Source organism: Papilio machaon, chromosome 12 (genome assembly GCF_912999745.1).
Source record: "Papilio machaon chromosome 12, ilPapMach1.1, whole genome shotgun sequence".
Classification (NCBI taxonomy): Eukaryota; Metazoa; Arthropoda; class Insecta; order Lepidoptera; family Papilionidae; genus Papilio; species Papilio machaon.
In genome coordinates, this window is record NC_059997.1 from 1,358,243 (window position 1) to 1,573,042 (window position 214,800).

Below are 214,800 nucleotides of genomic sequence, written 5' to 3' on the forward strand. Positions count from 1 at the left end.
TCTCCCACGGCCCCACAGCTTGGGAACCTAAATGGTGACACACTACTATTGGCCTTTAGGTTAAGGTCGAATGGTTCGATAATACAGCTATTATATTTCCTTTTCAGGTTTTTCTTGTATCCTATGTTAATATTAAGTGCTATAGTAAGGTCGAGTATGAGTAGAATGTCGGTGTTTATTTTTTAATTTTTTTTTTCGTCTGATGAGTGTGTCTGTCGGACGCCTAATTTTAGTGCACGTTGCCTTTCCACCCTTTTCTTATAAAGAAATGATGAGAAAGGGACGCGAAGGAAGGATAAATATTCTCTTTGTGTGCGTTCCTCCGTCCGATTAAAGGTAGGCAACGCATCTACAATTGCAGATGTCTATGGGCAGCGGTCGCTTCGCTCTTTCGGTGAATTCTTGTTACCGCATGCTCGTTAGCCAGATTACTTGATTTAAAAAAACAATCATTTTTAACTTGTTCTTTGTCTGCACAGGGTCGGTACCGCACCACCTCTTTCATATATTATATCATATTTGATTTAACTTACTTTTGAATTAACTACCTACATATCCAATTTTATACATTCATCCAGTCTTTAGATCAATTTGATCCATTCTTATCATTACTTGTCTTGACAAATAATCATGTTTTTGTCATTCAGGTCATAGTATAATAAAATATTTTGTACACAAGCACCATCTTTGTCTAGTCTGACATTTATAATCGCGGCCTTCCTGAGGTCGCTTTGATTCCATTGAGGCTGACCGTGTTGACGCAGATCGTTAACGCGGTACTTTAGGGCCTCGCTAGACGTGACTGACAGTTTAACGGCTTTTTCCGCTACTTGGTAAATGTTGAAGGAATTTGGAAATAGTTCAGGGTATCAGTTGCGAAGTCGATGTTGATACTATGTCGAAGAGATGTAAGAAGTAAATATATTGACTATTGGTTTTTAAGATACAACACAAAACCTGTTTCATCAATTATTTAAAAAAACGTTTATAGACGTATAAAAGAAGAAACTCACGTCAAAGTACACATTATGCAATTTCTAAAAGAGATTTTTGAAATAAAATCATAGTAATTAGCATGTCTTATTGTAATTTTATTGTTGAATGGTAAGTCGAAAACTGTAGCAAAGAACTCGCAGGTAGCTTATTATATACTATTAATAATGGCGCTTATGATTCAGGTCACGATGTCATTAAAGTATTAAATACACTTGCATCATATTTTATCATTTCATTTGGTTTAATTTGCATCGCGTCAATAGAAGTTCAATAGACCAATAAAAAGACCGAAAAAGAAAAACTAACTTCCTCTACGCATTTGGAATCGAACCCATTGTCCTAGTGCTAAAGATAGTGACTTAAAAGTTTCTGTATGATGTAATTACTAGTTATATAGTACGCTTCTTGATAATGTCGGTACTAAAATCAACATTGTTTGAACCTAGGGTTGGAATTTTACAACTCAATTTCTTTATATTGGGAGGTTAATTTTGTTTTGTTTTCTATTGTACCTAATGTCTGATCTTAAAGCATAAAATTACACGAAATCGTTTTAAATTATTCGTTTCCAAAATAATTAGCTTTTAGCAAATTTAAAACTTCATCTTCTTAATACACCAATGAATGCTTAATAACTATTTGTTGTTTTTTTTAACCGGTATGTGGCAACCCTGGCTGGCAGGAAGGGGCATTTAAAAATGGCGTCTGCGTTCGTCTGGGCAGCGTCTGCGATGCACGTATTCCGTCCGCATCCCACCTTTCCGTCCGATGTCAACAAACTCTGACAGGAATGCATGGGACTGTGCACTGCGCCTGCGCATGCGCCACCACATCTACATACACGACGAACCTTCCGGTCAACACTAAGTAACTATGTCCTTTTAAATTAATATCGTGCCTGATTAAAAAAAAACAAAAACTGATTAAACAAAATCTAGAGAATACGTTGTAAAGATTTTTTTCAAAAAAATCAATTAAAAATCTTTATGTACTGCAAATGATACGGATGACCACTATTAAAGTCTCTTAACCTGTAAAGCATTGTATGTTTGAGCGCAGCAGTGCCTTTTTCGTACCGACTAATATGTAATTTTGCATAATGCAAATCACTTCCTGTTTGTTGCATTAGATAGACTGACAAAACTTATAAAAATGATGAGAATACCGCAAGGTATTATTTTAGGACCGGAAACTTTCCAGATATCCATGGGCGTCGATGAACACCTTGGTGTTTCCGCTGCTCGTTTGCCCCTTCTCTTAGAAAAAAAAGGCATAGTTATGATTTAGACTTTCTTAAATCTTAGCATAAAAATACAGGTAACCGTCTGGATAATTTTTAATATAATAAGTCTCTAGTAAGCAATATAGTTTGTTCATAGATACGAACCGTCATCCGATACTAGCTTTTTCTCTATATTGGTCGCCGTGACGCCGTGGCAGACAAATCTGCAAAACTTTGTGTCTTGTTTCACATAAATCAGGAGGGGAGATGGCAAATTATGATTTACGTTTTGGCCAGCAATTTGTTATTTTTGTCAAAGAGAAATATTAATAAACGGACCTTGTATCTTGTGGTATTTTTATTTTACGTATACTCTAATACAGAAGTTTAACAGATGTTATCAAACAATATAACCTAACTAAATAACCTAGACTGAATTTTCACGTTCCCGTTTCACCAAACTATTTGCCAACCAGATCATATTTTATTAAATTAAATTAATGAATGAAGCTATGTAGTCTTACTATCTCTGCTATTGCGTTATCAATTAATTTTGGTCAATATTACGAGGTTGGTTTCAAATGAGGTTTGTTGGTTTAAAAAAAAGCTTGCAGCATATTACACAATATGTTTAATAGGCATTGGTTAGTACTAAGGCACATGTCGGGCACGTTGGTGGCCCGACATTCACGTGGCATTAACACCTGAGCAAATGCATTGACAATAAGTAAATTCATTAAAGCCTTTGTTATATTGAGGCTCTATTGAGCAATTTGTAGGTTATTCCATTGGGACACATCTTATAGCAATATGAAGTAGGTATGATTGTAGGAGGCCGTATATTACGTCAGAAACTGATTTAGGCTTTGTCCAGCACAAGGCAATTATATGGGGGAAAAAAGTTCATAATAGTGTTAAATTGTTTAAACCGACGTGTCTATTATTTATTACAAATTGACTAAAAATTAAAAAGGGATCAAAACAATAATAGTTTAAAAGAAATTACGTAATTAATTGTAATATTCTATTAAGCTTCTGTAATCTTTTATTGAATACAGAGTACAATATTAGATAATTATATACACGCAGCTTGTAACGAACAAACAGATTGATGCGTACAGTCATGACTTTCCGCTGCCGAAACAAATTTACAATAATGTATTTTTATCTCTTTTATTCACTTTGAACAAATAGAGACAGCTATATATCCGTAAAACAGATGATACTCAGTGGAAACTCGCAGTAAAATGAAAGGAAGTCGTAAAAACAAATGAGGGAAGGTGAAATTAAAACCTGCCTAAACACACCGAATTTGATTTGTTCATTCATTAAAAATTAAAAAATACAAGTATATAATTTTGTATGTATATCTGTGGTCGTAATCTTAATTAAGCTCCCGTTACGGTGTATTAATACATTTAATAATAACTTATGCGATTACGAGCTGTTTCTTGGATCGTTGGGTTTTAGATGTTGGCGCCGGTTTAAGGTGACTGCACACTAAAATTAAAACTTTGTTTTTTAGAGTTGTTTTTAGAGTTTCCTAGAACTTATAACTTAGCGTTGATATTATCTTTAAATATCAAATCGAATGGAAATGTGATGTCGATTTAAATGGAAATGAGGAAATATAACAAACCGTTCTAAACTATTTTAAGGTTGCAATAGCAGACTTATTAAAACAGACATCATGTTTGCATCTTCAATTTAAAAAACGAAAACATTCCAATAGACAATAAATACATAATCAGTAAGCCAGTGAAATGTGTTACATAAATAAAATTTCTCATTTTCATTAAATTCGACTGCATACAATAATTACTATAATGCTATGGATCAATGACATTAAATACTGTATTACTTAGTACGTTAATTACTTATATCCGTTTCTTTAAGTGAATGGGAATTTGTGTATTATTGACAGACATTCGTGGGTAGTATCGTGGAATCTGGCGTTATTCCACCTTAAAATTGAATCTTTTGAACGTCTCGTACGCATAGAGACGACAACGCGGAAACAAAAACCAATAGTACGCAGCTTTTAAATGTGTCTATACGAAAAAAAACGTACGCTCAACTCACTGCTACCTTATTCGTTAGTTAAGGTGTGGTATTTGCCTTATTACAAGGAACAAAGCAATTTTTCTGTAAGTGGAACACGGTAAATTGCCCTGACTGTACATTTCGTAGGTGATATAGATAATTTTTTCTAATTCTGTCACTTTTAAGTGCCCAAAGTCGTATATCTTTTCATATTCTATACTAGACAGTATATTATTTAAAATAGGGATTATTTTTCATAGTTGATTATTTATGACCCAGTGTGTCGCTGTCCTAAGCCGAGTGCTGTGAGCGCACGCGATACAGTAATATAGGAACGTCTAGGAGCGCCCTTTGGAACATGTTCGTTATTCGCTATTTATTTTCACAATTGTATAAAACTTGTAGTTAAAATTCATATCGGTCACTGAACAACGTAACTAAGTTTTTGTAGACTCTAAAAGAAAGCTAAGGAAGGAATGTAATAACTTATTTTAATTTTTGCCCTTTAAGCTATTTTTCAAGGGGATACAATGACCAAAGTTAAAATTCATTTGTTTTAACGATGACGCGATCACTGCAACTTCAATTTTTTTTGAAAATAAAGATTAATAACCAAAGAAAAAAGACACAAAAATACTTATGACCGTTGATAGTTCTAACATAAAATCAAAATACAGAAAATAGAATACATAACCATTATTTGAGATAGATATTATTAAAAGAAAACATTCATAGGTAAAGAAAATGTACATAATAAATTGTACATAAGATGTAAATGCGCCGCAATGTTTGCAATACAGTAACAATGTTATCACTCACTATTTTACTTTTGTTTTAAATAAATCAAACATTTAGTAAACAATCATTGACCTATTGCCAAATATAAACTCCGTTTGTCTGTCCTGGATATTGTACGTAATAAAACCACAGTTCCACTAGCGCTATTAGTTTATGCGACTATTTTTTCTATAAGCAATGAATGCTATAGAAATCATGTGTCATAAATGATGCGAGGTGATTCTCGCTAGTGGAATAGAGGTTTAACTTGCGAGTTACCAGTTACTACATTTAAATACTGTCGTAAACGTGGTTCCTGTTATCATTTTGCGGTGGCGCCCCGAATGCGCGCTATTACGAAACAATTGCCGTCGCGTCCCATTTTCGTCTACTGGGAAACATTTCAGCGGCCGTTGCACAATTCTTGACAGACAAAACAATGGTAGACGTCTAAATTTAGGCGGGAAACGGTGAAAAAAATGCAGCGAAGCTTCACTTCGTTATCCATTAACGAGTTTGTTGACTTTGGGTTGGTTTATTATTAATATTGTATAGTGTGAAGAGGCAATGTATTCGTTGAACGATGAGTAGCGTAGTTTTGTAGGCGGGCGAGGAGACATTTTGGCCTAGTTGGCAAAGCGTTCACTCCTACGCTGATGGCGGAAATCGTTTAGATTTCTTGTTCACCGCCAAGCCGCGTACACAACAATGTGTTTCACCAGAAATAATTCCGTTTGACAGTGTCTGATGACGCCCTTATACAATGCTTTGATGTATTTACACTAATTTCTTGAACATTTTAGAATTTTAGTTCTTTCGATCTTAGTGTCTATTTTTATTTATTTCCTTTTGTTAATTGCCCTAGTTGTATAACTTAAAGTGACACTGTTATGTGACCTATTCTAAAAGCTAACAAGAACTTATTTTGGGCAATAAAATAATAATGTGTTAATTTGGTTTAGTAAAAAGTGATAGGTATTGTAGGCACAGTGCACATCTTAATATTTTACTAATATTATAAATGCGAATGTTTTGATGGACGGATGGATGGATGTTTGTTAGAAGGTTTACTGTATGTATATATACTGAATAAGTTTGTTTTTAAATTCCGCGCGAACGGAGTTACGGGCAAAAGCTAGTGTTGATATACGTAAAAGTATGTATACAGCAGCACATATGTAGACAATTTTTGTGAGGTGATTCTTTGATACTAAAATGGTAGAAATGCAACAGCCTTTATTATAACCATGGATTTCTACAGCAGAAACTCGAATTCAAAAACATGTTTCCATCCCTCTTTTTTTCTATGAAACAAACAAAACATTTCAGTATTCTAGCAGTGTTAACTCACGGCACCAATATTTGTACTCATTAACACTGTTATTTATTTTGAAGACAAAAGTAAACAAAATTAATTATACGTGTAAATTAATAATAAATAAAGTTTATAATAATGTATTATGTAAGCAGTTAATGAATATGACCCAGTTAAAACACGGGTCGCAACAATACAACTGCGTCAACAAAATATTAACAGAGCTTGTTGCGTTTTACGTCAAATAGAGAAATAATTAAGCCATGTTTATATGAATGACTAGCTGTTGCACGCAACTATGTACGCGCGGAATTAAATATAAACTTAATTAGTAGCCTATTTGTGCTTCCGGACTGTGTTTTAAATCTATACTAAATTTCATCGAGATCCATGCAGCCGTTCTTAAGATACCTTGTAACAAACATCCATCTACCTAAACGTTCGCATTTATAATATTAGTAAAATATAGAATCGGTAATTTAAATAAAATAGGGTTAAAAAAGGTAGTTCCTTAACTATTCCGTTGAAAGGTTTCTTTACAACATTGTTTTTTTTTTGCATACTGTATCACATTTCGAATTTTATAAAACATATCTATATTAATAAAATTATATGTGCTGATGTAACTTTACTAGAATTTAAAAATTAAAAAAAATATTACCATCAGTAATTTCGTTGAATAATTTCGAAACTAAATTATGGAATGCTATGTTGATTGTCTACTGTTAAAATAATCTTGTCGCGCCCTACGCAACCAGGAGTGTACACAACTGGACATTTTCAGTCCATCTTTGTTACAATATTTGCTCTTTATGGTAGTGGAATATAAACAGAGATATAACAGGTTGATAAATACAATATATGGGATCAAAATATCTTGCAACACTTTGGAACTCAAGTGTATTTAAGCGAAAATTAGTTAGACGAATATTTATAGTGATTTCTTGAGGCCTGTTGGCCGTTTTTTGTTATTTAGTTACATGACAGAGAAGAAGATATTTCTTCATACATCATACAAATTCAAAAGAATGAAAGAGAGCACCGTTTTAGATATTGTAATTGCATAAAGTTTTGTATTGGGACATCAAAAATGTCCATGTCAAAAATGTGAAAATATTTTAAAAGAATGTTAAATTTATATTTTTGTTAAATAATATTAGCAGAAATAAAATGTTATTTAAGTATTGTATAATTAGCTTCGTGTTCACCTTCTCTATAGATTGTGAAATTACTATTTATGTAAACTGGAAAATGTTTAAAAGAATTTAATTAATATTGTAAAACACTCTGGTACCTACATATGCACCTGTATATTGCTATGCCCTTACAGGGTGTTACATGTAAGTTCTAAACAAGAAATACTGTAACATGCAATAAAGGAATAAAAAAAAAATAAAAAATACAAAACTAAAAACCTTTAAGATACGTTTATTTAATCACTGTTTTTTTCATGTTTCATTTTGTTTTCAGTTTACAATATTGTACTACGTCGTTAGTCATTGATTAAATTCCTTTGTGAATTAGTGCTTAACATATGACCTAAGGCAAATTCAACGAAAATCAGTCACTTAATTATTTTATCTTATTTAACCTAGTTACCTATAAATTATGAGTGTTATATAGTTATCAAGACATCGATACGTTATCTGTAATGTTATTAGAAATGACCAAAGAATCGGGTCGAGTTATCGTAATTCTTTTTTCGTCTTTCGTATGGCGATTATCGAAAGCCCTTGTTACAATGTGATAACACTAATGACATTATCACACGATTCACTATTAAAATATAATCTTCTGTTACTTTGATCGAAGAATTTAAAATCAATTAGTTTACAGAAATGATAGAAAATTTCATTTTATATCATTTCCATTTAATACATAATTCTCTCTTATAAGTAGTATGTATGTTTTTAGAATCTATAATTTTTTTATGAAAACATATATATTTTTAATGAAATCATACATTCCTATTGTATATCCATACAATTTTATACATTATACAAAATTATATTACCACTTTTTTTCCAACATAGATATTCAACACTTAAAATGATGGGCCGGAATTACACAACTCGCGCCTGTAACCCAGAGGGGTATGCAGAGATCACGGACCTCCATTTGGTTGTCAAACGAACCTCCGCAATGCACTTTTCGCCATTTCGGGAGAACGTGACGGGTCTCTCTCACCTTTTCTCCCGGGAATTCACACATCTCTTTGAAATAACTTTTGTTGGTAGGTGTAGGGGGCATCACGATGTTTCCTTCATCGGATAGATGTTCATATTTTAATCGAAAACCGAAAAACACATTCGTACATGGTGGGATTCGAAGCCAGGACCTGCAGATTATAAGTCAAGTGTCAACACCAGAGCTGCTGACGCTCAAATATCCCAAGATCCCAACGCTCTGGACCAGAAAATATCCTAAGAAAAGACAGTTGCAACAAACTTATGACATAGAACTACTAATTATTTAATAAGTAGTTACAAAAAACCTACCGAATTCAATCAATTATGTGACAACGTTAAATAAAACTAAAAGTTGATAAAACATCAAGTAGTTTTATTGCTCCGGACACTATTATAGCGGCGATAAGTTGTAGTTATTAAGTAATGTTTACAGTAGCCGGAAATGGAGGGAGCGGTCGACACCTACAAACAAACGGACACTTGAAAGATATAACTGTCACCGGCAAATCGTTAATGTCACCAATTTGTAATTTACCCAAGGAAGTTTAAATCGACAGGTTTTGTATCGAACGAATTTATTCATAAAGTAATTTCAATAATTTGTAAAGATTCCATAATATCGTTTTTTTGAGTGTCATTTTCTTGGCTACACTGATGACAACCAAAGAAGTGAATTGGAAAAGTAACTTGGCACACCTTTACAACTGCCTAAGCATATTATAAACGGACAGAATTCACCATCTATTGGTAACATAGCTATGAATGAGATAACGAGTTCATTCATACCGCAATCGAAGGAGCAGGACAAAAATAATAACTGTTTCTTCCACAAGGAGTGGTTTCTAATAATCGTAGACATCCACTGACATTTTGACAATATTCGAGTATGAAATATCTGATAAATATATGACTTTTACATAAAAGGATACAATATCTTACAACTCGCATCTTACTAGAGGAGATAAGCTATCTGGATAACAATATAAGATATAGATAGGATTTACAGATAAAGAAATATAGATAACATTTATCTTAGATCAAATTTAATACCCATAACTCATAGATAAATATTGTCTTACAATGTACACAACATTTTAAGAAACTGGATCCAAAAAAACAACATCAAAATTAACTTAATCGTACAACCAGTAGGTAACAAAGATTTAAAGATAATGTACTTATTCACTTGAAGCTTCATCACACGCATCGAACCTATGTAGCATGGTTAAAACTTTTCAAATCAAATATAAAATCACGATGGTAATACTTCACTAAACAAGAATAATGAAAAAAAAACACATCAATTTGTACCTGTTTTATTAACCGTTAATTTCTGTGATCAAAATCTCTGTATAAATAAAAAAGTCAAAGTTAATAAAAAGTAAGTCATCCCTGTCAATATCTTTGACTAAACAGAGGCAATGAAAGGTTTAAAACTTGGATTTTGGTCTCAAAAACTCACGATTAATCTTTTGTTTATTACAATTTCACAATCAAATTAAAATTCGAAGTGACTTCCAACACGAAAACCGGTTTAGATACTCGTACTTCCTGTAACATCAACCGAAACCAGTTTAACTCCCTTGCTATGCAAATCATTGCTAGATGTCATATTCAAGATGTCAACGGTCAAATATCGCTTCGAGAGCAGATTTATTTTTATTTATATCATAAAGTTAACAAATATTTTTCATACGTTAAATTTATGATGTTGGAGGCTTAACTCAAGATAAGTTAGTGACTTGAGAATTCAATCAATTTGAGTGGCCCTTACGCACGGGCCACGAAACTATCTTTAAACCCCAGCACATGCATATATACCCGTGAATAGAATGCTTAGTTTTCCTTCCTTAATAAATTCAGCTTTTTTGAGTGCATAGTAGCCCTACAGCCCTAGTAGTTTGCAACTCCTCGACTGGCGCATATTATGCTTGAAAAATTTTCTCGTAGTAAAATAATCGATCGTAAGAGCTTGCTAAACTTTTCTCCAGAACTAACTCATGGAAAATATTATGTGTAACTTGCCTTCGCCTCAATTCCGATCGTAACTGAGTGCGCTCTCTAGAGCGTGAATAGATTTCGTGGCCACACCGTCAGACCGTATTTGTTCAGTACAAACGCACGTACAGACGAGTCACGTTTATATGTGTTTTCATTTCGTGTTTGGTTTGAACTTTTATATATATATTATATATACTTATATATATTATATAATATAATATTAATTCTTTTGGATGACCAGTTAATAAATAACTTAGGTCTAACATACACGGGCTACTTCAACTAATCGGGATTAGGCAATCAGCAGTTGAAGTTATAAACGACCCGCAGTTTACAGTCTTCCATAAAAAATGCCACCGGCAACGTCCGACATTTCTACTGTAGACTGTTCATCAACAATGGTACATGTCCTTCCTTTTTGGTTAATTACACTTTATTATTTACAGCAACAAGACGTATGTCGTCCTAAATAGTTAGTGTTTCTGGCAGCAATTGGCACAATGTTCTCGCAACGCGGCTAGAGAGCGTGGCGGTAGAAATCAGACATAATCGAACACAAATCTAGCTGCCCTCGATATCCTCCATAGATCTTATGATTATCGAACCAACGATCGAATAAATGATTGAATGAATAAACTTTCTTGGGGTGTTGTCAACTTTTAATTGAATTAAAGTTGGCTTAAACCGAAAACCAAACATCAATCCATCACAAGACAATGGTTTATTTTTAGTGCGTTGGTTTCTCATGGGTTAAACACTTTGTAATCTGCAGATCCTGGGTTCGAATCCCGCCAGGTAGTAAAGTATTTTTCGATTTAATTATGTACATTTATCCAACGTTATTACAATGAAGGAATATGCAACCTGTACATATTTGAGAGGAAATTCTAAAAAAATGTGTTAGTCAACCAACCCTCAACTATCTAACTTAATAATCGAGACGTATAGTGAACTGATGATGATGATCGTTTCGTTTTTATGCTTTCGGTATACCATCATCTATTGTACCACATAATCGTGAGTTTCAACTTTTGCTGGTTTTTTAATCATCGCCACATTTAATATCAGTAAAAATTCTTTGACAAGGGGCAATTTTAATACCCACGATAAAAAAAATTCAAGTGACAAAAAATCGCTATCGATCGATTAAAATGTGTGCAAAATTATTAATCAATTATTATTCATCAATGTCCAGTGATTATCTATAAATAGTGGCTTTTTTTAAATTTATCAACAGTTATTTTTGAGTGTACCGTAAAAAAAATTGCAAGAACTTATTATACTTATGTAACAAAAACAAAAGAAGACCATATAACGTTTTAGCAAACAAAATGTTTCTTCAATTATTTGTAGCTCCTACGAATGTGGGCCAATGTGTAAATTGACCACTTTTCAGAAGAGGCTCTCAAAGTTTCAACACTATAGGAAAAGATGCCGCATAGGCCCTTTTACTTTAGCAAAAAACCATGTTTACACCTGTAAATGTGTATTTGTCTTTAGTGCATGTTGTTAACCTTTTACACAGAATCCATCGCTATTCGACATCGTCACAAAACAAGTTCACTCCTTATTTAGAGTCCCCGAACTCTGTCAAATTGTATTTTCTACTACGTAACAACTGAAGAATTCTAAACGAAACCAGTTGTAACTGGAAGTAATTTCATTTGCACAGAGTATGTAACATTCCGAATGATGCGTGATTCACATCGTGTTCCTTGACCCTGATTACATGACGAGCGAGCCCCAGTTTGCGCTCGTGATCGTTAAATATACGACCACTCAATGTTTTCCTACAGTTCAATAGTTTTTTTTTTTAAATACAAACACACCTACTAACCTGGTAATACTGGAGCAGGATTTATGTTACATGCAGAATAACACAAAATCTCATTTACTTAATGTTTTTTTGTATTCAATTTACCTTAAAGATACCGAAGCTTTATCGTCACATCGAGAATCAAAAGTAATAAAGTCCTCAAAGTACTATACAGACATAAAAATGTGTTCAACAGAAATAAAAAAAAAATTAAAACAAAAGCGAATCTTAAACGCATCACTGAAATACCCATATATAAATTTTCAATTGATACATACTTATCCATAGATAACTGATGGATGATTTCAAGAAGAAAAAGTCATCAATTCAAGATTCGGCCAACGGCCAACTCTAACGTATGTCAGATTAATAAAAATTTGGCGCCAACGGAACATGACATAACATGCTGCGTCCAGAAATTGTCGATAAGGGCGGAAATGTCCAAGGTCATGATAACAGGCATATTGCGTGGGATCAAGGTCGAACGAATTTTAACCCAAATGACTCATACACATGTGGCATCCGAACTAAACCACACTTGATATCATTTGACGTTTTCATTTACAATCATCATTAATTCATATTTCATGAAATAAATTACGAATTTTATCATCTATCTATATATATATAAAAGAAAGTTGTGTTAGTTACACCATTTATAACTCAAGAACGGCTGAATCGATTTGACTGAAAATTGGTGGGCAGGTAGCTTAGAACCAGGAAAAGGACATAGGATAAGTTTTACCCCGTTTTCTTTTTTTTTTTATTCCGCGCGGACGGAGTCGCGGGTAAAAGCTAGTAGTGAATGAAAATAAACTATACATAAAAGTTTTCATGGAATAAGCAAGCTTTTGAAAACAATATTTAATATCTTATTACTTATTTAGTTCAATAAATATATTATTAGGGCAATAAAAGGTTATAATAATCAGAAATCGTACAAAAGAATTGCAGTCTTCGAAAAATTTTCGAAAGACAAAAAAAATACAGTTAACCACGTCCTAACGCATAATGAATCTAATATAGTCAGAAATTGTAAACTCTTTTTAATCTGTCTTTTGTCAAATTCCAGGTAGACAGATTACAAAAGTCGACTTCATTGAACATTCAATATTGCACTGAACAAGTACAATCACGTTGTAAATGCTTAAGTTATATTTTATTATTTATTAATTTTTATTACCACAGTTGTTTGAATTATTTTTAACTACTATTTATGACTATATTACGAAGAATAGCTAAGGGCAGACAAACTGGGATGATGACGATTATGAATAGCTTGTTAAGCTAAACTTTTTACCTTGCAGATATAGCTTTGCTATATTAGCTTTTATTTCAACTTGCTAAGATTGACACTAAAATAAATACTCACAAGATTGTAAATGAAATTTAACCTAATTATACCCTATTCATTAATCTTTTACATTTAAATTAAAAACTTCAAATGCAACAGTTAAAGGTTAATTATAGACCATACAAAATTTTGTTCTACTAATCTTCGAAATATTGCATTACAAAACTAGGATAGAGATTGCAAGGTGATGTAGAGGACGACGTTAAACTAGTCTATGCCCTTCATGGCTTGAGTTTACTACCTTTTTAAAGCCATGAATCCGTAAATGCTTAATTATTAATAGGTTAACGCGTCAACCTTTTTTTATTGTCTCAAAAATAAATAATGATAAAAATGTCTCAAAGTATTATTTTTTAGTTTAAGATGAAGACTAACCTAACCAGTTGCCAATACTAAAATGATTATTTTTTTCATTATTTTATCAGATTTAAAAAAAATGTTAGAATAAAACAGACTTTTTAAACATATGGGATGTCTTTAATTTGCATATATGTATTCGCACGTGTGTGACATATTTTTGCTTACAAAATTAAATTTGGTCCGTTATTATCCACTTAATATGACGCAAACTTAGATTCAAAGAACAAAAAAATTAACAGGTCGCATAAAATCTTTAAAAATGTTGAAACTGATTTGTTCGCGACTGTACCGAAATTCAAATTGCAGGTGTAATCATTCGTCTCGGGGTATCTCTGGCGATATTTGTAATTCGAATTGCATTTTTTATAGCACGTATTATGCGTGGGAAATATCACAAGGTGGTTTTGTCACTGGCCAATTTACTGAATAAAGTGTTTGATATTCATCAGAGAAAAAAATTAAACTTTGTTTTTACCATAGTGCAAAACAAAAGGGATATAAAAAAATAAATTTGTAATATAAATATTTGTCTATTATGAATTTATTAAGAGAGAGCTAAAAGAAAGAAAAAATGAAATCATTTATCGAGTCACTTAAGAAAAATACACCCATAGAATCAAAAATATACAAAAGTGTGGCAAAGTGTAGGCAGCGGGCGAAATGCAGAGACGAACTAAACCCTCCTTGCACTTCCACCTTGATTATAAAATATTAAGACCTCATTTTGTTGAAGACTTCTGGTATAGCCTTTACCTTGATTACCTACTCCTAAAACTTAATATATGTAGTTAATAGCTATCGAGGTAAATTATTCTTTCCAAGTCATTGATTTTTAACGGACATTCACTAATAATTTATAGGAGTCGTAAAAGCTAACTTTTTACGACATGCAGCCCTAACGAAATTTGAATTTACGATAGCAGGTAGCTCCGGTACTTTTGTATTTATATAAAAATAATCATATTAAGTCAACCTGTGGCCAAAACTCATGCACATTTTGACATCTTAATCGTTAATTATGAATGACGTATTGCGTTTTGAAATTAGTCACGCATGACATTTAAAGTAAAAAAATTGAATAAAAAAATTTAAAAGCATGGATTATGACGGTTTAACTTTTATCTTAGTTTAACTTTTTTTTCATCACCCTATTTTTTTAAATATGCGTATCAATGCAACGCCTTTAAATTAAATAAGCTTAAGTTCAAAATCGTTTCGATAAATCTCGCATCTGCCAAAATATACGTTTTGTTGACATCCAGTTCGGAAACGGCTTCTATTTCCGGCGTCTATTTTTTATCTATAGTAGATGGGATTGAATGAATAAAATTATCCGAAGGGTGCTTATTGTAAAAGGGTTTGTATGTCGTTAGGGTGAGCGTGATCTAATTTTTCTAGGGTTTTGTTACATGGATGAGGGTTGAAAAATCGAATATGACATTACGCCTACCATAAATTTAGTTTTATTAAAAGAACACGCTTACGTTTTTCTCTTAATCTAATTCAAGAAACCATAACATCGTTTATCATACTCCACCATGATAGTAAACACGTAAATAAAACCTAACCAACTAATAGTTAACAGTTATTTTACAAAATTAAATCTTACTTTATTTTATTAGATAAGATTCTAATAAAATGGAGATTCCGCGAAATGTTAATTCATAAATAAAAACTTTATGTAGACGGCCTTCTTTGAAACGATGACAATTGTTTTACTATTAAAAAAAAACTAAAAAGTTGGGCGGAAGGATCAGTGAAGAGTTTGTTAATGGTTGGGACAGGTAGTCATTTTTTGTGTTCATAATTTGTCGGTGTCTGTTAACTCAGTGTGTATTGATTACGGTAAATCTTACCTTTTACTTTGTGAGCAATCAGTAATATAAATATATCGTTTTGAAAATTATTTTTATAACACAAAATAATTATATACACAAAGATAAGTAAAACTTATAATTTTTTATTTGTAATTTCTGATTCGAGGTTTACGAGGTATAAGTAATTTTAACCGTTACATTATACTCTTTAATAGTTTAATGAAACATTTTAATATTTTTTCGTCACAAGAAAAACAAGTCAAACATGAAGTCTGTAAAAATCATGATTTTTAACAGACTTCGCGCGCAAGCAATTGCCAGTACGCCGTTGTTTTCTTACGAGTACGTTTAGCGACATCTGTTGAAAAGAATGTGCAACTGTTTGTTACTATGCGAGAGAATCTAATCAAATTTATAACTTGACTATATTACTAAATATTTATTGTGATAGTTAACTAAATAAAGAGATTTTGAGAATTAATGCAATCGTTAACATTAAAGTGCTACATATTTAATAATATTACTAAGGGAAAGTTATGATTGTGTATTCGATCAGCCATATTTGATTAGAAAAGATCAATAAATAATCTCATACAACATTCGGAATTAAAATCAACCGCCATACGGCGTCCTTTTCACAGGAGGGAGAGGGAAAGACTTATTAGTCGCAAGTAGGGTTACCCTTACCATACCTACATTTTATTGGGATACGGATTCATTATATTCGTCTTAAATAATATCTATTAAGTGATTTTTTTTAAGTTGACTATAAATATTTTATATTATTAGTAGGTTATAGTCGCGGTATGTTTATATCATAACTCATCATCAACCTGCCCTTATCCCTATATCATAACTATGATAACATAAATAAATAAAATCGGTATTTTATTGAATATTATATATGCACAGCATGGAAACAGCAATTGTCTCTTATAACACTTAAGCCAGCAGTAAAAACGTCTACTTTATTCAAAGTAATATAGTAATATAATTTTGTTATACAAAAAAGTTTTAAAAACTGTTTCCCGAACTTAATTTTTGAGATTTTGATTTAAAATATACAACTAAAGATAAGGTCTGAACTCAAAAAATCTATGCTTGTCCGTAATTTATGTTTGTCAAAAGGGAGCCCTACACTTAGGTTTGCAAAGTCGATGCTGATTTTTTTTATTTCGCTGGGAATGCAGCGCGGAATGCGGGTCGACGAACTTTATGGGGGGAAAGTAATGCTCGATCCTATGATGTATTACTGTGCATAGATAACAAACAATAATGTTGCCATTCGCATGTGTTATAAATTAATTAAATAAATCATACTGTAGTTTGATTAATTGTTTAAGACGTTTTATGTCTCTGTCTATAAATAGCGCTAAATAAAATTTGCTTGTGCATCGGACTAAAGACTAATTATTAATTTGGTATATTTAAATATAACGCTCATATTTTTACAATATCTAAACCTATCACACATCATTTATTAATATGTAAGCATTTTAGAAGGTTTTTACTCTTTTCTGTACGTAAAGTTACATTTTATAGTGCAGAACTAACCGTACAATACAACGCGAAGTACATTTTACGACTATGAGCCCTAATTGTTTGCAGTGCAAGCGCTCAATAAATAATACGCGCCAATTCATCAGAATCGCTCAGGTATTTCTGCTTCGCACCATAAGCCTCGATCTTAGGAATGTCGACTGACTAGCTCCGATAGCGGCAGCTGTGAAAAACAATACAACAAACGTTCTAGCCAGAGAAAGACCGGCGGCTGAGTGAGGAGAGGACACGACAGCTAGCGCTAGCGGCTTGCCGGCCGGCGACCAGCGCTCGCCTCGATTTTCCTCCCACAACGTCAGAAACCGCACCTAACTCACACAGCGAGCATCTACGCACACTTACTAACGCACGCCGTAACGTCGCTGCGCTGATTTCCTTCCCCGAGCACTTGTGAGGCGCGAGTCGCAAGATATTTTATGACATTATTCGGTATTTATGCGCTTTTACAACATAACAACTGTGTAACTGAATGCAGAATTGATATATGAACATATTCGTGGTACAAAATCGGCAGGACGAAGCGTATTTTCAGAGGATTTCGTGAATGGCAAGGAATTAGCCGTGCCGGCAACGGCGGGGGGCGCCGCGAGTGCCAGCGGCGCGGAGGGGGCGCCGCGTCAAAGCCCGGAGCGCGAGAGCGGCCGCTGCCGCTACTCGCTCGCCACCTCGCGCTTCGCCAACTAGTCGTGTCCACGGCGCCACCCGAATAGCACGCGCGGCTGTCCTTAGAACCGGCCGGCACCCGAATAATGTTTCAGTGTCTGACAAACTCAATAGGAGGTCTCGGAAGAAGTACCGTATTTAATTTACACTGTATAACCAACCGCATATTCTCAGTGAGTGTTACGCAGTGTGTACGGAAAAAACTTTGTCGAAGATTCTGAAGAATTCTGTGTGAAATTGTGTAACTTGCCGGCCCCAGTCGGATCGCGTTTTGCACAAACTTTTCGGTGAGCTATTATATTCATATTGCTAAAGTGTCATTCAACCAAATTGTTTAGTAATTTAATATAGTTCAAAAAAGCACCAACAGGTGCGGGTAGATATTTAATAGGTTTCTAGCGTATAAGTTGTTGGCGGGGCGTTGCCGACTATGAAATGAACTTCGGCTTGTGGCGTTTCTGCGAAAAGCAGGCGCCCAAATTCCAACATTGCCGCGTATTGAAACGTCCTAAAAATATTACGTAGATTTAATGTTCTGCATTGCACAATAATTATTTTGTTAGTTACGAAATATGAATCAATAAAATGATAAAAATAGGATAGACTCCAGTATATTAAAATACGATATTATAAAAAAATAATATGTTAAATTAAATTATCATAATTATAAATTTATTGCTGTAAAAAATTTAAAACAATTTCGATTTTTAAAACTTATTATTATTTAATATTTATTCTGATTTATAATAATTGAAGTTGTATTTAGTTTCATAATATTTCACATTTCACAATATTATATTGAATGGCTGTGTTGCATAAAATGCAGAAACATGAATTGCATAATATAAAGCAAAATTCTTCATAAGTAGTATATTATGTGATAATTAATGTGAAAAACGTTTATTGAGAAAAAATATCAAAATTATAGTATTTGTAAACTGAAGTCGTTACATAAATTTTCATCGCGCAATTTTTTTTGCTGTTTAGTTATAATTTCTTCGAAGTAAATTAACAAATATTAAATCTAATAAAATGATAATGTTGCAAGATTAATACAAGCAGCTTTTTATAAATTTTGATCAATTTTAAAAAATTAGTTAGTAACAAAATTTTGCTTCTATTAAATTCAATAGTCTATGGAATAATTTCTTCCATTTTGTATGTGGAATTCAATTGAAGTGTAAAAAGGCGCGCAGAGTCGCTGTATTGGTAAACACTATGTTTTCGCGCCATTCTGCGCTTGTAAACAAATGCTCATTTTACACATCGTAGCCGTCTACCTGGCATTGACGATTTTTCGCGGAATCACTACCACCGATATCCAGGTAGATTGTAAAAAATAAGCGGGGGTGGTACTCCAAGGATAATAGCAAATTTTTGTAAGAATTGAAATAAGCCTCAAGGCCAAAGTGCCCTTTAAAACAGTTCGTTTTCGTATCCCGCCTTCAGTCTAGTTTTGGACACCGTGGTGGACACTTCCCGCTCCCCGACTTGGTGCTCTAACGGGATTTGTTTGTAAATACAAGGGGGTCAACACCCCTTGTGTTACTATCTGTTTTGGTTTTTAACATTTTCAAAAGTTTTTAAAGTTTGATAGTTTAAAGTGAATTTGATCATAAAATAAATAAATTACTTCAATTTGTGAACGTTGTGCAATAATTAGGTGATACAATTAAATATTTAGCTAATTTAATTTTCGGTTTCAATACTTTAAATTATCCAACATAATTCAATATGAATATAATTTGTAGCACTCTTAAACATTTGAGTTACCTATACATATATTATTTTAATTATTCTATTATTCTACAACTAGGATTTCTTTTTGTTGCAGACGGTGTGCGTAGGACCCATCGCGCGCATCGTCCTTGTGATAAGGGGCTCTGTGATATCAAAAACTTCGTCGTAGCTTTAAAACTAGTTAGTATTTTAGTTTATATAAAGAAAGAAGAAGAAAAAAATCAAAATGTCGCCACCGATCCTCGACCCTAACATACTGCAGTTTGACATCTGGGAGACGTTGGACGAGGTGACTATGGAGATGGCTTCGACGTCCGAGTTCTGGACGCAGGTGGACTACGAGGTGGACCGGCTGGACTTCGTGCCGCCGTCCAACCCGGACAGCCTGGACGACAGCGACCCGGACTGGCGGATACCGGACAGTCCGGAGGACCACAAGGACAACATCGTGCACCACGACTGCATGTGGGCAGGCTCGTGCGTGGATTCGGCGGTGCACCCGTCTAACACGTTTGTGCCGACCGACTTGATATCTGCGACGCCGGGCCAGAGTTTGCTGCGGCGGGACATCTCGCCGCCGCGGCCTGAGACTCCGCCTTCACTGGACGGTGATGAACAGCAGTACCCGTTCGAGCACGTGGTGGACGTGGCGAGCGCCGCACGCCGGCTGGTCCGCGACTCCGCCGCTGTGGCTGCTGACCACTCCTACACCATAGCAAGACAACGCATCGACTACCTCGGAGTGCAGACGCCGTCTGACTCGTGCGAATCAGGTATGTCATATATACTACAGAATATAATTTAACTTAATATTGTATGACCCTTTTACGCTTATCCTATTCCTATGCTTCGTCCATACCTAGATCTTTAGCCACAATTCCCAGCGGTAGTACATATAAGTGACGATAATATATACCTTTACTTAATTCTTTTCTCATTATGCGTACCGCTCTCAACACTTAACATATTTTCTCTAGATATCGTTCAATAAATTTTTAAAACCGAGAGTTTTGCTTACATCGATTTTATTTGTTTCTTCCATAATTGAGTTGTGTTGTTGAGTATATCTAAGAGTGTAATATATAATTGAGTAAGACGGCGGCAGTACAAGATGAGAGAAGGACGCAGGCGTAATTCTGCGAGCGCGGAAACTGGGAGTATCGACCCGGCACCCCGTCCCGCACCACGCGCCCCCCGCCCGCCCGGCTAGACGCACCCGCGCCTTCCGGAACCTCGCCGACCTTGAACGTACCAACCTTCCTTAATGTCAGAGCATCCTGCTCATCCCGAGGGACTTAATAATTACGAATATGTGGTCCACGTGAGCCGGACTCGATTAATTGGCGATGTTTAAATATCATCGGTGCAAAGTTCGAACACGATGAATCTGTCATTGTCTGGCTGTTAATTGTACTTCAATCGTCTGCGGAAAGGATAATTAGATTGGATCGTTTACTTAATTTTGGCGGGAAGTTCATAACGTACCTATACTTGTACTGCAAACGACACATGGGTTAATAATATTTACAGTGGTGACTCGACGTCGGTGCACGCCACACGAGTGCATCATTACTACGACTACAATGTTACGTTATCTATTTGCACTTTAGTTATCGTCGATAGCGGTGTGTGAGGTCGTATCGTGGCTCGCATTCGTTTACGATGCCACTTGCTGCACCGTTAGAATCGTAAAAATTTGTTTTTACTATTTTTAATTGTCAATTATGTTAAGTGAGTGAGTTTAAAATATCTATGTTCGCATTCACTGCGACATTCTCGCATCGAGTTGTCCGTTAGTCGCGCAAGAATGCGACGGAATGAAATGGAATCTCATTGAAGTGGAGCTCGGCTGGCCGGTCTCCGGTCGCCGGACCGGTTCGGAACGCGGTACGCCCGCTTCTAGTCCGGCCAGATCACAATTCATAGACAGTCAATAATTCGCGTCAGTGAAATCGCCTAATAAAGTATTCGCTGCTAAGTTGCTTCATATACAATCTATCCTGTTATTTTTTTATAAAACAATGCGATATTAATAACTGACGGAGTCAATTAAAATATTGGTAACGGTCCGTGTCGCATCACTAGCAGCCGCGCCAAATTTACGACGCATGCTCAGTTTTATCGCGCCACCATACGCCGCGGAGCGCGCCGGCTGCGTACTCAATAGATTCATTTTCCCGCGCAAAAATGTTGCAACAAAACTGTACCATTAGTTATTGAATTGTATTCCATGGTCTTTTTGCAGGGGTACCTAGTATTTACTTACATACACATATAACTTATCGTAGAGTAAAATTGAATTATTTTCTGCGCCATGTATCGAATTGAGGTATCCGACATAATTTCGGGTCACTTGTTTTATGGCTCTTTTTATTGAAAAACGCCATGTCATTTTGCAATAATGCGAGCTATTGCCGGCCGCTATAATTATAAAAGCCGCTAACCTAATAAACTTTAGACAGATAACCGAGTTAAACAGCTCTAGGTGCTTTTGACCTGTGTCTTATCTTGACAGATTGCGCGGCCGAGATTGTGATTTATGACATTTAAATTCTAGGTCCCGTTAAGTAAGTGGGCCAGTGGTTGCGCTGTAGAATTGTTAAGTTCCTTTAAGGGCAATTCAGGGCACTAGATCCGGTTTTAGGCGCCCCCCAAACATTGCTTTGAATCGTGTCGGGGCCGACAACTGCGCTTACGATTTCGTACTTTTCGCGAAAGGCGATAAAACAGCTGATCTATTTTTGAGTACTGACGTAAATACGTACTGAGTAATGTTTAATATAATCACTTGATTAAATATTTGGTTAACATAGTTCATAGTCTTGTAGCAACAGTACGAATAATGGTTTGTCATTTCTGCGTCTATATAGTAACTAAATCTATTTTTATATTTTATATTTAAATAAATGTTGTTGGCTCAACTTGCAAGCGATGTGAATGTTCTTGGTTGCATAGTTAACGCGATTTGCACGCTTGTATGCGGCGTTTGAAGCTGACCTACATATAAATATTATAGTCTTAGTTAAGAAGCCTACCTTTCAGCCTGGACTATTGTGCTGAGTGCAAAAATCTATCGATATTAATGGGGAAATTGGTACAAGAATTATCCGACCGTTGACTGACATGAATTATTATTAGAGCGATTGAATGGTGTCATTAGTTTTACCGGGTCTTTCGCAGTTAAATAGATTAAAAAAAATATTCTTAACTGATTATGTCTGTGTATGTATGCTTCATGATTTGTCGGACAGTAAAGCGTTTAATTTACAATTCATTATCAATTCACGATAAGTTGCCGCAGTCATCGACGTCCGTGCCGTAGTGTTGTAAGTCGTAAAATACAAATGTCCCGCTGTAGTAGGAGCGACCTTGTCGTTATCGCGTTGAATTCTTAGGTTGAATTCTTAGATATTGTTTTAAACGATCGCTATGTATGTGTGTGTAAATATTTCAAATCGCGATAAAAAAAGGTATGTGACGTTAAATGAAACGTGGAAGTTCCAACTTGCATTATTCGACTCGTTTGCTGTGTACGACGAATTTGTAGCTTGAAAAGTACTTGATGAAAAAAAATTCTTACAAATACGATTTTTGATTAATGAAGCTGTGATAAGAGAAATCAATGGCATTTTAATCAAAATTAAAATTGTTGGGTCATTGGACATCTATGGGACTAACGTAATACAATTTTTCCTACAAGTTTTCAGAATATTATATTTAAAATAGTTTTAGCCTGTGACTTGGTCCATACGGAATGTTACTTAGTTGTAATGTAAGTTGGTCCAGTAGTTTAAGTTTATTCGTTAACATATACAAATCTTTTCTCTTTGTAATATTAGTATAGATGGAAATAAGAAATGATTGAAGATGGAAACAAGTATATAAGAAGCCTTGAACGGAGGCTCAGTTTTGTAAATATCGCTTCGGTCCCGCAACCTTGGAGCATCAAACATCAATGTCGAAAACGGTTACGCAGTCGTCCGACTGGCATAAATTTTTATTGTCTTATCAGAAATGTCTTATACTAACCACGTGATATCAACTCGGCAACCAGATAATTTACAATTTCACCTTGATCTTTCCGACCTAATGATTATTTAATAATAAAAAAAAATATAATCTAAATCCCATATCTCTTAATTTTTCCATAAATTAATAGTTTAATATAGTTGTCGCTGATAGCAACACTGTTTGACGCGTCTATGTAGGTCGCACAATCTATTATAATATGTATTAACAGAATTAGCAAAGCGGAATAATTTAAAAGCTATAAAATTTCGATGTGTAGAAACCATGCATAGTAATAATTTTAAGGACAAATCTTGTGATAGATCTTATACGGTTTGTCTCACGTTTAAATAATAATTTCTGTAATATTACAAACGATAATTTGAAGGTTCCCATCATTTAATAGTAGTTATATTTAATATAGATTTGACTAATATCGTGTGTATTTCAATGGGGCCATAAATACATTTGGACGGTTAAAATGACGCAACAAGATTTCTTTGATAAAATATTAACGTCTGTTTTATATGTCGTATTTTTAATCGATTGACATTTTCGTTTTAGTGTCGATTAGTTTTACAATTTTAAATAAGTCTATATAAAAATTTTAAATATGATATTAGCTGTATGATACATTATTTTTAAAACTACCCTCAAATAGTTTCTATATCCGATATTATGACAATATCATGTCAATGGATCTCTGTTGAAATTAATCTAAGTTCTCTTTCTGTATTAAATATTTCTAGTATTCCGAAAAGATAACATTCTCAACATTGAAATCCGGTTACATTCTCTAGTTCATTAGCACTAAATCGCTGGTTCGTTTGTTAGCTTTTTTCTACGTCAAACAGTCGCCCGTGAACTTCATACAAACCAAGGCCGTACGCCTAATCGATCCGCCATCGTACCTCGGTCCATAAATTATCACTGCCTGATTTAGAAGGCGGCCGGTCTCGTACACCCGCCACTGCCTAGATGACCGACTTTTCTCGGTTGCGTAATACGCCGAAAATACACAGACGATCAGGTCAGCGATGGATTCGATCGCCATATTACGTTCCTACTCGAATCTTTATTAATATACCCTACATGTCACGATCGATCGATCTGTAGGATGGTATCTTCAATTTGACGTTAGCGATTTCCATTTAGGGATCTAGCAGTAATGAGAAAACAATAAAAACATAAACCGCGGCCACAGTTATGGTCTCTTAAGCTTATTAACGTTGCAGCGGTACTCCAACAATATACAGGATGTGTCGAATTGAAAATTTATTTTACCGCGCTCACGCGACTTCTTATCGCAGATTAAATACTTTCAAGGCTGTTATAAATTCGCACAATAATCGTATCGATTATCATTTAAAATCCAATCGAGGTATAAAGTTGATAACGTATTTTAACTGATAGCCGCACCTTTATTACTAGCAATAATTCGCGCGCTTTTAACTGTATATTTTTACTGTGATGCAAATTTTGAATAATCGAATACATTGTATGGTTTGATTTGTGAACATGCTGTATAAGATAGCGTGCATCGCACACGTCATGAAAATTTTTAATTAACGCGTTCAAATGCCAGTGAACTTGGCCTGGAGCTTTAGAGCGTGGCGAGCGCCTTGCGGGTCATCCGTCTCGATTCCACAATAAAACCCCTACGAATACAAAGTTTGAGAAGTACTATTTAAAAAAAAAAGCTGTTATAAAATAATTCGTAACAATCAATTATTAGAACTAAATCGTGTATCGTATTTATGAAATCGGAACGTGGTTACTGTGTGAACTGAAATGCAATGCAGCCGCGCCCTATCGCACTCGTAGCCTAGAATTCAATTTATTTGTATTAGTTCCACATATTACCGACATAACTGCTACTGTGCAACATTAATTTAAGATAAAACAGATGGAATTACGGTTTCATATGAAATATTTCTAAAAATTTAAATTATCAGCTGCAAAGTGTAATCTAAGGTAGTTTTTAATGTCGTCACGTATTCTTTCAAGGTTTTAGGATTATTTTTAATGTAGTTTATAGAAGAAAATAGTTGTGCCTTATTTGATTTACGTGTAATGACTAAGATAGTATTCTAGATGTAAATATTAATGTGCTGATTGCTCAATGTAGGCCTGAGCAAGTTATTCGCGATGCAGTTGAATGACTCATTGTATTTCTCACGACGTAGACAGAGCCTAGGAATTGTGACTAATCTTGAGTGGGCTAACAATAAAGATACCATATCATCGAAATTTATTATATGTTTAGTATTAAAATTGACACATAAATCTATTTAAGACTGTCACACTCGGGTTTTCCGATTGTAAAATTGCTACAGACTCTGCAGCGATTCAAATTGAAACGCGACATTTGAAATCACGTGTCAGTTGAGTACAATAAGTATATGTACTAGTTAGTTATGCGATAGAACGGCGCCAATGCGGCCGGTGTCGCGTACACGATGAAAATAATACCGACCGTCGGTTGTTAATCGCCTCGGCGCCGGGGAAACAGAAAATCGCGATGTGCGAATCGACTTCCCACACAATGGTTACCCCGCGCCCACGGCCGCACGTCACACAGAACATATACGCAGGACGAATGCGGTGCGTTTGATAAGCCGTGTTACTATGCGGAACCGACGAAAAGATCGCGCGCGTCGGCGTTATTCCATCGCCGCCGAGGTCGTCTATCGGGAATGCTCAGTTTCGCGTATATTTCGCAAGTTTCGTCCTTGGACTGTTTAAACAACTGCCCACGTGACCGGTTTCTATTTTCAACGCCTTAAAATCCAATCGGAAATTCACGGGTGCGGACTCTGGCGATTGCGTTCACTCGGGCGATCTGAATCGCGGGAACCGCTGACATAATTATTCGTTCGCGTAACGAGATAGCGCAGTCGCATACCGATTTTCCGCGAAATTGGCCCAGCATAGTAAACACGATACGTAAGGACTACATCCGTCGAGCGAGTACTCTACGCCCATTACCGCTTCCATTCATTACATCTGATAATAACATTATTTTGTAAATTGTGAGGTTTCTTTTATCCTGCTCATTTGGGAGTCCTAGTCCTATGGCTTCGATTCTAGAGAATGCAGGTACATTATAACAGAGAGGCGCCCGTGTTGAGGCAGTTACCATTGACGCCATCGACTCCGTACGTCTCTCACATTTATATTCAGTAAAGAAAAAACTAGTTATCTATTTCGAAACGGCAAACTGCGTCCGCCTGTTGCTACGCGATTGTGCCCTAGCAACAGTAACAGGTTTTACTGGTCTCGAATCGCTCGCGTGTCTGCACCGAGGGAGCGTGCTCACCGATGTACTAATGAAGCTCCTCTCTACTGCCATCGAGTTCGACAGCCGATTGCGACGCGCTAGGCGAGACGCGCGGCCGGTGGGTGGCGGGAGCGAGTCCGCGCCGTCCGACAGGCGTCCATTGAGTGTGGACGCTGCAGTATACGCCGCGCACGCGCTCTAGTTTTGGCGCGAACGCCCGTGACGTCGGCGTCCGGATCGATGTCCACAGACGCTGCGGTAGTACGCCGGGGTCGACGCCCTCGAACCCCTGTCTCCCCCGCACGCCTCCCCTCGCCATGCCAGCGCCTCCCACCTGACTACTGCAGCCGCATCCCTACATCACATCTAGACCCGCAATTGTATATAGACGACACAACGGCGATCGCCCGCCTTTTATGGTGATGCGAATATTACGGTCGTTGCATGAATGAAAGCATGCGAGCTATGAAACTATTAATGCGGGTTTTAATTTGCAATACAAATAAACGAACGCCGAACCGTATGCGGCGCTCGCATCGCTAGATAACAATACCGCTCCAGGAGATAAAAAATATACTAATTCCATTTTTAATTTGCCCTGTTAATATTTAAGGTTCAATAAACTAAACTGTTTCTCTATTGTTGCAGAGGAGGAAATCGACGTGGTGTCTCTCGGTACTACCCATCAGCCTCTGCCGGGCACCACACAGTCGCGGGACTCGTACTCGCGTTCGTCGTCGTCCCAGGACCTCCTGTACTCGCCTCAGCAGACCCCGCGGCCGGCCGCCAGGAAACGTCTCATACCACCGACGAGCATACCCAGCGCCTCCGTGCCGCGGCGGAAAGCACGCGGCCCGGGCCGTCGCGGCCGTCGCTCCAACACCGACACCGATTCCGAGGCTGAGGCGCCCGACATCGAGCGCCGCTCCATACACAACGACATGGAGCGCCAGCGCCGCATCGGCCTCAAAAACCTCTTCGACGAACTCAAAAAGCAAATACCCGCGACAAGAGACAAGGAGCGCGCCCCTAAAGTGGTGATACTGCGCGAGGCGGCGGCGCTGTGCCGGAAGCTGCGCGAGGACGACTACGAGCGAGAGAACCTACAGAAGCAGCAGAACAAACTGGTCGCCAAATTAAGAAAGCTACGCATGATGGTCTCCCGCTACCGCGTGTATTGAGCGGCCGGCCGCTTGTTGCGGTGATCGTTCGTTCAGGGAGGACTCTCCGAGACTTCCGCGTGATGTTAGAGGACGCTAACTTTAGTAAGTTGTTCTGATGCGTATTAATAATTCCTGTACTATAAATACGGTCATTATTAACGAACGTCCGCTAGGTCTTCGAAGAATCGAAGGGAGTTCATTAAATTTCATCAAATTGTCAGCTTTTATGGCTTACTCTGCTTCTGTACGAATGTTGTAGTGATAAATAACCGCTAGTTAGTTTTGCTCAAACGATATTTTGCAGTGCCAAAGTGAGCCATAAAACTGGCGTAATCGAGTCTCAGGACTTCATACAAAACATAATAGTTTACAGACTGTTACTATAACAAGTAGACTGGTTTATACCTCTGAAATGTTTTCCGGCTTATTGTTTAAAATTATTTAATAAGATAATTGTGGAAGGAGCGATTATATTCGAATCGCAAGTGAATTTTCAAAAATACATTTAAAGATCCGAAACGTTTAGTGATTTAGTTAAACGTTTCGCTGTGTAAAGACGGGACAGGAGAGCAGTAGTATCCGATTGGGTTTGTCAGTGCTGTATATAGGAGTGACGAGTAGAGGCGTAGCGCCGACGGCGGAGACTTGGTAGGCTAGGCTGGCAGGTGGCCGCTGAGGGCCGTGAGAAAGTTCCGTATGTGCTGGCCTCTATATATGTTTTCGGCCCGGTTCGTAGGATTTTCTATTTCATCCCACGTCTCGCGCGCTCGTGCGGGAATAGGATAGTGATATCAAAAATAGTTAACTCGATATTATTGTAAGTTTTAAATATGCATAGGTTAGTTCGCTTACGGTTTTTAGTGGTTTTTGTTATCGTGTAAATTTAACACTTAATGTTTTTTTTATATTTAGTCGCGCCATTGACTCCGATTCATTATTTTAAATGTATTATTACAATCGAAGAAATGATGGACCATTTAACTATTTTTTAATCATTATTTGTGACTATATATTGCACGTAATTTACATAAAAATTTTACGCATACAACTAATACTAAGATTGTTTTTTGTTAATAATGCTTGAAACGCGCGCTTTTCGAATTAATTTCGCGCTCTTTTTACTGTCACTCGAAGTCTCGTCGAAGTGTATTTGGCGCGGCGGTGAAGTAGTGATTTTTATAAAAATGTGTTTTACAATTTTACAGCCAAATTTGCACTTCGTTATTGTATATGCATTATTATTATTTCATCTAGTGTATACGGATACTTTATTTTGTACGTTGTGAATATTAGACAGATTAAAAAAATGTAACGGCAATTTAGCTAAATAGTCCAGTGACTCAAAACAATGAAACATAATCTCAGTGAATAGTATACGTTATAATGGTATAGACTGTGTATTTTGATAATAACACCATAATTACAACTACTTTATTTCTGTTAAGAAATAAAACAATAAAAAAAAATAACCACGAAATAGTTCCTCATAGTACCTACTAATAGAAAATTTTGCATTTTCTTTTATATAATATTTTACTGCAGTAAGTTAGTGATGTACTTTGAATGTAAATTCGATAGGTGTTAAGCCAGGCTGTCATATTGTGAACGCGCTAGATTTTCGCCTATCTATCCGGGCTTCATCCGCAGTTTGATGTTTTTTCAAGCACATGGTCAGCAGATTGTACGCTCGAAGGCTTTAATTGTGTGCGGAATGTGCCTTGCTATGTACATATAAATATATAGATAATATTAGGTTTATACTCGAATTAGTTGCAAGAAATATTTTTGTGAGATATTATGTAGGATATATAGCGTTGTTTTAATAAGTAGAAACACGAGGAGGTTAATACTTATCCTGTTAAAGGTTTGCAGTTTATCTTCCATTAGCTGTTAAATGTACATAATAGAGAATAGATCATAGATGTACGTGATTTTTTTTTATAAACGAGTTTTTTTTCTAGTAATCGTTTATTTTTTTTCTTAAAGGGAGAGTTACGAATTCTCGAATGTTGTACCTGCATTTAATTTTTTTTTGTTATACTTGACATAAATAATAAAGTTATTGATGATTTAGCTTATGTTGAAAGTAACATTGGTTTCTTATTTGGTGATAACATACAGTTAAAAACTATAGTTTTTCGCGTAAGGGAAAGTCAGTAGATAATGTTAAATGTAAGAGATGACAGCTTTATATTCGGTAGGCAGATCGAGATTACGGGAGAGTTAACGATTCAATGCACATTAAACTGTGACAAGGCACATTTCCACCACCGCCAAATGGTACGTCTTGGGTCAAAAAGAAGTTACACATAACATAGCAACTCAATTTGTAAATTTTATAAATAAGGTTGGGATGAGTAAATAATAGTTTAAATTCTATTGTGTAATTTTTATTTGTATAGTATCCGTAAGCGATGTAACATCTAGCCACTGTCAGGGCCAGTGATGAATGTAAATTTTTTTAATGGTGGTCGATCGAGCTTGTTGCGTGCGGTAGTAAGTTGAGGCGAATGGTGGTGAGCGGTGGTAAGCCGTGACCGGCCCCAGCACGCCCCCTGACTGTGGCTACACACACCACTACAGAGAGTGCAGGACGCAAAATAAAATTCCGCCTAACATTAACTTTGCACCCTGCCATCTTTGAAGTGGCGTTAGTATAACAGGACATTTGTACTTATCGCGTCAGACACGACTTGGATACTATAATGAAGATGTGGAAAGTTCTTTGGTTTTTGTTCCTTAATTATGTATATCGAAATGCTAAGATAATCATTAAATATGGAAATAAATGATAATGCCGTTCCGGGGCAGAGTTTAGAAACCATTGGCTATTCGATTGTGATTTTTATACATTTTCGATTTATTTTAATTGGGTTTTCGGCTACTAAATTAGTGTTTAGATTCTGTGATTTTATATGTACCTGTGCGGTACGCTGGTGTGATGATGTTTTTAATGCTCTGTCTTGGTCGGTGTAAAAAAATAAACGGTTTTTATTCATATTTTGTTGTTTGCCTTTCTCCTTTTCTACCCTGTATTATTTACATAAACAAGCATGCATACAATACACACAAATTCATACTAAATGACAACAATGAGTGTTCACCTAAGCTGTGGTTGAAGAAGAGAAGAAATCATTAGAAAATGATCAAATCTGTAGTATACATGTAGGTAGTAGGTTAGTATACAAAGGTCGGCGACACCAGATCAAAGATTGGTAAATGCTGAATAGAAGAATGAGTCACGGTCTTGTACCGTGCGGGTTGACTAATTAAAATTAACAATATCCTTAAAAGTGACATCTACAATTAAACAACAAACAAAACAACTAGTGCGTAACAATAACAACTACCATCTTTGAACCACCTCACCGCTAATGTCAAGTGAGATCGTGTTTAGTAAATTCGCGCTAGTAAATTCTTTATAAAAAAAAAAATTACACTAGTTGTTTAAGATTATATTACACCAGTAAGTATACTGGAAATTAATCGAATGATTATGAATATTAATTAGATTATAGAACCTCTAGTGTCATGCACTGTGTGTATTTGATTCCTCAAAAACTCGCTGGTGGTTGATAAATGTGACTTGCATAAGACAAAAAATTCGCTCAAGTCACAATTAGAAAACAAAATATTGGACTACCTATAAATGGGGAGATTAAAATAAATTAACATAGATGAGTAAATTATCAAAAAACTTATTACGTTTCTTTTTCTGTTTTTATTATGTTTCTGAATTTTGTTACAAAACAATTAACAAAATTTTAATATCAAAAAAATTTTTGCCAACCTCAGTAGAAATACGCTCTGCGAAACTATAAAGTATATTCTATAATACGTGTAATAATATTGCACAATATGATTTCAAATAGTGTAAGCCATTGTGTTTGTTTATAAATAAACAATGCGATAAATGCATGCATAAAAACAAGGAAAACAAAATAAGCACTGTGGTGACTTTGCCAAGAACGGAACGTAATAAGTTGTTTGAAATCTGTCATAATAATTGTGAAGTTAGTTTTGGTGAAGTGAAGTTCGTGCAAGTGTTGTTATTATGGCTCTGAGATCTGTGATATCCTCTAAAATACCAATGGTGATAATTCTTGGTGCAACAGGAACTGGGAAAACAAAACTAAGCTTGGAATTAGCGCAGAAGTTTGAAACGGAAATCATTAGTGCTGATTCAATGCAGGTTTGTATCCTAACCTAAAAGTGTGTTTTTCACGTGAAGCTTTGTAGTAATTTCTATTCAAAAGTACAATTTTAAGCTATCTTAGGTTATCCAAGCTATGTTTTTTGAATAAAATAATGTAACATTTTAATTTTTAGAACTTTACGTCATAAAAATAAGAGATTTTATAACCTTTATTTACATGACGAAAAATGTGGACTGTCTGAGTTGTAAACACACTTATTGCTTAACATGACTGTTCAATATGACAAAGAAAAATTTAAAACTAATAAATAATTGCTGTCAATTGTTGTAAAGTGTAAAAACAAAATATTCATGAAATATCAATGCAGTATCTGTTAAAAACGAACTCGCAATTGAATAGTCTCATAATAAAAACCAAAAACTACTTAATTTGTCTTCAAATTATTTAACAGTGGATATTAGGTTAACAATAGATGGTTATTGATAGCAAAAACTATATTTGTTAACATAAGAAAATAAACATATTTAGTTTGTTTTAAGCGAACCATACTTCATGAATTGCATCCACAAATAAACCAGTAAATATGTAGAGAATATAATAGAGTCAGAAGTGACAAGACTAATAAGCAAGGACTCCAACAATAAATTCTCTTTTAAAAATCCAATAAGAATTTTTTTCATTAGCAAGTACTATCACAGCCTATTGTGTATGGTAGAAAGTTGCTGGAAGCAGATATCATATTATGGTAAGCATTAGGGAAGGCCTATGTCCATCTATGGACTGACAATTGCTGACGGTGATGATGAGTAGTATATACTATAGTTGTAAGCATCTTCTGTTTGTCATATTACACTTGTTGTTCTTCTTACCAGTTATAAAATCATCATTATCTTCCCATCCTTTTTAAAGACCTGAATGTTTTGATTAATTATTTTTTTAAAGTCCATCGCATGCCTTTCACCAACCTTAATTAGGAGAAATGAATGAAATTTTTATTTTGATATAAATTCAAAATAAAATATTTTATTATAAGCTAAATAATTATAGTTCAATATTTGAACAGAACTTCTAAAAATACACTTACAATAAATAGAATAAAATATGAGTAATGAAACATTATAAATAGAACAAAACACTTGTCACTTTATAACATTCCCTTGTGTAAACATTTTTAATGCACAGGAAAAAATTGTTAATACTTTAATAGGATACTCTGAAGACATTTTAATAGGTTTGTGCCTAAATAATTAATGTATATAATACATCATCATCAGCTCACTTTACATCCCCACCGAGGGGCTCGGAGCCGGCCCAAAGTTAGGAATGACTAGGCCATAGTCAACCACACTGGCCCAGTGCGGGTTGGTTGACTTCACACATATTGCATTTCTTCTTGGATATGTATAACATCACAATGTTTTCCTTTGCCATTAGAACGCCATCAGAACGGATAAATGGACATAAGAAATCGAAAAACATATTGGTATGTGCCGGGATTCAAACCCAGGCCCTGCAGATTGCAAGTCAAGTGCTTAACCACTGAGCCACCGACACTCTCATAAAATACATAATTGTTGTTGATATAATCATATTGTTATAAATCTCATTTCCTATTCACCTAGTTCACAGAATCTGTAGTCCTATGTAGGGTAAAATCGTGTTTTTATGGCTTCTTCTTCATATATTGAGGCTGGCTGTGGTTGTTTTTTGCATTGTGTATTTAAACTGTTGTGACATTTGTCTTGTTGTCTTTGTTTTTTCAAAGAGAATATGAGTGATGACAATAAGTGTCATCACAAATATGACTGCAGTGGAAATCTACATTTATAATTTCATCTGTAATATCTCTTTTAGTGCGCTATCATAATATTTTGTATTATTTTAATATACTGCGGACCTTTTATATTTATAGACTAGTGGTCGCTCGTGACATCGTCAGCGAAGAAAAATAAAAGTTGGTTTAATTTTTTTTTATATTTTAGATAAATTACAATAAAAATAAATTATATGCCGTGAAAGAAGTAAGAGGTTTTTACATTATTAATTAGAAATAATCAGGACAAAAATCAAGTTAACGAAAAAACTTTTTTTAACTTAGAAGCTAGTGAGATAAATAAATATTATAAGAATTTTTTACGTGATACACAAACAAATGAAACAAACAAAAATCTCCTTAAGACACAAGGATTTCTTTTTAGGTTACAGTACAGCTGAAAAACCGGAACACACAAATCTTTATGAAAGAATTTCACTTGCGCTCCGGCCGAGTTTGTCTACGTTTTATTATATAACACCGAATTGTGGGATGACTAGCAGCCTTCAGTTGGGTCGCTGATATTGTAGTATATATCAAATGTGCAGATAAATTCTCCAGAGCTCGGAAACACTAAACATAAATTATGGTGTGTTTATTCACAAATGCATTTTTTAGGCCGAACGGCGTCTTAAGAAGACCTTGGAAAATTGACGAGATATTTCAGAGCATTACTCGAATGCTGACGTGTAAGTTTGGGATTGCATATTATTCTTTTGCACCCGGGCAAGTTTTTTTAGCAAAATATTGTGCGTAACAGCAAATAAAAATCTGCAAGCCATTTCTAATCAGAAAATTTCTATATTGGTACTTAGACGCTAGCAACTACAACATCTGTAGCACGAATTGACCGGCTTGATCGGTGAAATACCACAACCACACAGAAGACAGGCTTGAAGTGGAAGCAATTTTCGCGTTTCGTCTGATTGTTCTTCTCCTTCCCACCCTTTTCTTATGAAGGGAAAGGATGGGAATTGGACGGGGATTTTTAGAGGAGGGGACGCATAGTAAGGCGAAATATTCACTTACTGTGTGTCCCCTTCACCGTCGATTCAAGGTAGAAAACGCATCTGTAATCGCGGAAGTCTATGAGCAGCGGTCGCTTTTTCAGCGAATCAGGTAGTCGATTACTCCTTTGCCAACCTATGATATAAAAAACAATGTTAGAAGAGGTATCGTAGAATGAGCGAATATGTAGTCTTTTTTGGTTAAAAAAGGAGGTTTTTAAAAATTGCTAAACTGAGATAACTAACTTATTTTAAAAATTTACCTCATAACCGAAGTTTGTAAATCCGAAATATATTTTCGCGTTGTCACTATGACTATCCTTATTTTATAATTAAGGTACAACCTTTTATATTAAACAAAGGTAATTTTATTAAAATTTGTTTAGGGTTGGGTTTTCATAATAAAGATGAGTAGCGAATTATTCCAGTCACTCTTCTATAAATAAATGTCATTAAGCAAATTGAGTTAGTGAACTGGAGTGGCAATTAGCGTTACATTTGAGACGTGTGTCCGGAGAGCTGTTTGGAACGATTCCAGCCGCTGGCCAGTTTCGATGTTTCGCTTCCTATACTTTCCCACAACTTTTACTCACATTGTAAAATCAACTTTTTCTTTTCCATGCTAAGATCTTCTGATTGCTATAACAGCTTATAATATGATGATAGTTCCCATATAGCTCTTCTTAACGATAAGGCGATAACCTAGTGAGGTTTTTAAGCAACAACTTCGTTTTGTAAGTGAGAAATATATCTTAAAGTACCTAGGAAAGCTGAATTTCGAATTTGAATGAAGGTGTCAAGAAAATTCAGTGACCTTTATAAATGGACCGGCTATACGACGTTATAATTTGTGCCTATTTGATTTTTGCCATCTTGGCGCTGATAGTTGTGGTTTGTAGCGGTGGCGTGTATTCGAACTAACAATGTAATGATATAATTAACTTTCACGTAACATCACATACGCGTTTTTAAATGAGAACGAAGCTAAAGCTGTCATTTTATCAGTGTTCGAATAAAATTCATTTTTTTTTAATTTTGTCAAAAAGCTATTTTCTCTATGATTTTTATTAGTTGGTATATGATTCTTGCTTACAATTCTTATTGGAATCTAGTTAACAAGTTTGTAAAGACGCGTTTGCCTTGCATACCATAAACCATGGTATACTTGTATCGGAGGACGATCCGATTAGAGCAACGTTGTAAATGTGGCGAGACGCTTTTCCAAATTTACATCACTTAAAATTGTCGCATTAACACTTATGCGTTACTTTTGTATCGTGCGTATATTGTTTTTGTTAGTATTTAGTGTTTTGGTGATGTTTTGTTTGTTAGGTTTCATTATTACAACAGACACAATTGTAGTTGGTAAGTACAGTTCTTTTCAAATATCTGGGCGGCGCAAGGTCATTAGCTCGCTGCGCAGTGCCCTAACCCTGCATCCTGCAATGCCCCGCCTCTCCTTAAAATTGTGTTTTGCGCAGCAATTCGCACGAAGTTCAGAGCCGCCAAGATATCGGACAACTCTATAGCTTATTATAAATTGATTTTTATAAACTAGATGCAATGCGCTCAATGATAAATGTAATATTAAATACTCTGTAAAATACTTTATTATATTACTTTATAGACTCTGTCAAATGTATTAATAACATTTAAGTCAAATTAAGATTGAAATTTACTTTTTGTATGAACACGGTATTTACCAGTATTTAGTATAATATTTAATATGTATAGCTTAATCTGTATATTGCGCATGTACTTGACGAATTGGGCAGGCGGTCGTGTTTGCATTCCGTCGAGTTCGTCGTCTCGTTCAAGGCCGGGTGCTGTGCCACCCTGCGGCGCCTCCGCTGCCAAACTTGGTGCGCGCTCTCCGACCGGACTGTTCCTCCGACACATACCTTCTGATCATACCTCCGACACATACCTTCGGATCGTACATAAGACACATTCCTTTGGCCCATACCTCCGGACCATATTACTTGCACATTTTATCCGGCGAATTTGGCGGCTCAGCTTCGCCCCGGTACGCCTTAAATTGTGTTCTGCGCAGCGACTCGTCTGGTGTGAGAACCAAAATACCACAAAGCATGCTTATCTTTAACCTTCGCTCTTGCAAACCAAAATAATGCAAAGAAAGTAACTATTAATAAGTATTTTTAAATATTTGGTTTTCGGTTTTCCGATGTGATATGAATTCATTACGAATTGTACTAGCAAAGGTGCCGTAATAATGCTTTGAAGTATACAGGGGTGCACTGGAATAGCGAACTCTATGGTCTACCTAAACAGATATAATTATTTATTTATCTGATGCAATTCTAGTAAATCAAGTACTACGAATGTTTACAAACAAATTCTTCAACTAGTTATAATCTGTAGACTTCCGCAATCATAGTCAATGTGACAGAAATATAAAAGTTAATTTCGCTACAGACAAGCTGTAACTGTTTTAACTATAAAGGTCTCCTAACATGTAATTTTATTTAAAAATTTAATCAATAAAACACATAAATAAGACATGCAAATATCTTCATTTTGCGATAGTAAACGGGTTATATCCGGTTTGTTACCGTTGTAGACGTCGTAACTAATAGAGTGTGGTCATTTGATAGCGATCGACATAGTTACAAAGATTACTATGATTGATAAATATTGCTTCCAGAAGAAAAAAATCTAACATGTACGTTTTAAACATGCCTTTTTCTTGTATACCGTATGGACCGGTGAAGTTTTTATGTGGGATGTTTTTTTTTTTTGCTTAAATATGTTGTTCCTTATTAGAAGGCAATAAAGTTATTTGAATCTTATTTAAGTACATCGACTCAATAATTAGTACATTTGATGTATAACATAATTATGTCTGAGTATATGAAAGTGATTTGCCTTAAATGTGGTATATATTTCTCTAAATTATACAAAATTAGACACAAGAAGCGAAAAAGAATCGCTCTTTGGACGAAAATCATTTATTACAAGTGAGAGTTAGGATTGAAAAAGTACCGATACATTTTTATATAGTTGAAAGGCAGTTGAAAGAAAGTACTTCTTCTAATGCATCAGTGAAAATCAAATTATAGACGTCTCAAATTGCCTTAAGTCAAATCAATTTAAGAGTAATTTGTGACCACTGCCGTTAACTCTTATCCAGTTCAAGACGAATATATATTTATTTACAGTGAATAATCCAATAGCAATTTACAAATACCCATACAATATCAGTAAAAGGCGTTTTACGACGCAAGTGTTGTCAGTTGCGCTTGTGTTCTGTGAATTCGCGACATGTTTTCTTATATACAAAATTTACTTCGAACGAAAAATGCAATGGCATATATTAATGGCTGTTTGACATTAAAACCAAAACCGAATTACCTTTTGTGTCTAAAAGAGGACGGATCTTGAATACCTATAGATACTTACAGTAGGATAATGTATAGACAAGCCTTATTAATCACCAACTGGAATAAATCCAAAAGCCAGCATTATGAATCCTACAAAAAAGGAATTAGAAAAAGAGAGATTTTAATTTATCATTTAATGGGGCTAATAGACTCAAATCAAGAAATAGTTACAACAACACGATATTGAAAGATTTTTCGTTAGTAAATCAACTATTTACTACAATTTTATTACACAGATAAAATCAGTGATTTTGTTAATAAAAATATTTGCATATTACGGTTTAAAAGCTTTTCAAGTTTTGTTTCTATTCATCCCCTTTCATCGGTTCACTTTGAAAGCATATTCTTTGAATCTTTGTTCGTGTGAAAAATTTCAAAACATCAACAACTTTTATCAACAAAAGTTAACCAAATATAAAACAGAGATTAATTTTGAATTAAACTAAAATAATTTTAAAAATTGACCGTTAAACCATCTTGCGTATGAAATCAAGAGAAACTGGATCTGACTTGATTTTCGAAATATAGCATAACATTTACGACTCATCTATACAGTGCAGTAGAACTATAATTAGGAGTTACAGTGTTGATTCGCAGGTGTGCTGAGATCAAGTCTATGATAGCTCATATAAAAACCTGTGTTTTTTTATGAAATAAGCGAGTGCAACGAACTCGCACCCACTTGCTCGTATTAAAACATACTAAAACATTTATTAGACTATAAAACTCTTTTACTTCGCGAAACTATGAATAGCTTAATATGAACCTGCCTGGCTGCTTATCTGTATTATTTTGATGAAACGAATACCTAATGGCTACAGACTCGGTATTTTCCATTATTTTATATAATGTTTTGGGACCAGAAATCATTGGAATAATGGTGTAATTTTATATCAATAATGTATTAATCTGCCATTTCAAAACGCACACATCGACCAACGCATACTACCGCACTTATAGGCGATAGTATACACTACTGGTGTAGATTTAATATGAAAAATATACATTGAAGGACTTCCAAATTAAAGTATGCTAAAATATTATGCAATAAAACCGAAATGATTTATGCTTAATGAAATTCTCGTTTCAATAAATTTTAACACCTACAATCCAATATATTGTCATCAGAGTATTGACAGTGAAGAGAAAGCGGATCAATGCGGGGGATACATTCATCATATGCACTATAGACTGTACAAGTAGCACATGTATTGTGAATGAGATCACAGCTACGCCCATTCTTAACTGATCCTGTGTATGTATGATTCATTGCTTTCTGCCTCGCCCGCGCCCGGTCGCCGGCCATCGTTAAAAACCAGCTGTACTGTCATTTCTGATTAGGCGGGTAGGCGTTAATCTAATGTAGATTAAAAATGTATATTCAAAGACAGATGCTTCGTTAGCTATGTGAACACAAATACTAACTATGTTCCGAATATCGAACTTTGGAACAGGAAATTGTACAATTCGCACACAAATCCTACGCCTCTTGACTCAATATGTATGTTATTACTCAGTCTGCAGCAATATTATACATGTTATATGAAAACTGAATTTGGAAGTAAATAAAGTCTAAAACTACAACATTTTAGTAGTATTTGGTAATTTAACATTTAATTGGATATGCTTTAAGTAACATTATCAATATAAATCAATCGAATAGGTTTGTTTATATATGGAGAGGTAATTAAAACGAAAATAGACGAAGGATTGTACGACCTAAATTAAAATGAGGTCACCCACCTCATATGAGAGAGATGTACTTGCCAAGACATAGACATGTGCCCAGTACTAATGCTAATTATGTAGACACGCGCTAGTCTAAAGACAGGTTACTGACACCAGTCTTTTGCCAGAATGTTCCGATACGGTAGCAGATTTTTACAGACCTTGTGGGTGGAATCGAGGGCGATAGTTTTTGCAATACAGGGTGACGAATGGTTTGATCAATAACTGGTGTGACTAGCTGACACTTTCTTTTTATGTCTCCAACAGCCAGATGAGCTTCTTTATTCGACTTTTTCGAAGTCACATTCGAAGACTAGTTCAATTAGTTTTTTATAGATAATAAGTTCCATTAGATTGTAGCATTTGTTAATAAAATCCGTTGTTTATTAGTTTACAAATGTTTTGAATAATTTATAGCACATTTTTGCCTGCTAATAGGACAGCCGTCTCTGGGTTTTACCCGATTTTTTCGGATTTCCACTGTCGCATATTCAAACTACGGGTTTGACATTAATGTCTTCGGCTAAGAAACAAGTGACTAGATGTTTAGTTTCATCGTCTGGTCTAGGTTTATAAAAGTTGCCAGCCCTAACTGCAACTGATCCAGTGAAAGATATTTAGGCCAGGAAGTAGTAGGAGCGGATTGGCTAACGATATCTGCTAGTGATGCAACGGAAGTGTCTTACCGGAACCAGAAACGGAAACAGATGTCAAAAATAAATTTTAGCAGAAACGGAAACGGAAACGGATGCGGAAACAGAAGTGTAAATAATAAAAAAAAACATATTTACAAAAAAATTTTTTTTTGGAAAATCAGTTTGTATTCGTTTTTAATTTATTAAGGCATTGGATATCGGTGTCCTTTAGCCTTCAATGTATGTATTTTTACTGTGCTTCAATAAGTTAAAATACGTGTTTTTTTTTTAATTTATTTTCAGGAAACAAAATTACACTATTTAAAAATTAATGTTCGCCAAACCACTCGTGTTGAAAAACAACAAATATATTTTTTTATTAATACATTCACTGCTGACCACTGTTAAATACCTCCTAAAACCCATTTTGCTCTCCTTTCATTGCCGCCTTCAGAGCTACGTTAGGGATGCGATCCATACCCGACGCCTTCTTATTCTTTATTGCGTTGTATGCGCCTACGAATTCTTCGTTCGTGATCGCAGGGACTTCGGCGGCGTTTGCGAGTATTTCGTAGTCCAGCTCTTCTTGTTGTAAGAATAATGTAGTGACAATGCTATGACACATGTGTGTATGTGTGGGTGTGTATAAAATGTTACAAAATCTTGAACCGAGAAGATAAAAGCTGGTTTTGATTAGTATCCTTACATGTCTTACTCAATATTCTGGAATTTGATGAAAAACTTGACTTTGTCAAAATCTTGTAACATATTAGTACATAGAAATGCAATAGTGGAACAAATATCTACATATTAGTGAACTAAACCATTGCCATCCCTAGTGCTCAAAATGATGATCCTCAAATGCAAAAAATGTGTTTTTTTTTAAATAATTATAATAACATTATTAATCTATCTATATGTTCAAACATTCCCAGATACTAAATAAAAATTCACCATAAAAAGTTTTGGCTCCCAGCTGTTACCTTTTTTTATTTTGTAAACAGTGAATGTGCTAAGTATCAAATACACCAAATCTACTTTAGAAAAAGATATAATTATTAGGCGTCGGTGGCTCGTGGCACTTGACTTGCAATCTGCAGGTCCTGGGTTCGAATCCCGCCATGTACCCAGTGTTTTTTCGATTTAGATATGTACATTTATCCGACGTTTTTACGATGAAGGAAAACATAGTAATGCTGCCTGCACATATCTGAGAAAAAATTCAATGATATGTGTGAAGTCAACCCGCTCTGGGCCTGTGTGGTTGACTATGGCCTAATCACCCCAAATTTGGGGTAGGCTTCGAGCCCCTCAGTGGGGATGTATAGTGAGCTGATGATAATAATGATGATGATATATTGCATGGTTATCACTTATTCAAAAGCACATTTAATAACTCGTAAGTATGAAATAGTCACATTTTGCCAGTTGTCAAATTTTATATGGACAACAACTAGACAGTCAACTCCAGCAAGAGAAGCTGATTGTTTCAAACAGCAGCAGAAAATATTACGCGCTTAAATTCACGAAAAAGTACGTAAACAAACAAATGCGACAAGTGCCGAAAGGCCGCGCGCGGACTGCGCGTCTCGCGCCGCGCATTTGGATCTCTCAGGTGTCGTAAAGTTCCGTTTTATCTCCGTTATAAAAGTTGCGGAAACAGAAACAGAAACGGATGTTGAAAAGGATGCGGAACTTCCGCACTTGCGGAAACGGAAACAGACATCCGTTGCATCACTAATATCTGCCCACATTTACCGTGACTCAGTCGTTGCATAGAAATGTTTATAACTATTATTGTTCTCACATCTAGGTTATGAGATATTTTGTTTTTATTTTATTTTAGAATTCGCCCTTCGCTTTTACCGTTCCATTCATATTTCTACACTGGATTTTTTCGATCTGTTTCCGCGTGTAAGTAGGAATTTAGATATGAAGTTAGTAAAAATCTTAATATTATTACGATCCATTATACGATGTTATTCATTAACAATAATATTTTTTATCAATCATTTGTTATTTCAACTTTAGAATCAAAGACGTGTATGTTACCAAAAAGCTTAGGTAAGTAAAAACGTCGAATCACGGTAACATCGGCCAATGCCGTCTTAATAATTACCATTCGGTAATCTAAATATATTTCCTAATGAAATATATTACCACAGCCATTATATACGTCTTTGTACGGTTGACCTCTTCTTTAACTAAATCTATTGTGTTAACAATTGAATGAAGTGACGCACTTCTTAAAAAATATTATTACATGATTGAAACTGACGTTTCAATACGTACTGTACAACGATGATAGTCTACTGTTAAACTATACCTGTACTACGGTATGGTAATACAAATGTTAAGTTTAACACATTCAGTAACGACGATTGGCCATTCAAATTCACTTTAATATGAAAATCATAGTGTTATTGAAAGTGTTAACGTTATTTTCTTAGTAGACATTGAGTGTTAATATTTGAATTCCTTTTTCATTCGGTTAAAAGTCACACTTTAAACATGTAGATTTAACCTAGTGTCGGAATAATACGGCATATTCTTTCCGTATTTCCTCTTTGCCTTATTCCGTTTAATTCACATAAACTGTATGTAATTAATTAATCTGTTCTGTAAACTAACATTCTATAGCCGTTTATGTACAAATGTGTAAACAATGGTTTACTTTTTTGTCATTGAAAACGGAATACGAGAATAATTAATATTTGACACAAATCGTTTTGCAATCGCGTAATAATGAACGTTTCGTTTTTGTCCGTTTACGATGGGAACTATTGTAATTGTAATCAATGTATTCAATTCTCGCGTGTTAACTGTCTTGTGATATTCCTTATTCGATTCGATTAACATAATCGATCACCAAAATCGATACAACATCGATACGTGAGTTGACAGACAAATATCGCGATACAATTTTAATTGTTGCCGATTAATAATTCACGGTCGATACATAATTATTTATGTACAGGTAACGAGTTCAATGTTTTGAATATTAATGATTATATTTGAAGGATTTCACGTGGAATTTTTTTTTCGCTGACAAGGACATTGTGTTAAAGTCGATGATTTTCGGAATAAAGGTACTAGGTACTAGTTATGTTATTGACCTACTGACGGCACTTGGTTGTTAACTTTGTAACCGTGGATTTCTGAGACCAAAATCTCCGATTTAAACATATTGTTATCTCTGTTTTGTCAAACATAATGACAGAGATGACGATATCTATGTATATAAAAGTCGTGTTAGTTACACTATTTGTAACTCAAGAACGGCTGAATCGATTTGACTGAAAATTGGTGGGCAGGTATCTTAGAACCAGGTAACGGACATAGGAAATTTACCCCGTTTTCTATTTTTTATTCCACGCAGACGGAGTCGCGGGTAAAAGCTAGTGTTTTATAAAGAGATTTTGGCCTCGCAAATCAACGGTAAGAGTTTATGAATTGTGCTTTATTAATGAAGTAACTTTTGAAGACTTATGTCTAACTAGCTTTCGCCCGCGACTCCGTCCGCGCGAAATTAAAAAAAAACTTAATAAGTAGTCTATGTGTCCTTCCAGACTATATTCTACATCTGAGCTAAATTTCATCAAGCTCCGTTAAGCCATTCCGGAGATACCTTCAAACAACATCCATCTAAACATGCGCATTTATAATATTAGTAAGATTATCAACTTTATATATAAAAATAATGTTTTTGATTAAATATAGACTTAATTGTAAATGTCGATTTTAAAAGATTTAAACGATTATAGCAACCATCAATCTTATTGATTAATTCATTATTATTTGTACAACGTTTTTTCTGCCAAAAAAATCTAATATTAAAGTAAGTTCAAATTTGTTGGGACTTGATTTTAATGTAAGCCTCCAGATATAAAGAACATGGTAGTGTTATCAGTCAAATTTTTAATCTCAAAATATTTTTTAGCCGACTTCAAAAAGAAAGAGGTTATCAATTCGACTGTTTTTTTTTTATGTGTGTTACCGCGAAACTCCGCCCCTGGTGGTCCGATTTTGATAAAAGTTATTTTAATCGAAAGGAAGTGCTTGCAGATGGGTCCCATTTTTTTTTTAAATAACTAGAAGACTAGTAGATTTTTTTAATTAACAATACAATTTAATCATGATTGTCTTAGTAACAATCCCTGTAACTGAAAATTAACCTTCAAAACAATTAGGACGGGGCGCAGTTCAATGAATTTCATTTACATAATGTTTATAACAAATTACGTAACACAATTTACACACATCTGTACTGTCCTCAATTTCCATTAGGCTTCTATGTATACAAATGATTTCCTATTAACGCACAAACGAAACAAAAAAGAAAAATACATAAAAATGTATTTTAGGGCGTTTAACTTTTAAGAAGCTGTAAATGGTATGGAAAATTAAAACTACTTATATAAAAAAAAACAATATTTATTACTGCTTCTGCAAATTTATTCAAAGAACCGATGTAAGTGCGGGCAAAGTCACAACTCACTGTTAGTTAATAAGTTACCTGCGTGTAATAAGTCGAACTGCCGGATTACGATTCTTTAAATAATAAGCTGATCTCTAAGGATCTCCCTTAGTGGCTAATTAACAATTGTGAGTTCGGTAGTTAGTATATATTATGTCACTTAGCGACGGTCATCGTAGTTCACACGGCGGAATATTTTGCGCTACGTGTGACGTCACGCGCCACTGACCTACCGAGGCCAAAACTCAAGTGTCAATATTGCGTCTCATTTTGCCCAGCCGTTGATCTTTGTATTGTATGTATAGTACTTGTATTACCACTCAAACTATCGTCTGTCGCCTTAGTAATATTCGGAAATAGTTTAAGACGTTGCGAATATTTGAAACATTGTAATAATGTAATGTAATAATGTAATCCCGGCCGATATCGGCCACGGCGACTGTCTTCAGCTCCGGTTTTGACGTTGGTGTGCTCGCATGTGGCTTATGTAGCCAATTTTGTTTGCGAAAATCCTCGCATATTGCGGACATGAGAGCACACCGTTCACGTAATTATAGCTGATAGCCGCAGGTGGTCGGGCTTTCAGCTCGTCGCGTCTGGCATCTAGCTCAAGGAGCCGCCGGTTTTCAAATTGTTTGACGCTATGTTTAACTAGCGCTCTCCACTCCGGCCGTCTGGCAGCCTGCTGCTCCCACAGCGAAGGATTGATGTCGCACTGCTTCATGTGTCGCTTCAGCACATCTTTGTACCTGAGGAGTTGTCCGCCTTGCTTCCGCTTGCCTTCCTCAAGTTCTGAGTAAAAGATGCGCTTAGCTGTTCTTTCCTCCGTCATACGCGTCACATGTCCGCCCCACCGAAGCTGACGCCGCATAAGATATGACTCAATGCCACCGACATTGGCCCTTCGCAGCACTTCAGTATTCCGTACGCGGTCAGACCATCGGATGTGAAGTATTTTCCGTAAGCACTTGAGGTGGAATCGGTCTAGCATACGGATGTGATGACGATACAGTGTCCACGTTTCGGCAGAGTATAAGATGTTAGGCAGCACGACTGCCATGTAGACACCGATCTTCGTTGACAGTTTAAAGTCGTGCGAGTTAAAGACCTAATGAATGGGGAAGCAGACATTTTTTTTTTCAACACTTTCAAAACACTCGTAATTTTAATTGATATTAGAAATTCATTCAGTTTTTTAAACGAATGGAATGGAAAATGAAATAAATTGAAAACCGTCATTTGTTTTTGAACTTAATTTGACAAGGAATAGAAATCTCTTGTAAATAATAAACAGCGATAAATCTACTATTTTATGGTTTGTAGTAACGGTTGTCAGAAACCATTTTTTTTTTGTTATCCTTAATTATTGATTTGATGCGTCTTGGTAACCAATTAGCAGCTATTGGATTTGATTTAATCTGTTTTATAAACATGTTTTTAGTTAGTAAATCACTGAGCTCGGGTAACTAAGTTTTTGCTTTCTAATATAGAGATTTAGTTGGCGGAATTATTACAACTGGCATCTTTGATAGTATTGCTCCGAGGTATATTACGATTTTATGCGAATATAAATTTCGATGGCGGTAAAATTGATAATTTTACGGTGATTCCTTCCAATGTTTCGGCAAATTAAAGAATTCCTTTTTAAAATGTAGCTTAAAAACTTAGTGAATTTTATGCTATAACTATTAACATTAGAAAAAAGCAATGTATGGTATTAACGTAATACGTCATCGTTTTTATTACTGATTAGTTGTCGTCCTCGACTGCGTCCCCGCGTTATCAATAAAATACCTAATTGGTAGCCTATGTATCCTTCCAGACTTCAATACATTCTCCATCTAAGTCAAATTTCATTGAGATCCGTTGAGATACAAACAAACATCCATCCATCCATCCATCCATCCATCCATCTAAAAATTCGCATTTATAATATTAGTATGAAGAATGATGAGTTCCTAATTTTTACATAACTATATGGGGATAACCAAAGTAACAATGTACGTGTTTTTTTTTATTTCTCTGGTCTAATCAGGATTATAAATTTGTTACAAATAACCTAATTGCTGGATTAAAAGTCGACGTGTCTTCAGTTTTCATTGTTCTTTTTAGTGTATCATCGAAGAGTTTTAAACCAGCAAATCCTTTCTGCCTAGAGCCGCCTTTTTTATGTTACCTCGTCTATTGGCACGCGTTTAATATCTTCTCCGTAGAAATGTGAATAACCGCATCAATGGAACCAGACAAAGATACATTTATCATTCGTCTACATTTTTATATGATTTTATTGCATTTTCTAGTTATGCTTTTTATCACAAATATGTGCAGAATTTACATTCAAAGTTCATGTAAGAGTCAAGGCTATTTTTCCCCCAATATTTTTGCATTGTGTCTGCCTGAAAAATATTATTTTTTACGCAATTAATGTCGTTTTTTCACTGAAACAGCTTAGTAATCTATATATATATATATATATAAAAGAAAGTCGTGTTAGTTACACCATTTATAACTGAAGATCGGCTGAATCGATTTGACTGAAAATTGGTGGGCATGTAGCTTAGAACCAGGAATAGGACAAAGGATAATTTTTAACCAGTTTTTTTTTTTTTTTTTTTTATTCCGCGCTGACGGAGTCGCGGGTAAAAGTTAATAAGTATAAGATAAGCTAGGATAAAAATATATTGCATGTCTTTATGGACTTATTGAAATTGTGTTCCGGAGACTACAAAGCAAATACATCATGTGTACTACTATTATAAAAAAGAAACATTTGATTGTCTGTTTGTTTGTATTGAATAGGCTTCACTATTGTACCGATTTGAAAAATTCTTTCACTGTTTGCAAGCTAAACTATCTCCAGGTGACAAAGGCTGTATATATTACTAGTTTTTTTTGGAACGAAGTTCCTTATCGCGCGTTGTGAAAGGGGGCTAGACGGAAAAAATTCTTACGAAAAGTTGTCACGACACTTTTTGCTATAGTAAGCTATTGTAAGCTGTGCGGCGTTCAATTTTTCTCTGTCTGTCTCTCTCTCTCTCTCTTATAGAAAGCAAGCCAGATATTATCATTTCTATTTCGCATTGAATAGTGTGGGGTCGCGACTTAAAAAAAAAAATTATTACAATTCCTTCACTAATTAATCGAAAGGAACTTCGTTCCATCCGGGTGTCCCTTGACACCTCTCAAGTTTTTTTTTTTTTTAATTTCGTGCCCACAATGTTGCGGTTAACTTCCAGTTACATATGTATATATTCAGACACTCCACATTCATTGACATGTATCGATTGTAGAACACTATCTAGTTTACTAAACATTAACTTACTTTGCTTATTTTACTGACTTTATCTTAAAACAAATTATCTACTTAAAGGCCACGACCCACGGTCATGGGTCCATTTTCAAAAACACTTGTACAACAATTTTTTTTGTTTTGTATGTATTTCATAGTGAATAAATGGGTTGACAATATGTTTATCAACATGTTTTGGTAGTGAAAACCCATGGTTAGACCAAAACAACAAGCGCGTTTGAATGTAGTTTAAATTTCTTGCACCGACGTGTTAAATGCGTATATCAAAGCGAGTTAAAATGTATGAAGCCAGCAATCAGTTGAAACGGCGAGGCGTGAAATACGACTCTTTTAATTACCTTAAAACATCGCTTTTGATTTATTTAAACTAGCGACCTGAAAACGTCAGCTTATACCTTCCTGTTGCTTTTATTATTTTATATTGTTTGATAATAGTTTTTTTATAGCGATGCTCGTACTGTACAATGGGATTAAAAAAATAAGTACACGATATTGCAAACAATAATATATATCCGTTTAATATTTTATCTTAAGGTAATGATGAGTGGGGAAGTAAATTTAGCAGAGGAGATAGAAGTATTCCCTTGCTGAATGTCCCCTCCTCTGAAAAAGGTAGGTGATCTGCAATTGCCGATGCCTATAAGTTCTAGTAATGAATTCAAATGGCCGCTTGCTTAATCACTCACCAACAAATGATTTTAACTTGAAGAGTAGTCTTTTATTATTATGAGTGTAATTTTATATGAAACCTTTACATTTAATTGTTTTTAAATATACGTGGTTGATAATACTACAATTTTCCGGAAAAATCCTTAACATATTAAGCATTGTGTATATGAAAACCGCAAACCGCAGTCACTAACAGGCTGTAATTCCTTTTTTTGTTTTATAATTTAATCTAAGTAAATAAATGAAATGTAAACATTTTTGTTTTAACTCACACATTCCTAAATGGCAGGAAAGAGTTTTATGTAACTTTAGTTAGTTTCCTGACAACTCTAGAAAAAAATGTAATTTTTGCCGTAAAAAAATTCCAAAAACTGCAGAAAAAGAAAACATTAATTTGTTCGATGAAATATTATGGACGTATTTATTTTTAATACTTAGACTTTCTTAAAATATTAATTGGTCTAAAAAAGAAATACTAAACTATAGTTTTTTAAAAGTAGGTTTGATATAAACAAAGTACGGATTTAAGTACGATTTACGGCATATTTGAGTGGGCCGTTTTGGTCGTTCGCGTGGTTGAAAGTGAAATTGACTCGGCTGACCCGCCATTGTAGCTGCGATGGGGTCGACCTTGGTGGGTCATCGTAACGCTCATGGGGATTGTAAACAAATTATGGTGTACTATACCGTTGTTTAAACTGTACCATGGTGGCCTATAAAAAGTGTACGCTAGGTTGAGTTGTTTTAGTTATTTGATTTTAATTTTGATTCCTATAGTTATCATTGACTATGGTATATACAGTCAAAACCGTTTATAGCGACATCGTTTAGAACAACATACCGGTTAAATTGACCAAAATCAAAGGTCCTGGCTGAATGTTATTACATATCTTTCCTATTAATACCTGTCACCGGTTGTTACAACTATCGGTTTTTACGACTCAATATGAGTAGTCCCTTCGATGTCGTTATAACAGATTTTGACAGTATGTGGTTCGGTTAAATGGAGCTATTTTGTAACGTTGCTTTGACTTTGTTTTGAATTATTTTGGTTTTGATAATAAGTTCCAATTTTCAACTGTCTAAGATAAACATATCAACATCTCAGTCTCCTTGTAAAAATGATAAAACAACATGTTTTTCATATTTTTTTTGACGGTGAGAACTCATGTTTACGATACTCAATGGTACGGATAATGGATAATGGAAAATACTCGTCGTAATTCGAGACGCGAATGGTTTAGCGTTCCGAGTAAATATTTTGATATAACCACTACTGTGAATGTTAAACCTGTAGTTGCTAGTACTTATAACTTTCGTCTCTTTCTACTGTACAGTATATTAAGCGACTGGTTAGTTGTTTCGTTAAATCCGTATAAAAAAAATAATTACTACTCTCTTGCACTATAAACACAATGTGTAGTTACCATTTGCAATACGCACGAATAAAACACATCTTCAAATATGCAATTCATTGTAAACATAAACAAATACACTGTTTACATCGAAGTGAAGGCGGAATAGATCTGCAGTTGTGTGACGTCATTACACTAGACAGACATGGTGTTAGTATTTCGGCTGCTTGTTGCCGTGCGAATTATTGGCCTCACGTCACGGCCTAGGCTAAGCCAACGACCCGACAAGGTCAAAATGGCCGTTTACGACTCTGTTACATGTTTTATTAAGCTGGTGTGACGCTAGTGTTTTTTTTAATTCGAAGGCTAACTTGCAGGTTCCTGCCTGGCTGTATATAAATAAAATTGGATTGAATTCGATTGTTTCTGTTTTGTCTATGTGATTATTAAACTTCCCTAGAACAAAAAAAAACACAGTTGGGACTTGGAGTTTGTATAAATGCTTTCAAAACTATACATTTTTAAAGGAAACCTTTTTTAAGGGGCGTATGTTATATTTTATAATTACGAACTGAATTAAAAAAATATTGTAAGTAACCTATGTGTTTTTCTAGACTATGTTCTACATATTTTTTTTTTTTTTTTTTTTTTTTTATAGTCAGGAAATGCGTTTACGCACGCCTACGCCGGGCTGTGCAATGGCGTAGGGAGTGTGGGACTCGCCGGCCACAGAAGGTGACCGGAATACCCACTAAAACCTGACTGCCCTCTAACGCATTATGGCGGGCGCCACGGGAACGCTTTTGCTTTCTTCCGTGACCCCGCCTGCTATGTTCTACATATGTGCCAAATTTCATCAAGATCGGTGGAGTCGTTCCGGAGATACTTTAAAACAAATATCTATCCATACATCCGTCTAAACTTTCGCATTTATAATATTAGTAAGATTTTATTTGTTTTAAAATAATAGTAGAAGTCATGTAAATACTGTTTTTTTTTTTGTATTACGTCCTCTAGAACAAAAATCAAACGTTTAAAAAGTGTGATAAAGTTTAAAATTCTTTGAACCGATCTAGTTTAACGTGTCACGTAGATTGCAGGGATGAGATGAGTAAAGATAAAAAAGATGTCGCACGAATTTATTAGGCGTGTAATTTGAAAACTTTCTCGTGAATCCTGTTAATTTATGACAGGGTTTTGGCAAATTAATGGGGAAAATGAAGCCGCCAAAGGCATAATAACAGGAGACATCAAGTGAAGTATATCTTATTTTTATGGTAATTATTGTTATACTAGCTGTCGCCAGCGAGTCCATCTGCGCAGAATTAAAAAAAAATCTTAGTAGCCTATGTATTCTTCCAGACTGCTCTACCATGCTTTGGCATTTAATCGAGATCCATGTAGCCGTTCTGGAGATACCTTCAAGTAAACATCTATCTATCCATCTAAACATTCGCATTTATAATTAGTAAGAAATACACGAAAAAGAAATACAGAATTTATTTATGTCTAAAAATTAAAGAGGCTTTTAGTAACTCCGAAATGTCTTACTTTATGTTGATTAATAACTGGCTCCTAGCAATTGTCAATTTCCAGCAAAGATTTTGTTCTTTCAAATAATCAGTATTGAATGGTTAAAACGGCATATCCGTTACAAATTACACTGTGACGATTTAGCTTCCAATGCAACGCTTTCAATGGAATGTGTTGCGCGAAATTGAATCTTATCAACTTTGTTTTAAGTGCGCATTTGTTGAAACGTGCGCAGTTAGCTCACGTGTACAGCCACGTAGTGTGTGTGGAGTAATTGATTTCATTTCTTTTGATTTTGATAAAAATCGAAGCGACATTGCCACATTCCTACGTCGTACGCGGAACTATGCAGCTGATGCGGCGAAGGATACATGGTACATTTCACCGTTAATGTTTACTCGAATGTGTTACGATTCTCGTGTGTTTTTACGCACTCTAATATAATATAATAGTGTTATAATTAACATTTTATGTTTTATTTGAGGTCAAAATTATGATGTGCAAAGAAAATGTTTATTTATTATTAATTAATAAAAAAAATTAACCGTGAAATTCCACTGCCGTAACAGATGTATTCAAACATATTGTTTAAATTTTTATATTAGTAATTTGACAATGAAAACTCGCAGTTTACTAAATAGTATTGAGCTTTTAAAGCTCTTACCATTTGTATAAGAATGGACGTAGTGATGCACGGAATTTTCTTCATCACCTTACTTTTCACATGTCGTTGAACATCCGATTGTCTTAACGAAAAGCTTGCGTAAGTTTCTATAAGTCAAAAACTAAACGTGGGGTTTCACGGGCTAAAGTACTTCAGTAAAAATATACTGAGAATTTCTAATTATCTTACGAAAACCAATTGTACATAAAGTAATTAACCTATTAGCCGTTGGTTTCTGAGACCAAAATCTGTCTGTTTTGTCAAAGCTAATGACAGGGTACACGATATGTTTTTTAGAAATATTTTGGTCTTAAAAACCAATAGTAAGACAAATAGGAACTTAATTTTTATCATGGCCATTCGGTTAAATTACTCTTATATTCTTCATGTATAAGTATAATGTTCCGAAAGGCAAAGCAGTTTTAGTTCGATGCTGCATTAACTTAATTTTTGCAAGCACTGTTTCTTAAGTAACTTGTATATAGTATATATCTTATATCTATCAAAATTTTGCAGGAAAAATAAAATTCGCAAAGTGATAAATCTGTCGATCAGGTTGCGTCGTGCGAGGTCGTTGATCCGGCGGTACTGCATTGCCGTAGCCCGTAGCGTAGCCGTAGCCCGTAGTGCGTTGGGACGGCTACGTCACGTTGCGATCTCTTTATGGCCTTTTTATGTATCTACGTGCTCCGATATTGAATATCTTATTTTGTGATTGTTGGTTTTCTTTCGCTTTGAATATATTTTCTGTAGTATTTTTTTTTTTTAATTTAAGAATTTTTTTTCAAATGTTGAAAAAAATTGCCTCATTTAAATAGCACAAAAGCCTTTTTTGACTTGTGTTAACGAATAAAATCGTTTCATAGAAGTTATTTCCTAATATCTAATATATAAAATTCTCGTGTCGCGGTGTTTGTGGTTAAACTCCTCCGAAACGGCTTTCCCGATTATCATGAAATTTTGTGTGCATATTAGGTAGGTCTGAGAATCGGACAACATCTGTTTTTAATACCGCTATTAAGTTTTTTTTTTTAATTCGCGCGCGGACGGAGTCGCGGGCGACAGTTAGTACTACTATAAATAATTTTGTTCTATGTACTTTATGTATATACAACTACTATATGATACGTTATATGATTTAGTTCTCAAATATATTTATTTGTAGTTTAAGCTTACATCTAAATGTAAGCTGGATTAACATATAAATATGTAAGTAAAGTTATGTTGTTTACATGTTACCGAAAACAAAACACCGTCGCGGCTTCTCTAGCAACAAATATTATTCATGGAACCCTCCCGAATGGATAGCGTGTTGGCTTTTTTTATGCATTATTATTGGAAATAGTACCATTTCGGGTTAAGGGCAAGGCGGTGTCACACTGTATTGCGTTGCTAGGATGGCATTGTTTGGTCGGTCTACGTTGTAAGAGGGACCGTTATGGTAATTCATTGAAATGATTTGTCCTCATTTTGATTTCTGTGTTATGGTTATGTTCTGAACTTTAAAAATGTAAAATAATTTATGGGTACTCAAATATATCCTTTTTAATTTGTTAGTTCTTCTTTAGAGGGATAAAAATATGTTCTTGTAAGAGAGTATCGTGACTGTAAAAGATATAAGATATAGGAAAAATATTGAAACTATGACAACTTAAATAAGATAATGAAATAAATACTAGTTATTTATAAAGTTTTTTTTTATAATTAATAAACAAAGGTTCTTCAAATTGCAATCAACAAATCAATTTTTTAGTCGCAATAAACGATGCATTTATTATCGATATAACGTAATGATGATATTATCTATTATTATTGCAAAAGTTATTTACATGAAGTGGAGTCATATTATTCAAGGAATCTTATCTTGCTTGGCTAAAACGGATCTAAAAATATAGCTGTAGTTATTTCAACTAAGTAACCAAACTAAAATACAGTTGAAAAGTGTGTTATGCATATAAACATGATAAATAAATATTCGACATTTTGCCTCCTACAAACATAGGAAATTCTCATACATTATTTAGACTTTCCAAAGTCCAAGAAATGCATACGAAATTTGATAAAAATTTTAACACGTGTAATGCAAAATGGAAAGTGAATTTAATTCACGTAATTTGTCAGTTTTTAATTTAGTTATTAATAACTATGTATTTACGTTAAATTGTTAGACTCGTTTTCTACTAACGCGACTGCTGCTAACATATATTTGTCTCAGTTAAATTAACGCTTAAATAATGTACGTAAAATGAGGAACGTGTCAATTCATTTATAATAGCCATTAAAAATTAAAAATTCTTTATTGAACTAAATATATTTGTACAAATTTAATAGAGCTCTGTCACCTGTGCTAGGTGTAACCTGTGTTACAGGAGACAGCGCCTTCTCTTATTTACGATCTTACGTTACTAAAGTATGTGTTACAGTACAAAAATATGATATTAAGTATGTGTATTTATGATTGTAATTTAATAACTCTGAAAATAAAAATGTTGAGAGAAAGTGATGTAACTTGCTTAATATAGATAGCTAAGATAGAGTTTAAATAGCATTCAGGTGCGGTCAGAGTCGCGCGGCAATTTGCTTTAAGCGTATCTAAAAACATTGCGGACAAAAACTTTAGCTCAATTCGCATATAGACAGACATAATCGAGGTGTAGAGGCGAGATAGAGGTATGACTAGATTCATTTGCGATAGCCAGGTGAACGATCTACTTGAGTTGAAGGCCAAAATTCGACTGGACGGTTGGTCAGTTTTTTTGTATCACCTACACGTCGCGCGCCCCTGACTTTGCTTGTGATGTAAGTACACAGACAAATCTGAAAACTAAGTAGCTTTGTTTACTATTTGTATAATACTTTTTCACAAGGATAATAATACAAGATTTCAATCTATCAATCGGCTCTTAACTAAAATGGTGGAATGAACAATGTCCATAGACATCAGCAATTAATTAAAAGGATGCAGATGTGATGATAAACATATACAGTCAAACCTAAAAAGCGAGAAATATTTATAAGGGACGTTTCGTTTAATAGTTTTAGTTAAGAAATAATTGTCTCCTAGTATAGTAGAATTTGGTTCATTTTTGTTTTTATTTTTTACATTAAAATTTATTTTAATAATTATATGAATACTAAATAAATTCCTTGGGATGGTACAATAATTTTTATATAGTTAATAGTTTACCTTGAAAGAAGTTAATATTTTTCGAAACTTTTTTTTTTTTATAGAAAAACTACTTTAGTTATGCATACTGATTGTAGGCGAATACGTAAGTTAGTTGAGGTTAATGATCTGCTGGAAAAGATGTTGATTTAATAACACGGACTTTAAAAGGGCCTTGTTATTACACAGTAGATAGCAATCATCTGCTATTGATGATTCATTGGCCACTATGATCATAGAGTTATGTTTTTTTAATCAAGTATATGGTGTTATAAATTAGGTAAATAGAGTGAATAATTGAGTTTTTCTCCACGATATACCAAATGTGGTTAACAAAAACTACGGAATATTGTTACATCCTTACAATGTCTTTTTTATAAACATAGGTACTTATACATATATATACGTGTTTTACCAAATTAAGACATCAAATTTTAATTTTATTGTCTAATATACGTATATTTTATAGACTCTCAATTATAACTAATTCATTTTTACTTTATTTGAGAAGTTATCGAGTTTAAGGTTGATTATCATCGGCTCACTATACGTCTCCACTGAGGGGCTCGAAGCCTACCCTAAGTTAGGGGTGTCTAGGCCATAGTCAACCACACTGGCCAAGTGCGGTTGGTTGACTTTACACATATCATTGAATTTCTTCCCAGATATGTGCAGGTCGCATCACGATGTTTTCTTTCACCGTAAGAACTTCGGATAAATGTGTTTATGTAAATAGAAAATCGAAAAACACATTGGTACATGGCGGGATTCGAAACCAGGACCTGCAGATTGCTTAACACCTGAGCCACCGACGCTCGCCGAGTTTAAGATCAAGACGGGAAAAAGACTTGAAGTTAGCAATTTACGCAATTTATCATATATTTTTCCTCTGGTATTTTAAGTATTTTATTAAATAAGAACTGTACCTGTTTTTGTGGAAACCTTCAGAAAGGAAGTCAGGGTTCCGCGGAGCATATTACAGTAACGCTGTAATATATTCGCCAATCCTTATAGTTGTTTTACGTTAAGTTTCCATCGAAGTAAGAAATCTATTCTTTGCCTTGTTTAAGAGTTGAAGGAATACAATATTTGTATTAAGATAGATAAGTTTCGATCGTTGAAGAGGCATGCAAGGCGTAGAACCGTTTAGCAGAGAAGCATATTATACAATATTTCTCGTAACTATTATATAACTTTAGGTTTATGTCTAATGTAAGTTGAATGAAATCGAGCGCGGCGTAAACGGTGTTAATTGTCTTCACCTCGATCGGGGCTCTGCAGGGCATCAATCAATGTTTGTATGTTGTAAGTAAATATTTAAAATTATGCGACCCTGTAAACTGGATACAAACTATACTAGCGACGTGCCCCAACGTTGCGCGTCATACTCATATATTATGTTAACAGTTTTGTCTGTAATAATTTAATCGAATCTTTTAAAAATCAACCAAACAGGTTAGAAGATCACAATGGAACGGATATCCATAAATACATACCCGCGAATAAAACTTCCCCTTGTTATTTATGCAAAAAATAGGTCGATAAACTTGGAAGGTGGCCTGATGGTAGATCATTTCTTATATGGCGATGGCTAAATCGTCTTAATTGCGATCACTAGAGGCGATTCGGTGCGAATTTGGCGAACTCCATGTACGGAGCTCATGTCTCATTAGTAGTATGAATGTGTCATTACAGGCGTAGCTATTGATGCTTCGACTAGCCTCTTTTCCACAAGCGCGACAAACGTTGCGGTCAGGGTATGTTTCTATAAGATACGTTAGTATCATTTTTACTGGCGTATCTATCAGTCGCGAGCGGTTAAAGTTACGCAACTAGTTGTGGAAAATGGGTTTTACTTGTTAGGTAGTAGCTTCTTTTGTAACTTTTTGTTGGTTTATATTGGCGCCTAGTTTTTGTATATAAAAGTATTATTTGTATATAACGCTCACATGTATATAATATACATATTTTCTTAAATAAATAAATATCAGGTTTCGTTTACGATTGGTAGTTCCCCTCCAAATGTGGATGATACGGAAAATACCGATGTTATACGAAATTGTGTTTAAAATAAAAAAATACAGCTTGTTTTTGTAATTGTGTTTTTGCAATGGAAACACATCTTTAGACATACAAAACGTAGTTACAATTTCGTTTCTTTAAATCATCCTTGAACTTTAACTAAGTGCCAAGTCAATGGAAGTAAAACGTTAATATAATATACGTTTCTTTATTGTTACACACATTTAGTTTTCACGTTAAATTATTTATAGCGCCATTACATTTGTCCGGACAGACATTCAAGTCACCTTAAATATATTTTATTTCTGCTCATTTGGCGTTTAAACAGCAATATACGAAACTACTACGCATTCTAAATTATTTGTTTTGTTAAAATATCTTCACTAATATTATAAATAGAAAAGATTTTTATTTCTTTATGGAAACTACTACTAAGATCTAATAAAATCCAAAACTACTGGATCGATCTCAAATATTGTTGCACCATTAGAATGCTACATTATCCTTGAATTGTCTATATTCATTATTATTATAAAATGTTTAATAAACTACAAACCTTGGCGCAGGAAATAATAAAAATTTTTGGTTAGTGATATTTCGTCGCCTAAAAGTAAGATTAGTATTAACTTAGTAGACGGTAAAAGACCGGTCTGAAGTAAACAAATCATATATATTAAGGATCTTCATAACCAGAACTGCGATAAGTGATTAACATGGCCGACAGTGGGGCCATGAAAATCAAAAGTGGTTTCTCACCGGCTTCGCTTGTAATATTCCGCGGATGTGGACGGTATAGTGCCTTGACGACAACATCGGTCTGTTGTGACGTATTCCGGTTTTTTAATGTCTATGTCATTAGGTCAATAGATGTACCGGATTGTTTTCTTATTCCATTATTTGTTCTTGATTCTTTGCGAGTATTTTGAATAAATGTAGAATATAGAATATGGTTCTTTTAGTACTACATATTCATAGGTTATGATGGAATTTAGTCAATTTACTAACCACGGCACGGCACTTATTGTACATCTTTAGTTCATTGTGTCATTTTAATATAGGTAAATTATTTAGTACTAGCTGTCGCCCGCGACTCCATCAGCGCGGAATTAAAAATAACTTTATAAGAAGCCTATGTGTTCTACCAGACTATGTTCTACATCTGTGCCAAATTTCATCAAGATCTGTTCTGCCGGTCTGGAGAAACCTTCAAACAAACATCCATCTAAACGTTCGCATTTATAATATTAGTAAGTTATAGAAAGGTTAGTTAGTTGAACTAATCACATCTGTTCTCATAGAGTTAAAGTCTAGAATTATTGTTTTTGTCTTTTATTTATTTATTTAAACTTTGTACATACACATGAAGTATTGTACTGGAAAGCTTAACTCTAAAAGAGTTCTCTTACAGCTTACCATTATATAGAGAGAGGTTGTTTAATGGGTAATTTATTTATTTTTTATTTAATAAGTAAATGTGTGTACAAGTCGTCATAAATAATGTCATCTTTTTACCTGCTCATTATAGAAATCAACATATGGGAAATAACAATTTACACCTATGTGGGTAATTATTCAATGCATGTTTAAAATTACAGCGCCACATAATTTTTTCCTTTTGTATAAATAATTAAAATCAATTACAACAGAATGCATTCTGTCTGTTAGAGCTCAGTAAAGCTTCTATTGGAATCTGGAATAAACCTGTTTTACTTGCATTTTCATGTAATTTTACGATCAACAACTTGTTTTGGGCATTCTGTTTTGAGCGATCTCACTTAGTTGCTGTTATAAAAAATATATACTTACCTGTTACATTTCATAGCGTAGTACCAAAGTGTCTGGACAAACCCACGATGGGTTTATAGACATTTTTATTGTAAGTGTGTATTTTGTACCCTGTTTAATTTAAATAAATAAACAAAATTAATTCTTACAAGCAATATTAAAGTTAAAATTAACATTTAGCTGATATTTAAAAATTACGATTTTTCCCGTCGCGTTTAATGTTTTCGCGTCTCGATTTTCCTCCTTTGCATTTAGAATGTCAAGTATGTATGTGTGATAAATAAGGTAAGTTACCGCCGCTATTTGTATCCTAATGCAAATTCGGAATGATCTCATCCGTTTATGATGTACTGTGAAATAAGACGATAAAAGCTTAGTCATCAAGTACCAAAATTTCGAAAGACAAGTCCAAAACTGTTGTCTGTAATAAAAAAAAAACTTAATTGGTAGCCTATGTGTTCTTCCAAGCTATATTCTACATCTACGCCAAATTTCATCAAGATCCGTTGAGCCATTCTGGAGATACCTTCAAACAAATATCTATCCATCTCATCATCAGCTCACTATACGTCCCCACTGAGGGGCTCGGAGCCCCAAGTTAGGGGTGACTAGGCCATAGACAACCACGCTGGCCAAGTGCGGGTTGGTTGACTTCACACATATCATTGAATTATTTCTCAGATATGTGCAGGTGGCAGGTGTTTTCCTTTTCCTTCTATCCATCTAAACATTCACATTTATAATATTAGTATGATATTATAAATATAAAAGATAGCCTTAGCTTACTGCCGTCTATCTGATGGTCCAGTATACAAAAAGTCATCCAATTCTGATGCATTTAATTTAAAAGGATGCGGCTATTACCTTATATTGATGACTAGAAGACAGTCACTTAAAAAGCACAGATTAAAAATGTATCATATTATCTCTATTGGAACGAAGTTCCTTATCGCGCGTTGTGAAAGGGGGCTAGACGGAAAAAATTCTGACGAAAAGTTGTCACGACACTTTTTGCTGTAGTAAGTATGTTAACGACGAATGAGCGCTACTTCACCATGGCAACGACGTGACAATATATAACGAAAATTCATAGAAATAAAATGTACTTCTTGTGAAGACTTAAGTTTTTTATTCATAGAATAAACATTTGTTCCTTCACTAATTAATCGAAAGGAACTTCGTTCCATCCGGGTGTCCCTTGACACCTCTCAAGTTTTTTTTATAGACATGGTTTTTAATTTATACATTACGCTTACAATAGTAGTCCGATTTTAAATGCCATCTGCATAAGCTCTGTTACTTTCTATTGTCTATAACATGAAGCTAGTCTTCCGGCATTTGTCTGTGGGCAGCATATCCGCTTGCGTATGAATCAAGTCACTGATTGCATGGGCGGTTATTTACTAGTATTTAGACTGGTGCTCGTCGGATTTAATATCTATTTTTGTACTGTAAGAGTTTCATATCTCGCTCCGTTTGTATTGGTGCGATATGTTTTGATAACTAAAATATATTACTGCTATAACATATACGAATTATGAGATGTTTTTGAGGAAAAAAAATCAGTTTAGCAACTAAAGAACTTCCGTTACACGTCCGTTACACGTTACATTAACTAGGTGGCGCTGTTCGTTTAGAACAAAATCATGAAAAATCTGTTATCGATTCTTCAAAACTATGCTTAAAAAACCTAATTTATTTTATAATTACAAATATTATGGTCATATATTAAGTTGACCAATTGAAAAGAAGCGGTCATACTAACCTAACTACATGTTGAGTTTGTTCTGAAACCCGTCGTAATATTAAACTTTACCGCATAGAGTAGATCCGTTGAATAGATTAATTTTAATAACACAGTCCTTAAGGGATCCCTTAGTGTCTCTTTATTGTGAAACCTACACATAGCGAGTATTTAAGAAACCATCAAACAACTTGGAATGCAGTAATTTAATTTGTATTTTCAAATCTTTGTTAATACAAATATTTTCAGAGTCAAATAATTTTTACAATTTTAATTAATTAGTGTATTTTACGGTTTTAAAAAAATAATTAATATCTAACATTTTTCCTGTAACCTCTGTCGGTAGCTAGTCTATAAGAAACGTTATTAATTCCGTGTTGTTTGTCGCCGCGACGCAGACTGATGAAACTTTTCACCCTCATTCTACGCCAAAGTAAACTTTCCCGCAACGCTTTTCTAATTTTCATCCTCTTTTATACAAACTCAATTTTGGTTAAAGAAAAAAATCAATTTCTTGCTCATGTATCGGCCAATAAAATTGCTCTTACCATACTTTCGGCCATATTTTGTTTTTTTCACGTAATTTTTTTTCTTTTTTACTCGTTTTCTAAATATTAAATCGTAATTAAAATTAGTCTATAACCTTAATCACTGATTGGACTATCAAATAGAAAAATAATTTTTAAGATTCGTTCAATGAATTCTGATATTAGCGCAAACAAACCTTTAAGCTTTATTATATTAAGATAGTATGTAATAACAATAATTTTGATGTAGTACCTACTATCTTAGTATCAAATTGTTCTATTACATTGTTATGATTAATGAAGGAATAAAGTATCCTTAATACGCGTACTCGAGATTTGAATCCGTTTCATATTCGAGCGAACATCCATACGACTTACTCGTGCCAAATAGGTCAATATAATGCAAGATTGAACCTATTCATTCCGATCACAGTACAAATATCAAATAGTGCTGTGACTGAGCTAATAGCATTTTCTTATAGTAATGCTAATTTGATGTATGCTTACTTACGTCACTAGTGGTTTAGATGACAAACAATTGTTCTTGCTTTCTAGACGTTGCACTATTGAGTTCATTCACCTTACTGTCAGTTTCTGGGATCGAAATCTATATATATATATATCTAAAAGAAAGTTGTGTTAGTTACACTATTTATAACTCAAGAACGACTGAATCGATTTGACTGAAAATTGGTAGGCAGGTAGCTTAGAACCAGGAAACGGACATAGGATAATTTTTACCCCGTTTTCTGATTTTTTTCCGCGCGGACGGAGTCGCGGGTATAAGCTAGTCTTTGTATAAAACATATCGTCATCCCTGTCATTATCTTTTAGAAAATAGATAGTAATATGTTTTAAATGTAGATTTTGATCTAATAAACTCGTGGTTAATATGTTAGTGTTATTCGTGTTATAAATTGATTTTATTTTAATATTTCCTCCACGTGTAATACAACTTTTTCTGTAATCTATAACTGTGAGTTTCCACTGTCCTAATACGCGTGTAAAAACATTTTTATCTCACTTTCTTTAGGTTCAGTGAGAGGGATAATAACAGTTTTATAGATGTTTTATGAATGAAAATCTACAGTGTTTTATATCTGTAGTAATTGTCACATTTTAGACTAATGTTCAGACATTGTTTACGTTTAATAGTTGTAATATGGAATTTGTAATAACATGGTGAGATTTAAACGAAGCATATTTTTTAAAAAGCATTTTCTGTCGACTTCGATTCTTTAAAGAAAACATGATTATTGACGTGGATATTTTAACATCAAATAAATTACGTGCAAAATATCTCTTATTATTGTGGATAGAAAAAAACGACGTCACTGATATTAACAAGTCAACAAATCAATCGTATAGTGTCATTCAAACTTAATACAAGTTTGCAATTTTACAGAGCACGCGATGGCGGAGCAAGTCTCTGCGCGATCTTTTATCGACCCGTATTAGATCCACATACGATGATATAGGTTTGCATCAAATCAAAAGCCGCACTAAAGTTTCAATATTATAATACCACTTTGCTTTGATTGTGCGTAAAAAATCAAAGTACAGTGGCCGCCAGAATGCCATGACTACATACTAACTTGTACCTCGTTATCTCTGATCTCAAATCGGCCCAGCTTCGAACGCATTAGTAGTCAACACAAATGTTTTTGGGAGATTTTTTATATACTAATAAAAGCTCTTTGCATGTCACTTTTTGTATCTATCAGGTTAGTTATTAGACATTCGTATGCAGATACGGCGGTCGTTACTCCTGTAGTAGGTACACAGCCCGCGAAAGCGAACCGAAAGCGAAACGAAGCCAAAGTTTTTTTATAAATCAAAGTTCTACAGAACTGTTAAGTAAGTATCACTACGCGAAACCTATATAGAGCAAATTCTGTTTTCTAAATGCGTTATCAAATCACGGATTATTTTACGTCGTGTTTTGTTTTTACGTTTGTGCGCCGCCATAGGCGTTAGTCTCGTGAGTTCGGGTTATGGAGGGGTTAAGGGGGGAGTGTAAAGGTATGTAGTTGGCACATAATTGCATAATAAATGAACGGTCGCCGGACGTGTAAACGCTCGCTTGGCACTGACTGATTAAGACGGATTATCGCTGCGGCGGCCACGCGGATAAGCCGGATAACATCGGACGATGGACAGCGCGAGATGTGTCCTCTAGAGATTTGTGCGGACTTCCAAATTTTTTTTGCTTTTGATTTATATTATCTTTTGATATCATTAAACGGTAGAAAGTAATTAACAAAGATAACTTAATTGTTTTGTGGAGTTTTTTGTAATATTGAATTTAAGGATGGAAATTTCGTGATCCTCTATATAGAGACAATATCACATTATGTCATGTTTTTACATTATAACTTACAACGTTAATATACCCACTATATCTCTCAGCCTCACCAAGTCATTTCACAATCATCAGCACAATTTATTTTCACGATAATTATAATCTCTCCCTTTTAAAATCCTTAATGTTCCGTCTGATGGCCTGGTTTACACACACAAGATTATCTCATCACTGAATTAAATGAGGTAACTGTAATTTATGTGCAATCACAGGACATTCTTAAAAAATAGTATAATACAATGCATCCTATTACACCACCAGGCTAAAAAGTTACAACGAAAAAACTTCCATATCGTGAAGTATTTAGGATACAGCGAAATCTGTTGCGCTGCATGTGTAACTCTTACAAAATCCAAAATTGTGTACAATGTATAAGTAAAGAATTACAATATTTTATTGAGTTATTTTTAATTCGTATTTCCTACAGTAAAAAAAGTAATTCAACGCAGTGTCCGGAAAAGTTCTTAGCATATATGGTCACAATGAAACGCTGCGCGGTCGGCGACCCGTACCTTGGCATTGCGACGCGGCTTACGTCACGCAACCTGTCAATACACACCGCTCATTTACCACTACAGTCCGACTAATTTATTCGACCTGCTAGGAATAAGTGACAGTTACCATAGCTCGCCACTATGCCACAGTCAAAAAAGTGCCACGAGGGCCTTATCGGACTGTAACTGACTTGCTTTACTTATTTTCTTATATAACTAACCGCTGTAACAGCGCTTCTATCACCGAGCCAGATAAATATGTCGGACTATACCCCCTATTTGCTCAGTGGGCCGCGTCGGAATCTGCCCAGACTTCATACGACGTATTTTGATGGCAATCTGTGATGCTTCAATATAACCACTACCAACTTCTAAGCGGAAGTTTTGTGTGGTATTTCAATTTGAACGTATTTTACGCAATAAATTGCGAGACTGAGAAATAAGTTACTCGTGTATAATTTTACATTAATTCCAATTAGAGCTGTTGCAGTCTAAAAATAAGACTAATTCAGAGAAGTGAGATTTTATTTTGAGCGAAAATTATGTTATGGATAGACTTACATACTACTTATAAGTAAAAAAAAAAATAACTGTATAAAATGTCTAATTATTCACCAAAGGCAACAGTTCGATGTCTTGACTATAAGTGACTATCAACCCACCCTGTCGCGGGTTAAAGGCGTGAACATACAACAGTGTCAGAGAACTGGTTCCCCAGGCAGTCGGTCATTGCGGCGTCAAGGCCAGCGTCGAACAATCCCACGGCAATAAAACATTCAAATATTATAAATGTTCGCCATGTAATTGCTTGATTCCATTCACATCGAAACTAAATGGATAAACTTCCCAACGTTAAGTAACATATCACGTAAAAACTTACCTATCTAAATAAAGCAATAGTTTAGATGGATGGATGAATGTTTGTTTGAAGGTATCTCCGAAACAGCTGAATAGATCTTCAAGACAGGTTAGATAAGGTATCTTCAAAATGACTTCATGGATTTCGCTGAAATTTGGCATAGATGTTGTACAAAGTATGGAAGAAGACATAGGCTACTTACTTATTCGTTTTTTTTTTTTTAATTTATCGCAAACAGAGTCGCGGGCGACAACTTTTTAAGTAAATGTAATTTATGTAACTAAAAAATTACTTCATATTACCATATTAATTATTATGCAATAATAAATTACATCGGGATTATTACATAAATATAAATTATATCTCGTTAGTACAAACTTAAAACCTTTCAAGGTTTCTTTTTTTAATATTCCGCGCGGACGAAGTTGCGGGCATAAACTAGTTACCAATAAAACGGACTACCCAACGACACTCATAATATGAAAATGACTTAAATGACGACTCATACTTCAAAGTTAACATTCTAGGCTACAGGAATTCATGATGGTACCGACATACGCTCATACGAGTAAATATCCGCTTTAAAAACATTACCAAGAGGGTCGGGCAAAAAATGAACCTAGATTCAATTAACAGAATACAGCCGTTTTGCTATGAAATATTTATCTTATGATGTTCTCAACCACTTCATTATGTAGTGGTCAATAAAGATCACATGACTGAAACTCTTAAGGCGCAATTTCATTAGCCGATCACTCGGTTGTCATACGTGCTAACGACTAATAGAAATAGTCGGTCGTTGCAAAGCAAACAGCGTGGGTGGACGCAGTTGACATTTATAATGCACAATAAGGAAAAGCCAGGATTATCGCCCAACGCATGCGGGCCCTAACGACTAATGAAAACGGTTCTGGCATGTGAGCACTATAGCATATGTAAACAGGAAAGTTCTCGCACCACGCATGCGAGCGCTAACGTCTAATGAAACTGCGCCCTTAGCAGAGTGTGCCTTAAATGGTTTGATCGAGAGATCTCGCTCGACACGAGAAAGTAGAGATGGACTACCTTGATATCATTAATACGTTTATTAGGGCACTTGTTACATTGTACGCGTTATCTCAATGTGTTGCGATAATTATATTTAATCCGTTACTTGCTTAACCCCCTGGGAGTCATAAGATAAAATCTACATCCAAAAGCCTTTTATCCAATATACGTAATTTTCTGATTAATATAATCGGTTAGTTATTCCAAGTTAGCGTGCAGTTGCACATTAAAGGTAACCGTGAAGTGGAAATTACCTCGTTTTGTCTGATGAGTGTGGTGTATGAGTTCAACTCTAGTACTCTTGCCCTTCTCACCCTTTTTTATAATTAAAATAAAAGAAGGGAATGTGGATTTGCCAGTGGTGAGATAAAGGAGGTCATAACCTCTTTCTGTACATCCTCTTTTGGACAGAGAAAAGTAGGCAACGCATCTGCAATCAATTAACTAAATTAACTATCCTTAGCCGCCACATGAATGCATAAGATTTTTTCATTAAAAAGGGCACTGGGTCGATTGACATTTTTTATGATATTCACCTCAACTGCAAACCTGTTAGATATTGGTAGATCGTTAATATTTACATAAAATATTTTATTTATAAACGGATTTTTCCATATATTTAGAGGACATTACTATGAATATGTTTGACATAATTTAAACAACCTGTAATAAGAAGATTGGAAAACTAATTTTGTCGAGTTGTTTTAATTATCTTACTTTTTACTAATATTGTAAATAGATAGATGGATGGATGGATGTTTGTTTGATGGTGTCTCCGGCTCAACGGATCTTGATGAAATTCGGTACAGATGTAAAACATAGTCTGGGAGTCGCGGGCAACAGCTAGTTAATAATAAATTTAACATTAAAATAGAATTTACGAATAAATATGAGCACTATGTTAACTGTTTTTGTCGAACAAACGAAAAAAAAATTGAAATTCCACGTTGAACGAACGTTGAAATTGTTTTCTAAAATGAAACACTTATTGACCTGAAAGTGCAATTTCTTACGTGCTAAGTAATACATATCAAATGTACTTCCGTAGGCTGAACCAGCAAATACATATGACACTTCGTAACAACGACCTTGCATACCAAAATATATCAAATATAAATAGACCCTCAATCACATATCTAAATACAAGTAGTTATTGATCGGTCAAGTATCTTCTATAAATGGTTGGAAAATTGCCTACTTATGAATTTCGAAAACAGTAATGTTATACTCATGTTGTAATTTCTGGGTAATATGCATTTTAGTACAGTCAGCAGCAAAATTCAGTTTTATATAATAAATATAAAGTATATTCGTCTTTATTTGTTTATTGTTAAGATTGCATTTGATTATAACTTTCTGAATGTAGAGTTTGTCATCTGGTTGTTGCACTGTGCCAGTTAATATGGATTTATCAGCGAATTATTAATTTTATTATGCTATATATAATATTTTACTGTTACAAATACGAGATGTTATTGACCTCGCGTTTAAGTTTTTTTCACAATCTTTCTAATATTATAAATGCGAATGTCTAAACGGATAGATAGATGGATGGATGGAAGGATGGATGTTTGTTACAAGGTATCTCCAGAACGGCTACATGGATCTCAATGAAATTTGGTATAGATGTAGAAGATAGTCTGGAAGAACACATAGGATACTAATTTTTTTAAGGCTACTAATTTTCTTTTTTTAATTCCGCGCGGACCGAGTTGCAGGCGACAGCTATTATCTCAAATATATTGCACTGCACTGGTTGTATTGGTCATAAATAAGCTACCTTTAGTGAGAACATAGCTGCCTAAATTTAATCCTTACATAGTATTATATCTATAAGAAGTTACATAAAAGATATAATATTTCATATCTGGCATTTTTTCTTTGTGACCTATATTGCGAATATTTGATAAGATTGGTGACGTGCGAAATGGATTTATTTATACTGCGGTAATCAGCTACATTTCTACTGATAACGATGATAAGATTTAACTAACTTTTTTCATTTGTACCTTGTACGTATAATACAATTACAAACAAAGAGGTTGTGGCCTTCGACAGTAAAAGTCTCCAATATTCTAGGTCCCGCACCGCCTCGACCCACTCCTGGACTTGGAGCACCCTTGATTTGTAAATTAAATATCATTAATTTCAAAAGTATCCCATATGAAAATTGAACTGTACCAGTTATCTACACCATCTTAATTTTTCCGATCGATAATAAATGGAGGCTTGTCAGATAATTAATTCTAGATCGCAAACAGCGACAAAACATGTATTCGCAGGGCCTGCGTTGGTGGTCCTGCCTGGTGGTACAAATATAAAAAAAGTTCTTTATGTATTCGTTATTATAATTTTCCCTGGTAGGTCTGTTCAATTTATTTTCATACATGCAAAGTTATTATGTTAATTGGTGCACAAGGAACTTTAGTACATACATATATGAACATATTTATTGGACAAAATGTAACTTTATAAATAAAACTAGTAAGTTTGCTTGGTGTTAAGAATTTTCATTCGTCTGTATTCTGGAAGAAAAACCATAACTATTGAATGCTGTGAACATATATCTAAAATGAAGGGACTAAATCGCATCTCTTTGCACATTAGTTCTGACAACGGCTTAGCATATTAGACAGCGTATATATTTGTCAGCGAAAAAAGGGGAAATAAGAGTTTGAATTCTTAGTATAATATTCGTTGCAAGTAACTTGCATTTCAATAAAAAACCAAAATAAAATGATATTTTAATTCGAAGTTACTAAAGAACTAAGCAACATATTGCACAAAAAACTACACAACTGTCGTCAACCGGATCAGAATATTTGGGCGCAGATAAGATGGGTCAGCGATTGCAGAGGTGATGCTGCACAACAACATTGTAGCGAGCGGTCACAACCTTGATTAGTGCTGCCATCTGGTGCAATCAGCCGCGATAACGCTTCGGCCAAAATATCTACATTTATTGCGTACGATACGAGATAACAACCTACTATATTGATTATGATGCATTCAATTTTGCAGAATGTTATTGGAATTGAACGATCATTTCACGTGACTTTATTTGTGATCAACTTTTGACTGGACCATCTACAAAAAGGATGAGATATTAAGATTAGGTAGTAATTTTAATTTGAAATATTAGGAATAGATCCAGTAAATCGACATGTGTGACAGAAAACATTAGGTACCCAAACTTCATTTGGTAAAGACATGCAAAATATCTTTAAAATCAAGATTTAGATTAGAATATTATTTAGATACGGATTAGGCTGTTAATATTGCCCTTTTATCGCTTAATATGGTAGAAAATTGGCATAGTGTAGCTATGGCGCCTGGTATTTAATCCACTATCCTCATAGTATCTTCATAACAACGTATCAATATCACGCAACAACACGTCGCATACTTGACCTCTCCAATTTTGTCTTTGTGAGTTGTTAGTGTCATATGTTTATAGATAAGTATTTTTTTGCGTGAGCTCACGCGCCTTATCGTTGTTATGTTACTAACCAACTTATCTGAATATGCCTGCTGGAATTTGATCTTTATGCATAAGAGTTATTAATGGACAGTTGTTATTTAGAGCAAGAAAGGTCAATGAAAGGTCTATTGAGAAAATAAAAGTGACAAGTTAAACTCAAAGAATTGAATTAATTTATTTCTATTTTAAAGAATTTTGCGCGTCAGTATGAATGGATGCCTCGTTTTATTGTTACCTATTTTTATCCCGAACCGCTTTATTTTAAAGATTGAGGTTATTTTTATTCGAATTATTTGGTAGACTTTTACACAAACAAATAAGTTTAAAACAGGTTGAAGCTTTGACTTTTATCTCAATTAGTGTTTAAGATAGCTTTCGGTTTCTGCCTTCTTTTTAAGTATATGTGACCCACGCAATAATGAAAGGTGGCTGAGCTTATTATGACAAAAAATTATCATATCAATATAAATTTAATATCAAAAAAGGGTAATATTAAGATTTCCCTTAAGCATGATTACTTAAGGGCATAATCGTTTAGGCTTAGGGTCACCGACACGATGAGAGCTGGGTTTTAGACGTGAAAATATACAGAACATGAATATTTACTGGTCAGTTATCATTAGAACGATGTTATGACCGATTAGCCAGTGTTACCTTTTGCAAAGAAATACATCGTACTTTACATGAAGCACACACATTAAGGATATTATCCCACTATTTAGAATTGCTAATGAAAAAGTGACAAAGAATGAGTTTTCTGTTGTTATATTTAGTGCATTAAAGACTATTTCTATATTTGTCACATTTCTAACCGTTGACGAGATGAATAATAAAATGTCTAAGGTATGACGAGTAGTGAAGAGATGTGGTGCGATAATCTGAAAAACGTAGGATCACTTCGATTATTGAAGATCCTGACTAAAACAGACTGATAATGATACAGATCTTATACGAACAGAGGAAGCACTAAAAATATAATGTGATATCGTAATCTCTGTTCGTACCTGCTCTATACATTTGGACATGACATCCGATTTCTTTCTGGCTTCAAGATGGTATCAGTGACCGTTATGTGCCGAATGTGCTGTGAGCGGACTCAGATCACAATGTTATCAGTCTCCAGTGATATCTCCGGCTCCGTCTAAATCAACCGGTCAACTGTGGAGAGCTAGTGTAATTACTTTTAGATTTACCGGTGGGATTAGGGTTGGTAATAACTTTAACTCAAAAAAACTGAAAATCTACATACATAATCAAACACGGTCGACGGTTTCTTTGTATTAAAAAATCACTTTGACGTTAACAACAATTTAATATAACATTACTGTAAGATAAAAGAAATTCACAAATTGTCACGGACGGAGCTAATCTAATAGGGGTGAAGTCAAAAATTTAAAATATGATATGTTAATAAAACTTAAGAATGCTGTTGTATTAATGACATTTGTGGCAACCCTGGCTATGTGTCCGTCGCTCTGAATAGCTTTTGTTGTGGGGACAACTCATTTAACTGTTGCTTGAAAGATACGAATAGATTGTAACGACGTCTACGTGTCATGTGCCGAACTTCTTGCTTGTAGACTTAGGTATTCGATTAACAAAATTTTATTCGTGTTTTAAACTATTCTTTTAATTAAAATCTATTTTGCCTCTTTCTTCCTTCCAAATATACGAAGATACACTTTTGATGATTGTTTTAAAAAGAAAAGAAAAAAAATTATTGCCACACAAAGAATATAAAACAAAAAAAACACACAAGGCACAAACTATAGTGTTGCAAAATGAAGCCAGCTTAGCGAAGCAGGGACGGACTAAATTGATTAATAATTAATTAATTAATTGATTTAATTTAGGGTTTCTTGAAAATCCTTTTCAAAAAAGTTTTCAAAATAACTTTACTACATATATTCCTCTTTTTAATATGTTAAAAGACTTGAGAACTTTTTATTATAATATTAGTATAGATTGCGTCAATTCTATGTTGTCATCATTCGTAAATTTTGCGATTGGGTATTTCCCTAGAATTCACATTGTGGTTTATGATACTAACAATTTTAAATCTTTGATTTTGTCAGTTATAATATTAAGATAAATTATGAGATTACTCACACAATTCACTTTACTTGATTTATTTTATTAGCTGTCGCCCGCGACTCCGTCCGCACGGAATTAAAAAAAAACGTAATAAGCAGCCTATATGTTCTTCCCGAATATGTTCTATATCTGTGCCAAATTTCATCAAGATCCATTAATCCGTTACGGAGATACCTTCAAACAAACAACCATCCATCCATCTAAACATTCGCATTTATAATATTAGTTAGATAAACTGGCTACTGACATTATGTAGGGAAAGTGCATGGATATTGTTGACTTTGGAAATTAAAATACATCAAAAGTGTCTTTGGATGTTGGACTTTAAATGAACTTTAAACTAACGCAGATACTTTTTTCTATCATAAAAGTTATGGGTGAAAGAAGATATCTCTAGATGCTTACGTCATAAAGACAGTAAACTTAGATTGAATCACGAATGGTGCTCAATATGTTCCAAATCAAGTGGTAACTTTGTCCTTCATTAAAACCTATTCGAAGAGACTGAACATAATCAAGGCAATTGGGAGCAATACGGTCATGAGCTCACATCCCGCGAACTTCACCATTCTGATGCCGTCAGGTTTATTTATAGAGATTGAACATGGCTGGTCAGAGAACATCTAGCATATTAATTAAACAGTGGTTCAGATTTCCTACAGAGTCCTACAGAATCCGTTTACGTTCATTAGTTTTGACTCCATTCTATTGCTATTATTTTGGCAGTTGAAATTGTTTGTGTCATATTTCCTTTTATTCTTTACTAGCTTTTACCTGCGACTCCGTCCGCGCGGAATAAAAAATATAAAACGGGGTAAAAATTATCCTATGTCCGTTTCCTGGTTCTAAGCTACCTGCCCACCAATTTTCAGTCAAATCGATTCAGCCGTTCTTGAGTTATAAATGGTGTAACTAACACAACTTTCTTTTATATATATAGATAATATGTAAGTGTATTTCATTTTAGGCCGCGGAAAAAGGAATAAAGAAGTAGAAATAAGAACTTGGATAGATTTTTTAATAAATACTACGGTGAGATAGTTTAGGTTTTCTTTCTTAATTTCCTTACCTTTGAAATTTCGATGCAGTTTATTTACAAACATGAACTAAGACACTCCCTATAGTAAATAATCCACAGTTGTGAGTTTATTTACTTTAAGATTGAATCTGTGATGTTCCAATCTACATAATAATGAAATTGGAATGTTTGTTTATGATATCGAAAATAAAAAAAAACATATTTTATACACATTATGTATTTGCGTTGCGGATAGCATTTTTTTTTGTCTATCCGCATTTGTCCCGGCTAAACTCCGGTCCTATTATGAACTATGACGGGAACGACGCCACTATGATGCACGCAATCATATTATACTTTTTTAATTTCTACTATGACGCTTAAGTTTAATCTTAATCTAGTGTCCAGGAATAAACTCGTTACATGGCCCACGTCTAAGATTCGTCATCCGTCGGGGAATCCGGATATATGTCTGAGCGGGATAGCAATGATGAAGCTGGAGATCTAAATCAATCTGATCTCTTTCTTTTCTTTTTTAAATCTTAAAATAGGAATTTAACATATCTTGTTAATAACTTAAAATTATTTAGTACATTATTAAATTATTTTCCAAGGTTTTGAAGTTTTTTTTTGTTTAAAAATAGATAAGGTATTGCAAAACATGAATTAAGTGTCTCCAAAATGGCTTAACCGATCTCAATGAAATTCAGCACAGATGTAGAATATAACTTGAAAGAACGTATAGGCTACTTAAGGAGTTTTTTTTATAGTTTACGAATAAAGTTTAAGTAAGGAGTCACTTTCTTTCTAAATAGTGACAACTATGATTTATTTTCTTCAATTACAGTTTGTCTGATTGTTTAATGTGACGCATACGTTCAGTTCCTTAACTCAGTTAGTGATAGTACGTCCGGGCCCTTAGCTGTTCTATTGGGTGATTCATGCATGTAAATAATTACGAGTTATTGCGGTGGGAAAGCAATTGACGGTAACAAGGAAATGAAAGTGTTGACGCCACCCATCTGTTTGACTTCGGATGTTAAATTAGATTTTAGAACTATGTATACATACGACTTCATTGGTATGAATAGTCTTACTAATAATAAATGCGAGTGTTTGGATTTATGGATGGATGTTGGTTGATTTGCGATGAAATTTCGCATAGATTTAGAACTTTGGAAGAACAGATAGACTAATGATTAAGGCTTTTTAAATTCCGCGCTGACGGAGTCGCGGGTGACAGCTGGTATGGATATAATTTTCCCACGTATTTTTATGTTGATGCGTTTGAGGTATCAATATTATTATCAAAATTTTCCTTAAGGTAAAGGAAAACATGGATGCAAACAGTCCGCACTCAGTCCTAACAGAAGAGTAGGACAAGACGGCAAATACACGTTCAATTAACCATGATTTTTCATTGCTGAAACTTCATTACAAAACACATCAGAGACTATTTAAACAGTTCTGAGATTCGAAGCTGCATCCAAGACCGCCTACAGCTTTTATTTATCCAATGTTTCGTCTGCAAACAATAAAAACAAAACAAACGCGGCGTTTTACTGCCGTTTTACTGGATGTTAGCTGGTCTTTTACGCGCGGACATTGCGTGTGTTTTGTGTTGTGAGATATTATTCACTATTTAATCAGTATTATGTTCAGGACATATACCATCTCCCAAATACATAACTATTTTATAGTTTCCCACCTTTATTATACTTAGTTTTTCACCTTTATTTCTTTTTGAGCGTTGGTGGCTCAGGGTCTAAGCACTTGACTTATAATTTGCAGGTCCTGGGTACCACTGCCGCTATGTACCAATGTGTTTTTAGATTTACATATGTACATCCGAAGTTCATACGTTGAAGGAAAACATCGTGATGCAACCCACACGAGAAATTCAAAGATATGACTGAAGTTTGACCCCGTACTATAGCGTGATTGACATCCTCCACATCATCCTTCACTTAGGGTAGGCTCCGAACCTGCTGAATTATCCTTATAAATTAGCTACCCATTTTTTTATTATATCAGCACAACGATTTTACAATTTTCGCAAAAAAAAACTGGAACTGCGCCGATATGTACGGCATTTGACGTTCATGTTTACCCCATTTGGACGTTGCATCTTTAAAAAGTAACATCTATAATTACTTAAGACCGCCACATGATTACATACATATTCGGTCTTCGTATTCCGATTGATTAGTTCCGGTGACGACAGAAAGCTATAAAATGTCACCGAACAAGTCACGACATAAACTGACGCTTTCTCCACATCCGAAAATATCTCTGATATGTTTACTATTGATTAATTAACTCATTGAATTAATTTAATAATCTCTATAAATAATTGTAGTGCTAAAAGTTATTTATTATTACTTAATCATTGAAATTATAACGTTGTTATAACTTAGAAGTTGATCTTTTAGTTTTTTGAAGTAATGAAAGCTTTACGGGCGGGCGTAGTGACCAGTGAAACTTTTAAACACTATCCGATGTTTATTATGTTCTTTAAAATCACATTGTCAATGTTGTTGAGTAGAGATTAGAGGACTATTGAAGAGGTAACAATATAATTTACATGTCAACGCATTTCAAGATACGAAGTGCTGCAAGCGACCACAAGATGTCGTAATCTTTGTTCTCTCTGATTCTTTTTTAATCTATAAATATGCAATCTCATAATAAACATTATCTGTACAATAGGTTTGATGATTACTTATAATAAACAAAAAATCGTATTTTCTATTGTTCCCAAAATCTATTACAATATTAATTTATTTTGAAAGAAAGTTGAGCAAACATTCAATCAAGACTCATAAGAATCGTATTAATATTCTAATGGAGCTTAGTTTTAGTATCCAATATGGCGGCTTAGTCTTTTCATAGATGGGTCGGCGTCGTGCACAGAGTATAACGGTACAGAGCGTGCAGTAAAAAGTTCAATTAACGAGTCTATGGTTGCCTTTCTCTCGGCCGGTTCCGGTTTTGTCTCGTCAGCAATACTGTATCGATAGCCGGTTTCCGGATGCCGAAGCTGGGCAGGTGGGGTTCGCAACAGTGTTGCTTCTCCCTAATGCCACAGTGTAATGCAGTACACCAATTTATTACAATCCTATTAGATACTTTGAATACTTTACCGTTGTTAAATTTTGGGCACATCCTCTACAATTTTATATTGGTTACAGTCCAATAATTTCAGCGTCTAAATGTTTATATTAGAAAAATTAGTTTCGCATAGATCTTGTCGCTTATAAGATTTTTTTTTTGCTTGCTGAAATATGTGCAAATTATACGAATTTCTAACTTAAAATAAATATTTATATGTAATAAATAATATAAATAAAATAAATTTTGATATGTAATTCTCCATATAAGTATAGTTTTTTTTTGACTAGTAATGTGCAAAACGGTGGTAAACGGTTGATTCGTTGAGGCGTTAATTCGTAATTAACAATCATCCAATCGTATACATAATATTAGATATAATTAACATAATATTGTTAGAGAGTTTCAAATATCTTCCAATGCTCCCGGTTTTCAGATTAACGTCACTGATCTGAATTTAATCCTACATTAGCAAATGTTAAAGATGATAATCTGAACGCTTTGTTGAATAATTTACGATGCAGAGCGGAATGTCAAGGCCGTGTTGATTCCGCTGATCTCCATAGACTGTGGTATAGTGTAACATCCGGGGCACACGACTTGCTACCTAGTGCACTACATTCACGGCTAAAGACCGGTTGGATATTTCTAGGAGAACACGACGGATCTCGACCGAAGGTATTTGTAAAACGAACTATAAACCGATCGTTCAGGACTTAGTTTAAGAATAGCGAGGGTATTTTTAAATGTTTCACGATTACGTCTTTTCAATAGTTCCGCGGTTGTCGAACTAATACTAAAAAGACTAAATATTTCTGTTGGTCATACATGTGAGAATTTACTTCCAAGATTTGTTTGTGTATGTTCTCACGAACTATAAGGTTATCTTCTTGTAAAAACTTGGCTACTAAACAAGTTCAAATCTAGTATAGTAGCATATTCTTAGTACATCTGTATTTAGATAAAATCTTGAACCTAATGACATGCAGTATTTTCTGATCTGATAAAATATCAACTTTTTAAGTTCTTTAGCAAATAACAAAGATTCTCAGGGTTTCTTTTACGTTGAAATTTTACTTGCTGATGGGATTATATCTCAAAATCTGTCCACACTGAATGAATCTTTATGATTATGGATGTGACGTTTCCTTAAGTATTCTGGAGCCTACATTTTAAAGTCTAATATAAACTAATCAACAAGCACGTCTGGGAAACCCCAATACGTTTTCTAGGTATAACACGGTTATGCAAATATTTTGCCGCAACGCCATATTGGCGCGAAATCACGAAGCCTTTAATTGAAGCTGACATAATCGTGCACGATTGTATAACCTATTGTGATAAATAACATTGTACTGAGAATGAATATAGTCATAGTTAGGGATAGATAAGTTTTTAATGAGCGTCGATAGCTCAGGGGTAAAGCAGCTTGTAATCTGCAGGTCCTGGGTTCGTTACCCGCCATGTACCAATGTGTTTTTCGATTTTCGATTTACATATGTATATTTATCTAACGCTCTTACGGTCAAATTTAAAGATATGTGTGAAGTCAACCAACCCGCACTGGGCCAGCGTGGTTGACTATGGCCTAGTCACCCCTAACTTAGGATAGGCTCTGACTCCTCAGTGGGGACGTAATGTGATAATGAAGGTTTTAATAGCATATTTATACTTGCTGGTTTTTCTTGGGAAATAAGTGTCCAAGAGACGGAGACAGTTGATAATGCAATAAGATTTTTGACTACATTGAATAAGTTTACTTAGGCTTTTACTTCGCTTCGTCTTCAACATTCTAGATTAAATTAACACAGTCGCTTAAATGCGTCCCACGTATTTTGAATTTCATTAAACGACGATGGTTAAGGACATTTTTGGCATAAAAATATGTATCAAAACAAACTCAGGTGCAACAAACTTATTCGCTCGTTATATCCGACCCTCGTGAGATTTTGTCATCTTTCACACAACCTTATCTACCGGGTAAACGGACGAATGAGCCTTAAAATTCAACGTTACCGTCTTAAAATAAGGTTTATATTAGAATATATGTGTGTTGTTTATTTGAATTTGGGTGTACTCAGGGCATCGTTAACATGCATTCGCCGGCCGTTAGTGAACAGTATATCTGATTAGAACAGTTTATTTTTGTGGTTTTGTTTTTGCGGACGCAGTTGCGGTTTTTTTAGAGTATTTTATTTGATTTGGAATTTAGAATTGAAATGTCACACAGAATATTGGCCGGATTTTAAAAGGTTTTGTCAAAAGATTTATTCCTTTACAATTAATACTCCGCACTAATCAATCTTATTAATATTATAAATGCGAATGTTTAGACGGATGGATGGATGGATGTTTGTTTGAAGGTATTTCCGAAACGGCTCAACGGATCTTGCTGAAATTTGGCACAAATGTAGACCATAGTCTAGAAGAACACAAAGGCTACTACTTCGAACGGAGTTGCGGGCGACGGCTAGTTTAAACATAAACTTAATGTTAAAACATGTAATAATGTTTAAACATAATGTAAACGATTAAATTGAGCTTAATCGTACATAAAATTGGTTGATGTTATATACTTGACGTACGGTAAAGAAAAATTAAGTGCACGAATTATTTGAAAGATAAAAAATCATTAATAAAGAAAAAAATATTTTCATCCTATTGTACAATAGTCATTAAGAATTCGCGCGAAGACATCCCTCTGGACAATGTGCATGTGGGTGGTCTCAGCAACAGCACAATCAATCAAAGGAAGGATGTGTTTCTCCTTATGGTTGCTGGACTTCCTTATGAAGAGCCCTCGGGAATAAAAGAAATGCAATTACGACAATCAACTGGTACAATCAAAGCGTTGCCAAAACGACGAATGCAAAAAATAATTGTCGTTTTAATAGCCTAATGGTTAAGAGTACTAACTAGCGATTCTGTAGTCCTGAGTTCGATTCCCGTTATTTGAGTTTGTGTATAAAAATTTCAAGAAACTTGTCCTTATGTAATTTCCATCGCTTAATTTAATGTCATTGAAACAAGTAATGCGAGTAAAATATGGTAGTACCGTTATCCTCTTCAATTGGAATTCCTTAAGCAAGGAGAAAGGCTTTTAGGTTCTATTCTGCTATCGCGATATAACGGTACGAAATATTGGGAATATAAATTTTTCAATTTCTTTTACGATATCTGTAATTTTATTTTTTATAAATTAAGGGGGCAAATGAGCGACTGGAACACCGAAGTAATCGTTGACGGCCGTATCTATTCACAACATCAGAGGAACTGCAGATGCGTTGCCGGCCTTTGAAAAAGATATATGCTCGCTTCTTAAGACCCTAAGTCGTACTTTGGAGTGAATAAATAATATTGATTAATTCCTTGTTTGGTCCCCGATTCAATTATTTAGAAATCTTTTAATAAGAAAGTAACAAAGTACAGTAAGTATCGGACTACTTAACTTTTGCATAGTATAGATAAATTGTGCAACATTTGTCTGTGGTATTCTTACATTTTCTTCGTATTAAGTACATACGTCACTTGATATACGACCCGTATGAAATACTCTCCTTTACGATAGTTCAAAGAAATGGCTGCGTTTGTACATTGGTTGCAATAAAAAGCTTATCAGCATGGTTCACAAGTTTCCTGGGTAACTATATGTAAATTCAAGTGTTACAAATACCAAAGTGCTGTCATGTTTCTTAAGCATTTAGCGTTATAAAATTAATAGGATGTTATAATCAAGAAAGGTTCACAATAGTACATTTAAAGAGTCATTTTTTATCGTACCTTTTAAATAAATCGCAACTGAATAGATGACTTGAGATGATCAAGCTAAAGTTAGAATATAATTGCTAACTAAAACGGAAGTCGTATGATCTTAATATGCATACCGCACATGAAATAACGTACGGCTTACAGAATAGCCCCCCCGGTTCCGATGCGAAATTCCGTTCATATATTTAAAACGCTATCACGACTGCATTCGAAACGATACTAGCCGCTGACTCACCGCCGTCAAATGCACTACGTTTTCCCGCGTAAAGTCCGCATTCGACCACTTCGCCCTTTCCCTCGCAAACTAGTCCCGTAGCCCTTAACACGTGGCTGGTAACATTCAAATTCGAACGTTATGTAATTTTTTAAACAGCAAAAACTTAATTGTCATTTTATAAATAGTGCAACGGTCCGTTCCGCGAACCGGCTTCGTTCATTTTCCTCTTCGAAGGAATGCGACCTGACGTCACATTGAACGCACCTTAATACGTCGCCATTTTAAATAGCGCCGGGCGGTTTTCGACAGCAAGGTGGCGACGCGACTATTTAATTTGGTAGTATTATTGTTCCCCGAACAGTCGTTCAAATTGAAATGTAACGATCGGATTTACATTTGACATACGTCGTTTTGGCTTCTGGAAATCGTTGGGTTATGTCAGGATAACGGTTTGGCGGAATGTTGCAAACGTTGATAGAGTTGTTATATCATTTGTATTCTATTTCTAGTGAGGATGTAGTGTATTGTTTTACTTAGAATTCTCGCTCCTATTGAATACTTGTAAGCTTTCAAGGACCTACTTAGTAAGAATGGTCGGTTTGCTTCGACTAACTAATAGTTCTATTTTAGGTTTTTTTTATTGTATTGTAAACAAATAAATAAATAAATAAATAATAATAATAACAATGGTTTCTCTTACTTATTTTATTAGGGTTAGATCTCCAGGTTGTAGGAGAATTTTTTTACAGTAATATTTATGTGCACAATAGCACACTATAAAGGTGTACGTCTTAAGAATAAGAATTCAAGAGTCAAGGGAGGGCAAACTGATCTTGAGCGGGCGAAACAAGTTTGGAAAAGGGTTTTATGGTATTCATGCGTGTGTAGGAAGGAAGCGTTAATGGATGTTTACATTTCTTGGTCAATTAATCCAATGCAAGGCCCACCACAATAAAATACAACGACATAAATTGCAACTACCAATGTAAGTAGTAATTCTCATAACTTCAGTACATTTTCATATGGGATTTTTTTACTAAACAAACTATGCTTTCATCATCTCAGTAGGTCAAGTCCTAATACAAAATTCAAAGATTATCCATCTCTAAAGGAAAGCTACACAGACAGAAAAACAAATTGTCTACTAAACAATAGGAATGTGAAACTCAAATGTTAAAATATTACCAAATCGTTTGTCCCTTTTGTGTGACATAAAATAACGTATAGGCAATAATTAGCCGCCATTTAAGAGATGAATGTCTATTGTAATTTACTTTCGAACTTCACTTTTTAATTTTACGTAAATCATGCGATAATATATCGTATACCGTGGAAATAGATCCCAATAGATTATTCGGGGCTGCACTCACTTGTTTTGAATAGAAAAATGAAAAACGAGTGTAACTGGTATTCATTGTTTTCTTTCTTCTCGCTTCCGTAGCTTTTGTTTTGTTATAAATTTTAATTTCGTAGGTCAATAAACTTCAAGAAAAATGTAAAAATCCGTGATAGAACCAGTGCTTCTAGTTAATTAGAACTTAAAATATAAAACTTAAATTTTCATTGTTATGGTAATTTTATTATGCGATACAAGAGTGCTTTTTCTCGGTTGCTATCTCATAAAAATATTTCATATATTAAATCCCCGAAGTTTTATAAAGTAGTATCGCGCAAGTGTCAAGTTGTTGGAGGCGGACTATCTGCGCGTCCTGCGGCCTGCAATGCGACAACTCAAACCTGCTATGCGGCGTCCCGGTACTAAAGCATTCAAACTTTAGAGCTGCTTGTAGTTAACTATGAGCTCATGTTTTTATAATACATTACAAATCGACAACGGTAGCAGCCACCTGAAATCGCTAAAATAAAGAAATGACCAGTAGCCATAGATATCTACCAAAAAGTTAGTAGGATACAGATGCCTCGCCTACTACTCGTATTAAAATATACAAAGGAGACGGAAAGAAAGGGGATTTTCATCTACCTATATCTTCAAATTAGTATTCTCAAAAACCATTTTTTTCTTCGCTTCCTCTCTTTATAAGGGAAGGGAAGGGAAAAAGACTGGAAAACAAGTCCACCAAAATATTATATTTTTGTGCAGAGTCTGGTATGAAGTTCCGAGCCGCTATAAAGTTATGATGGTACTATACTGTACTCTCACATACAACGATGTCTTACCTAATGTACTCTCCCGAAACATTTTTGTTGTTCTTACTTTCATACTCCGTCGGAACATTATACATATTTTTCTCTGACAAATGTAATGGACTCATAAAACTTTATATTTTTAAAAGCTCTTGTATCTGATGAACAAGCTTTCATATCTTCAAACGTGGAAGATAGTGAAAGTCACTACGAATGCAACTCAATATTGTTTGAAAGTTGACCAGGTAGGAGTAACGTACCAAAAATGCACGTGTTGTATGTACACGTATAAATATTATCTTACTCATATTATAAATGCGAATGTTTAGATGGATGGATGGATGGTTGAAATTTGGCACAGATGTAGAACATAGTCTGAAAGAACACATAAGCTACTTATTACGTTTTTTTTTAATTCCGCGCGTACAGAGTTGCGGTCGACAACTAGTTATATTATAACTTAGCCATAAAAAGTCAATATTGACATTAAGTAATTTATCTTATGACTAGCTGTCGCCCGCGACTCCGTCCGCGCGCAGTTTAAAAAAAAAATGAAAAATAAATGTTGGCCGATTCTCAGACCTACTGAATATGCTCACAAAATTTCATGAGAATCGGTCAAGCCGTTTCGGAGGAGTACGGGAACGAAAACTGTGGCACGAGAATTTTATATATTAGATTATTTCCAACAGATACTCTTTCTCTTTTTATTGCATTCTTTATTATATTTTTCATCTCTTTCATGTAACGAAATGTGCCCAAACGTGACGGGCCCTTGATTGCTCATTAATCAAATCGACTACTAAGTGTTACATTAGCGTAAAAAAGTTACCTAACCCTCATGACTTAACGACATGTTTATCGGTAATATTAATTGGCATGAGTCCCCGGTCGGTGCTTGTCGACTTTATCTACTATATTCCATATTGTGCCCGAGTTAACACTTTGTCGGCAACATTTTTAAAAAAGTCAACTACATATATCTCTTTGAATTCTATTAAGTTGATTTATTACTGTATGTTAACGCAATAGTGTCGTGGAAAAATGTCACAGACGTTTGTTTACTTCGCTTACAGTACTTGTATATTTACCTTAATAACAGAGGTGTCAAACTCAGTTTTGCAGAGGGCTATATATTACATTTTGAAGTCGTAGGTAGGCCAGATTAAAAAAAAACTGAATTATTATGACATTTTATTTATTAAATTAGAATCGAATGAAGTAAAAAATCCTATAAGAACATGATTCTTCTTCCTGTTACACATTGCTATCACGGTCCGTATCTTTGACATGAATGCTTTAAAACATAGGTTATATCTGTTCAGTATATGTGCTAAAGAAAGCGTTATCATTCATAGCGTTGCAAAGCTCTGTGTGTCCGGTTTACGTGGTATAACCTTAAAAGTAGATACGTGCTCTTGTCTCGTATGGTATTATTGCATTTCTTCTTACAGTTTGCAGTTTATGGTTTTATCTTAATATATATAAATCTCGTGTCACAATGTTTGTCCTCAATGGACTCCACTTAACCGATTATAATAAAATTCGCACACCATGTGCAGTTCGATCCAACTTGAGAGATAGGATAGTTTAAATCTCAAATTTAGTTTTTTTTTTCTTAACTGCGCGCGGACGGAGTCGCGGGCGACAGCTAGTTTTATTATATTTTTACTTTTGACTTCATAAATACCTTTTCCATTTCTATTTAGGCTTGATAAGGAAATTTATAAATAAAATACCTAGGATTTGTAATAAGTTGTTAATTAAAATCTGGTAGCCATCGTCTTTAATGAAATTAAGAATTTTTAATAAAGAACAAACTGCTTAGAGTTCCTTGGTAAAATCCACGCTGAATTAACACCAGTATTTCACCATCAAATTTGACCATAGATTTTTATTTACTTCCGTATACATTTTTTCAACTCTATGGTGATACAGAAATGGTAATAGAAATAAAAATTAAATTTTTTGTAATACTTTGAGATATTAATCAATAGTTAAAAGGCATATTTAGTACGTTTGGGTGCAGCAGTAAATCTCTCCTACTAAGCTAGTATTATATCATACTAGCTTAGTAGATTTGTTTTTAATTATATGTAAGTACATATAAAGTTGTCAGTTCCCTTTGATTGATCACGCGTCAGCGCCTTGTATGTCAACAGAGGGCGATGCGATCGTCTCAGAGGAGCCGCGGGTCGACGACCTCATATTGAGTAATACGCCTTAGGTATTCTAGACTTGTTCGTGTACGCTGTCCAAATTTTTTGCATGCCGTCATACAATAACTTCATCAAAAGATATTGCATTCTAAGCACGGTTTTTATAAGGTTTATTTTTCGATGCCGCTTTAGTTATTCGTCGCAAAGGTAACTCGTGCTGCAGAGAATCCGCCTGGTGACGTATTTATTGCAGTTGTTTTTGGCATTATTGCTTATGATTGACCTAAAGTATCGCTCAGTTTTTTTTTTTTTGTATATAAACATTGGTTTTTGTCCGCCATCTTAAGTATCTGTTACATTCTATATGTCAAAACATTTAATTTTGACCCTTTTTCATTCATATAGTTTAACTCCAATTTCCATCTTAAGATACTGTTTACTTCGTTATAAATAACAGCGAAATTCGTGTCTTACTGTCTACATCCTAGAATATCCTTGAGTTTTACACAGGATGAAAAACGTTATGCAAGAGCTTTCAATCCACTAAATAAATATTTCATTACAACTGTATTAACTTAACTTAACTATTATAGTTAGAAAAAGTAACTACATTTTTATTATACAGTAAAAAATTTGATTGCCACTACGCATAAACTAGACTTCACCGAGGCGGAAACAGTAAAAATGTATTCTCAAGGACTGGCAGATACGGTATCAGCTATTGTTTAGCAACAAGTTTTTTCCCTAAAATCCCCACGGGCCCGCGATACAAGCAGGAAGGTTGTGGTTGTATATCAAAGTACAGTCGGCGGCGCAGCGCACGCGCACTTAATCACAACACTAGTGGAACGCGATGGTGCCTCGCTCAGGATTCACACTGCGCGGCGATCTGTACGACATCCGTCGATACTGCTCTGATAATAAAGTTCCCATTAGGCTAATTGGTAACGTGGTGCGAACGATCGCCTAATTAAAAATATTTTCGGGTTCGATTCCACGAGGATGTTTCTGTTTCGAGATCCCGACTGCCAATTACAAACTAATGACTTTGCTTTTTCACCCTTTACTAAGTACTTTGTTAATAAATTTATAAATTAACCAAATATGCACATTTAAATATATATTAAATTAATTGTTGTTTTTACGTGAGCCTTCTAATATTATGCTAAAGTAATTTTCTATCGGAAACTTTGTCAATCTTTGTCCTTCCTAGTAGCAATTCAATATGAGTCTGAAATATCTCTCGACAGTATATTATTTGCTTAGGCATATTTTATTAAGAAAATTGGAATAAAAAAATTTTTAGCTTAGAAAACTCCAAAAGAAGTTTTTAATTAAAACCTCTAATCCAGTTGTCGGGATGCAAAAATGCGAGTACTCGATAAATTACTTAAGAAGAGTCGTAAATTAAAATGTTTATACGTATTTCGGAGTTATTAAAGTTAATGAAATTAGCAGAGGGCTTTGTGAGTTTCCGGTTCTAAGAAAGCCGCTACTATTGGTATCAAACTCGATTTAGGTTGCTATTGTTGTTAATATTAACGTATAGTTTTAGATGTGGGTTATTAGTCGTTTAAAGATTCGCATCGTATAAAGTTTAAAAATCGATTTATTTTGAGACTTATAATTGAAATAAATTTACACGATGTATAGGTATACCATCCTTTTTTTTTGTTAAAAATGAATCTAAACAAGTTTGAATTTTCATCAAAGTCGGAAGTGTAATAATTTTATAAAAGGTAGTTTTAGTTTTCTTAGATGGCAGCACTGCTCGACCCCGCCACTCTTTTGTGACAACTTCCGGCGAATGGATTGAGAGTGGTGGGGTTGAAACAGCGTTTTGATTATTGAGTCAGGAGCTCGGCAGTCGTTGGATATCCGTCGATGTGATAAGTCGTCTAGTGGAATTGACCGTTAGAAATGTTGAAAATGGAATAAAAGTATTCACTGTGCAATGAATTGGAGTTTTTCTTGACATTTCAGAAGTGGGATATAAAAATCCAGGTATGAACGCCCTCAGAATTTTAAATACTAATTTACATTAAAAAAAAAATTACTTTAAAGTACAAAGTAGCTATAACGCTTGTTAATTTTTTTTTATTTTTTATTTTACTTTCGATACTGCACAAATATGACACTGTCATACTGCATTTGATCACGTCTATTTTCCAAAAATACAAATTATGCATATCTTCTATATCTATCTATCTATCTATATATATAAAAGAAAGTCGTGTTAGTTACACTATTTATAACTCAAGAACGGCTGAATCGATTTGACTGAAAATTGGTGGGCAGGGAGCTTAGAATCAGGAAACGGACATAGGATAATTTTACCCCGTTTTCTATTTTTTATTCCGCGTGGACGGAGTCGCGAGTAGAAGCTAGTGTTACAAAGACTTTTTATTGAGATCATTATTTACGTCATTATTAAAAATATTTATTTAATGACTTATTGATTTATAAGTATCGAATGTGATTTTAACTCGTATTTTCACTTTTCTTTATTTATATTTATACTACCTATTTTGAATTCTTTAGAATTTTAAACGTTTTACGGGATATTTGGAAATTGAATATGGGTAATGATTTCATAGTTATACAAGCGAGACCCCCCAACAGGGAAATAAATAATAGAGTTTTCTATTTTATTATGTATGAAACTTTATTTGTGTGTGAATCATTTACTTACTTTTTATTTTTTTTGTATTTATGTCTATTGAAATTACTCGCTTCGAACGATTAAACAGTGGAGAAATATCATGTTTTTGGGATACCGATTGAGCGAACAATGAATGTTCGCTTTATAATGATTGAGCGAACAATGATGTACGCTGGATATTGATTGAGCGGGCAATGATGCTCGCTGGACTGTAAGAATCGACTGAACTTAATGACTGAGTGAACAATGATGCTCGCTGGACTATAAGAAACGACTGAACTTAATGATTGAGTGAGCAATGATGCTCGCTGGACTATAAGAAACGACTGAACTTAATGATTGAGTGAGCAATGATGCTCGCTGGACTGTAAGAAACGACTGAACTTAATGATTGAGTGAGCAATGATGCTCGCTGGACCGTAGGAAACGAATGACTTTAAATTTGACTGAGACTGAACTTTGATGTAAATAAGAGAGATTGAGACATGATTCCAGGGATTTAATACATTTAGATATGACGTCAGACGATGACTAAGTTGGAGGTACGCTACCTTGGAGGTACGCTAACTCCACCAAGGAAGCGTAAGTACGCAAAACGGAGGAAAGTAAAGAGGAAAAGAGCTCCTTCGACGTCATCTACTTCGACGTCGCCAAGTTTGAATAAAAGTAAATGTGTGTATGTTTATGTACGTTTATAAAAGTAAAGTTCTATGTTTGTATCAAGGATTAAAAGGTTCTATACAATTAAATCAATGAGTATAATATGAAATAATATCTTTTGCATTTGAAAGAGGTAAGATTGGGCTTAAGAAGTATGAAAATTTTCCGGAAAACGTAGTATGAACTCTTGGCACTTCACATATATTATGTGGGGAGCGTTGAATGAAGATTAACTCGTGATTGTATATATAGTTGCCTTACTGTAAGGACTTTACATTCCCTGTACAGGTTAGCTGTTGGATATCTGTATGGGCGGTTTGTGCTGCATTTTAGTATACCGCGTTGGGCTCTCTCGAGTGGAAAAAGATTTATTTTATTTGAACCTCCCCAAGACGAAATACAGTAACTTAGCACAGACTGACATAGGGAGTAATATAACATTTTAATGATGTCTTTTATATGTACAAACCCTGATGTTTTGAAAACTGCAGTTAATTTTCTGATTCGCTGAGTTAATTGATTACGCTAAGATATCTAATTGAGGTAACTTTTTCTATAGTCTGGCATTTACACATGATATTCGGGAACCTGTTTTGGCAGGTAGATGAGGTGTGTGCAAGTAGAAAGAGGGACTCGAAATTCTGCGGGTTCTTAATGGAAAATGTTACATGCTTTGTTTTTCTATATTTAATGTTAATCTAGTAATTTCTGAGCCACATTGAGATGTTGTTAAACGCTCCTTGGGCTGATGCAAAAGTCTCAGGCCAGGAGTCTCCTTGGACAACTAAAACTGTATCGTCAGCATAAGTGATAATGATACCGCGATCGACTGGGAGGTTGCAAAGCTCGTTTATATAAACTAGAAAGAGGGTAGGCCCTAGTATACTGTCCTGCGGAACACCACAGCTAACAGTTAAGGGGTCACTTATATGAGGTCCTATCTTTATGCTCTGTGTCCTATCCGAGAGGCAGTCTTTGAAAAGGTTAAGTTGAACATTTTTGATTCCTTGTTTTTAAGACCTTCTAACTTGTTTAAAAGTAGCGGCATTGGCACAGTGTCAAAGGCCTTTGCAAGATTTAGAAATAGAGCAATACTCTTCTTTCTGATAGTTTTTGGCGACATATTCTGTTAATGTTAGTACAGCATTTGAAGTCGACCTATTTCTTCGGAAGCCAAATGGATTTTTAGAGAACATGTTGTTGTGTTCTAGAAAACTGACCAATCTATTGTTAATTATCTTTTCAAAAACCTTCGATAAATATGTTAATATGGAATTGGGCCTGTAGTTACCAACAATCATTTTATCATCACTTTTGTGCATAGGTATTTTTTGCCATGTTTAAGAGATTTAGGAAAGACTCTTGACTGTAGGGAAAGATTAACAATGTGTGTTATGACTGGTGCAAGTAAGTAACTATTTTGGCGTAGTACAGCGGAGGGAATATTGTCCCAGCCCATGGAGCTATCGATTTTTAACGCGTTAATGGTGTTCAGAATTTCAGGTATATCGGCATCTGTTAGGATCACGGAATTTAGTGTTGTATTAGTTGGCTGTAGACTATTACTTATATCAGTGTCGGGAGCAATATTTTCTGCGAGAGCTTTACCTATATTAACAAAATAACTATTCACATCGTTGACTGCTTTTTTTTTATAGTTGGTTGTTTTCTAGAAGATCTTGTGATACCTTGGGAATTGTTTTAAAATGTGTAATTTCGTTTATGATTCGCCACGTTATTTTCATATTTTTCGATTTACTAGCTTCCCTCAGACGTTCTATTTCATAATTGGCTTTTGCTTTTCTAAGAAGGGTTTTACAGTGATTTCTATAACGTTTATATGTCTTAATAAAAATAACATTAACAGGTTGGTTTCGTAATTTCATATGCATTCGATCTCTATTTTTCATGCACCTTAATAGTCCTGTCAAGATCCAGAGTTTTTTTTAGTGTCTGGTAATTGATTTAGATATATTATCTAAAAGATAGTTTGTGGCCAAGTTACAATCAGCAGTAATAAATATTTTTGAGAGGTCTGATGCTTTGATTGTTTCAGAAACTTCTTTGTAATTAGTCTTGGTAACAGTGATAGTGAAAAAGGGTTTTGTTTGGTTAGTATCCATGACTAGGAAGGAATATGGTATCGTGGTCGGTGAGAGCATTTTGAACATTATGTTCATATCACCTGTTATTACGATGTTTTTTTTATAATTCTTACATGAGATTAATAGTTCTTCTAATGATTTAAGGAATGGTATTACATTATGAAATGATTGCGATCTGTTAATGGACTTTAGGATAATACCATTTTTTTATTTGTTATAATACAGGTAGCATCTGAAAGTTTATGTTCAAAGGAATCACAGTGTAAATAGTTTTTAGTTTATATCATTATGCCATCATTTTGTTTTTTTTTTTAATTCTAGACTACTAGTATTGTACCCCTTTATTTAAGGGATACATAAAGAATTATTAAGCCAGCATTCTAATAAAATAATGGTGCCAGGACTTATTGCTATTCTGGAAAGAAGTAATAGGAAACCGTTAAAATTGCACAATATACTCTTTATATTCTGTGTTAGAATCTTTAGTTTATGTGTTGGTGATTTTATTAACGAGTTGAATTCTTCAGATGTGCAGGTTTGTGCCTTAGATGGTACAATGTTGTCGATGTTATCATTAATTATTGAGATTGTGTGGTACATTATTTGTATGTCGGATATAATTAAGGGTACATTAGTACTCCTACCAAAAAAATGAATGGATATAAGTACTACGTTTAGGGCTGTTTGTTTTGTAAAACATCAGAGTGCCTTAGTATGTGTATTCATAATACGACATATTAATAGAGGTTTAAATTGATAAAACGTATGTTTTGATTTTGTAAACAAAATTCGTGTTTCGTTATTAAGTAACAATAACAGTTTTCATGAAGTTGACACTATTGGAGGAATGGTGTTGTATTTTTATTGTCATGAGTTTTAATAATGTTAGTTGATAGTGTGAAATTGATATTTATATCATTGTATATAAGATATTGTACATTAGTAATATGACACGTATATTGCAACTTTTATTGTAACTTTTCATAAATTTAGTGTACATGGGTAATATATAATGTTCTCGAATAGTAGTAGTAATAGGCCGTACAGTGTGTTGATGTTTACACAGTACCAGTATTTACAAATTAAGCAACCGTAATATGGAACATTAATTTCAAGGTTAGCATACTTGTATGATAAACAAATTGGGGAACTAAGGTGAATTTTATAAGTATGCCTGGCATTGTACACTTCTATGATGCGGTGGTAGTATGTGTGATAAGAGTAAGTTGATTGTTGGCAGTTAATTGTATTATTTTGGGATTGTTGATGTTTTAGTAAAGTGTGTCTACATATTACATTTATAAAATGAACAAGCAAGATAACATTATGGACGGTATATGTTATACAAATGTGTTTAAATATTTGTACTACGTAGAATATTTTATTTTGTGTCCGTAATGAATGTAGTTGATCTTCGTTTTTAATGACAATGGCCCTTCTGTTTTTCGTAAAAGTATTTTACCATTTTTAACCCAGCTGTGAGCGTATTTTTCTGCCTTTGCTAATTCTCTGGCGAGAAAATGTACTCTTCTAATTTTTGTTAATCTCTTTTAATCTTTATAACATGTAAACTGGAATGACTTCTCCGACGAAAGGAAGTTGCTTGGAGTTTAGTTCGTCAGTTCTGTTTTTCTGTGCTTTTGACAGACGCTAGCACATCCATTTCAGTCCAAGTATTGGTAAATTCGACAACGACTGCAGACGTTGTGGAGTCGGCTCATTCTTTTCAATTTGAACATCCAAAGTATTAGTTAGGCGCTCAAAAGTTTGTAGGAGATTGGATTTGGATTCTGCCTGTTTACCAGGGACGTTTCTTATTTCAACGGCTGTTTTTAAAGGAAAACGTTCCAAAGTATCTAATCGCTCTTCAAGTAGCGATGTCCGTTTTTCCAGATCGCCTCCTCAGCTAACGTAGATAACTTACCTTCAATGTTTTTTAATTGGTCCGTTAGGAAGTCTAGACTTTTATCAAGCTCTTGGTTAGATTGATCGACTTGCGATTTTAAATCTTTCATAAGAGCTTCTACTTGAGTCTCTAATAATTATTACGTAGGTTGAATACTTTTATGAGGAAAATAGATACTTTTATACCGTTTTATAATATTGTATTATAGTTATATTGTTAAATTAAATTAAGATTTTATTATATTGGCTTCAAAATTATAATAAGTAACTTAAGTTAGTAAGTAATTAATTGGCAGAGTTCCTGATGTTTTAGTGTGCCAGGAGGCTACACATTTCGTAGGATGGCCGAATGTAATAATTTTATAAAAGGTAGTTTTAGTTTTCTTAGATGGCAGCACTGCTCGACCCCGCCACTCTTTTGTGACAACTTCCGGCGAATGGATTGAGAGTGGTGGGGTTGAAACAGCGTTTTGATTATTGAGTCAGGAGCTCGGCAGTCGTTGGATATCCGTCGATGTGATAAGTCGTCTAGTGGAATTGACCGTTAGAAATGTTGAAAATGGAATAAAAGTATTCACTGTGCAATGAATTGGAGTTTTTCTTGACAGAAGCTACTTATAGGAAGGAAACTTGCGAAATAAGCTAGCTTCAATTCAATTCGGTACGTGTTCGTAATGAGTCACGGCGCATGCGTGGGCGCAGCTCTGAATATTGACAAATGTTAGCCATCTTCCAATAAAGACCGGATGAGTCGGGCGAGGCGAGCCATCTGTTGCAATTTCGCTGCATTAAATTCATTCACCGCCATTTGTTTTACATTTTAAGTAACGTACTGATGTACCAGAAACTTAATGTCACATTCAATTGTATTCATTACGGACATTTTTTCCCATTCGAAAAGACTGACGGGACGTTCAGTTGACAGTAACTGGTCAACATTTCGATAATAAAAGGCACGACCGACAAAAATTCGAGTGTTAATGGTAGGGGTCGATTTGCAAAGATCCCTAAACCGTTTTAAATGTTAATACGGTGTACCGCAGATACGGAGGGCCCATCTTAATAGAATCGGGGCGCTAAAAAGGGATTTCTTTAATCAAGGCAGACGGTGCCGCAGATCGAGAAGTTTTTTTGGTCCTTACACCTGGTACTGCGTTATGTAGTGCAAATAAAAGGTCGTCGATTCGAATACACTTGAATACTCTTGCTATTTATATTTAAGAGCATCTTTTTAACTTCCTGTTAAAGCGATACTTTAGTGTGAGTTTTCACTGCTGTATAAAAACAGTATGTTTCCCCGACCTTCACCTATTAAATAAGCTACAACTACAACTCGTTTAGTCATAAAACTTGAAAACGTTCAGCATGTTAGGAAAGTGGAAACATAAAATCAGATAGCCTAATTTCAAAACAACAGTATTCTATGTCTATAGCACGTTTTTTGTATACCGTTGTATTATGTTACAGCCTCGAAGGACCAACAAAGGCTTTGTTTGATACCGCTCTTATTACAGAATATATTATTTTCACACTATTTAAAAGTCTACTTCAAGTAGAATAGTATTCTATGGTTTATCTTTGGCCTCTTTTTATCTTCATTTTGACATGACTGACAAGAGGGTAATGTTTTTTTGCGGGTATATATGTTTTTTTAGGATGTCGATGCCATTGTACCCTCATATAGGATAAAAGGCTAAACAAATTTTGCCGAGAGAGGTAGAGTTCGATTAGTATTTTTCCTGCGAGTGTTTAAGCTCTCATTCGCACGGGCGCTTTTAATCGCGCGTTGAAAAAGCGTTGCATATCCATGTATCTATCATACGGCACCGCTTTTTAAACGCGACACTTTTTTATCGAGCTGTATTACATTTTGATAGCTGCTCGAATGGCACAAGAGTGATTTTAAAGCGTTTGTCGCTCAAGAGCCGCCAAGTCGAGTTTTAATATGACGTTTAAAAAACGACTGTCCGAATAACTCTCTCACTCATTAAAAAAAAAAAGCACTCATTGTTTATTGTTTTTTTTTTTTTAAATTTGCCACCAGACATTTATCTTCCTATCCCCATACATTTTCTATTTAATATTTTCTATTTGTTAGAACGAGCTTGTAAAGCCGCCATATCCACGATAGAAAGCGGGTCGGATAAGATAGTGTGTACGAGACCTGTATCTTTTACTTTTACTTATTAAAATTCCTATTTAAAACTACCCTATAACTTCAGTTGTTTATTAAATTTATGAAAATTTAAATTTCCTTGTTTAAATTTAATTTTACTTAATTTGATATTTCTCATCAAAAATAACTACTAAGTTATTTACAATATACTTGAATTATATATAAGTTGTGACAAAGTTATTATCATGGGAATTGCGTCAATCACAATTAATATCCGGATAAATTTACATATACGTAATTTAGCTTGAATTGATACAGTGAACGGTTTCTAATTAAGAATAATAATAATTCATTTATACTCTATGATATTATTCGATTGAACATTACATTTCAAAGAATTATTTGTGGCGCCACCATTATACATAAGTATGAATTATAAATAAAAAAAAACCGGATAGTTCTGCGCATAATCCGACAAAGGTTCTGTTCTGCGAAATGGTCATCGACACCAGGCCCCTATATATCACGAGGTAGGTCAGGGTTCTTAAAAAAAATCGAACAAAGAGAACGGAACCAGTCTCCTGACCTCCAGACAAGCCGGCGGCCATCTTAATTCCCCATACACTATTGCAATGGGAATTCTTGTGAGACCTTATCCTTTAATCGAAGTAATAACGTCTATTCCGTTTTGTCTGTTCGTTTTGTGAATAGTATAATAATACTTTACTAAATAACAATTGAAAGTAATGTAATACGATCGCAAATTCTATAGTTTAAGTAATCCTTCACGAAATACGCGATCACCTTCGTTAAAGGTCAGCAAAAGCTTTTTCTGTTACGGATCTTCATGAGCTGTGATAATTTGCAACAAAACATTTAGCTTAATTCTTTAAAACAAGACATATATAGATAATAGAGAAGTAATAGTAAAAGAACAGAGAAATAACAATGTCAAATGTGGAACTGACGGGAAGTTCATACTTTGAACATGCCTGTTTAAATAATTACATGAGTTTTAAACATTAAAATTCAAACAAAATTTAGAAATACGTTATGGGTATAGTAAATAGTGAATTCTAGTGAAACATATAATAGTACATCTTAGAATAAATGATCTACGTAAGTACATATGTGTTTACCGACATCTACGTCGTTCTGAGAAGTCTTACGACTCTAGGACGTTCATCTTTATTCATTTCACCTTGACACCATCTTATTGGCAATGTTGTCCTTGTGTTTAGATATGTTTATAATACTATTGCAAATGAGCTAATAAATAACATCGTGTTAGATATAATTAAGATGGGAGTAAATTCAGATATGACGACTGATAGCGATGTACGGAAAAATACATACTGTGCTGACTCTCCGTAAATCCAAAAAACGGAATGGGCACGAAAATCCAAAGAAATTAAATTTGCCCCACAGAGTGAAATTAGGTGAATAAGTCAGCAAGTTGGAGAAAGGACAAAAAGAAAAAAAGTGTTAGAAAAATTAGGTCAATAGGTAGGATGGTTTAAAAGCCCTCGGATTTTTTGGAACGAAGTTCCTTATCGCGCGTTGTGAAAGGGGGCTAGACGGAAAAAATTCTTACGAAAAGTTGTCACGACACTTTTTGCTATAGTAAGTATGTTAACGACGAATGAGCGCTACTTCACCATGGCAACGACGTGACAATATATAACGAAAATTCATAGAAATAAAATGTACTTCTTGTGAAGACTTAAGTTTTTTATTCATAGAATAAACATTGATTACTTCATTAATTAATCGAAAGGAACTTCGTTCCATCCGGGTGTCCCAACACACCTCTCAAGTTTTTTATATTTTTTTGTTAATTCGTTAAATATACCATTTTCTTCTTGCTTCATAGGAAGGAGAAGTATTCACATATTACTATTCTATAATTGTAAATATTAATTTATTTCCCCTTCCTATGTTCTGTGCGTCCCCTTCTTAGTCGATTAAAGGTAGGCAATGCATCTCCAATTGCGGATGGACAGCGGCGAATCAGGTGGCAGCTTACTCGTTGCTACCACCTAAACTGTCTTGCTTCCGTGTGTCCTACTAGAAAAGAGCTTTCAAGTGAATGGCGCATTTGCAATGTATCTTGGTCGAAATACTGTATTATTTTATTTTCTTTTTAAAAATGTTATCATCTGTATGCAATTTTTGTTACTTGATATAAGTAGTTAGAACTGTAGTGGTATTCAGACACGAAATTTTCCGTAAAAACTATTTAGGTATTCAAGTATATGAGTATATTAAAATGAGTTTTATTTGTTAAAGCAATAATAAAACAACAATTCTTCCTCTTAAAGCAGGAAAACTTTACTAGTTTACATAACGTGGGGACCAGATACTTATTGTATACTATTTTAATACATAATGAGTACCATTCAGTTACGATATTTTAAGAAAGTATACTAAAATAAATCTATATATATAAAAGAAAGTCGTGTTAGTTACACTATTTATAACTCAAGATCGGTCGAACTGATTTAGCTGAAAATTGATGGGGAGGTAGCTTAGAACTAGGAGAAGGACATAGGATAATTTTTACCCCGTTTTCTATTTTTTCTTCCGCGCGGACGGAGTCGCGGGTAAAAGCTAGTATATATATAAATGTTAGTATATAATTATTACTTTCACAACGTAATTTTAAATTAACTTGGAGATGGTTTGATCAAAGCGAGTAGGCGTTAATGGTAGGTCGTTACGTAAACTTATACATCAGTGCCCTTTACAAGTAATCCAAAACGTGGGTGAAATAATCTTTTTGTACTACAAACTGTAAATATTTTACTTGAAATTAAATACCATTGATATTTAATAATAAATAATTCAATTTAAGTAATCTTTTCAATTGTTAAAATGGGAAATCGAACGGGTTTTTCCCAGTAAACGATCAAATTTTTGCCAAATTTTATTAAGAACAAAATCGTCTTACAAATTGTCTTTTTATTCTGTACTCATTACATGAAATAAAAGTTATGGTGAGGACATTCAGAGTTATAAGTTATTGATAAGAAAAAAAGGACTATTGCAACTATAATTACTTGATAAGTTCCACCTGATTATATCTCTAAACTTAGACGCAACTCCCAAGTAAATTCTATAGTACCCTTTTAGTTACTTAAGTCAAATTTAAAATAAAAAAACGACAAACTTCGCATCCTTTACCATGTACCAATACCCAAAAGTCAAATAGCTAGACTCAAGGACAACCAGTCAGTGCTATTTAAATAATAAAACAAAATTTTTTTCGTTTCAATTTCCACGTAAATGAAACTGGATATGAAGCGTCGTCTGCTTCTCTAGAACAATTCACGACGTTATTTTCTTTTTAGGAAAAATAATATAGCTTTACGAATTTACTTTACTAGAGTATTCTGGTTATTGTTGATAATACTTGTCAACTTTAATAAATTTGTAGAAAATTCTAAGTTAACGGAATACTTTGTTAAATACGACAATAGTAAGATAACATAGTCACTAATATGAAAAGTACTACATGTCTTACAAATAATATAAATGCTATATATTTAGATGTATAGATGGATGTTTGATAGAAGGTATCACCAGGAAGGCTGCATGGAAATTTGTCATAGATGTAAAACGTAGCCTAGGACACGGAGTCGCGGGCTTGTATTATACTACAGTTTTTGGAATTATATGATTTTTTTACAAAATGTTAATTTATACTATACTAGGTGCCCGCGACTTCGTCCGTGTGAAATACTGTTTTCGTTTAGCATTTTTTAAGGCTTATTATTTTACTTAACCAACGTGCTATGCGTTTATGTATGGATGTAGACATAGAGAGAGGTGTGCCAGGACCGTACCAAATGTAGGTTAGTAGACTATAGTAGGCGATACTTTAATACAAACTTTCACCCCCACTATCAACCCCTTTCAACCCCTTTTTCGCGTTAAAATGTAGCCTATGTCCTTCCTCAGGCTCTAGTCTATCTGTGTACCAAATTTCATTTAAATCGGTTCAGTAGTTTTGGCGTGAAAGCGAGACAGACAGACAGAGTTACTCTCGCATTTATAATATTAGTAAGGATTTACTACAAATTAGGGTAAATATGTTATGTGATCAACGTAACATTATTGAATAGAAAACAAAATCTATTTACTTTACCTTAATATATATGTGTAGTGTAGTACTACTATATTAATATCGCGCAATAACTTAGAGAGAACGTTTGTTGTAACATTTGTATAAATAACCACTAACGATCAATATTACTTACAACTACGTACTTAACGTGGAATGCTGGAATTAAATCCGTTGGTAAGGGCCGTAACACAACGAAAGCAATGCTTATATAATTTTGTGTTTTAATATTTAATTGTGAATTATTTTTTCACACAATTATTGTTTCAATAATTTGTTTAAGTTTTTTATAACGCTAATTATGAAAGTCATTTAATATTATAAAGTATAAAAATAATGTAATTTATTTTACGAAGTGAAGCACAGTCTTAACGAGTGTCAAGTGCTAATAAACTTTATGTACATGTAAGCGCTTGCGAAATTTTATATTCGCTTGGCTATCGCATAGCATTTGTTATAACTCAAGCCCGAAGTCGCGGCTTGAAACCCAATCGTCGTGGGCGTTACCTCTTTCATTCATATCTCTGCGTGACGTCACAAGCCCACACACATACGTAAACAGTACACATTACATACACGCAGGCAAGATGTAGTTCGCTTGATATCAATTAACTGCTCACGTCTGATCGCATTGTCAACGCCTCGTCGCGTTACTGGGTAAGGGGCCTAAATTGCAAATTTTTGCTATTGATTATGACGTAAAATTATTTGATACTAGCTTTTACCCGCGACTCCGTCCGCGCGGAATAAAAAAAAAAAAGAAAACGGGGTAAAAATTATCCTATGTCCTATTCCTGGTTCTAAGCTACCTGCTCACCAATTTTCAGTCAAATCGATTCAGCCGTTCTTGAGTTATAAATGGTGTAACTAACACAACTTTCTTTTATATATATAGATATAGATTTTGGTTAGTTTTCCACTTTGCTAAAATCATAATGGAAAAGTCACGGGAATATCAGCTCACGGTGAACCGGCTAACAGATCAGCTCAATTGGTACCTCTATAGAGGTTATATTTGTGAGCTGCGAACTGTTAGTCACCAGGCAGCTCGTGGCTCATGATGATGTAGGTACTTTGAGCTCTCAATGTAATAGTTGAGCTGCAGCTCAATGGTTCAAGACTATGTAATCTGAAATTTTGAACCGGTTCAGAGTTGATTTACACACGTCTAGTGGGAATACTAGCAGTTACTTCACAGGATGCTAACGTATGCATGTAGTAAAACGAAGACTGCATTTTTGAAGATAGTACGACCTTCTTACAACAAACTACCAATTATATTAACATCAGTTTTTATTAGATACCAGTATTCCATTACGACCGTAATCGAACCTCTGCGTTATCACAACAGTTTTTGGCGCACAAATTTAACGCAATTTTAGTACTGGCAATCTTCAATGAAGTTTATTTTTTTTAATCGTAATTAAAAAACTTGTTAGTCGTTTAATTTAATCGTAATTTCCAGCTAATTATCATCGCGCCGGCGCGCGCTACGAATTCGTTAATGACGACCAATTATCACAAAGTCAATTCAATACGAAACCAGTTGACTTTATTTTAACTTTAAATTAATTTACACCTGAAGATGTCTGTCGTACGACGTACCAAATTATTAACTATGAAAAAATATTTAAAATTGAAAATCTACCTTTTGGAAATGTTATATGGTTTTAATTGATTGTAATTAATATTTATTTCAATTATATTAATAAAATTGGAATGACTGTATGTAATATTAAAAATAAATAATAATTCGTACAATTCCGATAATAACGAAAAAAAATTTTTTTTAATTCTTCTCTATATTTCGGTCCGCAAGACCGCGTTTGTTCGAGACAATCTCTGGAACGGCTGGATCTATTTTGACTGGACTTGGACGGGAAGGTAGCTGATGCATGCAGGCATATTATAGGTTAAATTATTTTTTTAAATTCTGCGTTGAAGAAGTCGCTGGAGACCGCTAATATTAATATAATAGTAAGAGCAACGTATAGTATGGCCAGCGTTATTTGGCGACGATAAGCGTGGCCTTGGTTGATTTTCGCTATCTGCGATATTCAAATACGAGACGCCTCAATGTCGCCACAATGTTACTATGTAATTTATCACACTTGCTAAAATTATGTCCGGCTTAAATTTAATGTAATCAAAGGATTATAATATCATCAATGAAAAGTGACGATTACTAAATAAACATTGTGGTCAAAATTAGTATTACGATGATAGACAATAATTCACTTTAATTTAGGGAACAGTTTTTCCCAATAATTTCAAAATAAAACAACTGAAACACTGAGCTAAATCTGCTTACAATAACTTCAAATTCTCATAAATTTATTTTACTATTATTAATATTTTCTTAATTCGATAGTGGCATTTATGCTAAATTACAATGAAGTGATCATTTTCCATAGTGAAATGGATTAAAATTTTAAATAAACTCTTTACTGTTGGCTCATTATTGCCGCTTCTACCCCGGCCCATGGCAACTAAATTAACGTTATCAAATTTCCGCGTTGTAATGTCAACCGCTATGCGAATAGTATTTTAAAACACGTCAGCTAATGTCATAAATTCGCGATATTATGTTGATATTTGACACCGCTGATGAAACTTAACGGTTATGTAATTTAATTCAATATTATTATAAGTTATCATGCACGTGACCAATGAGATATATGGACCTACGATAGTCAAAATTAATTAAAAAAAAACCGCCTATCTGTTGCACTAATAGATAAAGTAGCGCCATCTATTGTCTGCGTTTTAAAACTAAGATTTTAACATATTTAATTTTAACTAAATTAACTGTAATGCTTTATGTAACGTTTCCTTATTTTAGAATATTCTCGGAAACATTATTGCAAACTATTTTTAAGGAACATCGTATTAAAGCGTAATCACAATCTGGTCAATGACTTAGGAAAGCATCGAACACAAATTCAAAGATATATGTAAAGTGAACCAATCCGCAGTTAAGCGTAATTGACTAAGGCCAAGACATCCCTAGTTTAGGGAAGACTTCACATTTTTGAAAACATTTATGAACTGACAATAAAATATATCTATCTATCTTATTTATAACTCAAGAACGACTGAATCGATTTGACTGAAAATTGGTGGGCAGGTAGCTTAGAACCAGGAAACGGACATAGGATAATTTTGACCCCGTTTTTTATTTTTTATTCCGCGCGGACCGAGTCGCGGGTTAAAGCTAGTCTATATATATAAAAGAAAGTCGTGTTAGTTACACTATTTATAACTCAAGATAGGTCGAACTGATTTAGCTGAAAATTGATGGGGAGGTAGCTTAGAACTAGGAGACGGACATAGGAACTTTTTTACCTTGTGTGCATTTTATTTATTCCGCGCGGACGGAGTCGCAGGTAAAAGCTAGTCTAATATAAAATTTGGTAGTTCATCACGTTACATATGTAATATATTGTATCTTTATTAATGGGTTACATTATAATACGTGAAACGAGACGTTAATGAGGACCATAAAAAATATAAAACATTTTAAAGATCATTAAAGAATTTTCCATCGGACTTTGTGATTTCGTTTATTAAATTATTTAAAATAAAATTAAAAATATCACAGCATACACTAAGCAAACGGAAAAGACATTGAAAATCAGATGAAACTAACAAAAGATAAAACGGACTTAATATATATTTATAAATTCTTAAACTATCTTGTATCCATTTTGTAGGCGTTGTATTTTTATTTGTACAAGATCTATACATAACGTTCTACTTATGCCGTAAATAAAGCGTTTAGATTTTACCGCGTAAGATTTTAAACGTCAAGAACTGTGTCTTTCTCCTTTAAATACTATTTAACCTATAACATCTTGTTCTACGTTATATAACTTTATCATTCGCTATCGTAAATGAGTTATTATTTTTAATTATGCATTCAAAAATTAAATTATTGAAATATATTCATTATCACTTAATACATCCACGTAAACTTAACCACGTTACTAGGCAGTCAGCATTTGCCAAGCGGTCTATGTATTTTGGATGCATTCGAATCAAACTCCATTTAAAATGGATACGTCGTCTAATAGAGTTAATTCAGTTGTTTAGCTCAATGTACACTGGTGACCTGAATTGACTAGTTATCAGAGAGCTCGCTTCGGAAGCAAGTCTTTGGCGGTCAGATGTCACGCTAGACTGAACATGGCTCGTCCTACCGCAATAGGTCACTGAGATCGGCCAAGGTGAACGGAGGTGAATATTATGCGCAAATTATAGCCAAATGCAGGCGGGCTCTGCATGCGACGTCGCTAAAAAAGAAGCGACACTATTGTATGAATTAATGCGTAGTTTATCCTTATTTGCGTCTAATTACATTGATTTAATAAGTACACATTTATTTATAGTTGTTTTTCTGCCTTTTTTTTTCCTTTCTATTGTTTGCATTGGAATGTAAATCAATTAAAATACGTTATTTAATTTACTGTATTTATTTACAATGAAAATGGCAGAACTCGTAAATAAAAACACGTCTCTTGGATTTCTAACTTAGACTGACAAGTTGTAAGGCAATATTTTTAAATCACCGTAATCCTGGGAAAAAATCAAATTCCTTTTGTTTATACAAAGACGTCGTAGGCTGTAGAAATAAGTCCCAAATTCGTGGGCCTAACAAAGGGCATACTGGTTATGTGGAACGATGTCTCAATTATGGAAATGCGCGTAAAACGTATGAAATATATGGAATAGGGCCAGGTAAGGATGGTTCCAATAATAAAGACTTGCATATTCATAAACTGATTGCTTAGAAACTCACAAGATAAACTATACTAATAAAACTGAATATGTTTGTGAGCGCTAAAATTAGAAACTATAAATAGAATTAGGAAAATTATTATTACCTTTGACATCTCAGTTATTAATTAAAGTCATAGGATATTTTTTATAACTCCAAAACTTATTCGTTTTTAACAAGAAAGAGAAACGTTTTGCGAGAATAATGTAATAGAACCTATAAAAATCCCCTACGATAATCATTCATTGTTGTGTGTGGTTAAACCGTGGGACACAGCTGGTTTAATACTTTACGCAAAATTTTGACTACAATGACCTAGTTTATATACAACCGGTCACATGTGAATTTAGATCAATGATATTCACGTGCGTAGGCAAGTAACACGCTAAGAATATGCTCGTATACATCAGAACGGAATCAAAAATTATCTATTTATAGAAATACTAACTGTGTCCCTCGATTTTGCTAGTATTATTTAAGTAGCTGTCGCCCGCGACTCCGTCCGCGTGTAATTGAAAAAAAAATCTTAATTAGTAGCGTACTTGTACATCCAGACTATGTTCTACATCCATACTAAAGTTCATCGAGATCTCTTGAGCCGTTTTAGAGATACCTTCTAACATTCATCTATCTAAACTTTCGCATTTATAACATTAGTAAGATTTGGCTAGTATTATTTAAAAACGAACTTATGCCGACAGGTTGACGATTTAAATCAATAATTCCTAATAAGGAAAGGGTGGGAAGAGAAAGAGGAATAAAATTAGGTCTCCGCCACCACACTCGTTAGACGAAACGCGGAATCGTTTCACTTCACACCTGTCTTCTATGTGATCGTGGTATTTCACCGGTCGATGTGGCCCATTCTTGCACCCAACAAAATATTGTTGTTGCGTTATCTACCACTGTTATATCTTCAATTATAATTAAATTAATGTAACTGTTTATTTTAATAAACGGTTAATTAATTCTCTTTGAATTAAATCAATTTAAATTGTAACGACAGTTACAGTAATCATGTAAAAAAAGAGATTTTTTCTTTACAAGATCAACGGTCACAATGTAACATTAGAACAATCGCATTGATTTATTTAACACATTAAATAACTAGATCAGAGCACATTGTTAATCGAATTGACTGTAGTAAATTACAATACGTTCCTTTTAAATCACTGATTTAAAAGTCACCAGCATTATCATGGGTATGTGATTTTTTTTTTACAATTGGGTGAAAGGTGGAAAGGAGACAGTGACAAGTTGTACAACATTCAACCTACATTCAAATTGAAGAAATAAATATGTTACTGATAAATTGTGAATTATAAAGATTAACCAGTTTTCAATGTTACTAGATATCAAACTGCAAATTGTGTACTGAAGTAATTAATTTTTTCTGTCTTAATAATTCTAGATAGTTTGTAATCTGTAAATTTGTAGATATATAAAATAATATTAGGAAAGTACGTTTAATAAAGAAAATGGTTTCTCAAATTGGTTTATCATTTCCTGAAATTTTGTAATTTGACTAGACCGATTAGATGTAGACGAAATTGAGAATTTATCGGTAAAATACAAATATACTTTGTTTCAAGATAAAGACGGACATTTAATAACAAAAGGCATAATTTGTATTTTGATAACACGATCATTCAAATCACGTTGACCGTTTGAATGTCATACTTTATATTATCTGTTTTACGCAAATGAACATAATAAATAACATATCCAAAATTCTTAATGGACCCGATACGATATCTGGGGTCATGGTATCATGCTCTCGGTTGCACAACAGAAACCCTTCCGTTCCACTTCGTTCTCCGATATTAATGTCACCTTGTTCTTATGTCTGATAAGTCACGCTTGTTACTAATGATTGGACGATGCGCTTTCTTGTCAAGTTTCACCATTTTGAGTGAAATTTTAATTTCTAACGCCACGGTTTTTTTTAACTCTATGACAGACGAAAATATACAATGTTTCCATTAATATGCGATAATAAAGAAGAAAGTTATGCATACTCCGTGAACAAACATCAACCATTATTGGCAGATTTTACGACAGTTTTCGTGAACAGGGTCTTATTTCACCGATATACATATTAATAAATTTGCAGTGTCTGCATGTAATTGAAAGAGAAATCATAAAAAAAATCTAATTAAAAAAAATTCTGTCTGTCCGGAAGGCTTGATATTGTTCCGGATAATCTCTGGAATGGCTGGACCGATTTAGACGGGACTTTAATAAGAAGGTAGCTGATGCACGCGGGAATGTAATAGGCAACTTTTTTCTAAGCTGATGAAGTTCAGGCGACCGCTATACTATTAATAAAATACAGCACATAATAGGGAGCAAAATACTATGACTCATTACTATTAATTGGATTGTAGATTTCCGTCAATTGTTGTAGAAACCTTCATGAATAACTACTCGTTTCCTTAAAATTAAAAATAATATTGATTTGGTTTTACCCGAACTCAAAAATATATTTTTTATTTATTAAAAAATAAGGAAAATCCTACGAATAGAGACGATAGGGAAACGCATGACTGTGTGTCCAGGCACTGAATTCCTTTAATTAACAAAAATAACTAATACGTTTTATTTTTATTGCCTATTAACGATAGTCAAATATTGAACCAATTAAAAACAGGAAACAAATTAGAAATAAGGAATCAACTGGCAGCGCACACTCAATATTCACAAACCTATACAGATTTTCGGAGTTCCAGAAAATTAATACTACCTATATATGTATACCTACGTTAGATGTTGATTAAATCTTCTCCTTGTTTTGTCCAGGTGTACAAAGGTCTGGACATAGTGACAGCGAAGGCGAGTCGTCAAGAACGAGAACTGGTACCGCATCACTTGCTAGATCTCCTAGAACCTCACCAGATGTTTACCGTCGTCGATTTCCGCAATAGAGCTCTGAAGATTGTATCCTTTTTACTAAGTATTTAAGAAGAAAACAAGCCATTTACCCATCACTTCCAACATATGCTCATATTTTCAGCCGCAAATCTTTTCTAGTAATCTTTACAAGGTATATTGACTTATCTCTCCATGAAAATAAACTTAAACGTTCTTGTTTTCCTTTTCTATGTTCAAAGCATTAACACAATATTTTAGTATTAGATTTATTGGATTATTTTATATAAATCGGACACATGACGCGCGGTCACCTTTGAAAGACTAAGCTGGGTTTCGGTACTGGTCATTTACCGTGTAATCGGCTTAAGTTCAGCATTAGGAACGTTTGCTAATTGCCCCAAATATCGTTATTACCGCTACAACACCTGCGTTGAAAGGAACTTGTAAAGATTATTAATTAATCACTTACGGCTACGTATTGTCAGTTTGTTATTTTTTTGTGCTGACTAAAACCTTTTTAATGTAAACTTTGTTTGGATAAAAAACTTACACCTTATTACATAAAAACAGATAAACTAACAATGGTTCAATGAATACGAAGCTATTCAAAAGCTTCAAGATGAAGTAAAGAATGTGAATTATTTAAAACAGTAATATCCTTCATGAAAATCCAGATACAAAATCTCACTGAAAAAGGAAAAATCCCAATAATTGTAGGCGGCACGAATTACTATATCGAATCAATAGTATATCAAATTCTTGTTGAAGACATGAATGACTCGAACGCCCTCTTGTGGGAGATGAGCAAACGAAAAAGAGACTATGTCCAAAATGATGAATCTAAACCAAAAAAACTAGCTGGTGACTGTAAAAGTGATATGAACAAAGAAAAACTCGATTGTAGTGATGTGCATGAAGTAGAAGATGTTATCGAAAATGTTATCGATAAACAAAAATTACAAGAAGATATCGATAACGAAAAAAATTTCAGTAATGAGGAAATTCATGCTAAATTAAAAGCGATAGATCCGGAAATGGCGTCTCGACTACATCCTAACAACAGAAGAAAAGTTTTAAGGTAAGAGTTAAAAGGGAAAAGATTTTCTCAGCAAATACTTCATGACCTCTCCGCCAGTGAGTTCCAATGAAGTCTATCCAGGGTGTACCAAGTCTATCTTAAACTAGTAATAGTATAATAAGTAAAAGACTTGTGCTAAGTACTTAATATATTCATGTTTTTTTTATTATTAAAATACGTTTGTGAATATATCACTCAGTATAATTCCTAATTATACCGTCTTCCACGAATTGATAATCTTATAAAAATATTGCATCATACGAACTTGTGTAGTAATAATATAATTTGCTTAACATCTTAGTATTATGCCATTAATAGAAATTAATAAAATCGACGGAACGTCGCCAGAACTCGTTCATGTGATTAACATAAACATCAAAATGTAAGGCCGTATCGCATGATGACATAAAGCGTCGACCAGCTCCAAAGGTCTTCCTCTTCGCGCGGTGCTCGAAGGAAATTTACTATGTAGGGGGAGACGTATGAATGGCGGCGGACCAGGTTAGACTGGGCGATTTAACTTCCGCGGGTCTCTGACCGCTGCCAAGGATTTCGTAGATATTCCTATGTGTGCGTGCGGCATGACCTTGGCTTTCCTAGCGGAGGCTAGTTGGACCATGCTTTCTTCTTTTGTAGGACATTTACCTAAAGTTAACATTTTCAAAAACGTTATTCAAAACGTGTATATGTAAACACGCTATTTAATAATTTTGGGATTTAATTTCGGGTAAATTACTGCGAAATATAATTGCATTATAAATAAACAATTCTTTTCAAATAGTTGTTGATATAATCCTATATTTTTTACGCAATCACTGCGCAATACATAAGTTTTCTATCCATTCTTAATTACTAATTTAATTTATCGCAATTTGAATTGAATATACAGGTATAAATTTAAACATAGAGAATAAAAATTGCAAAATTTTCCACGCTTTTATGGTCACCCTGTATTACATCGCGGACACGGCCCCCCCTGATAACCCCGAATTATTTATCGCGATCATTAAACAGCAAACCCTACGCCTCAGACTTGGAACACGAATCGTCGTTCTACTATGTGTAAATATTTGACGCATCGATGGTTTTTTTCCTGTTTCCTATTGGATCCGTAGTACTCGCGGTTTGGTGTTCTAGTATGTTCCCTACGATAGGACGATTACGTCACTACTTGCTAAGGGATTTACGAATTTAAACTTTGCGTAGTAAAACTTACAATAGCTTTTTGTCATTTATGTATTAAAGAAAATATGAACCCAAATACGAAAGTTATTATAGTTATCAAATTTACTTCTGTGACATAATTTTCTCTTTATTATTACGTTAAAGAACTTTTATAACTAACACCTTAATAAATCTATGGACATTTTCATCCTTTCCATCATTTCTAATCAATGGTTTAAAAATAATGTGTCTATTTCACAAATATATTTTAGTGTGAAGAAATATTTCCCCGTAGTTGTTCTGCAATGAAAATGAAACGGCGAAGCTGCGAAGTCAGTCCGTCGTGCGTTTTATTATTTCATTTTGTATGTAAATGCTTAAATAATAATATATAGTTACATAACTCAGCGTCAATGGGCCGAGATAAGAGTCAGGGCTTTTAGGGTTCCGTAGCACTATTGTATTTACAAAATAAACCCATCGGATACAAAATATAAATGGTCTCTTTCAGATTTACGGTTCAATTCTCGCTTCGTTTCGTAGTTTTTTTCTTATTTGGTTTAGATTAAGCCAAAACAATTGCTTAGGAGATTTTAAATCTGCTGAGTTATGCTGCGATGTTATGTAGAACAGTCTTAACTATATATAATATTAGTAATTGGCAAAGATATCGAGTCTGTTTGGATGCCGATTCTCGACCGTTATCGTTTGTCTGTATTAGTAGTTAGTACCTCACTTAAAATGACATCTATTGTCATGCTATTAAGGAAAGTACGTCAGCTATTCTCCCATCAAAAAATGACATACGGAACCCTAAAATAAGAATCACAGATCGCTCATTGAACCAGTATTCTTTTTACATTCGTTTTATTTCATCTCCACTCAGTCATCGAGCCGTCTCTAAGGGAGAATCTATTCGGTTTGCTAATAAATTTCCCGATAGTGCCCATAGCGTAATGCCTTGCTGTGTGGGAAAAAAATAGGCTGTAGTAATATAGATATCGAGGCGACGCGGAGTCTGGCATTTATTCCCTTCATTTTGTCGACGAAGTACGATGATTCAGGATGTGACTGAACGATAGAGCTCCTAAATAAAGGAGAATTTCAATCAGTTATGTTGTAAGTTATTGTGATGATGTGTCTTGATGTACTCGTAATTTTTAGCTATAGGAAAAAGGTATTATAAAAAGGATCCCTTTACAAGGACATGTTTTTTTTGGTAAGAATATATTCTGATTGAATTATCCAATTTCTTAGTTATTTCAGAAAATGAAAACAGTATTAGATAATACAATGATGTCATACATATTTAGTATAGTCGAGGAAATATTTTTGGTCATATATATTGGTAATAACCGTGATAACTGCAATTGTTATTAGAAATCAGTTTTTTAATTACATTCACAACGCAGACAGGGTAGAAGTACAATAGAATATATAACAATTTTACTTAGATATTAATTCTTTCTTAATATCCGTTTTGCACATTGTCATTTTTATTTGAACACGTGAAGAAATAAGAATTGTTCTTGTTTTATTCTTACTAACATTATAAATGTGAATGTTTAGATGGATGGATGGATGTCTGTTTTAAGTTTTAAGGTATCTCCGGAACGGTTCAACGGATTTTGATGAAATTTAGCATAGGTGTAGAAAATAGTCTGAACACATAGCCTACTTATTTTTTTTATTTCGCGCAGACGGAGTCGCGGTCGGCAGCTAGTATAACCGTAATTAAAATTAATGTTTCCTACATCCAGATGTCCGTTTTAATATCGTTGAATATGTAATAGTAATTAACTTGATGAATTTGAAAAATTATCATTATTAAACAACTTAATATAATCATGCGAAGGTTAATCGATGAACTCAGTGTTGTTAGGGCGGAGTTTTATAATATACTCGTTATATAACCGGTTTAAAACATCCCTACTAATGTATTATTAAAACATTAAAATCAATGAAAATTATCATCAAATAAAACTTTAGATACGTTCACTTTTTATAACTAACTAGCTTTTACCCGCGACTTCGTCCGCGCGGAATAAAAAAAATGCACACGAGATAAAAAAAATCCTATGTCCGTCTCCTAGTTCTAAGCTACCTCCCCGTCAATTTTCAGCTAAATCAGTTCGACCGATCTCGAGTTATAAATAGTGTAACTAACAGGACTTTCTTTTTTATATATATAGATGTATTTCTTAACTGTCTTAATTCGCATCGTTGAAATGATTCATAAAAATTGCTCGAGAAAAAATATCTGAATTCCATTTAATTCCAAATCATTCCCTGCTAATTCCACTAGGGGCTTATTACGTGAAATAAGTTATTTACATGATATTTACAGGCATGTGTATATAATAAAAAAACCTGAGAGGTGTGTTGGGACACCCGGATGGAACGAAGTTCCTTTCAATTAATTAGTGAAGGAACCAATGTTTATTCTATGCATAAAAAACTTAAGTCTTCACAAGAAGTACATTTTATTTCTATGAATTTTCGTTATATATTGTCACGTCGTTGCCATGGTGATATAGCAAAAAGTGTCGTGACAACTTTTCGTAAGATTTTTTTCCGTCTAGCCCCCTTTCACAACGCGCTATAAGGAACTTCGTTCCAATAACAATTTGTCATATATTATGTATGTCAGTAGTGTTCATGTCAGGTCGTATTAGGGTAGACGATGGTCCGATGGATCACCCACCACGTGGCGCGTGACGTCATCCCCGCAATAAGGAAGTGTGTTACAATTGTCCACGCGAAACACACCACTATTCTGCACATATTCAAGCGTTATGTACTTTTGCTTTTATGTACCTATTAGCCTAGTTTTCTTTGAGTTGAAGCTTAGAAGACAAGTGAAGTTATATTTAGTTTCCAATTCTGTGTATTGTTTTATGAACTTTATATTATGTATTTGTACAATTTTAAGAATAATTATTTTACTATATAGTTAGTAAAGCTTTTTCTTTCATCTTTCGTATAATTTGTTGACTAGTCTGATATGTATATATTTTTTTTAATTTTTAACGAGTTTGAATTCGCAAAATTGTGCAGAATAGCGTCTTATTTATGGAATGCGCTTAATATTGAATGATTTATATTATAATGGACTGAGACCAGCTCACCGAGTACATTTGGCCTCTTACTTACTTTATGATTCAGACTGTTTTAATCTTCGTAAGGGTCTTTAAATTTTGAATTAAACTTATATACCATTAGATTAGAGTGTCGGTAGCTTATTGGTTAAGCACTTGACTTGCAATCTGGGTTCGAATCCCGCTATGTACCAATGTGTTTTTCGATTTTCGATTTTCGATTTTCGATTTACATCTGTACATATATCCGACGTTCTTACGGTGAAGGAAAACATCGTGATGCAACCTGCACATATCTGAGAAGAAATTCAATGATATGTTTAAAGTCAACCCTCACTGGGCCAGCGTAGTTGACTTTGGCCTAGTCACCCTTAACTTGGTGTTAGGTCCCGAGCCCCGCGGTAGGGACATACCTATAGTGAGCTGATGATGATGACCACTAGAATATTTGAAGGCTTTTATTTGTCTCTTTTTCTCTATTATTCTAATTTATTTGAAGAAAAATCATGCAAACAAAACTACACTATGCCAATTCAAACTAGCTATCAAATTTCACGCTGATTATTTCTGCTATTAAATATACTAGTTTAAAATGATTAATATAATCCCGCTTGAAAGGCCATCACAGATAATACGTTACTACGCGGGATGTTAACAAGGTCATGTGGACCTAGCACGTATATTTGCGACACGCAACTTAGAGACGTCATCGACAAATATTTCAAAATTTATATTAGATTTGTTGATGAACTTTACATCCGATAGCGGCGCTGCACAAGTTTTAATATAAATGCCGATTTCGAAAACGTATTCGCAGAATATTCGTGCTTAGACCCTCTGTCCTTGACAGGGATCTTACCCATATAACCTTGAAATGGTTATGCTTTATTTTTTTTCATTATAAAATCTTTTTATGCTTACAATAATAGTTGTAATGTACTATTTTATTCTATTTGTGTAATTATTTGCTTCTTTTAAAGCTACGCACTATTAACATATTATATAAGTTTATGTCACCCTATATAAAATAGTCTACTTTTTTTTTAAATAAACACAAATATTAAAATTGTATGAAACATAACACTCTAACTGCCGTATTACCAAGAACGCCATTGGTCAGTCACCTACGACCTCGGTGTTGTGTTACGGTCTGATTATTGCCTAGATTCGAACCCGGACTCGTGAGACTAGCAATGATTGCTGGTTTTTCACATGATGTTATTACCAGTGGTACTTATATCACGCTATAATTCCTATTACATATTGTTGGTATCATCTACCCTATAAACGACGAACAGAGTTGTTATATTACACAGTCAAACATCCAATTGCAATAGAAATGTACTCACGTTTTTAACCCAGAGGGGTAGGCAGAGAATACGGACCTTCATTTGGCACGGTCACCTTTCCTGAAAAAAAAATATGAATAAATTCTTCAAATAATTGTTCTCGCAGTTCCCATGTTCGAATCTCAGTTGAGTCATACTTTTTGCTTGTTATTTATCTAATGCTGTTTAAGTAACATAATCCAATGATTCCCAATGAGCCTAATAAATTTGAATCGTATGTCACTGTGATACAGTGCATTTTCCCGCGGCGTCTAACGCGCGATTATAAATTATGTCATTGCAATTCTAAGTACGTAATAAAGAAAAATCATTCATTCATTATGCAGGAGCGCTAAAATGCTGCATACAACGTGCGTGGTGTCAAGGGTGCGAACGCCGCCGCCGGCGCCGGCGTCCATTCACTCAACCCATTCATAACTTATTTGAAATTATGCAACAAACGAATTGTAACCTTATCGTATATTATTAGAGTATACTTTCGCTTGCCGGTGTAGTAACTAACTAGCCATTTGGTTTTTACACTTGACGACGATATGGTAGAATTAAGCTGTCTATAGACGGGACGTTATTATAATAAATTATTTTACGTAAGCGTTAAAAACGTCATAGTAAGTTTTTTGAGTTGTCAATTCTTTTTTAGTTCCTAAAGTAGTATGGGCATTTTGAAATATATTTTTTCGATTATGGACTAAATATAAATTATTGAAGCATTGTGGTATCATCTTTTTAAACGTTTACACGGAATTCTTATGTACATGGATACATGTATGTTTTGCAAATGTACTAAATAAATAGAAAGTAATCTTTCTCTAACAACTGTAGAAGGTAACAGGTTTTTAAATTATCTTCAATTTATTTGTAACAAAATACTAGCGGTTATTAAACGCATCGTGTGTAGTCCGCCTTATAGCTAGCTATTACACAAAGCGGTCAATTATGTCATCCGGGCAGTTTGAGGTGATGTTCGTACCAGTTTGTACGAGAGTGAGTGGGTACAACTGCTTTAAGTAAGATATGCAGATTCTAGGAAATCATTTGAGGAAAATAAATATAAAATACAGAGAAATAACTTCTATTAATAATTTGTATGTTTGTCTATACGGTGATATGTCTTGGTATGAGTCTTTCGGCCTAGGAAGAAATGGATAGATTGCGTGGATGAGAAGAGCTGCTTGATTAATAAAGGAGCGACGATTGACGGAGGAGGTGGTGCACAGAAAAAGTATATTTCCCCTTCCTATGCATCTCCTCCGCCGTCAAATCCATTTCCCCTTCCCATCCTTTCGTTATAAGAAGTTGGAGAAGGGAAATTAACCCTCCGACACGCACACTTATCAGCCTGTACGCGGAATTGCTTCCACTTCAGGCCTGTCTTCTGTGTGGTCGTGGTATTACACCAGACAAGCCTGCCAATTAGTGCTGTTGTCTACCACTGTTATTTTTTTCTTTTGCAATAACATTAAAATTGTAAATGTTTTAATTAAATGATGGCAATATCACAAAAATATTCCTTTGCTAATTATTCCGAAATGGCAAGAATTCCGTCCGGATTAAAATAATTACTTTTAATGTTATCTTAATGGCGCATTAAAAAGTCAAATGGTGCCGCACCATGGCCGCGCTCACGCTGAAATATCAATAAAATTCGGTGTTGCTACTAGAAAAACTCCATGGTTGTTCACTGGTTAGGTGGTTGGCCTCCAAATCCATCGACTATAGGTCGAATCCCAAATTATTTTAATGCGTTAAAACTACTTGGCGCCAAAATATCATAATTAAATGCTTGCGTAGGTAATTCATAAATCGGATAATTTAAAAAAAAATTAACTTCACCGCAGATTTTCATCGTCAAAATACAACTACATAACCTCCTTCTTTTTGAAGTCTTAAAAAAGATTTTAACTAATATTTCTTTGAGGAGAATATGTCTGATTTTAAACCAACAGTTTTAGTAAAAATATCGTGAATAACAATATTATAATTAAATAACACAAACTTTATTTTACAAGTGACCTATGAAATTTAATAGTCGCTGCTTAATTGTTTATAAATATATTGATAAATACAGCTTCTTGGAAATTCAAGATAACCTCTGAGAAGTCACATGATTACTCTTTCATTCATTAATTTATTTTGACAATAATGGAGAGATAGAAGAAATAATAATTAGTATTAATTGCTATATCCTGGTACATTATACCACAGTCTAATGACTTCATAAGTAAACAATGTGTTCTTCCAGACTATGTTCTACATCTGTTTCAAATTTCATCAAAATCCGTTGAGACGTTCCGGACATACCATCCAACATACATCCATCTAAACTTTCGCATTTATAATATGAGTGAGATTAGTAGCATTTATGTTATTCAAAATGATTGTGGTTGCTTAAATATTATGTCACGTGACTATAGCATTGGCCTTGGCGCCACAATGTGACGTCTGGCGGCATCCGCGATAACCCGCGCGCGGTTTTGTAGGTCGCAACAGATAATATAATTTGACGATTATAAATTCGCGAATATGTTTGACCGAAATACATAAATATCATTTTAAGGATAAAATTAAATAGGCGCAAAGATTATATAGCTAGCTTTATTTTATCTGTTTAGCTTTATTTTTAATTATATCTTATAAAAATAATGTATTACTTTAGTAGTTAGTTTAATTTTTGAATTATAGAATTAACGGATGCTGTAAACCATATTATCTTTGACAGATTAAACCAAAGACTTCAAAAAAACCAATTATAATAATTAATGATTATTAAATTATTATTTTTACACCAATTTAAAACTATCGCGGATCACTTATACGTGAAGTTTTGAGAGTGATGTTTATTAAAAATATTTTTGTATTTATGAATGATTTTTGGGGTTTTTCCAAGCGCTTATCGTAGTTAATTAATTCTATAGAAGAATCGCCAACGACTATATATATTTAGTTAATGCAAAGGTAACAAAAATGTGTAGAATATATTGAGGTAATGAATTAAACATATTAGCATCAAGTTAATTGGTCAACGCTCCTTGCGCGTACAATGGACATAACAATTTAGCGAGCAATAATTTCAAAGAATATTGAATTAGCTACCTTTTTGTGTAGACTTTAAGGATATTTTTTGAATATCAAATTACAGTAATGTGTGTCAAATTGTGAGGTCAGTGTATAACGTACAATCGTCCTAGTCTAAGAGCTATTCAGTGTTAAATCGAGTACAAGCTTCGTCTAACATACACTGTTGCTAACTTAGTTGCCGAAATTAACGTGATAAGAAACTGGTCATACACGAGATGAACGTTGCGAAACTAATCTGATGATAACATTTTTTTATATATAACAAGGTGGCAAACGAGCAAGCGGCCACATGAATTCGCAGAAATGACGAAGCGACCGCTGCCCATAGACATTCGCAATTGCAGATGCGTTGCCTACCCTCAATCGACGAAGGAGGAGACGCACAAAAAGAGCGTTAAATATAAAAGATTTATAAAAATTCCGCTTACACTTCGACGTTAATATTCCGTTCGAAGTTTGGAAATAATGGCGGTGGAATAAGGTGGATAAGGTGGATAAATAAGTTGTCGTTATAATTAAATTCACAATAGAATAATCGAGGAAACGGTATATTCTTAACAACTTAACATAGTTGGATTAAAAGAGATTTAAAATAAACTGTGACATATTTTCGAACGTATCCGTCGACTTGTCTCGCGATGTGCGTCGCGGCGCGTCGCCTTTTGGCGGTTTGTCTGCCCTTGACTCGGGTTTACGAATACAATGAAAACGATTGCGCAGTTTTTATGTTTCCGCCCGCGGTCGTGAGGGGGTTACAAGTGTCTTCGAGGGTTTACAGCACATTGGAAGTGCCCTTGATGACTCTATATTGATACAAAGATCGCAATATAGATTGGGCGGAGATTGAGGTCGAAGCTGCGTTATTAAATTAAAATTTATGTCTCGAAAATGATATGGTTCGGAATTAGGAGCTTGTATATCTGAAGTATTTGTTTATTTGTAGGATAGGAATCCAAAAGTTTATGAATTGTGTCCACAAAAAAAGTGAAATTTAATTATGCCAATAAGGTCACGCACAAGATAGTGCTACGAACTGGCTAAAGTATTCTTCTGAATAAAAAGATCCAATGAACAGATGCTTACTTTATTGTGTGATAAATCTAAAATTTGGTTATTCAATTTTACAATAAGGAACATGATGTAGGATTATTTTTGTACATTAGACCATCTCTAGAAATATAAAAATGTATTCCAACAACATTGTAGAATATGATGATTTTTATCGAATGAAATATGCGTTAGTGAAACTTCCTGACTCTGAATCATTGTACAATACGAATACAAAAGGTGTATTTTTAAAAAAGTGATAAAGAAAAGTTTGTTTTATATTTCGTCAGCTAATTTATTAACCACCTGTTTAACATCGACGCTGAGACTTCAGACGCTGTGAAATTATTTGTTAATAGTGTTTTATTCTGACTACCTTCAATGCCGTTCGTCTGACCTCGCTGTTAATGGGTAGACGATCTCCAATGCTACAGAATCTAATCTAAATTCTGACGGTCGTGGATTTAGTGTTAGTCTACCCTCATTGAAAGTTCCGGGTTCGTTTCCACCATTAAAGATTATGGTTATTACTCGTTTTAACTTAAACGTCTCTTTTAAAATTTACAAGCTATAATAATCATCAATTTACTTAAATAAATACAGTATTAATTTGAACCTTAATGGTACTTTGAATAAGATTTATTTTAATTTAAATTATATACACACCGGCACAATTAGCGGAACACAAAAAAAAGCAGGATTTTAAAATCTTTTACTTGAGGAACTGGCCAGTTATGATATTTTTTTAATTTATTGTCAAATTTGAAAATAGAAAATTAGATGACATACACTTTTTTCATTCATTTGTTTTATTTTCCCGAACAATACGTTTTGTCAACTTGTTCGAGTAATAACTACGTAATTGTAATTTTTTTGAAAAATTGCACTTTATGGTTTTTTATAAATTTGTTATTCTATAGGCAATTTTGTTTATTAAAAGCTCTTTATTATGCCTGACTTAAAAATCATTGAAATCATTAGGGCTGATGAAATGAGAAGAAATGCCCATGCGTACAGATCGATTGCCTCAAAGCTTCGTCGACCAGTATCAACGATTCATCGCAGCATCCAGCGATACAGATCGTCTAATTCTCTTGTGAGGAGGAGGGGTCAAGGTAGAAAAAGATGTACATCGAGGCGAGATGACAGTTTTTTACAACTTGGAGTTCGTAGGAATACGCGATTAACGGCTGTACAAGCTCGAAATGAACTGGAAGACGTTCGAGGAGTACGAGTAAGTGAGCGTACAGTACGCAGGAGTTTTGAAGAAGTTGGTTTAGGGTCGTATATACCTGCCAAAGGCCCAAAACTTGAGAGACGTCACCGCGTAAACCGATTAAGCTATGCGCGAGAACATCGTCATTGGATTTGAACGAATGGCAGCAGGTTCTCTTTACTGATGAGTGCAGAGTTTTTTTTAAACAGATCGATGGGAGACAGCGAATATGGAGACGCAAAGGAGAACGCCATATACAGTCTAATTTTGAACACACAGTGGCTTATGGTGGCGGCTCGATTATGGTTTGGGGAGGGATATGTTTGGGAGCTTGCACGGAGTTAGTGATAGTCACAGGAGGGACCATGACAGCAGATCGATACATCAGAGACATATTAGAAGAACATGTTGTACCATTTGCCCCATTTATTGGTGACGACTTTATTCTAATGCAAGATAATGCTCGTGCTCATAGTGCACAATCGGTACAGGCATTTCTGAGCCACGTAGGTAAACCGGTGATGCAGTGGCCAGCAAATTCCCCCGATATGAATCCGATAGAGCATGTCTGGGACTTGCTAAAAAGAAGGGTTAAATCCAGAATGCCACCCCCCAACAATCTGAATGAACTTGGAAACGCATTATTTGAGGAGTGGGAGCGGTTGCCTCAAGAAATCATCGATAACATAATCTGTAGCATGCCCAGACGAATGGAAACCGTAATCAGAGTAAGAGGGGGAAACACTCGTTATTAATTTTGCTTTAATTTTATTGTTAAATCACTTAATGCTTACTTTTTTATTTTTTGTAATGGTTCATAATCATCTAAAAAAATCACTTATTTCAAATTTCTTTTTTTTTTCAATAAAAAAAGACGAAGACTTTCCAAAGTCGTTGTTAAAAGATGTTAATCAATTTGTTATTTTTATGTCTAATTACATTTTCGTCAAATATATGCGTTATTATCTCATAGTCTCACTTTTCTTTCTGTTCCGCTAATTGTGCCGGTATGTATATCTATATAAGAATAATTGAATTGACGTTTTAATTTAATAAAATTAACAATTTTTTTCCAATTGCAAAAGCTCTTGGGTAAATACTAAATAAATCTACTCAACCTATTTGTCCTTATTTAATTAGGAAGTGGATATGATCTGATAGCTTAAACTAGAAACCCTTTAATACTGCGGTATGCGGGTACAACTAAACGTTTAAGTGGCTTAACTACAATCATTTATTTCCCTTATATTTTATTGACAACATGGTTTATTACTAAATAATTTGAATTATTCAGCCAGTATGAAATGTATTTCGATTTTTTTTTAATTAACAGAAAAGCTCTGACATTCACTTGTTTCTCTTATCCCAACAATAAATAGGAATCAAACTTTGATACTTCCATTAAATTATTCGCCCAACCTCTGTTTTATTACTGAATACTTATCGGCCCTACCACATTATAATATTAGGTCCTTACATATGAAATTGGCGTTCTGTATGGGAGGAACAAAAAGTCGAATATTTTTTAATATAATATATTTAATTAATCAAAGTATGAACCATTATTTTCTATGCACTTTTGCCATCTCATAGGTAGTTCATTGATCCCTTTACTAAAAAAACCAGTCGGACGGGAATCAATAAAATCTTTGAAGGCGATTTGGACTGCCCCATCGGAGTTGAATTTTTTCCCTTGCAAGAAGTTATCCAAATTTCGAAAAAAATGGTAATCTGTTGGAGCAAGGTCCGGGGAGTACGGAGGATGTCTTAGACTTTCCAATTGAAGCTCTTCTAATTTAGTAGCCGTCTGTTGCGCAGTGTGTGGTCTAGCGTTGTCGTGAAGCAGCAGTGGCGTGGAGCGATTGACCAGCCTAGGTTGTTTAGCCGCTAGCTTTTCCATCATGGTTTGCAATTGCTGACAATAGACATCAGCCGTAATAGTCTGGCCAGATTTGAGAAAACTGTAATGAACAATACCGGCACTAGTCCACCAAACGCTTACAAGTAACTTTTTTGGGGTTAATTTTCGCTTGGGGCAGGATTTGGCTGGCTGGCCAGGATCCAACCATTGCGCTGAGCGCTTCCGATTATCGTAAAGAACCCATTTTTCATCACAGGTAATGATTCGGTTTAAAATACCTTCATTATTGTGCCGGTTTAGTAATGTAACGCAACAGTCGACGCGCGTTTGCCGGTTTGCTTCAGTCAATTCATGAGGTACCCACCTTTCAAGCTTTTTAATCTTCCCAATTTGCTTCAAGTGAATTAAAACAGTTTTATCACTAACATCGCAGCCTGCAGCTAACTCGGACGTGGTTTGCGATGGATCCGCGTCCACAATAGCCTTCAACTCTTCATTATCAACTTGAGTCTCAGGCCGTCCACGGGGCTTGTTCTGCAGATCGAAATTTCCAGAACGAAAACGTTGGAACCAAAAACGAACTGTGTTTTCTTTTGCAACACGACCGCCATACACATCATTCACCCTTCGAGTCGTTTCCGCAGCACTAGTGCCACGGCGGAACTCGTACTCGTAAATAATGCGATATTTTAAGTTTTCCATTTTGTAAAATGAGTGACGCAAACAGAAAAAAACAGAAGAAAAAAACAAATGAATGACGGTCATCGAACCACAAATACATGAGTCTATAGCTGTACAAATTTGAATTTGGAATTCCTTACCAAAGAGGAGAAATTTGTGATTAAAGTGGCCAGTACGAAAAACGCCAATTTCATATGTAAGGACCTAATATTATCACAAGTGATTAATCAGAAATTTAAAAGTATCATATACCCACATAGTAAAATAGACCTAAGCTAATCGTTTTAGGGTTCAAAATAGATGTGTCAAGATATCGCACCTCTGCCCAGCAACGGGCCCAATTCGACCCATAAATTCCGAGTGGAATTTGTCAACGACCATCATTATTTAGAACTGTTGCTATGAGAACGGTTTCTTTTAAATTTTATTTATTTTCCCGCCAACAAGTCACGCATGCAAATTGTAACCCTTTGCTCTTTGTATTTATGACTTAAAATCGATTAAAATTATTTGATATTTAATCAGGTGGTCAATGAAAATTATAATGTTTAACGTTAGGTATTTTTTTCTATTAAACGAGGTCAACATTTGGTTAGAAACCTTAATACAACATTTTTCTAAAACATTTCATTGTAATTAATTGTTTAAACGAATACCTAAATATACTAACTCTTTTGTTTTTATATTATTTTACTAGCTGTCGTCCGCGACTCCGTCCGCGCGCAGTTAAAAAATGGGGGGGGGGGGGGTTATGAAAAATAGATGTTGGCCGATTCAGACCTACTGAATATGCTCACAAAATTTCATGAGAATCGGTCAAGCCGTTTCGGAGGAGTACGGGAACGAAAACTGTGACACGAGAATTTTATGTATTAAATTATGTATCAGACAAACAGATAAGTTTAGAAATTAACTTCTAAAATAGCTACATAGTTTAGGCTGGTCTTTCAACACTGACTTCTATACATAGATAGGCAATAAAACGTGGTATTTTGTGCCTAATTGATCATCGCCATTTCAGGCGCTTACCGTTTCGGTTTTTAGCGGTGGTGAGGATTCAAACTAATAATAGAGATACAATTAAGTGTGAGGAACTTCAACAGACTCGATTAAGTTGAAACCATGAAAGATCTATAATTTTCAAACAATAGCTTATCCATTTTTAGAGATCAGAACAAAGTTGTATGCTAACATATAAGGTATTCAATAATTAAACTGTTACAAAGCAAACGGCCGTCGTACACAGGCCGAGTGAACTTTTACTTGTTCTACGAAAGCTCAGAGTTGGAATGCAAGCACACTGGCGTATCCATTTCGTAGCACAAAACGTTTTATTGTTCTTTTGTTTGTGTGCGCGCATATTTATAAGTTTAATGCGTTCTTTGGCGACAATTAAACGTCACAAACGCACGTTTCCCACGCGCCCACAGCACATGCGTGTCGCGTATACGATAAATCGCAAGTAGCGTCAGCAAAAAATATTACAACCAGAAAATATTAATTATACTAAAATTTCATTATGAAAACTATTTAAAAGACTAAATGTTATAACGTCATAGTTATGTTTAGATAGATTAAATATCATAGCAATAGATTGTCTTCAACGAATACGCAAAAATCGTAAATCGTTAAAAATACATCCACACACATTTGGAGATTATAATATGTTTGAAAGCAAGAATGTGCTGCTGATTGTTATAAAATCTTTGGATCCGCAATACGTTTCGTGATTAGAAGTGTGCCTGAACGGTCGTTAAATATATTTTTGCGGGTCATTTGGTAAATTTATTACATCGTTATTCGGTAATCGATCACCATGACAGTTATGTTGATTATTATTACCACAATTATTTAACCTAAGAATTAAATTATAGTCATCATCAGTTCACTATACATCCCCACTGAGGGGCTCGGAGCCCACTCCAAATTAGGAGTGACTAGGACATAGTCAACCGTGCTGGCCCAGTGTGGGTTGATTGACTTCACACAATCTTTGAATTTAAAATCGAAAAACAAATTGTTACATGTCGGAATTCGAACCTAGAACCTGCAGATTACAAGTGCTTAACCCCTGAGCAACCGACTTGATAGTGTTTTTAATTAATTACTCTCTGCCATCGACATTTATTGATTTTTAGTAGAACAGATAAGATTCGTTCTATAAATACTTTTGCTGACGCTACCTCGTTGCAATACGTCATGTTGATGATAATCATTCATTCATTACGGCTTCCCGGCGCATCGCTGCGTTCATTCGTGTACTGATTCACTATAATTTACTAATCGCTCTATTATCATTCCGCACATCGTACGTTTGTGTAATTGATTATGGAACTACGCGTATTATATCAAAGAGTATATGTTCCTAATCATATATTTCTGTTTAATTTTGGAATTATAAAATACTAGCTTTATGCCTGCGATTTTGTGCGCGGAATTAAAAGAAATAAGGATGAATAGTAGTACAGTACTAGGACGGAAAACTAAGATTTTTAGATATGACTTTTTCGGGAGCTGAGCTTATAATAATTACGTGAAACCGACTATTATACAATAGAAGAGAACAATATCTACTCATTCGTATTTTTTTTAATTAACTTTTATAAGTAACCAGTAATCATCATAGAGTTTAAAGTGAAGCGTCAAACTCTATAGTAATATTTGAGCCTTTGTTCTATACTAGTGAGCAATTTCAATGTGGTATGTCGTACCGTTACAGAGTTATCACGTAAATATAGAAATTTTACATATGCCACGGGAAGCGTATATATTTCTATCATAGGTAGTCTATGTTCTAAGTTCCTTCAATACTAATTTCTATTTCTCTCTAGATATTAATTGGACTTATCCTTAAAAAGTTTTTATTAGACGTAACATTTACAGACATATTCTACTTTAATTTAAGTGAAATGTATGTTATACATAAAGTTATTTATTACATATTAAAATGACGTATAAGTTAATTAGATTTTATTACAAGCATTATTTTATTACAAAAATTGTACATCAAGAACAATAATTTCATGACCGTGCCCATCGGCGCCGTGGCTTAGTTGGTTAAAGCGCCTGTCTAGTAAACAGGAGATCGCGAGTTCGAATCTCGCCGGGGCCTACCAAGTTTGGAATCTTTTTTCAGCAAAATTCTCAGGTCCAAGGAATTCGAAATGTTTTTCATAAATATTATTTTACGCAACATTCCACCTTCCCTAAAATTTTTGACTTTAATTTTATAAAAACCACACTATTATAAGATATAATTTTATGGCTTTTTTCCGAGGCAAGACAACAAATTTATTTTCGACTAGGCTTTTTTTATTCTAATATATAAATTTATAATTATTATTTATAATTTCTACCAATTGGGAATTTTTCTATCTTAAATTCCATCTGGCGTAATTTCTTGTAAAATATAAAGAAGAAGTTGTATTAATTTCGTTCCAGATATATTCAAATAAGTTCCATAAATTATTTAAGAAAAGTAATTATAAGTTGTTGATACAAGACCTCAATTTGATTCCGTTGTCGTCTGCTGAGATCGACTCTTGAATAATTCTTACATTTGTAATGTATGCCGACTTATAAATAAAAATGACTTACTTTGTTTGTTTCTTTTATTCATAATAAAAAGCTCTAACAAACAAAAAGAAAACTATTTAATCGTACTGGACAAACAAAAACAGCAATGGATTCTGACTAAATTAATTTATTGACTATATTTCGCACTCAGAGATCTTTAATAAATACTTAAACACATTGTTAATGTACATTTCTTCTTCTATGTAGGTACTACGATATATTTGACTTTCTTATTAAAATTTATAATTTTTAGCCGACTTTAAAAAGAAGGAGGTTATCAATTTGACTGTTTTTTTTTAATGTGTTACCGCGTTGCTCCGCCCCTAGGGTTCCGATTTTGATAAAAAATATTTTAATCGAAAGGAACTGCATGCAGATGGTTCCCATTTTTTTATTTTTTTTTTAAATAACTAGAAGCCTAGTAGATTTTGGTATAAAAGATTTTTCAAGATCAAGGATCACCTCGCACGTGAGCACCTTATTAACTAGTCTAACTTCTACCTTAATTTTACCTCAACATTTCCATACATCTAGTGTAGTTCTACCACGTAATTTTATTCTATTGTGTACGATAGTATACTATTGTTTTCAATTCAGTATTCCTTGAGCAAGTAACACTTGCAAAATTCTCGTTGAAGTATGCTACAGGTCCTACGAAACGTTACCCTCGAGCAAACCGGCCCTGAATATTAAAGTACACATACAATGTATTTCGATCGATTCCCATTCAAAAGTTTCTTGTAGATCGTGACACGGGCTTATTGTCGGCCACCCTTTCTACCTTAAGGCGAACTTTGAGCGCTAATGTATGTGTATTGAAGACAATGGCTAACCTTGCATAATTAAATATTATATTCAAGAAAGGCCTTTATGTAGTCATGAATTGAAGTTCGCGATTATAAATGCAATACTGGTAGCAAAGAGGATACGAATGTGGAATATATCTAAGTAAAAATGGATTGTGAAAAGTGACGTGGTTCAGAAATAAAAATCAAGTTTGGTTATTCGTTCGATATTTAAAAATTAGACAGATTTTGATGAAGCTGTAGTAAGTTGTTGTTCAGATGACGTGACGCCAGAAACAATTTATAATTCAAAAAATAATTTAAGAGATAACCAAATAAAAATGTTTAATAGATTTAATGAAACATGATGCTTTACGAGGCATGCCTTTTAAGTTTTGTCGTTTGAAGAAAAAAACACAACTAGAATCTTATAATACTTTTTATTGTTTTTAAAGGTATTCACCACGTAGCTTAATACACTTTTCCATTCGCTCAAACCAGTTATTATAACATTTATTCCACTCTAAAGTGGGGGTGTTGAAAATGGCTCACTTGAAAGCGTCGACTGCTTCTTCACCGGGCTGGAACCTTTGACCACGAAGACTTTTCTTAATTTTAGGAAATGTAAAGAAATCGTTAGGGCTTAGGTCAGGACTGTATGGAGGATGGTCAAGAATTTCTACTTTTTCCTGCTTCAAATACTCAATCGTTTGACGAGCGCTGTGTGAGCTTGCGTTGTCGTGGTGCAGGATAATGCGTCGCTTTGAGTTAGATTTTCGCATTTCGGCGATGACTTGTGGTAAACAAACTATGGTATACCACTCTGCATTCACCGTTCTACGATCTTCAAGTGCAATAGTCGTAAACATGGCCTTTTTTCCAAAGAAGGTGGCCCACCATCTTCTTTAAAGTGCTTCGCGAACGAACAACTTTAGTCGGCTTTGGCTTATCTTGAAAGACCCAGATTGTAGATTGTTGTTTGGAATCAGGATCGTAGGCATAGATCCAAGATTCGTCACTACTGATGATGTCGTAGACGTGGTTTGACTCTCCTCGGTCCAACCTTTGCAGAGTTTTCTTACACCATCTGACGCGGGCCGCCTTGTGATCGTCTGAAAGCAGATGCGGTATCCAACGGCAAACTAGCTTTCTCACACCAAGCGCTTGATGCAAGATCTTCTGAATGGTTGTCCCTGAGATGCCTAATAGAACCTCTATCTCTCGATACGTCACATGACGATATTCGAGAATTAGTTGTCTCACAGCAATGATGTTAACTTCGGTGAAGGCGGATTTTGGACGTCCTTCGCGAGATTTTTCACTAAGACTAGTATGTCCACGCTGGAATTCTAAATACCAGCGTTCGACAGTCCGCAGACATGGGGCTTCATCACTGAACACAGATTTTACCTCTTCAAAACACTGAAGCCGTGTCAGGCGTCTTTTAAAGTTGTAGAAAATTATTGCACGAACAGTTTCCTTAGAAAGATTCATTTTCGTACGTTACCTGGCAGATTCAAATCGACGCTGTGACTAAACAATAGCATTAATCTTAATACTTTCAACTGTTTTAAGATTCAAAATGTAAACACACTCGAATATAAAACAGTTCAAAATTCAAAATTGCCGGGAAATATTGAAACGACAGAACTTAAAAGGCATGCCTTGTATAACAATTGTTAAAACGAGTAGGGTCTTGTTTCTGAAACACTTTCTTACCAATGTTCTATAATTTCTCTTTATAAATCTAATGTTAATTTGTCGCAAATTACTCCACACTAACAAACATTTACCGCGCCCTTTAGTCCCGATATTGTAAAGCAAGGTAAATCTTCACGTATGTATGATATTTAATGTCAACTTGTCATACAATTACTTGGTACTTTAGAAAGTAAGTCAATGTAATTTAAGTCATATTGCCCCTGCAGGGCATCCTTACGCCGCGTTCACAACGACAGCTACCATAAAAAAAAACAAGTTGTTTATTATAAAATGTTGGTATCAAAATTACGAATGTACCAACACTCTAGTAAGATTAATTCTTATTGAATTTTTATATATTACTAGCTGTCGCCCGCGACTCCGTCCGCGCGCAGTTAAAAAAAATCAGACCTACTGAATATGCTCACAAAATTTCATGAGAATCGGTCGAGCTATTTCGGAGGAGTACGGTGACGAAAACTGTGACACGAGAATTTTATATATTAGATGTGCTTGCTTAAAACATTAGTGATATCTATATCTAATCTATATAATATATCTAAATCGTTGTTAATTTTTTATCGTTTTTAATGTGAGATTAAGCACTTTATCTTGCTAAAGTAATCAATATTCTTTGTCTGGACTTTACGTCTATTAATAAATTAGTGTGAATTATTGCTGCCAACATATAACAAACTTAGAACCGAATACTGGTCACAAATAAATGAAAGGCCCTTAGATCTTCGGCGAAGAAAAAAAAAGACGTCCAGTGATTTGTTCCGAAGACAATATTAATCCCGCAGTTTGAATATGGAATACGCAAGCCGAATAGTTCGGACCAAACCCGATGTGTGAGCGCTAGTATGAACGCATGCTAACTATAACAAAGCGGGTCTTAATGAGGCTGGTAAGTGAGTGGGCGTGAGGCGGGTATTCAATATCCAGCCACCCCGCGGCCGCCATTCCTTGTGGCTACCGTATACTTTACATTATTAGTTAGAGATTGAAGCAGTTTATCAAGTCAACTACTCTGCATCTATGCGAATTGTGACTTTACAATTAAGTAATAAATATTTTTTTATATTGTAGCTTAGTTTTTTTATATTATAAGGTGACAAACGAGCAAACGGCCACCTGGATTCGCCGCAATAGCGAGGCGACGGTCGCCCACAGACATCCGCAAATGCAGATGCGTTGCCTACCTTTAATTAACGAAGAAGGGAACGCACAGAAAGAGGATATTTCTCCTTCCTATGCGTTCCCACTTCCGCCAAATCCATTTCCCCTTCCCATCGTTTCCTATAAAGAAAAGGATGGGAAGGGAAAGAGGACAAAATTAGGCCTCCGGTACCACACTCAGTTGTTCTATGTTTTAAGATATTTACCACATACTCGAGTTTCTTGTCAGGTAGAATTGATAATTGTAAAAAAAAGGGCAATTCTATTTAAAAAGAAATTGGTAAGTTCTGACTTATAAACTTTTCTCTGTACTTTTTTTTATAAATTGACATTCGTAAGACATTATAACTAAACAGAATATTACCTTTTTTATAATAATACTAGCTTTCGCCCGGAACTCCGTCAGTGTGGTATTAAAAATACTTAATAAGTAGTATATGTGATTTTCCAGACTATGTTCTACATCTGTGCAAAATTTCATCAAGTTCTATTGAGCCATTCCGGAGATACCTTCAAACAAACATCCATCCATCCATCTAAACTTTCGCATTTATAATATTAGTAAGATTAGTAAGATATGTTATACTATTACTAGAATAGAAGTGTGGAAATCTTTGATGTATGAGATATGTACAATCTGTTTTAAGACATTATAATAATTACTTCTCGGATAAGATAAGGTTAAGTAGCCGATTATAAATGTGGCTGTTAAATAATTATTTCCGGTTAATCGTTGATAGTAATTTTTATACCCGTTCTTTTAATTATAGCCCTAAGAATTTGTTCTATCTGATATCTAACTGATAGAACAAATTCTTTAACACAAAAAATCAGTAGATTTTTTGTGTTAAAGAATTTTAACAGTTTTAACACAAAAAATCAGTAGATTTTTTGTGTTAAAACTGTTTACGTCCACTACCGATGTACTTGTAACAATTATTTATTAATCCATTTTATTATTTTTAAAAAAGTTAACTATATTTTTTAGAGCAGTATCAAACTACGGTTAATGTTTTCAAATGAAGAACCAATAGAATTGGATAGTAATACATAATCAATTATAGTTGTGGTAGTATTTGTAGTACCCTTCTAGATAAGTTGTATGAACGATTAGTTACATGCTTGTGTTTACATTTGATTACGATATTACACGTGTATATGTTGCACACAAAATTGTAACTTTATGCAACAAATTAATTATATTTCCATTGACCTAAATAAATTTTAGCTTTGATGTAACATATGTTACTGCTACTATAAATATATAAATCACATGGATATGGACATTTGAATACCAGCAATGTAAGCAGCGTTCACTAACTCGTTAGTAATCCTGTCATTGTTTTTTATATTACGAGGTGGCAAACGAGCAAGCGGCCACATTCGCAATTGTAGATGCGTTGCCTACCCTCAATCGACGAAGGAGGAGACGCGCAAAAAGAAATGTTTAACCTTTCTATGCATCTCCTCCTTCATCAAATCCACCTCCCCTTCCAGTTCTTTCCTTATAAGAAAAGGGTGGGAAGGGAAAGAGGACTAAAATTAGGCCTCCAATAAATTTATATATCACCAATAAAATTGTATTGTATTATAATCACAATAATTATTGTGTCAGCGTGGTTGACTAAGACCTAGTCACTTGGGTAGGCTCCGAACTTTCATTTATAGTAGACTTCGATCAGTTTCATTTAAATGGTTGATATTATTATCCGATACCGCTTTATTTAGTCAGTGCGTACATCAGCGCTGGCACTACATCCAGACAAACTCTGTCACTAAACGACCACATGACAGATACAGTTACACTGACAGACGTCAAACACGTACCACGTAACTGATGTTGCCATTCTAATAAAATAAGTAACGTCATATATTGATGTTCTTCGATATATATGTTTAGGTTGATATTTTGTGCCCCAAATAGTTTTCAAATTCTAAAAAAAATTTCATTAACCGACAACGTGTTATGAACTGATAGAGCATATTATAGTCTGTCTTTACACCTGCTTAACTCCATCCACCGCGTCCTGTATACCCATTAATCATACCAACAGTCGTCCGAAGCTCTCTGCGCTATGAACACATTCGATTTGCATAATTATTTTTTAATTAACAAACATAAAAGAGCAACTTTACCTAATTAGATGGTAGCTTATTAAGGGGGAGCGCCGGAGAGAATTTCTACACGAGCTTCTTACATTTGCAACATTTCCTCTAATATTCTTAAGGAATACGAATAAAAACGAGGCGTTAAAAATGTACTTTAACGGATAAAGATCAAGGAATATTTCTTAATTAACTTGCACATATATGCAATACAACATTCTCACCTGATGTTAATTGGCTGCCGTCGAGACGTTGAGTTTTTATACTAAATGTACACTAAGGATTACCTTTGGGTACCAATTAACGAATGTGAGTGCGCTAATAAGTCCCTTAGTGTATATTTGTCATACTTTGTCTACAGTATTATGTGGACTTCCTTGTACCTTAATTGAATAGACAAGACTTTAAGAGTGGTAGAGGCCAGTAACAACATCTGTTGTACTCTTTCAGGAAGTACATTTGATAGAGCGGGGTACGCATAGATATTTCCCATATTCTTTTTCTATGCGTCTCCTCCTCCGTCGATTAAAGGTAGACAACGCATCTGAAATTGCGAATGTCTAAGGGCAGCGGTCGCTTCACTATTTCGGCGAATTCAGGTGGCCAAATGCTCGTTTGCCACCTTATGATATAAAAAAAATTAACTTCCCATGTTATCTTTTCATTTAAGTACACCCCAAAAATTCCGACGTTCCTTTCCTTAAATTCCTTTAATTGGTATTAATTATATAAAACGATGTTTTGTAAACTAACGGCCTCTTTAATTCCACCTGTTACTCCACCTTAAGTTAATTGAATTAAAGTGTACGAAGTCATCGCACCAAGGAAAGTTCATGTAATGTTTAATTTATAATTGACTCTAATAATGAATAATTATATGAGGTTAATAAGCAAGATTTATAAGCCTAAAAACTGGTTGTTTTTTTTTATCCGTGACCACTGATTTCCTGGTAAAAAGTTTCATCATTTTATTTTGTAGGTTTATTATAGAAATGTTGTTGATTCGTTTGAATACATTATCAAGTCGCTGTTGTTTATAACTTCACAAATATAGGGTGTAAATTATTTCTTTAATTGCTACAGCTTCTTGCTTAAATTAAAAAATATAACAGTTCTTTAATTAACAAAATCAACTGTCAAGTTAAAGTTCAAACTCCCTATTTAGTGAAACCGTTGTGACTGTTACCGTGTCTCGTTACCAAGCGTTAATTGGTTCCCTTAGCCCAATTAAGTGGCCTTAGATTCGAACCCTTGGTAACAAATGGGCAGGTTTCCGTGTCGGAAATCATCAGGTGACATGGTCAATCACCTTTACTATGTTGTAAAAAAAATAATTAATTTAATTACTGACAAGTTCTTGGTATCACCTTTAGTCATTAAAAAAAAAACAATTGTAGCTAGGATATTTAGAATTCTAAAATGTTAATTTTAAAAAGATAAATTTTGTAATTTCTTTGACCAACTCTAGGTTATTAATTAAATGTTGTTTAAACTAACTATTAGATGATGATTCATTGAGTAAGGTAAGTTAAAATTTATGTTCACGGATATCGAAAGGCCAAAAAGAAATCAACAGTGCCAGAAAACGAACAATTCATTGTTAGTACGCCTTAAAAATAGCTAATTAAATTAATTCCTTTTGTTAAATGCAAGTAATTCACTCGTCCCTTTTAGATGAACAGACAGGCGGAAGCCGCTAAGGGCCATATAATAAGTAGGTGTGGCGTGACAAAAATAATGTGAACACAAAGGGAAATGGCCTTGTTAATTTTTAATCAAAAGTTTAGGCTTACCTGTCGAGGCATAATTACTGGAATATCCAAGTCATTAATGACTCATGTGTAGGAGTAAAAATATAATTAGAAATGTGTAAGTGACGCATTAAAATAATAAAATAAACAAGTACTATAAGTTTCTATAATAATAATGTTCTATAATAATAATTGAGATGTAAACGAAGTGAAAAGAAAAACTAGAACATTGGCATGTTTTCTCTGGCGAAATTTGACAGAAAGTAGAAGATTTATGGATAGTTAAATTGAATTCGAAATCAAAATCATCGTAAAAAATAACAAGTGGCCAATTCATATAAAAATATATTAGGTCATGGCCGTTTTCTAATATCTATTCTGGTAATAATTTAAACAAAATGAAAACATGTCTAGCGAAATTGCAAAAGTGAAAATAAATTTTATTAAAATAACATTCAGGATTATCAATATTTTCTGCAGTTTGAAATCAAAGCAATTATTTATAGGATAAACTAAAGTATTGTAGTAAATAAAACAAACGTCTGTTTAGACGTAACTGACCTACAGAATGTGTGTTAGTGTAATAAAACATTGAAAATAGATCGGATTTTTCATTTATTTACTTTGGAATGGCCTTGTGACCTATATAGTCTTGATTGTTATTCATACATAAGAATATTAAGATATAAATTTCAGCCTCTTTGCATTAAAATCTTGCAATGAAGCTTTTAATGAAGATCATTCAGTAATTTTTATATCCGAAACATCGCAACTAAAACTTAGTATCTCTGTTTTTTCAAAGGATCGAGACGGATGATAATATGTTGTTGTACAGTTGTTTCGACACTAAAAACTCTTTATTTCGTGTTTTTATGCTTATTAAGGCGAAGCAGTTTCTGTTCGCATTTGGATACCATTAACAGTGCTCATCATCTAAATTTATTTTTAAATTAAACGGATATTATACGTTCTCAACGCCTATCGCCATGGCAACAGGAACGCCCATAGAATTAATTACGTAAGCGCAATAACGAAAATTCCCCTTCGAGCTCGGTGATTGCATTACGTTGGCAACACTGGCCAATAAACGTAAAGGTGTGGACACGGTAGGGGCCGTTTTAAATTTCACTTAATTTTTCATTAAACAAAAGAGAAACAAAAAACATACACTGGTCCAATTGATAACGAATTTTGAAGACCAAAAATATATCTCAAGTTGCTACGCTACAGTGCTACGAAAAAAACGTAGCATGTTTTAACTTTTTATTCTCGTAACGTATATTTTTAACTTTTACGTTACTGTATGCACTTTGAAAGTTGAGCCTTTCCATTTTTGACTACTTAAATACTCTATGGCCACATTGCTACGAAAGCAGATTGGATTTAAGAGAAGCGTAACGCAGTCATGAAAACGGATCCAATTACGGAATACAGAATTTGCTCCAAATTTGATTTGATATCGACATGTAAGTCTATGTGCTATTGTTGGTAAACTAACCAAATCGAAGCTGTCAAAACTGAGTTCCCTTTGAATATTCGTACATTGTGCAATTTTTTTCTGACTTACTACGAGTCTCTAAAATAATACCGGTATAGTATTACCTTTACGATTCTGTACATGTTTGGACAAACGATACGGTCCAAAGTAAACACTGACGGGGCTTTAACTAGCTCTCCCTACGGCTCCACTTGTTTAATTTTTAAACCCTCATCCGCTTTGTAGACCTTTTTATTTTATTTTTTATTGAGTTTCACGTCGTTCGATGACAATTAATATTGACTTTAGATGAAGCGCACCCAATTTTCACTATTTAATTAAAATCAACATAGCAAATATGTGTCGAAGTTAAACTATACCGAAATGTATAAACAAGTTGAAATTTCAACTAGCATGATGAAGGCTAGACACGTTTCAAATTTTATTGAGGGAGGGTCTATCACGAATATTTGCATTATACATTTTCGTGACGTCGTTTGTCTTTGTACTTTACTCCCTATGTGTACAAATCTAATACAAATTTTGTCGATGTCGTTACGAAAATGTTCTCACGAATATTCCTAATAAGCCCTTTGATGGGTTTCATTAGTTCTTCGTTCTATAAAGAATAGAATCCTTTTCTTCTACTTTCACAGAGCTTTTGAACGCTTCTACAAGTCATTTAAGTGAGCATCTATTTGTAAAAATAGTCGCTTTGTATTAGAAAACTATAGACTAATGATATTCGGCTTAAAAAATCTAATTGAAAACGCTTTCATGTGTAATTTTCAGGGGGCTCTATTGTAATAGATCTGAAAATAATTTGCGTTGTTTATTACTCATCAATCATGCGGAATAGAAATACAGAATTAGTGATGTTAGAAAATCAACTATATTGACTGTCGACAGTGATTTAATTTTACATTAGGCTACGGATTCGCATTTACAAAACACTCATCGTAGGTTTATGAGAATAGAATCGCGTTTAAAACATATTTATGATATCTCTGTTTTGTTAAAGATGACAGGAGTGAGGATATGTTTTATACAGATATTTTGATCTCAGAAACCAACAGTAAGTGGACATCTCACATGTATTATTTATCAATTTTACAATATCCGTCTTATATAATAACATTAACTATAAATGATAGCAAATAAATAATTTGTACAATAAACCAAAAAATGTATCATCTTAAAGTTATTTTTGTATTTTATAACTCAGTGTTAAATACTATGCAAAATATTAACACTAATTTTATATGAAATCGTAACAAAACCTTAAAACATATTTGGAAACTCACACATTTAAAATTGACTAAGGCTTTGTGTATGGCATTTATAAGCGTGCTAAATTGTTTATCAGAGAATGGCAGACTACGTACATAATAAACGCTAGTGGTCCCATTAAAAATATATATAAAGAATCTACTGTTGTTGAATATTTTGCGATATTCAAACATTTTGCTTATTCACGAGTCCAATTAGAATACAAGGAAGTGAATAAAATGACGTGACGCAACAGTCTATCGGCGACATTGTAAATTCGCATACTTTGGCACGAAATCTCGGCGATTTTATTTTATATCAAACTCGATTAAATGTCGACACAGTTTCCAAGTTTTATCGATATTTTTACATCCCGTCTCTAGTTCAAGGGCAGACGGTGTTTCATGGTTGCGGCCAATACACGTTTTGGACGATAAAAAGTGTGATTATAATAAAATATTGTTGGGCGGGCGCGGCGCGGTGGCAGCTTGTTGCGAATTTTACGCTGACATTTGTTTGTTTTTAAATTTACACTGACCCACTTTCGAACGGTGCGTGGGGATAGGAAAACGAATTAGACGATTTCTTTTTTTGAAACGGCTAAGCGAGATTATTTTTGCATTGCCTAGGACAAAATGTTTCAACGATATCTTTTTAGAAACGACTATTCGTATTTGTCTCGTTTGATATACGTAAATTATTTTGCTGTTATTTTTGATGACACTTATTTTTTACAACTGAACTCGATAACAACTTTACATGACTGTTTTAAACTAATTTTAGCTTTTATTCTGTACGTTTTTTAATTTTTCCGACTACTACATGAAGTCAATTGTATTTTCCGTTCCCTATTAAAGAAGCAATATAATTGTTATCTTCAACTGTTTATTACAAGCATTTGTTACATGAAGTAGCCTTCATATTTGTTGTATACCAAATTTACTGTGAACATTTATGGTTACCAAAATTGGAACCTAACAACGCACTTCACTCGCCTTGCTAATTCATTATTTACGACACCGTTTGTATCCGTGACGGGAAAGTTAACGTTAGCGAACTTACGTTATGACATTACGTAAACTGGGAGATACTGACTTTTACGACATCTATCGGATATACGATGCATCATTTATTTGGACTTTTCCAATTTTATTATTACCTCCTACTTGGAGCTTTCACGTAGCGTCGTATGGCTTTATTTTAATACTCTTACTCAAGTTCATTTCACACTGAGACTTACGCTATTTAGCTACGAAAAGAATCTTAACGTAGACGTAAATATAACTCATACTCGTAATGTATGAAAATAAACTAAATAAAGTGCTGGTTTGTTCAAAATAAAGGTAAAACATTACTTATCAGTAGGAGTACAAAGCACTATGGTTTTCCTCGTCACGTGATTTGTCACGTAACCTAGGCTTACATTGCTGAAACGCCTGCACAAAATATATTTATATTAAACTAGCTTTTACCCGCGACTCCGTCCGCGCGGAATAAAAAAAAAAAAAAAAAAAACGGGGTAAAAATTATCCTATGTCCTATTCCTGGTTCTAAGCTACCTGCACACCAATTTTCAGTCAAATCGATTCAGCCATTCTTGAGTTATAAATGGTGTAACTAACACAACTTTCTTTTATATATATAGATAACAACGAAATAAAGCTCTCTGGTCATTCACGAGATCATACATATAGCAGCAATTTTTTTATAACTGTTTCTATTATCATTAAAATCTTTGTTGGCAGTTTTGTTGTAGCTCTATAAAAACACTTAAGATTATTGTTATAAATATAAATTGGGACAACAATACAGAATTCTCGATAAGGAAGTCTATGTATTTCAATGTCATGTAGCGCCGCGTTTTCCACCCTCGCCTTATGCTGGTTTCACACGAAGGCAGAAAAGTAGGACACAATAATACTGCTATAATTTGAACACGAACCAATATAGAACAGTACTATTATGATAGCATGATGCATTTAAACAATAGAAAAGTAAATCGTTAAAACTTATATTTTATAGTTGCGTCGCCAGATATGGCTTTGCGCGCATTCTATACACAATATGTTGGGTCGTCAACACTCGTCGTCTAGTCGGTTAGTCCAGGCATATCGAGTACATATCGCTGTATAGATTCACCTTCGCTATCTTGTAAATCGCTGCAACTTTTCTCACTGCAATTTTAACAAGCAGGTGGCGAGCGATTGGCTTTGGCGATGACAGATAGAAATGTCGGCATCGCGCGCTGTGTGCAAACCTCTAAGACATTGCATTGCGTAAGTTGCTTAGCGTCTGAACTCGCTAGGTTTATAAGATATACGTTGCCTTGTATGAAGCCTAATTGTACATACTGTAGTGTCTAACGGTTATGCCTCTCTTCTTCCCTCGTGTGAAACTAGTATTAGGGGTGAATACACTCGTTTACTGTCAAGGTGTAACCTCGTCTAGCATTACAAGGTTTACGAATTCGCATATCGAGTTTCCGCAAAATTAAACACATTTATTACCTCCTTGTATTCTATCAAACATTGTTATTTAGATGAACAATTTTACATGTTGGGAAGCAATAGATTTTTTTATATCATAATGTGGCAGAGGAGCAAGCGGCGTAGTGAAACGACCGTTGTCCATAGACATCCGCAATTACAGATGCGTTGCTTCCCATTCAAGTATCAAAAACTTTCATAGTTTTGTGGTGTCATTAAGAAGAGTATATTAAAACAGTTTTGGTTACTCAACGGACAATATGTAGTGCTTCTTATCAAATATATTAAGACGGAAGATAGTTTGTTTCTTTTTTGTTAATTTGATGATTACCCTTTTTTCTTATTCTTTTGATACAATAGACAATATATTTAAAAAATACACATCCGTTTAATAAAGTAGGACATCGATTAGTATTCTATACGACTTTGGAAAGTTTCTTTGTTACTGCTCACGTGGCAACATCGTCTTGCCTTTGCCTAGCAACAGTGTGTGACGTATCACCACCTGTGTCTTTGTCATTCGCTTTGTATCGTATTGCGACCTTACTAATTCTAAGTCCATTGACATAACCTTCTAGTCGCCATTTGCGAACACTGTATCAGAATATATTACCTTTTTTTTTGTCTATCCATCAACATATCAAGCATCTTTATGTATATGGTAATTTGATTACGCATGTGTAATCCGTATCGGGTTGTCTGTTCGTTTGGAAGGACAGTAGGAAGCACTTTTGGGATCCAGTTGTATCGTGGGTTTAACACTACGCAACTTTTTAGGTGTAATTAATTGTTCTGTTTATAGTAAATGAATGCTCATCTTAATATAGCTGGCATATTAATTAAGAATATACTGCTATTAAAAATATATTGACACTAAAAATAAAATTGTATATTGTTAAAAAAAACATTTATATAGATAACTTCCCTTTGAGTAACATACATCAAGACAAAGTTTCCAGAAACGAATAAGGTTAAGACTATATTGCCCCTACATAAAATCCTCAATTTTTTCGAACATCCCCCGGTGTCAAACTAGTCAATACGACACATTACGATATATGCAAATGTTGTAGGGTGCCCTAAGCAACGTGGATTGCGTATTTAATTCGTTCTATTGTAGCAGCGATCGGCAAAGGACAGGAAGCCATGACAAGGTTACCGGGTTAGCACACATTTGAATATTTTATTTAAACAGCCACTTCAATATGTCCATTATTGTTTATACAAAGCGTATTAATAATTAGTAACTTTTGCCCAAAATCTACTGGACGCAGGAACCTCTGGACATTGCCAGGTCCTCTGTTTCATAAGACGTTGTCTAATTGTTACTAATGGCTCCTTAGATACCCTGCTTCTAATAGATAGCAGGGTTATGAAGGGGTTTTTTCCATTAAAACCCTCTCCGTAAGAAGTTGTTGCTGTACTCTTTAAAGTGCTACGGCAACAAAAGACAATACTATACAATATAAAATATATTGCCGTCTTCTATTACAGGCTCCTTTATGTAGATTACTGCGACCACTTCTTATTAATGTAAATTTTCTTGAGCTTAGCTTTAGTTAATATTTTAAATGCACATACAACAAAATTATATACCACAGAAATCGTGATTATAAAATTTGTAACGAGTTAAAATCACTATTATTCTACAGTTTTACGCGAGTTGTTACTATCAATTATTGGCATTTGAAACGGTTGATTCGTTCCGGAACGGGCTTTCCATTAATATTGTATCCGGAAACTCGATTAGGGAACATCGAAATCGGATGATTACTTTAACCTAGTCTGTTTTAGTTAGAAACCCCGAGATAACTCTGTTTTCTGAATTCAATTTGTCACAACAGTGATTTATTGAGTCATGTCAGTCTTTTTAGCATTTACCTTTTATCTTCAAACCCCAATGAATATCCGAGAAGACAGATTTTTCAAACATTTATTGAAAACATAAGTTCGTCATTCTTAATAAACTTAAAAGACTGGTCGCTAGCTATTTTAAATATAATCTTTTCTATCCATAAATTATTTATTTTAATCTATAATAGACATCACGGAATATTTCTGTATCATTTAAAAATAAGGCCGTGACAAAATATATTCATCCCTGTCAAACAATAGCTGTAACTTTCCTGGCGTCCTTCGTTGAACGTTATATTAGCTATTATTGCCTTAGAAATTGTACTGTCGACAAAATTGTATTATTAAACAAAACAGAGACGACAATATAATTTATACAAATTTTTCGCAGACGAATACAACGGTTAAGAGAGCCAAGTTTTGTCAGGGCGGGATATATTTTTATAACAAAACCTCTTTGACGACGCAAATTATTTCAACACGTCACCAACGATATTCAACCAGGAAGACATTAAGAGAAATAATACGCAAAATGACGAGATTTATTGAAATTATATCATTTTTATTTCTACCATCGAAATATACAAATTGTCGCTTCTGGTTTTAAATTTTTAATAATGAATTACAGGTTTGTATTTAAAAACAAAAGTCGATGTTTTAGATGTTGTGGTTAATAATTGGACATTTTATACATAATTCGAATGTAAATATGTAAATATCAATGCCTCTTTTACATATTTTTGATGTGAACATTAGTGAGCGTATTTAGGAAAAGCTTCTTGCTTAAAACTTATTAAACAAAACGTAAATAAAATCCTGATATCTTTTGTAAAACGAAATTGGCTTCGAGAGCAAAAGGGCTGGTAACCTCGAAGTGTACAAATGAAAAGCAATGTGTTTAAAACCCGTACCTAAATATCTTTCCTATCACCCCTAACTAATATAAACATACGTATTTCATCCGTTCATCTTAAAATCTATATATCACACGTCCTTGAGCATCTTTGTCTGAGAATTTGTAAAATTATTTAAAATCATCATCATCAGCTCACTATACGTCCCCACCGAGGGGCTCGGAGCCTACCCCAATTTAGGGGTGACTAGGCCATAGTCAACCACGCTGGCCAAGTGCGGGTTGGTTGACTAAAATTTAAAATTTTATGATAAAATTATATTTGATTTAAAATAGCCCAAGGAAAAGAAATCCTATGTTAATTTTATTAAAGAGTTTTATTTATATTAAAGCAATACATTTGTCGGTGGCTCAGGGGTTAAGCAATTGACTTGCAATCTGCAGGTCCTGGGTTCGAATCCCGCCATTAACCAATGTGTTTTTCGATTTTCGATTTACATATGTACATTAATCCGATGTTCTTACGGTGAAGGAAAACACGCTAAGATAATAGTTTGCTCCCAGAATAACTGTACATAAATTAAAAGGTTTGATAATTTTGTTTCGTCAAAGCCATATTTACTCAAATATATTTTAATTTGAATTAACAAGTTTTCCTACAAGTTTAAAAACCAAATAGAAGTGGAATTATATTTTCTGATGTTTCCTCTTTGAAAATATATAAATAGAGTTAAAAAGTGTCTTGGTTCCTCGGAATTGCGGAAGGCAGACATGGCAATAGATTTATCGGTGATTTGGCAAGCGCGGGTTGGGATTAACGCGTCATTTATATGTGCGATACAGAATTGTATATTAATGGGCACTTAGTGACCATACGATATGTATTAACTAGGAATTAATTAAAAAAAATAACAATAAACTCAACTGATCGTACCCTAACACTCTGGGAATACATATTGTCACCTTATTATTTAAATTAGGTCAACCTGTTTAGACAGGAAGTCATAATGTATACGACTATTGTTTGGTAAGACAAAAACATTACCCGTCTATCAGTGGAAGAAATATGTTTTGTACACTATCCTTCTTAAAAGTAAACTTCTGGCTACCATATTCCTAAAAAAGATATCGAATCAAGGTAATATTCCATGATTATTTTAACATACTTGTGTAAAGCGATGATATTCATAGGTTGTCTGCGTCTAGGCACCACAATTGTTATTTATATAATTGGAACATTGGTCTCTGCAGAATATATTCTGGATTTGGGTTAACTAACTCCATATTATGAGACAGGACGAGAAAGAAATAATTAGTTATAGTACTAAGGTCCATTTGTTAACTGGATATTGTAGCTGCGCGACGGCAATTGAAAGAGTTTACTTGTCTTTTGTCAATTGCCAACTTTTGTAGCTTCGATAGCGATTTAAGCTACAAGTTTTGCAAGCTGGCTGGTCCAAGTGGGAATTTCCCAGACAACACGCGATCAGATTAAACTAGCGTGTCGGAAACATGGGCTACGAACATTACCAAAGACAATTCTTTATGCTATGAATACAGATTTTATTATGACCTCTTTAACTTTAAGCGCCAGTAGCCTAAAGTTTAAAGGTACGGACTGCCGATGTAGCGGTCATAAATTTGATTCCCACCATCCGATTACTATCGTGGACCATGACCTTTTTTTTTTTTTTTTTTTTTTTTTTTTTTTTTTTTTTTTTATGAGGGGAAATGCAGTTGCGCACCCCTGCGCCGGGCAGTGCAATGGCGCAGGGAGTGTGGGACTCGCCTAAAGACGTTCGGCCATACCCACAAAAACCCCTCGGGCCCTCCACGTCGCCTTGCGGCTGGGACACGGGAACACTCGCGCAATCTTCCGCGACACAGCCGGCGACCGTCCGCTACCGCAGACTCACATCTTCACGGGGGCAGTGAGTACCCCCCACAACGCTCGTCATAAGGCACACCCATAATGCCGGGAGCGCCTAGCATCTAAAAAGGTATGCGGCGGACGATGGGGCAATGGGCCGTCCATCGCCCGGAGCTCTCCGCTAAGGACGTAGACAGCGGGTGTGCGCCTGCCGCCTGCGTCCATCGCGACGTCGGCGAAGAGGGTCCGCGGCTGCGTCCTCCTCTCGCCGTCGTTCTGCCGCCTCCTTCAGCGCCATCACCTCCTCGCAAAAGGAGGCGACAGATCGTGGACCATGACCTAACACAAGCTTTTCAAGTTTACCTGGTATTTTACAATAAATATAACTAAGTTAATAGGAATCTTCTAATCTTTCCAATAAACTTAAATTTTATATTTGTTCCGACAGACTTGGATCAAATTAAACCTTTGTAGAGTCAGAAGTTAAAGAGTTAAAGAAATACGTGATCATTGTATTTACTAAAGTGCTTTAATCTATATATAATCTATCTATATATAATCTATAAATATCCGGCTACTCATTGAACCGCAGCATTTCAAAACGGCCCTGTTTTTGGTAACAGCTAGCCGTAATGTGATACGGCGCATTATACAATGTGACAGCGACATATATATTAATTTCTTACCGCGATTTTCCTCTACGAAACAACATGTTTTGTGAGAACAGAGGTAACAATATGTCTTATACAAGTGTCTCCGTAAACACACGTTTAGTAATTCTTTTGTCGTCATCTATAGAAACATAATTTGTTACCATCGTTTCCCATAGTTATTCAACTTTGGTAATTCCTTAAAAGACCTCACGACTTCGACATGAATATTATCTATGGTTGAAATAGCACATCGCTCACGCCCACGAGCCTTCGGATAAATGCTTCTTACATACTTATTGCCTTAACTTGAGACCACACGAGACTTTGCCAACCGTAAGGTATAATATAAAATATTTAATTAGGTTTATATGTAACTAAAGACGGAAACTAAAAACATAAGTTCATATTAAGTTTAAGTGATTGTTTTCTATGTTTGCAATAAAACTTGGTATTAGACGATATTGTGATTCCCATATCGAAAAAAATATAGGAGTAATTATCACACACGAAACTGCGGCCTCTAACTAGTTTAGTACATATTACTGAGGCGACTATACGTCTATCTCCAACGACTTCCCGCCAAGTTATACTTTTTATGGCATTCCGTCGCCAGTTGCTAATAGCCCTTAAACAAGTGAAAGCACGACATTAAGATAGATTTAGGGTGAAGGAAACATTCGGAGAAAGGGGATCATTTTAGCACAAAATCATATGTTATAGCACTTCCTAGCTGATTTATTACGCATTTTATATCGTGGTTTTGTCTTTTATTATATCTCGTATACAAGATAGAAGAACTAACTTCCTTACAGTCAAGATACGTTGTTAATTTTCTGTCTGTTTCTTTCATCACCACTTACACTAAAAGTAACGCAAAAAATTAAAACAATTCCAAAACAAGCCATCAATTAAATATCGTTTAGGTATCCTGAACAAACGAAAGGCAAACGAGCTACGCAACCGTTTCTAAATTGAACCCCGACGATGTCGCAACATGTAAAACGGGTCAGATCATCGCGTCGCATCAACATAATCGGACAATAAAGTTTCACTTCTGAACGAAAGCGAAACGCTTTTTGGCACAGAATCGCTTGTATCCATTTTCAGTAAAGGCGTCAACGCGTGACGCGAACACGTGGGCGCGGCCCGGCCGACGCACGCCAATTTAGCATTTAACGACATCAAACTAGCCCGGGTAGCAACAGCACGGTCGTGCTAAACTGTTAAGAATAATGAATAGCCAATAACGGGTCTTGACCGTGAAGTAATATTCGCGAATAAATTTTTTTCGTCTCCACATTCCGAAATCTTTCATGGGGGTTATAATTACGGAACAGACACAGACCTTTTAATTATCTAATCAGTCCTTCGGCCTCCGATCGTTAAAATGGTCTAATAGACAAAGCTTTGCTTGTACTTTTAAGATGATGGAATAATACTCATTATCATATTAATATGTCTTTTGTTTAAACTATTTAATAATATACACACGTAATATATATTTTGTTAACATCGTCAATACTACTCGCAACTTCCGCGTATCTATATGGTATTTCTATTAATTAACATATATTTCAACTTGCCTAATTAATGAATCAAATTACATACCTACATTATTTACTTATGTAATTCTAATTTAACATAGAATATATATAGAAAAATACTATAAATTAATTTAAAAAATTCTCTGGAACTTTTAGAGTTCTTAACAACAAAAGCTTTATACTGTATTTTACTGTCTCCCTGTTAACTATGATATCATATTACACATGCTTGCAGTCCTCAGGTGTCATTGTGAGGGTGGCATTAGTGAAACGTGAGTAGATAATGACTAAAGAGATCGCAACGAGTCGTAGTTGCCCCCAAATTGTCAATGTCGATGGGGTACGAAGTTTTTTATTCCGCTCACACCTCGCTCAGTATCGCTACGACCCCACAGTCTCTGTCGCGCCCCTAATCCATGCGCCGTGAAGATATTTAGATGTACACATTTGGCCACGAAAACTACGCTATAAAATTCGCTGATATAAAGCAAGTGAATAAACTTATAGCTACTATTGTTGTTATTTAGATAGCTAAATAAAACACAATAAAATCCTAAATTCATTTACACGCTTTATGCTGTCATTTACATAGAGACATCTATAATATCACAATTAGGAAAACTATTAGAATATTGTAATTTATCGATCAATATATACAGTCGAAACGATAAGCGAGAAATCTCTATTAAGCGTGAGTCCCGTCCCGTAGGACCACCTTCATAAGCGAGAAAATATTGCGGTCCCTTGAACTCCCGCATATCCAGATTCGACAGTATATAAGATAGAGATTGTAGATTGTTACTTCAACTTTAAGACAGTTCTCTGTATACAGATCTATCTAACGTTTTTTTTTTAAATATATGATATAACAAATATCGCTTATTTTATGGCCTGAAACAAACGAGGAATCTATGAGGCAATAAATCTACAAGCTGGGGACACACGACATGAATGATATTATAAGTCGAATTTATTGAGGCTTACTACACTGTGGGGACAAGCCGAAAAAAATGGCTCACTTTGACGCCAACCTGCGAACGGGACGGACGTGTTAATTCCCCCACTACACTCAGCAGCACGTATAGCTTTGAGGACTCGTATGAAACACTTACTTGTAATTGTTTGAAATATGTTTGTTTATTTTCCTTTTAAGCACTTCAAGCGCTTTACAAACTAAACACAAGCCTATCTATTGAGCCAAATTATCCTGCTGCAAGAAAACCTTTAAAATTTGACATGTAAAATATTTAAATTTGAATGGATTTCTTAGAAAGATCAGTATCCTCTTAGCGAAGTATTAAATAAGCTTGCAAAGAAGCATAAGAAAATATCACATTGTTTTAATAAGACGGTATGAACATTAATTTAAAATTCTAGAATACAAATTAAACGAAAACATGAATGAACAACTTTAAATATAAAATACATGTTTTTTTTTAAATTAAAAACGTAAGTTATGTGTCTACTATTTAAAATACAATTTTAATTAAACTGGAAGAAAAAAAACTTAATCAAACATATTCAAGTTCCAAATTATGTTGTTATTTAATTTTCAAAAGTTGTAACGAAATTTTATTTAAAAAGATTCCGTTGTGTAATAATATTATTGACCAGCAGTTGCCCGCGACTTTGTTGACTTTGTCACCCGGGGATAGTGTAGCTCTTAACAGTGGTAAACGCCGTGCCGCCGGTGCAGTGCCACGATCACAGGTGTTCTGGCGTCAATTGGAAGCAGTTCCGCGGTTTCGTGTGATGAATGTGCGTGCCGGAAGCCTAATATTAGTCCTCCTTTCCTTCCCATCCTTTTCTTATATGGATAGGATGGAAAGTGGAAGTGGATTTAACGAAGGAGAGGATGCCTAGGAAGGGTAATTTGCAATTATTTATTAATGAAATTTATGTTTTTAGCTCATACCTATCAGCTTTAACTTTTTATATACAAATTTTAAATATTACAAATCCCAATTTTTGGTACCAGGTATCTCGAGAACGGCTGCATGAATCTCTATGAAATTTAATATAGATGTAGAACACAGTATGGAAGAACACATAGGCTACTGATTAATATTTTTTTAATCGGCCCGGACGCGACAGCTAGTATATAATATATTTTTCATAGACCTACCGCTTTTCTTAAATGTCTTATCAGTGAACTTATCAAAAACACAGGAAATACATGGCTACAATATTCTTACCCTTTATTATATTGGCGAGTCATTTAATATGCAAATTGTGAAATATTACAGCAAAAACATATATAAATTGCACTATACTTTTGTAGTATGAAGCACAATAAAACATTGTAATTACAAATTTAACCTTAAAGATAATTTAAAAATGCTAATGAAATAAATTAACCCACCAAAAATACCTTGATCTAGTATTTCGAGATGGTATCGGATGACTATAAACTAGTTATTAGGAATTTCCGTCTTAATACATATGAAAATAGGTCTGAATTAGCCTGTATGTTAGCAGACGGTCATCGAACTCACCTGGCCGAGGTCTGTAGACGGGTATTGCTAGACCCCATGGTGTCTTTGTTGTCTAGACCGTGATCAAATGATATCTTTATGCAATATTAAAACAAAGCTTCCTTAATTACTACAAAATGTTTATCCGCTGTAATTACGTAGTATGCTGTAATAGGTTTGATTATTGTTTATAATTTGTATTCCATTTAGATAGAATTACAGTGATATGGTTTATTAAAAAAGTTCCATTACTTAAGAGGTACAAAATTAAGGTGTAATGTTTCCATTTTTTTTTTCAACTTCATTTTCATTAAGTGAAAAATTTATCATAATATGTTTGTAGATCTAAGGCATTTTTTTGCCGGTTATTTTCCAGAACTTTTCGGTGATAGCTAAATCAAATTGTTTAAACTTTCGTGAGACATTATAATAAATTAATTAAGAACGGCTTAACTCACGTATGATCTAACGGTGATGGCACCGATTAGTTTCGGACCCGTCGAGGGTCCATCTTTAGGGCGAGTGTTTATTTTGAAATTATCGCGATCTTCCGCGGACGCGGATCCATCTCAGTGTGAAATGCGACACGACTGTTACTTATTTATTGCACTTTATGTTAGAACAATACTGTGGAACTTACGAACATTTCTTGTGACAATCTGAAGCTTTAGATATAAAGAGAAATAAACTTAACAATAAATATAGCATCAAGGGATTGTGTAGCTTCTCACGTTGAAAGGATTTTTCAAATCGGTTCAGTAGTTTTTTTGCCTACTCTAAGCAGACAAACAAACAATCAAAACTTTCTTCTTTATAATGTTAGTAAAAATTACGCCAGTAACATATATTTTTATCTATAAATATAATTTATATGTTACGTTTTCTGGGATATTTTAAGCATAAAATACACAAGTTAATTTAGTAGGCGCTGTCGCTTACGGGCCACAATTTTAAAAGCGGAGTATTTTATGAACATCTTTTTCATTATGTTTGCATCCCCGGCACAAAGGAGGCTCCATATCGTGCCAGACTTTGAGTCTCAAACGAAAGACAATTTAATTCCTCTGCCCCACCCCCGATGGCCGAGGGTGCGATAGGGTGGTGAGGGTTTGCTATCCCCGCATGTTTCCCTTTTTACTTTTTTTTAATGCGGACAACTAAAGATTAGAAATGTCTGCAAGCGTCTACCGATAGCATCTATAAAGCCTTATATAACCAGACTATCTTTTTCTGGACTTTCTTTTGCCTATAGCTATGTTAAAGCTTTCAATATTATTCTAGTATGCTCGACTATGTTTGTACGACTGAATTGCTCTTAAATATAATTGTACTAAACTAAAGAATAAACCAACTAAAAAGGGAGTCTCAATCTAGCTGTTTTAAGTTACAAAAAACAATACCCTGACTTTAAGAACATAAAGATAGCCCTATGCTTATTATTGATGGTTTTTCAGGTATATTTTGAAGATAACAGAAGTATCTAACCCGCTACCTTGACCTACTATTCGCTTGGTCAGTCACATAAAATTAGGGTCAATGTAGACAATTTTAATTATATGTCTAACTTTATTTTTATTATAGTTTCCAATTCTATCTATCTGAAGACGTACGAAACCATTATTGTTTTTTGACATAAATGGCATACAAATATCATTACTACTATAACTACAATAATATTATATTTTCGTATCTTAAAGAACCAAACTAGTAATATAATATGTTCTTATTATTGTTACTTTACTGTGATAATCTCTTTAATTATTATTACTTTATAATTGGTCTTGATTAGGACAAACTAATGCGCAAAATGTCGAGCGCAAATAGAGAGCGTCGGTGGCTCAGGGGTTAAGCACTTGACTACAAGTCAAGTCTGCAGGTCCTGGGTTGGAATCCCGCCATGTACCAATGTGTTCTATTTAAATATGTACATTTTTCCCATGTTCTACCTGCACATATCTGAGAAGAAATTCAAAATATGTGTGAAGTCAACTAACCCGCACGAAGCCAGCGTAGTTGACTATGGTCTAGTCACCCCTAAATCAAGGTAGGCTTCGAGCGCCTCAGTGGGGAAGTATAGTGAGCTGATGATAAAAATGCGCACAAAATAAAACAGTTTATAAATACTTTTTCATTCAAAAAACTATTATAACTATCAAAGTATAATTTTAGTGGATTCACAAATCAACTGCTTAAAACATTACATATTGCATTCTAAGGTTGGCCGCTAACAATCTATCATTCAACGATATTGACAAACTTACCTGCATAATTAGAATTGATACAATAACTGGACCTAAACGTGCCAAAAAAAACTTATGCCGTTAACCTCAAAAAGAAGTATAAATTCAAAACATAGATATAGAGTGATCATTCCGAGATACAATCCAATGTATTATTTATATTTTATGATCGCCTGGTAAGATAGTTCAATTAATTCTTAATTGTATTTACATTTCGTTGTCATTCATTCAATTGCTATCATTAATTATGATACAATCGCATAGACAAGTGCGTGTATGAAAAACGCGCATTATTTCTCAAAAGTATATAGAAAATCAGTAAAGATTAATTTGTAAAAAAATATGGAATTGAGAGTACAATGACATTTAAAAAGTTTAGATGTCAAAAAATATGAATTTGCGTTTTATCATAGTTACAAGGCACAGAACATTTTTCAAAAAATTAAAAAAACCTTTTCAATTTCACTAAAACTACGTTTTCCTCAAGGATGAAAATTTAATTTCCACCATTGTAAATTTTTTTTTAAGAATCTATATGTATAAAAGAAAGTTGTGTTAGTTACACCATTTATAAATCAAGAACGGCTGAATCGATTTGACTGAAAATTGGTGAACAGGTAGCTTAGAACCAGGAAACGGACATAGGATAATTTTTACCCCGTTTTCTTTCTTTCTTTTTTTTTTTTATTCCGCGCGGACGGAGTCGCGGGTAAAAGCTAGTTAACAATAAAAGCATATTTACTTGAAGCTTAATTTTTATAAAATTTGCAATCTTCTTAACAATATCTGTGTGCGACTGTACTCAGGTATAAAAAATTTACTTTTTACTAACTAGTGATTCAATCAAATTAACTAGGCTTTGCCGGGAGCGCTGTCCGTTGTTCGAATCGTATCGTAAAGCGCTTTATTACTTAAAATGATCACACCACGATCGTAAACCTATAAATTAATGTCGTGAAAAATTAATCGAGTAAAGTTCTATACAACAAAATATTATTATCAGTTTTCAATTTTTTTTTGTCTGCTTTTTTGACTTTTTTGCTGACGGACAGTGTTTATTATAAAATGTGCAATAAAACTAAATAGGACCTTTTTAATTAGAGAAATGCGAAAATGCGTATTACAAAGTGGTCAGTTTTTAGTTTGAACGTAACAATCTGCCTCCTGACAATTTACAATATGGACGAAATTTAAAGATTTATGGACATTTCTAGTCTTAATGTAGGAACATCTAGATCAATAGGTTAGGTATTTGATATTAGCATTCAATAGCATATGCCTAAGTGTCTAGATAAAGTTTACGACACTTTTGCTTTTGACAGTACATGAAAAATCTTTTAATACACACTCCATATACATGAAGAATTTTATGTGTTTATTTAAAACTGCCTTCTGGTACATTGGGAGAGTTAATGTTGCGGTATGTCTGAACAGTCTCGTATATCTTTTGAAGTTTTCCAAGATTTCCATATTAATAACTACGAATATGATTTCTTTATAGAACACCAAACTGTATTCAAGATACACACTAAGTACCTAAACTACTATAAAATTATGTTAAAAAATATATTACGTTTATATTCACGAATTCTTCGAGCTTTAAGATCCAAACAAATTTTATTTCAAAATAACAAAACAACAAACTGTTTAGCTTATATTGAGTGTGAACTAGGAATAAAGTGGTATTCGTAAACCTTATAGTAATGAAGTTACGTTTGCCCTTTGTGGAAAAATTCCTGTTCCTGAGCGTCGAACTGTCGGCAGTAAGTGAATTAGCGGGAGACGGGCTTCGTCCTTCAGCCACCCCGTCTGGGAACTAGACCTCCGTCCTACGCCCTTTGGCATAGAGTAACGTAACCTTTACAGATGTGATACGTCATACAATATATACAGACTCTACCTAAATAAATGAAAAATTATGTGACTTACTGTTGCAATAAGCGTTGTAGTTGGTCACTAAGGAGACTCTTAGTGTAGATTTCTCATATGACAATACTAAGCAGGACTACTTAACAGTTCTGAATATGGCAGACAGTACTACAATTTAGATGTTTTGATCTGGTTAAATTATTAAAATTAACCCTAAATGCTATGCACAATCTTATTTATTATTTATTTATTTACAATACAATATTATATATTATATTTTTTTATGCCGATCGCCAGCTTGAAACATTAAAAGCAATCTCAAATCGCCAAGGAGTTTTACTCTTGAGATTGCATTGGAGATTGAGAGATGGCATTATAAAAAAATATTTATAATAATTTGAAGTTTGTTTACTTTCGATGTTTTATAAAATAGTAATACAAAACAGAAAATACTGCAAAACGAACTTGAAATAGTGTCCCTTATTCGTCTGTAGTTTTGTACCTAAGTTGTTTTCTATAACCATGGTTAGGATCTTTGCCCGTCTCGCCGAGTGCGGGCGTACCGGCGCAGCCCCGGCCGCCCGGGCGTCTGCTCGGTGCTCGGTGTTGATAGGCAAATGGTATCGGTGACTTTGCCCGGGACCGTGCCCGATGCCTCAACCTTCATTTGACAGGCCGCACCGAAATGAATCAAAAGATGAGTGATCCGCGATCCGCTATGTAAATTACTCTTAATCTTTGGAAATTAATAGTAGTTATTTAAAAGAAAAGCGTAAGATATGACAGTACATAATATTATAACAACGAAATTTAATGCGTGTTTTTTTAAGTTCATTAGATATTGGCCAGGAATAGACTTAGTCGCGACCCTTCAGTGGCCTACTAGATCTCTAGTGTTAGCTTTTGCCTAATTCTGGTTTGAATATGTACGTGATTTTAAAGTAGTTTCAGCATTTCTAACTTGTCGAATAATTATATTTTCTGAAATCAGAGATTCGATTTCGTACAATATTTTAGTTTTTATTAAGTGTACAGGTGTATTCATTTCAAACATATGTTTATTTTCTTCCTAGTATATCAACCATACGTGCTTTCCGGCATAAAGTCACTATACTCGTACTAATGGTGATACTACTCCTCATTTAAAACATAACATACATAAAATTTTAAATTCTATACGTTGCCGTTAGTAACAACGTTAACAAAATCACGTCGTCCTCGAAGTATTTAGTTTCTTTCGAAATCCGTATCAAATGAAATTCCGCGTGTGCGTGCACTATCAATGAGATAACCCGCAAACTGGGTTGACATCGTAGTACGCAGGGCTCCAGTGTTTTTCCGTTGCATTTATCTATATTTATACTGTCTTTCGACGCGTCGCTAAGCTATTTGGGCCACATGTTAACTCGTTACTTTTTATTTTGTCAAGTTTTAAAATAATTTTAAAAGTGGAAAGGAATATTCGAATAATACTCATGTGAGTATTATCCGACTGAATTTACAAAGATCACGTCTATTAGATGATGATTTTAAGTCGTAAAGTTTGGAGAATTGTTGTTGTTATAAATACGTGATGCCTCCCAATACATAAACTTAAGATATTAATGCAAAAATTTAAAGCTTGAACGTTTTTTGTTTTTAATCTGTTTTTTTTTTTTTTTGGGATTTTCGTCCTTTCAAGACATGCCAATCACATAGTGCCTTTTTCCTTTTAATAAACGAGCTGGCATCTCTTCGAACATCAGCTCCCGATCCCGTCTGTTTCGCTCACACTCCAACAGCAAGTGTTGGACATCTTCTGGCTTCCTGCATGTCTCACAATTAGGAGACGTGGTTTTTTTCATCAGATATCCAAAACTTGCTGTTGGGTAGTGGCCAGAACGAAGTCTCAACGAACGTTTATTATATTTAACACAACTCCGATCTAATTAAATCTTATTTTTAATTCTCACTTACTTCTTAATAGTATTATAGTAGATACATAAAAGGTAACAAGAAAGGAGATCAACTTAAAAGTCACGAAAAAAAAAACTAGAAATAGTGATTACAGTTAAAATGTATGAATGGGAATTCTTGTCCGATCATTAAATAGCTGGGTTATTACTACCGTGCCAAACTTGGAGGCATTAATGTAAACTAGTTGCAATATTACCAAAATAAAATACCTCCACATAGAAAAATTACAATTGGCTGATGCTCCCGCCTCGACCAACGTGGTCAGTTAATTACTTTTGTTATTGTTTCTATTTCTTTTTTAATTTCTAGAAGTTAAAGACATAATCTACTATTATACATGTCACACGCGTTGATATTTATATTATCCATTGCTTTATTATATTTTGCTTAACGGTGAAGTACGTGCTTTTTCTTGCATTTTCTTCTTTCTTTTTAGCCGACTTCAAAAAGGAGGTTATCAATTCGACTGTATTTTTTTATGTGTGTTACCGCGAAACTCCGCCCCTGGTGGTCCGATTTTGATAAAAATTATTTTAATCGAAAGGAAGTGCTTGCAGATGGGTCCCATTTTTTTTTAAATACCTAGAAGACTAGTAGATTTTTGTTATGTAATATTAAAGTTTTTGCAAACGGTATCTCGAAACACTTGATTAACTGTGGGCTTCTCATTCCAAAATCTCCATTTCATATTGTTATCTTTGTTTGTCAAAGAAAATGACAGGGATAACGATAGGTTCTATATACAGAGTGTTTGGTCTCAGAACACCACGGTTAATCGAGTTCCGATTACCGTGACGTGGTCTACATTTGTCCGTATGTAATATTATATAGTATTCTTTTGTTATTGTACCGTTGTTAAACTCGACCTCAAATCTAACTCTCCGATTACCGTCGGCGAACTTCAAAGACGATTTCTTTTCATGAAGATGTACATATTAATTACAGTGATCTTATTATATGTTGAGTTATACCAAACATTTTGGTATATAAAATCTTTTTATTGGATTTTAGTTTTACTGTTTTCATTTAAAATTTTCATGAACTATTCAAATTCAAAAGCTAAAGAGTAAATAAAAAATATATAGCGTTTGCGTAATACAGCTAACCTATATTTTACCAACGATAGCGATATTTAAATGAAGGGAAAAGAAAATATCTGTTGGAATATGTTTTGAATTCATAAACAACCCCCCATTAAGTTAACGGTTATGCTAATGAATATAACATGGGGGCTCTCAAACGCCCCCATACTCAGAGAAAGCGGTAACTCCCTATATATAATGGAAAATATTTTCGCATTGAGTTTTCCTTATTTTTTTAAACCGATCCTCCAAACCCTGTAGTTTGTATGCGTTGCACATAGTCTGGGCTTGGTCCCTGCGTTATTATAATTGAAATGTATGATAAAAAAGTGAAAATTGTTAAACTTCCAACGTGATGATTTTTTGACACTTATGAATATAAAGCCTCTTATAAATTAATGGACATAAATGAGAATGTTTTTAATAAAGATATTTCTGACAGGAAAGAAACAAAAGCTACGAGTATAACGCGATGACATCCGTCCCATGATTTAGTTAGACAAATCATCGGTCCAAAAGGCTAAACTTAGTGTGGTTTTGAGTCCAAAATTTCAATATAAAACATATCGTCATCGCTGTCATTATTTTTAACAAAATAGAGATAACAATGTATTTTTCAACGGAGATTTTGGTCTCAAAAACCCACGTTTAGATATTATTTTGTAGTAAGTTCAACATTCGACAAAAAGCGAAAGTACAAACAATAAAGTACTAAGTCACACATAATAGTACAGAAATGCAGTAGATCGGAATATCAAAGCTTGTGATTAATCTTGGGTTTCTAAGACCAAAAGGCTCGTTTTGTATAAAATAATTAGAGGGAAGACGATATGTTTTATACATATATTTTGGTCTCAGAAACCAACGGAATGTTAGTTTGTGCTGTTGCTATCAGCTCTATAGAGTCCGCACTTCAAAGTAGCGCCTTCAACGAACACGCGCTGCACATTTGTAGTTACGACCCCTTACGACCTTTATGGTATTACGACCCTTTATGGAATGCAATGGGCAGTTACATAGATTTCTAATATCCTTTTTATTTGAAGTGCCTGCCCATTATTGGCGGTAGAGGGAACATATAAGATGGTGAAACATCATATTTCTGTGCGTCCGCTCATCTATAGGCTAAAGGTAGGCAATGCAAATGCTGATGGCTGTGGTCAGCGGTCATCTTGCTGTTTTTAGCGAATTCCTAAAAAAAAAACTGACTTGTTTTCTCACTTTTATTATGCGTTTGTGTAAGTGCTTACTAACGCTGGTTTGTTTAATTATTATACATTTCTTGGATACTAAGCGCTCTTAGTGACGACGTATGGACGTGTGGAAGATAGGGTAGATGTCGAGGGAACTTCTTAGTGTACCTTAAACATCTCTGAATCTGACAGTTGAATTATGAACTAGTAGTTATGAATCACGGCCTTTAATATTCTTAAGTAATGCACAAAATGTGTACAGGTAATGAGTTTTAATGAATAACGAATACAACTTAGTTAATTGTAGCTATGAATATGCATTTCTCATAAACGTTTATAATAGCTCTTGCTTATGTTATCAAAACTATGTAAAATTTCGAGTTGCTTACTCTGTACGAGTATACTGCTGGACACGTTTATTGGGACAGTTTGTATTTATCTGTTGATTAATTAGTTCTTCTAATTGACACGACAGTTAACGTTTAGTTTAGATGCTTCCAAATTAACTACGCAGATAAATACAATATATTAACATTTGCTTCACTGATATTATTCTTTAAGATCATTTTATGCTTTTACTAGCTGTCGCCCGCGACTCCGACTCCGTCCGCGCGCAGTTAAAGAATGGGGGGGGGGGGTGTTATGAAAAATAGATGTTGGCCGATTCTCAGACCTACTCAATATGCTCACAAAATTTCATGAGAATCGGGCAAGCCGTTTCGGAACGGGAAACGTTTCGGGAACGTTTCGGGAACGAAAACTGTGACACGAGAATTTTATATATTAGATGGCAAATCAAGCTTGCCTTTCATTCTATTAATGTTCGGTAACTTATGAATTTTCTCATTATTTTATTTTTATAATCTGTATAATTTTGTATGAATGGTAATAATACTCAGAAAATAAAAATGAACGTCACTGTCATACATAGTTGCAAAACTGTCATGTAATTTAATTTAAATGATTAATTGAAGGCCCAAGCAAGGACGTTAACAATTAAGGCAACATTTAAGGTGCACTTTCACTACAAAAATTCACAGAAATGACGGAACAGAAAGTGAGTGTAAAGCACGACAGTTAAGGTCGTTGGTAAAAAAAAATCACAGAAAAGGTCATATTTATTACGTCTTTATCAGATATTCGTAAATCAAGAAAGTTCCGGTGTAGCTTGGAATCTGCGAGGAATTTCGTTTTTTTTTTTAATTTAAAGCTGGAAAAAATGAAATGTATTAATTGTGCTCTAGGAATTACCTAATTAAAATTACTCTAAAAACTTTACTATACTGTTACTACTACTAATATTCTTAAAATTAACGATTACTATATATGTTTGTAAGCTAAGAATTTGTACGTTTAGGTGGATCCATTTAATACATTGTAAACTGTTCGCCTTCTTATAACAAAATGATGACGTTTTAATATGCACCGGTTTCGCTGCTGCATTGTATACAAAATAAAAGTCAATGACCTTGATATCCAAATACTTAGATAAGGTATATTTAATAACGTCAGTTCAAAAATACTCACAGCATTCTGTCCCTTCGTTGAATGAAATTTAAATCTGTTATGCGTTGCATGCGTATGTCAGACGCGGATTAAAAGATTCGTATCTTTTTGTTCAAGTTTAGGAGTTCAAATATTTTTCTTTTATCTCCTAATTGAGAGGTAAACTGCGTAACGTTTTAATTTCTTTTCTGTGCATTTCTTTTGATCGGTCTTATCGCGGAGACGGAAGAAGGAAATAAAAAAATCAAAAAGATAGCTTAATCAGATTATTATGCGGCGAGAAGTTTTATGGCGGTCGTTTGTTTTATTTTTGTGATAGTCGTTAAATCTAATTAAGTAATTTCCTTACATTTAAAGGGCAACTTAATTTGTCTGTTCCAACAACAGAGTTTCATTTAGTCCATTAATTAACTTACTTCCGTTTTCACTACGCCACTACCTATATTGCACAGTGATTATTAAATTACATTCCTACAGATAACTGAATAATGATAGATTTTTCATTACTGGATATAATATTGAGCGTCGGTGGCTCAGGGGTTAAGCACTTGACTTGCAATCTGCAGGTCCTGGGTTCGAAACCCGCCATGTACCAATGTGTTTTTCGATTATCGTTAAGGAAAACATCGTGATGCAACCTGCACATATCTAAGAAGAAATTCAATGATATGTGTGAAGTCAACCAACCCGCACTTGGCCAGCGTGGTTAACTATGGCCTAGTCACCCCTAACTTGGGGTAGGCTCCGAGCCCCTCGGTGGCGACGTATAGTGAGCTGATGATGGATGGATATAATAGAATAAAATCAAACTGCTATTACTTTATATAGAAATTAAAAAAAAACTTAATTATGTGTTCTTCCAGACTATGTTCTACATCTGTGCCAAATTTCAGCGAGATCTGTTGAGTCGTTCCGGACATAGGTTTCAATAAACGTCTATCCATCTTTCTAAATATTCGCATTTATAATATTAGGTCCTTACATATGAAATTGGCGTTTTGTATGGGAGGAACAAAAAGTCGAATATTTTTTAATATAATATATTTAATTAATCAAAGTATGAACCATTATTTTCTATGCCCTTTTGCCATCTCATAGGTAGTTCATTGATCCCTTTACTAAAAAAAACAGTCGGACGGGAATCAATAAAATCTTTGAAGGCGATTTGGACTGCCCCATCGGAGTTGAATTTTTTCCCTTGCAAGAAGTTATCCAAATTTCGAAAAAAATGGTAATCTGTTGGAGCAAGGTCCGGGGAGTACGGAGGATGTCTTAGACTTTCCAATTGAAGCTCTTCTAATTTAGTAGCCGTCTGTTGCGCAGTGTGTGGTCTAGCGTTGTCGTGAAGCAGCAGTGGCGTGGAGCGATTGACCAGCCTAGGTTGTTTAGCCTCTAGCTTTTCCATCATGGTTTGCAATTGCTGACAATAGACATCAGCCGTAATAGTCTGGCCAGATTTGAGAAAACTGTAATGAACAATACCGGCACTAGTCCACCAAACGCTTACAAGTAACTTTTTTGGGGTTAATTTTCGCTTGGGGCAGGATTTGGCTGGCTGGCCAGGATCCAACCATTGCGCTGAGCGCTTCCGATTATCGTAAAGAACCCATTTTTCATCACAGGTAATGATTCGGTTTAAAATACCTTCATTATTGTGCCGGTTTAGTAATGTAACGCAACAGTCGACGCGCGTTTGCCGGTTTGCTTCAGTCAATTCGTGAGGTACCCACCTTTCAAGCTTTTTAATCTTCCCAATTTGCTTCAAGTTATTTAAAACAGTTTTATCACTAACATCGCAGCCTGCAGCTAACTCGGACGTGGTTTGCGATGAATCCGCTTCCACAATAGCCTTCAACTCTTCATTATCAACTTGAGTCTCAGGCCGTCCACGGAGCTTGTTCTGCAGATCGAAATTTCCAGAACGAAAACGTTGGAACCAAAAACGAACTGTGTTTTCTTTTGCAACACGACCGCCATACACATCATTCACCCTTCGAGTCGTTTCCGCAGCACTAGTGCCACGGCGGAACTCGAACTCGTAAATAATGCGATATTTTAAGTTTTCCATTTTGTAAAATGAGTGACGCAAACAGAAAAAAACAGAAGAAAAAAAACAAATGAATGACGGTCATCGAACCACAAATACATGAGTCTATAGCTGTACAAATTTGAATTTGGAATTCCTTACCAAAGAGGAGAAATTCGTGATTAAAGTGGCCAGTACGAAAAACGCCAATTTCATATGTAAGGACCTAATATTAGTAAGATTACTGGAAATAATAGAATAAAATCAAACTGGTATAACATTATATAAAAATGAGCGTTTTTGTATACAGGTAACTAATACTAACAAAGTATATATGGACACTGCTATAATTTGCTTGTTTTGTTAAACTCCTTTTCCACTAACACTGTCTACCCCCATGGTACTAAGCGTGAATAAAATTCACTCTTGATCTCGAAGCAATATTTCAAACATGTCAAACGGCAGTGTAAGCAAATCAACCTGCGAAGCGACTTGCGGTCGGCGCCATCTGTCCAGGCATATGGTGTGTTTTTTTATGTACCTACGATTTGTTTGTATACCTCACTCCTTCCCACCTTTGATTGGATGTAGCCCTTTCCCTTTTGCTCCCTGTTTTCCTTCAAGTTACGGGGTAATTGAAATTGAACACTGCATGCGGGTAAGTGAAAGGACTCTTCATAGATTAAAATAAATAGGAAGGATTAGGTAGTGTTTAGACTAAACTAGTTAATAAATTATTTTAACGTTTTCTTATATCTATCACTACATTGTAATTATTGTAGAATAATAGATAATTATCATAAAAATTGGCGAAAGTGATTACAATTATATTTTTATAGTTTAGCAGTTGTACAGAAGATGTTTGGAAAATTAAAAAAAAAGATAACAAAAATTAATATTTAAAAGGTATTCTATAATTATAGAATATGAATACGACGTTATGTCAAAACGATATTAAGTCTCTCAGAGATCTTCCTGTTTAGGTCTTAACTGAAAAAGGCATCAGCCTTAATCTATGTTACTTAACGCGAGGTATGTTGACCCATCGGCTTGTCTCATCAACTTTGTATCATAAGGTAATAAATAAGGCAAATATTTTGAATATTCATGCGTTTACATATTTAATTGGCTCGGAACTTTAGAAGAAATGTTATGAATACGCAATAGAATTTAATTTACGGTTTAAAATCTTTAAATTGTTAATTACGGAAACGTTTGTATTTTAATATATGCAATTTATAGTCTATGAATGGACATAACTTAATTGAAAATAAAATTATCACTGTTTTTCTGAAGATCGTAAGAGGGACGACAAGATGTTTTTTTGTACGAGTGTTTCTGTAGTGGAAGTATTCTACAAAAAGCTCCCTAGATTTAATTCTCTACGAAGTTGACAACTGATAAGTTGAGACACTCTGAATTCTAAAGAGTGACTTAAAGAATGACAGTTTTGATGAAATAGCATCTTGGAATCTTCACTAATCTTCACCATGACTAAGATCGTTAGAAATTGATCAACTCCACAGCAAAAACATCGATATAAAACACGATTGTAACACAAACACAAATGTACGACAGCCGGAAAATCACAACTCCAAACCTTCGATTCAATGTTACGTAACAATCGAATGAACGCCCTAATCGATTTCAAATACGACATAGACCATAGATAAAAAATAGAAAACGCGTAATGTGTGACAATCTTAACTTCACAGGTGAGAGAGGTGCTATTGCGGTTACTTCTCTCAGAAAATATATAAAACTTAAAAGTGTAGAAATTAACACAGAACATGAGACATGACAAAACAGCTATAGTCCGACAAGGATCTTTTAACAAGACAGCTACCGTCCGACAAGGATCTTTTGTCATTTTTGGACATTGCCAGGGTGGCACTATTGAGATCTATATGTAGTTTCACTTACCTCACCGGGTCAGATAAATTTGTCGGTCTATAGTTTAAAAGCTCTTCATAGGCGGGGATCTAGGCGTTGACTAGTTAATAATACTTTAAGTTATCAATCTCACACTGATTTGCGTCAGTCGACTCTTTTGACCGATTTAAGTCGATCCTAATGTCAAGGAAATTCACTTTATAACTAAATCTATATATATTCTAATTAATTGCTGTCTGAGAATTAAACAATGTTATTTTAGTGTTATATGTCAGGATAATTTCCGTGTTATTAATTTGTTGTGTTATTTTTATATAGTTACTGGCTGTCACCCGCGACCCCGTCAGCGCGGAATTTAAAAAAAATCTTATTAAGTAGCTTATGTGTTCTTCCAGAACACGTTCTAAATGTGCCAAATTTCATCGACAGCGCCCTCCTGTTAATTACAACAAAAGTGTCACAAAATCCTTTTCGTTCTGTCGCTGTCACATCACGTTCTTTCATTTATGCCATTGTCTATGCCTGTGTAGGTTTTATATATTATCTGACAGAACCAACCGAGATAGCAGCGCCACTTTCACAGGGCCAGATTTCCTTATTTTAATATATTTTCCTAATTTATAATAATAATTATTATCATAAATGGATGTACGTCAATTCATTCAAGTACTAAATACCTATCCTAATATAAGTATTTAGGTTTTTTAGGTTTAGGTATTTTAGGTTTTTTGTAGACTGAGCTAAGGCTCGTCTACAAAAAACCTGAAACTAAAAGTGCCACATATCGCTAATTTAGAATTAAAAAATTACAAAATCACCTCGCTTGTAAAATAATAATCTAACAAAAAAATCAATTTATTCGAGCAATTCAATTTTGTAAGAGTTAATTTAATTTTACATGAAAAACCCCACAAGGCAGCTTCAGGTAATAATAGACAATAAGTATGGCGGCCACCTGCGCGTCGTCACACGCTGTGCGACACATGTGCTCAGCTTCCGCTAATCATGTCTTGTTCCATGCTCACGACGACACGACACTAGTCTAGATAAATAGTGACGTCACGATATGTGAGATATTCTACAGCAGACTATTCGAGAAATAACCAACAATAAACTGTTCAAGAAATATACGACAAGAGACTGTCGCGAAATCATTCGATTCTGAAAATTACAAAACTGATAGAAAAAATTAATGTCATCTGAAGAAAATTAAGCAATGGAATGACAGATTATCTTTTTTCTGTGATTTAGATCTGAACTTATCAGCCACAAATTGAAATCGTACTAAGACGTCAGCGAATGAAAGAGCTGTATGTGATCATATAAAAATCATACAATTTTTATAACTGTTATGTAAAAACGTCTCATTTCACTAATAAATAAAATTTAAAACTTAAATAATCATCGTTTTTTAAATTAAAAAAAATCTAGACTCTCGTACTTCTTTAACTTTTCACACGTAACCTTAAAAGATGGAATACCAATTCATATTTCAAGAAATATTACTTTTCCTTCGAGTATTTCCGTCACGTCTTTTTCTACAATTTCGTTTAACAATGGAAACATGCTGTAAATTCGTTGACAAATCCTTTAAAATAATCGGCGCGACCCCACGGACGGATAGCATCGATGCCTCATTAATTACCATACATTATAATGCTCTCAATTGGTCGTTACCAACCGATTATTATTAGAGCACACACTTTTGAATCATTTTAATAATGTATCGTAATTTAAACCTTATCACAATTGAAACAAGACTTACTTTTCATTATTACTGCATCTTCTAAATGCGTCTGATGCTGGCGATAATTAATATCAACAAGTTGTTCTAAGAGTTTAATAATTTAATCTCATTACGTACATTCATTCATTATTATTCATTGATAGACCTTTAACGTAATTGTATGTACTAATAAAAAAAAGTAAAATAATAATAATAATCAAAATAGAACTCAAGCTTAAGGGACAGATCTACAAGTCAATTGTTAGACCTGTCGTATTGTACAGATCTGAATGTTGGGCCACCAAGTTTTCGGATGAAATAAGATTGCATGTAGCTGAGATGCATATGCTAAGATGGATGTGTGGTGTGAAAAGATAAAGTTAAGAATGAGTATATCAGAGGAAGTTTGAAATTAGCGTCAGTTATCGAGAAATTGAGGAGCAGAATGTTAGCGTGGTTTGGACATGTTATGCGGAGGGATCATGTTCATATAAACAAAAAAGTAATGAGATTGAATGTGGATGGCTATAAAGGTAGAGGAAGACCAAAGAAAGTATGGATGTATTGTGTGAAAGAGGATATACGTAAGTAGGTGGTAAATTCAGATATGACGGCTAATTGAGATGTATGGAGGAGTAGTAGGTACATACTGTACCGACCCTCCATAGGGATAAGGGCAGGTTGATGATGATGAATCAAAAAATAATTTTTAAATATTTTTATGGGTCTTGTTGTAATGCCAAGGTAAACAACGTATTATAAATAAATAAATATATGAACTTATGCATGATTAGAGAAGAGATTGTGTTGATAACAATTTGCAGAATTTATACAAAAAACATAGCTAAGTTAGAAGTTATGTGGCACTGAGCTACTTAACTTCTAACTTATCCTTAAAGTTTTGGAAGGTTACTTTATTAAAGTTCAGGAGAAATTAGATAAAACAACCAAATACCTAGACTGGGGGTAGCGAACCAATTCCACAGGTTCCGTCGATGGCGACACAATGTTTTAGACACGACACTGATTTATTATGCACTAAGAAAATGGTACGAAAAAGTGAAGTACGTAATATATGAGAAGTGTAAACGAGTTATTCGCTCGAAAATATTAACAATAATAAAGTCAAAATTGTTTGATGGAACTTCTATGAACTCATTAAACATTTCTTTAGAAAAATAGTACATTCATACGTAAAGGATCACCACCTCTGGCCTAGATATCGTCTTCTTTTACATTCTTAATTGTAGAAGACTCTAACTAGTATTTTGTCACGTTATCTTTGGAACCGATTAGACATCTCAAATTTCTATTTCCCATACCAAAAAAAATATTAATATATACAACGTGTGTAACATAAATTATCTCCCGCCTTGAGTTTGACAATCTGTCATTTACGTGTCATAGAGTTGCCACAAGGAGTTTGAGAACTAAATAAACAGACAGCAACGAGTTCACATCATATCTATATTTACGATCATTAATAAAACTTTGGCTAACCTGTGTTGTTTTTGTTCCAGTCCAGAGTTCAACGACTGATGAGTTTTTTTCGACCGAGTTTTTCGTCTAGTTTTTTCCCGTAGTTTTCATGGAACTCCGCTAACAGATGTTAATGTTTAAAATTACTATTTTAATTGCTTATTAATGAGAATCAACAGAAGTATAATCCACGGATTTTTATGTTAAAACATTGCATATTTTAAAAAAATATCAAAAAAATACTAACGTCTCATATAACATACTATAGTTACAATAATTAAAAGTTATATTAATTATACATACAATACTAATTATGTATATTTCATAAAATATACTATCATATCTGATTATACTGTATACGATATTTAATTTTCGAATCATACCAAACATTTGGCTTATATATTATTGTGTAAAATTCAATGGTATGTAGAGTGTAGAACTTTTCTTCTTCGAGCACTTATATGTGCGTGTGCAAGTAAATGTTTAAGTTATAATTATTCCACTTGTGTAATTGATACGAGAAAAGTGATTGGTGACGTCATTGACACGTGACATATTTGCTAATGAACGCATCCTGTCTCAATCAGCAGTCTTGTTGCGTGCCCCATACGACGACCGTTTGTTAATTGCTGTGGGAACTTACGAAGAATTTCGCTTCACTAATCTGAGTTAAATGAGCTCTGATATGGTTACGTATGATATTATGTTATTATCTATACAAAACAAAACAAAAACATACAGAAGAATTGAGAACCTCTTATTTTGAAGTCGGTCAAAATAGAAACTATAAGGTTAATCGGTGTGTTCCGTAAAACGTAACGTAAACGAAAACTCAACCGGTAATGACTTCATCTGAAACAAATCATGGATTGATTCCGACCAGCCATAAGTTATCTGTGACATGCATTTTTGATATAAACAGCACACAAACACGTAATTGGAGCAAATTTGGAGTACATACATTAATATTTAAATTATGCGTTATTTGAACACGTTCATATCAATTTTCATGTCCTAAACATCTTAAAACATGTAACGAGAGGCAGTCGTACAAAGGCCATAATCACACAACTCTTTTTAAATTCCACCACAATACAACAGAAATAAAACACTTTACTAGGGCCAAATAACACATCAACACTAATAATAAATCAATAAGCAAGTAAGAGCAGCAATAAAAACGAACGGCTCAATAGATGAGTGTCCAGTGCCGGCGTGATTGGGAGAAAAAAAAAACAAGTGACAGATGTAGAGGGCGTCGGCCGCGGCCGCGCTTACATCACGAAACGGCGGGAAAAAATTGCGCCATTGATTTGTTAGGTTAGGAATTCGGTAACTGATTACCGAGCGTACTGCCTTTTACTCCGATGTTTTTTTTTTTTTATTTAAAGACGTGTTTGGAATTTATGTAGTAAAAAACATTACAAATTATAATACTTTGTGAGTCTTTTGGATCAAGATTAGGCTTTATGATCACGCATCAATCAACACGTTTTAATATATTAGACAAATGCGTATAATATTTTTATAAAACGACGAAAGCCAACGGTTACTGATTATTATTATTTTATAAACATACAAGAAAAAAGAACAATTTTTTTTTTTCGAAATATTTAATCGACAAGTCAATTACTCTTAAAATATTTCTGTTTTAGGACTACTTTTATATTATAAACGAGTAAGTGGCTACTTGAATTCATCGAAATAGCGAAATGCGTTGCCCGTAGACATCCGCAATTGCAGATTGAGTTGCCTACCTTTAATCGACGGGTATGCCTAGAAACGGGAAATGTACTGTTTCTGTGCGTCCTCTATATAAGATCTACCACTGTTAAATTTGCTTTCACTGTTTATATTTTTTTGATTATTTTCATAATATCTTCATAACTTAAGCTTTATCTCACTTTAAAATCCTTCGAGTATTCTACACTGAATACTTAGCCGGTACTCGTAAAAATTTGTTGTTTGCGTGAGACTTGTAGTAGCGGGTGTAATCAAGTAGTGAAATCTCGTACACGTTGCTGTACCGAACTTACTTAAAACTTCACTTTTATGACTTTTTAAGTGGCCATTATGACTATAGAGAAGCAAACTTAATGTCTCTTTGCCGCTACAAGACGCTGTCACGGCAACCCGGTGCTACGTTTAGTCTACTCGCTAGACTTTGATATTTTGCAAGTCTTTTTTCAAGTTTATTCATCACCAAGCCTTTTTTGATTAGTTTGCATTTATTATGTCGCGTTTAGTTGACTTTAAAGTGTTTATTTTACTTAAAAGAATATTCTTAACTGTTAAGACAGGAGTAAATTTTCTATTTACCAGTCTATCTATTTATAAATCTGTTGTTTTTCGTAGAAGAATATATATAAAGCTTTCATTAGCTTATTAGCAAAGGCTTTTAAGTTAAAACTTTTCGTTAGATTTTAAGTTTGTCCACTCTAAAATCTTATTTGCACTATAATTTCAGTAATAACCGTGTAACTGGGCTTAATTATTTATTTTTTTGAGACACTAACAAGATGAAAAAGAATTTACGTTAATTTACTTGTAAACTTGAACGCTCCTCAAATAGGTTAAAGTATGAAATATCTCGGAAAGGATGTGGCGGCATCACAATTTTTTTTGTCATCTCGAGTCCGGCGACTGGTGTTTTGTAATACGATATTTGTTATTATAATAATACCAGCTTTGTTTTGACTTTCGTGGTAACAGTTTATGTCGTTAAGGGAAATATAAAGATAAAAATCGCTGGCTGATGGCTGACAGAAATTGTCGCTTAGGAAATTCGTAAATTATTACTTTAAACTGAGATTATGAAAACTGTTTGTACAACGGTGTGGTCTTGCGGCCAATTTGAAAGAAAGTTAATATCAAAGTGTTACCGGAAATAATTTTTAGTAAACATACTCTCAAAAAGTATCCTTCAACTTTTAATGGTCCCTAAGCCTTTGTAAAACTCGTTTTAATAATTAAGTTAAAAAACAACTAATAATATTAGGCTTTACTTATACACAAAACGTAGAAGAATCGAATTATCAGACTACTGCGTTTTTATACGACACCGTCCCTTAACTTACTGCAGGATTTTTGTATTTACTAGCTGTTAATACACCTGTTTTGTTTGCAGGTCTATAGAGTTGTGGTTGAAGACAGGTCGTCGTCACAGCGAAGTGCTGGACGAGCAGAAGTTGAGCGAAGGACAGCTGCGACGCCCCGACGCTACCATCGTACTGTGGCTCAAGTGCGAACAGGTTATTGTTGTTCTTTTACATTCCGACACGTTTACCAGATGTTAAGGGATATCTCTGTTTTTATATGATCTGTGGTATTATTATAAACAGCAATGATTTGATTGTTGGTGTGTTTCGAGTATATTTAAAAAGTTTTGATTTTAAAATATTTTAATGCCACATAAATTATTCAAACATTCGTGAGACATTATCATTAACTAATATAGGAACGGCTAAAACACTCACGTACATAGTCGTATGTCCGATGTCGGCACCGACTACTATGAACTACTACTACTACTACGAAATTTGAACAACACCAATGACGCTTTGGTATCAACCTCGTCAACGACGCCGGCGCACATCGCGTCCCCCGCCCCCTCAAGACGAGCCCTAAGAATTAGGCGCGCAGTGAGTGACGGGCCGCGTCCGCAAATTAATACCAGTCCCACTCACCCTGATGAAGGGTCCCCGATGGGCTCGAAACTAGTCGGTGCCGACACCGGACATATGTACGTGAGTGTTTTAGCCGTTCCTATATAAGTTTATGAATGCCACATACTTCAATAAACAAACGAAAACATCGCCATGTCGTAAAAATGTATGATTAACTATTATTGTGGCAACCGCACCTGCATAACACCGTAATAGGAAACCGTCGCATGGCACCATCTAATGCTATGCGTTTGGTTTTTTCTGATCGAAAGACAGGTACAAAATCCTCACCCGTATATAGATCAGCAGATGCAGAGGGCGCCACCTGCCAATCTCTGTCCGCAGGTGACTTTGTTTACGTTTTTTATCCACATTAAAGCGGCTTCATTATGACCGGTGAGCCGCACTTAATACTATGTTATCAGCTCTCAATTAATTGTGCCCTTTTCCCATAAGTCCCTTCAACTTTAATTGATTGCTAGCGTAGACAAATATTAATGAGGATTTTGTCGATGTAGATTCATGTTAATTTTAACTCACTCCCCTTACTCTATGTTTCTGAAGTTACATTTTACAACCAACACAGGTGTTTTTTCTATAGCCTACCAAAAGTCTTTTAAAAAAAAAAGAAACTTAAATGCATTAGATTAAGCGCATATTTTTTAAAATCCAAATTCAACACTTTTCACTTTAATCTCTTGATTTTTGTTTTTTTTTAATTTCTTTTCTACTCACTATAAATACAGAGAATATTTTAAAGATATTTATTTAATTTATCTACATACCAAAAATAAAGTCATGTCATCTCAAGTTGGGGTTTGTTTTGTCAAAAATAAAACCGTCCGTCGTCGTTGTGTGGACGTACGCAGAAATTTTTCGTCTGTTTTTCATTCATAGTCAGTTTTTTGTTCAGCGACAAAGGAATTTGCGAGGCGATTTTTTAATACGAACGCTCGGCAAATATTGTAACACGATAGCCCGCTAATTTTTTATGTATATAGTACGAAGACTCTTTTTTTAATTGGGGAGATAAGGTAAATAAGGATGCTTCACACGTGATGTAAATGTATACTACAGTAGGGTTATTCTGTGTTTGCTATTGGTTCAACTGATAAAGAACGTTTACTTAGCCAGTTCACCTAGCATGAAACCTACTTGGAGAATCCAAGAGTAGGACATCTTAATTAATTCCTGCCATTGGCAACCTATAGCACCTTCTTTTTTCAATTGCTCTTTATTAAACATGAAAGCCAACAACAAAATACAGGAGTTAATATTTTATTATCATCGATCAATTGTTTTTTTTTTGCTGACAACAAAAATAAATTAAGCAGTGCCAACCCTAGATAACTAATTTGTACAGTATTAACTATTATTTGATAATCATACGGTAAGGAGTAATTTAATACATATTTATTAGAACAGGTGCAACCGTGCAGAAATGGCAAGCGAAAAAAGTGCGCGTTCAAATGCTATACGGTCATACAGCGCCGACAGGGTCGATGCCATTCTAGCTTTTGTCTGCTTTTTTAATATGGATAATGTTTCATAGATAATGGCGGCAACTCAAAAGCGAACGTTAAAACGAATTCTAGTCATTGTTTTTTTTTAATCGTATTTCTTTTGCTGCAAGTCTGTAAAGTTGTTTTAAGTGTAAATAATAGTAGAATGGTTCAAGTTTAAGCTTTATAGTTATGTATTAAAGCCCCTCTAATTCCAACTAGTCCAGTAAAATGGGGAGGCTGAAAACCAGCGCGGCCTACAGAGACAAGCTGGAGGCAGCATCAGCTGAGCCTCTTTCCATTAGCCAAGAACTATTTTTTTTCTCTTTTATTGATATCTTTATAAGTGTAATTTGTTTTGTTTTTGGTTAATAAACTTTTTTTTTTTAACTTAAATAGTATAATACATATATTGTCTTTTAACGATTACTATATAAGTAAATCTAGTGAGAGAATTTAACTCTAAGGGACTGCTTAGTTAAAAATTAAGTCTCTGAATGTGGTTTTTCTAAGCTGATTGTAAATAGCTCGGCGATCATAGCGCTATCGAATAAAGGAGTATGTAAAAGTAATAAAATTGTTCAATTCACTGGTATAAGTTGCATTTATTACTGTATGGTTTCTTTCATGACCCCAAGACCCTACAGATGTTTTTGTTTACAAAATAGACATGCAAGTATCTGAATACATAAAATGTGGGATCATTAATACGCCAGTTGTAAATTGTAAGAATTTCGCACTAGCATCTGTTCTTAAGCGCAAGGTGCTTCATAAGAGCCCTGTGCAATCGGTATGCGAATGTATTTTATTTGCAATTATTTCTACAACGTAACGTAATGCATGGATCAGAGATTATAAGACAGCTGCTATGTGTAAGGGTACAGGTCGGCGAACTGGGGAAATTCCACACTACCTTATTGGGTGTACTATTTTATATTCATATGAATGTCGAGGGTATGTAGATCTTACGCGACCTGAACGACCTTAAAGTATATAGAAAAATACACATTAAGATACTATGAAAGTATAGTTTTAGCGTTGAAATAAATGTGGACAAAATATTTTAAATTACATTTAATAATTTAATAAGATCTTTGAATCCTGACGTAGCTATGAAAGAGAAGCGAAACAGATTGTAGAAAACGAAAGTACGAGTACAACAGGATTTTTTTTAAGAAATTTTATGTTACCGTTGGTTTCTAAGACCAAAATCTCTGTATAAAACATATAGAGTCATTACCTTTAACAAAATAAAGATGACAATGTTTTAACCGGCAATTTTCGTCTCAGAAACCCAGGATAAACGATTCAATTAAAATGTAGGTGATATTCGTAATTAAACAATGTTGTGGACAATTTTTAAAACCCATTATTATAGATATATGAATATTGTTTCAACGTTCTTCCCACACAAGAAATTATAACAATGTCAAATGGCTCGTGCGAATTGAACGAGGCCACATGTATTATTAACATGGTTAAATTAAAATTGATGTAACACTAACCTAGGGAGCTATTTTTTGGCGAAAGTTGGCAGGGAGTTGGCAAATGTATTAAAAAATTTATTAAAAAAACATTTTTTTAATTTAATTAAAACAAAAATTATATAAAATCCGAAAGGAAAGCCCACTCTAAGGAAAAATAAAAACAGCTCTACTAACGAGAGTTCTTTATTATGCGATTCATAAAATAATCCTATAGGCTATAAGGTCTCAGAGAAAATAATGATCAAATTTTAAATTGACAACCCTAGGAACCCTATCAGTAAGGGGCACGCGTCTTACACCTGCTACGAGCCTGCTGTTACATACATATGTATACTTAATCTTGGATATCCACGTAAATAGTAATTAAAGCCTTAAACGTTAAATATTAGAACCTTAAAATTGTATACCACTATGTATCAAAATAACAATGCAAAAATAAACCCCAATTCTCCTATCTCTATACTATCTTAATTTTTATCTAACGAAGTTCTTTTTTTTTGAAAAGCGAACAAAAATAAAAAATGGCAACTTCTTCCATGTTTGTCAGAATTTTTTTTTGCGAAATTAGTTAATATACGCGTTACATTTGTTAACCGCCTGTCACTCTACTGAGAATTCATAATGGCGTAATTTCGCGGTTATTCAAATCAATTGCACGGTTTGAGGTGAGATATAAAATAGAACGATTTATTTACGTTGCCCTATTTCGTTTTTCTACTAACCTTCATAATAAGGCAATTTTATCCCTAATTTAGTTTTTGTTGCTGGTATTTTTTTGTTCGAGAGGTTAAATAAAATCGTTTAGGTAAAATGTAGAAAAAATACAATCAGAATGACATAACAAAATTGACAATTCCCGCCATTTTTTGACTTATAGTGTATGAATGTGAATAAAGGAAAGAGCGATTGAATAACGGATCCCAAAAACACATTTACTAAACATCCTTAGCATATTATGTCGGTATTCTCTCTCTCTTTTACTTCAACTATAATAAATGTTTTTTCTCTATAACGTAACGCAACACTTCGGACGTGACGCGTCCTTGAAATTTTCCTTTATTTTCATTTATCGAATTGCTACCTAAATTCTGAACACAAAAACTCACTAAACACAATAGTGACAAGGTGAATGTGTAAAGACATTAGAATGTGTGTTCTTGTTTATTAAGTTGCAATACAATTGTGTGAGTGCTCGTTAGGGCATTTCATCAAAACGCCGCGGCAGGTTGGCTGGGGCACGCGAGCGTCCTCACTCAATGCTCACCTGTTGCCTTTAACCACCCTTTACTTATATAGGATGTTACAAATTTAAATAAAAATATTCTAACAGAATTTTCATAAAACTATTTTAGATATAGGAATAAATATTCACTGCTTTCTACAAGCCAATGCTTTGAAAAATACGTATTTTTTATAAATCCATACTTTACAAATTGTAATGAAAAAAATTATAAACTATCATTGTATTGCAACAGCCACAAGGAGATGTCATAAACCTACTTTCAGCTAGAAATATTTGTTGTGAAGAGAATAAATTAAAATAATAACAACTAAATACTTATAAAAATCTTTAACTTCACGAAAGGCATTAATAAAATAAATTCACATTTTTGTAGCATCCTTTACACGACGCTTCCTTTGCACCTGCCGTTATGTTTTTTTCTTATTTCCCTACGTTTGACCCAACACGGCAACAGTAATAATACAATACGTATTATGGTAGGTCTTTAAACTCCTTGCGAACGCCACACGACGCGACCCAACACTCCACATGGCGCAAGGAATATGTTCACGTACTGAATTGAAACAATAACTTTTTGTTTGCATGTTACTTAAACTTTTCCTGGAAATAAGAAATTAATATGATACTGGTAAAAATGATGTTCAATCAACACAACTCACGCCTGTAATCCAGATGGGTAGGCAGTGATCACCTCCATTTGGTGTTGCCAAATTGACCTTCGCAATCCACTTTTCGCCATTTCGGGAGACGTGACGGGTGATCAGTCGCGTCACCGTCTTTTTCTCCCGGGAATTTACACTTATGTGTGGGTTGCATCGCGATGTTTTCCGTCACCGTGCAAACATAATATATATGTAAATTAAAAATCGAAAAACACATTAGTATATGGCGGTATTCAAACCCAGGACCTGCAGATTGCAAGTCAAGTGCTTAACCACTGAGCCACCGACGCTCTGTTACATCGAAATACGCATAAAATTATCTAAATTCTTCTAATATGCAATTAAGTTTCCATATTTAAAGTAAAAATATTTAAAATTTTCGGGCCAATAGCAAGGGTCGTTTCGCGGAGCAACCCTTCGTTTTCGTTGGGGGTTGAATGCAAATGTTTGTTTTGCAACAAACCCATGGCTTTTAAACGCCTTTAAACAAAGCAAAGATTTAAATTGCCATATTATATTTCTAAATGATCTTACAGACGAGTTGTTTTTATATGTTTTGAACATAATTTTCATTACATAATAACGTAGTAACAGTTATCAATTGATAGTAAAAACTAGATTATTTTCTTCTCGTGAAGTCTTTATCCACGCATAAAAAAATAACAATTATTTAGTTAATATTTTTCGACAATAATGTAAACTAGTTATTAAAAAATCTAAAAATTAAATCTTTAGCCTTTAGCCTTGTGCTAAACTTAAATAAGTGTTTATAACATTTACCTTTAGGGTCGACATTATCAGCAGTAGTAGTTGCCAATTATAGAGAATGGGCGCATCAAATATTCAATAGTAAGGCTCGAACTGAAATGAATTGCATAGCGCCATACAAACATAGTGCCCAACGAACTTGTAAATAAGTTAGTAAATACAGCAGCGGATTTCGAGAGTATTAATCGTTGGGCCGATCGAATCCACAGAACATCCGATTTTGCTATTATCGGAAATGGGTCAGGCTAACTTCATGTAAACGATTATTTTCATATTCGATTAGAGATTGTGTTATAATAATAACTGAATAAAACTTTCATAATACAAATTAAGCCGCTAAAACAATGTTCAAACGTCAATAACGAATGGAAACGCTTGGAGTACTCCAAACAATTGAGCTTCCAAACGAAAGCTCGGCGTAGCGCGAACCCGCGGGTCACTGGGAGCTTTCTTTTTTAACCTGCCTCCGACGTAGCGCTAAGGCCATCGAATACCTCGCAGCTAGACACCGCAGCGTCCCCGCATAGCAACAACTATTGTCAAACAATATTTTTACCACGAGTATAAATATCTTGAAGTTCTTTGCCCGCTTTGTGCCTTAAGGCACAAGCTTCAGTAGAGAAGACAACAGCGTATATGTATACGAGAAGAATGTACTGTAAAAGGAACATATTTCTGTAAATACTTTGCTATATAAATTCAACAATAGACAACCACTGTCAAAGTGCCACAGTAAAAGAGTCGCTAAGCGACTTACGCAATACAATGTTATAGAGCTTCGCACACAAGCACGCGTCGTTTACATTTTGTTCATTCGTTGCTTAAGCTAGTCGCTGGCAACCTGCTTATTAAGATCGTCCCGAAAAAGTTTTCGTGATGACCAAATAGGTGACTAGCGTCGACGATTCATCGTTGCGTGTACGGAACGCGCTCAACGTGATACTTGCGACTCAAGTATACAATATTAGTGTCGAAGATTTACGTTGCCTTGTATACGAAGGGTCTTACTCTCTATCTTTTTTAGCTAAAACTTACCAATGGAATGTACGGTTGCCACGAATTATGTAAACGCCCATCTATTTTCACTTGTACCATACGATGCGTAATCGCTTTTGGAATCGTCGGCGGCGTGTTGTAAGCGGTCGCCTTGTTTCACACCGCCCGAAATTGAATTGCGCCCCATTTACACGACCATTAAGGTGTCTTCATTTATTTACTGACTGCGAACCACCCGCACTAAAGAAAATACAAGTTCAGCTGACACAGACAAATCTCTTAACACCTTTTTGTCGTTTATTTATCGGATATCCCTTAAATACAATTTGTCAAGTAACCTTAACAGATAAGCTGATAAGTCAAGGTTCTGAAACTGAAATGTTATGTACCGTTTTTGATTAAATGAAAAGGAAAAAAGGAAAGTACATCATAGTATACAATCTTACAAACTAATTAAGTCATAAAAAAAGGTTTCTAACCAAATTGAAATATTAAATAAAATATGTACTCTGTCTGTTTCATTTTTTATTTAAAGTCAAAGTTCAAACAATTTTAATACGAGTAATTTATTTGTGATTTTTATTTTTCTTTTGACGTCAGAACCGAACAATTAATCTTATAAAGATTTATATAAATGATAGCTCAACACCTCCTTGATCAATGATTTGTTTATAACATGACTCCATCATACAGATAGATACAAAAGTAACGTAGCTATTTTGATAGATGTCGTTGCCGATACACTTGTATTATAGTCTTCCTTTTGTCAAAGTGCATGAAAAGGACGCAATGCGCAGTGGAATTCTATGGTAAGAAGACTTTACAAATATCTTGGCGGCTCTTAATTTCGCGCGAGTCGCTGCGAAGAACACAATTTTAGGTGTAACGGGGGAGGGCAATACGCAGCGCGCTAAAGACTTTTTTTGAAATACTGCCATGATTTTTGTAAATTCATACACAGGTTAAATTTTTGTTGCGTATTCGGCGATGCCAACGCCACCTTCACTTCAGCTTAGATATCGTCAAGCTATATTTTTTATTGAAAAACCAACAGTCAAAGTTATAAAATTAGTGAAGAATTCGTGAAGAATTTTTTGACTTCGTCATTATGTGATGTCAGTTTTTTCTGTTATTTCCATAAGGATATTGATTTTTTTTATAATCATAGGAATTAATTCATAACTTTAAGGCATGCCATTTTTTCATTTGGTTAATTTTCCATTTCTAATGAAATGTATGTGATAAACATTTATGTACCTACTGTTTATTAATAAGAGTAAAATATTTTTATAAAAATAACAAACCATAAAGCCCGCTACACACCTTGAGTGCAGTTAAAACTAAATGTATGTAGCTGGCTTAAGATTCATCGAATACAGTGTTCAGGTGATAAAGCTAAAAACTGCACCGGACCTGTCTTAGCCAAAGAAAGAGCCTACACTTTACTTCTCAATACTGCACAACACATTTGCAAATAAACAGATTTTTGCTTATGTATTCAAGGTTTAGTGGTCACACGTCACGAATACCAAAAACTAAAAAAAAAATTGAGAGGTGTCAAGGGACACCCGGATGGAACGAAGTTCCTTTCAATTAATTAGTGAAGGAACCAATGTTTATTCTATGAATAAAACACTTAAGTCTTCACAAGAGGTACATTTTATTTCTATGAATTTTCGTTATATATTGTCACGTCGTTGCCATGGTGAAGTAGCGCTCATGTCGTGACAACTTTTCGTAAGAATTTTTTCCGTCTAGCCCCCTTTCACAACGCGCGATAAGGAACTTCGTTCCAAAAACAATTATAACATTACTCTCAGCGATCAAGTTTAACTAAAGCAATGAACTAAACTACAATAAAAAATCCAAATAAATTACATCGATACGTCTTAATTTATTTTATGATTTGTTAAGTCGTGACAATGTTCCCATCAAATAATATAATTGAACATAAACGTATACCGTATCAATCGCATTAACACTTTTTACTTACTAATGGTGAATATTGCAAGAGGCCTCTTGCCTACATATCGGTTATTTACCAATGATCATTATAAATACATACATACTATACTAATAATATAATACAAAAGGCTTTGAAGAAACAAAAACTAAACTAAATCAGTTACAACTCTAAATTTAAATTAACATTCTTTGTTTTTTTTTTTTTTTTTTTGAGAATCGTACACCTTTATAAAGTTACCAAACCAAACTAGTCAATAAATTTTATCTACATAAATTGTTAATTTCGCTACATTTTCTCAGATTATAGCTGGACCATTTTAATAGGTCACATTTGACACTACATAAAAATCAACAACGTATCCTTTTAACGGCAGGTATAATTTTTTTTTTTATTTAGAACTGCACAAATGCGTTTTTTTTTATTTCAATTATATATTTTATTGTAATTATGTCAATCGGACGTCGTTACGTTTCCCTGACTGAAGAATGAAAAGAGACTTCAATATTTGTAACAAACGTCACGGCAATAGAGTTCTACTCTAAAAACGAGCGTTAGTGAGCGGGAGGCGCGTCTAGGTCGACAATTAGCGGATTTGGTGGCGAGTACACGAGTCAAGGGCGGTCACAACGCAGCTGGTTCCTGATGAATTTTAATACTTTGCTGATTCAATACGAGTGTTAAGGTACCTTTACATTAATACGATGTATTTAAATAGCTATGTCGATTTGATTTAATTAGCTTTTAGATAGTTTTTAGTGCGCTTCGTTGACAATAATACGTAATACAAAAATATCTTTTCTTCATAGCGACACCTCCATCGAATAATATGCACTCTTGCCGGGTTACTACTATTTTTACTTTTACTTACTCTTACCGGACTTTTCCGTCGAATTCGGCATCTAAAGGCATTACACGTTGTGAATTTGTTTATATTTTTTTTAATGTTAATTACGGAGATAAAAAGTCATTATTGAAACAGATTTTTTTTTATTTCCGGTATTATCATTTCTCCTTCATAGCACAGAATACGCCCGGAATACATGAATGAAAATTAAATATTGTACAATGAAGCTATAAAAATCAGGTTTGTTTTGGTATCTAAAAGATTCTTGTACAATAATTATTGATGAAGTTATTAAAGAAATACGGGTTTTGCTTCTGCTGAAAAATTTGATTTTTCCTATTACGGGGTTATTCGATAGGATAAAGATATTCATTGACTTTTTTCATAGATTTTTTTTCTAGTTATAAGTGGAAAAAAAAGTGCTATATTCACAACCATATCATAATGAAAAATACAATTCTGCCTAACTATACTGTTTGCAAACTTCTTCTGCTATCGACATCCGATAGTATAAAACACAAAGAATCTTTTAACATTTTCAATTGTCCGTTAACTCGGATAATGTGTAGTCGCCTTTACCATGCCTAGTTTATACTGGCCGAGGTCACTCGAACACAACTACGCTACGTCTTTAAAAAAATGATAAAAAAAATTAAAAGGCGGAAGAGGCGTTCCTAACTAGTTATGTGACGGGACAGAGTTGTGACAACGTTTTAAAATAGGAAACCTGTTGTTTAATGGTGTGTTTCCACTACCGTTACACTTGTAACATATACAGTCAAAACCGTTTATGGCGATATCGTTTAGAACAACATACCGGTTAAATTGACCAAAATCAAAGGTCCTGGCTGAATGTTATATACATATCTTTCCTATTAATACCTGTCACCGGTTGTTACAACTATCGGTTTTTACGACTCAATATGAGTAGTCCCTTCGATGTCGTTATAACAGATTTTGACTGTATCTTGTTGTCTCTGAATGAAAGGAATAACAATGTAGGTTTTAATATTCAAACACCATATCTATATATATAAAAGAAAGTCGTGTTAGTTACACTATTTATAACTCAAGAACGGCTGAATCGTTTTGACTGAAAATTGGTGGGCAGGTAGCTTAGAACCAGGAAACGGACATAGGATAATTTTTACTCTGTTTTCTATTTTTTATTCCGCGCGGACGGAGTCGCGGGCGACAGCTAGTACTGTATAAAAATTACATGACTAAACTAACTCAAAACTATGATGGCGTCGAAAAAGGTACACATATTTTTCGTAATTTTTTCGTGGCATAGTAAATTACTATTTCTTGGTTCAAAATTAATACTAATTTATTTTGACAGAATATAAAAATTAGTATAAATTTGAGTTTTTATGTATCACTAACAAGATTCAACATTTTGAATTAAATCAGAAACGAACGTTTAAAATATGGAAAACTCGAAAAACTAATAAAAATGCCATCACGGACGTTGACTTTTTGGACCCACAAACATTTTTTAAATGTCTATAGATTCAAAGACTTCAAAAATTACACGACAGCTCATATGTATAATATAATATCTTATATTATTATACGGCTCTCATACAGAAGTGATTCAGTCAATTTTGAACTTAGAAATTACGACAGAAGTGATCTTGTATTTTGATTCTACCAACTGAGAAAGCCTAGATTTTTATTAAAAAAAACATAAAAATCTAATAATATCTACGAAGAAAATGATGCATTTCAATAATGAAAAAAATTTTGTTAATCCCATAAAAAACCAAATGAAGTATGCACTTCGAGATCTAATATTGTTTATACGTGTATTTTAAACAAATTGAATGTCTCCCTTATTTGTCTTTGTCAATCGAAAGTCCCCTTCGGTTTATCGAAGCGTCTATTCTCGTAGCATCTTAGGTCTGCGTTCGAAAAAATAAAACAAAATTTGGATTCCAAATAGACCTGTCACTATCAGCTTCTTATCGAATTTAAATTTTGTCTTTTTTTTAATCTCTCTGCGTCCACGGCGAAAGAATATTAATGCCTTTAAGTTTTGAAAAAAATTACGTTAAAATTTTTAATGTTGTCTTTTGGTAATTTAAAATTAAAAATAAGCTATATTTTACTTTTTATTAACTTTTTGAATTTAAATTCTAAAAATACTTAAATTCCTAGAATTTATTGATTTGAATTTGATTTTTAATTCATTATTAAAAAACTCCAAATAGTAATTTTTGATCATAGACAACACAACTAAGATACACAAAAAATAATATTTCTTTAACATTACCATAGATAATTATTTGAAGAGATTCTAATGTGAACGGTTTCTGAGCTATAATTGATTTACAAGTTTTGTTAATATCAAATGCGTAGATTGTTATAAGTCAAAATAATATAACAAACCGCCTAGGACAACATGAGAAGTAGCCAAACTCGATCGTCGCTGAGGCACACCCATTCAGTGGCCGTGAATACGTTTTGCATAAAACAATCAATTGACTTTTCATTCATAAGAATAATAAAATACGCGATAGTCGTTTGTGCTAATTAACATTTTGAATAAAAATTCTAAGTCTGTAGCATTATAAAGGTCACTTTACACTGACGGACTTTTAAAAAATTTATAATTTTTTTTTTGTTTTTTCGGTAACAATTAAATAATGAAACAAAATATCTCATGTTTTGTAACAGATTGTAGCAACGTAATTTATTAGAAAATTTTATTTAAACACTAGCTTTTACCCGCGACTCTGTCCGCCCGGAATAAAAAATAGAAAACGGGGTAAAAATTATCCTATGTCCGTTTCCTGGTTCTAAGCTATCTGCCCACCAATTTTCAGTCAAATCGATTCAGCCGTTCTTGAGTTATAAATAGTGTAACTAACACGACTTTCTTTTATATATATAGATTTATTTAGAAGGAGCTATAATTATGTAAAAGTACCTTTTAGAATTTATTCTGTGAACTTCCATAAATCAAATTAAAGATTTAGAACTTGAATGCCTCATTTAGCGATCAACCAGATTGGTGATTCTTTTTGTTCTTCTAATGCCTGTCCATTATTTTGGGGTTGAATGTCAGTTCAGAAAAAGTTCTTAGATGCTGGTATAATTTGCAGGAGGTTTTCCTCTACGTGCGTTCAATTTCGTGTCTCATTTTCTAGACACAGCAGTCCTCGATTTTTTTTTTCTACTTTATTGTAAATTCGGTTGTCAGTTAAGGAAGTGTGAACGCATCTTTATTAACATTTCGACGATAATGTACGCAGTGTTTGATTGAATTAAAGTTATTGGCAAAAAATTCCACACAAGCTTTCAAGGCCAGACGTTGTTTGAACTTTGAAGGCGCTCGTTATGCCACGAATTTATTACGTTTATTGTAATTTATAAACCGTGACACGGGAAATTTGGTTTCTGATTAACAAAATAAAACAATCGTGTTAATGCGCGCTTTGCTTAATATTGTTAAGTTAATAAGTTACACTTTTTTATATTATGTAATATATAAAGTAAACTATAAATTTTATTGCTAATTTGCTAATTTATCTTTCAGTAAAAGTCGTGTCAAAATTACAAACACCTTTTTGTAATAAACGTCGCATAAACATCGTGTCGCAAAATGTTTTTTATAATATTACTAGGTGTCGCCCGCGACTCCGTACGCGCGCAGTTAAAAAATGGGGGGGGTTATGAAAAATAGATGTTGGCAGATTCTCAGACCTACTGAATATGTTCACAAAATTTCATGAGAATCGGTCAAGCCGTTTCGGAGGAGTACGGGAACGAACATTGTGACACGAGAATTTTATATATTAGATTAATTCATATAACATTAGGTAGGTACACGTATTAGGAAAATATATACAGACACTCCAATTTTATTAACTATACATATAATCAACCAGTTACATTAGACACCATCTATTTAAAGTATTCTATCGAAGATGCAAGATTCTGAACTATCTACAAAATGCTATGGTATAAAATTAAATGATTCTTTTTAAAAAAAGATTATAAAATGTATAAAATAAAAAAAAACATTGTTCTTTATTCTCTTAATTACTTTTTAATGGAATATAAAAGTGTTATGTGAACTTTAATATCCGTCACAAACTATATACTTACGTTATCAAGTTTTTTTCACTACACCACTTTATGATATCGTCATGGACTTGACATTCAAATGTGTATTTTATGAACTGTGTATTCATGTAAATACATATTGCCATACTTTTATATACCTTAAAAAAGGTGAGATAACAATATGTTATTTAAAAAATGTTCTTAGTTTTTTTTTTGGGGTATCATTGAGATTTCAGATATTATTATAAAAGTAGCTTTTACCCGCGACTCCGTCCGCACGGAATAAAAAATAGAAAACGGGGTAAAAATTATCCTATGTCCGTTTCCTGGTTCTAAGCTACCTGCCCACCAATTTTCAGTCAAATCGATTCAGCCGTTCTTGAGTTATAAATAGTGTAACTAACACGACTTTCTTTTATATATATAGATATAGATAAATTTTTTAATCGTCTTAAAATTGTTATAAACACAATTTTAGTTATTTAATTTCATTCGTTGTTTGTCTAAAAAAAAAATCGATTTATGAAATTGCCAATTTTAGATGCATTATGATTTTGTTATCAAAGTTAATTTAATTTACATATTATTTCCGCGCGGACGAAGTCGCGGGTAAAAGCTAGTTTATAATAATCTGGAAAATTCACATATACCTTACATATAATTTAGTTTCAGTTAATTTTGTATCTTCAATTCCGTGTTCATTATTTCTCACATTTTTATCAAATGCCTAATATTTTAAAATAAATCAATTGATTAATAGAATAAATGTATGGAAATATTTTACAACAATGTTTCTTATATTGCTATTTAAAAATACCAGTAACTTATAACTAAAAATAAATACTCCCTATTACTTGCATACCAAAATACGTAAGAATACGATAAAGAAAATAACTTTTAATAATATGAACAGGAAAACTTTTAGCTTTATACAGCGAGCTTTAATATTGTGAATAAAAAAAGTTTGCACGAATTCGTTACATTTTTCCTAGAAGCTTACACCTTGCTGAATGAGTCACAACAATCTTGAATCGTTTTTGATATTTGTTTTCTTTTTTTTAATCGAATACTCAAGACTGCAAAACTTTAAGTCACCTGGTTATTAACTTTGATTATTATTAGGTACACAATATTATCAACCGCCGACAGTAAACAATTTTGACTCAAATCTAAGACTAAAAATCTTTAAAAATAAAAAAGAATCTTCATATTATAAATAACTCTATTAACAATAAATAACTATAAGGTCAAGTTCTATCATATTGTAAGAATCCTAGACAGCTAGTTAGTCACGACTCAGAACCGCCTAGTCGCCATTATCGCCTAGGTACCGTCGTGGACCTGATACGAATCTAGCATTATTTAGAGCTTAATTATAGCTATTGCTGTTTTCCTCTGCAATTTTATTGTGTTATTACAATTATTTTGTAATAAATTCTTTCTTTATATACGTACAAATCATTATATACAAAATTAGTAATACAAATATAAAGTACTAATTATAATCTATATATATATATAATATATATATATAAAGAAAGAAATTATAGTGAACTTGGGAACCTAATTTATAATCTGTCTAGTAATATTATAAACTAATGGCAAATTGTCAACGAGACAAATCAATTTAAAGTGCTATTTTCAATCTTTTTAAATAACTCTTTATCTAAGTAATGATTAGTTAACAGCACTTTTGATCTGTCGTTGGTCTTTTTCCGGAAAATCAGTTTTTCAAAGTGTAATTAGCTAATGTAAACTAAATTTTATCATTGAATAATGATTGAACAATATTCTAAAAGAAAGGTTAAGTCTTTAAAATCTTAAGCGACTTTCTTGTAACATCACGTATGTAAAACTTAAGTTAGCGACACACGACTTGGCGACGGCTTAATGAACAACGAAAGCGGCTCTAAGTTGACTCAACTTGAGTCAACTTGAGTCACACTTAACATTCAAGTAAAGGGGACTTGCTTAAGTGGTTTTGTTTTAATTGAAACTTCCGAACTTCCTGACGTCTGTCGAGTTGGAGTGAGTTTTAACACTCTATCGATCATGTTTACATACATATGTAGACACATTATTGACAGGTTTTTAGCTGCTAAGCGGATTTTAGCTGCCTAATATTTAATACTATAAAATATAAATATGAATTTAGGTAAATCAGGAAGCAATGAGGTGATTTTTGCCTCTTATCTCATAAATCCAAAAACATTAGTCGCTTAAAGTTTTAACAGTGGTACATCCCGCAACAACAATATTTGTTGGGTGCATGAATTGGCCGGGTCGACCGGTGGAATACCACGACCACACATAAGGCAGGCGTGAAGTTGAAGCAATACCGCTTTTCGTCTGATGACTTCACGTTCACCCTTTTCTTATAAGGAAATGATGGGAAGGGGATATAAATTTGACGGAGGAGGGACGCATAGGAAGAGGATATATCCTCTTTTTATGCATCCCCTCCTCTGTCGATTTAAGGTAGGCAACGCATTTGCAATTGCGGATGTCTATGGGCAACGATCGCTACGTTATGTAGGCGGATTCAAGTGACCGCTTGCTCATTTGATAAAAAAAGCAGTTTTAATTAGATTTTCCTAACAAAAATCATCTTCATTTGTTTCCACTGAACTCGAATTTTCGAAAACATCTATAATAATATGGCTATGTTTAATATTTTCAGACGATACACGACGAACGTCTCAATGCTCGCGTGGATTCGATGCTGAAAGAAGGCCTGATACAAGAGCTACTCAACTTCCATGACAGGCACAACAAACAGAGGATTAAAGACGGCAAGTAAGTACAACTTTATCCCTTTTTTATAATAATCACATTGTTTAATATGTACTACCTAATATTTTTACAATCACTCCGACTAGGCACGAACCTTGTGCTCAAGTATTCGAGATGATTCGGTTCGAATGCCAGATTGTAACCCTCGACCGCGTTCGGTAGTCCGTATCTACCATTTGGATATTGGCGCTTCACGATAAGAAATTAAATTAATTAAACTTCTAAAAAATGAAATTAATTAAAAGCAAATTGTAAACTCTTGCTGAAGAGGAAAGATTTGATTTTTTTGTCTGTTTGTATGTTTGTTTTCATTGAATAAGCACCGAAACTGTTGAATCTATATTTAAACTTCTTTCACTGTTGAAAGCAAATATTCTTCCCTATATTAATTAAAAGATTTTTTTAATCACGTGCTGACGAAGTCACGGGAAACTGCTAGTATCTGATAAAAAAGGCATCTGTTAGGTTACTTTGAATAGTATAGTCAGAGAGAGTATTCTTAAATCGTACAGAAAGAGAAATGAACTCTTTCTTCGATTTATGTTTATTGGATTGTAACATTAACACAGTTTAATTTCACGGACAATTGACGTCGCCTAATTGAGTGCCCTTTGTTTCCTTAAATTAAGTAATGTTCACGTTTAAAACCAACCAATTTGCAATAACCATTTTATAATCGAACTTTCCCTGCTATCTTACTTCTTACTAATACAGTCAAAACCGTTTATGGCGACATCGTTTAGAACAACATACCGGTTAAACTGACCAAAATCAAAGGTCCTGGCTGAATGTTATTACATATCTTTCCTATTAATACCTGTCACCGGTTGTTACAACTATCGGTTTTTACGACTCAATATGAGTAGTCCCTTCGATGTCGTTATAACAGATTTTGACTGTATTATGCGAATGTTTACATGGATGGATGTTTGTTAGGAGGTATCTTCAAAACGGCTCAAGGGATCTTGATAAAATTTGACATAAATGTAAAACATAGTCTGGAAGAACACATAAGCTACTTAGTACGTTTTTTAAATTTCTCGCGGACGGAGTCGCGGGAGACAGCAAGTGTTAAATAGAGTACAAAATTTAGTCTTAACACATCTTTGCCACATAAACACAACTATTAAAAAAATTGCTTGTCAAAGACACAAGATGGCGTCAGGTGCGGGGCGTGCGGGGAGTATGGGAGAGACGCGCGGTGCATCTGCCGCTGCGGTTCCCTATAGTGTCAAGTTACATGCGCCACCTCTATTCTTAATGGTAGAATTAATTGCGTTTGGTACTATTAATCTATTAATTTATTTTTATTTAGAAGAAATTCATAAACATAAACGCCATTTAAGCGATTTCTTAGGCTGTCTTTGTCCTATTTTAATTTATTTTCAAGAGAAAAATTTATTTTGTTAAAAAATACATGAAAATGTATACATACAGACATATACACATATGTATGAATATATAATACATTGTTATATAAAAATGTATGTTATTTTCAAGTATCAAAATTGATACGTCGTCATATGTCAGCACGCACTACGCGTACGGCGACCGCAGACGCACCAAAGCTACCTAACACTACAATGAAGTACACTTTGTCTGGAAGACATTTTGTACATTTTGAGGCCCGTTAAAAAGAAGTTTGAAAAAATGCAACGAATCCATGAACCGAATCTTTAGGGTTAATAAAGATTTTCGACTCACGGATTTAGATTCTAACTTATCCTTAAAAAAAATGAAAAACTACGGGAAAACTACACAAACGATTTATTAACCTTAAATCCCTTACACTCTTTTTTATATCATAACTAGCTTTTACCCGCGACGGAATAAAAAATAGAAAACGGGGTATAAATGATCCTATGTCCGTCTCCTGGTTCTAAGCTACTTGCCCACCAATTTTCAGTAAAATCGATTCAGCCGTTCTTGAGTTATAAATAGTGTAACTAACACGACTTTCTTTTATATATATAGAAGTGGCAAACAAGCAACCCACTACCTAATTCGCTAAAAAAAATTAAAAACACGCAGATATTGTTTCTGAGACTGATTAGTTATTTCAACTATATGTTTTTAAACGGAGATTTCGGTCTCAGAAACCCAAGATAAGAGTTAAATTGATTTCTTAGTTTATTATTTCTTTATTAAACTAATAATTAAAGTCTCTTCTATTATCTTTAGGGGTAATAGTAAGTCTTCCTGCGCAGTCCCCGCGTAAGCCACTTTATTAAAGTTGCCTGCGAGTTTGTTTACACCACTTTTTATATCACTTTTTATACGTATTAAAATAAAACGACTTGTGTTGCGTAATTTTGCGTAAACCACTGGGGTTAATACCCCTTGTGGTTTAGTGTTGGTATTTCTTTAGGTGTCAATGTTTTGCTTTTCACCCTACTTATAAAGATATTGATTTACGTACCTGTTTTTTCAATTCTGTAAAAAAAGTTTGCCATTCTTTTTGGCTTGTTATCTTGACTGGTGTGTCTATGTTTTTAAACATTACAAATCTACAATCTATGATTTAAGATAAATATTTTTGTGTTACTTAACTCTTGATAACTCAAAATATGTCTACTACTAGCTGTCGCCCGCGACTGCGTCCGCGCGCAGTTAAAAAAAATGGGGGGGGGGTTATGAAAAATAGATGTTGGCCGATTCTCAGACCTACTGAATATGCTCACAAAATTTCATGAGAATCGGTCAAGCCGTTTCGGAGGAGTACGGGAACGAAAACTGTGACACGAGAATTTTATATATTAGATAACAAGTTACTAGTATAGTATTGTATAATCTGTGGTATTACTTATTTTCTTATAAACAGTCTCACTTTACTACTGTATTTTGATACTCTGGTACTAAAGTCAAACTTGTGAAATGTAACGCTAATGTATTTCTCGCAATGTATACTGTATACATACAAAATACGACTAAATAGAGGGGAATGGCATTGACAGAGTCATCATCTAGTTGGGAGATAAAAGCTCGCAAAAAATAACCAGGTCGTCGACATCGAAGCTTTTTTACCTCCTCAAATATCCATTCACAAATTTAAAGCTTTGATTTTTGTGTTGAGCGGCGACTGACACTGATTTATTTTTGTATTTCCGTATTACATTTGGTTTGGAAAGTGATTCTTTTAAACGAACAAACTTACAAATAAAAGGATTTCTGGTTTAGAGTAATTATTATTATTATGTTATCTTTCGATTTTAAAAAAATAACTGAAATTAGCGTTTTCCGCCATGTTTGGAATTTGACGTTTCACTGTTTACTTTGTGGATGAAATGAAATGAAGACCAACGTTAACGAGTAACGCATAGCGTGGATGTGAACTTGTGACTGCGTAGTAAATTGAAAGGTTAACGACCGATATAAACATAATTACGTAACACTCAAATTATTTTGAAAACATTGCACTGTGAGCATAACTTAGTGAACACGCAAATATAACCCGTCTTGCCTGAACATAAGGATATAATTTGTCTGTGTAATTTTAGTGTTAGTTATTTTTTTAGCAACTACATAGGTCTTTTATTTTAATTAGCAGTTTAAAGTGATACAATCCATCGACATTATCTATCTTGTTCATTGATTAAATCAAATACAATGTTTTTTTTTTCTAAGGACGTGTAAATGCAAACTAAACTTGCAAATGGAGTGAAGTGGAAGCAATTCCGTGTACAGTCTGCTGAGTGTGCGTGCCCGGAGGCCTAATTTAAATCCTCTTTCCCTTCCCACCCTTTTCTTATATAGAACGGAAAGAAAGAAGGAGTGGATTTTGAGGAGAAGCGGACGAAAAGGAAGAGGGAATCTTCTCTTTCTATTTTCCATGCGTCTCCTCCTTCAATTAAAAGTAGGCAACGCATCTGGAATTGCGGATGTCTATGGGCAGCTGTCATTTCGCTATTCCGGTGAATTCAGATGGCCGTACGCGCGTTTGCCAACTTATAATATAAAAAAGGTCTATGAAACAGGATATCGGATTCATAACTCAATGTGCGATTGCTTCGAAGGCGTGAGAGCTTATATAATAAAGGTGTGATAATTGAATTTGTGTGAGGCGTCGGCGTCGCGCGGCCGTCGCGCTCGGCGGCGCTCACCGCAGACGCCGCGCGCCCCCCCGCGCCCCCCGCGCACCCCCCGCGCACCCCCCGCGCACCCCCCGCGAGCCCACACCGCAGACCCCCCGCGAGCCCACCGCACTCAGTGATTGTGTGACGACTTCTTTGTTACACCGTGGGAAGTGGCTCATCCAGTCACAACATAATAAAACAAACACTTTATTTATTTTTATTTATACCTTAATCGAACGAGTACGTACTAGTAGTACAAACAAACACAACATAAACTAATTTGGTGGGCTCTCGTATACTTTTATGTTGTATTTTTGAACTTAATCATTGTTAATCTAGTTTTAGTAATAAAGTGTTGTAAAAGAAAGACATTTTTTATCACAAATTTAAAATTTTCAGGCCACCAGATTATACCAAGGGGGTGTTTCAAACGCTAGGACTGAAAGAGTTCCATCAATACTTGATGATGACTGAAGATGATAGAAACAGTGAAGACGGTAAAAAATTAATGCTGCAAAGTATAGAGAACATGAAAATAGCTACACGTAGATATGCGAGAAGACAAAACAAAATGGTCAAAGGACGCTTTTTAGAGATTCCTAGGAGAGAGGTAAAATGTTTTTTTTTATTATAATTAATACATGGAATTAAAAAATGAGAGATTAATCTCTGCCTTCCCCCCTGGGTTGCTGGCGTATTATAATTTTGTTAAAATTATTGGTATAGCGCCATCTATGGACAGTTTTAACAAAGATTTTCCTCAATATTTAGCGCCATCTCTTGTTGAAAAGCTATTTAAAATACATGGCGCCATCTAATGACGAGAAGTCTGAAGCGAAATTTGAAACATGTTCTAATCCAATAACAGATGGCGTTACTGCAGCATACATTTGGGATCACGGCAAGAATTATAGAAATATATATATGTATGAATTAATTTTATAAACTATTTATTTAGACTTTTAATCCTTACATTTAGTCTGGAATATTCATCATTATCTGCTTTTACCGTTTGTTTCTACCCGATTGACAAGAGGTTAGGTGTTTCATGTGTAAGTTTCTTGTAAACGACTGAATCATTTTTTAACAATTGATGTGTCATTCGGTTTGTCTTCTTCCCGGAGCGCCATAGGATATAATAATATTTCATCACAAAATACATACAGTAAACGTGAGATATAAAAATTAATAAAAGCGAGTTGGAATCTAACTCACCATATATTTTTTTAAATTGCTAAATCTTTTTTTGGATGTTTTTAAAAGTAAGAAAGTGCTAAATATAACATTACAGTTAATTTGGTTTCAATAAGCATTTTTTTTTGTTTTAAAATGCAGTCAATAGATGACGCTATTTCACCAGTATAGCCTACCGTAGACTGCTGACAGTGGCCTCCAATATGATCCTCAGAATATAGGCAAATAAATAACTCAAATAAAAACATTGTTACAGGTGCCAACAATTTATGAACTGGACACAACAGACTTATCTCAGTGGGATAAACAAGTCAAAAATAAGGCTATAGAAATAATAGAAAGTTATATCAATAAAATTCCTTGCCCTTACGAGCCTTTGCAAAAAAATATAGATGAAGAGAAAAATAAAATTAATAGTCAATCATCAAATTATTGTGACGTTTGTGAAAGGTTAATTATAGGTGACAAGGAATATGCTATACATTTAAATTCATTTAAACATCAAAGGGTGCTGAAAAAGAAAAAGAAGCTTCTAGACCAAAAGGCAAAAGAAATACAAAATATTTCTCAAGATTCTTAATTTTATATGAATGCAACATTTCTATTTATCTTAGGATTAAAAAATTAAAACTTTTTGTGTTGAAGTAATGTTTTTTTATTAACTAATCTAAATTTTTACATAACACTATTACATTATTTCTTCATCTAGATTTTCAGTTATAACTTTTTTCTTTGGAGCTCTATAATCATACTTTTCTAAATCTGGATGCTCTGTTATAATAGCCTTGTAAGCCTCGCACAGTCTACCAAACTCTGAATTGGTTATTTGATAAGGTCTTGTCACAGGATCTAAGTCAGCTATATTGTACATTTTTAATGCCATTTCTTCACGAATCTCCTCGGGAAATAATGTCTGTGCACCCCTTATTGAATATTTTTGCCGCATTGAAAATATCTGCCTGACAACTTTTTCTACAAGTTTAAATGGCAACTTTATAATTGGTTGTTTTAAAGGTGTCAGTGTTACCACTCCCACATCAACTTCTGGCTTAGGTAGAAAAGCGGAGCCGGGTATATCAAATTTATACTTTACATTGCACCAATTCTGACACATAACAGACAACCTACATCTTTGCTTATGCAAGATGGGTGCAGACATTCTCTCAGCCACTTCCTTTTGAAAAGTTAAAGTCATCCTCACCCTACCAAATGACCAAGCACCTTCTTGTCTAGAAATTGCCTCCAACCAGCGTATCATTAGTATTGTTGATACACTAAATGGTAAGTTACCGATCAGATTAACAGGGGGAGGAGGGTCATTCCAACCAACTTTGACATCTGGTGGAATAAAATGTGCTACATCCGTGTGTAAGATATCACCAGTTATAATATCAATATCAACTTTATCCTTACAGGCATCTGCTAAAAGCTCTAAAGTCGGTAAAAACCGTGGATCTTTCTCGACTAGAATGACTTTCCTAGGCGCCTGTTGTATAATAGACCTAGTAATTCCACCCGGCCCAGGTCCCACTTCACACACTATATTATTCTGTATATTACCTGCAGCTCGTACTATTTTATCAATTAACCGAGGCTCCAAAAGAAAATTTTGCGACAGTTCCCTAAGTGCGCGTAATTTGTACAATCGAATGACATCTTTGATGCTAGGCAAAGGAGGAAGTCGAATTTGCAAGGCTCTGTGTGCTACAGACATTACTGCTGTACTTTCACTGGTTCTTCGAAATCGTCCAAGAATGTCTCTTGTTTAACTGCGTTTATAGAATACAAGTAGATACCCAAAACTCCAGCGCCGATCAAACAGCCAGTTATCCGATTTCTTTTGGTTATTTGTTGCAATTTTTGAACGCGTTCAAGGTTTTTCTGTTCGATAATTTTCATATAATCTAGTTCTGCTTGTTTTAATACTGGTGTCTTACCATCAGTACTATTAATTTTAGGTTTTATGTTAGAATCGCCCATTGCGATAACAAAATAGTTTTATAACCTCCAATTCCCAGAAAATCGAGACAGTGTACACCACAGATAAACACAAAGATTCACGTTCACATAGACAAATTTTATTTTTTGTATGATTTCAAAGAGTAGGTATGTCAAGATTCATGAAAAATAATTGTTTTCAACAGAATATAAATGAGGTATTTATAACGATTATAGGTAAAAAATAGCTCTCTACAATTGAATGCACGAACGAAAGCACTTAAAAATAGTTTACTTACTTACTCCGCTGGCGCAGCGACCCAAAGTGGGTCTTGGCCTCCGACACAAGAGATCGCCAGACTTGTCTGTCCTGTGCCTTACAAAAATAGTTTAGTATAGTATTATTAGAAACTATTAAATCTATATATATATTTGAATTAATGACAAAAGGCATACAAAATTATCACGAACTATATTTCATTAAGATACTATCCAACAATCGTTTCCTTAGTTATCATGCTATCGTTTAATACATCATGTTCAAAATTTTCAATATATGATCAATATTCCCAGATTAAAACTTTACAGTTGTGTAAACAAATAGTAAACAGCTGTTTGTGACATTTGTACATAGATCATCGGTAAACGCATGCGCGCAGCAGTCTCTTTCTAAACAAGACTTCCCTTTCGCACCTTCGTCGTACCGTGCAGTCGACTGTCTTCGAATAGGAATTGGAATTGCCGTCAATTCCTGTTTCGCGTTGTTGGTGGTTGCTTGCGCCTCGACATAGTGCATACGAACTTTGTTTTTGTGTTAGAAAATAATATGCCTTTTATTTCCAAAGACTGGCGATCGCCAGGTGAAGAGTGGGTGAAAACTGAAGAAGGATGGGAGAAGAAAAAAGTGCTAGAATGCACAGCACCGAGGTAAGAACGCGTTGCAAAACAAAATCCTTTGTTCGCAATTAGTTCGACTTGTGCATGTAGCGTTTTAACGTTTATATTCTAATGCTTTACATAACTTATAACATTGTTGTTTTGATTGTGCACAGTTTTTGTATTTTGTTTTGCAGATATGCCGCTATATCTAACTTTAATAAAATGGAAGAGAAGCAACAGAAATGGTGAGTGTCGCACGGTTTATACCTTTCGCTTATCCGATCAGCTGTTTGTGTTATTGTCGAGATACTTATTGATTTTCATGATTGCGTGTGTGCGTACATGCATGTAGCTGTATTTATTTAGTACGCATTTAGACAAGAGAATTATTTACAACTCAATATATATAACACTACTCACCTAAATAAGTATACAAGCATATCTAATCATATATACGTTACGCAAATACTAACTTTCACTGAATACGCGACGTTCTCCTTTGTTTCCTTCCTCGTTTTTAATGAATTATGGATCGTCAGATTATAATTTCATAACAATTTTTTTGATTATCATTTTATTTTTGTTCATTGGTGCAAAATGAATAAACTTAGAGCTAAATGAGACTCGTATTTTCATTTGTTTCTTCGGTATAAAATCGTCGACGAATTGAAATTCGATGACGATTCTTTAAATAATCCATCCTATTAATTCATTGATCCGTTTAATCTTTGGGATTTTTTCTGAAAAAGGTAAAATAAATGTTCCATTTATCGAGAAATCTTTTTGCGAGAGAAACCTTGACATGTAAAATAGGGCATCATGAATAGTAAGTCCTTGGTACTTTCCCAGCGGAAACCGATGACACTGCGTACGCTGAAACACTTTCTCTATTCATTAATATCTTGGACGAAGCCTTTTATAACAAAAATATTAAAAAAAAAATGGAAATTATTAGAACCGTGATTGCAGTTAGGCAGACATTTTATGTTGATGGACATCTCTCTTGCTTTTCTTTACTTCTAGTATTACTCATGGATTACTACAGATTTATTTATCCATGTTGATAACTAAGAAATACATCGAAAATGAGTACAGCGCCTCGTAAATAGTTCTCACATTAATACATTAGTTATCACTGTGTCCTAGTTTGTTAAAGTCTTTTTAAAGTAAATTCTGTGGACGCATGAATATGTAACCATGTTAATTCTTTGCTTCACGTCCCTAGCCAAAATTATTTCTTTGTAGGCGGGAAAATGTTGCCTTAAATATTTATTAACCACCATAGAGTTTGACGTTGCACTAAAGTGTAGTTTTTTTTTTCTAAAAATATCCTGGTTAGTAAAAGAGGTACGCAAACTTCTTTAAACTAAAGAGGTTAGTAAACTGAATTTTTTATAACATTTGTATGTAAGTACATACTTATATGAAATACTTACCGTTTTCAGTTATTTAAGTGATTTTTTAAGTCAGGCCATGGACTAATTAGCCAAGGAAAAAAATTTTTAGGAATAAAGTGTAACAATAAGTAGTTACAATAATGTATTTTTTGGAAACATATTAAATATTTATTATTATTTTTTTTTTTGGAAAACTTTTCTGGATATTTATTCTTCATACATTAATTTTAAAACATTTTATTCAAATTACGTGATATTCAATAATAATGTTTACACATACTGAGATTTTTGTTATATTTTATTAAAATAAATAAATAAACAGTTCCAGTATTGAAATAATTAACATACTTATATGGCAAAGAGATTTTCCCTTGTAGCAACAACTAATAAAAGCAAAATGCTGGCTAAAAATGTACAGAGGCAATATTTACTCGGCTGAGCAAAAGCGGGGTAAACACGAATCTGTTTTGGATCTGGGTCAGGTCGAATTTTCGTTCGGCGCTGGTCGACGTTACGAAATAGGAAGATGAACATTGTGAATTTACATTTTTAATTGAAACAGTGTGAAATAATAGAAATGTCGCAATTTTATTGTAAACTTTGACTTAATTAGAAAACTTCTAAGTGTGTTATAAAAAGTTTTTAATTTGAAAGCCACGTAAATGTTTCTGAAATGGACCAAACCACAGAATGTTATGTCAAAAAGATAATTTATGACAAATTTCACAAATTCTAACGTATATTCTTAAATAATCGATCATTGTAAAAATAGAGTTTAATTCGTCTTCCTTTAAACTGCATGTCAGGTTAAAGTCATTTTCCGAAACTAAACGCGTTTAATTAATTGCCGTCCGTGTTATTTATTTTTGTCCTCCGCCTACACTTAAATAAGGAAATGTCTCGTCTCACTCAAACACGTTCACGAAATCTTTTAAAAAGAAAAAGATTTTTTTTTAATTATTTTTGGTCATGTTGAGCGTTTTATCCTGTTCTTTAACAGTTTTCGTTCCAGTTACATTTTCAAAACAGTTTTTTATTTCAAAATTCATCTAACGTTTTAAAAAAGTTATTCAGTTTTTTCTCTCCTTTGTTTAGAATTAAGAATGCTAAAATTTTAGGTTAGATTCTTTGTTCAATGTTGAGAATTTATATTTGCCGTCATAAAACGCGAACTTTACTTTAAGTATTTTTATCAAAAGGTTGACAACTATGTTGCTATTTTAAAATCTAATAAATATAATTCAATTAAAAAAGTAAAACATGTTTACGTATTGAATCCATATTAGCTGTAAGTTTTACAAATAGACAAGTTGTTATTTATTACCGTTGACGTGTTGTAAGGATACACTAAAAACTGTTCTTTGCTTAATTGACGTTTCGTGAAACGGAACTAATATTTCAGTGTTACCTTTTTATGAACGAAAGCCCCGCCTAACAAACACGCGATACAAAGTTTCGTTTAAAAAAAATGTATTTTATTTTTAATCCCCTTTAAAGTTTAATGGCATTAGTTTTGTTAGGTTGACAAATAGAACGAATTATAAAAGATTAATCAAAGCGCAGACAGTCTAATGAAGGAATTTATTTATTTAATTAGTTAACTATTAATTGGACCACTGGAACATAAGATTATGAATAATATTGATAAAGAAACAAAAAAAATCGATTTAACATTTTATAAAAGCAGATTATGCGTAATACTCTTTGTTTTGACTCAGTTTACAGGTCATTGCACTTTACCGCGTAGGATTTAGCATTTCGTTAAAATACAGAACTACACACATAGAAATATTTGCAAGATTAAATTGAACTTTATTGTCCTTTTCTTTTAATATAGGTACTCACACTTTTTAAAGTCAACCAACCCGCACTTCTCCAGCATGATTAACTATGGCCTAGTAACTTCTAACTTAGTATAGGCTCCGAACTCCTAAGTGGCGACGTATCGTGATTTTAAGCGAGAGTTACGGGAAATAACACAGGAATAAACAGAGATATTTTTTGTCTCAATTTTGATTACATAGAGATAATACATAATGTGATTTGATTCATTAGGGATCTATATATGTTTAGAAGCATTTTAAATATCCAACAATGTGCAGTCGAAGACGTTTATTTCCTACCCATTTCCGTGATTGTTTTCAATTTTAGACCTAAATACAATAGTATTAGGTCGAAAACTTGTCATATTATTGTGATAGATATGTAACATTGCGTAGAGATCCAAATTAGTAAGCGAATTTAAGTTCGTATCTTATGTCGTTTATGTGTTTTTCAATAAACCTTTGATTAGTGAGATAATAAGCGAAACTCTTCGTAAAATGATAGTATTTTCATTCGCCGTTCGATACGTTACTTTCTAATAGTAGGTTCCAAGTAAGTAATCTAATAATTACATAGAAATCTAGACATAAATCTAGTAAATGTTACATTGGAAATTTCTTTCTACATACTTTCAAAATGGTAAAAGATCATACTACATATATATTAGGGTGGGTCAAAAAAATCAACTATTTTTTTTTTACAATTAATACGGAAAAATGGGTTACTAGGCACCTTAAAAAAATTCTCACCAAATATGAACTCTTAATTTTAATAGGAAGATCCTCCGCGTCGCAGTTTTTCATTTTTTTCTCAGTCCAATAGAAAAAAATTCATTCCTCATCATTAATTGGTCGTACAGAAAAATTTTTTTTAAGAATTTTGTAGGAAATTTAATGCTCTACAAAAAAGGTATCTTATGTTTTTTCCGTAAACCTCACCATTTCACTAATATTGAAGATTTAAGATTGATTATTTTAAGTCAAATGTCACTTTTGTTTATGAATTTTATAACTCGACAAGAAATGGCTATTATTGAATGCGCAATAGAAATTTTTGTAGCAAATTAACTGCTCGATAAAAATGGTATCATATGTTTTGGCGATTAAATTAAGCGTTCAAAAGATATTCATCATCAAACTTTCATGTATACCGATTTTAAGAGTTTTTGATTAAATAATCGAAAAATTTCAATTTAATCTATCAGTTTTGAGAAAATTTACACGAAAAAATTTTTTTTTTATCAACTGAGAAACTTCAAAATGTTTTTCAAGCTTTTTTTTATGTGTAAGTATTTTTATCTACATTTAAAAAAATAAATTGTACATTATTATTTTTTTTATTGATAAATGATTAACTAAGCTAACATTTTGAAGTTTCTCAGTTGATAAAAAAAAATTTTTTCGTGTAAATTTTCTCAAAACTGATAGATTAAATTGAAATTTTTCGATTATTTAATCAAAAACTCTTAAAATCGGTATACATGAAAGTTTGATGATGAATATCTTTTGAACGCTTAATTTAATCGCCAAAACATATGATACCATTTTTATCGAGCAGTTAATTTGCTACAAAAATTTCTATTGCGCATTCAATAATAGCCATTTCTTGTCGAGTTATAAAATTCATAAACAAAAGTGACATTTGACTTAAAATAATCAATCTTAAATCTTCAATATTAGTGAAATGGTGAGGTTTACGGAAAAAACATAAGATACCTTTTTTGTAGAGCATTAAATTTCCTACAAAATTCTTAAAAAAAATTTTTCTGTACGACCAATTAATGATGAGGAATGAATTTTTTTCTATTGGACTGAGAAAAAAATGAAAAACTGCGACGCGGAGGATCTTCCTATTAAAATTAAGAGTTCATATTTGGTGAGAATTTTTTTAAGGTGCCTAGTAACCCATTTTTCCGTATTAATTGTAAAAAAAAAATAGTTGATTTTTTTGACCCACCCTAATATATATGGACCTATGTTACGAAAAAGTTACATCTCGTAAGAGATCCCATAAGAGATGCAACTCTTTTCTATGTTGTCTGTGACTTATTTGTCAACAAAGAAACTATGTTATAGCATATAGATATATGTTATAGAATACTTTATAGCAGCGCCAAAAACCAAACGTTTACGGGTGAACGGATTTCCTCTCACATGGTTGAGGGTTCGAATCTCGCTATTTTATTCTAGTTGGAAATAGTGCAAATAATATTAAATTAACAAAAATATGCTAACATCCTTATTTAATTTAAAAAAAATAAGAAGTAATGGTATAAGAAATGTGTTTACGAAGAATTCGAGACTTCTTTTGGTCGTCCGTTTAAAATATTTTCCACTAAGTTATAAGTTACTTTAAGGGTCGTTGTGTAGTCGGGAGAACGTTTAAGATTGAAATTGCTTGTAAAATCTCATTATAAGTTTTCCCGACGGCGGCCTGTTATCTTTAGGAAATTCTATTCGCTTTCCAACGTTCTATTAGATGCGGTTATTTGCCTATTTTGATAAATTTACAATCTACATCAGTTAATGTAAAAAAATATTAGGCAGCCTTTCTGCAATAACAATATGGAATTTTATTATGTCATTTAAAAGAATTACCTAATCTGTTTTTAGAAGCCAACACTTTTTTTATGCTTATAATATTTACACGAATTTCAAATTAATAATAATAATTGAATAATTCCTTTTAAAGCATATTAGATAAGTGTAGCCGACATTGAGCACGCAAAAAACTTCCGATTGCGTATAATTGCCGAATACCACAGTTTCCGTACGAATCCGGCCCTGACCTATATTTATGTAGGTTGCCTGTGTTACAGAGTTGTTTTATTTTCGATAGATTCAGTGCAGATTTCTACGACTAGTAGGAAAAATAATAAGAGAGCAATTACAGTGGTTGATCCCGCAATAACAATATTTGTTTGCACGAATGGGTCGGGTCGACCAGTGAAATATCACGACCACACAGAGACAAGCGTGAAGTGGAATCAATTCCGCGTTTCGTCGATGAGTGTGGTGCCGGAGGCCTAATTTTAGTCCTCTTTCCATTCCCAACCTTTACTTATTAGGAACGGTAGGGAAGGGGAAGTGTTTTTGGCAGAAGTGGGGACGCATAGGAAGGAGAAATATCCTCTTTCTGAGCGTCTCCTTCTCTGTTGATTAAAGGTAGGCAACGCATCTGCATTTGCGGATGTCTATGGGTAACGGTCACCTCGCTATTTCGGCGAATCCAGATGGCCATTTCCTTGTTTGCCACCCTTTGTTATCTTTATTTATATTTAAAATATTTTTAAAGTCTAACGTCTTACGAATGGGTGGTCTTTTGTTATTTAAATCACTTGTTGAGTCATTCCCCTGCTGAAACCATTAAACGGTACTTAGTATGTATCTAAAGTCTGTGTTGCAGAAAGTTAGCGTGAATATTAGATCGCCTATTTCTATATCTGATTGATCTTATTTTTTAACCTTTACACAAACACGCAGGTTATTCAACTTTATAAACACGACCGTTTCTATGCTTTCTGTTGTTGTTGGTTTCTGAGAACAAAATCTCTATAAACATATTTATCTATGTTTTGTTAAAGATAATAACAGGCAGGAAGATAAGTTTTAGTGATTTTGGTCTGAGAAACCAACCATAAAACGTCGATCTAAAATACTGAACTAGGTCACATCCTATGTCTGTCATAACTCATCGCACAATCGATTGATATTAAATTCTACTGACAAAGCCGCACTGTTCAATACAGTCTATTGTGTGCCTTAAATGAATATCGTAGACTCAATACTAGTGCAATATCTGTGCAAAATGCTCTGGAGAATTGTGATAAACTTACGTAACTGTTTTGTTTTTTTAATTATCCCTTTAACCTATAACCGTGACCGCTGCAATGACACTTGTGTTACACATATTGTTGTCTTTGTTTTATAAAAGAGATTAAGAGTGATACCAATATTTTTTTACCCGACTAATTCAAGAGGGTAATTTTTTCGCGTTTATTGTTAACTAGCTTTTACCCGCGACTCCGTCCGCGCGGAATAAAAAAATAAATAAATAGAAAACGGGGTAAAAATTATCCTATGTCCGTTTCCTGGTTCTAAGCTACCTGCCCACCAATTTTCAGTCAAATCGATTCAGCCGTTCTTGAGTTATAAATGGTGTAACTAACACGACTTTCTTTTATATATATAGATGATCAATCTGATTTTAACTAACACTTTATTGGGTTTTAGTTTTAGCAAATGTTTTTGTACATGGTTTTCAACAGTGAAAACACATAGTAACAATTGACAGTTTACTAATTTCAACTAACGCTTCGACAAAGTTAAGTAACTCACAGAACTAGTTGTTAATTAGTTGCTGAAACTCGAGCGAAATTTAGTAAAGTTCTAGTTAATGTTACGTTGTATTTAGTTTTGTTTTATATTGATTTTATTTATATTTAATTTACGAATTTTATTTGTACAACAATCACGCTAATGGTCGTTTAGGCTTCTTTATATTGTGACCTACTTAGAAAAAAATTCACGCCTATGTTCCTTTTAAATGTCTCCCCGTAGATTTTAAAAGCTCTTATCCAGAAGTTATAGTTTTTAAATTATCTTCTTGAATCGTGTCATAGAATTTACAAACGACGTAATAATAATCGCATAAGACACAATATGTTTGGCGGAATGCCAAGTTTTTGGGACTACGATTGTACTATAAGTTGGAGGTAATTGGAGTTAAAACTATGGCTTTCTTAGGCATTCATTCTTAACCATACCTAATGTCAGTTTTTTTTATAGCTTCTGTAGTTTTAAATTTATAAACAACCATAAACGCGTCTTTATCTTGTAAAACAAAGATAAAACAGACTTGAATAGATTTATAAATATTTGTTACGTAAATAATCAAATAGTTCCATGTTATGACATTCTTTATCGGTTATTGCTTCCTTTTAGTTCCGTAATGGTAATATATAGTGCCATCCAAACTTTATGGCTGCTCGCCTTTTCGTACGAAACGCTACATGGATAACAATTTTAGGTAACGGCGGAAACCGCGTTCCAATCGAAATCCGAAGAGTTTTCATCATAGACAACAGCACATTATTAAATAAAACCGCAATTTTTTTTATGTTTCTGTTTTGTAATGTTTTTTAAATTTTACTCATATCTCACAATCTAAACGCGATGTAAGAGATTGACAGACCTGTGTTCATAGTTCGAGCTGCTATTTCGTTTGAATGTTGTTATACATCTCAAACGTGGATGCATTGAATCATTGAAGTATGATTTAAATTAGTGATGCAACGGAAGTGTCTTACCGGAACCAGAAACGGAAACAGATGTCAAAAATAAATTTTAGCAGAAACGGAAACGGAAACGGATGCGGAAACAGAAGTGTAAATAATAATAAAAAACATATTTACAAAAATATTTTTTTCGGTAAAAACAGTTTGTATTCGTTTTTAATTTATTAAGGCATTGGATATAATATACAAATATACAATTCAATTCAATTCAATTCAATTCAATTGTAATGAAATGAAAAGGTAATTGTAGGAGCCCGTTCACTTTGTAGTAGCCAGTAAGCCGCCGGCGTTTGAAACAAGTCCATGTTGCTTTGTGTGGCCACTCTGGCAATATAGTCAACTAACGAAAAAGAGTATTAGTTTCATTCTTACAGTGTTGTAGTGATTAGTATCACGTTCGTACGGAGGCAAACATAAAATATCTTGTATCACATGAAGCTAAGGCTAAACTTTATGTTATGTATGTATATTTTTTACGTATATGTATGTCCTGTATGTGTGTGTGTGTGTGTGTATGTGTTTGTGTATATGTGTGATGATGATCCCTAGCGCTCAAACGCAAAAAGTGTGTTTTTTTTATTGAAGTAATTATAATAACATTATTAATTAATCTATATGTTCAACATTCCCAGATACTAAATAAAAATTCATCATAAAAAGTTTTGGCTCCCAGCTGTTACCTTTTTTTATTTTGTAAACAGTGAATGTGTTAAGTATCAAATACACCAAATCTAGATTAGAAAAAGATATAATTATTAGGCGTCGTTGGCTCGTGGCACTTGACTTGCAATCTGCAGGGCCTGGGTTCGAATCCCGCAATGTGATTTTCGATTTACATATGTACATTTATCCGACGTTCTTACGGCGAAGGAAAATGTAGTGATGCTGCCTGCATATATCTGAGAAAAAATTCAATGATATGTGTGAAATCAACCCGCTCTGGGCCAGCGTGGTTGACTATGGCCTAGTCACCCCTAATTTGGGGTAGGCTCCGAGCCCCTCAGTGGGGATGCATAGTGAGCTGATGATAATAATGATGATGATATATTACATGGTTATCACTTATTCAAAAGTACATTTAATAACTCGTAAGTATGAAATAGTCACATTTTGCCAGTTGTCAAATTTTATATGGACAACAACTAGACAGTTTACTCCAGCAAGAGAAACTGATTGTTTCAAACAGCAGCAGAAAATATTACGCGCTTAAATTCACAAAATAGTACGTAAACAAACAAATGCGACAAGTGCCGAAAGGCCGCGCACGGACTGCGCGTCTCGCGCCGCGCATTTGGATCTCTCAGCCGTCGTAAAGTTCCGTTTTATCTCCGTTATAAAAGTTGCGGAAACAGAAGCAGAAACGGATGTTGAAAAGCATGCGGAACTTCCGCACTTGCGGAAACGGAAACAGACATCCGTTGCATCACTAATTTAAATCCATTGGCAGTGTGCCAGCTGCCATACGAGTGCCCCACTCGACGCTCTTATGCTCCTTTAACGATGCCACGAATATCTTTATGTCTGTTGTTTCATATTTGGTTATCACAGTAATAAAGACTAATATTAATGTACGAAATTATTTATGGTTTATATTTAACTCTTCTTTGTCAGATTATTCTTGTTTATTCTTGCGCAGATTAGTTCATTACATAAAAAAATTACATAATGTTGTAAAGTGTAGTTGTATAATGCTGTTGCTTAAAAAATTTTTTATGAAATATAACATGGGAGTTGGAACAGCTATTGTAAAACATAGGTGTATTTATCCATTAGACCCTGGCCTTGTCAACAGAGTGACAGAAGATACTGGGCTGTTATTGAAATGGCCTCTTGTTACACGTGCAACTGCCATTTAATGATTAAACACTATGAACCCTATCACTATGTGATTAAGTGAGAAAATTTAATAGAAACCATTTATCAGTGCACTGCTCCACAAGTATCGGAAACACTAATAGAGATTTGGTTGAAGGAGCTCCAAGTAGGAAGCGTATAATGCATTTAATCACGAACTATTTTGTATTTGCCAAATAAGCGGACAAGCCACCAATATTAAAGCAAACAATCAAACGTTCAACAAATATCTCTTTATTTATTTAATTCCTGCCAAATCTCGAAAATTAAAACAAAATTGTTATTTCGTACACAAAAAACACTGATTTGTTACAGAGGCGCGGGTAACATGTAAATATTTTTTCAAACTAAAGAGGTCGTATTATGAAAAGGTTTGATAAACACTGTCATAGAGTAAACACGACCAGAGACGTCATTAAGCAGTTGTAAGTGAAAAGCGGAAGGCCTCGAACGGGAGCGAATGCGATGCACTGCCGTTCTATTTCCAGATCTCGTTGCGACATGCGGCAACCATTACAGTCATTCGATACCAGACATTTGATACAGATAAATCTACATACATTATAATATGTAGACATTAGACATCAGTTACGGCTATTCACGAGGGAAAAAGCAAAACATGCTGGCCTGTCTTTGTCACCCAAAATTCGTTTTGTCGACAAACATCAAAACCAAAACCATAATTAATTCTACATGAAAGACCACTTTTATTAAGCTTATCTATACCTTGTTGTATGTACATACATAAAATGTGTGAGCCACAAACAAGACTTTGAAATCAATCTTATTTTTTACTTATATATTTTAAAGTGTTTGTTTCATTTAATCAGAAAATAAAAGAAAATGTTCTAATTAAAAATAATATAAATAGGAGGAAATTAAAACAAAACATTGTAGTAAAATTTATTAACATATTGCGGTTTCTGTTGCGGTTTTCCCGGCGGAGGACGAGGTCGTTTGGTTAAAATGTCATGTCCATGACTTTTGTTTGTGAGAAATTGAATATTTTTACATTTCTTTCGCCTCTTGTAGTATACGAGTAAAAAATTATATTTACTATCCTTAAAAAAGTAGCCTATAACATGCCCGAATGCATCAACTACCTTCCCTTTAAAGTCCCTTCAAAATCTGTCCAGCCGTTCCAGGTAATCTCTGGATTTATGCGACATATACATAAAATTTTAAAAATAGATTTTTCGTTATTTTTCTTTAACGCAAATCGCGTTTACAATATATGATACTTTTTTGCAAATTTATATATAAAGACACTCCAATTTTATTAATGTACAGTCTCTTTATTGTGCTTCAAAATGGTCATGAACATAGAGAATGTAACAGTGACTACAATAACTGGAATGTTAACCACTAAACAGTTAGCCAAATTAATCACGAAACGAAAATTAATTCGCGTGATAATTTATCTCGACTCGTACAAGTACAGTGGCAACACGAATAAACGTAGTGATTCATACTTTGTTTACGTTGTTACGAAAGGTAAATTCGATAACAGACAGCGTGTCGTCTAGTCTTTGACAATTTATCTTTTAGAAGGGAAAACTATTTTATAGTCATCGAGATGAATTAAAATTTAAACATTGGTACAACTTAAGTCGATTAAATGCCGGTAACGAATATGTAAATGTGGATGTCAATGGGAAGCGGTTATTCGCTATTTTTATCGAGTTCAGGTGGCCGGTTGCTTGTTTGCTTTAAGAAACAATAATGTTACCGCTTGTCAAAGCTCATATGATGATTTATTAATATCACTTTTGATTTATTTTATTTCTTAAAAACAAAAAAGATTGAATCGATACATATATTTGAAAATAAAACATGGCTTTTAGGAAATTGCGTATAGAGACCTCATTCCATCTTATTCCATATGAATAATTCATTTACCTTTTAGATTGATTAAAATAAATTGTGCTGTTACAAGTTACCTACTACTACTTTTACAAATTACTAAAAATAATCTTTCACGACCAAAATGTAGGAGAGGCAGACAGACACGAATTCATTCCAAAAGCTGTTCCAGTGACCGCTTGCTGTGTACAAGTAAAAGATTGAATCATAACAGATGCGATTTTATTTCCGCCTTTGGGTCAACATCGCTTTGCTTTACCGTGCTCAACACAAGACGCATTGGATTATACTTCGCACAAATAACTCTCTGTTCTCTTTCAGTTTATAAATACGCACGGAAACGGCGAACGCACACTAAATAATGTAAAATTAACCTTATCATCAAGTGGTAAAATTGCAAATTGTAGGTGCAACGAATTGTAGTTTTAGGTTTGAGTAGCATACGCATTCGTATGTATTCTTTAGAATATATGTATGCATGCTTCTTATTGTTAGCTACATAGCAAAGTTCCTGCGCTTGACTACGAGCTAGCTAACACACAAGATGTCACGAGTGTTATGAGCACTCGTGACATCTTGTGTGTTAGCTACTGTATCCTTCTACTATCATATTGTTTTTCTAGCAAAATGTAATGTTCAAAAATACTACGTAACATATTATGTTGATATAGATATGTTGCGACGTTTCTCTCATTCCATTGAATAGGGTATTCATTGTACAATTTTGCAAGATATGTGCAAACAACTGGTATTCAAATAAATTCCGAAAAATCGTATAAACTTTAAGATTTCTATTCGCTAGTAATGCACGGAGCGAGAAATTGCAATGTTGCAGTTAGATAACTTTTCTACGAATACATTATACTAGAAAATTTGAATCTCACATGATTTATATCTGCCGTTATTCTCAAATAATGTGATGAATTTTGGAAATTGCAACGATTCGTCTAAATTTTAGAAAATTGATAAAAACACTTAAAATTAAACACATTTATCATGTACGGATGTATCACGGTCATAACCTAAAATCTATCCAAAGTTTATTTTAATTATTTTACATGAGATGAAAAATGGATCGAACGAAATGCTAAGCTCAATAATTTTTTTCAATTTTCCCCATCATTTGCTATTGAAAGCTCTGCATCGGTTAAGTTGTTGGCCGTATTAGTCATCAATTTTGACTGACAAATATCGAAAGCGCACGTAACATAATTTCATTATCCAAATCGTATTTGCAATGGAAATCGTTTCGTTAAACGGAACGTGATCTCTCCACATTGGATCAATTTGAAAGACGTCGCGAATCTAAAATGTGAATGACCTGCAAACCGTTGCTGTATCGACTAATCTTACAAGAACCATATTTCTTCCCTTGTTAAGTAGAGGCTAGTACTAGGTTACATGTGGACTAGAGATCATCTTTACTGGCTAAAATATATCGTTGTAAGAGCGTTGTGAAATGCAATACACGAATGTAATTGATCGTGAAATCTCGTCACGAAAGGGTATTGCAATTTAAATTAGGTTGTAATCCATTTTTTTTAATGTGATATTGTTCTTGTAAAGAATTTATTGCGTTTCTTACAGTGAAAAATAAAAGAAAAATGATTAAAATTGTGCGTTCTTAAATATGTTTAACATAAATCAGTTCTCAAAAGGTCTCTTGCTTTGATTGTGTCATTAACAAAAACATTACCTATTTTGAATTAATATACTTTAAAAAAATTATAATACTTATATTATTGGATATTTTATTCAGACATAGAGAATTTATTTTGTAATCGATATACAAAACATTTATCTGAAAGCGCTTCTTTTAAGATACGTTTAAGTACATCTGTGGGGACAATGAACAATGGTCGCGCAAAACAAGACCGTCGACCTTACGTATTACACGATTCAAACGTTATTGCCGCTAGCAATTTAGAAAGAGACGCTGCGCAAAACGTAATTTTAGATATCGGCGGGGCGTATAAGGATGCCTGTACTGAACACACCCCAGCACTTACTTTCTTTGACCCGCATTAGGCCAATCTCGCTACGCTGCAAACAATGCAAGTACCCAATAGCCGCTATAAAGTTTTAACCTTATCCTTCTCACACTGATAGATGCTGTTCATATTAATATAATACTCTTGTTGCATTCATCTCAACACAGAAGGTTCAATACAACTCAACAAGAATGAAGAATGAAAATAATGAAAAACACAGCTAAAGAAACAGAAGTCCCTTTAAAAATTAGAATTATGTCGATGATTCATCACGAGAATTCTTGTATTCTATTATGTGGAAGCGATTCTAGGATTCGCCGTTCATATAAAATCTTTTATCGTACTTGGGATACATAACTATAAAAATCTCTCTAATGACAATAATTGTACCGAAATATACACAAAGTTAACTATACAAATCGTGTTACTAATTGGGAGAAAGTTTCAAGTGATGGCATTGGCAGCAACATTTTGTCGTTTTCCTTTTTACTTGCGGAAGTGAAAGCGAAGTGGAAATCTCTGTAATGATCGATATGCTGATTCTAGATTAGTGATAGCATACTCTGCTGTAATTGACTACGGGATGGGCTGATATTTGATTTCTTTATACATCCGTTCTAGGTAGCTAGAGATGTCGAAACTAACTTCACATTATATAAAAATCTACTAGTCTTCTAGTTATTTAAAAAAAAAAATGGGACCCATCTGTAAGCACTTCCTTTCGATTAAAATAATTTTTATCAAAATCGGACCACTAGGGGCGGAGTTTCGCGGTAACACACATTAAAAAAAAATACAGTCGAATTGATAACCTCCTTCTTTTTGAAGTCGGCTAAAAAACAATTATGCATTACAAGCTTTTGCCAGCGAATTTATTCACGCGGAATTAACAAAAAAAAAATCCTATTAATAAACATAGTTTATGTTACTACTACGAAGTAATGTAGCTAGTTTATAAGCCAAAAGATTTTTTGAATTCGAACCGTTTTCATAAACTCTTTAAAGTAGTTTTTGAGTTTATTCTTTACATCCAAAAACATTTTTTTTCTCTTTATAACATTAGTAGAATAGAAATAGATGTTGAACAATAAATATGAATCTTTTCAAACAAATAAATCCTAATCGCCGCACTCAGAGCTGTTTAGTGATCATATAGGAAGACGAATAGTGTAGATTTAATACTGGAAATTTACACTGACTCTTTAATCAATCATTAAAAGACTATGGCAGTTGAACATATTTAAATAAATTTCGAAGGTGCGATATTTCACAAAGTGTTCGATCTCGTAAATAATCTATTCATTCATTCATTCACTCGACATCCTCCCCATCCCTATGAGCTTGTCGCCCCCACTTTTAATCAGACATTTTGAAGTACTGCTACGAAGTACTCCACGCGTCTCGAATACTTCCTGTGCTATGGGAGTAAACTATTGGTTGAAATATACATTATTGACGGTCGAATTGGCGATTGTAGCTTTTATGGCGAACACAATTATATCTAAGGACTTACTATCCAAAGTTTAAAGTTGCGGAGAGAGGAGTTTTTATTAAATAAAATCGTACTTAGGTTAGTTATTTTCACTACTTTTGATGTAACTTTGACAGTTTTATTTTATAAATGGTCAAAGGTTTTTATTTTATACAGCCACAGCCATAAGTCATGTATGCTACTAAAATAAATTAAAAAAAAAGACATATTTATTTTAATTCTTATTGCGAAATATTATCTTAAATTGATTAAAAATAATAAAAAACTGACATTTGTTTGTAATTTATTTATTATTTACTAAAATAAATTAAAAAAAAAGACAAATTTATTTTAATTTTTTTTGCGAAATATTATCTTAAATTGATTAAAAATAACAAAAAAACATATGAAATAGGCAGAATTTGATTCCCTAACAAAAGAAATTTGCAACGTCTCCGGCGCTATGGGATGAGCAGCCCCTCCGCCCTAGCGTAACAAGGCGCGGGTGCCTATACTCGCCTCCGCAGCTGAGGCTTTTTGGTCGCCTTCGGCGACCAGCCTCAGCCGCTACGGCTCGCACAGGCCCCCGCGCCTTGTTACAGCGGGCGGGGGCTGCTCGCCCTCCGCGCCTCCGGCTTTTCATAAACACTCTAGGGGTAGGGCAGAAAGTACCACGTGGTGTCGGGGTTGACTGATTCGGTTCTGTGACTCATATCCAACCTTACAATACAAATTTACAAAGAATTTACTACCGTTACTGTGACTTACAACAATTCCTCCGAGTACGGATTTATTCGTCGTACTGATGACCCAGAAGATATTCCGGGTATCATCACCTCAGCTTCACCTGATTCTAAATCCCGAGGATTCGGAGACGCCATAACAGTAACAGACATAACATAAAAGTATGTTTAAATCTCAACTGAATAACCATAACAGATAATGCCAAAGAGTATGTAAACATTTCGCTAGTATACTATGAAATGGGTACATACTCTTTGCTACTTCGTAGTTTTGCGTTCCGTGTCTTCAAAATTATGAAATAAGTAAACAATATAAATGTCAGATTTTTATTATTTTTAATCAATATAAGATAACATTTCGAAATAAAAATTAAAATAAATAATATGTTTGGTTTAAAAAAACTTTAATCGAATTAAATAGAGTATTTTTTTTAATTTATTTTAGTAGCATACATGACTTACGGCTGTATAAAATAAAAACCTTTGACCACTTATAAAATAAAACTGTCAAAGTTACATCAATAGTAGTGAAAATAACTAACCTAAGTACGATTTTATTTAATAAAAACTCCTCTCTCCGCAACTTTAAACTTTGGATAGTAAGTCCTTAGATATAATTGTGTTCGCCATAAAAGCTACAATCGCCAACTCGACCGTCAATAATGTATATTTTAGCCAAACTATTTTACATACGAAAGGAATTATAAATGTAGATGAGAGCACGAATAAATCTTACTAAAAAAATACTTGAAAAATACTTGTTTGTATCCGAATGAAAATTGTAATACATAGATTAGAATCTGGAATAACGCATAATCTACTAAATCAGTTTTTTAAATTCCACACAGACGAAATTGAGAAATAGCTAGTTAATAACGCTTGTCGAATTCTAAATGCAAAAAGTCAATCAACAAAATTGCATTTTTTTCAAAGATAAGACAAGATCAATTACGATCATAAAATATTAAATCGCTAAATTAACTTTCATTCTTTACAATATTTTTAATTTTTAATAAGCTCATAATATAAACCATTGAGATGCTCGTAAAAATTAAAATACATAACCTCTTTTATTTCAATTTTTTCCATTCAACCGCTGTAAAGGCAAAGGCATCTAGGTCATACGGCATACGTTTCAATAAGTTTTTTATATTTTAATCTACCAAGCTCACGATGTCACATGTGCCAGTTAAAATAAATAGGAAATTGAAATTTAAATGCATTTTAAATTAATCAGATTACGAGAGAGACGCGTTCTAAATATCCATCGAATTTTCACTGTAACAATCAATAAATTTGTAGTATAAAACATAAATTTTGAATACAAACTTCATTATTTAACTAGAAAGAAGTTGAGTAAGCGTATAACTTTTTCGTGTTTTACTTAACGGAAATAATTTCGTTAAAAATAATTTGATTGAGTTAAAAGTGAAACGCAGTTGCATATTTGCAAAGGGAAGCGACGCGACGCCTTGGCTTTTGGCCAAACTTCATTTAGCTAACACAACTTACTGCATTGTCGGGCCTTTACTGATCAATTCCTTTTCCACTTTTAAAATCGAAATTTCGTAATTTAATAAATAGGTTGTGTACCTGTCAAATTGTCAATTTAAGACATTATTACACAAATAATGTCTTAATTTGACAGGTCGTGGAACCTTGAAAAATATTTTTAGAATTTTATTTCAAATACACCTTTTAGGGTGAAACAAAATGAACCCTCTTTGATCCTTTCCACATTACAAAGGCCAACGAAAGCTTTCAGTGAAATGGACGACATGGCTTTTTTTATTGTCCTCTTATTTTCTCCCTCAATGACAGCCATTAACGCTCTACTCGAATGACATCCTTAAATAGAACCCGCTATCTCATCCCCTACTTTGCTCTTAAATGGTTTTATGAATCTATTATTAAAGTTTAGTAATGGAACAAGTCTCTTCTACTATCACTATTTTCTATCAAAAATATTTGCAATTTGTGTTTTCGTAACGACATCGACAGAAAATGTCAATATTTTAAGAGATTTGACGTTGTAATTTACGCCCGCTATACAAATCTAATACAAATTTTATCGATGATGACGTTACGAATACTTTCTCGAAATTTTACATACTAGGTCTTTTCAATTCTCATAAATATACACATACGTAGACGTAATGTAAAGAAATTAGTATTAAGGATTAGGATGAAATTGATAAAACACGATGAAAAAAAGAGGGAGTGGTAATCTTCCTTACATTAATAATAACCTTGAACTATGTCAGAAGGTTACTGCTACGTCATTATAGCACTTTGTTAAGAAAACAGTGACAGGCGTGGTCAGACCACACCTCCGTGCATATCAGTCTAATCAGGCACTCCCGTACAAAAGGTTGAAGCTATATTCTTGATTAAGTTCTTTCGATAAAGGTAAAGTCTCTGATTTGTTACAGCAATAATGTTGCAGATCTGTTACGTAGATACGTAAAGAATGTTATAATTTTAGAACACACATATCAAACCTTTTACGTTTTTCCAGACTTGTAAGTCAACTCTATGTTTTTTGTAGGATGCAAGAAGGAGAGGAAGGTGATAAGAGCACATCAGACACTGTAGCGCGAATACCTCCGCATTGTCACATCACTATCAAATGCACCAGAGAGGTAAATATATTTTTTAAATTCAATAAAATATTGTCGTAAACATATTTTTATATCAAAAGGTGGAAAACGAGCAAGCAGTTACCTAATTTCGCGGAAATACCGAAGCGATCGCTGTCCATAGGCATCCGCAATTACAGATGCTTTGCCTACTTTTAAAAGATGGAGGAGTAGACGCGCATAAAAGGGATATACCGCCTTCCTATGCGTCCCCTCCGTCAAATCCACTTCTACTTCCGATATATTCCTTAAAAGAAAAGGGTGAGAAGGGAAAGCGTACTAAAAATAAGCCTACAAGCTAAGGAATTAGCGATATTATATTAGTATACACCAACGTAATAATGTGCAAGAAATATGAATAATCATATGTGAAAGAAAGATTGGTAATAACCGGTTCATATCCACAAGAGTCATTCATCCGTTTCTAACCTTTCGGAAGACTAAGTTTTCAACATCTATCTTTCACAACAACTTCCCGCCCGTATTTTGTAATTTTATCTGCTAGCTCTATGTCTTCTTAGATCGCGGGCTTCAACGGTCTTTCGGAGGCGGTGCGACGGCTGGATTTCTCATCAGCGGTACGTGACGTGCGTCGCTTCAATTACATCTGTGCATTACTCGAGCTGCTGCTGGGCGGACAGAGACTGACTCACTTGCCCGGTGCAGCGCAGAAACTGTTGCTCTCCATGCTGGAGCAACTTGCTGACCATGGTGAGCATTTAGTTGTACGATAGTTAGTAGATTGATTTGAACTTCAAAGACGTAAATAAGGAACTTTTCTATTTGAGTGAATCTTAGATTCCGGGCGTCATGCTAACAACCACTACCATAAAGAGGTATGTGTGCCGTGGAAAAACTAACCATTAATTGAACGAGCTGGTCTACTCCAGTCCATTATTTCTGTTAATATTAAAGTAACGTGTGGCAGTGGCGACTTCAAAGCACAATCCGGAGGCGCTGCGAGCGTTGGCTGCGGCGCTGGGCGGAGCGCGCGAGGCAGAGCGCCGCGCCTGCTGGGGCCGGCCGCTCGGCTCACGCGCGCTCTGGCGGCACCACGACCGCGCCATCGCACGCATCACGCGCATCGCGCAGGACATACGCATACCTGAGGTACAGAACTTTTGGTACAATTAGGTGAAAAAGTGGTCATAGTCAACAACATACATATGCGACAGTTTGAATCCGAAAGCGAAAAGAAATAATAAATACTCTCCAATACAATACAATCTTAGTATAATTTGAATTATCCTGTGATCAGCCGGGGCCTGAGGTGATGCCCAAGCTGCACGACCTGCCCGAGGAATGCATCCGAGAAATTATGTTGCGGATATCCGACCACAGGGACTTAGATGTAAGTTAACTCTTTAACTTCTTTTATGAGTAACGTAATTAAAATTTGGTGTTATTGATATTTCGAGATTAATTTTATGCAAGTTTCCTGTTTATAGACGAATAGTGACATAAAAATGTGATTTTCGAACATTTAATAACCCAGGGGGATCCTTAAAATTGGCTGACAGTTGAAGTCAGATTCCCACCTGAGGGTTTTAAGCAGTCAATGAATCGACCGTGATAAATGACCTAGAATAGCTATAGTTGTAATTGTGACATGTGTGTGACAAGGCGGCGTCGTCGGCGTGGAGCGTGATGGCCTCTCTGTGCTCGGAGCGGCGCGTGTGGCGCGAGCTCGTGCTGTTCCACTTCACACAGCAGCAGCTCAGCACCGTGCTCGCCAAGGACGAGACAGACGTCGACTGGAAGAAGACCTTCCACCAGCTCAGAAAGTGAGAACTCAAATATCACTTCTTGAACTTCTCATTCGGTGACAACAAAAGACCGAAGTAGTGTGTAAAACGATAGGAAGGGGAAGTGGATTTGGCGGAAGACGCATAGGAAGGAGAAATATCCTGTTTCTGTGCGTCCCCTTCTCCATTGATCAAAGGTAGAGAACGCATCTGCATTTGCGGATGTCTATGGGCAATGGTTGCCTCGCTATTTCAGCGAATTCAGATGGCCGTTTGCTCGTTGGCCACCTTTTGATGTAAAAAAAAACTTTTTCTACTTTCTGTGAATAGCAAGAAACAAAGTTCGTTAGTCGTGTAGATAACTTATATAATGTATATTAGCGTAATATAGAATATTGCTATGTTCTAATATCTGTACGTCAGACTGTACGGTCTGCGCGAGGAGGCGCAGTTCGCGGAGACGCTGTCGCTGTGCCGCCACTGCAAGTGCCTGTTCTGGCGCTCGCTCGGACATCCTTGTATCGCCGACCAGGTCACAACTCGCACTTATACATTCTAACTGTGTACCATTTAAATTATATATCCTCAACAAGCAGATTTTTCTTTAAATAACACTTTCTAATAGTATTGTTAGTTAAATTCTTAATAAACCTAAAATTTAATATTACAACATAAAAAGAAAGGTTGAGATAAAAAAGGAAAAGTTGGTTTAAAAAGAGTGAAAAGTTCTGTCATATAGTCGTAGTTATCTACACAATATTACATATTGTGCTATATTTTTTTTTATTTTTTACGGTTTTTTCAATGTTTTGTCTCATGTTTTAGTGTCCGGAGTACCGCGAACGTTTGAAGGAAGCCGGCGGCCCCCTCCCGCCTCACCCCGTGCCGCCCGCAGCCTTCCTTAAGTTCTTCTCGCTCTAAATGATAAGCCAAAATGGTCTTTGTGTCTATTGCGGTACGTCATAAACTCGATTAAATCATCCGCTTGAATTTACTGTTCCAGATCGTCCAAAATGATATACATAATGGATTCAAGTTGGTATTATTGAGTTGAAAGAAAAAGTACAGGCAGCTAAAAAATTCGCCGAATTGTTAAAAAAGATATTTTGACAGAAAGTTGTTGTCTTTGGTTTTTGCGGCATTAGCTAAGAGGCTTTTTGCCATGACGAGAAAATATAGACAATTGTCTTTGCGATTTTACTATTATGTTTAATAATTTAAATGTAATTTTCTTTGTTCCTTTTTATGATATGCGGAGCTATATAAAAATCTCATCACAATGAGTGTCTTGTATAAAGTGACTTAAATGTTTTTGTATCGTAAAATATATTAACTATAATATTGTAGACATTTTAAAATTATTGATTCGTAAATGATACCATGTTGTACCAAAAGATTTTTTTTATCTTGAAACCTTACAAGTATTGATTGCTTTGTGATATTTTTTGTTCCACAATGTGTTTATTTAGTTTTTGTGTTGATGTTTAATGTTTTTCAAGTGAGGTTATTAATTTCTATTGGTTATCAACTAAACCATATATTATATTGACAAGACTATGCAATTTGTTTTTTACTGAACTTTGCCATTTGATTAACTGAAGATTGGCCGTAACAAATTCACTGCCAACAATATTGCTTGCTCTTAATCTTACGCTAAATAGATTTATAAAATATCTTGTCCGATTACTGTCATAATCTAATATATAAAATTCTCGTGTTACAGTTTTCGTTCCCGTACTCCTTCGAAATGGCTTGACCGATTCTCATGAAATTTTGTGAGCATATTGAGTAGGTCTGAGAATCGGCCAACATCTATTTTTCATTTTTTTTTTTAACTGCGCGCGGACGGAGTCGCGGGCGACAGCTAGTAGATTTATAAAATATCTTGTCCGATTTCTGTCATAAGCCGTACAAATATAACAGAGTTAACTCAAATGCTTAACAAGTATAAAAATAAACTTAATTGCATCCCAGTTAAAAATGTAGATCCATTCAAGGACCTAATTTCATTCTTTTAAATTTATGTATATTGACAGTTGAATGTTTTAAGTCTAAAATACGATTATTCTGTAATGATATAGTGAAAGTAGATGTAGCCTGTAGTTGTTAAATGCCTTATGTGAAAAAATATTGCATGTCGTTCATGGTTTATACTTGAAAAAAAATAAAAGACAACTCTATGGTATTGTAGATTAAATAATTAAAAGACTTCATCTTTAACACTAAATTTCGGACTGAGAACCGTTACTATAAAAAAAAACTTGAAGTAATGTTACAGTTAAAAATATTTGATTACAGAGAAATATAGTAGCGAGAATAGTTCCATGAATGTCTGAAAGCAATATTTTTATAAATCCTGGTTACAATTTCAAGATATTAGATTATTTGTGGCTAATGTTCATCGCCTGACAGAGCCTAAAGAAAATTACCAAAAATTGTTCTGTCCAAATCTATTTTATTATTATTAAGTCTGACAGATGTAAAACTGTTCTCCATATTGTAGAG

At 34.2% G+C, this 214,800-nt stretch overlaps 5 protein-coding genes and 1 non-coding gene across 8 annotated transcripts; 4 read left to right on the top strand and 2 right to left on the bottom strand.

Moving 5' to 3' along the window:
• The first annotated feature begins 18,107 nt into the window (after positions 1–18,107).
• Positions 18,108–28,331, top strand: LOC106718960 (myc proto-oncogene protein). Of its 2 annotated transcripts, none has more exons than XM_014513173.2 (3): positions 18,108–18,400; positions 19,948–20,626; positions 27,790–28,331. In XM_014513173.2, the coding sequence occupies exons 2-3, from the start codon at positions 20,080–20,082 to the stop codon at positions 28,320–28,322; spliced, it is 1,080 nt and encodes a 359-aa protein (XP_014368659.1). In that variant the 5' UTR covers positions 18,108–18,400; positions 19,948–20,079; the 3' UTR covers positions 28,323–28,331. The 2 variants fall into 2 exon arrangements, with proteins under 2 accessions (XP_014368659.1, XP_014368660.1); XM_014513174.2 differs by lacking the exon at positions 18,108–18,400 and adding an exon at positions 19,582–19,776.
• A 4,007-nt stretch (positions 28,332–32,338) lies between these two features.
• Positions 32,339–189,208, top strand: LOC106718906 (tRNA dimethylallyltransferase; the record flags this gene model as incomplete). The annotated part of the gene is made up of 7 exons (XM_045680331.1): positions 32,339–32,496; positions 106,200–106,337; positions 106,946–107,349; positions 166,519–166,642; positions 183,276–183,391; positions 187,861–188,071; positions 188,912–189,208. Coding segments are annotated over exons 1-7 (1,428 nt in total), but the record flags the coding sequence as incomplete, so codon positions are not given.
• On the top strand, positions 123,882–123,955 carry Trnat-agu. Its single transcript has one exon. It is a non-coding gene; the product is annotated as a tRNA-Thr (tRNA).
• A 135-nt stretch (positions 189,209–189,343) lies between the features above and the next one.
• Positions 189,344–190,369, bottom strand: LOC106718968 (dimethyladenosine transferase 1, mitochondrial). Its single transcript, XM_014513187.2, has one exon. It carries the CDS (start codon positions 190,367–190,369, stop codon positions 189,344–189,346), a length of 1,026 nt encoding a protein of 341 aa, XP_014368673.2.
• Positions 190,369–190,724, bottom strand: LOC106718969 (cytochrome c oxidase assembly factor 3, mitochondrial). The gene has a single exon (XM_014513188.2). The coding sequence runs from the start codon at positions 190,633–190,635 to the stop codon at positions 190,369–190,371; it is 267 nt and encodes an 88-aa protein (XP_014368674.2). The 5' UTR covers positions 190,636–190,724.
• Positions 190,725–191,293: 569 nt separating this feature from the next.
• On the top strand, positions 191,294–213,618 carry LOC106707336 (F-box only protein 25). Of its 2 annotated transcripts, XM_045680212.1 has the most exons (9): positions 191,294–191,520; positions 191,667–191,717; positions 210,460–210,553; positions 211,072–211,261; positions 211,479–211,660; positions 211,809–211,901; positions 212,174–212,334; positions 212,719–212,827; positions 213,121–213,618. In XM_045680212.1, exons 1-9 carry the CDS (start codon positions 191,420–191,422, stop codon positions 213,214–213,216), a joined length of 1,077 nt encoding a protein of 358 aa, XP_045536168.1. In that variant the 5' UTR covers positions 191,294–191,419; the 3' UTR covers positions 213,217–213,618. The 2 variants fall into 2 exon arrangements, with proteins under 2 accessions (XP_045536168.1, XP_045536169.1); XM_045680213.1 differs by lacking the exon at positions 191,667–191,717 and having other exon boundaries at positions 213,121–213,614.
• The last annotated feature ends 1,182 nt before the right edge of the window (positions 213,619–214,800 follow it).

Bases quoted from the DNA above. Each gene is read 5' to 3' on its own strand.
- LOC106718968 (XM_014513187.2), bottom strand. From the start codon at position 190,369: ATGTCTGTAGCACACAGAGCCTTGCAAATTCGACTTCCTCCTTTGCCT.
- LOC106718969 (XM_014513188.2), bottom strand. From the start codon at position 190,635: ATGGGCGATTCTAACATAAAACCTAAAATTAATAGTACTGATGGTAAG.
- LOC106718960 (XM_014513173.2), top strand. From the start codon at position 20,080: ATGTCGCCACCGATCCTCGACCCTAACATACTGCAGTTTGACATCTGG. The intron at 20,627-27,789 runs GTATGTCATATA...CTATTGTTGCAG, and splicing joins GTCTGACTCGTGCGAATCAG to AGGAGGAAATCGACGTGGTG.
- LOC106707336 (XM_045680212.1), top strand. From the start codon at position 191,420: ATGCCTTTTATTTCCAAAGACTGGCGATCGCCAGGTGAAGAGTGGGTG. The intron at 211,902-212,173 runs GTAAGTTAACTC...GTGTGTGACAAG, and splicing joins CCGACCACAGGGACTTAGAT to GCGGCGTCGTCGGCGTGGAG. The intron at 212,828-213,120 runs GTCACAACTCGC...CTCATGTTTTAG, and splicing joins ATCCTTGTATCGCCGACCAG to TGTCCGGAGTACCGCGAACG.